The 288,358-nt window shown below is 40.3% G+C and overlaps 2 non-coding genes and 4 pseudogenes across 2 annotated transcripts; 4 read left to right on the top strand and 2 right to left on the bottom strand.

Moving 5' to 3' along the window:
* Window positions 1-49,946: 49,946 nt before the first annotated feature.
* On the bottom strand, window positions 49,947-51,550 carry LOC103296785 (ubiquitin-conjugating enzyme E2 L3-like; annotated as a pseudogene).
* A 13,836-nt stretch (window positions 51,551-65,386) lies between these two features.
* On the top strand, window positions 65,387-65,560 carry LOC114227020 (U2 spliceosomal RNA; annotated as a pseudogene).
* A 258-nt stretch (window positions 65,561-65,818) lies between these two features.
* Window positions 65,819-66,000, top strand: LOC114227022 (U2 spliceosomal RNA). Its single transcript, XR_003613106.1, has one exon. It is a non-coding gene; the product is annotated as a U2 spliceosomal RNA (small nuclear RNA).
* A 46,318-nt stretch (window positions 66,001-112,318) lies between these two features.
* LOC103296802 (nucleophosmin-like) lies at window positions 112,319-207,827 on the bottom strand (annotated as a pseudogene).
* An 8,756-nt stretch (window positions 207,828-216,583) lies between these two features.
* On the top strand, window positions 216,584-218,777 carry LOC103296803 (RNA-binding protein 12B-like; annotated as a pseudogene).
* Window positions 218,778-276,971: 58,194 nt separating this feature from the next.
* Window positions 276,972-277,111, top strand: LOC114227025 (small nucleolar RNA SNORD22). The gene has a single exon (XR_003613109.2). It is a non-coding gene; the product is annotated as a small nucleolar RNA SNORD22 (small nucleolar RNA).
* The last annotated feature ends 11,247 nt before the right edge of the window (window positions 277,112-288,358 follow it).

Here is a 288,358-nt window from a genome sequence, read left to right as displayed (position 1 = left end):
TTTTTTCTCCAGTTGCAGTTCAGTTTGGGTGAGTTTTGCTTTCCTGTTTTCTAATTTGTTAATTCTATCCTCTTCTTCTCCTAGTCTACTGTTGAAACTTTCCACAGTGTTTTTTATTGCAGCTATGTCACTCTTTATTTCTTCTTGATTCTTACATAAGTTGTTGATTTTTTCATCCATCTGGTTTATGAACTGTATGACCCTTATTCTGAATGCTTTTTCTGACAAATTGCATGCCTCCATTTCACTTAGCACCTTTTTTGGCAATTCCTCCTTTTCTTTCCTTTGGGTGTCCCTTTGTCTCCCCATATTTGTTCTCACCAAAGGATTTATTTTTTTATTTATTTTATTTTTTTAAAATATATTTTATTGATTTTTCACAGAGAGGAAGAGAGAGGGACAGAGAGCTAGAAACATCAATGAGAGAAACATCGATCAGCTGCCTCCTGCACACCCCCCCCTGGGGATGCGCCCGCAACCAAGGTACATGCCCCTGACCAGAATCAAACCCGGGACCCCTGATTCCGCAGGCCGACGCTCTATCCACTGAGCCAAACCGGTTTTGGCCTCACCGAAGGATTTAGATGTAGAGTGGTGCGGGGCTGCTCCTCGGGTGGGAGCGGCTCCTGGGGTAGTCGCAGTAGTGACTGCTCCTCAGTTGGCTGTGACTCCTCTGGTTGGTGCTGCTTGCATGGCTGCTCACAGCAGTGGAGGCTCCTCTGGCTGGCAGGGGCGGGCTACTCACATGGCTACTGCTCTTTGGATGGGGATGGGCTACTCACAAGTCTGCTGCTCCTCAGACAGGTGTGTGCTGCTTTCATTGCTGCTGCTTGTGTGGTCACAGCACCCTGGGTTAATGCATTCTGCCAGCCAGAGGGGAGCACACTTTGGAACTCACAGGAGCCCAGGTCTGGGGAGGCTGGGGTCTCGGTGACCGTGGGACCACAGCCAAGGCAGCAGGTCCTTGGAGGGGATGGCTGTAGAGTCCCAGGTGGTGTCTGAGGCACCCTGTGTGGATGTGAGGCTGGGCTCCCAGTCACAGCAGCTTTCCCCTTCAAGAAGGCACAACCTCTGCAGTAGAGTCGGCCACCCTGGGACTGTTTGCAATGGTAGCAGAGGTTGCCTGGATAGGCAACCCTGGTCTGCCTGCCTCCGAAGGTACTGCTGGATCTAACTGTCCTTTACTCATACACAAACACACCCCACATTTCCACACACTCCCTTTTCACTCCCTCACTCACTCATGCTCTCTCCTTCACTGCTGCCATCTTTCTGCCTCTATAGTTGGTCTGGAGTGATATTGACCCATTCATGGATGGAGATTACTCTCTGGGTGTCTGGTTATGTGGCTTGCTCTCTACCACATTGACCAAACAGGACCAAATACAACTCAATAATACATGACACAAAGGGAACAAAACACAAACGTACTCACAACACCAATAACCCCAATATAAGTGACCACCAGAGAAAAGAGAATTAGGGGAGAGACAAGAGAGAACAAATGATATCGAAGAGAGAAATAATGTAAGAGGAAAAAAAGAAGAAAAAGGAAAAAATATATATGGAGAGAAAACACCGAAGAACAAACAGATAAACTAAAAAATCCAAACACCAAACACCCAAAAGGGAGGGTGAGGACAGAATCTGTAGAGGGCAAGATTATATACAGAAAGTAAGATTAAGGAATTGGATGAATATGGGGAGGACCACAGTTCAGTATAGAGGAAGTAGAAAGAGGATGAGTGGGTAAGAAGAAAGAGAAAGAGAGAATAAATTAAAATTAAAATTAAAAAATTGTTAAAATTAATTTAAAAAATAAGATAAAATAAAAAATATTATAATGGAATAAAAATGGTATGATGAAAAAATAATGCAAAAATAAATTTAAAAAGAAAAAAATGATAACAAAATAATAATAAAATAAAAATAAAGAACCAAGATGGTGGAATAGGTAAACACCTATACTGTGCGCATTGGCTTTTGCTTCTCACAACCACATCAAAATTACAACTAAAAGGCAGAACAACGACCACCCAGAACCATGGGAAAGCTGGCTGAGTGGAAGGTTCACAACTAGAGAGGTGAAGAAAGCACATTGAGACTGGTAAGAGATGCGGAGGTGCTGAAAGTGCTGGCACCTGGATGTGCTTCTCTTTTAATTGGGAGGAAGATACAAGTACCAGCTTGCTCTGAACTCCAGTTCTGGGTGAGACTCTGGGGGACCCAGGCAAATATGGGGAGAAACTGGACTGTCTGGCATCGGGAGAAGAATGCAAGGGCGGCTTTCTTGCAAGAGCTGCTCACAGCAATCACTGTTCCTGCGTGGGGGGCATGGGACCCGGAGACCCAAGGACTTCTCTGGTGCAGGGCTGACTGGCAGCCATTGCTGTTTGCTCCACCCTGGTTATTCCCAGAGACCCTGCCCCACCCAATTTACAACCTCACCCAAGCTGTGTGCATTGGCTTTTGCATATGAATGGCCTGTCCTTTATATGCCTAAAACCTGTCAAACTGCAGCTGGGTCAGAGAGCCCCAGAGCTACCAAAAGAAGGCCCAAGGCCTGGCAGCAGCAGCCTGCCTTGCTTCATAGCTGGGCCTCGTCTGGGCACTTCCAAACCCCATCTGCAGATGTTTCTGTAGCTCCTGCTGGGCAGCTCCAGATAGTGGTTGACCTTTCACTTCCTTGGAGATCCAAGAGCCAGTGTACCCAGTGGTCAGAGTGAGACCATACAAGATTACAACTCTTCACATCCATAAGAGACACACTCAAGTGACAGACTCAGTGAGCACCAAAGCCACACTGAAGCAAGTCCTTCCCCATAAGAGTGTCTCCTGCACAACAGATCTTCCAGTGTAGACCCAGCTGGTCATCACAGCCAATTGGCCTGAAGGTCAATTCCTCCCAGTGATACCAACAGCAATCAAAGGTTAACTACAATAAGACTGTGCAAACAGCCCACAAAGGGGTGCAGCAAGAGTGTCCACCTCAGGTGACTGGGGAGGCTGAGCTACAAGGCCCTATAGGACACCTACCACACAAGGGCACTCTATCAACTCAAGGAGACTGAGCAACTACCCAGTACATAGAAACAAACACAGGGAAGCAGTCAAAATGTGGAGACAAAGAAAGAAGTCACAAATGAAATAAATGGATGAAAGCAAAATACTGGATATAGAGTTCAAAACCACGGTTATAGAGTTACTCAAGAATCTTCTAGAAACATCCAAGAAATTTAGTGAGACTCTCAAGGATATGAAAAAGGACCAATCAGAAATTAAGCATACACTGACTGAAATTAAGAATAATATACAGAGATACAACAGCAGACTAGAGGATCCCAAGAATCAAATCAAAGATTTGAAATACAAAGAAGCAAAAAACACCCAACCAGAAACGCAAAAAGCAAAAAGAATCCAAAAATATGGAGATAGTGTAAGGAGTCTCTGGGACAACTTCAAGTTTACCAAAATCTGAATTATGGGGGTGCCAGAAGAAGAGAGAGAGAGAGCAAAATATTGAAAACCTATTTGAAGAAATAATGATAGAAAACTTCCCCTACAGAGAAACCCAAACAAAAGGAATCCAAACAGGACCACACCAAGACACATCATAATTAAAATGCCAAGGGCAAAAGACAAAGAGAGAATCTTAAAAGCAGCAAGAGAAAAACAGTTAGTTACCTACAAAGGAGTACCCATACGACTGTCAGCTGATTTCTCAACAGAAACTATGCAGGCCAGAAGGGAGTGGTAAGGAATATACAAAGTGATGAATAGCAAGAACCTACAACCAAGATTACTCTACCCAACAAAGCTATCATTTAGAATTGAAGGTCAGATAAAGGGCTTCACAGACAAGAAAAAGCTAAAGGAGTTCATCATCACCAAACCAGTATTATATGAAATACTGAAGGGTATTTTCGAAGAAGAAGAAGAAGAAGAAGAAGAAGAAGAAGAAGAAGAAGAAGAAGAAGAAGAAGAAGAAGAAGGTAAAGATAAAAAATTATGAACAACAAAGTGACAACAAATACATATCTATCAACAAGTGAACCTAAAAATCAAATGAATAAAAAACCTGATGAACAGAACAAACTTGTGAATGTAATAGAATCAGGGGCATGAAAAGGGAGCAGACTGACAATTCTCGGGGGGAAGAGGTTGTGGGGTGTGCAGGAAGAGATTGGACAAAGATGTTACACCTATGGACGAGGTCGGTGGGGGGAGGCCTGGAGTGGGGTGGGAACGAGTTGGAGAAGATCTATGGGGCGGGGGGGAAAGAGGAATATCTGTAATAATCTGAATAATACAGATTAAAAACATAAAATAAAAATAAAAATGAAAAAGTGAAGTGTTGTTTGTTTCTACCTAGTTTTAATGCCCCATGGGGGCTGGTTTAAGATCCCACTCTTCTGTACTGTCGGTCACTTCTCAGTTTCTGGTTATATCGTTGAGTTTCCAAGTGGTCCACTGCTCCTCTGTTTGTGTCTATCTCCACAGCCTTGACTACCAGCTGGCAGGACCAATCTTCCCACGTAATCTGTCTGCCCACTGTCATTCTTAATCTCTCAAGCAGCTGTTTCTGAGAGGGCTATAGCTGGGGAGGTTGCCATATCACTTTCCGGGACTGAACAACCTCTCTTCAGCCCAGTCTCTGAGGGCTCTCAGGAATTATTCAGATTTTTTTTTGTAGTAACACTCAGTGTGTAGTCTGGGTGTGGCTGTCTTGGTTGCCTGGAGACTGCAGGGAGGGGCTATCTCTTCAGGAGAAAATGGCTGCTTAGGTCCAGTGTGTCAGGTATGTCCCAGTGCCAGACTCCCAGCCACCTCTCACTGACCTGTTCTTCTCCCCAGCCTTTCCCAAGACTCTATAAGTCTGCAACTCCACCTGCACCTCAGCCATGGGTGAGTGTTTGTATTCACAAGGTCCTATGAATTGATTTTAGCTAATAAAAGCAAAGACCAAAAAGAGGGGAAAGAACTGTGCCACTACGAGCCCCTCTCCTCCCAGCAAGGTGCGGCTTGTTAGTTGTTCAGGCTGCCCCCTCTGTGCTCAGCCTCTCATGGCTGTGGGCTTAGATATAGAATCCCCTGCTGCCAGCAGTCCTGTGGACTTCCTTTCCACAATCATATGTTACACCTGTCTCAAGGGACGAGCCTTGATGCCATGAGGCTTTCTTCTGACCCTCTGGGCTTGGAGGTCTCACACCTCTCTCCAGGCCAGATCCCTGATTTTACCATTCTCCAGGTGTCCTCTGCCCTTCCTGGCTGCGAATTGTCTCACCAGCTGTGTCTATTTCGCCAATTTGGGGTTAATGTTATTCAATTTAGTTGCTCCTTTTATCTGCTCTGGCACAAGGCTTGGGACATGTCTGCCTATTCTGCCACCATTTTGTCTCTACAAAATAATCTTTTAAAGGAAATTGGAATGATAGATGATCAGGGTCAGTGATGTTATTAAACTTTAGAAATAAAGGTTAGAATTTTTTAAGTGATGTTTGTTAAAATAAAATATTTTTTCTATTTAAAGTCATTTTTGCCCATTCTTACAATGAGAAAAACTAAATTCAACTTTACATTTAAGTTGCTATGGGCTGCATGAGGGCTAGTAAAGTATTTTGTTTATCAATATATACTGACATACAGACATTTAAAATGTGTCTTAAGTAAATGAGGGAAAGAAGGAACAAAGAAATAAATGCTAATTTTCTGGAGGACTTAACTTGGAATGTAAGCTATTGTACATAAAATAGAAGTTATAAGGTCATTAGTGAAAGAAAAGGACCTAAGTAATAAAGCTGTTGAAATCCAAATTAAGTAGTGTGGTACCAATGTTAATTTCTTATTTTTTGGCAAATGTACCATGGCTATGTAAGATGTTAACATTAGCATATCGATCAAGATGGCAGAGTAAGTGAATGCTATGGAAGCCTCTTCCCATGACCACTTCAAAATGAACAATTAAATTATAGAACAATCAATCTGGAGAACCATCTGAAGACTAGTTGAATAGAAGTCCTATAACTAAAAATATAAAGAAAAAGTCCTGTCAATACTGGTAGGAGGGGAGAAAATGCAAAACAGGGGCTGGTCACATTCACACGTGGCAGTAGAGAATCAGGAGAGACATCACAGCTGTCTACAGAGGCTGACCAGAGGAGCGAGGGTTCCCCAGCCTGGAAAACCAGTGCTAGGAAAGGGAGCCCCCACATCTGGCTGTGAAAATGATTTGGGGTTCCATCTGTCTGGGAGAAGTGGAAGGCTGCTAGAAATCCAGGCATCCTCTTAAAGGGCCCATGCACAGACTCACTCACTCGCAGGCACTTTCCCTAGGCTCTGGTGGAGGGATGACAGCTCAGGAAGTGCTAGAAACATACAGGTAGGAACATAATTGTGTGGCTTCAGGGAAAGGGCTGGAGGGACAGACACCATTGTCCCTGTGTTAAGCCCCCCTTCCATACAGCCAACAGGCAGGTGCCATCTTTCCTGTATTGAGCCCTAGCCCTGCATGGCCAAATCCGAATCTGCATTAGCCTGTGAACTCAGCTAACTACTCCCTGATAACTCCCTGAGGCCCTGCCCCACCCAAAACTAATACAAAATAATATTGTATGTAAGCTGCAATTGAAAAAAAAAAGAGATATTAACATTAGGCGGAAATACATAAAAGGTGTACACAAATTTTGTCTTTGCAACTTTTCTGTATATCTAATTTTTTAACAAATAAAAAGCTTAACATTAAAATAAGTTTGAGATATTTCTTGCTTTAAAAATGTATAAATGTGCACTGAAGACATATAAGGCAACAAATAATAGCTGTTTTAATATCCAGGCAGTCCTTACTTTATAAAGTAGTCTGGCAAGTCTGAAAATGATTATGCAATCTGAAACTATGGAAAACAACTATAATAATTAATGAAATTTACAATTGTTCCATGACCTTTTACGTATTTTGTCAAAATATAAAAACTTGCTTACTATCAATTTAGTGTACATGAAAATAAAAGTAGTAAAACTATTATTTACTTCACTATTACTTAAAACATTAGAAATATTGATAAATATATCTTTGTAAGAAAATTTATGAAGAGTGGTTTCAACTGTGCTTGTATCTGTCTCATTTTATAATGAGTAATACAGATTTAGCATCTTTTGATGCTTTAGTAAATTGTTTACTCCTTTCTAAGTTTGGATCAGCTTTCAACATTTTATCCTTTGTGCTTTAAATGTTGCAAAATATCTGGGAAGAGTTCCTTTAATGCAAAGTTTTGACTGGTGTTATTTCCTCTGGGTCATCTTCATCCCTTTTGTTGCAACCACTTTCCTCATTTATGCCAATAAGTTCACCTTCACTAAGCTCCTCCAGCTGCCTATCTAGAGTCTTTCTGGAAGTGGCAATGTACTGGTATTTTGAAGAAAAGTGCTGCTGAAAGTTATCGTACACTTCGGGAAGCTTATGGTGAACATGCTCTATCTCAAGATACTTGTGAATGCTGCTTTAAACGCTTTAAAAGTGATTATTTCTATGTGAAAGACAAAGAACGTCCAGGTCAACTGAAAAAGTTTGAACACCAACAATTACAAGTAGTATTGGATGAAGATGCATGTCAAACTCAAAAACACCTTGCAGAAAGATTAAACGTTGCTCAGCAAACAATTTCTGATCCTTTACAAGTAATGGGAAAAAATTTAAAGGAAGGAAAATAGGTGCCACATCAACTGAATGAAAGACAAATGGAAAACCAAAAAGTCATCAGCAAAATGTTGCTTCAACGGCACGAAAGAAAGTCTTTTTTTGTATCGAATTGTGACTGGCGATAAAAAGTGGATTTATTTTGAGAATCCCAAATGCACAAATCATGGGTTGATCCAGGTCAACCATCAACATTGACTGCAAGGCCAAATCGCTTTGGAAAGAAAACAATGCTCTGCGTTTGGTGGGATCAGGAAGGTGTGGTGTATTATGAGTTTCTAAAACCAGGTAAAACCATTAATACTGATTGCTACCACCAACAAATAATCAATTTGAACCACGCTTTGATCGTGAAACGACCAGAATGTGCCAGAAGACACGGCAAAGTAATTTTGCTTCATGATAACGCACCATCACACACTTCAAAACCAGTTAAAGACACGTTAAAAGATCTTGACTGGGAAGTATTAACCTACCCGCTGTATTCACCAGACCTTTCTCCTTCAGATTTCCACTTGTTCTGATCGATGGCACATGCACTTTCTGAGCAGCACTTCAAAACATATGAAGTGGAAAACTGGGTCTTTGAATGGGTTGCCTCAAAACAAGAAAAGTTCTATTGGGACGATATGCACAAATTACCTGGAAGATGGGGAAAATGTGTAACTAGCAATAGATATTACTTTGAATAAAGAACTTTGGATGTTTCTCTTGAAATTACAGTGTTTTCTTTGATTACAAAATCCGACATTATTAACTGGTACACCTAGCAAGCTCTACTTGCTTCAGCTCCCCAACCAAAACTTCCAATCTTTAGACTCATCTTTCATGCCCACCCTTCCTCTCCTTTATCACCAAACCCAAATCCACATAGACATACAATCTCTTACAAAAACTTCAGGTACCTTATGCCTGGACCATTCCATTCCACCTTAGTCTCATATGTCTTGTGTTCCTTCATAATTCCTAAACTGCCTTATACAATATAAATATTTCTTTTTTGCAAATATCATTTCAACAATAAAAAACATGCTTGCTGGAATTTTATAATTTTAAAGTAAAATTAAAATTCCTACACCAACTCTCTACCAAGTAATGATTTATATTTTCTGCTATTTTCTGTTCCTCACAAGCAAACTTATTAAAAAACACTTACATTAATAAATATTTTAAAATAATATAATAATGAATAACTGGTTACTGAGCACTTACTATGCATCATTTTTAGATGCACAGTATGTAAATATGGTTCCTATATAAAATTAGTTTCCATTAATAACCCAGCACAGCACTGCTAGAGAGTGGAAAATTTTAACTGCACTTCCCTATGACTGCCCTGACCATGAAACCCAGCTGCACCTTGCAGAACAGGATGCCAGTAGCTTAGCTGAACAGGATATTGCTAGCCCGAGTGCCTAGGATGTGGGTTTAATACCTGTACAGTGTGCCGATATAGCTAAGAAAACTGCTTTGTTTGAGGTTGCCATTGTTCCATTTAGCCTGCCAACAAGGATGTGGTTTTAGTGCTTCAAAGCTACCTTGCACCTGAGGTCAGGGCTGCTCTCTGGACTCCCTGCATGGAGGAAGGCTGAGCAGTCGTCAGCCGGCTAATAAAGGCTCCTTCAATTTCAATTGGCTTGGACTCCAGTGGTCATTCTGCTGTGTCTGCTCCACAACAAGCACTTCACTTTTTTTAAGAGCGGTTAGATTTAGCTCCTTTAAGTAGCTTCTCAAGTGTGTATCTTACTAGTTAACTATCAAAGATCATTATTAATTCAGGCAATCCTTACTTCCTACAGTTTTTATATGTACAAATTTCTATTACCACAGTGTGCTATGTATCTGTAGCTTTATTGAGATATAATTCAAATTCCATAAAATCTACTGATTTAAAGTATATAATTCAAGAAATTTTAGTGTATTCAACTTGTACCACTATCACCACAATCTAAATATAGAATATCTTCATCACCCCAAAAAGAAACCCACATCCATTGGCTGTCATTTTTTATTTCCCCTTACCTCTCAAACCTAGATAATTGCTAATCAATTTTTTTTTGGTGTATGGAATCGTACAATATGTGGTCATATGTGACTGGCTAAATTTACTTAACATACTATTTTTTAATATTCATCCATGTATCATGTATCTGAGTTCATTAATTTTATTGCCAAACAGCATTGCATTTTATAGAGATACTTTATTTTGTATATCCATTCATTAGGGTTTCGACATTCTGGTTGTTTCCAGATTTGCCTATTATGAATAACACTGCTATGAAAATTATTGTACAAGTCTTTGTGTTTTATCATGATGTATTAACTGAAACTCATACAGTACTAACATTTTAGCTAGCTTTTCAGTCAAAAATTACTACATAATTAACAGAGGCAGATCATGGTCAGTGATCAATCACATCACTTCTTGCAAAGTCTGTGGATTATCGCTCACTGCCCATATCTCTAGTTGACACATAGCAGCAAAGCATGTAGTTGTGTTGACTCCTGTCTTAAAACAATAAACCCTTGTGATAGTCAATAAAAATAGATAATCAAAAGAGGAAATTGACCAATAAAGATGAAATTGTAGCAAAAAAAAAAAAAAAAAAACTGATAACACTGAAAGTGAAATTAGAACCAACCATAAATAGAGTTATAGAATAAATAGCTTACTGTGTGAGTGTTTACTAGTACAGGTTCAACCATAGCAATAGGAATTAGGAATTGAAAAAAGATCCTTGTTCCTTGCTTTGCATTCAGGCAGACATCCATGGCAATCAGCTTATATGTGAAGAATATGATTATTTACACCTAAATCTGTGGCCTGTTATAAATCCTCACATAGAAATGACAGTTAATTTGTTTTTACTTGGTATTATCTTAGTTCAGCTCCTAGAAAAGAAAGAAGTTAGATTTTTTAAAAGTCTGGATTCTTTTGATTATAAAATATCTTATTCAGTTAGAAATCCCTGAACATTTTTTTTTACTTTTTTTCTTAATAGAGTCATAGAATATAGTCTGAGAAGTTTGCATTAATTTACTTTGATGGATCTTTGCCTTTATGACAAATATTTCATATTTCAGTTTGTATTAAAATATTTGAAATCCTTTATTGGATATTTAACAGCTTTCTTCATTTGAATGTTTAGCCACAAAGAATGATTCTTGTCTCATGTGCTGAAAGAAATTATAGATGAATCCTTAGTTGAAAATATTATGGGTATTACATCAGCAATATACTTTTTTTTTTGCACTTGGAAGACCAATAAGATTACATTTTTATGTCAATATATTTTTAATGAAACTGACCTTATAATAAAATTTGTTACTTACTAAAATAAAATGGCTTCATTTCTCCAATATTAAAAGTTCAGTGAAAGACAGTTGGAGAGAATATTAAAAGAATGAGTGATGAAAATAATTTGCTTCACAACAAAATTTACGTTTGTCTTTGTTTCTCAAGATGAATAGAAGATCATCTATGATTCCACTTCAAAAATTAAAACATAACAGACAAAAGTACATGGCAGACACAGAAAACATTTTAGTTGTATAGTTTGTCTGTATAGAAGATGGTATTTTATTTCATTCTTTTCTTTCCGTATTTACTGGTTAATTCTTGCAATTTTAATGTAAGTTTAATAAATTCTTGACTTTTTTTAAAGTTCTAATTATCATTGCTACATAACACAATACCCCAAAACTCAACACAATCATATTTTTTTCTTATGGATGTATAAATTGGTCAACTCTTGCTGGGGACAACTCATTTGTATTCCATGTGTCATTAGGTAGGGCATCTCCACAGGAACTGGAGGATCTTTTTCCAAGTTGGATCACAAATATGCTGGCAAGCTGATGGTGGCTGGTGCTGGGGGTTCCTTTCTATGTAGCTCTCTCTATAGGGTGGCTTGTGCTTCTTCACATAATTGTCATTAATTTCCAAGAGAAATCATCTCCAGACACAAGAAGTAGAATGATAATGCAGAAAATACAATGGAATAAGCATTGCTAAGAGAATCACTTAAAATAGAGTCAGGAGGCTATTAAGGAAATCGGGCCCTGTGCACATCTTGTGCCCCAGTTCTCAGAGCTGCTATTAAGTTCCTGAACCTGCTACTCAGCTCAGCTGAAAACATCTTGGAACAACAACTGCTACCTGGATAGATATGGACTTTGCTTCCTCCTTGTTTGCATATCAGAACTAACCTGTCCCTGTTAACCTAGCCTGCAATCCTTCATTTGCATGTAAGACTTACATTTTGTGGTTTTTGCCCTCAAAAACCCTGCCTTTTCTTGTTCTCCCCAGAGTGCGGTTTGTGTTACTGCCTGAATCTGCATCTCTCAGATTGTAATCCTAATGCTCAAATAAATGCCTATTCTTTATTATGGTCTGAACCTCTTCTTTGGTTGACATTATATTGTAGGTTTCTTAAGGCCTCAGCCTAGAAAATAACAAAGTATCACTATGGTTCTATTCTGCTTGTCAAGCAATCACAAAATTCAGATGCAAGAAGAGTTGATATAAACACCATCTTTGTTTGGCAGGAGTTTCAAAAAATTTATAGCCATGTTTCAAACCACCACGGACTTAGGGAAAAAGTTATAGTAAAAAAATAGAACCTTCCTGTGAGGTTTATTCTTGTGTATGGTGTAAGAGGTAATCTATTACAGATTGTTGTCCCAAGTTAAATATTTTTATATTTCATCTTAAAACCACATGTCCAGAGTTTAGCTAACCTACTCAATGGTAGTGCTGCCTCTACATCCATGTTTGCTTGGCCAAGTGGAGTGCAGGGACCTTGAAATGACACCAGTTCCTTCATGCAAGCACATGCTCTGGATAGCAGCCCACAGAGTCACAAGCAATTGTTTCCCAACACCCCTTGTGGTCAATAGTCTTTCTTAATTCCCAGCATTGTGTGCCTTGTGTGTCTTTTAGATAAGACCTCATGGGGCTTACAAAACGCCCACTCTTTTGGTTTGAATGGATCAATTCAACTCTAGCCTGAAATGCCACATACTCCACACAGGGACCCTGATAAAGGCCTGTGCAGCAACTCTCTCTCTCTCTCTCTCTCTCTCTCTCTCTCTCTCTCTCTCTCTCTCTCTCTTCTCTTCCTTGGTGTCCCTGTGTGGAGTGTGTGGTATACCTTGAGGAGTGCTGTGTACTTATCCCAGGATTTGTAAATGATAAACTTCTCTATTTTAAATTTCCTTTGTGTTCCCATTTCTTTATTTTCTCCTTACTTTCCTCTGCCCTAGGAGATGTATCTATAAACATATTGCTATAAGAGATGTCTGAGATTTTGCTGCCTATGGTTTCTTCTAGGATTTTTATAGTTTCCCAACTTACATTTAAATCTTTTATCCATTTTGAGTTTATTCTTGTGTATGGTGTAAGTTGCTGATATGGTTTCATTTTTGTGCATATATCTGTCCAATTTTCCCAGCACCACTTATTGAAATGATTGTCTTGCCTCCATTGTAAGCTCTTGCCTCTTCTGTCAAATATTAATTGAGCATAATGGCTTGGGCTAATGTCTGAGTTCTCTGTTCCGTTCCATTGATCTATATGTCTGTTCTTATGCCAGTACCAGGCTGTTTTGATTACAGTGGGTTTGTAGTATAACTTGATATCTGGTATTATGGTTCCTCCAACTTTGTTCTTTCTCAAGATTGCTGCAGCTATTTGGGGTCTTTTTTGGTTCCATACAAATTTTTGTAGTATTTGTTCTAGATCTGTGAAATATGCCATTGGTTTTTTAAAAGGGATTGCATTGAATCTGTAGATTGCCTTGGGTAGTATGGACATTTTAATGATGTTGATTCTACCAATCCATGAACATGGTATATTCTTCAACTTGTTTATATCTTCTTCTATCTCTTTTTTCAATATCCTATAGTTTTCCAAGTACAATTATTTTACCTCCTTGGTTAAGTTTATTCCTAAGTATCTTAAATTTATTTGATGCAATGGTAAATGGGATTGTTTATTTAATATCTCTTTTTAGGCATCACCTGTGGGCCAGAGCTTAATATCTCTTTCTGAAAATTCATTATTAGTGTATAAAAAAGCCACCGATTTTTGAGTGTTGATTTTGTATCCTGCTAAATTGCCAAATTCCTTTATTAAATCTAGTAGTTTTTTTGGTGGAGTCTTTTAGGGTTTTCGATGTACAGTATCATATTATCTGTGAATAATGAGAGTTTTTATTCCTTCTTTCTAATTTTGATGCCTATTATTTATTCTTCTTGTCTGATCACTGTGGCTAGGACTTCCAGTACTATCTTGTTCCTATTCTTGTTCCTGTTTTTAGGGGAAATAATTTTAGTTTTTACCCATTCATTGAGTATCATGTTCACTGTAGGTTGTCATATATGGCCTTTATTATGTTGAGATATGCTCCCTCTATGCCCACTTTGCTGAGAGTTTTTATCAAAAATGGGTGTTGGGTTTTGTCAAATGCTTTGTCTGTGGCTGCACAAAGCAAAATAAACCATCAACAAAATGAAAAGGGAGCCCACTGCATGGAAGAACATATTTGGCAATGATACATCTGATAAAGGGTTAATATCCAAAATATAAAAACACTAATACAACTAAACAAAAGGAAGACAAACAATCCAATTAAAAAATGGGCAAAGGACCTAAATACACAACTCTCCAAAGTGGACATACAGATGGCCAAGAGACATATGAAAAAAATGATCAAAGTCACTGATCATTAGAGAGATGCAAATCAAAATGATAATGAGGTAGCACCTTACACCTATCACAATGGCTACCATCAACAAATCAACAAATGACCAAGTTCTGACTAGGATGTGGAGAAAAGGGAACCCTAGTACACTGTTGGTGGGAATGCAGACTGGTGCAGCCACTGTGGAAGTAGTACAGAGTTTCCTCAAAAAATTAAAAATGGAACTCCCATTTGACCCAGTGATCCCACTTCTAGGAATATATCCTAAGAAACCCAAAACACCAATCAGAAAGAATGTATGCACCCCTATGTTCATAGCAGCACAATTTACAATAGCTAAGATCTGAAAACAGCCCAAGTGCCCATCAGTAGATGAGTAGATAAAAAAAAGCTGTGGTACGTTTATACCATGGAATACTATGCAGCAGTAAAAAAGAAGAATCCCTTACCATTTGAGACAGCATGGGGGGACCTGGAGAGTATTATGCTAACTGAAATAAATCAGTCAAAGAAAGACAAGTATCACATAATGTCTCTCATATGTGAAATCTAAGTAACAAAATAAACTGATGAACAGAGTGGATCCAGAGACATGAAAGCATGGAACAGAGTGTGGAATCTCAGAGGGAAGGTGAGGAGGGTGGGTGGGTGGAAGGTAATCAACCAAAGACCTTGTATGCATATATGCATAGCCCACAGACACAGACAATAGGGTGTTGAAGCCTGGGGCAAAGTGCAGGTTTGGGCTGGAGGGAGTCAATGGGGGAAAAATTGGGACATATGTAATACTTTCAACAATAAAGATTTTTAAATAAATAAATAAATAAATAAATTTCTTTTGCGGTCTTTTTTTGAACCACCGCTCACCACTCACTATTTTACATCATATTCTCCATTTAATAAATGTTAATTTAACAAAGTTACAACAGTACAGTTATAAATCAGTTAATTTTTGCCTAAGTAACTATTATTTTGTAGGGTAATATCACATCTAAATGTGAATAATCTCCAAATATGCAAATACCAATATACTCTCAAGTCTATATATATAAAGTCCTAAGTGACCGGCTGACCGGTAGCTATGATGCGCACTGACTGCCAGGGGGTAGATGCTCAGCGCAGGAGTGGAAACCACAGGCATGGAAACATGGAACAGACTGATGAATCTCAGAGAGAAGGGGGAAGGGGGGAGGGCAGGAAGAGATTAACCAAAGATCTTATATGCATACTAGAGGCCTGGTGCACAGATTTGTTCACCGGTTGGGTCCCTTGGCCTGGACTGTGGGGATCGGGCCGAAACTGGCTCTCCGACATCCCCTGAGGGGTCCCAGATTGTGAGAGGGCACAGGCCAGCCTGAGGGACCCCACCAGTGCATGAATCTGTGCACCGGGCCTCTAGTATTATTATACCCACTAATGGTTAAAATGACAAATTAATTCAATTAAATGTAAAATTTAAGTGTGACACCTATGTAATGATGGTCTGTTATGCAGATGGAGTAGGTGACACAATTGGAGGTGTGCCTATAAAATAGTACTTAGTCATGGACTCTGATCATTCTACCATTAGTCATTTGGTTGATTTCAATATCTCCAAAAGCTCTCTCAAAAAGTATAAATGTCAACTGAAACTTTATAATTAATTTTCTAATAATTCATCTGTCATATGAAAGATATTATTAAGACATAGGACATAAGATTTGTTAAAATTTAATGGGAGAAAGGAGTTATCAAATGTTAGCATACTGCCCAAAGATAGCAGAATATAGCCAGAAAGCTGTACAGCATAATTAAGGTAACCATATTATTTATCATCCAAACTGGGATAGTCTTGAGAGTGAAGGAGGATACTAACTGGATGGCATACTAAAGCAAAAGGCTTTAAGTAGGACTGTACAAAGAAAACAGAATGTTATGGTTTCACTAAGCATAACGCTTTAGAGTACAGGCTTAAGAATTAGAAGAAAGTGAGTTTAAACCATGGTTCTGCTACTTAAAAGTTATGTAATTGTTAGTATGGTGTTTAGTCTTTCAGATCTTCAGGGTTTTTTAAAATTCATTTTTATTGATTTCATAGAGGAAGGGAGAGGGATAGAAACATCAATGATGAGAGAGAATCATCGATTAGTTGTCTACCACATGTGCCCTGAACAGGGCCAGGGATCAAGCCTGCCACCGAGGTACCTGCCCTTGACTGGAATTGAACCATGGCCCTTCAGTCTACAGGCCAAACTGGCTAGGGATCATCATATTTTTTTAATGTCTAAAGTGGGATAAAAATGCCTACCTAAAAGATTTGTTGTGAACATTAATAGAAGAACAGAGCTTAGCACATTGTATTTAATTAATGATGTTATTTATTAAAATTTTGCTGCTGTTTTTATTAATGTCAATGTTGTTGTTCCTGTTTTTATTGATATGCAAAGGTATACCAAGATACTTTTTTGTTTTCAAGCAGTTGACAATCTGCATTATATGGAAATATAAAATTAGCATGCTTGAAATTATTAAATGACATAAATTCACTAGTAATCTGAAATTCATTCAGCTGTGGTTGAGTTGAGACCGTGTTTTTATGTTGTGTGTGTGTGTGCGTGTGTGTTTAAAATACATTTCTATTGATTTTAGAGAGGAAGGGAGAGGGAGAGAGAGATAGAAACATCAGTGATGAGAGAATCATTGATGGGCTGCCTCCTGCATGTTCCCGACTGGGGATCAAGCCAGAAACCCAGATATGTGCCATGACCAGGAATTGAACTGTAACATCCTGGTTTACAGGTCGACATTCAACCACTGAGCCACATCAGCCTTATGAGATCATATTATTATAGTGACAAACACTAGCTTCAGTAGAAGCTTCTCTGGATCTACTCCTACTGATTTGTTAGACTTTTATCTGGGAAGTCAGACTACATATAATTTAGAACAAATTGAGAGAGTTATAATAAATAACCTTCTCCCAGTCTAAAAGTTAAGAAATATAACAAAGGAATTAGATAGATAGTTGTCAAAATCAACCCTTATTGGATACATCCTAATTTTAAAACCCAATATGATACAGACTTTGCTACCTTTTTCACAAGCAATGCTCAGCTCCTATAAGCTTCCCACATGGACAATCTGCTCCCATAAGACTTACCAAATGGAGGGAGAGAGGAGAAAAGTACTCTGAAGACAAATCTCTTCCAAAAGAGAGAGAAGGGAAAGGGAACAGGCTATGTAGGCCAAGTTTCTTCTTGCAAACTCACCAATGAGATAGGTCTTTATCTCTTTAGAGGCTGAGTAAGGGGTAAAAAGAGGCCAGAGATGACACACTGGTTTCCCTTTATATGGAAGGAATAGAGAGAATATTTTTCCACCCAAGGTCTAGTTTCAAATCTTTTCATGGACCTGTACTGCAGAACACCTCTAATTTTTATATATAAGTAATATAAAAACATAACCACAATTTTAACAATATTACATCACTCTTGCAATAATAGCCTTATTCCCTCCTGATAATTTTCAAGATGTAGAATTTCTAGACATCCTTTTAGTGCTTTTATATATTTTAGCAAATTATTAGTGTGAAGATAGCTTGAGCCTCCCTGTAAGGGCAGCTTAACCCAACCTCTGCAGTAACAAGATGTTTGCTTATCTATAATCAGCCTAGCCCCCGCTTGCTGCACCATGCAGACCTACATCCTGGAACAATGAATTTGCAGATGCTTTGAACCAAAACCAAGTTCCCAGGTGTTAGCAGCTAGTGCCAGCTAGGGGACTGTTATAATCTACTTTTCAGCAAAGTAACTTTTAGAAAAACCCACACAAACACCTGGAAGCAAGAAACAAAGTCTGGGGCTATATAAGACTGGGTTCAGCAGGATAAAAATGATCAGCTTTTGGGAACTGATACCCTGAGCCAGCAGCACTGCTTTTCGAATAAAGATGAATTTCTGTGTCTTCTGAGTACTTGGTGGTCTGTCTTCCCATCTCTGGTTACTTTGTTGTAACATTAGCAGCTTACATTTTTTTTATATTTTTATTTACTTGTTTGTGATGCATGGAAGTCCATTTGAGTTCTATTTTACTCTCAAGTTTTATGATTGTTTCTTGGAATTCTTTTTTTTAATATATTTTATTTTGATTTTTTTACATAGAATAAGGGAGAGGGATAGAGAATTAGAAACATCGATGAGAGAAACATCGATCAGCTGCCTCCTGCACATTCCCTACTGGGTATGTGCCTGCAACCAAAGTACATGCCCTTGACTGGAATCGAACTTGGTACCCTTGAGTCTGCAGGCCGACGCTCTATCACTGAGCCAAACTGGTTAGGGCTTGGAATTCTTTATCAAGCAAATGACTTACCTCCATTTCATTATAGTTGTTTTTTTCTAGGTGTTTTCCTTGTTCCTTCATTTGGGGCATAGTCTCTGTCTCCCCATTTTGTTTGACATTCTGCATTTGTTCCGATAAGTTAGATGAAATAGCTATCTCTCCCAGTCTTGAAAAAGTGGCCTGTGTGTAAGAGCACATACTAGATTGTTTTGGTGGGCAGGTTGTAGTTAGGATGGGCACATGTGGTGCCTGGTGTGCTGTCTGTCCTGGAGGAGCAGTTTGTGGGCAGTGCAACCTGGTGTGCATGCATATGTGGTAGCTCTGTTGTTCTGGCTGTCAACCTGATGTGCACACACTTCCTTGCCCTTCTGATTCCTACAGGGCTGTCTGGTGTGCATGTGACACACCCTGTTGCTTTCATTGTCTGTTGCTTGAGTCAGGTCTGGGCAGCGCTGCCCTGAGTGAGCGTGTCATGGTGCCATGTTAGTTCTGTATTTTCCCTGAACAAGGCAGCACTTTGATGGTTCTACCCTTAATCCAGGAAGGATAAACCCATGTGTTCTGCTTCTACACCCTCTCCAGGTGGGACAGCCTTGTATACACTTATAGCAATGCCACATTAGTTCCACACTTCTCTAGATGGGGTATTCCTGTGTGCAGGTACTGAAAGGAGTTAGAAGCAGAATTAGGCAGAGAGGGTACAGAGTGGAAGGAGGAATCATGGAGCTAGCTGAAACCACAAAATGTTTTTCAGAAAAGCAGGATAGCAGAAAAACAGGGTGTTTTGAGACAACGATGCTTTTCTTGCAAGTGCAAAATAAAATGTTGCAAAAAGGCCAAGAAGCAATCAGAGAGCAGCACAGATAAACAAAGAGCGGTCCTTTAGCAGACATAAAGGGGAAGTTCCAACAGAATGCTTCAGGGGCAATCCATTTGCATCCCCTCCCTGAGCAGGGAGCCTATGTTTGTTTGCAATAAACTCCAGCCTTGTTTGAATTCCTCTGGTCCAGCTTCATTCTTTGATTCCACAAGACAAGATCCCTGGAAGAAATCTTGCTCACTGGTTCCGGTATCAGTACCACAGCACTTTGCCAATTCTGCATTATCTCTGGGAAGGGAGCCCCAAGTGCTCGAACAGTCCAGTGGGTGTGTGCAGAATCACCCAGCCTACTGGCTAGATCAATCTCCAGGTAGAGGGACCACATGTGCATGCGCTATGGTGCCCTCCTTTTCCCGCTAGAGCTAGCTCCAGGAGGGTTGCCTGAGAAACTGCTACAGTGGCCCTGCAGGTAGAGCAAGAACTTGGATAGAGCTCCTGCCCTCTATGCAAATGCAGGGGAAATGTAAACAATGGTACTCACTGCTTCCTCTGGTCCTGGAGAGCTCCCTTAGTTCCCTGAGAGCTCTTGTGGACTCGCAACCTTCCCCTTCTCACCCCCCTCTTTTTGGTTACACAGATGCTGTTCAATTGTCCCTCATTTGTCTCTCAGGAGTAATTGCTCTAAACTCAGGTGCATGTTCCATGTGTTCTTGGGAAGGGGAGGGCTCAGCATCCTCCTACATCCTAAATTGGAACTGCTTCTAATTTTTTTTAATCCTAAGTAATCTTTGTCCTTCCTAAAATTTAAATAGTTCATCCTATGATCTTACCTTATAATAGACAAATATGCAAATTGACCACACCTTCGCTACGTCCAAGCCACGCCCACCAACCAAGCCACGCCCATCAACCACGCCCACCAGGAAACCATTGCAGGGACGTTGGGGTGTGGCGGAGCCCAAGGCCCGGAAAGCCGCCGGAGGCTTTCCCGGCCTTGGGCACCAGCGGGAAGCCTGCGCCGATTGCAGGAGACCACTGGGGGTCGGCTCTTGCGATCGGGTCGCAGGGACACTGGGTGCAGCCGAGCCCAAGGCCACCGCCCGGGGCCAAGCCCGGACCCTGAAAGAAGGCAGAAGGCGGTGGCCACAGCCAAGGCCTGGGTCTCCGGTGCCGGCAGAAAACTGGTGCAGGCAGCCAGATGAATGAAGGTCTATTGCACGAATCTTCGTGCAAACGGGCTACTAGCTTAATTTATATTTTAAAATCATTTTAACTTGTTTTTCTTCTGTGATCCATTTTCATATATTTTTTTGTATATGATATGAGGTAAAGATGAAGCCTCGTGTGTGTGTGTGTGTGTGTGTGTGTGTGTTGTGTGTGTGTGTGTGTGTGTATCTCATTGTTATAGCACCATTTATTGAACAAACCTGTTCCCATTGACTTATCTTTATACTGTTGCTGAAGATCACTTTACCATATATAAATGTGGTTATTTATGGATTTGTAAATCTATTACACAGATCTTCATTTTTAAACTTTCATCCAATATCCTGTGTTCATATATGGAAGACCTAATATTTGTAATATGGAAATACTCCTCAAATTGATCTCCAGAATCAGTGTCATTCCTGTCAAAATCCTAGCTGCCGTTTTTGTAAAAATTGAAAACTTGATCCTGAAATTTATATGGAAATGTAAGAGATAGATAACAAAAATAAACTTGAAGAAAAACAAATAGTTGGAGGGTTCATGCCTCCCCCACTTTAAAGCTTACTACAAAAGTATAATAATCAAGACTGTGTGGTATTGATATAAAGATACACGCATATTTCAATAAACTATACTTGAGATTTCAGTTATAAACCTTCACAATTACAGTCAATTAGTTTTTGAGAAGGACCAATACATTTCAATAGGGGAAAGGATAGACTTTTAAACAAGTGATTCTAGGACAACGGGATATCTATATGACAAGAATAAATTTGGACCCTTTTCTCACATTGTACACAAAAATTAACTCAAAACAGATAACCTTTATATAATAATCTACACCTTCATATAATCATCTAAATGCATAAAATATATAGTGTTAATCTTTGTTTTCTTAAATAAAGCAATGCTTTCGTTTTTGGTGTGTTTTTTTTTTTTAAAGGACTCCCAAAGCAGAAGCAGGGAAAAGAAAAATAGCACAAGCTATACTTTATTAAAATTGTAAAACTTATGCTTTAAAACTTTTGTGCTTTGAAATGCACAAAATGATGATAGCCAACACATAGATTAGTAGAAAGAACTTGCAAATTTTGTATCTGATGAATCTCTAGTATACAAAATATTGAAAAAGACACTTGCAATTTGATAGTTAAGAGAAAAATAGCACAGTTTAAAGGGCAAGATATTTGAAAGGATATTCTTAAATATAAAACTAACACATACAAATGGCCAGTAAGCACATGGAAAGATTATCAAATTATCCACTATCAGACCTAAATAAATTACTTTTTTCAATGTAAAATTTCATCTGTATCAAGTTATATTGATTTTTACATATATATGTATCTACCTGTGATAAAACCTTTCTTTAAAAAATATTTTTCTTGATTTCAGAGAGGAAGGGAGAGGAAGAGAGAGATAGAAACATCAATGATGAGAGACAATCATTGATTGGCTGCCTCCTGCACACCCCCTATTGGGGATCGAGCCTGCAACCAGGGCATGTGCCCTTGACTGGAATCCAACCCCAGGACCCTTTAGTCCACAGGCTGAAGCTCTATTCACTGAACAAAACTGGCTAGGGCAATAACACCTTTCCATTTCTGCAATCAGCATCTGATATGTGTGGTCACCATCATCAACTTTATAGTTATTAATTTTGCAAAGCAAAGGACTAATTTCATAATGAGATACTTTTCATAGGCTTTGACTTTTTGTAATATTTTAATAATGCTTCTATTGTAATCATTCTATTTTCAACATGGGGGAGAAAAGTCACAATACTATGTAAAATCATAAATGATCCAAACTAACCTCGATAAGTGTTGATATAAAAAAATATGTTAAGTGAATTTATATGTGTGAGCCATGCTAGGAACAATTTTGAAAAAAGGTAAATAAATTTTAGGGAAAAGGTCTGGTTGGGAAATTTTTTTTAATCAACATTTTAAAAATCAACTTGAACATTATAAACATTAGCAAATTGCTTGTAATAATACTAGAAAAAAGAAATTTCTCTAATTGTGTAAGACATTGTATTATTCTTTTAGACCACTTAATCATACTGTATTTCATGTAATTATTAATAAAACTAATGTTGTTAAGGTGGTTCCTTTAAAAATCAATATATCATACGGTTTCTGTGATAATTAAATGAATAAGGGTATGTAAAACTCTGAGAATACTACCTTAAAAATATTAACTGTAATCTTCCTCCAAGTATGTGAGCTACTGATAGCACAGACTTTAATTCATCGCCTTTTCTCCAGTGCCTAGAAAAGTGCATGGCATTTGAAAGGCAGTCAATAAATATTCATTATGATGTTGAATAAAGAAATGGTCTTAACCTCCTCTATATCACCAAGGCTTATAAAAGTATTTCAAGAAAGGATACTTAATGTGAATTGAGTTTTTCAATACAGTTTTCATGTCTTAAAACAAAGCTACAATTCACTGACTTTACACTGTCCTGACAATTAAGGGAACCAAGTCCTTGTGGTCAAAATTAAACATTTTTCAACAATGACCTTTAAGTTTTGGAAAACACAAAGTAGTGGAGTTCTCACAGACATTTTCCAGGCTGTAGCTCTGAAGTGATTATTTTATGGAATATGGAATTTATGAAATTGGCATGGAAGTGATAGTCGGACACTTTGAGATTCAGGAAAGAGCCTTTATTTAAAGCAGTGCTGCTGGTTCAGGGGACCCTAAGATCCAGATCCTGAACAACCTGGACAATGAGATTTTCTCTATATATATTGGAAGGGTTAAAAAGAATAAAACTGGGCAGAGAAAGATTTATTGTGCTCATCAGATATCTTGCAGAAAGCTTGCGGCCTTGAGCACAGCATAGCTCAGATAACCAGAAGACACCTGGCATGGGAAGAACCAAGGACAGACCAGATAATTAAGAAAGGGCAGTGACTAGACTATAGGCTAACAAGAATGTGCATTAGGGACATTAATTAACTTAGGTACAGAGTTCCTGCTAGTCCCCTACATTCTTTCACAAATGGAGTTAATTATCGGCTAGCAAGAGAGTGCAGCAGAAAGCAGGTTACTGGGTCTAATTCAGATTGCTAGCCCTAAAAATGTCTTATGCTCCCATCAATTAAAAGGTGACTTTGCCTGCATTGTCAAATTGGTCACCTTTTCTAGTAACAAGTACTAAAAAACACATTCTAAACAATAATCACCTTTCTTCTTTCATCCATTTCAACTAGGAATATGTTTTACAAAAGATAGCATTACCAGCCCTACATCTGTTCCTGCCACTTTGTGATTAACAATGTGATTCTCAATATATTGAGGGAGCAAGGTTTGGTAGTGGGTTAGTAATTTCACAACACAATAAAATAGCCCAACTGGTGGGCTCAATGGTTGAGCGCTGACCTATGATCCAGAAGGTCACAGTTCGATTCCTGGTCAGGGCACATGCCCAGGTTGTGGCTCGATCCCCAGTAGGGGGTGTGCAGGAGGCAGGTGACCGATCAATGATTCTCTCTCATCACTGATGTTTCTATCTCTCTCTCCCTCTACCTTCTTCTTTGAAATCAATAAAAATATATTTAAAAAAAATAACATAAAAATAAGCTGTTAGTTGTCCTCTGAGCAGTAAGAAGAATGACAGTAAATGTCAAAGATAAGTACCTCAATTGACAATGGCACTGCTTTTCGTTTTAATACAAGACATAAATCTGTCAAGTGGAAAAATACCCACATTGCACAATAAGTGAATTTTGACTGATCAGATTGTTTTTCTCTCAGCCTTTGATGGTGTGTTGTCTAAAAGGAAAGCAACATGGTTGCTCAGAAAAGTATCAGAATGGCTTGGTGTTTCATAAATCTGAAGAGCTCATGGCAAAAACATAACAGAAAGTTATTGCACTTTTGCTGTGTTCCTGATCAAAGGTGTCTGTTCCGTGGACTGCTTCTTTATCATCATGTGATATCACATTTTTAATCCACATCTAATGCTGTCAACAAACTATAATCAGGCCTTTTAGTTTTAGAAAATGCTTTTTTGAAAACTCTGAACAGATTTGTTATATTAACAAAATCTAAGATATGTTATGCCAGAGAATCTAACAGGGTATTGTGCACATAGTAGGCATTTGGAAGCAGCATGCCATGGTAAAGGGCAGTGAACTAGGACACATTTCTGTTACAAATGGTTTTATATGCTCTTAGACAAGACAGTCAGTCACCTCATTGAACATTTGTTCTTAATCTGTAACATTAATCTGATCTTTTCTTTACAGGATTGATGTAAAATGGCAAGTGAGGTAATTTATTGGAATGTTCTTTGAGGAATTTTAGAAATATAAAATGGTAAGTAGTAATTATTATTGAAAACTTAATTTGATTAATTTTCTAATCCTGAAATAAACATAATTATTCCGATTTAAAATACTTATTTACAGTTCAAGATAATTTAAATATCTCTATTTAGATGTTTTAAGTTACTATTTAGAAATAATTTTAGACTTACTGAAAAGTAGCAAAAATAACAGAGGTTTTCTAATGCCCTTACCTAGTTTCCCTTATGTTAATATCTTACATAACTATAGTACACTTTTATAAGCCAGGAAATGAAATTTGGTATAATACTATTTTCTAATCTACAGACCTTATTTTACCAATTATTTTCCTAATACCTTTTATCTGGTTTGAGATCTAATCTAGGGTTTTACACTTTGTATCTATTTAGTAGTTATGTCTATTTAGTCTCCTTCAATCTTGGTCAGTCCTTCAGTCTTTCTTTGTTTTTATAACGTGACACTTCTCAAAAAGAATATTGGCGGATTATTATTTTTTTTAATTTCTTTATTGATTAAGGTATCACATATTTGTCCTCGTCCCCCCATTTCCATCCCACCCCCCTCCGCACACATGCCCCCACCCCCCTATTGTCCTTAACCGCTGGTTGGGCTCATATGTCTGCACACAAGTCCTTTGGTTGATCTCTCCCTTTATCCCCACCCTTCCCTACCCTCCCCCCGAGGCCCGACAGTCTGATCCATGCCTCCTTGTTTCTGGGTCTGTTCTTGTTCATCAGTCTATGTTGTTCATTATTTCCCCTAGATGAGTGAGATCATGTGCTGTTAGAAATACACTTATAAGAACCGAAAATGAGACAAGCAATAATGGTTATGGTGACAGGCAAATGAATTGGTCTGTAGTGAGTTTCTTTCTGGGCCAACAGTTCTTTTGAGACCCAATTTCAATGTCCAACAGTTCCTTATGTGTACATGTCAGCACTGACATTTCAGTTCTGGATGGTGGTAATACAGGTCCGACTCTGTCTGGTTTGGTCCTGGGCAATCTGCAGTAATGCACAGCTGCTAACTGCTAGTATGGGAAGGCCACATCAGCGTCTTCTGTCTCTGGACTGCTTCTCTTCTGTCTTCATGGCTGGAGTAGTCCTGTCGATTCTTCTCTTGCTAGAATCCACATGGTCTCGGAGTTGTTTTCTGAAAATATACAAACATATTCTTGACCAAAAGTTAATAAAGGAATATTTTCTATAAATTTGACTGGGGATCCTTTTTCAATTTTTGCCCAAATGATTTTCCTCTGGCTTGTTTTATCACCTTGTGTGTTTTTCATGGGTGTCTTGCTTTTAGCCTTACAATTAATTTTCTAAAGTATTAATTTTCTAGATGTAATTTACTTACAGGATATTTTTCCTTACATGATATTCCTCTACTATCCCCTCCTTTTTTGATTTAAATGTTAGGAGGCTTTTGAAAATTTTATAATGTAGTCTTGATGGCTTTTAAATTTTAATTTTTTTGTACTATAATATTACTGTTTTAGGTTCATTACATGGTGCACAATTTTATCGTGAGATGAAGTACCAATAAAAATTTTAGTTAACACTTTAGGAACACCTTTTTGTCCAGTACAATTATTTTTTCTAGAATATTCACTTGTTTCAACTGGCCAATTTAAATTTGCCTGAAAACTTGACTACTATTTTACTGTCAAATTTATTACTCTAACAATAATCTTGTTTTACCCTGTAAATATTGATGGAAGGGATTATTTGCCTTCTTGAGTAGGTCCTGAGCATTCCTGGTGGTAGGCTGGATTTAGATATCATAAACCCACTTCCCCACAACATGGGTACAAGACAACTCAAACAATTCTTGTTGGAGTGAGGGGGCAGCTGCTGTCGGCCAAGTCTCTGTCGGTCACCTGGGTCCTGATCTGAGCTGGGCATGGGAAGCATGAAGTAGCCATGGGGGCAGGAGACCTCCCTCAGAAGGGGTTAGGATTCAGGCCCCTGCAATGTTGGGGGGGTGAGGGTCTGTGCCCCACCTCTGTTGATCCCCAAATTCTCTCCTGATGGCCCCTCTGCGACTGTGCCTGTCTTAGGTTGTTCCTTCCTTGAGGAATCTTACCCGTTTCTGGCTAACCAGCCATCCTCCGGGGCCAAGCAGGGTGACGTGAGGTTCAGTTTTGTCTCCTTGGTAGCCTATACCCCCATGGCCTCCATGCCCAGCTCCTGTCTTGGGATCCCCTCGCCTGCTGGAGGGGCCCCAGCACTGATCACATATTTTTTGGAACCCGGGTTTCTTCTCCAGGGGAGGGCTCAGTTTGCCCTACTGGGTGAGAGACAGATCCATGGCACCAGCCATAACGAGACTTCAACCTCGACATGAACAGAGAGCTCATGCAATAGCTGTGAGCAATTGAATTGTGTCAAGAGGGTCTCTCTGGGCCTAAAGGGTAAGAGGGACCAATATAGAATGCTCAGGTGCCCTCCCAGGAGGCCCTCCACACAACAAAAAGGGTTAAATCCTTACATGTCCTTTTCAAATTGCTGCCAGACATTCCAAGAATTAGTTTGTACGTTTGCTTGGGATAATTGTATATTATGCTGTAGTAATTCTAAAGTATCAAGATATGTGTTAAGTTTGTCTCCAAGCACCAAACAGATGACTTTTTTTTTTTATTCCCAAGGGTGCGAGGAACTATTATAAGTATTGGGGGTGATCCAAATCTGGGAATAAATTTTAATGATAGTGTAGAATAATATCATGTAAGGATATTCTTTGTTCTCATCCATGGGAATTCCCTTTCAAACTGGCTGTCCATTTCTTTTTATGTAGACAAGGTCTTAGTTACATTTTTTGCACCTCTACCGGGGGCACGTAGTGATAGTAGTGACACCCTTACTTTGGTATCCACACAAGCCAGAAACCTCTCTTTAATTTTACACACAAAGGGGCATTGTTTTGATTTCGTGTCATACAAAAGGGAAGCTGGGTGGAAACCCCTGTGTATTTATACTTTCTTGCCCCACCCATGGACCTCCTATATGTCCAGGGTGTTTGGTATTATCAGTAACTACATTAGTCAGGGGATCAGCCGACGTAAGGGGTCTTACTCATGAAGGGTCAGGAACATAAGATCAAAATACTTACCCTCTTGTCCCAGGTAAAATTACCGTACATCTGATGATTGCTAGCGTGGCTAGAAAGGCGTTCTCAGGCATTCTTGGTTTCTGGTTATCTCACAATTTCTTCCCTGAGGTTTGACGTTCTGATTGATGTTTCTCTGTTTCTGGATCTATTTTCTCCTCATCAGTTTATGTTGTTCATTATATTCCACAAATGAGTGAGATCATGTGATACTTATCTTTCTCTGCCTGGCTTATTTCACTAAGCATAATGTTCTCCATCTCCATCCATATTGTTGTAAATGGTAAGAGCTCCTTCTTTTTTACCACAGCGTAGTATTCCATTGTGTAGATGTACCACAGTTTTTTAATCCACTCATCTGCTGATGGGCACTTAGGCTGTTTCCAAATCTTAGCTATGGTGAATTGTGCTGCTATGAACATAGGGGTGCATATATCCTTTCTGATTGATGTTTCCAGTTTCTTGGGATATATTCCTAGAAGTGGGATCACTGGGTCAAATGGGAGTTCTATTTTTAGTTTTTTAAGGAAACTCCATACTGTTCTCCACAGTGGCTGCACCAGTCTGCATCCCCACCAACAGTGCACGAGGGTTCCTTTTTCTCCACATCCTCTCCAGCACTTGTCATTTGTTGACTTGTTGATAATGGCCATTCTGACAGGTGTGAGGTGGTACCACATTGTTGTTTTGATTTGCATCTCTCTAATGATTAGTGATTTAGAGCAGGTTTTCATATGTCTCTTGGCCTTCCTTCTGTCTTCTTTCGAAAAGTGTCTATTTAGATCAGTTGCCCATTTTTTGATTGGGTTGTTTATCTTCTTTTTGTTAACCTGCATGAGTTCCCTGTATATGTTGGAGATTAAACCCTTATCGTTGATATCATTGGCAAATATGTTCTCCCATGTAGTGGGCTTTCTTGTTGTTTTATTGATGGTTTCCTTTGCTGTGAAAAAGCTTTTTATTTTGATGTAGTCCCATTTGTTTATTTTCTATTTAGCTTCCATTGCCCTAGGAGCAGTATCAGCGAAGAAGTTCTTGTGGCATATGTCAGAGATTTTTCTGCCTGTAGATTCCTCTAGTATTTTTATGGTTTCCTGTCTTATGTTTAAGTCCTTGATCCATTTTGAGTTTATTTTTGTGTATGGTGTAAGTTGGTTTTCTAGTTTCATTTTTTTGCATGTATCTGTCCAATTTTCCCAACACCATTTGTTGAAGAGACTGTCTTGAATCCATTGTATGTTCATGCCTCCTTTGTCAAATATTAATTGAGAATAGTGATTTGGATCTATTTCTGGGTTCTCTATTCTATTCCATTGATCTATATGTCTGTTCTTGTGCCAATACCAGGCAATTTTGAGAACAGTGGCTTTGTAATACAGCTTGAAATCTGGTATGGAGATCCCACCTACTTTGTTCTTCTTTCTCAGGATTGCTGTGGCTATTCGGGGTCTTTTTTTATTCCAGATGAATTTTTGGAAAGTTCGTTCTAGGTCTGTGAAGTACGCCGTTGGTATTTTCATGGGAAGTGCATTGAAATTATAGATTGCTTTGGGTAGTATGGACATTTTGATGTTGTTGATTCTACCAATCCATGAACATGGTATGTTCTTCCATCTGTTTATGTCTTCTTCTATCTCTTTTTTCAGTGTTGTGTAGTGTTCCGCGTATAGGTCTTTTACCTCCTTAGTTAAGTTTATTCCTAGGTATCTTAATTTTTTTGTTGTGATGGTAAATGGGATTGCTTTTTTAGTCTCTCTTTCTGTAAGTTCATTATTGGTGTATAGAAATGCCATAGATTTCTTAGCAGTTATTTTGTATCCTGCTACTCTGCCGAATTCATTTATTAAGTCTAGTAATTTTTTGATGGAGTCTTTAGGGTTTTCTATGTACAGTATCATGTCATCTGCAAATAAGGAGAGTTTTACTTCTTCTTTTCCGATTTGGATGCCTTTTATTTCTTCTTCTTGTCTGATTGCAATGGCTAGTATTTCCAACACTATGTTGAACAGGAGTGGTGAGAGTGGGCATCCCTGTCTTGTTCCTGTTCTTAGGGGAAATGGTTTTAGTTTTTGCCCATTGAGTATGATGTTGGCTGTGGGTTTGTCATATATGGCTTTTATTATGTTGAGGTATGATCCTTCTATTCCCAGCTTGCTGAGAGTTTTTATCAAGAAAGGGTGTTGGATTTTGTCAAATGCTTTTTCTGCATCAATTGATATGACTATATGGTTTTTATCTCTCAATTTGTTTATGTGATGTATCACGTTTATTGATTTGCGGATATTGTACCATCCTTGCATCCCAGGGATAAATCCTACTTGGTCGTGGTGTATGATCTTTCTGATGTATTGCTGGATTCGATTTGCTAGAATTTTGTTGAGGATTTTGGCATCTATGTTCATTAGGGATATTGGCCTGTAATTCTCCTTCATTGTGTTATCTTTACCTGGTTTTGGTATTAGGGTGATGTTGGCTTCATAGAAGGAGCTTGGAAGTGTTCCTTCTTCTTGAATTTTCTGAAATAGTCTGAGGAGGATAGGTTTTAGCTCTTCCTTAAATGTTTTATAAAACTCCCCTGTGAAGCCGTCTGGCCCCGGGCTTTTGTTTGCTGGAAGCTTTTTGATAACTTCTTCAATTTCTTCCATAGTTATCAGCCTATTGAGATTTTTAGTCTCTTCCTGAGTAAGTTTTGGAAGGTTGTGTTTTTCTAGGAATATGTCCATTTCCTCCAGGTTGTCTAGTTTGTTGGAATAGAGTTGTTCATAGCATTTTTTGACAATCCTTTGTATTTCTGTGAGGTCTGTTGTTATTTCACCTCTTTCATTTCTGATTTTGTTTATTTGGGTCCTCTCTCTTTGTTTCTTGGTGAGCCTGGCTAGAGTTTCATCAATCTTGTTTATCCTTTCAAAGAAACAGCTCTTGGTTTTATTGATCTTTTGTATTGTTTTTTTGGTCTCTATGTCATTTATCTCTGCTCTGATCTTTATTATTTCCTTTCTTCTGCTCACTGTGGGTTTTTCTTGTTGCTCCCTTTCTAATTCTTTGAGTTGTTGAGATAGATGATCTATTAACATTTTTTCTTGTTTTTTGAGGTAGGCCTGTAGAGCTATACATTTGCCTCTCAGGACTGCTTTCATTGTGTCCCATAGGATTTGCAATGTTGTATTTTTATTGTAATTAGTTTCCAGGATGTTTTTAATTTCTTCCTTGATCTCATTGATAACCCAATCATTGTTTAGTAGCATGCTATTCAGTTTCCAAGTGTTTGAATTTTTTGGAATGTTTTTATTTCTAATATTATGCCATTGTGGTCTGAGAAAATGCTTGATATGATTTCAATTTTTTTGAATTTGGGGAGACTTTGCTTGTTACCCAATATGTGGTCTATTTTTGAGAATGTCCCATGTGCACTTGAGAAGAACATATATTCCCTGGCTTTGGGGTGAAATACTCTGAAGATGTCAATTAGGTCCATCTGATCTAGTGTGTCATTTAGAATTGCTGTTTCTTTGCTGATTTTTTGTCCAGAGGATTTATCCATTGATGTCAGTGGTGTATTAAAGTCCCCTACTATGATTGTATTGATGTTGATCTCTCCCTTGATGTCTTCCAGCAGATTTTTTATGTATTTGGGCGCTCCTGCATTGGGTGCATATACGTTAACCAAAGTTATATCTTCTTGCTGGATTGCTCCCTTTAGTATTATGTAGTGGACTTCCTTATCTCTTATTAAAGCCTTTACTTTGAGGTCTATTTTATCTGATATAAGTATCGCAACCCCAGCTTATTTCTCCTTTCCATTTGCCTGAAAAATGTTTTTCCATCCCTTCACTCTCAGTCTGTGTGAGTCTTTTGCTCTAAGGTGGGTCTCTTGTAGACAGCAAATATATGTGTCATGTTTTCTTATCCATTCAGCTACCCTATGTCTTTTGATTGGTGAATTTAATCCATTTACGTTTACTGTTATTATTGATAAGTACCTGTTTGTTGACATATTTTTCCTTAGTGTTTGTGTTTCTTCTTGCCTTTCTCTTTCTTCTTTTTACAGCAGCCCCTTTAGCATTTCTTGCATTGCTGGTTTGGTAGTTATGAACTCTCTTAGCCCTTTTTTGTCTGTGAAGCTTCTGATTCCACCTTCAATTTTGAATGATAGCCTTGCTGGGTATAGTATTCTTGGATTCAGTCCCTTGTTTTGCATCACTTTGTATATTTCATTCCATTCCCTTCTGGCCTGGTGTGTTTCTGTTGAGAAATCAGTTGATATTCTGATAGGAGATCCCTTGTAGGTAACTTTCTGTTTCTCTCTGGCAGCCTTTAAGATTCTTGCTTTGTCGTTGGTGTTCGTCAATTTAATTATGATGTGTCTTGGTGTCGGTCTTTTGGGGTTCAACTTGTTTGGGACTCTGTGTACTTCTTGGACTTGGATAGTTTTTTTCTTGCCAATATCAGGGAAGTTTTCTGTCATTATTTCTTCTAATAGGTTTTCTATTCCTTGCTTCTCTTCCTCTCCTTCTTTTATCCCTATTATTCGAAGGTTGTTTCGTTTTGTGTTGTCCCGAAGCTCCCTTAGGCTCTCCTCTTGCTTTTTAAGTCTTCTTTCCAATTGCTGCTGTGTTTGTGTGTTTTTTCCTACCTTGTCTTCTAATTCGCTGATGCGGTCCTCAGCCTCTTCTACTCTACTCTTTAAGCCTTCCATTGTGTTCTTTATTGCAGCTATGTCGTTCTTCATCTCCTCTTGGTTTCTTTTCATGTTGGTGACATTTTCATTCAGCTCCTTATAGCTCTCATTGAGTTGTGTGTATTTGTCATCCATTCGTTTAAACATCCTTATAACAAATACTCTGAATTCTTTCTCTGTTAAGCTGCTAGCCTCAAGTTCATTTAACTCCCTTTCTGGTGATTCTTCCTGTTCCTTCCTTTGAGAATTTCCTTTCTGTCTCCCCATGTTTTCCTGTAATGTTTTAATTGTAGTTCCAATTGCTTTGCTACCCAGGATCTTTTGGTGATGGTGCTACTGGTATAATCTCTCAGTTCTCCTGGGCTTGGTAATCTAGTGTAGCTCCCTACTTGAGCTACTAGGGTTCTCTTGATGTAGTCCTGGAAGCTTGAGAGGCACAACTGTGGTGTCTAAAAGTCAGCAGCTTTGGAGTGGAGTGTCCCAGTTTTTGCTGTCTTGCACCCTTAGTTGAAATCGCGCGTGTCCAGTGGGAACTCACAGTGGCACCCAGGAACCATCTGTTGGGAGATCTCCCAGTGGCTCCCACTAGCACCCTGTGTGTAGATGGGCTCAGGGTGCCTGCCTGTTGTATATTCCCTTCTGTGGAGGTGTGTTTGCAGGCGCACTGCTCTGACGCACTTTGAGGGACTCTGGCACTGAAGTTGAACAGCTAGGGTGTATGTGGGAAGTTATTCAGGAGAAAGGAGTTCAGATTTTCTGCTGTTGGGCAGCGCGCCCTTGCCTGTACAGAATCACACCCAGCAGGGGCTCAAAGCAGCTCCTCAGAGGACCCTGTGGATATATGGGCTCAGGGTGCCTTCCCCTGCTGTGGCCCTGAGTTTGCCAGCCCTGGAGTGTGTGCGAACTGGTGGCGCGCCAGCTGGTGCAAAGCTCTGAAGCCCCCTGGCACTGAAGTTGCACTTCAGGGGTGTCCCTGGGCAGTTATTTAGGAAGAGGCAGTTCAGAGATTCCACTGTAGGGCCGCGCACCCTTGACTGTGCAGAATCACCCCCTCAGGGGCTCTCAGTGGTTCCCCAGCACTGCCTGGGCAGTGGAGTGCCCGGGTGCCTATGGGCTGGGGACTCAGGGAGTCCTGAGCTCTGGCACTGGGGAGGGGGAGGTTGCACTTACCGCTTTCAGCGGCGCATTTTTGCAGATGGAGGTCTCAGGGTTCGCGCTTCTGCTGCTGGGATGGCAGGTCTTCTACCAGAGTGGCTGTAGTGACCAGGTTTGCTTCCGAGACCAGACTAGGTGGTGGTAAGGTTAGGATTCTAGTCTCTAGCAGTTCCGTTCTTAAAATGGCGGGGACTCTGTGCCACTGGTGTCCTCCCTGGAGTGTTTGCAGCAGCCGCGGGGTTTTGCCAACCAGGACTGCCTGGATTGGATGCCCCCTGGAAGAACTGCAGGGTCCAACTGTCCCTATTTCATTCACACACACACCCACACACGTCCACACACACCTCTGTCACTCCTTCACTCGATCACACGCTCACCCTCCCTACCTACCTGCTGGTCGCCATCTTTTTCTCTTGGTGGATTATTTTGTAGAGTACTCTTTTATATGAGTGTGTCTGTTTTGTTTTTCAATGATTAGACTAAGTTATTTTTAGTAAAAATACTACAGTCACCCCAGCTAACCTATCATTGATTTCTATTTACACCTTGCCCAGGAATATCATGCTTATGTCTCTCTGCAGATGCCTGTCTTACCTTAGATTTAAAGCCACATGATTGCTCTGTGATCTCCAAAGTTGAACAGGTTAAAAAATACATCTTTTTAATTGTAATGTTGATTTTTCCAGTTACATCCTCGTGTAGAAACTGAAAGCACTCATGGTTATTCCCTGTAGTTTATGCTCTCTCTATATAGAAAATTGTTTTTGTTTTGAATTTCCAGAATGAGTGTGAATTTTATATCAACCAAATGCCTCACTGCTAGCTCCCTTATCTTTTTTTTCCCCAGTTTTTCTTGGTCTGCCTTTGCTTGCTACAAAGCCTTTCAATGGAGAAATGTACAATAGATTATAAATGAAATTTTCATGATTTTCCCATTTAACTTAAGTTATGTTTAAATTTCTGAGTCTTCAAGTTATTATGAGTATATAGTTTTTGTTTTGATTTATTTTTATTCTCCCCTCTTAATGTTCTTAATATCTGCTATGTACATTCTTCTTTTTAGTACCTGGAAGTCCATTTTGTGTATATATTTGCATTACTATATCTTAACACTAACAAAGTCTAATCTATTAGTATTCCAAAGTGAAGTATGTGTTTTTTAGATAAGAGGTTTGTAAGTGTTATGGGATAATATGCAAAAAAATGTGTTAAATTTTGTATCAATTCAATCATAGTGCCTCATGGATTCTGAGAATATTTGCAAGTCTTGACCTCTATTTTCAATGCAAATTTACAAAGTTGAATATTGCTTCCATTTAAAGAAGTTAATTCCAAATTGTATGATGAGCTTAATGGTGTTACAGAAGACCAAAGAAATACCAAGCACGCTTCCTAGAGAAAGGGAGGGACCCCGTTTATTAACACTAGTGCACTCTGGGAATAATTTCCAAATCAGAGTGAAGAAACATGCAGAGGGCTTCACTTTTTATAACCTTCTGGGGTCTTTGTCTTGCAGATATGGTTCTGCCCCCTTTCGTGGGCTTACAGGAAGGCCCCCAGGTGTTAGGGGTCCCCAGGCCATATCCAAAGATCTGTCCTGGGGCCAGCCATAATGACCCTTCTCCTCCCCTCCCCCTCAGGGCAGTGCATTGTTCACAGTTTTAATGGCCTGACACGCCTTGCAAGACCAGTTTCTCCTCATTCCCCTCCCCCTTGTCCCACAAGCTTCTTTTAGCCTTGTGAAGCAACGAATCCACAGGGTGTGTTTCTGGTATCCAAGTGTTCAGTCCTGCAACCTTGAGAGCAGTGGGGGTGGTCAGGATGATGGTATGTGGTCCCCTCCAGGTAGGAGTCAGTCCTTGGGTGGTCTTCACCCAAGCAGAGTCACCAAGTTGGAAGGGATGAACCAGATCAGAAGTAGGCAGATCATCTCGGACGTGCTTCTGGATTGCTTTCTGGGTAGACTTTAAAGCCTGTAAGAACTTGAATAAAAATTAGTTATGGATTTCAGCCTTTACCCACCAGAATCTGTAGAGGCCCTACTGGTTTCCAGGGCAGCCTTCCTAGCCGCTTTGTCTGCGGAGTCCCCATACCCTGTAACAGCACTCCGCACGTGAGCTGTTGCAATCCCATACCCGCCATCAGCACAAATTGTCACTGATTCTTCTCTTGCCCACCAGAGAGCCTGAATAAGGGCAATCAACTCGGCCTTCTGTGCCGAAGTCCTGTGGGTGAGCGCCTGAGATCAGATGGTACGGTCCAAAGCAACCACCACCGCCCCCGCATACCTGATTCCTCCCTGGACAGAACTGCTCCCGTCCATGAATAGTACTTCATCCGGCGATGCCAATAGGGTGTCAGTGAGGCCCAGGTGGGCTGTCTTTATAAAGTCGTCGACCTCTAAACAGTGATGTAGAGGTTCCTCCGGGTCATCATCAGGAAGGAGGCTGGTAGCAGAAGAGCCTGAAACTGGATGACTCGAGCATTTGACATCCAGCGCTCTGGTGTGCTCCCGAGCAAAGCCTCAACCGCATAGCTGTGGCCGCTACCACCCGGAGGCAAGCAGGCTAACTGGATGCAACAGGGTCAAGTCTCTTGGACAAATAGGCTACTGGTCTTTTTCCAAGGCCCAAGGCCTAAGACTTTGGGTGAGGTCTCCTTTGGCTATGCCCCTTGTCTCACATACACATCTGGTAGTGCCAGTTGGCCCATCATCCTTGCTCTGCTCATGTCTGTCTCACTGCCTAATATATTACCTCAAGGATCCTGGCTCTGAATTCTTTCAGGGAAAATGGGCATTGAAATTCTCTTCTGTAATTACTTCCATGCTGAGATGGGTCAGAAGTTTCTCTCAGAGCCATGAGATCCTTGCTGTCTGTCAGAGGGACGATGAGGCCTGGGCACAGAAGGAGGTGGGCTTGTGACCTGGCAGAGACAAATTGTAGCAATTACAATAGTAAAAGTCACAGCATTCTTGTCTCTCTGGAGCTATGTCCATGAAGACGCAGGCATCTTCTAAGTCTTTTTTTTTTTAATTTAATTTTATTGTTTAAAGTATTACACATAGTAGTACATATATCTCCTTTTTTTCCCCCATTGACCTTCCCCCAGCCTCCCCTATCCCCTGTCGCATGGCCTCATCCCACCCCCCACAGTGTCTTGTGTCCATTGGTTGTGCTTATATGCATGCATACAAGTCCTTTGGTTGATCTCTTCCCCCCCGCCTCCCCAATACTCCCCAGCCCTCCCACTGTAATTTGACAGTCTGTTCAATATTTCTCTGCCTCTGTGTCTATGTTTTTGTTCATCAGGTTATAATGCTCTTTATTTACCATAAATGAGATCATGCAGTATTTTTCTTTCATTGCCTGGCTTATTTCACTTAGCATAATGCTCTCCAGTTCCATCCATGTTGCTGCAAATGTTAGGAATTCCTTCTTTTTTATAGCAGCATAGTATTCCATTGTGTAGATGTAACATAGTTTTCTAATCCACTCATCTGCTGATGGGCACTTAGGCTGTTTCCAAATCTTAGCTATGGTGAATTGTGCCGCTATGAACATAGGGGTGCATCAGAGCTCTGTGCCGGCAAACGCACTGGCAAAGGCACCACCACAGTCCTGCGCGTGTGGATTCCTCTAGTATTTTTATGGTTTCCTGTCTTATGTTTGTCCTTTATCCATTTTGAGTTTATTTTTGTGTATGGTGTAAGTCGGTGGCCTAGTTTCATTTTTTTGCATGTATCTGTTCAGTTTTCCCAACACCATTTATTGAAGAGACTGTCTTGACTCCATTGTATGTTCTTGCCTCCTTTGTCAAATATTAATTGAGCATAGTGGTTTAGGTCGATACCTGGGTTCTCTATCCTATTCCATTGGTCTATATGTCTGTTCTTGTGCCAGTACCAGGCTCTTTTGAGAACAGTGGCTTTGTAATACAGCTTGATATATGGTATTGAGAACCCTCCTACTTTGTTCTTCTTTCTCAGGATTGCTGTGGCAATTCGGGGTCTTTTTTTATTGCAAATGAATTTTTGAAGAGTTCTTTCTAGGTCTGTGAAATATGCCGTTGGTATTTTAATGGGGAGTGCATTGAATCTATAGATTGCTTTGGGTAGTATGGACCTTTTAATGATGTTGATTCTACCAATACATGAACATGGTGTGTTCTTCCATCTGTTTATGTCTTCCTCTATCTCTTTTTTCACTGTCCTGTAGTTTTCCACGTATAGGTCTTTTACCTCATTAGTTAAGTTTATTCCTAGGTATCTTAATTTTTTTGATGTGATGATAAATGGGATTGCTTTTTTAGTCTATCTTTCTGTAAATTCACTATTGGTGTATAGAAATGCCATAGATTTCTTGGTGTTAATTTTGTATCCTGCTACATTGCCGAATTCATTTATTAAGTCTAATAGCTTTTCGATGGAGTCTTTCGGGTTTTTTATGTACAGTATCATGTCATCTGCAAATAAGGACAGCTTCACTTCTTCTTTTCCAATTTGGATGCCTTTTATTTCTTCTTATTGTCTAATTGCAATGGCTAATAATTCCAACACTATGTCGAACAGGAGCGGTGAGTGTGGACATCCCTGTCTTGTTCCTGTTCTTAGGGGAAATGGTTTTAGTTTTTGCGCATTGAGTATGATGCTGGCTGTGGGTTTGTCATATATGGCTTTTATTATGTTGAGGTATGATCCTTCTATTCCCACCTTGCTGAGAGTTTTTATCAAAAATGGGTGTTGAATTTTGTCAAATGCTTTTTCTGCATCAATTGATATGACTATGTGGTTTTTATCTCTCAATTTGTTTATGTGATGTATCACATTTATTGATTTGCAGATATTGTACCATCCTTGCATCCCTGGGATAGATCCTACTTGGTCATGGTGTGTGATCTTTCTGATGTACTGCTTGATCTGATTTGCTAAAATTTGTTGAGGATTTTGGCATCTATGTTCATGAGGGATATTGGCCTATAATTCTCTTTCATTGTGTTGTTTTTATCTGGTTTTGGTATTAGGTGATGCTGGCTTCATAGAAGGAGCTTGGAAGTGTTCCTTCCTCTTGAATTTTTTGGAATAGTCTGAGGAGGATAGGTTTTAGTTCTTCCTTGAATGTTTGGTAAAACTCCCCTGTGAAGCCGTCTGGCCCGGGCTTTAGTTTGCTGGAAGCTTTTTGATGACTGCTTCAATTTCTTCCATAGTTATTGGCCTATTGAGATGTTTAGATTCTTCCTGATTGAGTTTTGGAAGGTTGTATTCTTCTGGGAATATGTCCATTTCCTCCATGTTGTCCAGTTTGTTGGAATAGAGTTGTTCATAGTATTTTTTAACAATCCTTTGTATTTCTGTGGGGTCTGTTGTTATTTCACGTCTTTCATTTCTGATTTTGTTTATTTGGGTCCTCTCTCTTTGCTTCTTGGTGAGCCTGGATAGAGGTTCATCAATCTTGTTTATCCTTTCAAAGAACCAGCTCTTGGTTTTGTTGATTTTTGTTTGTTTGTTTTTTTTTGTTTTTGTTTTTTTTTTTGGTCTCTATGTCATTTATCTCCTCTCTTGGAGAATCTCAAAGTCCTGAAGGCTCCCTCCCGGGTCCAGGGAGAGCACCTTTCCTTTTCCCTTTTGTTAACCCTGTTTACTAGTTACAGGGTCCTGCCATAAACTGCCAGTCCAAAATAGCCAGAGTTGCAGTTAGAAACAGCCCTGCATATTACAAAGTGCTCCTGTGGCAGTGGGTTGGGTATCAGGCCCCTGCCTTCATACCCGTCCCCTGTGGCAGAGCAGCGATCAGGCCTCTCCCAAGGGAGTGCACTGAAAGGGGATATCAGCCCCTCCTCTGCTAGCAGCAATGGGTACATTTGACCAGCTTCATTCCCGGCCACTTTTACAGATTCCAGGGCCCATTGTCTTCTTTTAAACAGCAAGCCAAATGACACTGTCCTGTATTATTTCCAATTGTGAGTTAGAGGAAGACAATTCCTACAGAGGGGAGAAATAGAAACAGTGGGAGTTTCAGAGAAAACTACAGGCCGTCACTATAGTGGCCCCCCTCCCAGACGCTGGGGTCCGACCTATGGAGGAAAATGACTCTTAGTTGGCCTGGAAAAGAAGGCAGAGGATGACAAGGGTGCAGGGAAATTTTACTGAGAGCCTGGAGGGTCTCCTGAAAGAAAAGATCTTTAATCAGCACAGGCAGGGGCCAGGGCCTGTAAAATCTCTCTGCCCTGCGGAGCTGTGAGCCCCGCCCCTGAAAGTCCCAGTCAGACAAGAAAGCCACAAATACCTTTAAATCTACCCCAGAATTCCAAAATTTCAACCTAACACAGCAAAATCACAGAGCAAACCAAAGTCCCTATTACACAAACATAGACAGAAATTTTTACTAAGTGGACTGATTCCTCCCATGATAGAGAGCAAACATCTCTGAGAAAACTAACTCATCAGCGCTGCTTAAGACTTTTGCAGACCATCACAGGTTCAGACTTCAGCAAATCAAACATTTTAACCAGATGAGCGAACAGAAAATCAAAGTAGCTTTCGCTTTCACACAGACCAGTTAATCAGCAGATAATTATGCCAAGACAGACAAACATCTGTACTCACACTCTCTCAGTAGACTAGCCCAGACTGAAGCTGAGCAGATAATGCCCAACTCCCCAGATGGGCATGGGGGCACTCCCGGCACCCACGCCCCAGAACAGAACTCTTGACAGACATCTTGGTGAAAATCTACCAGAGGAGTTAAGGCTGATTCCAGCCCCGCTTCTCGGTAGCAAATTGGCTAGTCCCACACACAAACAGAAGAGTGAACCCATAATTCCTTAATCAAATCTGAATCCACTCACCTCCACTTACCTGATGAAGTCCTATGACTTCTGGGGAGGTGATCAAGCTTCCCCTTCCACTCACTTGGAGTGGGCCTGACTGAGTGGGGCCCCTACCTTACAGATTCTGTCGACAGGTCCAGAGGTGTCTGTCCACTTTCTCCAGATACTGGCTGGGTCCTGGGCTGAGGTCTGGGAGTGCCTGGAGTTCCCCCTGGTTAAATTCTGTTAAAATCAGCAGCGCGCGCCTCCGGGAGGCCTATCCCGTGCCCCGGGGCCCCAAATCCTGTCCACTTACCAGAGGCTAAACAAAGCCAAAACTCGATTAGTTTCCCAGTCAGGAACTATATGTTAAGAAGACCAAAGAAATACCAAGCACGCTTCCTAGAGAAAGGGAGGGACCCCGTTTATTAACACTAGTGGACTCGGGGAATAATTTCCAAATCAGAGTGGAGAAACACGCATAGGGCTTCACTTTTTATAACCTTCTGGGGTCTTTGTCTTGCAGATATGGTTCTGCCCCTTTTTGTGGGCTTACAGGAAGGCCCCCAGGTGTTGGGGGTCCCCAGGCCATATCCAATGATCTGTCCTGGGGCCAGCCATAAAGACCTCCCCCCCCCCCCCCCCAGGGCAGTGCATTGTTCACAGTTCCATGGCCTCTGCATTTAGATAACAAGTTCTGCAAGACCAGTTTCCTCCTCAATGGTTCTTCTATTATATTCTCTGATGTGCAGAGAACGCTTTTGTCCTCATTCATCCTAGTGTTATCATAATCCATTATTACCATTAATTGTTTTAAATCTAAAATTATCTATAATAATTTTGCATGTAAATGAATATGTACCAAAATTTATAGGACAGTATCTTCATGGGGATTTTAAAAAATGCTCTGAATTACAAATATTCATTCCTTGTCATTGATTGTCATCAAAGCAATTGACCAAAAAGAAATGTCAACTATTCATCTTTGAGAAGGTAACAATTTTATAATTTAACAAAGACACTAGAAAAATACAATTCAGGATACTAATTTAACTGAAGCTAAGTTATGATATATTTATTATAAATGATTCAGTGATATAAACAGTAAAATGTATTATCTCTATTGTTACAAAATAATTAAAGAAGACAATTTAGGTGATACAAACAAATGTTAACACTTTATAAAGCAGACAATTTCTAATTGCTGAACTGCAAAATGGGGCAGAAGGCAACAAGCTTTTATAGGACAAAGAATAAAAGACAAGGAAGAGAAAAATAGAAAATATTGGATTTGTTGGGGCCACATAGACAACCGTTTTGGGGGGATGAGAACGCACAGAGTTGGCTTGATGTCTGGGGATTGGCTGACTTGCTATAATGCATTTCTGATCAAGCAAAGCATTTACAGGTACACAAAAGTTATCTTATTTATTTATTTTTTTAATATGGCACCTCAGGCAGGAATGGCTGGCTCCATGTGGGGCCTAGAAAGTTGTTTCTGTAATTCCCCATGTTAATCTTCCTCTTGACCATTAAAGAGGTTTGATAGAAACTTAATCTTAGCATGACTCCAAGCTACTATTGCCTGTTTGGGTCTCACTGTAGTATTCACACTATATCAGTCACATATTCTTGGAGCTGGTTATCTTCTTCTGCTCTTTTGTCATTCAGTAAAGGAGAGACCATCCATCAGCTGGTCAATGACTGCTCCTATGCATTTAAAATTTTTGAGACAATACAGCACAATAGGGAGAGACACAAAAATTAATAACAAATCCATGGTTTGAAGAGTGTTACTGAGTCAAGGTTCCTATAATCCAAACCAGCTAAAATTAAGTAAGTCAAGAAGTGTTCTTGAAGAGGAGGATACTTCTATAAACCAGTTGACATAAACCATGTTTATGAATATCATGTAACTGTCTGTATCTTGACTTTATCATGAGTATTTATCTTGTAACCTTGTTCCAGAGAAACTAAGGCATTGGAAAACAGGGGTATGTTTGTGATGAGGAGGAAAAACTACAGGATCTCCAATTTTATAGCAAATCCAACAGTTGGTTGGAGGTTGTATTACCCTCTTTTGTAATTGCCTTAGATATGAGAACAATGGCATTAACTTTATAGGACAGAGCAAGGCAAGAGGTGGCCAAAGGAATCATAAAGACCTTCATTGTGTAACAAGGAAATGAATGGTCAGAGAAAGGAGAAATAGAAAGAAACATTATTGAATGGACATCTTAGGAGGAAGCAATCTACCTCAATGTTGATTACTTCTTTCCCTAGTCAATTTGATTTTGAGGTCCCCAGCAATTACACAGGACCAGATGCCAGGTGGAGTTTTCTTCAGTTGTGAAATATGCACCCAAGACTCTACACTAGGCATCCTCAAACTATGGCCCGCGGGCCACATGCGGATGTTTTTTAAGGTGACCAGACATCCCGCTTTTGACGGGACAGTCCCGATTTTTAAGAATTTGTCCCGCGTTCCGCGGCGTTTTAAAAAAGTCCCGATTTTTGGAAAGAATGCACGACAACCTTGGGAATGGCGGGAGAACGGGAAGGGAATATACGGTTTTCGGCGGCCATGTGGCTATTTAGCCAGGATATGAGTTTTATATTATTTTTGTTAATTTTATAATGTTAAACTTTAATAATAACAAATAATTGTTGAGAACTGATTATCGAGAACTGCTTATCAAAGTTCACATTGTTGATCAGTTGTTAGAATTCGACCACCATTTTTGGACTTAATGAACAATGGCATTTTTTGGGATTGGCAACGAGGAAAACATTTTGTAACTGTCTCTCAGACGATACACATCGTACCGCATGCTAGTAAGCTAGTTAAACAAGTGATGTCATTACAAATCAGCTATTCAGATAATTTAGGTAAGTAATTCATTTATTTATTTCATAAATACATACATTTTCTTGAATTTAGCAGACAGTACTCGTATTATTTATATTTTATAGTGGCAGCAAAAAGTCTAGCGCCAGCCTTGAAAGTGACACTTATGACTTACGTTACGGCAAATTAATGACCTTTCAAACAAAGACAGCAATCTACTAAAAAAAATTCACTCAAATGAGAAATATGCCAAAGAATAAAATAATGCTATACATAATTTTTTATTTATTATATTTGTAAATTGTACTTATGTTGAAATTTAAAAAAATATATTACAATACTCTTTTTGCATTCTATGAACATTTTTGTTGCTCCATATAGACCAAATTTTTAATCAAAATCACGCCCCCCCCCCCTTTACCAATTTTAAAATCTGGTCACCTTAGTGTTTTTGCCGTTTTGTTTTTTTTTTACTTCAAAATAAGATATGTGCAGTGTGCATAGGAATTTGTTCATAGTTTTTTTTAAACTATAGTCCGGCCCTCTAACGGTCTGAGGGACAGTGAACTGGCCCGCTGTTTAAAAAGTTTGAGGACCCCTGCTCTACACCTTGTAATTTGACAATATTGTCACTGGTAAAGTCCTTTACATGAATCTGACTTTGGCAATATTATGAGAGTAAAACAATAACTATATATGAATGGCAAAAGACTTAAAAATATCTATGGTTAAAGACCTAATGAGAGTTCTTTATCATGGAATTGACAAGACAATTTGATTATTTCTGAGACATGCAACATTTTAAGATAACTAGAATTATGACTAATAACATTATGTCAGGACATAGATGTTTAATTTTGGAACAAATATATTAATAACATATACTTAAATAAACATAGCCTAAAGAATATTAATCATCAACTCTTATTTAACAATACTTTCCATGTAATTAACTACATCAAATAAGCCTAGTTAAATATTTTTCTTTTTAAAAGGAAAGAAAACAAGTCTTTTGAGATGTTCCAGGGACCTCTGGAAAATTCCAGAGTTAATTCAAGGTCAAAAATACTTCATTTAGAATTTGAGTTTTTGGTGAAGATTGTAAAAAATATCAATTTAACAAAAGTGACAATTAAAGACTTTAAAAGAAAATATAAAAAGTTATATAGGTTAAAATACATTAACAACCTAGCTCTGTTAATATTAAATAGATTGATTTTTCATAAGCAATCAAAGTCCAGAAAAAGGCAATGTGAACCATAGCAAATTATTTCAGTAAGACATTTTTAAAAATTATTTCCAAGCAGATTACTTAGGAGACAAAGAACTCAACAAAAAAGGCAAAGAAAAACCTTTTTTACAAAATCTAAAAAAAAAATGTGTCCTTTTAACAGAGAGAAGAGCAAAATATAATTTTGTACCAGTGCACTTTTGATACTAAAACTCAATTTTGTCCACTTTTATTAAAAATAATTGGCATAAATCAGTATAATTTAAGGCATACAGCATGGTCGTTTGATGTACATATATTTTGAAATAATTACAATAGGTTTAGCTAACATTCATAATCTCATGTAAATACAATAAAAAGAAAAGAAAAGAAAAATTCTTAGGATGAGAATGATTAGGATTTTTATGTTTAACAACTTTTTAATGTCATATAGCAGTGTAAACTATAGTCATTATTTAGTACATTATATCCCTAGTATTTATTTAACTCATAAATGAAAATTTGTGCCTTTAAACCACCTTCATTTCACTCCCCTGATCACCAACCACCCCAAACCTCTGCCTCTGGTAACTGCAAATCTAAAAATTTTTTTCAATGATTTGTTTAGATTACACACACACACACACACACACACACACACATATATATATATATATATATATGAGATCATACAGTATTTGTCCTTTTTTGTCATAGTTTTTTCACTCAGCATAATAGGATGGTTCAACATACACCAGTCAATGTGCTATAAACATTAGTAGACTGAAAGAATAATATGATCATATCAATAGACAGAAAAAACATTTGAAAAAAGTTAATATCTATGCATGATAAAAATCTCTTAACAAATTAGACATAGGAAGAACATATCACAACATAAAGGAAATATATGACAAGCCTATAACTAACACCATAATGAATGCTGAAAGATTGAATGAATTTCTCTTAAGATCTCATTTTCACCACTACTATTCAACATAGTACTAAGAGTCATAGGTAGTACAATCAGGCAAGAAAATATATATTAAAAAAGGAATAAGTAAAGTTTTATCCATTTGCAAATGACATGATTTTTAAAACTGTTAGATCTAATAAATCAGTTCAGTAAATTTGCAGGATACAAAATTAATATATAAATGATCATTTCTATACACTGACAATAATTTTTCTAAAAAATAAATTATCAACCTTATTTACAATAGTGTCATAAACAATAAAATACTTAAGAATAAAATTAACCAAGGAAGTGAAAGATCTCTCCTCTGAAAATTATAAGACATTGATGAAAGAAATCAAAGAATACACACATAAATGAAAAGGTATTGCTTGTTCATGAATGGGAAAGATTAATATTGCTAAAATGTCAATGCAATATTTGTCAAGATTCTAATGGCTTTTTTAATAGATGTGGAAAAATAATACTAAAATTTATATGTAACCACAAAATATTTAAAATAATAAAAGCATAATATGCTAATTAGACCAGATGACCTTCCAGGTGACCTCTGGACGAAGATGCAGAAGTGGGGCCAAGGCAGGGGCAGCCACCACCACAGTGGGGGCCAAGCTCCTTGAATTTCATGCATCAATCCTCTAGTTCTTAATAGACAAATAAATACTGAGAAAGAACAAAGCAGAAGGCATCACACTTCCTGACTTTAAGCTATACAGTAAAGTTACTAGTGTCCCAGTGCATGAAATTCATGCACATTAAAAGGGGATTAATTAGAGGAAATATTTTAATATTTCCATTTGCCCTTTCTCTATAATAGAAGTGTCAGAGATAAAAGAAAATTAGTAAAGTGTATATGAAAATCTTCCTCCTGTCAGAGTCTAGGGTGCGCCACAGGACCCAGAGTCAAGTTCCCGCCCACCTGCGGTGCTTCAAAATTGCATGAGACTCAGAACCAGCCGGCCCCACCCTTATCAAGCCCCGCCAGGCAGAGGGCACAGCCTCAGGTCCTCCATCAAGCCCTGCTGGGTGGGGGGAGTATAGCCTCAGGGACCCCATCAACCCCTGCAGGGTGGGGGGTGCAGCCTCAGTTCCCCTGGCCTAGTGCCAGACGGGGGGAGCAACCTGAGGTCCCCCAGCCCAGCACTGGAGCAGGGGGTGCACCTTGAAATCCCCTGTCAAGCCCCACCAGGTGGGAGGCACGGCCTCAGGTCCCCTGGCCCGGCACTGGGGCAGGGGGTGCAGCCTGAGGTCCCCCATCAAGCCCTGCTGGGAAAAGGGCACAGCTGAGGTCCCTGGCCTGGTGCCAGGGTGGGGGGTACAGCCTGAGTTCCCTTGTCAAACCCCACCAGGCAGGGGGTCCATCCTAGGTCCCCTGCCCTGGCCCAGTGCCACGCAGCCTCAGGTCCCTGCTGATTGCTTGTTAAGGCTCATTATGGGAACTCGGCCTGCGCTGTGGGTGCAGCCATCTTGTGTTACGGAAACCCTGCCTCCGCTGTGGGTACCCCCATCTTTATGACAGTGTGACGGTCAATTTGCATATTCCCTCTTTATTAGATAGGATAGTAATTAGAACAGTATGGTACTGGTATAAAAACAGACAAACAGACCAACAGAACAGAATTGAGAACCTGAGCATATCCATTCACCTAATATTTGACAAGGGGGACAAAACTCATTTGTGTAAAACTTAAATCTGTTCCAATCTTAGCAGCTCAACCACTAATAAAACTCCTTTCCCAAGATTCCTTTTCAATAAGCCTACAACTTTTTATATTCATTCATTTTTTTTCTGTTTTTCCTATTATACATTCTAGAATAATCAATCATTTTGCTTTAGAATAAAATTACTTTCCTTTTTCTTCAACAAACATGTCCACCATACCTATCATTATCCAAAAAAGATATTCTACTTTTCTTACCTACTTTTTATACATGCTTGTTTCTTTTTACCCTTATTATTTTTAAGTAGTTTCAATTGATTAGAATACTTACCCTTAAAATCATTAATTCCTAGTGAAATTTAATAAGTAGAAAATTGTGTATTGTATGTTACACTTACTAGCATTCTGTGGATTGGCAAATTTAAAAAGACATTTCATAGTTTCTAGAATTGCATTCTTTTTCATAGTAAATTTTTCATTGTGACACAAAACTTGTTTACTAATAGACCCAAATATCTTGAATTCCTCTATAAGAGGAGTCCAAAAGTGAATAATAAGCTTATAATCAGTCATTAATGTTTCAGTGTTTTAATTAACTTGGAAATGATGTAAATATTTAGTGAATATTTATCATTTAACTTATCTCATATAACTTTAAGGTTTCAAGTTACTAAAAAAACACACCTATTTTTATGTAAACATACTGATAGTTATTATTGAAAAGTTTATAAACTTTTATCTTATACATGTCTATTTAAATTACTGGTTCTTAATATGTTTATATTACTCATGGAAATATTATGAGACATTAAACAGCTAATCATCATCCAAATACTTTTCTTTATTACACCCTGTAACAGAGATATGAGCTTATTTGACTTTTAGTAATCCTGTGTAAAATAAAAGTTGCATGTTTGAGTTAAATTTGATATTTTTAGCTTTAAGACATACTTGTTTTAATTATAGCAACAAACTTATACTAGACTAGAGGCCTGGTGCATGAAAATTCATGCACTGGAGGGGGGGGTCCCTCAGCCCGGCCTGCCCCGTCTCACAGTACGGGAGCCCTCAGGGGTAGGAGGTGACCTGGCGATCAGGGGAAGGCGACTCCTCATCACACCTCTTCTGCTGCCACTGCCAGCAGCACAATCCTTGGTTGGCCCTGGTTACCTGAGCCTCAGGCTGCCCTAGGTGGCTGGGTATCTGCCATCCGAGGCTTGCCTGCATCTCGGGCCAGCCCTGGGCAGCTGGGGGGCTGAGGGGACTGGGGGACTCCAGAGGCAGGTGCGCAGCAAGGCCGGGCCTGCCTCGGGGCAGGTCTGGCCTTACCATGTGCCTGCCGTCCCAGAGGGGCTAAGGGTACTGGGCGCCACCATCTTGTGGCTGTGGGCACTGCCATCTTTGAGGGCAGGACAGTCAATTAGCATATTCCCTCCTTACTAGCTGTGGGTGCCACCATCTTTGAGGGTAGGGCAGTCAATTAGAATATTCACTCCTTATTGGCTGTGGGTGCTGCCATCTTTGCAATGGCGTAAGTGTCAATTAGCATATTCCCTTTTTATTAGATAGGATAATTTGCTGAAGATTATCCTACATCAGGTGAACTAGAAATATATTTGGGTTAGTATATCTATATATACATACACATAGTCATATATATATATATACTAAAGGACCGATGCATGAAGATTCATGCAAGAAGAAGCCTTCCTGCCGACACCGGTTTGGCTCAGTGGATAAGCATTGGTCTGCGGACTGAAAGGTCCCAGGTTCAATTCCGGTCAAGGGCATGTACCTTGGTTGCGGACACATCCCCGGTAGGGAGTGTGCAGGAGGCAGCTGATCGATGTTTCTCTCTCATCGATGTTTCTAGCTCTCTATCCTTCTCCCTTCCTCTCTGTAAAAAAATCAATAAAATATATTAAAAAAAAAAAAAAAAAGAAAAAAAGAATAGGCCTTCCTTCCCCTGGTTACCAGCACCACCTTCTCTCCTGCCTGAGCCACCTTTCCGCCTTTTCTCTGGCCTGGAGCTAACTTTCCGCCTTCATTCCGGCCAGAGCTGCCTTCCACCACTCACCTTGTGGCATCAATTTGCATATTCCCTCCTTATTGACTGTGTGCACTGCCATCTTTGTCATGCAGTTATGGTCAATTTGCATATTCCGTCTTTATTAGATAGGATTAGATTGAAGCAGTGATTTTTAAAGCAAAGAAAGCAGAATAAGAACATCTTAAATTGTTCATCCTTTCTTTACAGTTTGTCTAAGACCACTTTTGATTCAGAAAACTGTGGAAAGTTTCCACAGTAATTGCCACAAGGGAACTGCCAGGTGGTGGCACATGTCAATTTTTCACAAATCCCTGCTTTGTGGGGTGTCTGAATACACTACTCCAGGTCTCCTCTCACATTTACTGAAATCAACCCTGGCAGATTTTCAGTCCACAGGTCTCTTTTCCGCATATTTCTTTGTAAACACTTCAGCATTCTTACAGGACATTTTACGGTCCTTAGAATATTCTTCAGCTAGGTCAGCCCCAAGGGAGACCTCAGGATAGGAGTTGTAAATCAGTGCTATGAGGGACTGGATTACTTGGTTAGTTTTGGTTGCTGTCTTCCAGTTTTCAGCACTAATTACTGGCAAAAAGACCTGTCCCTTTTCATGGATGTTGGGGTGATATATCATTGTTTTAAATATGATCTTCAGTGGTTTGAATGCATACTCTGCTGGAAAGCTGATTTTGATTCTGAAGGTCCCTTATCATATGGAGGGTTATAAGGAACTATAAGCCCTTGCCAAGTCAGTAAATTAGCTTCATCAACCTGGATGTATGGAAGTTTTTCATTGCACATTTGTGGATTTCTTCAAGCTCCTTCAGCATCCTGCTGGCCACAATCTTGGATCTGGTGGTGCTCCTTTCCATTTCTGAGTATTCTTGATTTATGTAGACTTTTTTTTGTCATTAAGCCAATTAAATAGAACTCTTCACAAATTAACTCAGCAATACCATCCAAAGGCAGAAAAATATTACACATATGTAGTATATGTACATAGTCATATAATCAAGACAGATGCAGAAATGTTATAGGTTTTCTTTTAGAATTTTATCCATGACACATGTATGAAAAGACAAAACCCATTCATTTATAAAACAGCAGTTGATGCTAATTGTATTTCTGGCTGAGAGAGAGAGAGAGAAATCAATGTGAGAGAGAAACATAGATCTGTTGACTCTCCCAAATGCCCCAACTAGGGATTGAATGCACAACCAGGTATGTGCCCTAACCAGGAATTGATCCCACCAGGTTTCAATGTACCTGACAACAACACACCAACCAGGGCAGATATCTCAAACTTTTTATTAATATTTATTTAATTTTTTTCATCCCCTCCTTAATTGCAAATGTATAAAAGGTAATGTTCATTCTTGCCTGGCCCATTTGGCTCAGTGTTGGACCATTCACTAAGAGTTTGTATGTTCAATTCCTGGTCAGGGCACATGCCCAGGTTGTGGGCTCAATCCCAAGCGGGGGGTGCTGGAGGCAGCTGATAGATTTTGATGTTTCTCTTTCATTGATGTTTCTCTTTCATTGATGTTTCTATCTCCCTCTCCCTTCTTCTCTCTCTAATATACATAGTAGAGGCCTGGTGGAAGAAATTCGTGAACGCGGGTGTGTGTCCCTCAGCCCAGCCAGCACCCTCTCCAATCTGGGACCCCTTGAGGGATATCTAGTAGGATCAGGCCTAAACAGGCAGTTGGACATCCCTCTCACAATCCAGGACTGGTGGCTCCCAACTGCTTGCCTGCCTACCTTCCTGACTGCCCCTAACTGCTTCTGCCTGCCAGCCTGATCACCCCCTAACCACTTCCCTGCCAGCCTGATTGATGCCTAACTGCTCCCCTGCCAGCCTGTTTGCCTGTAACTGCCCTCCCCTGCAGGCTTGATTGCGCCCAACTGCCCTCCCCTGCTGGCCATCTTGTGGCAGCCATCTTGTGTCCACATGGGGGCAGCCATCTTTGACCACATGGAGGCAGCCATCTTATGTGTTGGAGTGACAGTCAATTTTCATATTACTCTTTATTAGATAGGATAGAGGCCTGGTGTAGATGTGGGGGCCAGCTGGTTTTCCCTGAAGGGTGTCCCAGATCAGGGTGGGGATTCCCTTGGGGCATGGAGTGGCCTGGGTGAGGAGCCTGTGGTGGTTTGCAGGCCAGCCACGCCCCCCAGCAATCCAAGAAGAGGCCCTGGTATCTGAGATTTATTTATCTTCTATAATTGAAACTTTGTAGCCTTGAGTGGAGGCCTTGGCTGGCCAGGGTGTGTGGAAAGGTTGGCTTCCTCCATCGCCGGGGAAACCCAAGCCTCCTGTTCACTGTGTGGCCGCAGCCATCTTGGTTGGGTTAATTTGCATACTCATTCCTGATTGGCTGGTGGGTATGTCTTGTGAGTGTAGTGGAGTGATGGTTAATTTGCATATTGCTCTTTTATTAGATGGGGGGGGAGAGAGAGAGAGAGAGAGAGAGAGAGCGCACACCAGGATCCTAACATCCAAAATTACTGAAAGCTCGACTGAACACCAGGCTGCACGCACAGCAGGTGAGTGGGCTGAACTGATGACCTCTCTTTCTCTCTCTCCTAGAGGTCAGCAGTTCAGCCTGCTCTCCAGCAGCCTTGAGCGATTGTTGATTAGCTCCACCTCTATGATCAGGCCTGGAGATAGACCCAGAGATGCTGACTGGCATAGAACCTGACCAATCAGAACCACATCTGGGTGAATTGCGAAAAGCCAATGGCTGCCTAGGAGGCGGGGATTTTGACACTAAATGGCATAGAGCCCGACCAATCAGAATATACTCTGGGTGAACTGCGAAGGCTGAACCTAAGGTGGGGACTGAGGAGGGGTTTTAAGGGTAGCAGCTGTTTGGTGTAAGGTGTAAGAAATTGATTTAAGTTTTTAATGACAGGTTTTTGCAATATAGTGCATATGGCTGACTATCTGTCCAGATATAGAGATTATGTGTTTTTGTCTGCCAAGAGCATTGCCTCCTGCTGAAAAAGGCTCCCCCCTTCCATTTAAGCAATCCTATCCTATATAATTTATCTATACTAATGAAAGTATAATATGCTAATTAGACTGGGTTGACCGGCCATCTTCCAGAAGTCTGACTTCCTTCTGGACAAAGCCATGGTGGTAGGGGCCAAGGTAGAGGTAGTTAGGGGTGATCAGGCCGGCAGGGGAGGGAAGTTTGGGGTGAGATCAGGCCAGTCTGGGAGGGCAGTTGGGGGCAAGATCAGGATGGCAGGGGAGGGCAGTTGGGGCCAACCAGGCCAGTAGGGGAAGGCAGTTGGGGGTGAGATCAGGCCAGCAGAGGAGGGAAGTTGGGGGTGAGATCAGGCCAGCAGGGTGGCAAGGTAAGGACAATCAGGCCGGCTGGGGGCGGGGGAAGATAGGGACAAACAGGCTGGCAGGGGGGCAAGGTAGGCGCGATCAGGCTGGCAGGCAAAGGGGTTGGGGGCGATCAGGCAAGCAGGCAGTCGAGTGGTTAGGAGCCAGTCATCCCAGATTGCGAGAGGGATGTCTGACTGCCGGTTTAGGCCTGATCCCAAATTGGCAGTCGGACATCCCCCGAGGGGTCCCAGATTGGAGAGGATGCAGGCCAGGCTGAGGAACGCCCCCCTCCATGCACAAATTTCATGCACCAGGCCTCTAGTATATATAAAATAAAAACAAATACACAAAGTATCATTCTCCAGAGCATTTGAGATCTTGCTTCCTGGAATTGTCATCAGTTTGGCTCAAAGAAACTCATAAACATTTTCTATTTGTTGCTGGTAGAAATGGGGCCTTTTCATGGATTTGCAAGGAAAGCATTCCAAGGAACTATGTTTGGGGAATAAGGTTTAGTGGTAAGATTTATTGTAAAAACAAAATCAAAGAATTGTCCCAGGTTCAGCTATGTTCTGCTGTGAAATAAGTGTAATTCTTGCCTGGCCTATGTGAAAGCAGCCCAATCTTATCTTCATGAGGCCCAGAACAAAGGCCAGTGTCCAAAAATCCTGTGCCACATCAAAGCTTAGTCCAGTTTAGCCACTGTCCTTGTCTGGCTAGCATAGTTTCTGTTCCCAGTTGTGCTTCTGCTTGCATTGTGCTGCTCCAGTCAGGCTCCTGCTTGGAGCTTGCAGTAGCTACCTGCTGCATGGCTCCTAGGACCCATGGCTGCTATGGACAGAGAAGAGGTGAATGAATGGGGCAATCACATGTTACTGAGTGAGAGTGAGTGAGAGAGAGACAGAGAGAGAGAGAGAGAGAGAGAGAGGGCCTTTGTTAGGTTGATTATATATTACCTTGGGCTTGGGAAGGACAAGGTGCCCTTTCAAAACTAACCAATCAACTTCCCAATTCTTTGTGGGTTGGTTTTGGATCCTCTCCCTAACCAATCCATTTCCTAGATCTTCTGGGGTTCTATGTCCCTTATCCAATCTGATCCTTTTGCCAAGCTAGGTCAGACCCTTATGGTCAACATCTTGGCTCCTATTGCTTATGCCTCATAGTAGAAACACCTCCCTCTTCACCATCTTGGTTCCCCTTTATTGTTTATTCCTTCCCCCATAGTTTGGGGAGTGGACTGGTTGTACCCTGGGGAGATTTGAAAGCTGGCCTATCCTCCTTATGCGTGCCTATGAATGCTGCAACTTCCTAGCAAAACAGGCTTATTATCCGATTCAGTTCCCTAGTTTATTATGCTTAATAATGTCTGATTCAATTGCTCCCTTCCTTTATTAATATCTAGCTACCTACACTAACATACTGGTTTGGACTTTTGCTTATGTCAATACTGGGAAAGAAAGATCCAATGGGTACATCAAAATCAAATTCACAAGAGTTCAAATTCGAAAAGCAAGAGACCACATGGAAACTTAATTTCCTCTCTTTACCAGGCACTACATATAGAGGTCCTAGAGAATTAACCCTTGTAAGAATTATCACTTTTCATTGGCTTTTTCCAGATTCCACATTCAGGCTCTAGAAATAGTGCGGTTTAAAGTAGAGAATGTAGCCCTAGGATCTACCAGAATTTGGCAGAAATTTTTCATTAATTTTAATCATTGTTTCCTTTTGGCTACTCTAGGGAGTAACTGATAGTAGTTTACCAGAGAATAACTTGGAATCCTGTCAAACCTGGGAGGGGCTCGTTTGGGGCCCCTTTTTCAAAGATAGATATGGGGGCATTTAAGCTGTTGAAGGCTTTACACAAATCCTTTGAGGGAGGGCAATCTTTCTCCAGTGTTTGTGTTCATTGCAATTGAGACAATGATGTCTGGGATTGTGTTTGGTAATGGAGTCCTGGGAAAGTGCAGTGAAGGAGGCCAAGGTGTTTTAGGTTTCTCAATGTGGAGCTCTTGCAATTGGAAGGCCACTGACTTGGCAGACTCTTGTTTATGGTTTTGTAGTCTCTTCAGAGTCAAAGGCAATTCACACAGAGGATTAGTACACTGTGAGTATTCAGATAAAGGAACATAGAGGGGAGAAGTAGGAGTCATTACAATCTTTTCTTTTAGGTAGCTCTCATGTCTTGGATTTTTTATTAGTTATGTTTATGCAACTTCCCTAGGAATACAATACCTAGTCTGAGATCATAAGTGTGCTCTGATTTCTTTTCATGCAGTTATTCAAAGTGTTTTTTTAAATATATTTTATTGATTTTTTACAGAGAGGAAGGGAAAGGGATAGAGAGTTAGAAACATCAATGAGAGAGAAACATCGACCAGCTGCCCCCTGCATACCCCCCACAGGGGATGTGCCCACAACCAAGGCACATGCCCCTGACCGGAATCGAACCCGGGACCCTTCAGTCCGCAGACCGACGCCCTATCCACTGAGCCAAACCGGTTTTGGCAGTTATTCAAAGTTTTTAAAAAACATATCAATTCTTGCCCTGGCTGGTTTGGCTCAGTGGATAGAGCGTCGGCCTGCGGACTGAAGGGTCCCAGGTTCAATTCCAGTCAAGGGCATGTACCTTGGTTGTGGGCACATCCTCAGTAGGAGGTGTGAAGGAGGCAGCTGATTGATGTTTCTAACTCTCTATCCCTCTCCCTCTCTGTAAAAAAAAATCAATAAAATATATTTTAAAAAAACATATAAATTCTTAAAGGATTTGCTTTCTTGTTTGGTTTTTGCTTGTACTTTGAGAAAAAAGCCAAATGGTATTTTTCCCATATGGAAAGCAAATTGTTTGAGCAGCATTTATTAAATAGTCCATTTTATCACATTAATTATAATGTCATTTCTTACTTCTGTTATGTGTAAAATTTTAATATGTATATATGTTTTATATCTGGATTCTCTTTTATGTTTAATTTGAGCTTTGTGTCTACTACTGTAACAATACCTCACTTTCACACTATGTTGCATTAAAATAACACTGTGATTGGACTTTATATATTGGTTGTGCATGTCCTTGGCAACTGAGAAAGTTTGACTTTTATATTTATTTTAAATTAGTTATTTTATGATTTTATATATATATTCCTTTTATGATTTTTATGACTTGGATACAAATTGCAAATAATTGAGACATTGTTTATTAAAAATAATTGGATGGTCAAATGTCACCACATATGCAATCAAAGCAAAAGTAAACATATACAATGCAAGAATAAGAACAAAAAACAGCACACAAAACAATAGTGGAATAACATATCTACTGAGAGATAATAGGTATTAACCTAGATTGCTATACACTTAATAAATATTATATAAAAGCAAGGACAAGAGATCCAAGATGGCAGCCAAGAGGACAGCAGGCTGCAAGATAGTGTGTGAGTGAGAGAACCAAAGGGGAGTGCATGGACATGCATGGAGTGTGTGTATTTGTGAGAGAGGGACAGCTATATTCCACAGGACTGTTGGGGACTGGCAGACCAGGCTCCCCTGGCTTCACAGCCTCCACTAATACTGAAATCTCTCCCAGAGTAGCTGGCTCTACCACAAAGATGGTGCCATCTTAAAGGGGAGACTAGCTATGATCGGAAGTGTAGCCTTACCTTCAACCAGAAAGACCTCAGATGTCTCCTGGTACCCTACAACCACAAAGCCCAGGGACCAGCTGCCTCAGTTGCGAACCCACAAACAGTGAGGGTCCAGCCTCCCCAACCGTGGGCACCTAAAAAGTCTGTTCAGGGGGAGAGAAAGTAGCGCTGAATACGCGGATGGGCCCTGTGCCTTCTCACAGAACAGATAGAAGGAACAGCTGAACCGAACAACACCCACCCAAAATTGGTGAATTAAACACAGCTAGTGAGGCAATATGTAGATGGAAAGGTCAGATATCGCCTAGAGAAAGATAAAATCTGGGATCCAGGCTGGAGGGAGAAATGGGCGCAGCAGGGACTAGAGTCTCAGAGGAAGACTGCACTCTACAAAATCCGCAGCTGTTGGGGTCAGTGTAGCCCTCGAATGTGGAAGGGAGTCCACAGGGTTACTGGAAGAAGGGGAATCTATATATTAGCACACATCTGGGCTGGGCCAAGAAAGGCAGCCTGAATTTTTATACCTGCTGCACAGTGACAGGGGAAAAGATGCAAGTCGGCACACGTCCTTTGGCTTTTTTCCCTTTTAACTCCTTGCTTTTGCTTGCTAAGTCCAGTACATAGGATCTTCTAATTAAAAACACTCACCGAGATGGCAGGGGAAAGTTGTTTTTGTAGAAACTGGGGATCAGAGTGGGGAGAGACACACAGGAAACCAGCTCTGGGTCAGTCCGTTCCTCCAACCCAGTATTAAGTGCGGCAGGAAAAGAAAAATATAAACACTGGGTAGAGGGGCCTTTTAGCCCCAGATATTAATACAGAAACACTGCCACTCAGGGGTTGTATCAGAAATTGACTTTTGTGTAAATACAACTAAAGGTAGGCTGAGAAACAAAGGGAGCAGAGAGATCCCGCCTGCTTGAAAACAGAATTGTGGCTTATGACACAGGGGAGTGGTGGATCAAAGGGAACTTCAATACTGTGCTGACTACCTGATGGGAAACAGACAGGCCAAGAAGAACAGTAGAGAAAGTGAACAACCTTCACAACATCACTTTTTTATTTTTTACCTTTTACGTAAGAAACCAAATTTTTTTTTCTCACTTGATTTTACTTTTTCTATTATTAAATTATTTATTATTTATTTATTATTATTACTACTATTATTTTACTGTTTGAAAATATTTATTTTATATTTTCTTTATTTTATTTTAGGATTAGTGTTCTACATTTTATTTTTATTTTAGCATTATTTTACTTTATCTCAATTTTTCCTTTATGCCAAAACTCTCTTCCTCACTTTTCCCCTTCATTGTCCTGTTTCTCTAACCCTGATCCTGCTTTAGTTTTTCTCTATTCTTTCTTTTTACTCCCTGTTAAAAATAGATCTTACTCATATATCTAATTTCCTCTCCCCTGCTCCAAGTCCATGCATACACACTTCTCTCTTCTCTTTCTTCACTATCCAAAATAGTCTTTTCTTTTCTTTTATTCTTCCTCTTTTTTAGTTTTTATTTTTCTTTCTATCTCTCTTCTTATTGTTGTTTGTTTGATTGTTGGTTAGTTTTTATTTTCCTGTTTTTTTTTTCTTTTTTTGTTTCTGTTTTTTCTCTCCTCACTTGTTCTCTTCTTCTACTAATAGCGTAATAAATTCCAATCACCAACTCAGGCCTATCAACTCTCTATTCTCCTTTTCCAATAGTAAATGAATATATAGATAGAATAAAGAAAGGGGAAATTTATATATATATTCTCAAATATATTTTTAATATATATATATATTTTTGTATTTTGTTTTTTACTTTTATTCTTATACACTCGTTCACTTTCTACCCCCTTTATACTGAATTGTGGCTATTTCCCCATTCATTCAATTTCGTGACCTTACCTTCTGGAAATAAGCTCTGCCTTCTCAGATTCAACTGGGTATTTGTTATTTTGGTGTTAGTTATTTGCATTTTTTGGAATAGTTGTTGTCTATTGTTTGCATTCATCTCTGGGTGTTTGTTGTTTGCACTATTTTGATTAGTTGTTGTTTTAATGGAGTTTTCTACCCATATACATATTTATTTTCTCCCTCTTATTTTTTCTTCTCTTTCTTTTATCTCTTTCACTTTTACTTTTCTTAATATCATTTTTTCACTCTTTTCTATCCCCTAATTCTCTTAGCTCTTGTGGTCACTTTTATTTAAAGTTATTAGTATTGTGAATACATTTGTGTTTGGTACCCTGTGTGTTGTGTCTTGTTGTGTTATATTTTGTGCCTTTAATTCAATGCAGGAGAGAGAGAGCTACATAACCAGATACCCTAAGAGGAGTGATCATGGGTAGACAAAGAAACAGCCTGCATACAAAAGAACAGAAGGAATCACCAGAAAAGGAAATAAACAAAATGGAGGCAAGCAACATGTCAGAGAAAGAATTCAGAGTAATGGCCATAAGGACGCTGAAAAGGTTGAAAGACAATTTCAACAATATGTGTAAGAACCAAGAGGAAATGAAGGACCAAGAAAAAAAGGAAAAAAGACATCGCTGCAATAAAAAACTCAATAAAAAGCATCAACAGTAGACTAGAAGAAACAAAGGACCGCATCAGTGAACTAGAAGACAAGGTAGGAAAAAATACCCAAGCAGAGCAGCATTTAGAAAAAAAAAAACTTAAAAAACAGGAGGACTGCCTAAGGGAACTTTGGGACAACACGAAAAATAAAACAACAACAAAAAAAAACAACATCCACATAATAGGGGCTCCAGAAGGAGAGGAAACTGAGCAAGGAATATAAAACCTGTTTGAAGAAATATTGACAGAAAACTTCCCTGATATAGGGAAGAAAAAAACTCACACAACTCCAAGAAACTCACAGAGTCCCAAATAAGATGACCTCAAAAGACTGACACCAAGATACATTATAATTAAATTGGCAAACACCAATGAGAAAGGAAGAATCTTAAAGACTTCCAGAGAGAGACAAAAAGTTACCTACAAAGGATCTCCCATCAGACTAGCCACTGATTTCTCAACAGAAATACACCAGGCCAGAAGGAAATGGAATTAAATATACACAGTCATGCAAAGCAAGGGTCTTAATCCAAGAGTACTCAGCAAGGCTATTAATCAAAACTGAGGGTGAAACCTGGAGCTTCACAGACAAAAAAGGATTAAGGAAGTTTATTACCACCAAACCAGCAATGTAAGAAATGCTAAAGGCTATGCTATAAAAGAAGAAATAGGAAGGGAAGAAGGAACACAGGAACAAAAAATAAAAATGGCTACAAACAAGTACCTGTCAGTAATATGTTAAATTTAATTGATTAAATGCCCCAATCAAAAGACATAGGGAAGCTGAGTGGATAAGAAAACATGACTGCTGTCTACAAGAGACCCACCTCAGAACAAAGGACTCACACAGGCTGATGGTGAAGGGATGGAAAAGGGATTTTCAGGTTAATGGAAATGAAAACAAAAAAAAGCAGGGGTAGTAATTCTTATATCTGACAAATTGTACCTCAAAGAGAAGGCCATAACAAGAGATAAGGAAGGCCATTTCATAATGCTAAAGGAAGCTATTAAACAAGAAGATATAACTCTGGTAAACATATACGCACCCAATACAGGAGGACCTAAATACATAAAAAATCTACTGGAGGATATCAAGGGAGAGATTGACAGGAATACTGTCATAGTATGGGACTTTAATACCCAAAAATGCCACTGGACAAATCCTCTTAACAAAAAATAAGCAAAGAAACATCAACCCTAAATGACAAACTAGATCAGATGGAATTAATTGACATCTTCAGAACAATTAATCCCAAAACTACATAACATACATTCTTCTCAAGTGCACATGGGTCATTTTCAAACATATACCACATATGGGCAAAGTGTCTGCAAATTCAAGAAGATAAAAATCATATCAAGTATCTTCTCAGATCACAATGGCATAAAATTAGAAATTAACTACAATAAAAAAAAATCAAACACCTAGAGGCTAAACAATATGCTATTAAACAATGATTGGGTTACCAAAGAGATCAAAGAAGAAATAAAATGCATCATGGCAACAAATGACAATGAAAACACAACAATCCAAAATCTATGGGACACAGCGAAAGAAGTCTTGAGATGGAAGTTCATAGCTCTACAGGCCTATCTCAAATAACAAGAAACAATGGTAATAAATTACCTAACTCTACAACTCAAAAAGTTAGAAAGAGAGCAACAAGAAAAGCCCATCATAAGCAGAAGGAAGGAAATAATAAAGATCAGAGTGGAGATAAATGACATAGAGACAAAAAAAAAATACAAAAGATCAACAAATCCAAAATCTGGTTCTATGAAAAGATAAACAGATTGATGAACCTGTAGCCAGGCTCACCAAGAAGCAAAGAGAGAGGACCCAAATAAACAAAATCTGAAATGAAAGAGGTTAAGTAACAACGGATCTCACAGAAATACAAACGATTATGAAAAAAACTATGAACAACTCTATTCCAACAAAATGGACAACCTAGACAAAATGAACATATTCCTAGAAAAAAAACTCCCAAAACTCAATCAAGAAGAATAAAAAATACCTGAATAGGCTAATAACTATGGAAGAAATTGAAGCAACAATCAAAAATATTCCAGCAAACAAAAGCCCTGTTAAGGATGGCTTTACAGGGGAGTTCTACCAAGCATTCACAGAAGAACTAAAACCTATCCTTCTCAGACTATTCCAAAAAATTCAAGAGGAAGGCACACTTCCAAGCTCTTTCTATGAAGCCAGCATTACCCTAATCCAAAAACCAGATAAAGATACCACACAAAAAGAGAACTACAGGATAATATCCCTGATGAACATAGATGCTAAAATCCTCAATTCAAGGAAATCAGATCCAACATTACATCAGAAAGATCATACACCATGACCAAATGGGATTTATTCTGGGGATGCAAGGATGGTAAAATATCTGCAAAACAATAAATGTGATACATCACATAAACAAACTGAGGGACAAAAATCACATAATCATATCAATCAATGCAGAAAAAGCATTTGACAAAATCCAACACCCTTTCTTGATAAAAACTTTCAGCAAAGTGGGAATACAGGGATCATATCTTAACATAATAAAAGCCTTATATGACAAACCTACAGCCAACATCATACTCAATGTGCAAAAACTAAACTAATTTCCACTAAGAACAGGAAGAAGACAGGGATGCCCACTTTCACCACTCTTGTTCAATATAGTACTGGAAGTGCTAGCCATAGCAATCAGACAAGAAGAAGAAATAAAAGGCATCCAAATTGGAAAAGAAGAACTAAAACTCTCCTTATTTGCAGATGACATGATACTATTCATACAAAACCCAAAGACTCCATCAAAAAACTAGACCTAATAAATGAATTCGGCAATGTAACAGGATACAAAATTAACACCCAAAAATCTATGGAGTTTTGATACACCAATAATGAGCTCACAGAAAGAGAAATTAAAAAAGCAATCCCATTTACCAGTGCACAAAAAAAAAAAAAAATAAGATACCTAGGAATAAACTTAACCAAGGACATAAAAGACCTGTACTCAGAAATCTACAGGACTTTAAAAAAAGAGATAGAGGAAGACATACACAAATGGAAGAACATACCATGTTCATGGATTGGTAGAATCAACATCATTAAAATGTCCATACTACCCAAAGCAATCTACAGATTCAATGCAATTCCCATTAAAATACCAACGGCATATTTCAAAGTTCTAGAACAAACTCTCCAAAAATTCATCTGGAATTAAAAAAAGACCCCGAATAGCCACAGCAATCCTGAGAAAGAAGAACAAAGTTGGAGGGATCACAATATCAGAAATCAATCTATATTACCAAGTCAAGGTTCTCAGAGCTGCCTGGTACTGGCACAAGAACAGACAGATAGACCAATGAAACAGAACAGAGAACCCAGAAATTGACCCACCCCATTATGCTCAATTAATATTTGACAAAGGAGGCAAGAGCATACAATGAAGTCAAGACAGTCTCTTCAATAAATGGTGCTGAGAAATTTTCTCAGATACATGCAAAAAAATAAAACTAGTTCACCAACTTACACATACACAAAAACAAATTCAAAATGGCTAAAGGGCTTAAATGTAAGATGGGAAACCATAAAAATCCTACAAGACTCCATAGGCAGTAAAATAGCAGACATATGTCATAGCAATATCTTTACAGACACAGCTCCTAGGGCAATGGAGACTAAGGAGAAAATAAACAAATGGGACTACATCAAAATAAAAAGCTTCTGCACAGCCAAAGAAACCATAAACAAAACAACAAGAAAGCCCACTGAATAGAACATATTTGACCTACAAAGTTTCAATTATAGAAGATAAATAAATCCCAACAAAAATGGCGCTAGCCACAGAGCTGGAGAGAGCAAGAGGCTTGAGTTCCCCCAGTGATGTAGGAAGCCAAGCTTCCCACTGCCCTGGCCTTCCCTGGCCTCCGCTCAAGGCTAAAAGCTTCAATTACAGAAGATAAATAAATCCCAGATACCAGGGATCCTCTTGGGTCACTGGGGGGCGTGGCCAGCTTGCAAACCACCACAGGCCACTCGCCCAGGCTGCCCCACACTCCATGGGAATCCCCACCCTGATCTGGGACACCATTCAGGGCAAACCAGCTGGCCCCCACCTGTGCACCAGGTCTCTATCCTATCTAATAAAAGAGTAATATGCAAATTGATTGTCACTTTAACACACAAGATGGCTGCCCCCATGTGGACACAAGATGTCCACCACAAGATGGCCAGCAGGGAAGGGCAGTTGTGAGGGACAAGGCCTGCAAGGGAAGGCAGTTGTGGATGATCAGGCCAGCAGGGGAGAGCAGTTGGGAGGGACCAAGCCTGCAAGAGAAGGCAGTTGAGGGTGATCAAGCCTGCAGGGGAGGGCAGTTAGGGGTGACCAGGCTGGCAGAGGAGGGAAGTTGGGGGCAACCAGGCAGGCAGGGAAGGGCAGTTGGGGGGGACACAGGCCTGCAGGGGAGAGCATTTGGTGGGGGGCCAGGCCTGCAGGGTAGGGCAGTTCTGGGGGATCAGGCCTGCAGGGGAGGGCAGTTAGGGGTGACCAGGCCTGCAGGGGAAGGCAGTTAGGGGCAATCAGGCTGGCAGGGGAGCTGATTGGCATCAATCAGGCTGGTAGGGGAGTGGTTAGGAGGTGATCAGGCTGGTAGGCAGAAGCAGTTAGGAGCAATAAGGAAGGCAGGCAGGCAAGCAATTGGGAGCCAGCAGTCCTGGATTGTGAGAGGGATGTCCGACTACCCATTTAGGCCCGATCCTACCGGGATCAGGCCTAAACAGGCAGTCAGACATCCCTCGAGGGGTCCCATATTGGAGAGGGTACAGGCTGGGCTGAGGGACACCCGCCCCCCCCCCCCCCGTGCACAAATTTCTTGCACTGGGCCTCTTGTTAGTACATAATTTAGTAGTACCTTCTACAGTGAAAACAGCATACCATAGAATCCAACATGTACATTTCAACATGTCACATATATTTATAAATAAAATGATATTCATTATAAGCAGTGTTTTTATTTATTTATATATTTTTGAAATATTTATATTGTTGAAAATATTACATATGTCCCCTTCTTTCTTCCATTGACCCCTTATACCCCATCCCCACCTCCCACCCCAAGCCTCTACAACCCTATTGTCTGTGTCCATGAGTTGTGCATATATGCATACAAGTTCTTTGGTTGATCTACTTCCCCCCTCCGCCCCCACACACACACCTTCCCTCTGAGATTCTGCAGTCTGTTTCATGCTTCTATGTCTCTGAATATATTTTTTTCAAGTTTATTTTTGTTCATTAGATTCCACATATGAGTGAGATCATGTGACACTTGTCTTACCCTGACTCTTATTTCATTACAGTGTTTTTAAAAGAAAAAAAAAATTAAATAACCTCTCTTCCTCAGTAGTAGAATCATATGTAAACTTCATGTTATTCCAAAAACATAACAGTTTATAGTGATAAAATTAATGACTTAAATTCACCTTTCACATTTGTTATAATAAAAATTTCTCAAAATTATATTGCTAAGCCAGGACACTGGAAAATGTTTTAGCAGTCATATAAGTGTGGCATCACTCTAGCCCCAATTACTGGCAGAAGAAGAAAAAAAATGGTATCTTAAGGAAAATTTTACCAGCTTATGTTTGCAGTAGACTCACAGGTTAAAATTCAGTAATAATACCACAATTAAAAAAACAACAAGATACTTGAGAAAAAAAGCTACTCTGAGTGAGAGTCAGCAGAAACAAAAAGCAACAGCTTTGTTTATCAAATTGTGCAGACATTGGCATTTTCATATATGGATTATAGAATTGCTTCATAGAAACAAAAGAATGCAATTGCAAAGATAAGCAAGCAAAAAACTAATTGGAATAAACTGGCACATTTTAGAACCTATAAGTTGGGAATGTAATTATTAAAATAAAAAAGTAAATTGATAAATGAAACAGCAAACACAACACAGCTGAAGATAAAGCTAGTAAATTAAAAGATATACCATTCTGGCCAGTGTGGCTCAGTTGGTTGGACATCGTCCTATGCACCCAGGAGTTGCCAGTTCCATTCCGAATCAGGGCACATGCCCAGTTTTTGGACTTGGTCCCTAGGAAGGGGCATACAGGAGGCATCTGATGAATGTTCCAATCTCACATTGATCTCCCTCTCCCTTCCTCTCTCTAAAAGTCAATAAAAATTATTTAATAAAAAAAGATATACCTATAGAAATTATCCAGATTCATTCACAGAGTGATAAAGGGATGGTACACATAAAAAAGAAGACATGGAATTGCTTCTCGGCCTTTTTGCTAAGATCAAGTGTAGTATCTGTTCTTATCAGTTTAATATCCGATACGTCCTCTATCGGAGGACATTATATTAAACTAGAGGCCTGGTGCACGAATTTGTACACCAGTAGGGACCCTCGGCCTGGCTTGTGGGATCAGGCTGTTACTAGCTCTCCAACATCCCCTGAGGGGTTCTGGATTGCAAGAGGGCACAGGCCAGGCTGAGGGACACCACCGGTGCATGATTGGGGCTGGGGAGGGAGGCAGGAGGTTGGCCAGCCAGAGAGGAACCGCGGGAGGGCTCAAGGGCATATCCGACCCATCTTGCTCAGTCCTGATCAGCTGGACCCCAGCAGCAAGCTAATCTACTGGTCTGAGGGTCTGCCCCCTGGTGGTCAGTGCACATCATAGTGAGCAGTTGAGTGGCCTCAGAATATCATTACCACATTATGCTTTAATTGGTAGAACAGCCGACCAGTCGACCAGACACTTAGCATACTAGGCTTTTATTATATAGGATGTATTTTTGGAATAGGGAGATGGAATAGGAGCTTGCTCTGTCCACTCTGCCCATCAACCTGGTATTGCAGTACCTCCAGGAATGGTACACAAAAAATTTAAAAAAATAAAAATAAGACATTGGTAAATACCGATCATTGAATGAGAAGGTCTAACATATCTTACAGAGTTTCTGAAGGGAAAATTATAGAAGACAAAGAGCAGCAATACTAGAAAAGACAATGATTATGATTTTTTATAGCTGATGAAAAATCTAAATCTATAAATCCTACAAGAATGGTATATTCCAAGTGAAATTTTAAAATCTATAAGTGGAATTACAGATTCAACAATAAAAGACAAGATTTTACAGCAATAAGGTAGAAAGGAAAACAAAGACAATAATACTGACAGTAACTTCAAATCACCAACTAAAAAAAGTAAAAAAATAGTAGAATAATTGATTTGAAAGAGTTGAAACAAAGTGACTTTTAAATTAGAATTGTACTCTCAGAAACAGTCTCTTCCAAGTATGAGGTTCTACTAAATACAATTGCAGATAAACAATAATATTGGGAAATTTCCACCAAGAGACTTGATTAAACAAAGTACATCTGAAAATAAGGGAGAACTATCTCAGAAGAATGATGAGATTTGAAAAGGGATATAGAGTGAATAAAATGGCATATGTGTATAAATTCATACAAACATTGTTAGCAAAGATAATGATGAGGAGGAAAAGGAGGATGACAAAACTCATAATAATGTATAATTAGTTGGGTTAAAAAAAAAAACAGGTATAAAAACCCTGAACAATAATAATAGTTTGGAAGAAGTCATTAGAATTAAAACATTTTGAAGTCATAGTAACCAAATACTGTTCTGTGTTTAGAGTATTTAAAAGCTATATAAATTTGGACATTTTAAAATTAAATTAAAATTACAAGGACAATCATTAAAGAAAGTAAAATTGTGTGCATAATTGTATAAATTCAATGAAGAAAAAAGGGAATAAAAAAACAAAAAGAAAAGCAAGACAATCAGAAATAGGTAAGGAAGGATATAAAGAACGAATAGAACTAAAAAGTAGGATAACTATAAATTAAAAACTAAAATTGGGGAAACAAACACATTTCTAATTAGACAACTATCACAAGTTAAATGATAAATTATTATAATAAAATTCTTGTTTTATCCAAACTGACAATCATATATTTTACTAGAGGCCTGGTGCACGAAATTTGTGCATGGGGTGGGGGTGTGTGTCCCTCAGCCCAGCCTGCACCCTCTCCAATTTTGGACCCCTCGAGGGATGTCCCACTGTCTGTTTAGGCCCGATCGAGGGATGTCTGACTGCCCTCTCACAATCCAGGACTGCTGGCTCCCACCGCTTGCCTGACTCCTGCCTGACTGCTTCTGCCTGCCAGCATGATCACCCCCTAACCACTACCCTGCCAGCCTGAATGATGCCTAACTCCTCCCCTGCCAGCCCTATTGACCCTAACTGCCCTCCCCTGCTGTCCTGGTCACCCCTAGCTGCCCTCCCCTACTGGCCTGGTCACTCCCAACTGCCCTCCCCTGCAGGCCTGGTTCCTTTCAACTGCCCTCCCCTGCAGGCCTGGTCCCTCCCAATTGCCCTCCCCTGCAGGCCTGGTCCCCCCCAACTGCCCTCCCCTGCAGGCCTTGTACTTCCCAACTGCCCTCCCCTGCAGGCCTTGTTCCTCCCAATTGCCCTCCCCTGCAGGTCTGTTTGCTCCCAACTACCCTCCCCTGCTGGTCATCTTGTGGCAGCCATCTTGTGTCCACATGCATGCAGCCCTCTTTGACTACATGGGGGCATCCATCTTGTGTGTTGGAGTGATGGTCAATTTGCATATAAGGCTTTTATTATATTGGATGTGCCAGAGAAACACTTAAAGCATAAGTTCTCAGAAAGAACAAAATAAGAAAAGGATGCAAAAAGATGTTGCAAATACTAAACAACAGAAAGGTGAGATTGTTATAGTGATACTAGTGGCCCAGTGCACGAAATTTGTGCTCGGGGAGGGGGTGGTCCCTCAGCCTGGCCTGCATCCTCTCCAATCTGGGACCCCTGTGGGATCGGGCCTGAACCTGCAGTTGGACAAACCCCTCACAATGTGGGACTACTGGCTCCTAACCGCTCACCTGCCTGCCTGCTTGATCTCCCCTAACCACTCTGCCTGCTGGCCTGCTTGCCCCCAACTACACCCCCCACCAGCCTGATCACCCTTAACTGCCCTCCCCTCCTGGTCTGATCACCCATAACTGCTTCTGCCTCAGCCCTGCCACCATGGCTTTATCCAGAAGGACATCTGGAAGGTCTCATGGTCTAATTAGCATATTATCCTTTTATTAATATAGATAGGATATGACATACTGCCATAACTATAACATATCTACCAGTATTACTCTATGAGAATACATACTTCATCCAATAGGAAGGCATATAATACATTACATTGTATATGTTGTAAGTAGTAGGAAATACTGTATTCGTAGCAATAATATATACCCTGTGACTTCCCTTCCTGATTGGGGAATGGTTCCCCAGTTCTTTTGACATTTCCTGGCCCCTAATGTATTTTTTTTTTGTCATTCAGTGTAACTTTATTTACTGTTTATTGCACATGATTTGAGGTCTTTAATTTCTAACCACCAAAGATTCAAAGGATGATTTTTTCCATGAAATTTAACATTAACATTAGTGAATTCATGTATTCATGTGTTTTTATTGTAAACATCTGAATTATTCACATTGCCATAGATCCTGAACTCATAAGAGTGGACCATGCACAGGCTGGCAGCAAGCCAGGAAGCCACTCTGCAAGCAAACAGATACTCTGCATAAGGAGAAAAGTCATAGCATAACATTTAATAAACAACCTTAGTCACTTCAGAATGTTATATATATTGACTTCTTAATTCATATAGTATTGGGAACTCAACTGCTTGGTTGGTGGCGGGGTTGACCTGGTTTTGGGAGGATTATTCCTGAAATAATTAAGGAAAGGAGGGCTCAATCTTTCTTCTTGGTTGCTTGCTCCTCCCCAGCACCTTCATCTTTCTTCTCATCCTCAGCTTCTTGGGCATCTTCTCCTTCACCTTCACCTCCTTCTTCCTCCTTTGCATCCTCAAATTCTTCCTTGGCACCTTCTTCCTCTTCCTCTCCTTCCTCTTCCTCAGCCTCTTCCTTCTCCTTTTCCTCCTCTTCAGCTTCTCCTTCAGAAGGGGGTTCATCCTTAGCTTCCTCGGTTTTTGTAGCCTCAATGGTCTCCTCCACCTCGATCTGCTCCTCCTGGACGTGGCTGGTGTATTAAGAAGGGAAGGAGTGAGCAGACATCAAGTAGGAGCTATTCTGTAAACCACCTTAGGCAGATCACTAAAGACCTGGGAACTCTGGTAGTAGCTGCTGGCTATGCTTCCCATGCTGGTGAAACTGAGCGGGTCTCCTCACCTTCCAAGAGTTTCCTGTAAGCTGCAATGTCAATATCCAAAACTATCTTCACATTGAAGAGGTCCTGGTATTCTTTTAAATATCCTGCCATTTCACTCTTTGTGGTTCTCAACTCATTTTCTAATTTGTTGATTGTGTCCTGCATAGCTCTAACGTCAGCGTTCTGCTTATCCTCCAACTCTTGCAGCTGCTTTCCCAGCGCTTTGTTCATGCCCCAGCTTGCTTCAATCTCCAGGGTCTTGGCCTTGAGCAGTTGCTGGCCCGCACCATGTAGGTGCTCTTGGCAGTGCTCTCTGTCAGCATGGTGAAGCGGCTCTTGTACCATTCTTCGGCATTCTGCATGTTCTTGGCAGCCAGCTTCTCATACTGGGTGTGGATGTCCTTGAGCATAGCGGAGAGGTCGGACTTGGAGAACACGTCCATTTCCACGGAGATCTGAGCATACTGGACATGCACCTTCTTCAGAAAGGCGATTTTGTCCATCAGGCTTTCGATGCACTTTTCCAGCTCAGTGCTGGCAAGAGCCGCCTCATCTGCACCTTTGCTCACCTCCATCAGCCAGCCCTCTGCATCCTCATGGTTCAGCACCTCTTCCTGGTAGCTCGCCTGCAGGTTGTTCCCAGCCACTTCAGAACCCTGGTGCCTCCTAACTGCCCACTTCCCTCTTCTCTTCAGGGACAGAGTGCAGTGGGGCAGGGCACAGGCATCGCATTTTCATTAAAATGTTCAACCCTGGCCTGCTCCACCGGTGTCCTCAGGTGGCCCGGGGGCAGACAGTGATCCTGGAGACCCTGGCCAACCCCACCTACGGAGCCCGCAGGCAAAGTCAGGCACTGACCACGCTACCTGCCCAGTCCCGATTGCACCCTGGACCCCGCGGGTGACATCAGGTGCTATCCATGCCGCCTGCCCAGTCCTGATCGCTGCCTGGACCCCGCAGGCAGTGTCAGGTGCTGTCCATGCCGCCTGCCTGGTCCCGATAGCTCCCTGGATCCCACAGACAGCATCAGGCGCTGCCGGCTAGAACTGCCTAGTCCTGATGGCTGCCTGCACCCTGCGGGTGATATCAGGTGCTATCCATGCCACCTGCCAGGTCCTGATTGTTCCCTGGACTCCACAGACAGCGTTAGGTGGTGTCCATGCCACCAGCTAGGTCCCGATCGCCGTGGGGACCCCATGGGCAGCCTCAGGCGGTGTCCATGCCACCTGCCCTGTCCCGATCTCCCGCTGTCCCCCACGGTTAGCGTCAGGTGCTGTCCATGCTGCCTGCCTGGTTCTGATCTCCTTTTGGACCCCGCGAGCAGCATCAGGTGCTGTCCATGCCACTTGCCAGGTCCTGATCTCCCCCTGGACCCCGCAAGCAGCGTCAGGCAATGCCTGCTGAAACTACCTGGTCCTGATTGAAGACTGGACTCCACGGGCGACATCAGGTGCCATCTGACGGGCCAGCCCAGTCCCGATCGCTGCCTGGACCCCGTGGGTGACATCAGGCACTGCCCATGCTGCCTGCCTGGTCCTGATGGCACCCTGGACCCCGTGGGCAGCGTCAGGAGCTGTCCATGCTGCCTGCCCAGTCCCTATCGCCACCTGGACTCCACGGGCAGCGTCAGACGCTGTCCATGGTGCCTGCCCAGTCCTGATTGCCCCCTGAACCCCATGGGCAGCGTCAGGCACTGTCCATGCCACTTGCCAGATCCCCATCGCCCCCTGGACCCCACGAGCAGCATCAGGCAATGCCTGCTGGAACTGCCTGGTCCCGATTGCCAACTGGACTCCTTTGGATGACATCAGGTGCTATTTGCCAGGCCAGCCCAGTCCCCATCGCCACCTGGACCCCGCGGGTGACATCAGGCGCTGTCCATGCCGCTTGCCCAACTGGATCGCCCCCTGGACCCAGCGAACAGCTGCCATGCTTAGTCCCAATGGCTTCCCGGTCTTGAGGGTGATGTCGGGCGCTGTCTGCTGGGCCGGCCCGGTCCCGATTATGGCCTGGACCCCTTGGACAGCGTCAGGTGCTGCCTGCCGAGTCTGCCCGGTCACTATCATGGCCTGGACCTTGTGGGTGACATCAGGTGCTGCCCACCAGGCCTGCTGGGTCCATGGCGGCCTGGACCATTCAAGCTAAGTCAGGCAGCACCTGCTTGCCTTCCTTCTCCGCTGCCCCGCCTGCTTGCTTCTTCTCAGCTTCGCTCCCTTCTGCAGCGCTTCACTTCTTTCTACGCTGTCTTGATATGCAAATTAACTGCCATCTTGGTTGGGTTAATTTGCATAATCACCCTGATTGGCCGGTGGGCGTGGCTTGGGCATGGTGAAGGTGCAGTCAATTTGCATATTACTCTATTATTAGGTAGGATGATATAGTGAATTGTTTTAGGAAATTCTAAAAATAGCAATTGTATCCACATAATAATAACAGTTTTCTTTCACCAGGAATATGTACCATTTTAAACAAAACAAAATAGCCATCAAAATATATAAGCAAAAACTGATAGAATTATAGGGAGAAATTGACAAAATACTTATATTACCTCAATTACCTATAAGTTGATCTTGTGCTAGGCTAAAAATGAACCTTTTCTAGAAAACATGAGAAGTTGGTAGGACAGTTTAATTAATGTTAAATGTACAATAATAGATTTTCTTTGCAGTAATGAGAAATGTAATCATAACAATTATGTTAACATTTGTAATAAATCTTTAAAACATCTAAGATTAACTTAAAAAATTACAAGGGCAATATAAATTAGAAAACAAAATAAAATCTATCATTTTTCTGGAAGGGTAATTTAATGTAATCTACATATCATTCCCAAATCAGTATCTAGATTAAATGCAATTTCTATAGTAATACTATTATGATCTGGGGATTAAATTTGGGATATCAGTAAAGGTATTTAAAAATTCACAGTGAAGGCATAATCCTGGAAAAGAAAAATAGGGAGATGTACTTTCCTTTGTCAGATGTTAAAATTTACTATAATGTAGCTGTCAGCAGAACAATACAAATGGCACAGTAATAAATAAATGAAACAAAAAAATCTGAAAATTCCTTAATTGACCTAACTCATTAGAAATAGCTCAATTTACTTACCATCTCAGAAGAATTAGGAGAATACAGTGGATAATATCAGCAAAATGGTGACGTTTCTACCATGGCCCCCCACCACTAACATCCATTTGATCAATTATTTGCATATGAAAAACTTTCACAAGAGCCAGGGATTATAAGTGAGGAATTAAAGCACATAGTTAAAGCATGGAAACAAGGAAATGAAGAAGTCAAAAAATATATATATTCACATAACCCCTAATACCACTCCCCCAAGCCCAGACAGACGAATGGAATGTGTAAAGCAAGGAAGTCAAACTTAAAGACTAACAGGGGCCAAATAAACAAGGTTTAAGTTTATGTGGGCCACAAAAAAACAAAAGCTTCAATTTTCATAGTGTAAGGCAACTTAGGTTAGAATCCTCAAACCTGCATTCTGAAGCATATGCTTACAAGCCCATAATTAACCCTCTTCCCACTTGGGCCCTAGCCTTGAAAAACCTGTTTCCCAGCCCCAACCCTCTTCCCAGCTGTGACCTAGCCTTGAAAAAGCTGTTTCATTGTACTTATCTTGCAGGGACAGCCCCCATAAGAGGGCCAACTGTGGGCACCAGCTGGGGCCTTTGATTGTAGCTCCCCCTTACCACCATCATAGGGGGGCTGCAAAAGCCCAGGAAAAGCCCTGGAACTGGGAACAAAGAACTTAGTGCCCTTTATAAGATCAGAGGCCACTGAGATCAGCACTCGGCTTTGGGAACTGATTCTCCTGGGCCATAGCACCAGTGCTCTTGCAATAAAGTGCCTTTTCTGAATCTTCCAAGTGCCTGGTTGTGTGTCCTCCTGTCACCTGGTAATTTCTGCAACTATAGAAACAGTTTTATTTCAGTGGAGACATGCTGAATACAAAGGGCTGAAATAAATGAGTAATCATTAACATAAAATAATAGAGTATTTTAATAAAGATTAATAATTTTTCTTGAACATTAACTTACCAGACACTGAATAACTGCGCAAATTAATAAGTGTAACACAAATAAACCCATTTTTCTTGTTCTCCAAATGTGAAATATTTCCTGTTGTGCACACCAAACAAGTCAGTCCAAGACTAATGATGTTGCAATCAGCTGTTAAAATATTCGCTGCTAGTATTAGTGGAGAGAAATGATGCGCCTGTGCATAAGGCACTTAAGCGAAATGAATGCAACACAATTATAGTAATCAGTCATTAGTGAACATTGTAGTTCGTTATTAATAACTAGAGGCATGGTGCATGAAACTCGTGTGCAAGGGTAGGGTCCCTAGGCCTAGCTGGTGATCAGGGCCGATCAGGGCCTTCCTTCCCTCAGATGCTGGCTCCCATTGTCCTAAATTACTTCTGTGACCCAGGCTCCCAGCAGACTGCAAAGTACAATTCCCATGGCTAGACTTCATGCAGCTCCTGTGGCTTCAGACTCCCAATCAATGCTTACAAACCCAGGCTCCAGGGGTCAGTTGTAAACCCAGGGTCATAGTAGAGCCCAGCACCTTCATCCCAGGCTTTTGATTTACTCATCCCAGCACCAAGCTGTCCCATACCCCCAGCAGCAAGCCTTCCCAACGACACCACTATATTGCTGACTCAGAATCCCTGGGCAGAATGACTAGTAAAAGACTTTGCCTGCTGAAGCCAGTATGTACAGACTGAGAAGGGTGCCTACATCCATAAATGTGCTAACACCAATGCAAGGCTGAAAAGGTCATGAATAGTCATAAAACATGACACCATCAAAGGAAACTAATAAAATTTTAATGACTAACCCTAATTAAATGAAGATATAGGCACTGTGTGACAAGAATAATCATCTTAAGGAAATTAAATAAGCTACAAGAGAACACAGAAAATTTTATTTTCTAAATAAAATTAAGAAAAGAATGCATAAATGAAATGAGATCAATAAGAATATACAAACCATTAAGAAATAACTTATAGAAATCCTAGAGTTGAAGACTACAATTATTCAACTGAGGAATTTAATAGTGAACTTCAACATCAGATAGGACAAAGCAGAAGACGTAATTAGTGAATTAAAAAACAGGTCTTTTGAAATCAAACATTCTGAGAAGCATAAAGAAAAAAAATTAAAACTGAAGAAAGCTTACATGGATTATGTAATACCATTAAAAGAAACAATCTATGCATTATCATGATTCCAGAAAAAGAAGAGAGAGAAAGATGTTGGTTCAAGGGTACTAATTACTAATTTCTGGCTATATATATATATATATATATATATATATATATATATATATAAAATCCTAATATGCAAATAGACTGAATGACAGGATAACCGAACAACCGAACAACCGAACAACCAAAAAACTGGTCTTTATGATATGTGAGGACCACCAGGATGCACATGCAGAACATGGCAGGTGTCGGCAGCAGGCAGCAGAGTGCAGAACATAGCAGGCATTGGCAGCAGCAGGATAGTGGAGCAGGTGAGCAGGGGCAATAGATGTCATCGGGGTGAGGCTCTGGTGGTTACTGAAAATTCTTTGCTCCTGTGCACCAAGGTACTTCCTGGCACTTGCACCTGCTGCCAGTGCCAGGCGCCAGCCCTGATCACTCAGCGCTGTGAATGGGTGTGAGTGGTGGCTGCCTGTCTCAATTGCCCCTCAGGGCTTCTCCACCTCCCCCTGCTCCTGAGGGGCGATTGGGGCAGCAGCCCCCCCAATTGCTCCATGCTGTCAGCAGATACGAGTGGGGTTGGCATCGACAGCGAGTAGGACCAGCGGTGGCAGGAGTGGGGCTACCTGGCAGACAGGGGACCGGGAGCTATGTTGGGAGAAGCTGGGTGGTGGCATGGAGGATGAGCAGAGTCCTGCCCCTGTTCCTGTCACAGCCTTGAGGCCCACAGTTCCTTCCAAGATGCATGAATTCATGCACTGAGCCCCTAGTAAGATAAATAATTCCCAGGAATATAATGTACTACATGGTGACTCTATTATATACTTGAAAGTTATTAAGAAAGTAAGTCTTTTATTTTTAGTTTTATTGAAAAACTAGAGGCCCAGTGCACAAAATCATGTGCAGGTATGGTCCCTAGGCCTAGCCTGTGAGCAGGGCCATCTTCCTCAGCTACCAGCAGCTAGCCCTGCCCCCTGCCACCACCTACCCCAGTCCCCCGTTCACCATCCAGGGATGGGAGCCTGATTGCTGGGGAAGGGACAAAGAGGTTGACCATTCCTGCCCGCTTGCCGGCCTCACCCCAGCCACCGTTCACCCTATGTGTGTGGGACACAGTGGGGTGGAGGCCTTGGCCTGGCGCCACCTGCATCCCCCGCCACTCATCCTGGGTTCCTGTTCAGCATTGGAGATTGGAGTCTGTCGGCTAGGAAAAGTGACTGAGAGGCGGTCAGTAGACCTCCTAGTGACTGGTCACACAGTCGTTCTGGTGGTTCTGCCATTATGGTCACTGGGCTTTTATTATATAGGACTAGAGGCCCGGTGCACAAAATTTGTGCACAAGGGTTGTCCTGGCTTGCACCCTCTCACAATCTGGCACCCCTCGGGTGATGTCTGACTGCCAGTTTAGGCCCAATCCGGGACAGCTTACTCCTAACCGCTCGCCTGCCTGCATGCCTAATTGCCCCTAACCACTCTGCCTGCCTGCTTAATCACCCCTAACCACTTGCCTGCTGGCCTGATCACCCCAACTGCTCTCCTGCTGGCCTGATCGCCCCAAATCATTTGCTTGCCTGCCTGCCTGCCTGATCACTTCTAACTGCTTCTGCCTTGGCCCCCACCTCTGTGCCTTCATCCAGAAAGTCGTCTGGAAGGATGTCCAAAATGTTGTTCAGCTGTCCGGTCTAATTAGCATATTACACTTACATCATTACAGATAGGACTAGAGGCCCGGTGCACAAAATTCGTGCGGGGGGGAGGGGTGGGTCCCTCAGCCCAACCTGCACCCTCTCCAATCTGTGAGCCAACACCCTGCAGCCTGTGGTGCTGTGGTCCCAGGGACAGCAATACCTAGCAATGGTGGGTCCTCAGCCTCCCTCCAGACACAGGAGGAAAGACAACCTAAGCAGCAAGCCTAAGGGATGCCCGGGAGGGACGTGCTTGCCAAGCTTCCATGTAGAATGCTGCGCACTGCCCAGAAGCCCTTTGGGGCCAGGGCGGGACGCTTGCCTCATCCCCTTGGGCTTCTCTGACTCCCACACCCTTAGGCCATAGCTCACCAACATCATGGAGGGAGGATGTTTGAGGACCCGCCGTTGCTGAGTGTTGTTGTCCCTGGGACTGCAGCACCACAGGCTGCAGGGCGCTGGCACCCTCCGGAGCTGGGTGTTGCTCTGGGGAGCAGTGCCTGGGCTCAGGGAGTAGGGAGTGGGGTAGGGAGCAAGCTGGAGGAGAAGAGGTCAGGGCGATTCATTCCAATGGATCTCACTCCAAGGCTTCATTCAAATGCAGAAAGCTCTCCAGTGATGTCAGTTTGGCTCAAGTAAACTCATAAAAGTACTCTACAGGTTTGAATGTTTTTACATGAACACGACGTATGCACCTGCTGGTTTCTGAGGGCAAGGCAACAGAATCAGTCCATGATGTCTGCTGTGAAATTATAGAGGAGTCTCTTTTTGCTGTCAAAAGCCAGGTCACCCTTAGAAGGAGTGTAGAAAACCGGAAATGGGATTTACAAAGAGACAGAAGCGAACAGAGAGATCCTCCTGCACTCGTTTCTACCAAGACAGGCTGGTTTCTCAAACAAACATCCACCCTCCCTGAAGTTGGTGAGCTGTGGCCTAAGGGTGGGGGAGTCAGAGAAGCCTGAGGCGAGGTCTGTCACAGAAGCCTGAGGCGAGGTCCGAGGGTCTTATAACGATACCGAGATAAAAATAGAGAATTTTATTAACATTCAGATCCCTCTCACTCAATTGTTCTCTCCTAGCAAACACCTACCAAAAAGTAACCACTATCCTGATTTTTATCAATCTTCTTGAATTCGGAGAGACTTTGCCAGTATCCCAATATGTGGTCTATCTTTGAAATTGTCCACTGTGTACTTGAGAAGCATGTATATTTTGTAACTTTGGGGTGAAATGTTCTGAAGATGTCAATTAAGTCCATCTGATCTAGTGAGTCATTTAGGATTGATGTTTCTTTGCTGATTTTTTGTCTAGAGGATTTATCCAGTGATGTCAATGGGCTATTAAAGCCACCTACTGTGATTGTATTGCTGTTGATCTCTCCCTTGATATCTTCCAGAAGTTTCTTTTTATATATTTGGATGCCCCAGCATTGGGAGCATATATATTTACCAGAGGTATATCCTTTCGTTGTATTGATCCCTTTAGTATTATGAAGTGGCCTTCCTTATCTCTTGTTATGGCCTTCACTTTGAGGTCTAATTTGTCAGATATAAATATTACTACCCCAGCTTTTTATTTTTTCATTTCCATTTGCCTGAAAGGTATTTTTCCATCCCTTCACCATCAGTCTGTGTGAGTCCCTTGTTCTAAGGTGGGTCTCTTGTAGACAGCATATGTATGGGTCATGTTTTCTTATCCATTCAGCTACTTCATGTCTTTTGATTGAAGCATTTAATCCATTTAAATTTAATGTTATTATTGATAGGTACTTGTTTGCACCCATTTTTATTCTTTGTGCCCGTGTTTCCTCTTGCCTTTATATTTCTTCTTTTTTACAGCAGTCCCTTAGCATTTCTTGCATTGCTGGCTTAGTAATGATAAACTCCCTTAGCCTTTTTTTGTCTGTGAAGTTCCTGATTTCCCCTTCAATTTTTTTTAAAAAAATATATTTTGATTTATTTCAGTGAGGAAGTGAGAGAAAGAGAGATAGAAACATCAATGATGAGAAAGAATCATTGATAGGCTGCCTCCTAAATACCCCACACTGGTGATCAAGCCCACAACCTGGGCATGTGCCCCGACTAGGAATCAAGCTATGACCTCCTGGTTTATAGGAAGATGTTAAACAATTGAGCCACACCAGCCAGGCTCCCCTTTAATTTTGAATGATAGCCTTGATGGATAGAGTATTCTTGGATTCAGTCCCTTGCTTTGCATCACTTTATATATTCCATTCCCTTCTGGCCTGATGTATTTCTGTTGAGAAATCATTTGATAGTCTAATATAACTTCCCTTGTAGATAACTTTCTTTTTCTTTCTTTCAGCCCTTAAGATTCTTTCTTTGTTATTAATGTTTGCCATTGTAATTACTATGTCTCTTGGTGTGGGTCTTTTTGGGTTCATTTTGTTTGGGACTCTCAGTGCTTGTGTGACTTTTTTCCCCCAAATCAAGGAAGTTTTCTGTCATTATTTCTTCAAATAGATTTTCTAATCCTTGCTCCTCTTCTTGTCAATCTGGCACCCCTGTTATACGTATGTTACTTCATTTCATGTTGTCCCAAAGCTCCCTTAGGCTCTCCTCTTTGGGTGTGTTTTTCTGCCCTGTCTTCTAATTCATTAATTTTGTCCTCCACTTCCTCTAGTCTACTGTTGAAACCTTCCATTGTGTTTTTAATGTATCTATATCATTTTTTATTTCCTCTTGATTCTTACATAAGTTGTTGATTTTCTCATCCAGCATAATTGAAAAAGCATACAGTTTAGAAACTGTATGGAACCTTATTCTAAATTCTTTTTTCTGACATATTGCATGCCTCTTTTTTCTTTAGTTCCTTTTCTTGTGACACCTCCTTTTCTTTCCTTTGGGGTTGTTTCTTTAGCTCCCCATTTTTGCTCTCACAGAGGAATCCAAGCCCTGAGATGTGTAGGGCCCTGGGCTGACACCTTGGGCTGAGCAGGTGGGGAGTGCAGACTGAGGCTTATAGGCAGGATGCATGGGGCCAGGGCAATGCAGTGGTCTTGGTGGGCAGGGAGCACAGATAGAAGCTTGACTGCTGGATGCACAGGGCCAGGGCTTACACCGTGGGCTTGGCAGGAGGGGAGCATAGTTCAAGACTCACTGGCCAGACACACAGTGCCTGGGACCGACACCATGGGCCAGTGGTAAGGGGGTGCACTCCAGGACCCACAGGAGCCCACAGTCTGTGAATCTGCAGCTGAGGCAGCAGATCTTTGAACAGAGTGGCTATAGGGTCTGGAGTGGTGTCTAAGGACAGTCTGGCTGGTGGTGAGTCTGGGTTCCTAGTCACAGCAGCTCTCCCCTTCAATATGGCATGGTTTATGTTGAGCTGGCCACCCCAGGAGTGATTTCAGCAGTAGCAGGGCCTCTCCATCTAGGAGAGTGTGATCCACTAGCCCCTGAGAGTCCTGCAGAATCTAACTGTCCCTCACTCACAACCACATACACCGCTGACGTCCACAAACTCCCCTTTCGCTTCCTCACTCACTCACACTCTTTCCTCACTGACATCCTGCCAATGCCATCTTCTGTCACCATGTCTGACTTATTTTACTCAACATTGAATAATTGAGAATCATCCAATACTGGTAGATTTTTTATTTCCAATGCTTTATAATATTTCATTGCATGAATGTATTAATTTATTTAACTATCTATTAATTCAACTATTTATGAACATCTGGATTTTTTACAGTTTTGGGCTATTATTGCCACTATGAACATTTTTGTACATATCTTTGATGAATATATGAGCACTTCTAAGTGTATACCTATGAGGTAAATAAGGGTCATATGATAGGGGTATATTAAACTTTAGTAAATACAATCAAACGATTTTCCAAAGTAGTTGTATTAATACACATTATAAAAATAAATTCATGTGAATGTCAGATAATCCATATGCTTGCTCATTCTTGACAATGTCTATCACTTTCATTTTAGCACTTTTTAAAGTATGTAGTGGTATTTCACTGTAATTTCAATTTGAATTTTCTTGATGTCTAGATACAGTTGAGTACCTTTTATTATTTGTATTGATCTTGTGTACACTCTTTTGAAATGCCTGTTCAAATATTTGTTCATTTATGCTTTTTTCTTAATGATTTGTATAAATTTTAATATGTTCTCCATGAAGTACTACTGTCAAATACAGTTATTTCATATATCTTTTTCCACCTTAAATATTTATCTTGCACCTTCTACTTTGATATTCCTGGCTTGTTTTTCTAAACTTGCTATGGTGTTTTCAATTATGCATTTATTTTCCTTCATAGTTTTTATGTTCTGTGCTTTCTCTAACCCAGATTAAAGAAAATATTTTGTGCTCTTGCAGAATTATTGTTTTGAATTTCACATTTAAATCTGCAATTGATTTTTTCACGTGGTGTGAGGTATAGGTCAATATTCATTGTTTTCCTTATTAATATGACATTCAACCGACCTTGCACTGTTTATAGAAAATTATTTTCGGATATAGAGAAAATGGCGACGGAATAGAGTCGGGTTTTGAGTCTGTTCCTGGGGCGGAGAGTCGGAGCAGCAGAGGCTCGCAGAGGGAGTGTATGTGGGCAAGCCAAGGGACAGCTAAACTCCAGGAGAAGGCGGGGGAGTGCTGGGCAGTGTTCCTCTGACCGCGCAGCACCCACAGGGGCTGGGTCCCCTCCTGGAGCTGCGGGCTCGCCGGGCGCCTCGCCATCTTGCAAGGAAAGAAGGATTTTCGTGGAAACCTGACTTTCCGCGACAACTGCAAACACTGAGCTGCTGGGAGCACCAGACCACCGGTCCCCTATCAGCGCAAACATTCGGATTCAAAGAAACTCTTCACTGCACCACGGAAAGGTCAGATTTCGCCTGAAATGAGGGGCGGTTTCTAATCCCCGCGGTGGGTGAGGGAAGCGCTGGGTGAGGGAAGCGCGGCAGCCGCAGGACCGCAGGACCGGCAGGAGCCGGGAGGTCTGTGCCTAGAAAAATCGGAGGCAGTTGGAACTGCCCTGATCCGTGAATGAGGAGGGGGGTCTTCTGAGCTGCTAACAGAAGTGACCTCTTGAAAGCAACTCATTTTAATCTGACGAGGAGGGTCAGACTAAGAATTTTCAAAGGAGTGCAGGCTCCTTAGTCTGGGGCACAGACCCACGGTCCGCACACCTGGGCTCTTTCCGACTCTGATTGCTAAGCCCAATACAGAGGTAAACCCAGGCGGAAACCCTGAAAGACTGCAGGGGGAAGGTGTTTTTTCGGAACCTGGGGCCAGAGCTGCGTGTGACCATCAGAGAGGCAGCTCTGAGGCGCATACCTCCACAAACCAGTAGTGAGTGCCATAGAGGGGAAAAAAAAAAAAAAAAAAAGAAAAAAGAGCTAGAGAGGCCCGGAAGTCAATTCAGAAACACTGCCACCCAGGGGCTGAAACGCTAATTGTCTCTGGTGTAATTAAAAATAAATACGAGAAATTAAGACACGGCTGGCTTAAAAAGCAGGACTGGCTTCCAACACTGAGGAGCCCTGGAATGAAGCTGAACTGAAATACCGCCCAGACTGGGAAAAAGGCGTACCAAACAGAATAATAGAGGAAGTGAATGACAGCCGCTACTGCACATTTTAGTCTTCCTATTTTTTAATTTTCAATTCTTTTTTCAATTTTAAAAATTTTTTATTCTCATATTTTTTTATTTTCATTTTTTGCATCTTTTACTTAAGAAACTAATTTTTTTTCTTTTTCCTCACTCGATTTTCACCTTTTTAATTATTACATTTTTATTTTCAATCAACACTATTATTACTATTATTTTACTTTTTTTTTTTTTTTAATGTCATTTGATTTTCTCTTTCTTTTTTTTTGGATTAGTGTCCTACATTCGATTTGCATCTTTCCCTTACAATCGTTTTACCCTATCTCAAAGCTAACATTATGCCATCACTCTCCTCCCAACCTTTCCCATTTTGGTCCCCAGTTTATCTTAACCCTTTCTGGCTTTAGATTTTCCCTACTTTTTCAGTTTACTCCCTGCTAAAACTTCACCCTACTTATATTATCTAATTCCCAACCCCCTGCTCCAAATCCATACAAACCTCTCTCTACGCTACCTTAAAAAAATTATTTTTCTCTCGGGCCTTTTGTTGTTGTTTGCTTGAATGTTGATTAGATTGAATTTTTATGCTTTTTTATGAGATTGTTTTGATTATTCTTTTTGTTGGTTTGGTTGGTTCTTTTGTTTGCTTTGTTTTTGTTTGTTTTTTACTTTTGTTTTCCCTTGCCTCACTTGATATTAGCTGCTGTTGCAGTTTGTATTAATCTCCAGGCTCGTGTTGCTGGAATTTGCTGGGAATAGTGGTTGTTCTAGTGGAGTTTACTCCCCATATATATAGTTTGTTCCCCTTTTCTCTCTTAGTATCATTCTTGTCTCTCTTACTTTTTTTTTTATTTTATTTTTCTTTTCTGTTATTTCTTTTTCTTTTCTTTCTTTCTGCTCTTTTCCCAAGTTCAGATTCACACTCTTTGTTTTTTTTTGTTTTGTTTTGTTTTGTTTTTTTTTCGTTGTTGTTCTTTCTTTTTACTCTCCCTCTTCCACTCCTATTCCCTAATTTGTCTTTCTCTGGTGGTTACCTTTATTGGAGGTTATTAATATCGTGAATACAATTCTGTTCAGTGCCTTGTCTGTTGTGCCTGGTTGTGTTGTATTTTATACCTTTAAATCAACGCCAGAGAGAGAAATCTATATAACCAGACATCCGGAGAAGAGAGACCATGGGGAGACAAAGAAACAGCCCCCACAGGAAAGAGAAACAGGCATCACCAGAAAAGGAAGTAAACGATTTAGAGGCAAACAACCTATCAGAGAAAGAATTCAGAGAAATGATCATAGGGTGGCTGAAAAGGATGGAAGACAAATTCGACAATATGAGTAAGAACCAAGAAGAAATGAAGAAGAACCAAGAAGAAATGAAAAATGACATTGCTGCTGTAAAGAACTCAATAGAAAGCATCAAGAGTAGACTAGATGAAGCAGAGGACCGCATAAGTGAGCTAGAAGACAAGATGGAAAAAAATACCCAATTACAACAGCTTCTAGAAACAAAAATTAGAAAGATTGAGGAGAGCGTAAGGGAACTTCGGGACAATACAAAACAAAACAACATCAGGATAATAGGGGTGCCAGAAGGAAAGGAAACTGAGCAAGGAATAGAAAACCTGTTTGAAGAAATAATAACAGAAAACTTCCCTGATATAGGGAAGAAAAAACCCACACAAATCCAAGAAGCTCACAGAGTTCCAAGCAAAATGAACCCCAAAAGACCGACGCCAAGGCACATTATAGTTAAGTTGGCAAACACCAACGACAAAGTAAGAATCTTACAAGCGGCCAGAGAGAGACAGACAGTTACATACAAAGGAACCCCCATCAGACTAGCAACTGATTTCTCAGCAGAAACTCATCAGGCCAGAAGGGAATGGAATGAAATATACCAAGTCATGCAAAGGAAGGGTCTAAATCCAAGAATACTGTACCCAGCAAGGCTATCAATCAAAATTGAAGGTGAAATCAGGAGCTTCACAGACAAAAAAGGACTAAGGGAGTTTATCACCACCAAACCAGCAATGAAAGAAATGCTAAAGGGTCTGCTGTAAAAAAAAAAAAAAAAAAGAAAGAAATAGGAAGCAAAGAAGGTACACAGGGGTATAGAATAAAAATGGCGTCAAATAAGTACCTATCAATAATAACTTTAAGTGTAAATGGATTGAATGCCCCAATCAAAAGACACAGGGTAACAGACTGGATAAGAAAACAAAACCCAGATATCTGCTGTCTACAGGAAACCCACCTCAAAAAAAAGGATGCATACAGACTGAGAGTAAAGGGATGGAAAAAGGTTTTCCAGGCAAATGGAAATGAAAAAAAAGCTGGGGTTGCAATACTTATATCTGACAAATTAGATCTCAAAGTGAAGGACATAACAAGAGATAATGAAGGCCACTTCATAATACTAAAGGGAGAAATCCAACAAGAAGAAATAACTCTGGTAAACATATATGCACCCAATACAGGAGCACCAAGATACATTAAAAAACTCCTGGAAGATATCAAAGGAGAGATTGACAGTAATACAATCATAGTAGGAGACTTCAATACCCCACTATCACCATTGGACAAATCCTCTAAACTAAACATCAGCAAAGAAACATCAAACCTAAATGACTCACTAGAACAGATGGAATTAATCGACATCTTCAGAACATTTCACCCCAAAGCCACAGAATATACATTCTTCTCAAGTGCACATGGGTCATTTTCAAAGATAGACCATATGTTAGGACATAGGCAAAGTCTCTACAAATTCAAGAAGATAGAAATCATATCAAGTATCTTCTCAGATCACAGTGGCATAAAACTGGAAATCAACTACAATAAAAACAACCCAAAGAAATCAAATACTTGGAGACTAAACAGCATGTTATTAAACCATGACTGGGTTACCAAAGACATCAAGGAAGAAATAAAAAACATCATGGCAACAAACGACAATGAAAACACAACAATCCAAAATCTATGGGACACAATGAAAGCAGTCCTGAGAGGGAAGTTCATAGCTCTACAAGCCTACTGCAAAAAACAAGAAACAATGGTAATAAATTACCTAACCCAACAACTCAAAGAGTTAGAGAGAGAGCAACAAGATAAGCCCAGTGTAAGCAGAAGGAAAGAAATAATAAAGATCAGAGCGGAGATAAACGACATAGAGACCAAAGAAACAATACAAAAGATCAACAAAACCAAGAGCTGGTTCTTTGAAAGGATAAACAAGATTGATGGACCTCTAGCCAGGCTCACCAAGAAGCAAAGAGAGAGGACCCAAATAAACAAAATCAGAAATGAAAGAGGTGAAATAACAACAGATCCCGCTGAGATACAAAGGATTGTTACAAAATACTACGAACAACTCTATTCCAACAAACTGGACAACCTAGAGGAAATCGACATATTCCTAGAAAAATACAACCTTCCAAAACTTAATCAGGAAGATTCTAAACAGCTCAACATGCCAGTAACTATGGAAGAAATTGAAGCAGTCATCAAAAAGCTTCCGGCAAACAAAAGCCCAGGGCCAGATGGCTTCACAGGAGAGTTTTATCAAACTTTCAAGGAAGAACTAAAACCTATCCTCCTCAGACTATTCCAAAAAATTCAAGAGGAAGGAACACTTCCAGGCTCCTTCTATGAAGCCAGCATCACCCTAATACCAAAACCAGATAAAGACAACTCAATGAAAGAGAATTACAGGCCAATATCCCTCATGAACATTGATGCCAAAATCCTCAACAAAATTCTAGCAAATCGGCTCCAGCAGTACATCAGAAAGATAATACACCATGACCAAGTAGGATTTATTCCAGGAATGCAAGGATGGTACAATATCCGCAAATCAATAAACGTGATACATCACATAAACAAATTGAGAGATAAAAATCACATAGTCATATCAATAGATGCAGAAAAAGCATTTGACAAAATCCAACACCCTTTCTTGATAAAAACTCTCAACAAGGTGGGAATAGAAGGCTCGTACCTCAACATAATAAAAGCTATTTATGATAAACCCACAGCAAACATCATACTCAATGGGCAAAAACTAAAACCATTTCCCCTAAGAACAGGAACAAGACAGGGATGCCCACTCTCACCACTCCTGTTTGACATAGTACTGGAAGTATTAGCTATCACAATTAGGCAAGAAGAAGAAATAAGAGGCATCCAAATTGGAAAAGAAGAAGTGAAGCTGTCCTTATTTGCAGATGACATGATATTGTACATAAAAAACCCAAAAGATTCCATCAAAAAACTAATAGACTTAATAAATGAATTCGGCAATGTAGCGGGATACAAAATTAACGCCAAGAAATCTATGGCTTTTCTATACACCAATAATGAACTTACAGAAAGAGAGACTAAAAAAGCAATCCCATTTACCATCGCACCAAAAAAATTAAGATACCTAGGAATAAACTTAACTAAGGAGGTAAAAGACCTATACGCAGAAAACTACAGGACACTGAAAAAAGAGATAGAGGAAGACGTAAACAGATGGAAGAACATACCATGTTCCTGGATTGGTAGAATCAACATCATTAAAATGTCCATACTACCCAAAGCAATCTACAGATTCAATGCACTCCCCATCAAAATACCAACAGCATATTTCACAGACCTAGAAAGAACTCTCCAAAAATTCATCTGGAATAAAAAAAGACCCCGACTAGCCTCAGCAATCCTCAGAAAGAAGAATAAAGTAGGTGGGATCTCAATACCAGATTTCAAGCTGTATTACAAAGCCACTGTTCTCAAAACAGCCTGGTACTGGCACAAGAACAGACATATTGATCAATGGAACAGAATAGAGAACCCAGATATCGACCCAAACCACTATGCTCAATTAATATTTGACAAAGGAGGCATGAACATACAATGGAGTCAAGACAGTCTCTTCAATAAATGGTGTTGGGTAAACTGGACAGATACATGCAAAAAAATGAAACTAGATCACCAACTTACACCATACACAAAAATAAACTCAAAATGGATACAGGACTTAAACATAAGACGGGAAACCATAAAAATACTAGAGGACTCCACAGGCAACAAAATCTCAGACATATGCCAAAAGAACTTCTTCACTGACACTGCCCCTAGGGCAATGGAAGCTAAAGAGAAAATTAACAAATGGGACTACATCAAAATAAAAAGCTTTTTTACAGCAAAAGAAACCATCAACAAAACAACAAGAAAGCCCACCGCATGGGAAAACATATTTGCAAATGCTATCACTGATAAAGGTTTAATCTCCAACATCTACAGGCAGCTTATGCAACTTAATAAGAGGAAGATAAATGATCCAATAAAAAAATGGGCAACAGACCTAAACAGAATATTTTCAAAAGAAGACAGAAGGAAGGCCAAGAGACACATGAAAACATGTTCAAAGTCACTTATTATCCGAGAGATGCAAATCAAAACAACAATGAGGTACCATCTCACACCTGTCAGAATGGCTATCATCAACAAATCAACAAACAACAAGTGTTGGCGAGGATGCGGAGAAAAAGGAACCCTCGTGCACTGCTGGTGGGAATGCAGACTGGTGCAGCCACTGTGGAGAACAGTATGGAGCTTCCTCAAAAAACTGAAAATGGAACTCCCATTTGACCCAGTAATCCCACTCCTGGGAATATATCCGAAGAAACTAGAAACACCAATCAGAAAGGATATATGCACCACTATGTTCATAGCAGCACAATTTACAATAGCTAAGATTTGGAAACAGCCTAGGTGCCCATCAGCAGATGACTGGATCGGAAAACTGTGGTACATCTACACAATGGAATACTATGCTGCCATAAAAAAGAAGGAATTCTCATCATTTGCAGCAACCTGGATGGAATTGGAGAACATTATGCTAAGTGAAATAAGCCAGTCAATGAAAGAAAAATACCACATGATCTCACTCATTTAGGGATAGTAAAGAACATTATAAAGTGATGAACAAAAAGATAGATACAGAGACAGTAAAGCATAAAACAGACTTTCAAATTACAGGGGGAAAGTTTGGGAAAGTTGGGGGAGTTTTGAAATCAAACGAAGGACTTGTATGCATGCATATAAGCATAAACAATGGACGCAAAACTCTGGGGGGGGAGGGCATGTGTGGGTGTGGGGTGTGGGGTAATAGTAAGATATGTACACATATAATACCTCAATAAAAATATTAAAAAAAAAAAAAGAAAATTATTTTCTTCCTCCCTTTGAACTGGAGGAGATCTTTTCCAGAGATCAGATGACCAATGAGTATAAAATTTCAACTCAGAAGTTATTTTCTTTTAGCTCGTTAAAAATCCCATCCTATTGCATTTTGACTTCCATCATTACTGTTAAAGATTAACCTGTCAGTCTAATTGTCTCTTCTTTAAAGTTTATGTGCCTTTCTTTTTATTGCAGCTGCTTTTAAGATTTCCTCATCTTTGATTTTCAACAGTTTATAAACATGTGTCTGATTTGATTTTCTTTGGAAATATACTGTTCTGGGCTCTTTGATCATCTTTAATTTATGGCTTGATATAATTCATCAGTTTTGGAAAAATTCCAAGCCAATATTTCCTTTAGTGTTGTTTTGGTTATTCTTTCACTCTCCTTCTTGAATGTCAGTTATGAATAATATACTTTTTTTCACCATGTTCCCTGTAGTTCTTATTTTCATGTTTGCATGTTAAGTCCTTTTTCCTTTATATGCCTGAGTATTGACATTTCCCCCCACTTTCCAGTTTACTAATCATTTCTTCTGCCATATCAAATTAGCTCATGAGATACATCTTTTGAATTTGTAATTTGCAGTTATTTTACTTTTCCTTATAATCTTCATGCTCCTCTTTTATAGAGATTCTAGGTTCTTGGTAAAATTTAACATTTTTTATTTTCATATGTATATTAATTATAGATATTTTCAATATTTATAGTTACTCCAGTTTATCAATCAAATATGTACTTTGTTTTTCTCTTTTCCCTTGTATGTCAGTATTTGGGCCTGTTTTTAGCATGCTTGGAAATGTTTTATTAATGCTTGTATAAAAAGTGCAGAGGCTTTGGTTAATTTTATCTTATCTAAGGAAATTTAACTTTGTTATAGTAAGCAAATAAATAGAGTACTAGAAAATCACCCTGATCCAGTTGGGGAGAGGGTTTAGGTTTTGTGTTTTTTTCTGGTTTTCTTGCAACTAGAGTTTATATTTTTCTTGTGATCTCAACTACAAACCTTAAATATTTATCTTGCACCTTCTACTTTGATAGTCATGAACTGAAATACCCTTCTTTTCAGCACAATAGGACCTTAACAACTAGATCAAAGTATGAAACCATTGTTCAGGATTTTATGGTACTAGCTACTGCCTTAAACATGGTTTATGGAAATTCTGCCCTCTGTACAGGCAGTTGAGGAGTTGGCGAACACCCTTAGGAAAACATTGCAAGCAGATTTTCAAATGTATTTCTCTGGATGGAACTCCTTCACCTCAAATGTTGGTATCCTTGGCAGTCCCTGAACTATAAATTCTGTACCCAAGCCAAGTAAGCCTGCAAGCCCCCTGCAATTGCTTTCTGCTCAGTCTTTATTCCTCATGATGAGAATTGGCAAATTCCTGAGGGAAAAACACTGAGCTTCATTGAACATTATCCACATAGGTACCAGACTTACCTAATTAAAACAAAGGACAAATCATGCCACTTTACCTGTTTAAAACCTTCAAACCACCTTTCAGTACAACCACATAAAAGCCATGCCTTAAAGGCTCTGCATCATCTGTTGGCAACGAATCTCTGTAACTATTCTTCCACTCATTTACCACACTTTAACCACATTGAGCTTTTCCCTTGAAGGCTGCATAGTTTTTCTTTCTTCTTCATGGGATACATTTCTCCTAGATTGTCATGATTTTCTCCTCATCTTATGGTCTCAAATATCACTTCCTCAGAGTCCTTCCCTGACCTAACCTAACAGCTTTTCCCTGTGCCATCTCTATTCTGTTATCTTATTTATCTCTTTAATAGACTTATCTCTACCAGAACTTAATCCACTAATTTCTTTGTGTGTCTAATGCCTGTCTCCCAGGCCAGAACCAAAGTTCCTAGAGAGCAGCAACTCTACTTCGTTGCCATATCCCATAGAATAGAACCTGGTTAAGCCCTCAACAAATGACTGTTAACTGACAAGATGAAACTTCAATATAGTGGCAAGTGAGTAGTTTATTCAACAAAATGATTGGCTGTCAAAAATAAAACAAAGTTAGAAATTTAAGTGTAAGTGTATGGAAAATTAAATTATAAATGGATAAAATGGTGAATGAAAACATCACCATAATTTAAAAGACTATACAATTTCAGGAAGGGCTGAAAGGATATTTTCTTATGTAAATAGAAAGAATATAATTTGTAAAGGGAAAAATAAGCAGATATAAATGCATTAAATTCATTGTTAAAATGTATGTCCAAGGAGTTAATAAAGAAGGCCAAAGGGGAAAAATAGATTGGGAGTAAACATTTGTAGTGCTTATATGCGGAAACAAAGGTTTAGTGTCCTTTGAACAAAAGAAGGTGTTATAATTGATAAGAAGTAGACAACCAGCAGAAATTAGCAAAACAAAACAAAAAGGGTAATATATTAAAGCTAATTCACTTTATTTCTGGAATAAAAAGTGTTAACAATTGAAAATTACTATATATTTTACTACATTAGGAGAAAGAAATAGAAAAAAATGTTATCATTTTAACAAGTGCAAAAAATCCATTTGATAAAATCCAGCATCTGTTTATGAAAAAAATCTATTTAAACTAGAAATAAATAGAAAGGAACTTTCTTCATCTAATATTAAGAGGTATCTACAAATCATCCTACAGCAAACAACATACCAAATGGTGAAATTATGAAAAATACTGCATTGGCATTTAGAATGAGACAAAGATGCCCATTACATCTACTTGCATCTAATATTGTTCTGGAAGTATCACCCATTATGTTAAGGCAAAAATAAATAATTAAAAATGATCATTTTAAAAGCTCAGATAAATTATTGGAATTAATAATAATATTTGTTTTTATCTAACTTCACATAACTTATATAAGAGCATCATGACTTGTAACAAAGTTTTAGCAAAAGAAAAAAAGAATTGAGATTAATAAATTTGCTAACACACACATATACAGTAGGTCCTCGGGTTATGTCGGAGATCTGTTCTTACAGCATGACGTAACGCGATTTTTGCCGTAAGTCGGAACCCACCTACATAAGCACCTACGTCACTCACATGGAGCACATACACAACAGTAATGAAGTGAAACAATAAAAAAAATTAAAAGAAAGATAACAATTCCTGACCTTTACTTGTGGTAAATAAATAATAAAAAACATAAAGCACATATGTACATACATTGAAATGATGGAACTTTTTTAAAAAATAAATAAATAAATGGGAGATGGAGATGTAATCACGAAACACCGTACGTAGAATCTGACCTAACATGAGGACTGCCTGTCTACATATATATATATATATATATATATATATATATATATATATACATACTAGAGGCCCAGTGCACGAAATTCTTGCATGCGGGGGGAGGGGGTCTCCCAGCCTGGCCTGTGCCCTATTACAGTGCCGAAGCCCTGAAATCGATCGCCCCAAAGAGGTAGGCCATGCCCACCCATCCGGGGCTCCTCGATGGATTGCTCCACAGAGGTAGGCCAGAGCCGGGGGTCCCACCTCCATGCTGTGCAGAGCCGCGCAGAGCCTGGACCCCACCTCTGCGCAGTGCACACAGTGTCAACCTCCGCCCAACCACGTGCGCACACAGCCCCACCCACCCGCACGTGCCCGCTGTGCACGCAGCCTCCTGTTGATTGCTCATTGTGGCATGAGGGCGTCACAGTGTGAGGGCATGATGACCACATAGGCTTTTATTAAAAGGATGCATATATATATATATATATATATATATATATATATATACTAATTTATAAACATGCAGGTAGATAGGTAGATAGATAAACAGATAAGCAGGAGGGGACAGAGCACAGATACAGTTATTGGGAGTGTGGTACAAGGGCAACATGAATCCAATAACAAAACTCCATGAAAGCAGAGATAATGGTCTGTTTGGTTCACTCTTATATCCTCAGTGTGTAGCACATTGTAGGGACTCAATAAATGTTTGTTGAATGGATAAATAAATGCTCAGACAATGATATGTGTAAACAAGAGTCCTTATATGTGCCTCAGAGGGTCTAAAATAAAATTACAGGTAGGGAGTAAATGGATCCAGAGCTAAAGATTACAGGACAATAAAGACAGGAAAACAGAATAGTCATTCTAGAAAAAATATTTAAGTGAACTTGTATCCCTTAGACTTGACATTTAAATATAAGAATAACTAATCAAACTTCTAATTATAATCTTCTATTGAAAACATTAACCAATATTGTTTCTTTATCATATCAATTCAATTATTTATTATCAATCAATTCAGTTATGTGGACTCTGCTTGCATGTTGATTATAGGAGATTAAAATACAAAGACTCCTCAAGTCATCTGAAACTTACACTTCAGTGACCGCATTGACCGATCTAGATTGACAATTTGATATTATTTATGGATTACTGATTATGACACAAATATATGCTCACACATTTTAAGAATAAAGTATAATTTTTATACCTTGTACTTAAAGTATAGTGCCTGATTAAAGTTGAAAGTTAAAATACAGATAAGACAAGGTTGTTAAATATGATTGGCGCATGAGGTCATTGATAAGCTTTCTGTGGTATTACCTCTATAATTTGTCTATCAAGGTTTGAGATTTCATAGGAATATAAAAGTTAATATTCTCTTAAGAAACAGAATACTAGGTAGAAGAAATGATAGTATAATGATGTTTGTCATTAATTATGTATCTAAGAAAAGGTCATCATCTATATTTAAATATTTTAAATATCAGAAATAAAAAGTATTATGAGAAATTCTTTCTTTCCTCTCATTTGCATTATTATTTGACATTAAGGGGTTCTATCAACTTAATAATTCCTTTAATCTACCAAACAAGTCTTTGTTTCCCAATTATTTCTCTATTTCATTTGAGATTTTATTAAAATTTAAAAATTGTTGAAATGAATTTAGATTTTTAGTTGAGGAGTCACTAAAAACATGCACCGCACTTAGTGCTAAAAATGGTTCCCTTTGCCTAATTTCATTACCAAAAGTTGTGGAAATGTCATTGTATTTACTTACTGTTTGTATCAAGAAGCTATATTTTAAATCATTAAAGTTTAAAGGGAAATATAAAGTAAATCCTTAAATTTACTGCTAGAAATAAGATTCATGCTCTTTTAAGCCAAATTTATACCTTCTCATGCTAAGATTTGAACTAGCAGACTTTGGTTAAAATATCTGGCAGGTTTTTCAGCTTGGATGTAAGCCAGAAGGCCAGCAGCTGTGTTCATTCTTGGTTGAGCAGGACATAGTATTGGAGCCCACAAGCAGAGAACAGAGGACTGTACAAAAGGGAGAACAAGGCAGAATCATAGCTAATTAGAATTTCTCCAGGCTTTCTTAACAGGTATGCAAAATACAGTAATTAAGCTAGGACTGTGAAAACATTTCATTTTTATGTTTTGGTGATGATACAAACTAGTTTAAAATTATCCAGTTCAAGCACAGTCACTTAAAATCTTTAAAATGAGACACACAATGTATATTTGGCTGCTGTGATTTTTGTAATTACTGCAATCAAATCCAGGACTAATTTAATTTCTCAATAAAGAATATCATGGGTTTATTTACTGACTTGTTTTGGTGCAGATGTTTTCCAGACCCCCAAAAAGCAGAAAAAAACGAAATACATTAATATCTCAATATTTTAAAATATCGAGATCTATCCTATACATGTAATAGATGGAATTGTCATCTCTGAAATAAATTAATTTTAACATACTTGAAAGTTTGAGCCTTTTTGTTAGTAAAGTCAGCAAAATATTATGTTCATAAATACTTTAATAATTTTATTTTTAGAATCTGATAATGAATTGAATGTAAAAATGAAAGAAAAAAAGACCTTTTAAAATATGCTTCTACTTCTTTTTTCACTAAACTTTTTTATTAAGTTTATTGACCTGACATCTGTTAATAATTTTACATAAGTTTTTTAAAAATATGTTTTCATTGATTTTTTTAGAGAGAGAGGAAGGGAGAGGGATAGAGAGATAGAAACATCAATGATGAGAAACATTGATCGGCTGCCTCCTGCATACCACACTGGGGATCGAGCCAGCAATCCTGACATGTGTCCTGACTGGGAATTAAACCATGACCTCCTGGTTCATGTGTCAATGCCCAACTGCTGAGCCACACCAGCTGGGCTAAGTTTAATATACAATTCTATAATACATCATCTGTATATTGTATTCTGTGCTCATCAGGAAAAATCTAGTGTCCTTCTGTCACCTTAAATTTGACACTCTTTTACCCTCTTTGTCCTCCCCCCCACACACCTTTTCCCTCTGGTAAACACCCTTCCTTTGTCTCTGTCTTTGAGTTTGTTCCTTTGTTGCTTTCTGTTTTATATCCATACTAGAGGCCTGGTGCATGAAAATTTGTGCACTGGAGCGGGGGGTCCCTCAGCCTGCCCTGCCCCCTTTGACAGTCCGGGAGCCCTCAGGGGTGGGAGGAGACCTGGTGATCAGGGGAAGACGACACCCCCATCACACCTCTTCTGCTGCCACTGCCAGCAGCACAAGCCTCGGCTGGCCCTGGTTACCTGAGCCTCGGGCTGCCCTGGGCGGCTGAGCAGCTGCCATCTGAGGCTTGCCTGTGCCTCGGGCTGGCCCTGGGCAGCTGGGCAGCCACCATCTGAGGCTTGCCTGCACCTCGGGCTGGCCCTGGGCAGCTGGGCAGCCACCATCTGAGGCTTGCCTGCACCTCGGGCTGGCCCTGGGCAGCTGGGCAGCCACCATCTGAGGCTTGCCTGCACCTCGGGGTGGCCCTGGGCAGTTGGGCAGCTGACATCCAAGGCTTGCCTGTGCCTCGGGCCAGTCCTGGGCGGCTGGGGTCTGAGGGGACTTGGGGATTCCGGAGGCAGGCAAGCAGAGTGGCTAGACCCACCTGGGGGCGGGCCCGGCCATGCCATGTGCTTGCTGCCCCAGCAGGGCTGAGGGGACTGGGCGCCACCATCTTGTGGGTGTGGGCACTGCCATCTTTGAGGGCGTGGCAGTCAATTAGCATATTCCCTCCTTATTAGCTGTGGGCGCCACCATCTTTGTGAGGGCATGGTGGTCAAATAGAATATTTCCTCTTTATTAGATAGGATATGAGTGAAATCATATCATTCTTATTCTTTTCCGACTTATTTCACTTAGCATGATACTCTCAGGAAGATGTGGTACATATACAAAATGGAATACTACTCAGCCATAATAAAGGATGAAATACTGCCATTTGTGACAACCTGGATGGACCTTGAGACTATCATGCCTCTAGTGTTAAGTGCTGGTTAACTTGATATGAGAAGAACGTCATGATAGACATGGCGCTTTTAACATATGCCTTTGCAGAGCAGGGAAAACAGCAATGTGACAAAGGCAGAATGTTTATGCTTTTGACTTATTGGATTAAAGTAGTTATGCCAATTTTTAAATTTCTTTTAAAATGAATCTCCCATACATTCATAAGTGTGTGTGTGTTTAATACATAAAAAATAATAATAATAACAGCCGTTAATGGCCCTTGTCAGGAAAGAAGAAATAGAAGTTTCGGTTAAGCTCAAGTATGACCTTTTGCATTTATTTGTTTTAATTTATGAAAAGTGACTGAGCTTATTCTTTGTTCTGAAACACAAAATATAAAAATTCAAGTATACCACTGCTATTGAAAATTACCAGAGAAAGTAAAAGTGGTAACCCAACATAATCATTACAATTGAAAACAGGTTAGATATTGAAATAATCAATGTTAGATATCTCATTTTCTATGTAGTATATTAGTGTAGCCTTTGTTTACAGGCACAAAAAAACTCATACTTTATATAGCAAAATACCATTTATACAGAAATGCCCATTTAAAGCTTGTTCAGTATAACAAATAATACACATATGAATTAACAACATTAAAAATTTTAAAAAGCCCTTCCCCAAACTGCTTTTTACAACCTATCAAAGTTATTGATGCAAAATTGAGCCTCTGAATTTTTTTAACTTGTCTTAATTTTAAAACATTAAGTTATTTTATTTTATTTTTTTATTATTATTTTTTTAATTGTAAAGGCATTGTTTAGTAAAATACATTTCATTTTCAAAATTGAGCTATCAGCTGTTACAGTGTACATTTTGTACACTGTGTATACATTTGGGGGGATGTATTTTTACAGCACATTTGAAGGGAGAAATGCTCAAAATTACAGAAGGAGTATAGTTACAATTATGTGGAACATACAAAACATAATAATGGCAAACATACTGGAGGAAACATGCCAAACTGTTAATAACTGATATTGTCGTTTGATGGCAAATTGTACTTTTCTTCTTTTCTAACCATTATGTATTTTCCAATGATTTCCTAATAAATTTGCATTCTCATCATAAAGGAGACATAGCTTTTGTTTTATTTTGAAAACAAATTAGATATAAATTTCTCTGCTTGCCTATTTATAGCCTCAGGCTTTTACGGCTTCCCCGACTATCCCCGTGGCCTTCTCCTTCCCCCCAGCTGTGGGCATTTCAGTCCGCCAGCTTTCCTGTGGTTCTGGACGATGTCCGTTCTGACCTCTAGTTGTATTTTTGAAATTGTTGTGCCCGGCTGCAGGTTAGGTGTTTAACCTATGCCGCCATCTTGGTTTCCTCAAAACATTAAGTTATTTTAAAACACCATTTATAACTTCATATGATTACAAAAGTAAGGCAGTCTCATTGACAATTTCTGTGAAATATGTAGATGTATAAGTAATTAAAGTTATCACCTATAATCTTACCACAAAAATCTACTTCAGACTGTTCCCTCCTTTCCCTCTTATATTCTTTCTTTGCATGTGCATTTAGCAAAATTAAGATTATTCATATACAATGTTATGGTCAATGTTTGCAAATGACTCTTGTACTTGAAAATAATATGTATCCTCTATAATTTGGATTTATTAAATTATTGGATTTATTAAATTATTTGGATTTATTAAAAATTTATTAAATTGAACATAGAATTTTAAAACATCCATATCCTTAGTAATAGTTTGTCTTTCATATTGATGTTTTTAGGGGGATTGTGATAAAATCTCTTACTACTGTATAGTGGTAATTATAATTCTACTAGTTTTTGCTTGGAACGTTTACACTAATAAAGCATAAAAGTTTCTCATTATTCATTTTCTTAGATTTTTCTCCTATCATCATATAATGCCTCCATTTTTCCTTTATCAATGCTTTCCACCTTTTCTTACATTTCATTTCATATGAATATTTCTATACCAGCTTTTCTTTGTTATACGGATGTACTCCTTGACTCACAATAGGGTTATGTCATGATAAACCCATTATAAACAGAAAATACTGTAAGTCAAAAATGCAGTCAATACACCCAACCTACCAAACATCATAGCTTAGCCTAGTCATACATACACTCAGAACACTTACATTAGCTTACAGTTGGGCAAATTCATCTTGCTGCTGCTGCCCAACATCATGAAAGAATATTGTACCATATACTGCTAGCTGCCAAAAAGACCAAAATTTGAAATAGAATTTCTACAGATTGTGTATTGCTTTCACACCATTGTAAAGTAAAAAATTGTAAGTCAAAGCATCCTAAGTTGGGGACTGTCTATATATACATATAGATACCCAAAATGTGGAATGTTCAGGCCAAGTTCATTGTCTCACCACAATTGAATCTGGTCGAGGACAAAAACGATTAATGGAACCAAAGTTTATTGGCAGAGGCCAGTCCTGGAAAAGGTGTACCTGGGGTTCCAGGAGCAGCCCAGTGTCTGGAGCTCCCTTTCCATGTTACAGTCAGGAGTAGTCCAAGCTAATTAAAGTCTAATAGTCCATGTGTGGAGACCCACATGGCCATAACCGGAATGAACTTCAGGAACCATTGCATGCAGAGAAGAAGAGAGACAGTGAAAGGAAGAACACACCTTTTAATTTGAGGGTGGAGACAGCCTTGCCAGCTCCTGATTGATCTTTTCAAAAAATTTTATCTTAGCAACATCCTTGGGATTGGTTTATATGCCTTACTGCCTTGTGATTGGTTATCTGCACACTGTCTGTCTTAGCAATATCCATATATTTTAAAGTTTATGCACACCCTTCCTTCCTTGCCCACTTGGGGTGTCTTAGAAACTCCACCTAGTTGTGTTCTTGAGTTTTACTTTCCCTTCCCATGGTCTTGCCCCTATCTACCTAACTTCCTTCTGTCTCCTCAACATTGTAATATATAATATATAATATATAATATTTATTATCCTTTTTTGTACCTTTCTACTATATTATTATATTTTAAGTTTTTTATTGTAAATAGAGGCCCAGTGCACGGATTCATAGCACCGGTGGGGTCCCTTGGCCTGGCCTATGGGGATTGGGCAGAAACCGCCCTTGCATGGATTCGTGCAGGGCATGTCTGGCCCATCTCACCCAGTCCCAATCGGCCAGACTTCAGCAGCAAGCTAACCTACCAATCAAATGTTCAAATGATTGGTCAGACACTTAGCATATTAGGTTTTCATTATATAGGATAGCATATATCTGAATTTTAAAATCCAGTTTGAGTGCCTCTGTCTTTTAATATGTGATACTACTCTATTTACATTTACTATGTTTATTTATACATCTTCACATTCCTATATTTAGTAATTTCTATTTTCCTTAAATAATTTTGCTTATCTCTCCCTTTTTCTTTCCAATCCCTAATATTATTTTCTTAGTGTTTGTACCTCATATTTCTATTATTTAAGTTGTAATTTTAAAAAATATTTTTTATTACATTTATTGGGGTGAGATTTGACCTGTAGCTATGACACGCACTGACCACCAGGGGGAAGATGCTTAATGCACAGGCATGGAAACATGGAACAGACTGATGAATCTCAGAAGGAAGGGGGAATGGGGCAGGGTGGGAAGAGATTAACCAAAGATCTTATATGCATACTAGAGGCCCAGTGCATGGATTTGTGCACCTATGGGGTCCCTTGGCCTGGCCTCTGACATCCCTTGAGGGATCATGGATTGTGAGAGGGCACAGGCCAGGCTGAGGGACCCCACAGGTGCACAAATCCATGCACCAGGCCTCTAGTAAGATTATATAAATTTCAAGTGTACAGTATTATAATACATCATCTATCATTGTGTGCTCATCACTCTAAGTTTAGTCTCTTCCATCAATATGCATTTGACCCTCTTTACCCTCTTCTTCCTTCCCCCACCCCGCTTCACATCTGGTAGCCACCATATTGTTGTCTGTGTCAATAAATATTTTATTTGTCTATTTTATTTATTCATTAGTTTCATTTTGTTTTACTAGTATATCCCACATATGAGTAACCTTGCTGTTTTTTTTTTAAATCTCCATTTGATCAGTATTTTTTTTACTTTAAATATTGTTTTTATTGACTTTTTACAGAGAAGAAGGGAGAGGGATAGAGAGTTAGAAACATTGATGAGAAAGAAACTTTGATCAGCACATCCCCTACTGGGAATCGAGCCTGCAACCAAGGTACATGAACTTGACGAGATCAAACCCAGGACCCTTCAGTTTGTGGCCCAATGCTCTACCCATGAGCCAAACCAGTTAGGGCTGATCAGTATTTTAATATTCTTTGAACGTGATAAAGAATTGGGGCTCACTTTAACTTTCCTCTATCTCATCTCTTATCTTTTATGCTACTGTATCTTATTTTAGTCTTACTTTGTTTCTCCCTTTAACAAAAAAATATATTTGTACTCAACCCTCTGTGTATGTTTTAGTATGTACATGTACAGTCACTATTAATAAGGTTTCTCCAATTATTTTATAATATTCTTTGGTTATCATTGCTTTTTGCAAGCATCCTTCCCTACAAGTTTATTTTTCTTCTTACTGAAATATATTATTCCAAAAGTTTTCACTAAAATATGAAAATGTACTTAGTTCACCTCATTATGGAATAATTTGTCCAGATACCAAATATAGATTAGCAATAATTTTATCCATAAACTGAGACAGTACTTCATTTTCTTCCAGCATCTACTGTTTATGATAATAAGTCTGATGATCAGTCTAATGTTTTATATGATAGTCAGACCAGTACTGTTTCTTTGTAGATATTCTATGTATTTTATTGTATTAATAACTAAAATTAAGTTTTTTTAACCCAGAATTCTTATAAATATCAATTTGTGTTTATATATCATGGTCAGGATATTACTTGTCTCTTTTTTATTTAAAACATTTATTTATTTGATCCTTATTGAGATAAAACTTATATGCTGGCAAATGAATAGATTTTAACCATCTAAGTTGGTGAACTCTTGCAAATGTACCTATGTAACCAACAGAAACCTTTGAAAATACAGAACATTTCAATAACTCCAGAAAGTTTCTTCATGTTTTCTAGTCACTCCTTACCAACTCATAGGAAAACAAAGTTCTGATCACTGTTACCTTAAATTATTTTCCAATTCTATAAATTTGTTTAAAAGAAATAATAAAATATCTTCTATTTTGTGCCCACCTACTTTTGTTCAGCATGTTGGTGAGATATATCCATGCTATTTCATGTATTAGTAATTTGTTCTTTTGTTGTTTCAGTTGAGTAATATTTTATTGTATAAAAATATCAAAAGTTGTAATTCCATCTTCTTTAGATGACTGTTTGGGTTGTTTCTAATGTTTTCCTGTTAATATAGTTCAATTAAAATGCTTTATAAGTCTTTTGTTAAGCCTGTGTTTTCATTTGTCTTGTGTAAGCTCCTAAAAGGAGAATTTCCACATCATATGCTAGCTAGGTATATGTTTTAAATTGTAAGATATTACAAATTAGTGTTCCCAAAGTGGCTGAACCATTTTACATTCTCATCAGTGATATGTGAGAGTTTAGTTGCTCCACATCCCAACCAGTATCTGGTATGTCATTATGTTTTCTTTTTATTGTTTAGTAATTCTGATAGTTGAGTAATTTGCCTTTTATTGTAGAATTAATTTCATTTTCCTGAAAACTAAAGATGTTGAGTACCTATTCTTGTACTTATTAGGCATTCATATATTGCTTGTGCTTTTTCAATTATTTTGTACATTTTTATTGATTTTTATTTTTATTATTGAGTTGTAAGAATTTCTTTCTATACACAGGCATGACACACACATTCTATAAACAAATTTACTTGTGAGTTGCCTTTTCATTTTTTTACTAGTTATTCTTAATAATTTCAATTTACCATATATTCTTCACAGTTATGGTTTCTTGTGTTCTATAAAAGAAGCTTTGGCTAACCCCAAGGTGGCAAAATTGTGCTCCTATGTATACCTCTAGAAAAGTAATAGTTTTTAATATATATATATATATATTTCAGAGAGGAAGGGAGAGGGAGAGAGAGATAGAAAGATCAATGATGATAGAATCATTGACATGCTGTCTCCTGCATTCCCCCTACTGGGGACTGAACCCAAAACCCAGGTATGTGCCCTGACCAGGAATCAAACTGTGACCTCCTGGTTCATAGGTTGATGCTCAACCCCTGAGCCACACCAGCCAGGAGAAAAGTAATTGTTTTAACTTTTAGGTTTAGTGATAGGATCTTTCTTGAATTATTTTTGTGTACAGAGTGAGGAAAATCTTTAGGTTTATTTTTTTCCAAGTGATTATTGATTTCATAAAAAATATTAAAGGCTGCTCTTTTCCACATTGAATACTTTTAGCACTTTGCTGACTATGAATATAAATTTACTCTAAATTTACAAGTACTTTTCTGGACTTTATTATATCCCAATGGATATCCCATACCATGCCTGGTCTTAGGCTTATACCATAGCATCTATTTTTTTTTTTTAAAGTTCATAGTGACGTTTCCTTTTTTTAAAAAAAAAAATGTATTTATTTATTTATTTTGAGAGAGAGAGAGAGAACATTGATTTGTTGTTCTACTTATTCATGCATTAATTAGTTGATTCCTGTATTGCCCTGATCAGGGATTGAGCCCACAACCTTGGCATATTGGAATGATGCTCTAACCAAATGAGCAACCTGGCCAGGGCACCACATCACCTTGATTACAGTAGACATATAAGGACTGGTTAGTCAAATAATTAAAAGCTATGAAACAACAATGAAAGTCTCAATATACATTGATGTGAGTTTCTAGGAAGACCTAAGTTAGGATATCTATAAAATAAAGAGCCAGGGTCATAAAGACCATTACGACTGAAGGCTCGACCAGACCAGAAATCAGTGCTAGGTCTAGCACTGACTGGGGCCACTGCCAGTGCCCCAACACAGCACTGACTGCCTAGGGGGCTGCAGATGAGGCCCAGAGAGAGGCCTGCAGACAGAGAGGCAGGGTCTGATCCGTAGCCTCTGTGGCAGCCATTGATCAGAACTTGCCTCTCTTTCTCTCCCAGACTGGCCAACAGCTGCACCTCCATTTCTCTCCAGGCCTCCACCAGGGCTGCTGATCAGCCTCACCTTTCTGATCAGGCCCTGTTGATAGGCCCAGAGACTCTGACTGGCATAGAAATTGACCAATCAGAACCAAATAGGCTAGCAGAGGAGGGCAGTTGGGGGCGAGATCAGGCAGGCAGAGGCAGTTAGGGGAGATCAGACCAGCAGGGGAGAGCAGTTAGGGATGAGATCAGGCCAGCAGGGAAGGGCAGTTGGGGGCAACCAGGCTGGTGGGGAGGGCAGTTGGGGGCTTGATCAGGCAGGCAGGCAGAGGCAGTTAGGGGCGATCAGGCAGGCAGGCAGGTGAGTGGTTAGGAGCCAGTGGTCCCAGATTATGAGAGGTGTCCCCGATTGGAGTGCGTGCAGGCTGGGTTGAGGGAACCTCCCCTCCATGCACAAATTTTGTGCACTGGGCCTCTAGTCTCTAAATAAAAAGACAAAACAGTAAGAATACTAATTATATTAGAAGACACTTATGACCATTAAAATTTAAAAAATAAATTTTTATTTATCTATTACAGTTGAAATATAATGTTATATTAGTTTAAGGTGTACAAAACAGTGATTAGATATTTATAAACTTGTGAAGTGATCACCCTGATAAGTCTACTACCCATCTAACACCTTACATAGTTAATACAAAATTATTGACTATATTCCCTATGCTGTACTTTAGATCCCTGTAATTGTTTTTATAATTGGCAATTTGCACATCCTAATCCCTTCCCCCATTTCACCCATTCCCCAACCCCTCTTCTATCTGGCAATCATAAAAATGTTCTCTGTATCTATGAATTTGTTTCTGTTTTGCTTGTTGGTTTATTTTGTTTTTTAGATTCCACATAAGTAGTGAAATCATATGCCATTTTACCAGTGTCACCTCAATGAATTCAATAAAAAAAAAAAAAACAAAAAACTCTGAACAAATGAAGCTTTGTAATGTCAACCATGGAAACCAACAACTCTTCTTTCATCTATTTTATATATTGGAATTTCATGTACTTTTAATTAAAAAATGATTTTCTAGTGTTAATATTAAAAAATGCTATAATCTATTTCAAATCCCTTTATGTTAAATGTAAGAATACATTTAGTGAGGAAAAATTACATTAACAAGGTCATCCAACTAGTTAGTGCCAGAACTAGAACTAAAACACAGATAATCTGACTCTCAGCAACTTCAGGTTGGCTACTTTACCCAGTACTGGATTAATATTTCACTCTCAAGTCATTCTAATTTTAGTTCACTAGTTAAGAAGATAAGTTAGGTTGCATATGAACATAATTTTAATGAACTAATCCTGGCTCCTCACACATTCAATCAACCAACAAGACCTACACATTTATGTACATAGTTATGAGTTTTGGGATTCATGTTGGTAAAGCAAAAGAATATAAACTTTTGTCCCCAACATATCTAGGTCAGTTTGAGTCCCACTTCTACCACTGACTCAGTATATAATTTAAGCACAATAGTTAAAATTTTGAGCTTCATTTTATTCATCTGGAAAATGAGAATAATAATATCATCTTCCAAATGGGGTTGCTTGGAGAATTAAATAAAATATACAGAAGTACCTAGCAGTTTCTGGTATAAATTTGTTTGCCAATAAATGTTTTATTTTCACTACTTCTTTCTGTCTTTTGCATTTGTATTTGTACATGAATTTACAGATGTATACATATTTATAAATGTAAGTATTTATAAATATATATATATGTATATACATATTTTTTTTTTAACTTAAACATGTGATTTTTCTACATACAAGCAATTCAGATCCATTAATAAATAACAATGTGAAAGAGATTATTTTGGTTGTTAATGTTTCACACATCACAGTCAAGGCTTAGACTAGTTACTACTTTCCATTTATAACACCTAGAATTACCTTAAGCTAACAAATACATATTCTTCATAATACAAATACAACTAGAAATCTACTTTGTGTGTTTGATAATTAGACTACCTGTCTTGTGAATGTTACCAACTATTCAGTTATATTTTTATACATATAAATAATTTGTGTGACAATAGATAAATATAAGTTAAAAATAAAGAAACCTTGAAGGGAAAGACAGCTTTTTTTTTTATAACCAGATTTTTCAGCTTATTCTGAATCCTTGCTTCTGCTTCTTTCTATTAGTTCAGTTTGTGCTGAAAAAATAATCCTAGTTTTAAGATAAAATACATATATAATACTTCTTACAGAGTTTCTTTATTTCCACTCTTATGCTCAACTATCAGCAGGTATTATGTATCATTTAATAACTAGTGTACAATAAAACAACTGCCCAGTTTCCATGCTTTAAAACAAAGTTTGCCATTCTTACCCTCTGGTGTCACCTATTGGTTAGATGTTAAAATTACAAGTAATCTTTCATATGAATATTCTCAAAAGTATCTGCCTTCTCAGTTTACTTTCCTAAAGTAATACTGTTTGTGTTGTTTTAAATTAAAGCTTTCAACCTACTTTTGAATATTTAATATGCTGTCCAAATCTCTAATCTACAGAAGATAATATTATTCATAAATGGTCCAACAGAGGGATCAATTGTATTACAATTTTGAACCCACTGAAAACTGTCAAACATTACATACACTTGTCATTTTACTCTCCATTATCATGTAGTAAAGTGCAATCCAAATAAAGCAATATATCTGTATTAGGTGAAAATATAAAATATACTTACTTTGAATTTTTGTATTAGTGTCATTTTGTGTGTTAAAATATTTTTATTTTATGCATCCCACAACTTAAATCAAAAGAAATTACTTTAATTCATAATGAGGCCAAAACTGATTAAAAAAAAAAGAATCACCCATTATACATGTAAAAATTGTTGATTACAAATACATACATAAAATTGTTTTCCAGTACTGGAACAACTCCTCAGAATAACAAAATCTTTTGAAGAGATGCTTTGGAAGAAATTGAGTATGCATGATAGATCTGTTTATTATGCTATTTTATATTCTTTTCTGGTAGGGTTTCAGAGAAAAACTATCATACATGGAAATAAAAAATTGTTGTTACAGATGATGCATTTTAGAAAAGCCCAATAAATTATTATGTATATGGCTCACTATGTTTGTATATTATTAGCATACTAATAATAGTAATTATTCGTTATCCTGAGATAAAATCCCTTTTTCTCTAGTACTTACAGAATACTACTCTACGCTTTTATATTCCATATTCAAAATATCTGGTTCTTAGTTTTGATACCTTGAGGCTTTCAAAATATGTCACTGGTTCAACAGATGAATTAATCAAATAGTAAGCTCTAGATGAAGGTGAATTTAGATGTCCAAATCTTGTTCTCTTATATTCTTCTGCTGGTATATAATTTCACAGCTAGTCTAAATAAAACTGAAAAATACAATGGAGATTTTCCCTTGCACAAAATTTATTAGTCATTTTATTGTCATTCAATTCCTTTATTTCAGAGTTGATCACTGCTTATGCCATTTATTTTACTTTGTTGAGAGATAACTATTTTGTTATCAGATCTAAGAAACTGGTTTCATTACCATTGGTCACTCAACAAATTAATGTATAGACAAGATTCTGTTAAACAACAGGTGTCTTATAAGGAAATAATCATTAAACTGTGAATAAGCTCACTAAGGGACTAGTTCTTATGCTTATTTATATTCAAATACAGGGGTAACTATTTCAACTCTAGGCTCTTTAATTTTCTCTGTCTGTCCTTATTGGCTAGTGCTTTAGTTACTGTTCAGTTGATATCTTCCTCTAGAGCACTTTTTATGTGTGGTCATTGATTACAGGTTTTCAAATGTAATTCTGACACTATCTAGAATTAGGTCAAATTTCACAGGTTGAAGACACATCCCTCCACAGACTCTCACTTCAGACACCAGCCACAAGCTCCAGGGTTTCCAGGTTTCCTAAACTTCTGCCAAACTGGCTACAAATGTGAGGATTCCCACTACCCTGTAGGGCTGTTTTGTTTGTTTGTTTTGTTTTGTTTTGTTTTACAAGAGAGTGGATAATTTATTTATTTGTACTATTTTTTGTGTTTGTTTCAATTACAGTGTTAGTTTCATATGTACAGCAAAGTAGCTAGATTTTAAAAAGTCACGGACTTTACAGAGTGGCCCTCCTGCTCCTTCAAGAACCCATCTGGCCCCATACATATTTATCTCGATATAATTGACTATATTCCTATGCTGTAATCTACATCTCTGTGGCTATTCAGTAACTACTCATTTGTGCTGCTTAATCTCTTCACCTTTTCACCCAGCCCCCAAACCCCTCCCCTCTGACGGCTGTCAGTCTGTTCTCTGTATCTATGAGTCTGTTTCTATTTTGTTGGTTGATTTGATAATTTGATAGACTGAATCACAGAATTTAGGAAAGCACTCTACCAGGTGTACTGGTTAATAATGCAGACTTTATAATAAAAGAAAATATGATAATTTCAATAGAAACATCTAAAGTGCTTTATTCAAAGTAATGTCCATTGCTAGCCACACATTTCCCCCATCTTTCAGGTAATTTGTGGATACCATCCCAATAGAACTTTTCTTGTTTTGAGGCAAACCATTCAGAGACCCAATTTTCCATTTCTTTGTACGTTTTGAAGTGCTGCTCAGAAAGTGCGTGTGTCATCGATCAGAACAAGTGGTAATCTGAAGGAGCAAGGTCTGGTGAATACAGCGGGTGAGTTAATACTTCCCAGGCAAGATCTTTTAACGTGTCTTTAGCTGGTTTTGAAATGTGTGATGGTGCATCATCATGAAGCAAAATTACTTTGCCGTGTCTTCTGGCACATTCTGTTTGTTTCACAATCAAAGTGTGGCTCAATTTGATTATTTGTTGTCGGTAGCGATCAGTATTAATGGTTTCACCTGATTTTAGAAGCTCATAATACACCACACCTTCCTGATCCCACCAAACGCAGAGCATTGTTCTCTTTCCAAAGCGATTTGGCCTTGCAGTCAATGTTGATGGTTGACCTGGATCAACCCATGATTTTGTGCATTTAGGATTCTCAAAATAAATCCACTTTTCATCGCCAGTCACAATTCGATACAAAAAAGACTTTCTTTCATGCCATTGAAGCAACATTTTACTGATGACTTTTCGGTTTTTCATTTGTCTTTCATTCAGTTGATGTGGCACCCATTTTCCTTCCTTTAAAACTTTACCCATTGCTTGTAAACAATCAGAAATTGCTGAGCAACGTTTAATCTTTCTGAAAGTTGTTTTTGAGCTTGACACACATCTTCATCCAATAATACTTGTAATTGTTGGTCTTCAAACTTTTTCGGTTGACCTGGATGTTCTTTGTCTTTCACATCGAAATCATCACTTTTAAAGCATTTAAACCAGCATGCACAAGTATCTTGAGATGGAGCATGTTCACCATAAGCTTCCCGAATTATGCAATAACATTCAGCAGCACTTTTCTTCAAAATAAAGTAATGAATTAAAACTTCCCCCAAATGCTCCTTTTTTTGGCACAAAATTCGACATTTTTAAGTATAAAAAATATTTATGATGTTAACACCTTCAGCAAATGACACATGAAGTTTTGAAGCTTGCTGTCAATACAACAAAATAGCACACATATCAAATTGCAATATATGTGTGTGTGTGTGTGTGTGTGTGTGTGTGTGTGTGTTTGTGTGTATAACTCTATCTATTGAAAAAAATCCGCATTATTAATGGGTACACCTGGTAATTGCTATTGCAGTCTTACAAAGAATACAAATTAGGACCAGTGAAATTAAGAGACACATAAGGTGAGGTCTGGAAAGGTCACAAAATAAAGCTTCTGTGTCCTCAGAATGCATCACCCTCCTCGAACATTGATATATATCACCGATTAGCAAGTTTTCCCAAACTTCAGGTGTCGAAAGTTTTCATTGGCGTTTTGTTACATAGACGTAATTGCTTGAATCATTTGCCATGTGAATGAGCTCAATTTTTATCCTCTCTTTTCTTACTGAAGTTTAAGAGATCAGGATGATATCACATGGTTCAAAGACTCAATCTTCTAATTTCCAGCATGGCCAGCTCCCAGTCTGAAACTATATATAAGGCCAGAATGAGTGACCTCATTAGTGTAGTCACAAATGTGGACTGTAGGACTCAATATAAATAACAAAGACTTCCTGTCACTCAGAAAATTCCAAAGTTTAGTGTTCCCTTCCAGGAATTAGTACAAAGACCAAATTCTTTACTATAAAACAGGTTTCTACCAGTTTGTTTCCTGCATCTATGAGTCTGTTTTGTTTTGTTTTCATTTATTTTGTTTTTTAAATTCCAAATATAAGTGAAATTATTCAGTATCTGTTTTTCTCTGACTTATTTCACCTAGCATAATACCATCTAGGTTAATCCACATTGTCACAAATGGCAAGATTTCATTCTTCTTATAACAAAGTAATATCTTATCAGATACACACACACACACACACACACACACACACACACACTAGAGACCCGGTGCATGAAATTTGTGAACGGTGGCGGGGGGGGGCGTGTGTCCCTCAGCCCAGCCTGCACCCTCTCCAATCTGGGACCCCTCAAGGGATGTCCGACTGCCCGTTTAGGCCCGATCCCAATAGGATCGGGCCTAAAACGGGCAGTCAGACATCACTCTCACAATCCAGGACTGGCTCCCAACTGCTTGCCTGCCTGCCTTCCTGATTGCCCCTAACGGCTTCTGCCTGCCAGCTTGATCACCCCCTAACCACTCCCCTGTCAGCCTAATTGATGCCTAACTGCTCCCCTGCCAGCCTGATTGCCCCTAACTTCCCTCCCCTGCTGGCCTGGTCACCCCTAACTGCCCTCCCCTGCAGGCCTGGTCCCCCTACAACGGCTCTCCCTGCAGGCTTGGGTCCCCCCAATTTCCCTTCCCTGCAGGCCCAGTTGCCCCCAACTTCCCTCCACTGCTGGCCTGGTCACCCCTAACTGCCCTCCCCTGCAGGCTTGATCACACCCAACTGCCCTCCCTTGCAGGCCTGGTCCCTCCCAACCGCCCTCCCCTGCTGGCCTGATTGTCCATAACTGCCCTCCCTTGCAGGCCTGGTCTCTCCCAACCGCCCTCCCTTGCTGGCCATCTTGTGGTGGCCATCTTGTGTCCACATGGGGGCAGCCATCTTTGAACACATGGGGGCAGCCATCTTGTGTGTTGGAGTGATGGTCAATTTGCATATTACTCTTTTATTAGATAGGAGGATACATATACACACACATCCTATCTAATAATAGACAAATATGCAAATTGACCATACCTCTGACACACCCACAAGCCACACCCACCATCCAATCAGAGCGAGTATGCAAACTAACCCAAACCAAGATGGCTACAGCCACAGAGAGCAAGGTTTCCTAGGTAACAGAGGAAGCCAAGCTTTCTGCCTGCCCTTGCCAGGCCTAAGCCTCTACTCAAGCTACAAAGTTTCAATTATAGAAGGTAAACAAATTCAAACAAATGGTGGCAGAATGGAGCTTGAGAGAGCAGGCCAGGGTTGCCGCCGGCAACAGGGGAAGGAAAGGTTTCTGCACACCCTGGCCGGGCTTCCCGCTTAAGGCAACAAAGTTTCAATTATAACCCCAACACAAATGGCTGCCGGCCTCAGAGGGAGCCCCAGGCTTGGCTCCGCTCCAGGCTACAAAGTTTAAATTGTAGAAGGAAAATAAATTCCAGATACCAGGGCCTCCGCTTGGGTTGCCAGGGTGCGTGGCCGGCCTGCAAACCACCACAGGCCCCTTGCTCAGGCCACCCCACGCCCCAAGGGAACCCCCACCTGATCCGGGACGCCCTTCAGGGCAAACCAGCTGGCCCCCACCCCTGTACCAGGCCTCTGTCCTATCTAATAAAAGAGTAATATACAGATTGATCATCACTGCAACACACAATATAGCTGCCCCCATGTGGACACAAGATGGCCACTACAAGATGGCCAGCAGGAGAGGGCAGTTGGGAGTCACCCGGCCTGCAAGGGAGGGCAGTTGTGAGGGACCAGGCCTGCAAGGGAGGGCAGTTGAGAGGGACCAGGCCTGCAAGGGAGGGCAGTTGGAGGTGATCAACCCTGAAGGAGAGGGCAGTTAAGAGTGACCCTCAAGGGGTCCCAGATTGGAGAGGGTACAGGCTGGGCTGAGGGACAACCCCCCTCCATGCACGAATTTTGTGCACCAGGCCTCTAGTATATATATATTTATATATATATATATATACATATATATATGTACATATACCATATACATTTTCTTTATATATTCATCTATTGATAGATACTTAGGTTGCTTCCATATCTTGGCTATTATAAATAACTAGAGGCCCGGTGCACAAAATTCGTACACTTAGGGGGAGTAGGTGCCTCAGCCAGGCCTGTGCCCTCTTGCAGTCCGGGAGCCCTCTCGTAGTCCATTGCGCTCGCCAGCAGTGAGCCCACCTTCTAGCTGACTGGCACTCCCCCTGTGGGAGCACATTGACCACCAGGGGGCAGCTCCTGTGTTGAGCATCTGCCCCCTGGTGATCAGTGCATGTCATAGCAACCAGTCATTCTGCTGTTCAGTTGATTTGCATATTAGCTTTTTATTATATAGGATTTTGCAATAAACATAGGGATACATATATGTTTTTAAATTAGTGTTTAGAAATGGAATTGCTGGATTGTATGGTAGGTCTATTTTTAATTTTTTAATAAAAAGAGAAACAGTGCAACTTTATTAAAATGCTGTTTATTTTCACATGTATATTTTTTGTCTCCCCAACATTGCCATTTGTCTGACCACCACTACTACTATGTCCTATCATAACATTCCATACATACTTAAAGCCAAGCAAAGGGTGGAGTTCCATCTTTAAAAACTAAACAGTCATTTTGGGCAACACATTCTTGGCCATGAAACCTGAGCATTTATCAGACACGGTAGGGAAGTTCTCACTCTGCATTATAAGAAGGACAGCCAGTTATCAACTGTTACAGAAATGAAATAAGATGGAAAATTTTAACCCATAAGCGTCTGTAGACGCAAGTGGCGTACCTTCCCCATACGCCACACGCATCTATAAAAAAAATGGCAGCCCTAAGTGGCAGCCCTGGACACAGACACCAGGGGGGTAAGGGCATGAGTGGGGGATTGGTGGGGGCAATGGGGGGATAAGGACACATATGTAATACCTTAATCAATAAAGAAAAAAATAATAAATAAAAATAAAATATTTTTTTTGTGAGAATTGTTAGCTGAAAATATTCAAGAACACCCGAATGGTGAGTAATATATTTATTTTTATAATATTAACTAGAGGCCTGGTGCATGAAAATACATGCACTGGAGGGGGTCACTCAGTCCAGCTTGCCCTCTCTCACAGTCCAGGAACCCTCAGGGGCGGGAGGCAAACTGTGGATCAGGGGAAGGCGACACCCCATCACACCTCTGCTGCTGCCACTGCTAGCAGCGCAAGCCTTGGCTGGCCCTGGTTACCTGCACCTCGGGCCGGCCCTGGGTGGCTGGGGGGCTGAGGGGACTGGGGTACTCTTGAGGGACTGGGCGCTGCCATCTTGTGGCTATGGGCACTGCCATCTTTGTGGGCAGGGCATCAATTTGCATATTCCCTCCTTATTGGCTGTGGGCGCTGCCATCTTTGGGGCAGGACAGTCAGTTAGCATATTCCCTCCTTATTGGCTATGGGCGCTGCCATCTTTGCAATGGTGTGAGGGTTTCCCCTCTTTATTAGATAGGATTGCAAATTGATTTTTTAAGTTAAATTCAAAATATCATAGCTTGTGGGGATGGTTTCCGTTTTGGACGCGTGGTAGTTAACTGGTTGACAAACTGTTTAAACTATTAAAGAGACTTCCTCCACTGCCAGAGAGCTTGAATAGCCTCCTGGTCAGTTATCCAGAAACAATTATTCACATAATTGATGAGCTTGGCTTCTTATTTGGGAAGAGAACCATCTTTTTCTATACTTGCTTGCAAATTTTTCTTTAATGTCTTCTGCAGAACTAGGTCCTTTGGGTGTGTTATGCATTTTCTCCTATTTTTTTTTTTAAGGATTTTTGACCTTTTGATCTTGGTGTTAATCATTTTGAGTCTTTTTCATTCTGGTTTGATTTTGCATATTTGGCTGGAATATCTCAGATTTCTTTAATGGAGCCTTTTCTTCAGCTTCCTCATCCTCAAAATCATCATCATCATTGTTGTCCTCATCATCTTCAGCAGCAGAAAGTTTTACTTTTTTTTCTGTGTAAACTTACTACCACTTCCAGGGGTAAAACGCTTTCCAAATACACTTAGGAGTTTCACATCATCCTTCTCTTCATCTTCTTACTCTGCATCTTCTTCCCCAGGTATTAAGTGATGTCCACTAACCACACTGACCCACATTTCAACCCTAAGACCACAGGTGGTATTATTTCAAAGTCACCAAGGGAAACCATTGGCTGTACAAACATTCTCAAAGTTGACAATGTTACTTTAATTGGACTGCCTTCATAGTTCATTGCCTCTACTTCAACAATGTGCAATTCATCTTTTGCACCAGTCCCTAAACTGACTGTTCCTTTTTTAAAAAAAAACATTTTTATTGATTTCAGAGAGGAAGGGAGAAGGAGAGACATAGAAACATCAATGATGAGAGAAAATCATTGATCAGCTGCCTCCTGCACACCCCACACTGGGGATTGAACCTGTAACCTGGGCATGTGTCCTTGACTGGATTCAAACCCAGGACCCTTCAGTCTGCAGGCCAATGCTTTATCCATTGAGTCAAACCAGCTGGAGCTAAATTGAATGTTCTTAAAGATAACTAGTGATCATTTTCATCATTATCCACCTTAAAGTGATAATCTTTGTTGGCCTTTAGTTCACAACCAAAAAGATAGTTCTGGGGCCTAAGGGGGCTCATGTCCATGTCCATCGAATCTTCTAAGGGGTGGTGGCAGACACATAGGTGGGAGAGAAGGCAGACAAAGATAAACTACTTCTGTTCCACAGAACAGACACACAAGATGGAATCATACAAGGAACGATTTTTAATTTTTTGAGGACCCACCATACTCTTTATGATAGTGGCTGCACCATTTTACTTTCCCATCTACAATGAATGAGGGTTCTATTTTCATTACATCCTTGCTAACATTTGTTATTTTGCTGTTTGATAATAGGCATTCTGACTATTGTTTGGTGATATTTCATATTGGTTTTCATTTGCATTTCCCTAATAATTAGTAATGTTAAGCATCTTTTTATGCACTTGTTGGCCATCTGCGTGTCTTCTTTGGGAATATGTCTATTAAAGTCCTTTGCTTATTTTTAATTGGGTTATTTTTATAATAAGTTTTATAAGTTTTTTACATATTTTGGATATTAACCCCTTATCACATATATTATTTCAAAATATCTTCTCCCATTAAGTAGGTTGCCTTTTTGTTTTGTTGCGGGCTTCATTCACTGTGCACAAGCTTCTTAGTTTAATGCAGTTCTATTTGTTTATTATTGCTTTTGTTGCCCTTGCCTGAGGAGACTGGTGCCAAAAAACTGCTAAGTCTAATGTGAAAAAACATACTGCCTATGTTTTCTTCTAGGAGTTTATAGTTTCAAGTTTAACATTCAAGTCTTTAATCCATTTTGATTTTTTTTGTCATTGTGCAAGATAGTGATGCGATTTCATTCTTTCACATGTAGCTGTCCAGTTTTCCCAGCACCATTTATTGAAAAGACTATTTTTCCCCTTTGTATATTCTTGCCTCCTTTGCATTATTAACTGACAATGTATTAATGGGTTTATTTCTGGGCTCTCTATTTTATTTCATAGATCTATGTGTCTGTTTTAGTGTCAGCACCTTATTGTTTTGATTACTATAACTTAAAATCAGGGAGTGTGATACTTCCAGCTTTGTACTTCTTTCTTAAGATTGCTTTGTCTCTTTAGAGTCTTTTCTGGTTCCATACACATTTTAGAATACTTTGTTATAGTTCTGTTAAATATACCATTGTTATTTTGATGGTCATTGCATTGAATCTATAGATTGCTTTGGATATTATGACCATTTTAGCAATATTAATTATTTCAATCAGAGCATTGTACACATTTTTATTAAATTTTTTATTGTCTTATAGTCTTCATATTATAAGTGTTTTCTCTCCTTGGTTAAACTTATTCCTAGATATTTTATTCTTTTTTATGAAGTTAGTTGTAAATGAGATTGTTCTCTTAATTTCTCTTTCTGATAGTTCATTATAGAAAAGCAACTGATATCTGTATATTAATTGTGTAACCTGCAACTTTACTGAATTCATTCATTAGTTCTAATAAAGTTTTTGTTAAGTTTTTAAGGTTTTGTATCTATAGTATCATGTAATCGGCAAATAATGACTGTTTTATTTCTTCCTTTCCAATTTGGATGCCTTTTAATATTTTATTGCTTAATTGCTGTGTCTAGAACTTCAAATACTGTTTGGAAGTGGCAAGAGTGGACATCCTTGCCTTGTTCCTGATCTTAGAAGTAAAACGTATAGTTTTTCACTGTTAAGTATGATATTAGCTGTGGGTTTGTCATATATGGTCTTTATTATATTAAGGTATGTTTTTTCTATATTTAGTTTTTTGAGATTTATTTATTATAAATGGATGTTGAATTTTTCAGTCTATTGAGATGATCATATGATTTATATCATTTGTCTTGTTAATGTGGTGTATCATCATAATGAATGATTTGCAGATGTTGAACTTCCTTGTATCCCTGGAATAAATCTCACTTGATCATGGCATACAATTATTTTAATTCATTGTTAAATTTTATTTGCTAATATTTTATTGAGGATTTTTGGATCTATATTTATTGGGGATATTGGCTTGCAATTTTGAGGGGGCAGTGTCTTTGTCTGGTTTTAATATCAGGGTAATGTTGGCCTAGTAAAGTGGGTTTGGAAGCAATCCTCCATCCTCAGTTTTATTAAAAAATTTGAAAAGAATAGGTATTAACTCTTATTTAAATATTGGTATAGTTCACATTTGAAGCCATATGGTATAATATTTTATACCTGATAACATACTCTCATGAACTTCATTTCATGTGATTCTTTTAAAAATCCTATGGGACATAAATATCTTTTAAAACTATGTCAAACCGTATTATGATTGTCTTTGCTTGACACACACACAAGGCATTCAAGAAATATTTATGAAATATTTTAATGATTAGTAAACTAATGTGTAGCCATGACCTGCCCATGGACCAAGTCAAACAGCTGGCAAGTAGTGGAGCTAGGACTGGAAGCCAGGTCTCCCATAGCCAGACCAAGTTTAAAGCAAGCTTCTGCTTTGTCTACTTCCTTTGTATTTTTTAGTTTTGTGTTATATCTGCTGGATTATATTGCAAGCAATAAAAAACAACTCTAACTGATTTAGCAAAAAATGATAAGGCTAGTCACAGAAAAGCTAAAATACCTGAGTCAGAAAGCAAAAGAGTATCACATATCTGGGCAGGAAAAACCAAGGGTATGCTACTGGGATCCAGTGTCAGGATGGTTAATATGTACTTCAAAATTGGTCATTCTTGGATGCTATAGTCACCATTCAGAGTCCCAAGAAATAATCTGATGGGCTTATGACTCAGCTGGGTCAGACCCTGGTCAGGGAAGTTGTCTCGTCATGGGTCTCTTAATTGATATTCACAAAAGAATATTGGGTATACAAGGGCAAATACTTTCTCAAATAAAATCAGTACCAAAACTAGGGGAGGGAAGGTATTGCTAGGCAAAAAAAGAGCAGATGTCATAAATAAATGAACTGCATTCTTCTAATTGAATATTGGCATATTTGGTCTGAATATTTTCAAGAATATTTAACAAAAAGGTGGAAAGGCTACTATAGCCTTGCACAACATCACAGGCTTTCTTTCATTCACATATCTTGCACCATTCTCCTAGGGCTTGTGAATGGTGCCTGCTCAGATTGTACAGGCCAAGAGCTAGCCTGGCCATCCCCCAAATCCAGCTTGTAGAGTTGTGTCATTTTAAGGGGTCATTCAGATTTACCTTGGGTGCCAGATTTTATGCTTAAGTATTTTATTAAATGTCAGCAGAGATAGGAATTGTATTTCCTTATGGAGGTACTCTTGATGTATTTATCTCAGAAAGCTCAAATACTAAACTCATTCATGCTAAACTGGCAGATTTTATAGGACATTCTCCTGACTGAACCCTTTGTAGCACAATCAATTGCTTTCATATAATGGAAATATTTGCATGTGTGCTTAATGTTAATTAAGCTTTATGTAACTTCAGTCTGAGGACTTATATGGAAAACCTATAACCCATGTCTTAAAAATAATACTTTATTGAAGTATGTTATACATACAATAAAATGTGCCCCTTTAAGTGTATAATTCTCTGAGTTTTGACAAAAGAATATGCTCCTGTAACACCACTATAAACAACATGTAAAACATTCTGTCACCCCCCCCCCAATTTTTATGCCCCTTGCAATCAACCTCCCTCAAGTAAACACTGATATAACTTTTATCACTTTATATTAGTTTTGCCTCTTTTAGAAGTTCATATTAAATGGCAACCTACTGTATGTTAGCTTTTCTGTCTTACTCTTTTTACTCAAAGTAAGTTTTTTGAGATTCATCTATGTTATTGTGCGAATCCACAGTTTGGATTGCCAAGAAGTTTCTTATTATATGATTACTAGAAGCCCGGTGCACGAAATTCGTGCACGGTGGGGGGTTGTCCCTCAGACCAGCCTGTATCCTCTCCAATCTGGGACATCCCTCTCACAATCCAGGACTGCTGGCTCCCAACTGCTTGCCTGCCTGCCTGCCTGATTGCCCCTAACTGCTTCTGCCTGTCAGCCTGATCACCCCCTAACCACTCCGCTGCCAGCCTGGTTGATGCTTAACTGCTCCCCTGCCAGCCTGTTTGCCTCCAACTTCCCTCCTCTACCAGCCTGGTCACCCCTAACTGCCCTCTCCTACAGGGTTGATCACCTCCAACTGCCCTCCCTTGCAGGCCTGGTCCCTCTCAACTGCCCTCCCTTGCAGGCCTGGTCCCTCACAACTGCCCTCCCTTGCAGGCTGGGTGCCTCCCAACTGCCCTCTCCTGCTGGCCATCTTGTGGTGGCCATCTTGTGTCCACATGGGGGCAGGATCTTTGACCACATGGGGGAAGCTATATTGTGTGTTGCAGTGATAATCAATCTGTATATTACTCTTTTATTAGATAGGACAGAGGCCTGGTGCACGGGTGGGGGCCAGCTGGTTTGCCCTGAAGGGTGTCCCGGATCAGGGTGGGGTTCCCTTGGGGCGTGGGGCGGCCTGAGCGAGGGGCCTGTGGTGGTTTGCAGGCCGGCCATGCCCCCTGGCAACCCAAGGGGAGGCCCTGGTATCTGGAATTTGTTTTCCTTCTACAATTGAAACTTTGTAGCCTGGAGCAGAGCCAAGCCTGCTTCTCCCTCCGGGGTGGCAGCCAATTCACCTTCTACAATTGAAACTTTGTAGCCTTAAGCGGGTGAGCCCGGCCAGGGTGTGCAGAAAGCTTTGCTTTCCCTGTTGCCGCCGGCAACCCTGGCCTGCTCTCTCAAGCTCCATTCTGCCGCCATTTGTTTGAATTTGTTTACCTTCTATAATTGAAACTTTGTAGCTTGAGTGGAGGCTTAGGCCTGCAACGGCTATGGAAAGCTTGGCTTGCTCTGTTACCTGGGAAACCTTGCTCTCTGTGGCTGTAGCCAACTTGAATGGGGTTAATTTGCATATTCACCCTGATTGGCTGGTGGGCATGACTTTGGCTGGTGGGTGTGGCTTATGTAGCAGAGTGATGGTTAATATGCATATTACCATTTCATTAGAGAGGATGCTACACTTTGTTTATCCATTAAACTGTTGATGAAAATTTGTACTGTTTCTCGTTTTAGGCTACATTACACTTTTTACATAAATAAATTCCATTACACTTTTTACATAAATAAAGCTACTGTAAAATTTGTGTACCAGTGAGAAGAAAAATGTTTTTTTATTATCTATGTTTTCTTTTATATGACACAGTATAGTATAGTTATGGAAATTGCCTTTGAATCCAAAGTGTCTGCATTCTATTTCACTGTCACACAAGAAATTTTACTGTTCTATAAGCTGGCTCTGTGGGACTTGGTATACTCAATATTCCCAACTTTAAATGAGAGAACTGACATTATCCAAAATGTTATCTAAATTCTTAATTCAAATTCTTCTTGCTTTATAAAACTTTCCCAAGGTATGCTACTCAAAACTAACCATTTTCTTCTTCATTTTACCCAAGTTCTTTATTTATAGCACTGATATAATTAATACTCATGAAAAATTACCTACAATTAAATTAATTATGTGAACATATATGTTCCTTTACCAATTTGTGTAGCTCATATTCCCAGTATGTAGCACAATGTTATGTATATTAGTGATAAAGTGAATGTTCAATAAATCCAGGGTATGGCTCACTCATCCTGGTTCTGAATGCACTACATAAAAAGTCAAATTGGATAAAAAAAATATCTGTACACATACTTATGCTAAATAAACATTTAATACTCAAACAATTGATAAATTTTTTTAAAAAGTTAACTAATTTTCTTTACTATGCCTGAGAGTACATAGGCCCAGAAAAATGAAACACAGTAACCAGTGAGATAATAACTTTGAAGTCTCAACAGGGAAATAATACATTTAACAAAAGAAAATTATAGCAAAACTAGATTAAATGTTTTGTTTGTTTTTAAATATATTTGTATTGATTTCAGATAGGAAGGGAGAGGGAGAGAGATAGAAACTTCAATAATGAGAAAAAATAATTGATTGGCTGCCTCCTGCACATCCTACACTGGGGATTGAGCCTGCAACATGGGCATGTGCCCTGACCAGGAATTGAACCATGACCTCCTGATTCATAGATTGATGCTCAACCACTGAGCAACACTGGCCAGGATACATTAAATGTTTTATAAAAATAACACAAAGGTGCACAAAATATATGAAAAATTAAAATTTGTATAAAAATACTTAAATGGAATACTACGTGCCTGTAAAAAATGAAGGATCTCTAATGAACAAAATCTAATGAACTAACTAAACTGATGAACAAAATAGTCCAGAGACACAGAACCATGAACAGACTGGTGAATTTCAAAGGGAAGGTGGGGGTTGGGGGTTTGGGTGGGAGAGATTAACTGGGGAACCTATATTCATATATGCATAGCCCATGGACACAGACAATAGTGTGTTGAAGGCTTGAGAGGGCCGGGTGCAGGAAGAAGGGGTTCAATGGGAGGGAAAAAAACAAAAACAAAAAAATGGACATCTGTAATACTTTCAGCAATAGAGATTTTTTTTAAAAAAGATAATGGGGAAGAAAATGGTGGCCAAATAGGCAGAAGTGTCGTGTACTTCCTTCTGGAGCCAGACCAGAAAAGCAACTAAATTGGAGAAGACCCACCCAGAATTAAAAAAATCAGACACAGCTGAGAAGACAATTTTCAATAAGGAAGGGCAGAGGACACCTAGAGAACTCTGCTTGTCAGACATAACCCATGTGGAACCACCACCGTGCCCCGGCAGTGAGTGGTACAGTACCTCCTGGCAGGCTCCCAGATGTCTGCAGTGAGCACTCGCCAGAGTGACCTCCCACACCAGGCCTCCTCACCAGTCTGCTGGGACCCAGTGTCCCAGCATCCAGCAGTGAGTGCAAACCAGGGGGACCTGCCACAACTCTGGGCCCCAGAACCGTGCTACCAGTCTGACCCAGAGCCATCTGGTGCCTGCTCCATCCAGAGGCCCAGAACCTGCTGCCCGGGCGACCTGGAACAACCCACTGTGTGCCCCAGTCTGGGCCACAGGACAGTGCGGACTATTCGACCCAGAGAAACATGCCCCCACTCCACCCCAGGCCCAGGATATTCACCCTTGGAGTAACCCAGCCCATACCCGACTCCAGGCCACAGGAGAGCTCTGACTATGTGATCCAGAGCAACCCACACCCACTCCACCCCAGCCCCTGGGACAGTCCTTCTGAGGCTACCCAGAACAACCCAGCATGCACCTAACTTTGGGGTCCAAGCCCACAACCAGGGCATGTGCCCTGACTAGGAATTGAACAGTGACCTCCTAACACTGGTTCTCAACCTTTCTAATGCCACGACCCTTTAATACAATTCCTCATGTTGTGGTGACCCCCAACCATAAAATTATTTTCGTTGCTAATTCATAACTGTAATTTTGCTACTGTTATGAATCGTAATGTAAATATTTGTGTTTCCCGATGGTCTTAGCGGTTGAGAACCGCTGCTGTAGAGCCTAAGACCATCGGAAAACACAGATATTTACATTATGATTCATTAACAGGAGCAAAATTACAGTTATGAAGTAGCAACGAAAATAATTTTATGGTTGGGGGTCACCACAACATGAGGAACTGTATTAAAGGGTCGCGGCATTAGAAAGGTTGAGAACCACTGTCCTACATCATAGGTCGACGCTCAACCACTGAGCTGGGCTGAAAGTCTAAATCTTAAAATTATGCTTTTCTTCTATTTGTTACTTCTAAAATGAGCTTAATTTTAATAATCTGAGATGTGGTAATTTTTTTTTATTATGAAAGAAGTACATAACCAGATCCTGAGAAACCTGAGGTAAGGGGTGATTTGGCAGGGTGATTAATAGACACTGCCAAGCAAATCTCTTGGTTATACTTTTTCCTATTGTGCTATTGTCTTGTTCCCTTATTATTTATAAGTTTATCATTTACTTGGCTTTAATTTGAATGCCAGGATTCTGACACATTATACTTATTGTTCCTCTATTTCTAATAAAAATTCCATTACACTTTTTACATAAACAGAAAATTTATTGCATGGTTTATTACCAGGTTAGCACTCCAACTCTAGACTGAATGTATAGATAGAGCTTTAAAGTAAGATGGGACAATCTTTACAAAATGAATTATTTTCTATTTTTGATCTAGAGACTCATTTTTCTTAATTATTTTTGATGTTTTTTTCCCATTACAGCTCCACTTTAAATTTTCAGAGAACCAAAATTATTAACTAGTTTTCTTTAAAATGGATGTAAATTCTGAAAAATGACTTGCCTGTAATTATTTCTGTCACCCGGAAAAAAAGGTATGTTGTTCAGAATGTCACAAATCATTAAGAAAAATAGTTTATGCATAGTCAATTCTACCAGGAGAAATGTGACCCTGTAGATATTGAGTAAATCTCAGAGTTAAATTTTCAGGTCTAAATTGGTAATAACAGGTTTGGGTGCCATGTGCAGTGGGCAAAAACAAAGAAAAGCAAACTTTTTGGAAATAATAACATATTGAATTGACATTTAAGTCTATTAAGATGTCATAGTACCATCTGGCAAATTCTACAGAAATTGAATTTAAGAAGAGGGGTAGTGGAAAGGAGTATTTTGTGATTATTGTCTTAGTTTTGTGATATATATATATATATATATATATATAATGAAAAGGACAAAATATTTAAAAGGATGTGACACAAATCAATAAAGGATCATTTACTAGACTTCTTAGAGGTTTTCTATTTTTAAACTATCTACATTCACATTATAAGAAGTTGACCAGATACCTGTAGATTATATTTTATGAAGTAATTTTTAAAATATTCTATCTGATAATTTTCTCTTTTCATACAGTTTATTTTTTTTTTTGTATTTTTAAAACAGCAGTTTTAGATTTTAGAGTGAATAAATGATTATAATTCAGGATTTTAAAAACATTTTCTTGCCCTGAAGCTGCATGGATATCAAATTGACCTTCCATTCCCACTGCATTGACTGGGCTTGTTACTTAAGAAGCACATTCTCATGAACTTATCAAATGTCCCAATTCCTTCCAAACTAAAATAAAAGTTAACATTGCCAACTTAACAGTGATAAAAAGAAAATGAGTGCATATATAACTTTAGTAGATACTAGAAAATAGTTTCTTTTAGTTTTTGTAGTTCTATTTCTAAGCAATAATGTTCTAAAAATTTGTTTATCAAATACCAATTAAAAAATAAAATACCTCAAGCTGCCTACAAAGTTGAAAACATTTACTCATCACTTCTTTTTTTCTTTTTCTGGACTTATTGGTGGGGAGAGGAGAATGGATCTCACTCAGTGTTTCAGCTAAAATGCTATCAAAAGACTAGAGGTTTTTGCTCTTTGGCCTAGTTTATATCTTTTGAATTTCAGATTTTGATGTTAACCTACTTCTTGCATTCCTGCTGATTAAGATGACAAAAATTCAAGATTGTGCACACTAGTTCTTTACATGTCTTAAGTGTATTTATTTTTAGATTTCAAACAGTTTCCCCTTTTGTTCTTGAAGGGGGAGAGGGGTTACTGATATAGGGGAAAGAAATTCCTGCATTTAACATTCAGAAACTGTTTATTATTTTCTTTGATTTTGATCCTCCTTGAAAGACTAACCAAGAAGAATGTTTATTCATTATGATGATTTACAAATACTTGTACATAGAAGTTACATATTATCTCTTTAAACATTTTAAATGTGATCTTATTCAGTTAATCATTTTACAACTAAATTGAATAATCCACTCCTGAATTCATCGATTGTTTTACTAAGTTTAAATTACTTCAGTTAATTTATAGTAACTGGAAGTAATTGGGTCGATCCCCAAAATGGTTTTGGTTATAATATTATTGTTGAAAAAGTGTGAAAACTGTAAATTTACCTATTTTAAATAAACAAAAGCAAATAAAAATAATTTGGGCAGAAAAATGGCTTTCTTTTGACAATTTACATCAATAAATATTAAAAGACTATGCAATTTTACTAGTACACAACAACATCACTCCAATTTTAGGCAACATTTCAAAGTAAGGAAAGATCCTATACAACACGTTTAACAGAAGCAGATTGGAAGAAGCATCTGCTCAATCACTTCACCCTCCATACCTAACAACACACTGAAAAATATATGCTGCATTTAAATAAAATGCAAACTTTAAGGTATTACAGATGTAGAAATCAAAGATTTTCTGCTAATTATAACCTGGTATTGCAACTATACCCATGGTCACCATTATTAAACAAGAATAACATGGAATATTAAGAAGAGGATATGCAAAACTTGAATCTTAATAGAAAAAAATCCAGTTCAGGGACCATTCCCTGTTTTTCAGCTAAGAGTTTCATTTGGGTCTTGGTAAGAGGTGTTGGATTCAAATATCAACTATAATCAAAGCCCACCATATTGTATTTGTAGTTTGTATAAATTTTCATAGTTACATAGATAATAAATAGTTCAAGGTTTGGGAATTTTAGGATGTTCTCTGATAGAGTTTTTATCAAGTGGAGGAGATATGGTGAGAGTATACCAATTATGTTTAGTAAAATCTGCTTTTCTTCCATTCAAAGTGTAAATTTGATGTCTTTAGATGTCTGCATTACATAGTTTGTAATATTGAAAATAATTAACATGTTGTGTTTTGAATTTGCATCAAAATTATACATATTATCTGACTTCTCATAACAGCTCTGTGAAATAAGAGTTAAGCTATACATAGGCAATTACTATGGCTAGAAACAGTGCTAGGCATCCTACCTAATAAAAAGGTAATATGCAAATTGACAGTACCTCCAACACACCCACAAGCCACGCCCACAAGCCAATCAGAGCAAGTATGCAAATCAACCCAACCAAGATGGCTACAGCCACAGAGAGCAAGGTTTCCTAGGTAACAGAGGAAGCCAAGCTTTCCGCCTGCTCTTGCCAGGCCTAAGCCTCCACTCAAGCTACAAAGTTTCAATTATAGAAGGTAAACAAATTCAAACAGAAATGGCGGCAGAACGGAGCTTGAGAGAGCAGGCCAGGGTTGCCCCCGGCAACAGGGGAAGCAAATCTTTCCGCACACCCTGTCTGGGCCCACCCGCTTAAGGCAACAAAGTTTCAATTGTAGAAGGTGAATTAACTGCAACAGAAATGGCTGCCGGCCGTGGAGGGAGCAGCAGGCTTGGCTCTGCTCCAGGCTACAAAGTTTCAATTGTAGAAGGAAAATAAATTCCAGATACCAGGGCCTCTGCTTGGGTTGCCAGGGGGCATGGCCAGCCTGCAAACCACCACAGGCCCCTCACTCAGGCCGCCCCATGCCCCAAGGGAACCCCCACTTGATCCGGGACACCCTTCAGGGCAAACCAGCTGGCCCCCACCTGTGCACCAGGCCACTATCCTATTTAATAAAAGAGTAATATGCAAATTGACCATCACTCCAACACACAATATGTCTGCCCCCATGTGGTCAAAGATCCTGTCCCAATGTGGACACAAGATGGCCACCACAAGATGGCCAGCAGGAGAGGGCAGTTGGGAGGCACCCGGCCTGCAAGGGAAGGCAGTTGAGAGGGACCAGGCTGGCAGAGGAGGGAAGTTGGGGGCAAACAGGCTGGCAGGGGAGCAGTTAAGCATCAACTAGGTGGTTAGGGGGTGATCAGGCTGGCAGGCAGAAGTGGTTAGGGGCAATCAGGAAGGCAGGCAGGCAAGCAGTCCTGGATTGTGAGAGGGATGTCTGGGATCGGGCCTAAACGGGCAGTCGGACATCCCTCGAGGGGTCCCAGATTGGAGAGGGTACAGTCTGGGCTGAGGGACAACCCCCCAAATTTCGTGCACCGGGCTTCTAGTCATATAGATAGATAAATAGAGATGTCACACATCTACATGACAATAAAGACTAAAACAATCCAAAGTTTGCTTAAAACTTTGTTTGCAAAAAAAAAACAAAAAAAAAAAAAACAGGGACCTGGAATCAGATGGTTTAGGGTCCAGTACTGAGACTTATAAGCTGTGTTACTTATAACAAATTAGTTTTCTGAAACAGAATATTTATTTTTAAAATTAAGAGAAAGATTTAACCTAATTCATAGGATTCTTCTGAGGATTAAATACACTATCTTGCATTAAGTGCTTAGCACAGTATTTGATATATTTTAAGCACTTACTACATTGTATGTATTACTTATATTTCTTCCATGCTCCCTTTTTAACTTAAAAAAGTGTATTAGCCGTAACCAGTTTTCTCTGTGGTTAGAGCCTTGGCTCACAGACTGAAAGGTTCTGGGTTTGATTCCTGGTCAAGTGCACGGTTAGATCCCTAGCCTGACCTGCATTGGGATGCACACAAGAGGCAACTAATTGATATGTCTCACATTGGTGTTTCTCTCTTTCTCACTCTCTCTCCCCCTTCACCCTCCCTTCCACTCTCTCTAAAAATCAATGGAAAAATATCCTCTGGTGAGGAATAAAAAAAAAAAGTGTATTTGGGTTTTTTGGTTGTTTGTTTGGTTTTTTGTTAATCCTCATCCAAAGATATTTTTCCATTGATTTTTAGAGAGAGTGGAAGGGAGAGGGAGAGACAGAGTGAAACATCAATGTGAGAAAAAGACATCGATTGGTTGCCTCCTGCACTCACCCCAACCAGGGCCGGGGAACCTGCAACCAAGGTTTGTGTCCTTGACTGGAATTGAACCCAGTACCCTTCAATCCGAGGGCCAAAGCTCTATCCACTGAGCCAAACCAGGTAGGGCAAAAAAAAAGTGTATTCATTTTTAATATATTTTATAGACATCAGATCCAAGGTGGCAGCATAGGTAAATGCCTGTACTCACCACCTCCCACAACCACATCAAAATTACAACTAAAATACAGAACAACCATCATTCAGAACTACCTGAACTCTGGCTGAATGGAAGTCCAACAACTAGAGAAGTAAAGAAGAAAATACATCAAGACTGGTAGGTGGGGTGGAGGCGCGGAACAGGCTGTTCCGACACCCATGTGTGGCTTGTTTTAAATTGGGAGCAATATCTCCACTGTGAGGCCTCCTATGAGAAGGAAGGGATACCAAACCTACACAATATCCCCAGCCCAGGGTTTCAGAGCTGGGAAAAGAAGTCCTCATAACTTCTGGCTATAAAAACCAGCAGGGATTATAGCTGAGTGACACTGAGGCTGCTGGAGACCCAGGCAGTTCTTCTTAAAGGGCCAGTGCATAGACTTATTCAGACTCAATTCCTCAGCTCCAGCACTGGGGCAAAGGCTCCACGTTTTGGCTGCTTCTCTGTGTTTGTTTCTATGTATTAGGTAAAGCCACTCTACCAATTCCAGGAGGCATAGCAGCTATACCTAATACATAGAAACAAACACAGAGAAACAGCCAAATTGTGGAGACAAAGAAACATGTCACAAATGAAAGAACAGAAGAAATCTCCAGTAAAAGACCTAAATGAGAGATTTCAACCACTCGCATAAGGGACACATTCAAGAGGCAGACTCAGTGAGCGCCAAAGCCTTGCTGCACCAAGACCCGGCCCATAAACGTGTCTCCTGCACAGCAACTCTTCCTTTATAGACACAGAGGGTCCTCACGGCCAATTGGCCTGGAGGACAATTCCTCCCAGTGACACCAACAATAATCAAGACTTAACTGTACAAAGGAGGACCAAGATGGAGATATAGGGCGGCAGCCTGATCATTGCCTACCACAACAATATTGAGACTACGACGGGAGAGCAGAGCAGACACCATCCAGAACCACCAGAGGGCTGGCTGAGCAGATGCTCTACAACTAGAATAAAAGAGAGGGGTATGCGGGATGATGCTGATGCTGGTGACCCAAAGTCCACACTTTAAGAACTATGGCTCAGGCGACACAATGGCGGCCTGGAACGTGCTTGGCGCAGTTCCCCCGGCGGTCTCTGGCTGAGGGGATGGCTCCACTCGCTGCCGAGCACGGACAGACGAGCCCCTGGGAGACATGGGTTGGGAGACTCCGCACTTGCTGACCTCCGAGGCCTTCAAGAATCTCAACATCCCGGAAGTGGCCAGGTGCGCACGCTCGGCGACCGGCCACCGCTGCAGACCCAAGGGCCGACGCAGTGACACCGGACCAGCTGGCCGCCGCACACCGGGCATACCGGAGCTTCGCCGAGCCCACCGCCCAAGGAGTTCTGCGGCAGCCGCCCTGGAGCTCTGAGAAAATGGCCGAAGGAATTGCTGAGAGGGAATTGACCAACAGGAATTGGGATCAAGAAAACAAAACCCCGCTGGGACCCGGAACCGGGTGGGGCCGCGTGCCCCTGGGTCCGGGTGAGGCTGGGAACTGGGTCAGGGTGAGGCTGGGTCCCGGGTCCGGGCGAGGCCACATGCCCCTGGATCCGGGTAAGGCCGCACGCTCCAGGGTACGAGTGAGGCTGGGTCCAGGGTCTGGGTGGGGCTGCCCCCTTGGGTCCGGGTGAGGCTATGCGACCCTAGGACCAGGTAGGGCTGGATCCTGGGTCCGGGTGCGGCCGTGCACCCCTGGACCCGGGTGAGGCCATACGCCCCTGGGTCCAGGAAAGGCTGGGTCCCAGGCCCAGATGAGGACACGTTCCCCTGGGTCCGGGTGAGGCCACGCACCCCTGGGTCCGGGTGAAGCTGGATCCCGGGTCTGGGTGAGGCCTCATGCCCCTGGGTCCGGGTGAAGCTGGATCCCGGGTCCGGGTGAGGCTATGTGCCCCTGGATCCGGGTGAGGCTGGGTCCCCGGTCCGGGTGAGGCCCCGCGCACCTAGGTCCGGGTGAGGCCACGCACCCCTGGGTCCGGGAGAAGCTGGTTCCCGGGTCCGGGTGAGGCCACGCGCCCCTGGGTCTGGGAGAGGCCACGCACCCCTGGGTCGGGGTGAGGCTGAATCCTGGGTCCGGGCGAGGCCATGTGCCCCTGGATTTGGGTGAGGCTGGGTCCCGGGCCAGGGTGAGGCCATGAGCCTCTGGGTCCGGGTGAGGTCACAGGCCGCTGGGTTCGGGTGAGGTCACACGCCCCTGGGTCCGGGTGAAGCTGGATTCCGGGTCCGGATGAGGCCTTGTGCCCCTGGATCCAGGTGACGCTGGGTCCTGGGTCTGGGTGAGGCCGTGCCCCTGGGTCCGGCCGAGACCAAACCAGAGGGAGTCGGACCTGCATTGCCACCATTTGTCCACCATCCAGAACTGGGGGGTCGGTGCCGACATGTACACATAAGGAACTAGTGGACATTGATATTGGGTCTCAAAAGAACTGTTGGTCCAGAAAGAAACTCAGTACAGACTGATTCATTTGCCTGTCAGCATAACTATTATTGCTCGTCTCACATTCAGTTCTTATAAGTATATCTCTAGTGACACATGATCTCGCTCATCTAGGGGAAATGATGAACAACATAGACTGATGAACAAGAACAGAACCAGAAACAAGGAGGCATTGATCGGACTATCAGGCCTCAGAGGGAGGATAAGGGAAGGTGGTGGGAGGGGGGAGAGATCAACCAAAGGACTTGTGTGCATGCATATGAGCCTAACCAATGGTTAAGTTCAACAGGGGGTTGGGGCATCCGTGAGGAGGGGTGTGGGATGGGAATGGGGGGATGAGGACAAATATGTGACACCTTAATCAATAAAGAAATTAAAAAAACAAAAAAAAAAAAAAGACCTAAATGAAATGGAAGCAAGCAAACTAGTGGATATAGAGTTCAAAATAATAGTTACAATGTTGCTCAAGGACCTTAATGAGAGCATCAAGGGACTTAATGAGAATTTCAAGGATCTTAGTGAGAACATCAAAGATATGAAAAAGGACCAGTCATAAATGAAGGATACACTAACTGAAATGAAGAATAATTTACAGGGAATCAACAGTAGAGTAGAGGAATCAAATCAACAATTTGGAATATGAAGAAGCAAAAAACACCCAATCAGAAGAGCAAAAAGGAAAAAGAATCCAAAAATATGGAGATAGCGTAAGGAGCCTCTGGGACAACTTCAAGCATACCAACATTCACATTATGGAGGTGCCAGAAGCAGAAGAGAGAGAGCAAGATATTGAAAATCTATTTGAAGAAATAATGACAGAAAACTTCTCCTACCTGGTGAAAGAAATAGACTTACAAGTCCAGGAAGAACAGAGAGTTTCAAACAACAAGAACCCAAAGAGGCCCACACCAAGACATATCAGAATTAAAATGCTAAGGGTTAAAGACAAAGAGAGAATCTTAAAATCAGCAAGAGAAAAGCAGCTGGTTACCTACAAGGAAGTGCCCATATGACTGTCGTCAGCTGGTTTCTCAACAGAAACTTTGCAGGGAGTGGCAAGAAATATTCAAAGTGATGAATACCAAGAACCTACAAACAAGATTACTCTACCCAGAAAAGCTCTCATTAAGAATTGAAGGTCAGATAAAGAACTTCACAGATAAGAAAAAGCTAAAGGAGTTCATCATCACCAAATGAGTATTACATGAAATGTTGAAGGGTATTATTTAAGAAGAGGAACAAGAAGTAGAAGAAAGAAGAAGAAGAAGAAGAAGAAGAAGAAGAAGAAGAAGAAGAAGAAGAAGAAGAAGAAGAAGAGTAAAAATCTGAACAATAAAATGGCAGTAAATACATATCTATTAACAATTGAATCTAAAAACAAAATAAACAAACAAGAAATCTAATGAACAAAATAGAGTAATGAATAAAATAGAATCAGAGGCCTGAGAGCATGGAATAGACAGACAAATCTCAGGGGTGGGTGGTGGGTAGAAAAGATTAATCAAAAATCTTACATGCATATATAGATTATCCCATCAACACAGGCAATAGGGGGTGAAGGTGTGGTGTGAACCAGATGGAGGGGGGCAATGATGGCAAAAAATGGGGATATCGTAATACTCTCAACAATAAAGTTTAAAAATATGCACACATATATAAACATTTCTAGTATGCAAGGTGGGGCAAAAATAAGTTTATAGTTGTTCATATGGAAAGCTAATACTATAATAAATACAAGATTAAACTGTGTACTCACAACTGTAAACCTACTTTTGCTCCACCCTGTATATAAACTAGTCTTTCCTTGAGTTTTTATTATATTTCCATTTAAATTTTTTTTCTCAAAAGGCATTGTTTCTCTTTTGCAATAAAAAATTGTATCTTTGCTTTTACTACATCAGTCTAGATATATAAAATCCCAAATCCCAAAAAATGTTTTGTTAAGTTAAATATCTTGATTTGTTATTAGTCACATCTTTTTAAAATATATTTTTTATTGATTTTTTACAGAGAGGAAGGGAGAGGGATAGAGAGTTAGAAACATTGATGAGAGAGAAACATCAATCAACTGCCTCCTGCACACCCCCTACTGGGGATGTGCCCGCAACCAAGGTACATGCCCTTGACAGGAATCAAACCCGGGACCTTTCAGTCCACAGGCCAATGCTCTATCCACTGAGCCAAACCAGTTAAAGCTAGTCACATCTTTTATATTACATTCCATACCAGCACTTAAATCTATATTCAGTCTGTCCATTTTATCATCAGGATTAGTTTTTTTAGTTGGAATTCAACAATATGAGCAAAAAATATATGACATTTGATGAACTTTAATCCCCCCCGAATAAATCATTGTGAAGAGAAATTGATTTAACAAGTCTTAAAACCTGAGGAACTCAATCTCTTTAAAATATTGAATTTTTTGACTTCTGTTTTGAGTTGGTTTTCAATCATTTTACTGTTATTTTTACTCCTGTAGTAATGGGCAATATAGAAGGAGGAAATATACTTGTGCTCAAATATTTAGATAGACATTTATTTCTTGGCTTTAGTCTAAATCATGTCTATGTATTTATTTTACATTGACAGGTGAAATTTGAGTAGTTCTTAAAAAATATTTTTGACAATTAATTGGAATTACTGAACAAGCAATTCTGTTGTTTTAATGTGCTCTAGAAAAACAGAATGGGGGAGGAAGATGGCGACTGATAAGATGGTAGGGAGAGAGAGAGAATGTAAGAAAGTGAGGGAGTTAAAGGGGAATGTGTAGACGTGTCTGGAGAGTGTGTGTGTGAACTAGGGACAGTTAGATCCTGCAGGACTTTCGGGGGCTGGCAGACCAGGTGGTCTTAAACTGCAAGACCCCACTGCCACTGCAAAACTCCCAGATGGCTGGCACTGGCACAGAAACTATGCCATCTTGAAGGGCAGAACTGCTGTGACTAGGATTCTAGCCTCACCACCACCCAGACTAGCCTCAGATGCAAACTGGGACCCTACAGCCACTCTAGACAAAGACTTGCTACCACAGCTGCAGACCCAGGGACACTGAGACTCCAGACATCAGACTCTGAGGCCACAGATTTCTGTGAGTCACAGAGAGAACCCCCCTCCCCGTTGGCCTGCAGCAGCAGCATAAGGCCTGCACCAGTGGTGGCCACACAAGCAGGCCTCCCACCGACACTGGGCAGCTGTGAAACCACACACCCCTAGCAGGCCAGGGACTTTGATTATCAGCATGCACACTGAAGGCCACACTGAGCACCAATGACTTTGATTCTAGGGGCGTGCAAGTGAAGACTCTCTTTCTCACCCCGTGCATGGGTTATCTAATCGCAGACAGATTCTTGGAGCCGCACAAGGCTGCACTGAGCACCAATGACTTTGATTTTTGGCATGCGCATGCAGGGACTCTGTTTCTAGTTGTGCGAGCACAGGGACTCTGACTATCTATGCACGCAGACTGATTCTCAGAGCATGCACAAGGCCCCACTGAGTGCCAGTGACTTTGATTCTCCATGTGCACACAGGGACTCTGTTTCTTGCCACCGCACGCACGGGGACCCTGATTCTCAGAGCATGCTCAAGGCCTCACTGAGTACCAGAGACTCCACTTCACGATTTTCGGCACACGCACACAGGGACTCTGATTCCCAGCATGCACTGGGGGACCCTGATTCTCAGCACATGCACTTGTGGGGACCCTGATTCTAGGTGTGCCTGCGGGGACCCTGATTCTTGGCACATGCATGAGGCTGCACTGAGCGCCCGTGAATCTGATTCTCAGCACTCGCAGCACCCACCAACCACAGAAGCCACACATCTCGGTGTCTGAGCTCTTCAGTGACACTCAGGTGGTGCGACGCTCCTCCACACACAGCTCAGGCCACCACAACTCTGCGCTTGGACCTTCTGGTGATAGTTAGAATGGGGAGACAACAAAAAAATCTGTAAAGGAAAGAAAAGGAGGAATTACAAATAAAGGAAATGAGTGACATAAAGGTGTTCAACATGTCAGAAAAATAATTCAGAGTAATGGTCATACAGTTCATAAACTGGATGGATGAGAAAATCAACAACCTATGTAAAAATCAGGAAGAAATAAAAAGTGATATAGCTACAATAAAAAATGTGATGGAAGGTTTCAACAGTAGACTAGAAGAAGCTGAGGACCGAATTAGTGAGTTAGAAGATAAGGTACAGAAACAAGCCCAATCTGAACAGCAACTGGAGAAAAAAATTAAAAAGCAGGACGAGAGCCTAAGGGAGCTTTGCAACAACATGAAACGAAGTAACTTAAGTATAATAGGGGTGCCTGAAGGACAAGAAGAGTAGCAAGGATTAGAGAATATATTTGAAGAAATAATGACAGAAAACTTCCCAGATATGGGGAGGAAAAAAGTCACACAAATACAGAGAGTCCCAACCAAGGTGAACTCCAAAAGACCCATATCAAGACACGTCATATTTACAATGACAAATGTTAACGACAAAGAGAGAATCTTAAAGGCTGCAAGAGAGAGACAGAGAGTTACCTACAAAGGATACCCCATCAGATTATCAAATGATCTCAACAGAAACACATCAAGCCAGAAGGAAATGGAATGAATTATACAAAGTGATGCAAAGCAAAGGACTGAATCCAACAATACTCTATCCAGCAAGGCTATCAATCAAAATTGAAGGGGAAATCAGGAGCTTCACAGACAAAAAAAGGCTAAGGGAGTTTATCACTACCAAGCCAGCAATGCAAGAAATGCTAAAGGAAATGCTATAAAAAGAAGAAATATAAAGGGAGGAAGTAACACAAGCATAAAGAATAGAAATGGCTACAAACAAGTACCTATCAATAATAACATTAAACATAAATGGATTAAATGCTCAAATCAAAAGACATCGATTGACTGAATGGATAAGGAAACATGACCCATATATATGTTGTCTACAAGAGACCCACCTCAGAACAAAGGACTCACACAGGCTGAAAGTGAATGGATGGAAAAATATATTTCAGGTAAATGGAAATTTAAAAAAAAAAGCTAAGGTAACAATACTTATATCTGACAAAATAGACCTCAAATTGAAGATCATAACAAGAGACAAGGAAGGTCACTTCATAATTCTAAAGGGATCGACACAATAAGAGGATATAACTCTGGTAAACATATATGCACCCAATGCAGGAGCACCCAAATAAATTAAAAAAAAAACAAAAACTTCTGGAAGATATCAGGGGAGAGATTGACGGCAATACAATCATAGTAGAAGACTTTAATACCTCATTAACATCACTGGATAAATCCTCTAGACAAAAAAATCAGCAAAGTACCGTAATCCTAAATGACTCACTAGATCAGATGGACTTAATCGACTTCTTCAGAACATTCCACCCCAAAGCTACAGAATATACATTCTTCTCAAGCACACATGGGATATTTTCAAAGATAGACCATATGTTGGGACACAAGCAAAGTCTCTCCAAATTCAAGAAGTTTGAAATCATAATGTTCTGGGCTGCAAACATTGTACAGCTCCTCTGTTGCCTGGAGGCAGGATGCCTTGGGACAGAGGGAGGTAGAGTAGGTCATTGAACAATGGGTTGGTTGAAGTTTAGAGGGAGGTGGCGGTTCAAGCTCCAGCCAAGTGTGCCCAGGCATTGCACCTGTGCCCTGAGTTTCTTGGAAACGGCTGAAATAACTTTTGTAACCTTTGGGTTGTCATTGTAACTGTCCTAACTCCCTCTTGTGGATTCTGAGTATAAATTTGCTCTAACACCTGTGGTCTGCACTGCAGTTCGGCCTTTACCGCTGTAGAGTGCTGAAACTGTAGTCGCTGGCCAGCTTAATAAAGGCTCATAAATTTTGATCTCTGTCTCTTGTGGTCATCTCTTGTGGGTTGCCCCATAACAATATCAAGCATCTTCTCAGATCACAATAGCAAAATTATAAGTCAACTATAATAAAAACAATAAAAAATTTCAAACACTTGTAGAATCAATATCATACTAATAAACAACTAGAGGCCCAGTGCATGAATTCGTGCACTGGTGGGGGCATGGTCTGAGGGGATTGGCCCACTGCAGGAGCAGCGACTCATTCTGGTCAGCTGAGTGGCTGTGGACCTGCCCTATGAGCAGCTGCTGACTGAGGATATTAATCTGAGCTGATATTTTGGGGAAATGTCTTGGGTAAAGGTGTATTCTGTGTCCTGGAGGAAACTGGCAGAGACCTTTGCATCCCAAAGCCACTGGGTGAATGTCCGTGATATGTGATGCCAGGTCAGTGACACCATCGGGGATGTTTAGGGCAGCCATGCTCCATGATCCTCAGCCATCAGGATAGCCTCCCCAGGGGGTCCACAGTCATGTCCCATCTTGCCATCCACCTAAGCCAGTTCCCCACTCTCTTTGTAGAACACACCTTAGAGGGCCTGCATCAGCTTGTGGGGTCAGGCCAGAGTCTGGATTGTCTCACGTATTTGATAGGTGCAGAGACTCAGCTTCACCCTGGGACTGCTAGCGGCTGCTCCCGATGCAGGAGCAGGCGCTCATCCCAGTCAGCCACACCTGCATTGAGCGTCTCTGCTCTGGTGGTCAGTTCACATCATAGTGATTAGTTGACTGGTTGTTCTGGTCATTCTGCAGTTTGGTTGCTGGGCTTTTATATATACACTAGAGGCCCGGTGCACGAAATTCGTGCACGGAGGGGGGTTGTCCCTCAGCCCAGCCTGTACCCTCTCCAATCTGGGACCCCTCGAGGGATGTCCGACTGCCCGTTTAGGCCCGATCCTGATGGGATCAGGCCTAAATGGGCAGTCGGACATCCCTCTCACAATCCAGGACTGCTGGATCCCAAATGCTTGCCTTCCTGCCTTCCTAATTGCCCCTAACCGCTTCTGCCTGCCAGCCTGATCACCCCCTAACCACTCTGCTGCCAGCCTGTTTTCCCCCAACTTCCCTCCTCTGCCAGCCTGGTTACCCCTAACTGCCCTCTCCTGCAGGGTTGATCACCTCCAACTGTCCTCCCTTGCAGGCCTGGTCCTTCTCAACTGCCCTCCCTTGCAGGCCGGATGCCTCCCAACTGCCCTCTCCTGCTGGCCATCTTGTGGTGGCCATCTTGTGTCCACATGGGGGCAGGATCTTTGACCACATGGGGGCAGCTATATTGTGTGTTGCAGTGATGATCAATCTGCATATTACTCTTTTATTAGATAGGATAGAGGCCTGGTACAGGGGTGGGGGCCAGCTGGTTTGCCCTGAAGGGCGTCCCGGATCAGGTGGGGTTTCCTTTGGGGTGTGGGGCGGCCTGAGCGAGGGGCCTGTGGTGGTTTGCAGGCCAGCCACGCCCCCTGGCAACCCAAGCGGAGGCCCTGGTATCTGGAATTTATTTTCCTTCTACAATTGAAACTTTGTAGCCTGGAGCAGAGCCAAGCCTGGGGCTCCCTCCGAGGCCAATAGCCATTTGTGTTGGGGTTATAATTGAAACTTTGTTGCCTTAAGCGGGTGGGCCCGGCCAGGGTGTGCGGAAAGCTTTGCTTCCCCTGTTGCCGGGGGCAACCCTGGCCTGCTCTCTCAAGCTCCATTCTGCCGCCATTTGTTTGAATTTGTTTACCTTCTATAATTGAAACTTTGTAGCTTGAGTGGAGGCTTAGGCCTGGCAAGGGCAGGTGGAAAGCTTGGCTTCCTCTGTTACCTAGGAAACCTTGTTCTCTGTGGCTGTAGCCATCTTGGTTTGGGTTCATTTGCATACTCACTCTGATTGGATGGTGGGCATGGCTTGTGGGTGTGTCGGAGGTGTGGTCAATTTGCATATTTGTCTATTATTAGATAGGTTATAGATAGATAGATAGATAGATAGATAGATAGATAGATAGATAGATAGATGATAGATAGATATAGATATAGATGACTGGGTTGCCAAAAAAATGAAAGAAGAAATAAAAAAACATCATGGAAACAGATGACAATGAAAACACAACAATCCAAAATCTATGGGACACAGTGAAAGCAGTCCTGAGAGGAAAGTTCATAGCATTACAGGCATACCTCAAAAACAAGAAAAACTGGTAATAAGCCATCTAACTCTGCAACTTGAAGAATTAGAAAGAGAGCAACAAGAAAAGCCCAGAGTGAACAGAAGGAAGGAAATAATAAATATCAGAGTGGAAATAAGTGACATAGAGACCAAAAAAAAACAATACAAAAGATGAATGAAACCAAAAGCTGGTTCTTTGAAAAGATAAACAAGGTCAATGAATCTCTAACCAGGCTCACCGAGAAGCAAAGAGAGAGGACCCAAATAAACAAAATCAGAAATGAAAGCAGCAAAATAGCAACAGAACCAACAGAAATATGAAAAATCATAAAAAAATACTATGAACAAATCTCTTCCAACAAACTGGTCAACCTAAAATAAATGGACACATTCCTAGAAAAATAAGACCTTTGGAAACTCAACCAGGAAGAATAAAAAATCTGATAGGCTGATAACTATAGAGGAAATTGCAGCAGTAATAAAATTTAAAAAAATAAAATAAAAAGCTTCCAACAAACAAAAGCCCTGGACCAGACAGCTTCACAGGAGAGTTTTATAAAACATTCAAAGAAGAAATAAAACCTATATTTCTCAGACTATTCCAAAAAATTCAAGAGGAAGGAACACTTCCAAGCTCTTTCTATGAAGCCAGCATTACCCTAATCCCAAAATGAGATAAAGATAATACAAAGAAAGAGAATTACAGGCCAATATCTTTCATGAACATAGACACCAAAATTCTCAACAAAATTCTAGCAAATTGAATCCAGCATTACATTAGAAAGATCATACACCATGACCAAGTGGTATTTATTCCGGGGATGCAAGGATGGTACAATATCCGCAAATCAAGAAATGTGATACACCACATAAACAAATTGAGAGATAAAAATCACATAATCATATCAATAGATACAGAAAAAGCATTTGACAAAATCCAACACCCTTTCTTGATAAAAACTCTCAACAAGGTGGGAATAGAAGGATCATACCTCAACATAATAAAAGCCATAAATGACAAATCCACAGCCAACATCATACTCAATGGGCAAAAACTGAAACCATTTCCCCTAAGAACAGGAACAAGACAGGGAGGTACTAGCCATGGTGATTAGACAAGAAGAAGAAATAAAAAGCATCCAAATTGGAAAAGAAGAAGTACTAGCAAAACTGTCATTATTCATAGATGACATGATATTGTACATAGAAAACCCCAAAGACTCCATCAAAAAATTACTAGACTTAATAAATGAATTCAGCAATGTAGCAGGATACAAAATTAACACCCAGAAATCTATGGCCTTTTTATGCACCAATAATGAACTCACAGAAAGAGAAACTAAAAAAAATCCCATTTACCATTGCAACAAAAAAATTAAGATACCTAGGAATAAATTTAACCAAGGAGGTAAAGGACCTGTAAAAATTACTAGACACTGAAAAAAGAGATAGAGAAAAACATAAACAAATGGAAGAATATACCATGTTCATGGATTTGTAGAATCAACATCATTAAAATGTCCATACTACACAAAGCAATCTATAGATTCAATGCAATCCCCATTAAAATACCAATAGCATATTTCACAGACCTAGAACAAACTATCCAAAAATTCATCTGGAATAAAAAAAGACCCCAAATAGCTGCAGCAATCTTGAGAAAGAAGAATAAAGTTGGAGATATCATAATACCAGATATTAAGCTATACTACAAAGACACTGTTATCAAAACTGTGTAGTCCTGGCATCAACAGATATATAGACCAATGGAACAGGACAGAGAACCCGGAAATCAACCAAAGCCATTATGCTCAATTAGTATTTGACAATGGAGACAGAACATATAATGGAGTCAAGACAGTCTCTTCAATAAATGGTGTTGGGAAAATTAGACAGATACATGCAAAAAAAAATGAAACTAGACCACCAACTTACAGCATACACATAAATAAACTCAAAATGGATAAAGGACTTAAACGTAGGATGGGAAATCATAAAAAATCTTAGAAGAAGCCATAGGCAGCAAAATAGAAGACATTTGTTGTAGCAATATCTTTACTGACACAACTCCTAGGGCAATAGAAATTAATGAGAAAATAAATGTGACTATATCAAAATAAAAAGTTTCTGCACAGCACAAGGAACCATCAACAAAACAACAAGAAAACCCACTGCATGGGAGAACATATTTGCCAATAATATTTCTGATAAGGGTTGAATCTCCAAAATTTATAGGGAACTCATTAAACTTAACAAAAAGAAGATAAACAATCCAATAAAAAAAATGGGCAAAGGACCTAAATAGACACTTTTCGAAAGAGGACATACAGAAGGCCAGGAGACATATGAAAACATGTTCAATGTCACTAATCATCTGAGAGATGCAAATCAAAACAACGAGGTACCATCTCACACCTGTCAGAATGGCTATCATCAACAAATCAACAAACGACTAGTGCTGGAGAGGATGAGGAGAAAAAGGAACCCTCCTTCACTGCTGGTGGGACTGCAGACTGGTGCAGGCACTGTGGAGAACAGTATGGAATTTCCTCAAAAAACTAAAAATAGAACTGCTATTTGACCCAGTAATACCACTTCTAGGTATGTATCCCAAGAAAACAGAAACACCAATCAGAAAGGATATGTGCACAATGGCAGCACAGTTTACAATAGCTAAGATTTGGAAACAGCCTAAATGCCCATCAGCAGATGGGTGGATTAGAAAACGATAGTACATCTACACAATGGATTACTACGCTGCTATAAAAAAGAAGGGATTCTTACCATTTGCAACAGCATGGATAGAACTGGAGAGCATTATGCTAAGTGAAATAAGCCAGTCAGAGAAAGATAAATATCACATGATCTCGCTCATTTATGGAATATAATGAACATCATAAACTGATGAACAGAAATAGATACAGAGACAAAGAAGCATTGAACAGACTGTCAAACTACAGCAGGAACGCAGGGGAGGATTGTGGGGGGTGGGGGTTAAGACATCAACCAAAGGACTTGTATCCAGCATTCAAGGATAACCAATGGACAGAGACACTGGCAGGGGGGAGGGAGAGGGCATGTGTCAGGGTGAAGGGGAAGCTGGGGGGAGGTCAACGGGAGAAAAAGGATACATATGTACTACTATTTGTAATACTTTAAACAATAAAAATAAATTAATTAAATTAAAAAAACAACCAAAAAACAGAATGCATAGATTATCTATATATATTAATGTTCAATAACTTATGTTTTTTCACAATGTCTTTCTTTTTTTAAAATATTTTTTATTGATTTCATAGGAGATGGAGAGAGAGATTTAAACATCAATGATGAGAGAGAATCATTGATGGGAAGCCTGCATTCCCCCTACTGTGGTTTGACACTGCAACCTGGGCATATGCCCTTGACTGGATTTGAACCCAGGACCCTTCAGTCCCCAAGATGACACTCTACAACTGATCCAAATTGGCCAAGGCTCACAATGTTTTTCTGGTACAAAATGGAGCTAAGTGAGAATGAAGTGACTCATGCTTATAAGAAAACTATTTGAAAGATGTTGTAGGATATTTATGCCAATTTAAAAAAAAATGTTTGAGACACTCATTTATAAGTAAAGAAAAAACTATATTTTATATACATAAATATACAAATGGAAAGTAATATTTCACATTAAATTATTGCATAAATTGAATTTTTAAACTTAACCTTAATCTATTTCAGAAAACAGGATTATAAACCATGTAAGATTTACCTAACAATTTTTTTACAATACTAAATTATCTCATGAAACATGTTTCCAGGTATGTTGGGGAGCACAAGAGACTTGCTTGGATAGTTGTAAAGAGGACATTCTGATAAATGGGAAGTGTATGGAAGGTGCCTGCCCTGTTTATGAGAATTCTGACTTAGGGGAAACTTGGGGAGGGTCGAAGTCAGTGCCCCTAATTATTCCTTGATCTTTCCAAACAAGTCTGTGCATGTGCAGACCCCCGTGTGTTTACTGGAATCCTTATGCTTAATCCCTGGATGCCCTTGCCTAGAGGACAATGTAAACACATGTGTCCTCCCAAGATTACTCACCCTACTGATTGCATCTAAAGATAAAAATTCCAATAAAGGCCTAATGAGGCAGGCAATAGAGGCTGCCCTGGCCACTAAAGCCAGGGATCACTTAGCCCTCTCTTGCACAGTGAAACTGTGTCAGAGTAATCTGTTCATCCATTGTTCAAAGGCTGCTGGTCAGCCCCGGCACCAGTAGAAATCTTTGGTAATTTAGAAAGTCATAATTATTTAATTTGCCATATTTAAAATGGAAGAAAATGACAGACCATCTGATTTTCCACATATTTCTAATCAAAATCTCTGTATATAAAAGCCCAGCAACTGTTACGGCAGAATGACCAGAATGACTGTTGGTTATGATGCACACTATGGCAACCAACCAGCCTGATCCTGGCTCCAATCATCCCCCCCGCTGGCCCAGCTCCTGATCGGCCCCCAACACTCCAATCGGAGGTGGGGCAAAATGGCGATCCACCTAGGCTGGCAGAAATTTGGTGCCCAGGGACCTTGGAGGTGCTCAGTCTCGGGCCACTGTGTGGGTGAAGCTCTCCTTTGGTGGAAGTGGATTTGGGATCAGGGTGCCAGAGTCGGGGATGGGGTGGGAAGGCTTATCTGGTGGCTGCCACAGTCCCAGCAGGCCACACACAGCAGTGGGGCATCCCTGGTGCCTGTGGGCAGCCCGAGGGAAGCAGCCTGGGTCCTGGGTTCCTGCCAGTGGCCATAGAAGGGAAGCTCAGGTCCCAGATGCCAGAGGGAAGCCAGTCTTGGCAGCTGGGGGAAGGAAGGCCTACTCTTGTACAAATTTTCATGCATTGGGCCTCTAGTTATGTATATAATACCTTTAGTTTTCTAAAAGCTGTGATGTGGATGTGGTGAATAGACTTTAAGGTGGGCCCATGAGGCCAAACGCCTTGTGTCCACCCCCTAAAAGAACCCTCTCCCCTTGTGTGTGAGTAAAATGTGTGACTTCCTCTGACAAATAAAATATGGTAAAAATGATGGTATCTCATGCTTGTAACGTTCTATTATATAAGGCTCAGTATTGCTGGCCGATTTGCTCTCTCTAGGTTGCTGACTTTGAAAAATCAAGGTGCCATGAGTTTTATAATTGATATAAAATGGGTTCTTTCAACAATCTGAAAAAACGTGGAAGCTGGTCTTTATCCAGTTGAGTCTCTTATGAGGACCCTGCTCTGGCTGACACCTTGCATGCAGCCTTGTGAGACCCTAAGAAGATGGCCCAGCTAAGCTATATCTGAACTACTGGCCAGTATAAAAAGTGATATAATAAATGTGTATTATGTAAGCCTTTAAGTTTGAAGTAATTTGTTATGCAGCATAGAAAATTAATATAGTGAGTCTGGTGCTTATTAGCGAACATATATTAAATATGCAGGAGGCCTTGCCGAAATATAGAACATTTCAAAGAATAAAGATATTGTAGCTGAGAGTATTTTCTAAAAGGAATAGTGCTTCTATGACAAATTATAATATTTTTGCTTGATAACCTACATTATTCACTTGACAGAGGTCCTTTATGGTTTTGTCAGCAGAGTAGGAAAATAAAATTTCATCACCTTTGTGAAGCATAGTTAAAACTGCTGAAACTTAGTTTTTAATAAATGTTGTCTTTCAGGGATCATTATACCCTCACAAAATATTTCAAATAGTTCTTCTTAACACTTTAATAAAAACTTTATTGGGAATTGGTGAAGGAGACACAGCTGGTGAGACAGTTTACAGCTGGGAAGGGCAGAGATCTCCTGGGAAAAGGTAAAACAAGGATCTGGGCAATAGAATCTGCCAGATTTCTAAGCCCAGAAGGTCAGGGGAAAACTACATGGCGCCAAGCCGCGTCCCTGAGCACAGGAAAAGCATCTGACTGTGAGAAAAAGGGTCCACGGAATTGCGGAAGGTAGTAGATTTTAGACCTTGGAGTCTGATTTGGGATCTGAGCTCAAAGGCAGCCCTGAAGAGCTAACTTCCCGACCATGCAGTGCCAGCAAGAGAGGAGCTTGTAAAGACGCGGTCCCTCTTCGCACCGGGGCCTGCGTCGTTCTCCACTGAACCTAGTTCGTAGAACCTTTCACTTACCCGTGGCTGAGGTGCAGGAGAAGGGGTGGAGTTGTGGAATCTAGGGAGAGTAGGCAGCAAACAGGTCCAGGAGAAGTGGAAGCGTGTCTGGTGCTGAGTCACATCTGATCCCTGATTGCCATTTTCTCCTGAGAGATAGCCCCTCCCTCCAATCTCCAGGCAACCAATATAGCCACACCCAGATTCCACCCTGATTAACACCATAGAATCTGAATACTCCCTGAGGCCATAGGAACTGCCCAAAAGAAAAACCTTTAGGAGCTAGGAACCTCAATTACGCAGTTACACTGCCAGAGCTCTCCAGAGTGCTTCAGTGTGCCTCGCTGGCAAACTTACTGCTGGTGCTCCTGTGAGCCGCTACTGGGAGTAAGCGCCTATCCATCACAGGTAGAGCAGCAAAAGCTGAGTCTGCCCACCCCACAACTACAGAATTCTGGGCAACACAGTCACGACTTTCCAGAGTGCAGGCCCCTGAACCACATCACCCTGACAGACGGTTCCTTGGAGCCACTGTGAGTCCCCACTGGGCAAGCGTAATTTCAATTTAGGGTGCAAGAAAAAAAATTGGGATACTACCCTCCACGACTGCTGACCTCTAGACACTGCAGCTGTGCCTCTCAAACTCGCAGACCTATATCAAGAGCACCCAAATAGTTCAAGTAGGGAACTACACTAGATTACCAAGCCCAGGATAACTGAGAGATTACACCAGTAGCTCCATCACCAAAAGAACCTGGGTAGCAAAGCAATTGGATCTACAATTAAAACATTACAGGAAAACATGGGGAGACAAAAAGGAAATCCCCAAAGGAAAGAAAAAGAGGAATCACCAGAAAGGGAGTTAAATGAACTTGAGGCTAGCAGCCTAACATAGAAAGAATTCAGAGTATTCGTTATAAGGATGTTTAAACGAATGGATGACGAATACACACAACCCAATGAGAACTATAAGGAGCTGAATGAAAACGTCACCAACATGAAAAGAAACCAAGAGAAGATGAAGAACAACATAGCTGTAATAAAGAACACAATGGAAGGCTTAAAGAGTAGAGTAGAAGAGGCTGAGGACCACATCAGCGAATTAGAAGACAAGGTAGGAAAAAACACACAAACACAGCACCAACTGGAAAGAAGACTTAAAAAGCAAGAGGAGAGCCTAAGGGAGCTTTGGGACAACACAAAATGAAACAACCTTCGAATAATAGGGATAAAAGAAGGAGAGGAAGAGAAGCAAGGAATAGAAAACCTGTTTGAAGAAATGACATAAAACGTCCCTGATATTGGCAACAAAAATACTATCCAAGTCCAAGAAGTAAACTGAGTCCAAAACAAGTTGAACCCCAAAAGACCAACACCAAGACACATCATAATTAAATTGACGAACACCAACGACAAAGCAAGAATCTTAAAGGCTTCCAGAGACAGAAAGGCTTCCAGAGACAGAAAGGCTTCCAGAGACAGAAAGTTACCTACAAGGGATCTCCTATCAGAATATCAACTGATTTCTCTACAGAAACACACCAGGCCAGAAGAGAATGGAATGAAATATACAAAGTGATGCAAAACAAGGGACTGAATCCAAGAATACTATACCCAGCAAGGCTATCATTCAAAATTAAAGGTGGAATCAGAAGCTTCACAGACAAAAAAGGGATAAGAGAGTTCATCATTACCAATCCAACAATGCAGGAAATGCTAAAGGGGCTGCTGTAAAAAAGAAGAAAGAGAAAGGCAAGAAGAAACACAAATACTAAGGAAAAAATATGTAAATAAACAGGTACTTATCAATAATAACATTAAACGTAAATGGATTAAATGCACCAATCAAAAGACATAGGGTAGCTGAATGGATAAGAAAACACGACCCATATATTTGCTGTCTACAAGAGACCCACCTTAGAGCAAAAGATTCACACAGACTGAGAGTAAAGGGATGGAAAAACATTTTTCAGACAAATGGAAAGGAGAAAAAAGCTGGGGTTGCGATACTTATATCAGATAAAGTAGACCTCAAAGTAAAGGCCATAATAAGAGATAAGGAAGGCCACTACATAATATTAAAGGGGGCAATCCAGCAAGAAGATATAACTCTGGTAAATGTATATGCAACCAATGCAGGGCCGCCCAAATACATAAAAAATCTCCTGGAAAATATCAAGGGAGAGATCGACATCAATACAATCATAGTAGGGGACTTTAATACACCACTGACATCAATGGATAAATCCTCTGGACAAAAAATCAGCAAAGAAACAGCAATTCTAAATGACTCACTAGATCAGCTGGACCTAATTGACATCTTCAGAGTATTTCACCCCAAAGCCATGGAATATTCTCAAAGATAGACCACATATTGGGTAACAAGCAAAGTCTCCCCAAATTCAAAAAGATTGAAATCATATCAAGCATTTTCTCAGGCATAATATTAGATATAAACTACAATAAAAACATTCCAAAAAATTCAAACACTTGGAAACTGAATAGCATGCTACTAAACAATGATTGGATTATCAATGAGATCAAAGAAGAAATTAAAAACATCCTGGAGACTAATCACAATAAAAACACAACAATGCAAATACTATGGGACACAATGAAAGCAGTCCTGACAGGAAAGTGTATAGCTATACAGGCCTACCTCAAAAAACAAGAAAAAATGGTAATAGATCATCTAACTCAACAAATGAAATAATTAGAAAGGGAGCAATAAGAAAAGCCCACAGTGAGCAGAAGAAAGGAAATAATAAAGATCAGAGCAGAAATGAATGACATAGAGACCAAAAAAACAATACACAAGATCAATAAAACCAAGAGCTGGTTCTTTGAAAGGATAAACAAGATTGATGAACCTCTAGCCAGGCTCACCAAGAATCAAAGACAGAGGACCCAAATAAAGAAAATCAGAAATGAAAGACGTGAAATAACAACAGAACCCACAGAAATACAAAGGATTGTCAAAAAATACTATGAACAACTCTATTCCAACAAACTAGACAACCTGGAGGAAATGGACACATTCCCAGAAAAACACAACCTTCCAAAACTTACTCAGGAAGAGACTAAAAATCTCAATAGGCTGATAACTATGGAAGAAATTGAAGCAGTCATCAAAAAGCTTCCAGCAAACAAAAGCACGGGGCCAGAAAGCTTCACAGGGGAGTTTTACAAAACATTCAAGGAAGAGCTAAAACCTATCCTTCTCAGACTATTCCAGAAAATTCAAGAAGAAGGAACACTTCCAAGCTCCTTCTATGAAGCCAGCATCACCCTAATACCAAAACCAGATAAAGATAACACAATGAAAGAGAATTACAGGCCAATATCCCTTATGAACATAGATGCCAAAATCCTCAACAAAATTCTAGTAAATCGAATCCAGCAGTACATCAGAAAGATCATACACCACGACCAAGTTGGATTTATCCCTGGGATGCAAGTATGGTACAATATTCGCAAATCAATAAATGTGATACATCACATAAACAAATTGAGAGATAAAAACCATATAGTCATATTAATTGATACAGAAAAAGCATTTGACAAAACCCAACACCCTTTCTTGGTAAAAACTCTCAGCAAGATGGGAATAGAAGGATCATACCTTAACATAATAAAAGCTATATATGACAAACCCACAGCCAACATCATACTCAATGGGCAAAAACTAAAACCATTTCCCCTAAGAACAGGAACAAAACAAGGATGCCCACTCTCACCACTCCTGTTCAACATAGTGTTGGAAATACTAGCCATTGCAATCAGACAAGAAGAAGAAATAAAAGGCATCCAAATTGGAAAAGAAGAAGTAAAACTGTCCTTATTTGCAGATGACTTGATACTGTACATAGAAAATCTTAAAGATTCCATCAAAAAATTATTAAACTTCATAAATGAATTCGGCAGAGTAGCAGGATACAAAATAAATGCTTAGAAATCTATGGTATTTCTATACACCAATAATGAACTTACAGAAAGAGAGACTAAAAAAGCAATCCCATTTACCATCACAACAAAAAAATTAAGATACCTAGGAATAAACTTAACTAAGGAGGTAAAAGACCTATACGGGGAAAACTACACAACACTGAAAAAAAGATAGAGGAAGACATAAACAGATGGAAGAACATACCATGTTCATGGATTGGTAGAATCAACAACATCAAAATGTCCACACTACCCAAGCAATCCATAATTTCAATGCACTTCTCATTAAATTACCAACAGCATACTTCAGAGACCTAGAACGAACTTTCCAAAAATTCATCTGGAATAAAAAAAGACCCAGAATAGCTACAACAATCCTGAGAAAGAAGAACAATGTAGGAGGGATCTCAGTACCAGATTTCAAGCTATATTACAAAACCACTGTTCTCAAAACTGCCTGGTATTGGCACAAGAACAGACATATAGATCAATGGAATAGAATAGAGAACCCAGAAATCGATCCAAATCACTATGCTCAATTAATATTTGACAAAGGAGGCATGAACATACAATGGAGTCAAGACAGACTCTTCAATAAATGGTTTTGGGAAAATTGGACAGATACAGGCAAAAAAATGAAACTAGACCACCAACTTACATCATACAAAAAAATAAACTCAAAATCGATTAAGGACTTAAACATAAGAAAGGAAACCATAAAAATACTAGAGGAATCTACAGGCAGAAAAATCTCTGACATATGCCAAAAGAATTTCTTCATTGATACTGCTCCTAGGGCAATGGAAGCTAAAGAGAGAATAAACAGATAGGACTATATCAAAATAAAAAGCTTTTTCACAGCAACGGAAACCATCAATAAAACAAGAAGAAAGCCCACTGCATGAGACAACGTATTTGCCAATGATGTCAACGATAAGGGTTTAATCTCCAACATTTACAGGGAACTCATGCAGCTTAACAAAAAGAAGATAAACAACCCAATCAAAAAATGGGCAACTGATCTAAATAGACACTTTTCGAAAGAAGACAGAAGGAATGCCAAGAGACATATGAAAACCTGCTCTAAATCACTAATTATCAGAGAGATGCAAATCATAATAACAATGCTGTACCATCTCACACCTGTCAGAATGGCCATTATCAACAAGTCAACAAATCACAAGTGCTGGCGAGGATGTGGAGAAAAAGGAACCCTCGTGCACTGCTGGTGGGAATGCAGACTGGTGCAGCCACTGTGGAGAACAGTATGGAGTTTCCTTAAAAAACTAAAAATAAAACTCCCATTTGACCCAGTGATCCCACTTCTAGGAATATATCCCAAGAAACTGGAAACATCAATCAGAAAGGATATATGCACCCCTATGTTCATAGCAGCACAATTCACCATAGCTAAGATTTGGAAACAGCCTAAGTGCCCATCAGCAGATGAGTGGATTAAAAAACTGTGATACATCTACACAATGGAATACTATGCTGCGGTAAAAAAGAAGGAGCTCTTACCATTTGCAACAATATGGATGGAGATGGAGAACATTATGCTTAGTGAAATAAGTCAGGCAGAGAAAGATAAATATCACGTGATCTCACTCATTTGTGGAATATAATGAACAACATAAACTGATGGGGGAAAAAATAGATCCAGAAACAGAGAAACATCAATCAGAAAGTCAAACCTCAGGGAAGAAATTGTGAGGTAACCAGAAACCCAAGAATGCCTGAGTACGCCTTTCTAGCCACGCTAGCAATAATCAGATGTACGGTAATTTTACCTGGGACAAGAGGGGAAATATTTTGGACTTATGCTCCTGACCCTTCATGGGTAAGACCTCTTATGTGGGCTGATCCCCTGACTAATGTAGTTACCGATAATACCAAACACCTTGGTCATCCAGGAGGTCCATAGGTGGGGTAAAACAGTAGAAATAGACAGGGGTCTCCACCCAGCTTCCCTTTTGTATGACACAAAATAATGCCCCTTTGTGTGTAAAATTAAAGAGAGGTTTCTGGCTTGTATGGACACCAAAGAAAGGGTGTCAATACTATCACTACTTGCCCCCAGTAGAGGTGCAGAAAATGTAACTAAGACCTTGTCTATACAAAAGAAATGGACAGCCAGTTTGAAAGGGAATTGCCATGGACTAGAACAAAGAATATCCTTACATGGTATTATTCTACAACGTCATTAAAATTTTTTCCCAGATTTGGATCTCCCCCATTAATTATAATAGTTCCTCGCACCCTTGGGGATAAAAAAAAAAATCATCTGTTTGGTGCTTGGAGACAAACGTAACACATCTCTTGATATTTTAGAATTACAACAGCATAATATACAATTATCCCAAGCAAACTTACAAACTGAATCTTTGAATGTCTGGCAGCAATTTAAAAAGGACATGTAAGGATTTAATCCCTTTCATTGTGTAGAGGGCCTCCTGGGAAGGCACCTGAGCATTCTATATTGGTCCTTTAGGCCAAGAGGGACCCTCTTCTCACAATTCAATTGCTCACAGCTGTTGCCTGAGCTCTCTGTTCATGTCGAGGTTGACTGGTGCCATGGATCTGTCTCTCACCCAGTGGGGCGAACTGAGCCTTCCCTGGAGAAGAAACCCAGGTTCCCCAAGATATGTGATCAGTGCTGTGGCCCCACCAGCAGGCGAGGGGATTCCAAGGCAGGTGCTGGGCGTGGAGGCCATGCGGGCATAGGCTACCAAGGAGACAGAACTGAACCTCACATCACCCTGCTTGGCCCTGGAGGATGGCTGGTTAGCCAGAGAAGGGTAAGATTCCGCAGGGAAGAAACAACCTAAGACAGGTACAGTCACAGAGGGGCCATCAGGAGAGAACCTGGGGGTCAACAGAGGTGGAGCACAGACCCTCACCCCCCAACATTGCAGGGGCCTGGATACTCACCCCTTCTGAAGGAAGTCTCCTGCCCCCATGGCTGCTTAACTTCCCATGCCCAGCTCAGATCAGGACCCGGGTAACAGACAGAGACTTGGCCGAAAGCAGCTGCCCTCTCACTCCAACAAGAATTGTTTGAGTTGTCGTGTACCATGGTGTGGGGAAGTGGGTTTATGATATCTAAATCCAGCCTACCACCAGGAATGCTCAGGACCTACTCAAGAAGGCAAATAATCCTTTCCACTAATATTTACAGGGTAAAATAAGATTGTTGTTAGAGTAATAAATTTGACAGTAAAATAGTAGTCAAGTTTTAAGGCAAATTTAAATTGGCTAGTTGAAACAAGCGGATATGCTAGAAAAATTAATTGTACTGTACAAAAAGGTGTTCCTAAAGTGTTAACTAAAATTTTTATTGGTAGTTCATCTCATGATAAAATTGCGCACCATGTAATGAACCTAAAACAGTAATATTATAGTGCAAAAAATTAAAATTTAAAAGCCATCAAGAATACATTATAAATTTTCAAAAGCCTCCTAATATTTAAATAAAAAAGGGGGGGATAGTAGAAGAATATCATGTAAGGAAAAATATCCTGTAAATAAATTACATCTAGAAAATTAATACTTTAGAAAATTAATTGTAAGGTTAAAAGCAATACAACCATTAAAAACACACCAAGTGTCAAAACAAGCCAGAGGAAAATCATTTGGGCAAAAAATGAAATAGGAACCCAAGTCAAATTTATAAAAAATATTCCTTTATTAAATTTTGGTCGAGAATATGTTTGTATATTTTCAGAAAACAACTCCGAGACCATTGGATTCCAGCAACAGAGAGGAATCGACAGGACTACTCCAGCCATGAAGACAGAAGAGAAGCAGTCCAGAGATGGAAGACGCTGACGTCGCCTTGCCATACTAGCAGTTAGCGGCTGTGAGTCACGGCAGGTTGCCCAGGACCAAACCAGAGAGAGTCGGACCTGCATTACCACCATTTGTCCACCATCCAGAACTGAAATGTCATTGCTGACATGTACACATAAGGAACTGTTGGACATTGAAATTGGGTCTCAAAAGAACTGTTGGCCCAGAAAGAAACTCACTACAGACTGATTCATTTGCCTTTCAGCATAACCATTATTGCTTGTCTCATTTTTGGTTCTTATAAGTGTATTTCTAATAGCACATGATCTCACTCATCTAGGGGAAATAATGAACAACATAGACTGATAAACAAGAACAGACCGAGAAACAAGGAGGCATGTTGGGTCTCAGAGGGAGGGTAGGGGAGGGTGGAGGTAAAGGGGAGAGATCAACCATAGGACTTGTGTGCATGCATATGAGCCTAACCAGTGGTTAAGGACAACAGGGGGGTGGGGGCATGTGTGGGGAGGAGTATGGGATGGGAATGAGGGGATGAGGACAAATATGTGATACCTTAATCAATAAAGAAATTAATTTAAAAAAATAAAAGAAAAGGAATCTCCTCTTTTTTTTTAATTTTGGGTTCTTTTCAGCACAAGAGCAATCTTCTATCTGTTGGGTTTAAAAAAGAGCTCCATAAAAAACTTTTTAAAGATTTCTCTGAGAAATGACTTTATACGTATTATAAAAATGGGAAGCTATTGAAAATATTCTATGTAGGCAATTCATTTGTCACAATGTCTAAAAAATAAAAAAACACCCTGTGAAATCAGTATGACCAAAAAAGCATTTGAATCAAGAGATTAGAGAATGCTTATTTATATTAATTCTTCATTTGAAGGGTAAACATGAAATTTATAAGTGGTTTGAAAACATTGCTCCCAGAAAAACAAATATCCATACTATTATCTTCTTATATAAAATGGTACTAATATAATCTTCAACCAATTGTAGTGTAAGAATCCCTTCCTTAATATTAAAAATTGTAATTTAATATTGCAAAAGACTTGGATATATATTAAAAGCCAAAAACTATCTCAAACCCAATACAAAATTAAACTCATACCAATTTTTGCTCGAGACATATGAAACTGGAAAATGTAGAGTTCAATTTCTGTCTAGTTTAATATAAAGTGGCAAACATATTTAGGAGATATATTGTTAAAAGATAAACTGAGGCAATAAAAATTTAAGAGTTTGTTTGAACAAAAATCAGCTTGAATTGGGCAAACTCAAACAGAAAGTGGTTAGAAGTACTCACCAAACAGCAGCTCATAAAGAGACTATTTATAGAGAAAAGGCAGAAGGAAAGTATTAACTGGCCATAGCTTAAAGCCTAGTTGGCTGTTTTTTATTGGTCATCCTTAGGTTTTAATGTATTAACCTTGCTAAATTTACATAATTACATTTTGCTTTGCTTAAGTATGTTAGAGCCACCTCAGTTTACAGGGCTCCTTGTTTAACTAATTTAACAATTCCCCCATTTTTGTCCTCCTCTCATACATGACAGATTTACCAGAAATTTAATATTATCACCATTTTCAGTTACCATCAGAGTTAAGTTTCTCTTGTCTCATTGTGAAACTCACAGGTTATGAGTTTCGGCAGAAGAATTGTTTTGGGTTCAACTCACTGTTCATCCAGTTTCTATCCCTGCAAGTGTAGGATATCAAGTGAGGTCATCTGCAGCACTGCTGATGGCTGTGAACATGCTTAAGGCCTTTGAGAGAACAAAGCACATCAGGGAGACTACAATGATGACTATTGGGAATATTATACCAAGAGAATGAAGTATTCTCCTTGGCAAGGGCCCCCATGAACCAAACCGTTGATATTAACTAAATAAAAAATATACCTGAAGGGGCATCAAAGTGTCTTAATCAAGTTGCTTGTCTGTTAATTCCTTCTATTTGTCAGAGGTGTTGATCTAGGTATAGCAGGGGCTGTTTACTATGGTAAAGACTCCTCTTTGTTTAGCCAATAAGTAATCTAAAGAAATTCTAATATCTAAAACCACTATAGCAATAAAGCCTAGAGACTTTTATTGTATAGCAATAGGCTTAGCAATAGATTAAGGGATAATTGCCAAAGTTAAGAATCAGTGTCCTCCCATGTATTAATGGAGAGAAAAAAGAAAATAATAAAAAGACAAAAGGAATGAACCTTTATATTGAAACTAGAGGCCCGGTGCATGAAATTCATGCATGGGGGGGTGTCCCTCAGCCCAGCCTGCACCCTCTCCAATCTGGGACCCCTATCACAATCCAGGACTGCTGGCTCCCTAACCGCTCACCTGCCTGCTTGATTGCCCCTAACTGCTTCTGCCTGCCAGCCTGATCACCCCCTAACCACTCCCCTGCCAGCCTGATTGATGCCTAACTGCTCCCCTGCCAGCCTGTTTGCCCCTAACTGCCCTCTCCTGCCAGCCTGGTCCTCCCCCAACTGCCTTCCCCTGCAGGTCTGGTTCCCCCCAATTGCCCTCCCCTGTAGGCCTGGGTCCCCAACAACTTTCCTCCCCTGCTGGCCTGGTTGCCCCTGTCTTCCCCTGCAGGTCTTGTCACCCTTAACTGCCCTCCCTTGCAGAACTGGTCCCTCCAACTGCCCTCCCCTGCAGGCCTGTTCCCCCTCAACTGCCCTCCCCTGCCATCCTGGTCACCCCTAACTGTCCTCCCCTGCAGGCCTGATCGGCCCAAACTGCCCTCCCTTGCAGGCCTGGTCCCTCCCAACTGCTTTCCCCTGCTGGCCTGATTGCCCACAACTGCCCTCCCCTGCCGGCCATTTTGTGGTGGCCATCTTGTGTGTTGGAGTATGGGTCAATTTGCATATTACTCTTTTATTAGATAGGATGTCTTGATCTGTGATCTTAGGAGAGCTGTCTACCTTAATATGTCATCTTATTTTGGAGAGGAACCTCCCTCCTCAATTTTAATTTTAGATAGCCAACTAATGCGAAGTTATAAGTGTTAGTGGGAGATTTTTTAAGTTGGGAAATGTGCATCCAAGGTTCAAGTCCCTCAAGTTTGTCCACTGTCTGGGTAGTGAAGAGGACCTGCTATGGTTCCTTTCAAAGAGGTTCAAAGACAAGTTTTATTCTTAGTGATTCCAAATAAGAAGGGTGGTATAAGTTGGAAGAGTTATTTTGTAGAGTCATAGCCAGATATTTGAAGAAACTAGAACAATTAAAGATCAAGACCAGTTTATAGATATATAGTAAAACCTCAAAGATAATGAACAGAACTACAGTCTGATATCCAGAGCTGTGTTATGGTTTTCTGCTGAAACATATGTTTTTTCTCTACAATCACTCTTATTTCTATTAATGATTGTCACAATTAGACTAATTTATTTGCAAAATAAGTCTCTTCTCATTAAATTTGGTCTTATAATTTGTGTAAGTGCAGCAAGAATATGGATTGCCTATATAGGTTCTTTTAAAGTGTTCTTTGCTGGAACTTTTCATGAGGAATCTTAGATTGGACTTTCCAAGCAAAGGACTTGTCATTGGACTCTGTCTGGAATACCTATAGATTTATGTTAATTCCTCTTTCCTTGTTTTCTTGAAGTCCCTGGACTTGCAGAGAAATGACCTTCCTTACTCACCTGGTAAGGCTGCCAGGAGCTTTGTGAGCAAGCTACCAGGCTTGGTTTTTGAAAGGATTTATTAGCTCTATAAAGCCAACCTTAGTTCTTTCAAACTGTCTGATAATATCTTATTTTATGTATATTCTCAAATATGCCATTTCTGTCAAAGCCTTGGTAATATAACTAATCCTTCCAATTGTGTCCTATTATAAGAAGAATAGAAATATTTCTTATTTAACACTAAAGGCCCAGTGAATGAAATTCGTGCACTGGGGGGAAGAGGGGGGCAGTGTCCCTCAGCCCAGCCTGCACCCTCTCCAATATGAGACCCCTTGGAGGATATCTGACCTATTTTATTTTTAACAAAGAACAATGTCTACATACCTTTTCTTATTAAAAAATTCATATTCGGCTTTTTTTGGCCTACTTTAATTAGAAAAAGAAAATATTTATAAAACTAGTTTCTTGGGCAAACACAACTCCAATAAAGTTTTGATTTGAATAATCTTGTTTTCTGTTTATTCTGTTCTTTGCAGAGATGGCTTATTATTTCTGCCACTTGGATGATTCATTTATATCTCTCGAGCTGATGAATAGGTTGTGGATCCAAAGAGGTAAGCATATGATTCCTTGTGTTTTGAAAAGCTGTTGAAAGACAAACCCTTCTGCCCCAATATATTTTAACTATGGGCATGAACTTTTGGATCTGTGAGGGCTGTATCCTTTGTACACTCTGTGAATGCATTTTGCTTCCTTGGTTAAGCTGTAAAAAAGGCTTTTGTGCTTGAGTCACAATAGAAATTATACTGTCACTGACTAGACAATTTATATTTGTAATAAAAAATACCACAAATTAAAAAGTTTTAGAGAGCTCTCATACTGTTAGCCATTAAGACTCCCTATGATGAAAGGACAGAAATTAGAATAAAAATCAAAATCCACTCAGAACCTCCATTTCTTTTTACGTTCAGATATTTTCAAATATTGTAAAAAAATGGGACATTGGAAGAACAATTGCTCAACACTTAAAAAGAAAAGAAAAAAATGTAAAGAAATATAACTAGTCTTAAGCTTTTGAATTTCCTATTTAAGCTACATGGGTCTTACAAATGTTAGGTTAATTAACAAGAGAATTGGAAGAGACGAAAGAGAAAATCAAGAGATTTTCCAAGCATGTGGAAAATTTTAAAAGATTACTTAGATATAAAATGATGAGAACTGGTATATTTTAACAGGTTTTAAATAATTTAATAACTGAACAAAAGTTGACAAAATTGGAAGCTGTTTTTCAAAATCTAATAGAAAAATTTTTTAAATGTGTAATTAGGCCCTACCCAGTTTGGCTCAGTGGATAGATGGTTGGCCTGAGGACTGAAGGGTCGCAGGTTTGATTCCAGTCAAGGGCACATGCCCAGGTTGCGAGCTCCATTCCTAGTAGGAGGCATGCAGGAGGCAGCCGATCAATATCAATAATTCTTTCTCATCATTGATGTGTCTATCTCTTTCTCCCTCTCCCTGCCTCTCTGAAATCAATGAAAATATATTTTTAAAAAATGTGTAATTAGAAATGTAAACACAGCCCATAACTCCATGAAGCTGGAGAAACTGAAGGAAAAAAAATTGAAAAAGTGCATCTTTAAAACACAAGCTGTTGAGATCTCCATGCCTAGCCTTCCCTCTTTCCCCTTGCTCATATTTTTCACCCAGTGTGAATCAGTGGTTGAGTGTCAACCCATGAACCAGAAGGTCACAGCTTCATTCCCAGTCAGGGCACATGGCTGGGTTGCAGGCTCCATCCCCAGTGTGGGGCAGGCAGGAGGCAGTCAATCAATGATTTTCTCTTATTGATGTTTCTCTCTCTCCCTCTCCCTTCCTCTCTGAAATCAATAAAAATATATATTTGAAAATATTGTGCCTTCTCTACAATTACTAATTCTATTAACATTTTGATCTCTGTGTTTGTATCTTTTATATGTGATAGGATTTTTTTTCTACCTCTAGATTGTATTGGTTTGTAATATGTGATAGACTTAAAGGAATTACGCACTTATATAAGTTAAAAATATATAATAACTAACCAAAATACATTTCAGGAACATATTGATGATGATGCCAAATTTTCTGGTTGGCACGTGAGGAGCAGCTATTCCATGACCTCTCGAGGAGCAGCCGCCCCAAGTCTACACAAGGAGTAGCCACCCTGTGAGCAGCCACTACCCCATGGCCACCTGAGGAGCAGACACTGCCCGTGACCACCTGACCTGCCACCAAGCCCACCACTGCAGCCACAGGCCTAGTGCGACTCGACACCTAGATCCTTTGGTGAGAGCAAAAATGGGGAAAGAAAAGGAGGAATTGTCAAAAAAGGAACTAAACGAAATGGAGGCATGCAATATGTCAGAAAAAGAATTCACAGCAAGGGTAATACAGTTCATAAACCAGATGGATGAGAAAATTAATAGCCTATGTAAGAATCAGGAGGAAATAAAGAGTGATATAGCTACAATAAAAAACAATATGGAAGCTTTCAACAGTAGACTAGGAGAAGTGGAGGGCTGAATCAGCAAATTAGAAGACAGGGAAGCAAAACACATGCAATCTGAACTGCAATTGGAGAAAAAAATAAAAAGACAGGAGGAGAGCCTGAGGGAGCTATGGGACAACATGAAACAAAGCAACATACATATAATAGGGGTGCCAGTATGTCAAAATTTCCAGTTGGGTCTGAGTTTGTTGTCTTGCAAAATTGAAGAATGAGTTTGCAGACAAAAATGGTTAGTGGAAGCAAAGTTTATTGATAGATAGACGGACTCCCTGCAGCAGGGGGCAGCGGAGAGGGGGCCCAAGAGGGTTATCAATGAAGCTACTTTGTCTCAGGTTTCAAAGTCCCATGCCCCTTGAGGCAGTCCTGGAAAAGGTGCAGCTGGAGTTCCAGGAGAGCCAAAAGCAGGCCAGTGTCCAGAGCTTCTGCTCTTTGTTGCAGTTGGGTGTAGGTCAGAGTGCAAGCTAATGAAAGTCCATCAGTCCATGTGTGGAGTCCCACATGGCCATAAGCCACATGGGCACAGGGGAGCACATCCCCTGCCATAGGAGACCCAGGAACCCAGTGCACAAGAGAGAGAAGATAGAAACAAGTGCGCTTCTTTGTCTAGAGGTAGATATATGTTTTGCTAGCTCCTGGTTGGTCCTTTCAAAGACTTCTGCCTTAGCAACATCCATACATTTCAAAACTAACATTTCCCTGGCAGGCTCTTCTTTCCCCACCCAGCTGGGTTACCTTAGTAACTCCCACCAACTGGGCTCAGTGCTAGGTCACTTTGTCTCTGTGGTGCAGTCAGCAAGCTCTATTCTGCCCATGTCTGCAACGCTCCACTCCCAGCCCTCATCCCCCAATCCCCTCCCCCATGGTCCCATGCCTGTCCCTGACTGCCTAGCTTCCTTCTACCTCCTCAATATGATCTGAAAACATATTTTAGATTAGAGCTGGTTTAAGTTTGATTTGATTAAGTAGACATGCCTTTTAGAGTTGTTAAGATTGCATATGAAAGGTGGTACACTGGCAGGCTAAATAGTGATGGTGACTAAAGAGAAATTGAATTTATTTAAAGAAAAGAGGATTGAGAGTGGGGATATCCAAAGGAAATGGCTACACAGCACTAAGACAAAAGGTATTGGGTCCATGATGGCAGCAAAAAGATACTTAGGACAGAGAAACATGGAAAGGCATAGAAGAAGTAACAGGAGAGCCTAGGTTGGGCTGCTTTGACTCACTGAGAAGTCAGAGAAAAGGGGGCCTTGGAGACAGGTTCGGGGGTTAGCCTGGGACAAGCTGCTGCTGCCCATTGTTCCCCTTGTTGCAAGTCTCCTGGGGTCCTTTAGAAGTTGGGGTATATGTGCCTGTCGGGGAATGGCATGTGCATACTCCCCTAATGGAGAGCGAGCACTGGGTCCTTTTTCCTGAGCATATTTATCTCTTTCTTGCAGGTGGAAATCTTAGGGGAGGTCTCAGAGGAAGTGTGCTCTTTCAGCATGGTGGTCTCCACTGATTGTTTGGTGCCAGGGCAAGGGGTCATTGGTCAATGTAGCTGGTCCTGAGGCACCCACAGTGTTACTTGTCTGGTTTTGCTGCTTTTCTGGGCCTGGAGGTGAAATACAACTGAGGCCTGGATGTTATCTTTAGGGAGGAAAAGGTCAGGGGATCTAAACAGCCTGACCAGTGATATGAAAGATCAGGGTACAAACTGCATGACAAGTGATATGAAAGGGGAGGATAGGTTACTCTGGGGGCGAGGCTCTTGTTTTCCCAATTTCGCCACTTGCTAGGCATCCAGGGCTTTCTGCCCTGGTGACCTTCTGTACCTGACCCATCATCCTTGCTCTGATCATGTCTGTCTAACAGTATACTAGTATATTTTTGTTTTACCTAGTTTTATAAAAATATGTTCAGATTACCTCAGTTACAAAGTTAGTCAAGAAAATAGCTTGGATAATAATTGACTTTGAAATTTCATAGTTTTGCAAGTTAATAAAGTAAATAGGGGTTAATAAGGTTTTTTAGGTAAATTTTTTTAGCAATAATTATATATATACTAGGGGCCCGGTGCACGAAATTCATGCACTGGGAGTGGGCGTCCCTCAGCCCAACATGCCCCCTCTCACATACTGGGAGCCCTCAGGGGATGTCCTACTGATGGCTTAGGCCCGCTTCCCCACGGGAAGCGGGCCTAAGCTGCAGTCTGGCCTCCCTTTGTGGGAAGCAACCAGGCTGGTCAGGGGAAGGCACCAGCCCCATCACCCTGCTGCTGCAGCCACTGCCAGTCACCACAGCCACCAAGGTGTTTTCATCAACACGACCCCAGTCCATTCACCAAGAAAAAATGACAACTTTCTTTAGGCATTTTCAAGATGTGTCTTTCATAGGATATGCATTTCTTTCTTTCTTTTTTTTTAATCCTCGTCTAAGGATATGTTTCTATTGACTTTTAGAGAATGTGGAAGAGAAAGGGAAAGACAGAGAGAAACATCAAAGTGAGAGGAAGACTTTGATTGGTTGCCTCCTGCATGAGCCCTGATCTGGGCCCTGGCCAGGGAGGAGCCTGCAACCTAGGTACATGCCCTTGATCAGAATCAACTCAGACTCTGCTGAGGGCAGGCCGAGGCTCTATCCACTGAGCCAAACCGGCTAGGGAAGGATATGATATTTCTTAGCCCTCCAGCAGCGGACCTTCATTTTTTTCTCCAGAAGTGTGGTGGAAAAACCCTAGATCACCTTTTTGGATTCTTATTACCCAAGTTACTAAGAATATTACCAGTGGCATACAGGAAGCTTAGCCAATGTGCAGTCAGAAAAGGTGTTTCCTCTATAGTTCACACCAATCACCGGCCGTGCCCTGCCCAGGCCTAAAGCCTCTGGCCAAAGCTTTAGGCCTGGGAAGGGGACCTCCAGCCCCCTGTGATCACAGATACTGCCCATTGGGCAGGGGGCCCCAGCTCCCTGCAATCCACCACAGGAGCAGACGCCCTCGCAGGAGCGAACCCCCAGGTGCCTGCGATTAGTCGCAGGCTCCCCGCTGGTGCCCAAGGCCGGAAAAGCCTCCGGCAGGATGGTTTCCTGGTGGGCGTGGCTGGTGAGCATGGCTGGTGGGTGTAGCGAAGGTACAGTCAATTTGCATATTACTCTATTATTAGGTAGGATTTGGAATTCATTTTCTAGGTGTCTGGTAACTTGAAAGTTTGAAGTTTTGCTGACTACATTGGATGATAGTGTTGGCATATGTAGCTAGTTAGTCATAAACAAAGGGAGGGAGTAAATTTACCTGCCATGTATGTTGTGCTCTTCCTCAACTACCTGTAAATTGCATACTTCCTTTGAAATCTCAAACCCCTATCCCACTTTTTTCCTTTGTCCAAAATATACTCAATTTTTCCTCACTGTCTTTGGAATTTTCATGCTTATGTGAGTTGCTTGTGAGCATGTGTTAAAATTTGATTTTCTTTTGTAACTCTATCTCTGTTAATTTGATTATTACCCCAGCTAGAAAAACGTAGATGGTGGGAGGAATAGTACTTTTTAAAATCTTTTTTTAAATTGATTTCAAAGAGGAAGGGAGAGGGAGATAGAAACATCAACGATAAGAGAGAATCATTGTTTGGTTGCCTCCTGCAAGCCACACACTGGGGATGGAGCCTGAAACCCAGCCATGTGCCCTGATTGGGGATTGAACCATGACTTCCTAGTTCCTAGTTGAAGCTCAACCACTGAGCCATGCCAGTCAGGCAGAATAGTACTTTTTTTTTTAAGTTTTACAGGAGATTCTGTGATTTGGCTTTGAACTGTTTTCAGAGCCACATTTCTGTTCTTGTAAAGACTTGATTTGTAGAAAAATCTTTTAATTTCTTAAAGAATTGAGCTGCTATCAAGAGACTGACACACCCTTCCCACAAAATAATTACTTATTTGCTTATTTGTAGCAAGGAGAGGATCTTCAAGATGGAAAACAAAAGATTTTTATGTTCTGGATTTAAAGATGCGTGTCTTTGGAACGTTTCAATTAATTCTTCCACAACAGCTTCAGAATGTGGTGTTTTGATTTGTTTTTTTTCCCCCCTTTTGGGTACATTGTTTTATTTTAGTTTAAGGAGGAACTAAAAAAAAAGATAAACATGTTTTTAAAGTTTCTATTAGGTTCTAAATATCAGTTTCCAATGTGGGTAACTGTCAAACATCTTGTCAGGTTTCAGCTGGGATAAACTGTAAATATTCCTGGGAGTATTAAACAACCTTCATAAATGCAAGAGGCATTCCCAAAGACGGTGCAAAAGATACCAGCCATCCAAGATCTAAAGATAAGAGCCACTCCCAAAGATACTTAAAAGATATAAAGTCTTAGAACATTCCTTTTGAGATATGGAAATAGTTGATAAGGACCCTCACTGCAAATGGAGTGCAACTCACATTTCTGTTCATCCATATCTGCCCACAAATGGGGTGCAATCCACATCTTTGTCCAGCCATAGTTTTGGTGCCTCCAACCTGATGACTGCTAAGCCAAATTCTCATCACACAAAAAATGAAACAGGTAAGAAGGCTATAACTGTCTCTGGGAAAGAAAACATTTATAACTAATGAGAACCAAAAAGCAAATTCACAAGTCACCGTTTAAAGCTCTAATTCTAACAAAATGTTTTTTTCCTGCCAATCTGAAATTGGAAAGGAAATGGCAACATGAAATTTTACCTTCTTCTCTCAACCAGGCACCATAGATAGAGATCTAGATAACTGAATTTGGTAAGAATTCTCACCTTTTGTTGGATTCTGCCAGTTTTCCCAAGATCTTGTCTGTAGGCTGTTCCAGCAGGTCTCATGCTGATCATCAGAAACTAAAGAAGAGGGAAAATAATTTTTTCTCTACCCTTTTACAGCAAGCATGTCAAACTCACAGCCCATAGGCTGCATGTGGCCCACAACGAGTATTTTTGCAGCCCAGCCAATATAAAGATATGTAAGAAACATTTCAATAAAAATTTCATAACTTAATTTTTATAATACCCTGATATATATATATATATATATATATATATATATATATATATATATATATATAAAAGCTAGACCAAACAGCAGAACAACCAAACAACCAAACAACTGGTCGCTATGACATGCACTGACCACCAGGGGGTGCGCACAGAACATGGTGGGCATTGGTAGCAGGCGGGATGATAGACAGGTGAGCAGGGGTGCCAGACTAAGGCGGGGTGCCTGTCACTATGATCAGAGCGAGCCTCTGGTGGTTACTGAAAATTCTTTGCTCCCTTGTGTCACGGTCCCACCTGGTGCTCGCATCTGCTGCCCTAATTGCTCAGCGCTGTCAGCAGGTGCGAGCAGCAGCTGCCGGCCCCAATTGCCCCTCAGGGCTTCTCCACCTCCCCCTGCTCCTGAGGGGTGATTGGGACCAGCAGCTGCCTCTCACACTATCTGCCTGCTATGGTCCCGCTCGCACCTGCAGTTATTCAGTATCTGGTAAGTTAATGTTCAAGAAAAAATATTAATTTTTATTAAAATGTTCTATTTTATGTTAATGATGACTCATTTATTTCAGCCCTTAGTATTCAGCATGTCTCTATTGAAATAAACCTATGTTTCTACAAAAATTTAAGCTTTTGTTTTTTTGCAGCCCACATAAACTTAAACCTTGTTTATTTGGCACATGTTAGCCTTTGAGTTTGACATGCTTGCTTTGCAGTAATTGCTATGCTGAGACTCCTTTTTCTCTAAGGCACCTTGGAAATAGGTAAGCTTACCTAGGTAACAAATTCTTCACTGTGGCCATAGTAATTCACTATGACCTAAGGATAACCTGCTTGTTCATCCTTAAAAGAAAAAATTTTCACCTGAGGCCCCACATTACACCTGGTCCAGTTTAAGTCAGACCCAGTCAAACCCTGGACCTAATCTAGTTTTTAAGTCAGATCCAGTCTAACTCTGGTTGGATCTGGACCTAGTCTGGAGACGAAGTTCTCAGATAAAGTCTGACAACTCAACACAAAAGTGGCAGAACTGGGATACAAAGGGGTTTACTGTACTCGCGACCTCCAGAATCAGCTAGAAAGCAGTGACCTCAAGGGTCGGGTTACCTTCCCCTACTTGCTCCTTGCTCTTGGGGGCCACAGGTGGTCTCCTTCAGTTTTCTTTTCTGATCAAACGTCCCTCTTACAACCAGAACTGTTCAAAGATAAACTGAGGCTTATTAAACATGTTACAAGTTTATTTTGGTTGAGCAGCACCAACAGGAGCTCTGGCAGAGGCTCTTACAGAAAAAAAAAGGCGAACGCAAAGGAAGAAAATTATTGTTTGGTTAGACTAGTTTAAAGCCTCATTGGCGTTTTGTGATTTGTTGCCCCCAGGTTTTAATTTTGTAGCCTTGAGTCATTTGTAGACTTAGATTTTGGTTTTCTTATGGAGGCTGCTGGGACAGTAGGGCCACCTCAGTCTAAAGGCCTCACTGTTTAACAATTTTAAATAAATAAATCCTATACAATAAAAGGCAAATATGAAAATTGACTGAACGGTGGAACGACTGGTCACTATGACACACACTGACCACCAGGGGGCAGACGCTTAATGCAGGAGCTGCCCCCTGGTGGTCAGTGTGCTCCCACAGGGGGAGCGGTGCTCAGTCAGAAGCCAGGCTCATGGCTGGCAAGTGCAGCAGTGGTGGCGGGAGCCTCTCCCACCTCCGTGGCAGCACTAAGGATGTCCGGCTGCCGGCTTAGGCCCAGGCCTAAGCCAGCAGTCGGCATCCACTGAGGGCTCCCAGACTGCAAGAGGGTGCAGGCCAGGCTGAGGGACTCCCCCGGCCCCCCCAGTGTGCACGAATTTTTGTGCACCAGGCCTCTAGTGTGTGTGTGTATATATATATATATACATAATTAGACATGCCTCATTTTATTGTGCTTTACTTAATTTAGTGTGGGGCTTAAAAAATAATACTTTTCCTCCCATCTTCTAAGTTTCTATAACTGGGCTAATAAATTAACAGAGACAGAGTAACAGGAGAACATCAAATTTTTAATGGGTGTGCACAGAGACTTCACTTAAGCATGAACATTCCAAAGACAGCCAGACAAAACTGGCCATATATGACATTTTGGACAAAGGATAAAAGGGAGCAGGGTCTAAGATTTTTAAAGTGAAAGGGAATATACATGGCAGATACATTTTTGCTAAGCAGCATAAAAAATGATGGGACGCAGAGGGAGAGGGGATCTAGTCAATAGGCGTGGAGTCCGCTGTCTAATGCTATGGTGACTGTGCTGCAGTTTCTTTCATGAAGCAGCTATTTCCATCTGAATCTCTTAGGCAAAAGAGGATGGAGGGTCAAAGGTATTTTCTGAGCCATTTTAAAGAATAACCAGCTTAAGATCAATATCCCAAAAGGAAGCTTTAGGGTGGTAAAAACTTCAGTCCCCTGCAGCATTTTTGTATTTTATAGAAATTGAAGGTAAGACCCTTCCTGAGAAAAGAAATTACAACTTGCTGTGTTATCAGATGATGGTTTGCATTTTTTAGCAATAAAGTATTTGTTTTATTTTTAATATATTTTATTGATTTTTTACAGAGAGGAAGGGAGAGGGACAGAGAGCCAGAAACATCGACCAGCTGCCTCCTGCACACCCCCCACCGGGGATGTGCCTGCAACCAATGTATATGCCCTTGACCAGAATCGAACCTGGGACCCTTCAGTCCGCAGACCGACGCTCTATCCACTGAGCCAAACCGGTTTCGGCAGCAATAAAGTATTTTTTAAAATTAAGAATGTACATAGACATAATGCTATTGCACACTCAATAGACTACAGTATAGTGTAAACACAAGTTTTATATACATTGGGAAACCAAAAATTTGATGTGAGTCCTTTTATTGTGGTATTTGCTCTGTTGCAGTGGTCTTGAACCAAACCTGCAATATTTCTGAGGTATGCCATGCCCATATGTATTTACACTGAGTGGTCAGATTATTATGATCTCTGAATTCATAATAATCTGGCCACTCAGAATATATATTAATTGTTGAGGAGACAATTTGCATATTAGCCTTTTATTATATAGGATATACACTGAGTGGCCAGATTATTATGTGTTCAGAGATCATAATAATCTGGCCACTCAGTGTATGTGTATATATATATCACATATATATATATATATATATATATATATATATATATATATATTCCTGTGTGTGTGTTTAAATATATATACCAAATATAGTTTTATATTAAAGGTAAAAGAGCTTTTGTTTCTACCAGGAAAATCATTTTTGCAATAGTTTTTTTAATACTTGGAAATGGAAAAGAAGAATGATATGATTCAAATGGCCATTAGATGGAGCTGTTTCTCCTTGGAAATCATTAAACAGACACATATTTTATTTGGCTGATCAGAAAAATAAGAATAGCTTTTAAATGCCATAAAGTAGTAATAGATTTTTGAAACATTAATTCTTAGTACAGCTAAAACAGAAAAATAATAAAAAATCACTTCAAACCTGCTTAAGTTCTCACTAGACTCTAAGGAAACAATCTAAATGGAAAGCAACACAGTGCTGCTGTTTGGTACAGGGACAAGTCAGTTTCAGAGCTTATATCATTTTTAAGTTTTTCTAGAGTAAACAGAAGAAAGTGTTATATGAGTGTCATCATTACCATTGGAAAGATAATAAAGTTATCTGTTCTAATTTTTAATTTGAGAGAGCATTCAAGAGAAAGTGTCATAATTTTAAGAGACAAAAACACATTTTTGGGTGATCAAAATTTTAAAGGCATAAGCATACATTTGGGACATAACATGATCTCTGGCAAACTGATTATTAGATGAAACAGACAAAATTATAACTAAATGAGGAATAAAAATGTTAGAAAAAAAATCTATGCCAATTGTGAGCATTTATCTAAAGATTTACAGTTGATTATATATTAATAATCTTGAGACTTTTGAAACGATTGATATTCTGGAAGAGGCTACATTAGAAACAATACTGTGAATATTTTCTTGGTTTGATTTCCTATTGTACAAGTGCAGAAAGAAGCACCTTAATTGCAGTTTTGTACTCGGGTTTTTTTTTTTTGTTTTTTTTCCTGAGAAGAATAAAATTGTTTTTCAAGAAAAGCATGATAAAAATTCCTAAAAATATTCAATCCTTTACTTTCTGAAATACATAAAATTGGCATGCATGCCTGTGCATATATAGAGAGAGCTATTGAGTATTTTTGAACAATGTGACCTGAGTGTTATTTTAGAAAAAAACCCTGGTGGCAGTTTGTAGATTGACTAGAATGAGGAAATACTGTGAACTGCAAGATTTCTTAAGATACTGTTCCTATAGTTTAAATGAGAGATCACGAATATCTGACAGTGAATCATAGTAAGAATGAGAAAAAGGAGAGATACGAGCCATTATTGAGGTAAGAATTGTTATTAATATGCTGAGCTGATAGATCATCTGCAAATAGAATTTGTATTGACATAAAATAAGTAATTTATTATTATTTGAGATGAGTAATGCATCAAAGAAAGAATAATACATTACAGAAAAATAAATTTTGAGGAAAGTAATTTCATATTAATATTCTAAAGGGCTAAAAGCAAACAAATAAATAGTGTTCTATTGTGCTGTTTGTTATAGGTTTCTATCACAATGGAATAAAACTAGAACCAATTCTGAGGTATTCACAGTTCAAGCCCAAACAAGAAGCATTTGATTTTAACTTGGAAAAATTTCCTATTTAAAGAAGCCTCTGTACTTTAACTAAAAAGAAATTCACAAAGTTCAGGTAACCATCCTACCATTTATGTTTATTATATCTCTTTACTGGTAGCAACTCATCCCTTTATATATGCACACGTGTGGGATGGTAAAAATCTCTTGATTCTAATGGATTTTGATCTTTATCTGCTAATAATTTCTCAGTTTTAATGTTCTCCTTTTTTTGCCGAAACCGGTTTGGCTCAGTGGATAGAGCGTCGGCCTGCGGACTGGAAGGTCCCAGGTTCGGTTCCGGTCAAGGGCATGTACCTTAGTTGCAGGCACATCCCCAATAGGGGGTGTGCAAGAAGCAGCTGATCAATGTTTCTCTCTCATCGATGTTTCTAACTCTCTATCCCTCTCTCTTCCTCTCTGTAAAAAAAAAAATCAATAAAATATATTTAAAAAAAAAGAAATATATGACTGGGTAAAATGCTTCTACATGTGATTTCTATTTGAAAAGAGAAAATTGGCATTTGAACGGGACTTTTAATTTGTTTAGTTCTCTTATAATTGCTTAGAAAACAGACACATTCTTAATTTAGGAAAAATGACAGAAGCCATTCAGTAAGATTAATTTTCCTATTTTTGGTAAACATCATATATGATCCTACATATGCTAATACCCACAGAGTGTTCTTTCACACAAATTTGAGTAAATGTTGCAAACAGCTAATATAGTGGAGGGCTGAAAGCCTTTTTTTTTTTTCAGATAGCTGAAAATATTCTATATGATGTATAACAAATATCCAAACTCTTTTTCGAAAGTGTTATTTATAATACTAGAGGCCCAGTGCACGAATTTGTGCATGGGTGGGGTCCGGCCAGCCTGGCCTCAATTGGGGCAGATCAGGGCTGGGCCTGTCGGGAGAAGGAGATGGCAGGAGGTTGGCCGGCTGGCCCACCCTGATCTGGGCCCGATCAGGGCTGGGCCAGCTGGGGGGAGGGGCTGTGGGTGATTGGCTGGTTGGAGGTGCCAATCAGAGGCCAGCGGCCTAGGGGAGGGGCCATGGGTGGTTGGCTGGCTGGCCCTGCCCCTGATCAGGGTGGGGGGGCCTATCAGGGGTGAGGCCAGTTGGGGGGAGGGACTGTGGGCCAATCAGGGTGGTAGGGGCCCATTGGGGGATGGGGTTGGCTGGTGGAGGGGCTCCAGGAGATTGGCCAGCCATCCCCGCCCCCTATTGGGGTGGAAGAATCCTATCAGGGGCAGGCTGGATGGAGGGGTGGAAGGAGCCGAGGGAGGTTGGCCAGCCAGCCTCACCCCCCGATCTGGCTGGTTGGCTGGCCACAGTGGGTGTCATAGTGACCAGTCGTTTCAGTCATTACGGAGTTAAGGTAGCTGGCTTTTTATATATGTAGATACATTTTATATGAGAGGGGTGATTGGTACAGCATTCATATTTTTCTTTCTAAATATATTTTAAAATTGATTTTAGAAAGAGAAGAAAGAAGAGGGAGAGAAAGAGAAACAGGGATGAGAAAGATAGATTGACTGCCTCGTGCACACCCCCAACTGGGGACAGAGCCTACAACCAGGCATGTGCCCTGACTGGGGAATCTAACTGGCAACCTTTCAGTGTACTGAAGGATACCCAACCAACTGAGCCACAATGGCCAGGCAGGGTTCATATTTTAATCAAGGATCAAAATCATGTTAATTTGCAGGACTTTTTTCTTCAAATTTACAATAAGAAGTCATTTTGGAAGCTACATTTTAATATGTTTTTATTGATTTCCGAGAGGAAAGGAGAGGGAGAGAGAGGTAGAAACATCAATGATGAGAGATAATCATCAATTGGCTGCCTCCTGCATGCCCCCTGCTGGGCATGTGCCCTGACCTGGAATAGAATCATGATCTCCTGGTTCATAGGTCAAAGCTTGAACACCAAGCCACACTGGTGGGGCTGGAAGCTACATTTTAAACTTTGAAATCAAATTGTTTCTTATTTGGAAGAATACTGTATATGCAATGTTATGTTAAATAAAAAAAAATTCAAATTTGGTGCCCAAAACACCCCTCAGATATTTGGCTGAATAAAAATTTTAATAGTGTGAAAATACATGTTCTATTGAGTGTCTTAAATTCATTCTGGGAGTCGCATAATGGTGCTCTTTACCAATTAAACTTGCAAACTGTTGCATGAGATCATTTGGTGAGTTAGAAGATAAATATGGTAAGCTGAAAATAAACTCTATATAGGAAAAATTAGCTTTACTAATAGGGAGATACTAATGAAATATACTTTAAGAACTAAAATTTTCATATGCACACACATTTACAATAAGCAAAAAAAAAATATCTTTTCACTCACCTTTTTTAGTCTGCTGTTCCGAAAAACAAGTTTAATTGGAAATGCCTCTAAAATGCAAATGACTAGTAGTAGATCTTTTCCTGACAGAGATGGAAGGGCATCAACTGCCTGATGTTTAATAGGAGTGCCTGCAAAAGAGGAAAAGGATGCCAAAATAGCAGACTATCAAAATACTAGTATAGCTATTACTATTATCACTACGTCTACATCTACTACTATTGCTACTACAACTACTAGTTACACTACTAACTAATGCTTATTATAATAATGTCTATAAATTGCCATGTGTGTTCCATGTACAAATCATTTCCAATAAATTATCTCATTTAATTTTAATAATAAGTTATAAATGCCATTATTTCCATTTCACAATGAGGAACTCAAAAAGGTTAAATGAATTGCTCCAGGTAACACAACTAACACACAGTATAGCTTATACCTCAAACCCAGGTTCAACATAAAACTACAACCACAGCTTTTTTTTTTTTCCATTTTGCAACAAATTTCATAGAGTCTGATAAAGAACTTCTTTGGATATATTAAGATATCATCAATGCCTACCAGGTTCTGTAATAATTTTATTTCATCTGAAATATTTTCCTGAACTATTTCTCATTCTGCAGTCCGTTATTTGTAAATAAATAATTATTAATTTACAGTAAACAAGTTGAGTAACTGTACTCTGTACTCATCATGTTATATGGAGAATTAGGAAAGACCAAGCTTAAAGTACACTTGTGCTAACCCTGGCTAATTTGGCTCAATTGGTTGGATGTTGTTCCATGCACCAAATCCCCGATAGGGGATGTGCAGGAGGCAGCTGATGGCTGTTCCATTCTCACATCAATGTTTCTCTCTCTCCCTCTCCCTTCCTCTCTAAGAATCAATTTTTTTAAAAAAGTACCCTTGCCGAAACCGGTTTGGCTCAGTGGATAGAGCGTCGGTCTGCGGACCAAAAGGTCCCAGGTTCGATTCCGGTCAAGGGCATATACATTGGTTGCGGGCACATCCCCAGTAGGGGGTTTGCAGGAGGCAGCTAATCGATGTTTCTCTCTCATCGATGTTTCTAGCTCTCTATCTCTCTCCCTTCCTCTCTGTAAAAAATCAATAAAAAATATTTAAAGTGGTTCAACATTTACAAAAAAAAAGTACCCTTGTGTTATAAATAAATTAGGTGCTATTGGGATATAAAAACAAGTGTACATTCTAATTTCAAGAAACTTGTAGCTTAAGACTATTTTTTAAATTTAATAGACAAAATATATACAATTTACTATGTGCCAGACACTATTTTAATTATGTCATAATTTATATAAGAAATAATATTATGTTTTATTTTTTATAAAAATAAATTAATTATTAAAAGTAATTAATGCAACTATGTTGCATTTGGTTTCATGTGAATTCCCCAGAATAACTCTAGACACTACATGCTGTTAACAGATATATTTTACAAATAAGGAAACTGGTACATAGAGTGGAAAGTAATTTGCCTATAATAACAAAACTAGTAAGTGATAGGCTGGAAATGAGACCCACTAAGTTTGAATTCATGGTTGTGTGCTTTATCGGGGGGTTATGTTCCTACCCAATGAGTGCTGATTAAGCTGTAATAAATGCCTGTGATGCTCTATGCAAGAGAATGCATGTGAGAATTACAAAATTTCTGCAAACTTAGGAAGACATAGCATGGTAACAAATAGTTAACACAACCTGTTTTACATCTGTTCAAAAGTTAACAAATATTCAGTGGTGTTGGGAAATACAAGTAAAAACAACATATTTTCCCAACAGCTGTATTATCGAGAAAGCCTTGAGTGGAACGCGATGTTCCTCACAGGCAATCCCAAAGGAATGAATCTCATCCTCTTAGATACCTCAGCAGATACAACCTATTATGTATGTACTAGGGACCCGGTGTATGAAATTTGTGCCTGCCCCTTCTCACAGACTGGGAGCCCTCAGGGGATGTCCTACTGAAGGCTCACCCTTGGGGAACAGGCTTAAGCTGCAGTCTGGCCTCCCTCTGCGGGAGGCGACCAGGCTGATCAGGGGAAGGCACCAGCCCCATCACCCCATTGCTGCAGCCACTGCCAGCCACTGCAGCCCCCAAGGTGTTTTCATCAACACGGATTCCAGTCCCTTCACCATGAAAAAAATGACAGCTTTCTTTAGGCATTTTCAAGATGTCTCTTTCATAGGTTATGAATCTTCTTTCTTTCTTTTTTTTTTATCCTCACCTGAGGATATGTTTGCATTGGTTTTTAGAGAGTGTGGAAGAGAGAGAGAGAGAGGGAGAGACAGAGAGAAACATCAGTGTGAGAGGGACACTTTGATTGGTTGCCTCCTGCATGAGCCCGATGTGGGCCCCAGCCAGGGAGGAGCCTGTAACCTAGGTACATGCCCTTGATCAGAATCGAACCCGGACCCTGCAGTCAGCAGGCTGAGGCTCTACCCACTGAGCAAAACTGGCTAGGGCAGGATACAACATTTCTTAGCCCCTCCAGCAACGGACCTTCATTTTTTTCTCTAGGAGTGGTGGAAAAAGCCCTAGATCACCTTCTTGGATTCTTATTACCCAAGTTACTAAGAACACTGCAAGTAGCGGCATACAGGGAGCTTAGCCAATGAATGGTCAGAAAAGGTGTTTATGCTTGAACTGGTTTGGCTCAGTGGATAGAGTGTTGGCCTGCAGACTGAAGTGTCCCAGGTTTGATTCCTGTTAAGGGCATGTACCTTGGTTGGGGGCACATCACCAGTGGGGAGTGTGCAGGAGGCAGCTAATCGGTGTTTCTCTCTCATCAATGTTTCTGACAGTCTATCCCTCTCCCCTCTTCTCTGTAAAAAATCAATTGAAAAAAAAGAAAAGGTGTTTCCTCTGCAGCCCATGCACAGAGGATCCCCTGCATTGTGTCCACTGGGCTAAGGGCGTGTCTCTGGCCACCGGCGGCACACCCCAAGCCCGGCGGCCCCTCATTCATTGTGTCTGCAGGCTGGGGGGCGTGGACCCAGGCTATGACGTGGCAGAAGTTTCCACCCCACCCTGCAGCCGCTTGCTCTTGGTGCCCCCAGCCACTTGTCCCAGGACCCAGCCCACTTGGCGCCACCGGCCTCTTGTCCTGGGACACAGTTCTCTTGGCACCCCCCGCCACTCATCCCGGGACCTGGGCTGCTTTGCATGAGCACCCATAGGCCACTCCTGGCGAGGGGCGTTCTGTGACCCCGGTGGCTCAGGGCCTACAAGTGGGCCTATAAGTTCGGAGCGGCCTGGGTCCCGAGGATGTTCCTGTGTATGCAAATTACCCCTCCATCTTTGTTGGGTTAATTTGCCTACTCACTACTGATTGGCTGGTGGGTGTTGCAGAGGTACGGTCAATTTGCATCTTTCTCTTTTATTAGTGTAGATTTTCAATATGGACAAGACCTAGTCCTCAAATAAAAGGACTTGGCACCTTTGGTGCACAATTTGTTCTAACTTTATCAAGATAATTGGGGAGATCCCCTGTGTTGGAATTATCCAGAAGAGAAACAAACTTCTCATTGCAAATTGGAGTATTGCATTTTACAAAGCTGATTCCCAGGCCTTTGAGTAAACATTCCTGAGTTGAGAAACTGGCAAGAAGCTTATTTAATAATTATAAAGATTTATATACATTTAAAAAGATAGATAAATAATTTCTGAAACTAAAAAGATGTCTGCCTGCTGGCTTAGGCCCATTCCTTACCGCCTGCCTGCTCGTTGCTCCTTACTGCTCTGCTTGCGGCTTCTTAGCGCTGCTACGGAGGCTCCCGCCACTGCCGCTGTGCTCACCAGCTGTGAGCTCAGCTTCTGGCTGAGCAGCAATCTCCCTGTGGAAGTGCACTGACCACCAGGGGGCAGGTCCTGCATTGAGCATCTGCCCCCTGCTGGTCAGTGCACATCATAGTGACCGGTAATTCTGGTCGTTCGGCCATAATGGTCACTTAGGCTTTTATTATATAGACTAGAGGCCTGGTGCACAAAATTCATGCATGGGTAGGGTCCCTAGGCCTGGCCAGCGATCAGGGCTGATCTGTGGGGCGACTGGTGGGGCAATCAGGGGGAGCGGCCTGCTGGCACCCACCTTGGCTGGCCTAGGGCCTGCCAGCTAGGGGCAGCTCCTGCATTGAGTATCTGTCCCCTGGTGGTCAGTGTGTGTCATAGTGACTGGTCGTTCCTCCAGCTGTTCTGTCGTTATATTGATTTACATATTAGGCTTTTATTATATAGGATAGAACAATTTACTGAGATCAAATAAGCCTCTCCTGCCTTTCCTTGGTCATATAAGTGATGATACACATCATAACATGTTACCAAAACTGATATGTATCTCTGTATAAACTTTTGAATATTGTGGAAATAAAGTTTGAAAAAATAGAGTAGCCATTCCTAATAACAATTCTAATAAAACAGCAGAGGTTAAACTTTTTAGTGATAGCACTGGTGCTGGCATAGAGAGGGCAAAGCTTGTCAGTATTATTTAACATTGTACTGAAGCTTTTAGTGAATATGCCATTTTCAAATAAATGATAGATTAAGTAAAGATACAAATATTAGTCTTAAAAGTCAATATAAAAACACACATGCATAAGTTGGGAGAGATGGTAAAGAGATTTCTTAAGCAATATTAGAATTTAGAAGCTTCCTAAACTACATATTCAAAGGGTCAATGGGAGGAAAAGGGGACATATGTAATACTTTCAACAATAAAGATTAAAAAAAAAGATTAAAACAGTTGTGTGGCAAATGTTATAATAAAAAACACTGAATTTGGAAAAATATAAATGTAATGCAGATGACAAATAGTTAATATCTATAAAAAATGAGTCTTAGAGATCCACTAGGAAAAACTTCATTTTATAAAAAAGTTAGTAAATTATAAAAATTAAGATATAGTAGATGAAAAAAATCTAAATTGTTAGAAGAACACATGAAAAGATGCCCAAACTGAGGGAATCTACCTAATAAAAGAGTAATATGCTAATTGACTGTACCTTCATGACACCCACCAGCCAATCAGGAGTGAGTATGCAAATTAACCCAACAAAGATGGCAGTTAATTTGCATACACAGGCACTAAGTGGCTGGGGGCAGGCATTCTGCACCACCCCAGCCACTCCGGGCCTCTGGGCAGCGTGGGAAGGAGGAAAGGAAGCTCTGGCCAGAGCAAAGGCAGTGCCAGCAGACAGTGAAAGGAAGGCCCATTCTTTTTTTTTTTTTTTAAATGAATCTTTATTGTTCAGATTACAATTGTTTCTCCTTTTTCCCCACATATCTCCCCACCACCCAGTTCCCACCCCCCCTCTGCCCTTACCTCCCCCCCCCCGCTGTCCTTATCCATAGGTGTATGATTTTTGTCCAGTCTCTTCCCATACTCCCCACACAGACACCCCTTTCCCCCTGAGAATTATCAATCCACTCCCATTCTATGCCTCTGATTCTAATAAGTTTATCAGTTTATTCTGTTCCTCAGATTTTTAATTCACTTGACTTTTAGATTCACTTGTTGATAGATATGTATTCGTTGTTCATAATTTTTATCTTTCTTCTTCTTTATCCTCTTTTTAAGGAATACCTTTCAGCATTTCATATAATACTGGTTTGGTGGTGATGAACTCCTTTAGCTTTTTCTTATCTGTGAAGCTCTTTATCTGCCCTTCAATTCTGAATGATAACTTTGCTGGGTAGAGTAGTCTTGGTTGTAGGTTCCTGCTATTCATCACTTTGAATATTTCTTGCCACTCCCGTCTGGCCTACATGGTTTCTGTTGAGAAATTAGCTGATAATCGTATGGGAGCTCCCTTGTAGGTAACGAACTGTTTTTCTCTTGCTGCTTGTAAGATTCTCTCTTTGTCTTTTGCTCTTGGCATTTTAATTATGATGTGTCTTGGTGTAGTCCTCTTTGGATTCCTTTTGTTTTGGGTTCTGTGCGCTTCCTGGACTTGTAAGTCTATTTCTTTCATCAGGTGGGGGAAGTTTTCGTTCATTATTTCTTCAAATAGGTTTTCAGCATCTTGCTCTCTCTCTTCTTCTGGTACCCCCATAATTCTGATGTTGGTTCACTTGAAGTTGTCCCAGAGGCTTCTTACACTATCTTCAACTTTCTGAATTCTCTTCTCTTCATGCTTCTCTGGAGGAGTGCCAGAGCAAAGGCAGTGCCAGCAGACAGTGAAAGGAAGGCCCATTCTTGCATGAATCTTCATGCATCGGGCTTCTAGTATTCCGTAATTATCCCACTGTATGTTTTTGCCTCCTTTGTCAAATATTAATTGACTATAAATGTTTGGGCTTAATTTTGGGCTCTCTATTCCATTCCATTGATCTATATGCCTGTTTTTATGCCAGTAGCATGCTGGTTTGATTATTATGGCTTTACAATATCATTTGATATCAAGTAGTGTTATTCCTACAACTTTGTTCCTTCTTAAGATTGTTGTGGTTATTCTGGGTCTTTTGTGGTTCCACATAAATTTTTGGAATATTTGTTCTAGTTCTGTAAAAAAACGCCATTGGTATCTTGATAAGAATTACATTGAATCTATAGATTACTTAGGATAGTATGGACATTTTATTTTATTTTATTTTATTTATTATTTTTTTTGGACATTTTAATTATGTTATTGATATGGAATTTTTGGACTGGAACCTGGATTCTTTGTCCACCAGAATAGAAGAAGAATCCATGGACAGAAAGTGGTATAGCAAAGGTGGAGATTTATTGAAGAACAAGTACAGACTCCCACGTGGAGAAAGGGAAAGAGTCCCACAGAATGGAATCCCAAGTAGGGAGGGGGAAAAGGGTCCCACTGAGTTACTTTTCCCTATGGCTTATAAAGGCTGTAGATCCTGGTGTCTTGGTATCCCCTCTGATTAGTCACTATTCCCTTAGACTGGTTGCTATAGTAAGTCGTGGGCTCAAAGGTTGAGCCTCACGTGGGACATGTGAGGTTCTCCCCCCTCCTTCCTTATTGTTTTTCTATTCCCTTTGGGCTTTCTTACTCTCCTTCTGGATGGCTTCCTTCTCTTTATTTTGTAAATACAGATCTTTTGCTGTTTCCAGCTCCTCATTCTATACAAATGTATTTGTTGCAGCTTTCCAGCTCCCCCATTTTATGGAAATATAGCTTCTGCTACTCTGCAGCCCTGTGTTTTCCTTCATGGTCCCCTTAATTTCCAAAATTTACTAAACTTGTCCTATCTTACCCCTAAAATTCCTGTTTCATTATTCTGCCTATCCATGAATACAGTATATGCTTCCACTTAGAGATTATTCTTTTAATGTCTTTTTCAGATCCCTAAGCCTAAAAGAGAATAATATTGCAAGAAAAGAGTCAGGATATCCTATATAATAAAGAGGTGATATGCAAATTGACTGTCATGCCCTTGCACAAGATGGCCGCCCCCATGTGGTCACAAGATGGCTACCACAAGATAGCCAGCAGGGGAGGGCAGTTAGGGGTGACCAAGCCAGCAGGGGAGGGCAGTTGGGGGGGAACCAAGCCTGCATGGGAGGGCAGTTTGGGGGGACCAGGCCTGCAGGGGAGGGCAGTTAGGGGCAACCAAGCCAGCACGGGAGAGCAGTTAGGCATCCATCAGGCTGGCAGGGGAGTGGTTATGGAGTGATCAGGATGGCAGTCAGAAGCAGTTAGGGGCAATCAGGCAGGCAGGCAGGAGAATGGTTGGGAGCCAACAGTCCTGGATTGTGAGAGGGATTTCCGACTGCTGGTTGAGGACTGATCAGATAGGGCCTAAACAGGCAGTCAGACATCCCCTGAGGGGTCCCATATTGAAGAGGGTGTAGACTGGGCTCAGGGACATGCCCAACCCCGTACATGAATTTCATGCACCGGGCCTCTAGTGTAGACTATAATACTGAATCCTCCTTGGCTAAAATCCCCTAGGATATTCAGGATATCTGCAATAAAAATTGTTTGTATTATAAATAAACTGTTATTAACCTTTTGCACTCGGATGTCGAGTGTGACTCGACACGGTTAGCATTAAAATAAAGGAATCGAGAAAAAAGCAAGCGAGTGCAAAGGGTTAAGTTAGGACACTGAGATTTTGGATTGGTTATTACAGCTATAATTGCCCTAATATAAAAATAGAATATTCAAGTGGTGTGTTTACATAATAAAACTTTAAACTATATACATTGACCTAATGTTCAGGCAATAGATATTGAGATAAGTTATATCTGAAGCTGGAAACATGGAGAAAATATTAGGCCATGGAAGAACATTGGGTAAAACTGTCACCTGGTTTAACATTGAAACATTATGAGGTGCCTAATGAATGTATAGCTTTAGGCTAAGAGTTTGAAAGACTCAGAACATTTGCCTCTTAGTTATTATTAGAACACTACATATTACTGGCTGCCCTTAACAATATATTATGAGAAGAAGATTATCTTGGAAATGAATAGGAAGCTTTGCAAGCTGGAGTAAAAGAATATGTGGAAAATCTAGAAATTTGGGGATTTGAGAAGATAGGAAATACAACTGAGAGATAGATTTTAAAAGGTATTTAGAACTGAGAATGTATGAGTAGAGAGCTCCAAGGATCTGTTTCTCCAGTAAAGCAATAGTTAAGTTGGCAAAAACTATCAAAGTCAACTTTTTGAGACTCTGGAGTCTAATCATTAATCTTGATTTGAAAGCAAACAAACAAACAAACAACTTACAGCACCCAGTGGAGTGCTTTATAAAGAAAAAAGCTACTAAATTTCTGTAAGAGTGTGCAATGCATTTTTGTTTGCTCAACTATCCCCCAATCCCCATGTCAGAGGCAATCATGGGGATAGCAATTCATATGTCTGGTATAGCTTACTGATGCCAGAGCAGAAATATTGAACTTGTTCTAAAAGAATTGTAGTTATGCATTTCTGCCTGTGCTGTGCTGCCTTGAAATATCAGTTAATCGGCTTGCCTTTGACAACCCTCCACATTTTTCAAGGCTGGAGAAGCTTTCTGGGAACCATATGTTGCAAGCATTTAAAGACATATACTAGCAAAAGCTGACTGGGCAAGCGCCAGCAGATGGGGCAAGCAAAAGACAAAACAAAAAAGCCTAGGATGAAAGAGTCTTGGGAAAGAGATAGGTGGAAAATAAGGGATTTGAAAAGCTCCGCTGTATACTGGGAAATGCAAAAGATAACACATATGCTCGGGGCTACAAGATTTTCATGAAAGAATTTGAGAAGAACCAAATCTTTGAGAAGAACCTAATCTTTTATTGCGGTTGATTGTTAGGGTTCACATAAACATGAATTGAATGCTAAAGTAGAATTTTAAAGTCCTAGATAAGAATAGAAGGAACCAACCTGCAAAGACAAGAAAAATGTTTAGTTTCATTTTGTTTTCTTTGCTGTTTCTTGAAAAATTCTTACAGGCTCCAGGAGTTTGAAGAAATCTTATAAAATTGCTAGCTGATCACAAAGCTAACAGAAGAGAGAATTAAGTGATCATGCATGAAAAAGTATACAATATTTACAACAACAGTTTAGAAAATTCACTAAATAATCAATTATTCCAACAACAAAGAGCATAAGAAATCTCAGGGAAGGGGGAGAATTTGATGTGCAAAATAAAACACCTGAACTGTAATATACAAAGTGCCAAGTTTTTAATAAGAAAGTTTGAAGTATACAAAGAAATAAGAAAGTAAGCCCAATTTATAGAAAAATGGGAAAAATGTAATATAAACTGTTTCACAGAAAGTACTGAAAGGAGTTTAAAGACAGGAAAGTCAGTATCAGGGAAAGGGGGTCGATGGGGGAGGAAGACACACATTCACAGTAGACAAAGGAATGTTATAAGATAAGGAGAAAAGAAAGAGGTGGGCCCCAGCTGGGCTTTGAACTTTGAAACTGCCGGAAGCTTTTTGATGACTGCTTCAATTTCTTCCATAGTTACTGGCCTGTTGAGCTGTTTAGATTCTTCCTGATTGAGTTTTGGAATGTTATATTTTTCTAGGAATATGTTCATTTCCTCCATGTTGTCCAGCTTGTTGGAATAGAGTTGTTCGTAGTATTTTGTAACAATCCTTTGTATTTCAGCAGAGTCTGTTGTTATTTCACCTCTTTCATTTCTGATTTTGTTTATTTGGGTCCTCTCTCTTTGCTTCTTGGTGAGACTGGCTAGAGGTTCATCAATCTTGTTTATCCTTTCAAAGAACCGGCTCTTGGTTTTGTTGATCTTTTGTATTGTTTCTTTGGTCTCTATGTTATTTATCTCAGCTCTGATCTTTATTATTTCCTTCCTTCTGCTTACACTGGGCTTTTCTTGTTGCTCTCTCTCTAACTCTTTGAGTTGTTGGGTTAGGTAATTTATTACCATTGTTTCTTGTTTTTTGCAGTTGGCTTGTAGAGCTATGAACTTCCCCTCTCAGGACTGCTTTCAATGTGTCCCATAGTTTTTGGATTGTTGTGTTTTCATTGTCATTTGTTGCCATGATGTTTTTTATTTCTTCCTTGATGTCTTTGGTAACCCAGTCATTGTTTAATAGCATCCTGTTTAGTCTCCATGTGTTTGATTTCTTTGGATTGTTTTTATTGTAGTTGATTTCCAGTTTTATGCCATTGTGATCTGAAAAGATATTTGATATGATTTCTATCTTCTTGAATTTGGAGAGACTTTGCATATGTCCTAACATATGGTCTATCTTTGAAAATGATCCATGTGCACTTGAGAAGAATTTATATTCTGTGGCTTTGGGGTGAAATGTTCTGAAGATGTCGATGAATTCCATCTGGTCTAGTGAGTCATTTAGGATTGATGTTTCTTTGCTGATTTTTTGTTTAGAGGATTTGTCCAATGGTGATAGTGGGGTATTAAAGTCTCCTACTATGATTGTATTGCTGTCAATCTATCCTTTGATATCTTCCAGGGTTTTTTTTTTTTTATGTTTTGGTGCTCCTGTATTGGGTGCATATATGTTTACCAGAGTTATTTCTTCTTGTTGGATTTTCCCTTTAGTATTATGAAGTGGCCTTCGTTATCTCTTGTTATGTACTTCACTTTGAGATCTAATTTGTCAGATATAAGTATTGCTACCCCAGCTTTTTTTTCATTTCCATCACCTGGAAAACCTTTTTCCATCCCTTCACTCTCAGTCTGTATCCGTCTTTTTTTCTGAGGTGGGTTTCCTGTAGACAGCAGATATATGGGTTTTGTTTTCTTATCCAATCCATTACCCTGTGTCTTTTGATCTGGGCATTCAATCCATTTACATTTAAAGTTATTATTGATAGGTACTTATTTGTCACCATTGTTATTCTATGCCCCTGTGTTCCTTCTTTGCTTCCTATTTCTTTTTTTTTTTTTTTACAGCAGACCCTTTAGCATTTCTTGCACTGCTGGTTTGGTGGTGATAAACTCCCTTAGTCCTTTTTTGTCTGTGAAGCTCCTGAATTTACCTTCAATTTTGATTGATAGCCTTGCTAGGTACAGTATTCTTGGATTGAGACCCTTCCTTTGCATGACTTTGTATATTTCATTCCATTCCCTTCTGGCCTGATGAGTTTCTGTTGAGAAATCAGTTGCTAGTCTGATAGGGGTTCCTTTGTATGTAACTTTCTGTCTCTCTCTGGCCACTTTTAAGATTCTTAATTTGTCGTTGGTGTTTGCCAATTTAATTATAATGTGCCTTGGCATTGGTCTTTTGGGGTTCAGTTTGCTTGGGACTCCGTGAGCTTCTTGGATTTGTGTGGGTTTTTTATTCCTTATATCAGGGAAGTTTTCTATTATTATTTCTTCAAACAGGTTTTCCTTGCTCAGTTTCCTTTCCTTCTGGTACTCCTATTATTCGGATGTTGTTTTGTTTCATGTTGTCCTAAAGTTCCCTTAGGCTCTCCTCATGCTTTCTAATTTTTTTTTCTAGAAGCTGTTCTATTTGGGTAATTTTTTCCATCTTGTCTTCTAGCTCACTGATGCGGTCCTCTGCTTCTTCTGTCTACCCTTGATGCTTTCTATTGAGTTCATTATAGCAGCGATGTCATTTTTCAATTCTTCTTGGTTCTTCTTCATTTCCTCTTGGTTCTTACTCATATTGTCAAATTGGTCTTCCATTATTTTCAGCCACCTTATGTCCATTTCTCTGAATTCTTTCTCTGATAGGTTGCTTGCCTCTAATTCGTTTACTTCCTTTTCTGGTGATGCCTGCTTTTCTTTCCTATGGGGGCTGTTTCTTTGTCTCCTCATGGTCTATCTTCTCCCAATGTCTAGTTCTCTCTCTCCTGTGTTGATTTAAAGGTACAAAATACAACACAACCAGGTACAACACACAAGGCACTGAACATAATTGTATTCATGATATTAATAACCTCCAATAAAGGTGACTTCCAGAGAAAGACAAATTAGGGGATAGAAAAGGAAGAGGAAGAGTAAAAAGAAAGAACAAAAAAAGGAGTGTGAAAATGAACTTAGGAAAAGAGAAGAAAAAAAGAAAAGAAAAAAAAGTTAGAGAGACAAGGATGATACTAAGAGAGAAAAGGGAAACAAACTATAAATATGGGGAGTAAACTCCAATAGAACAACCACTAATCTTAGCAAATGCCAGCAACACGAACCTGGAGATTAATAAAAACTACAACACCAACTAATATCAAGTGAGGCAAGGGAAAACAGAAGTAAAAGACAAACAAAAACAAAACAAACAAAAGTACCAAACAAACAAAAAAGAATAAGCAAAACAATCTCATAAAAAAACATAAAAATTCAATCTAATTAACATTCAAGGAAACAACAACAAAAGGCCAGAGAGAAAAACAATTTTTTTATTTTTTTAAATAATTATTTTATTTTATTTTTATTTTTATTTTTTGACATTTTTTATTGAGATATTATATGTGTACATATCTTACCATTGCCCCCCCACCCCACACCCATACATGCCCTCACCCCCCAGAGTTTTGCGTCCATTGTTTATGCTTATATGCATGCATACAAGTCCTTTGTTTGATTTCTTATCTCTCCCACCTCTCCCTAACTTTCCCCCTGTAATTTGAAAGTCTGTTTGATGCTTTACTGTCTCTGTATCTATCTTTATGTTCATCAGTTTATAACATTCTTTATTATCCATAAATGAGTGAGATCATGTGGTATTTTTCTTTCATTGACTGGCTTATTTCACTTAGCATAATGTTCTCCAATTCCATCCAGGTTGCTGCAAATGATGAGAATTCCTTCTTTTTTATGGCAGCATAGTATTCCATTGTGTAGATGTACCACAGTTTTCCGATCCAGTCATCTGCTGACGGGCACCTAGGCTGTTTCCAAATCTTAGCTATTGTAAATTGTGCTGCTATGAACATAGTGGTGCATATATCCTTTCTGATTGGTGTTTCTAGTTTCTTTGGCTATATTCCCAGGAGTGGGATTTCTGGGTCAAATGGGAGTTCCATTTTCAGTTTTTTGAGGAAACTCCATACTGTTCTCCACAGTGGCTGCACCAGTATGCATTCCCACCAGCAGTGCACAAGTGTTCCTTTTTCTCCACATCCTCGCCAACACTTGTTCTTTGTTGATTTGTTGATGATAGCCATTCTGATAGGTGTGAGATGGTACCTCGATGTTGTTTTGATTTGCATCTCTCAGATAATTAGTGACTTTGAACATGTTTTCATGTGTCTCTTGGCCTTCCTTCTGTCTTCTTTTGAAAATATTCTGTTTAGGTCCATTGCCCATTTTTTTATTGGATCATTTATCTTCCTTTTATTAAGTTGCATAAGCTGCCTGTAGATGTTGGAGATTAAACCTTTATCAGTGATAGCATTTGCAAATATGTTCTCCCATGCAGTGGGCTTTCTTGTTGTTTTGTTGATGTTTTCTTTTGCTGTAAAAAAGCTTTTTATTTTGATGTAGTCCCATTTATTAATTTTCTCTTTAGCTTCCATTGCCCTAGGGGCAGTGTCAGTGAAGAAGTTCTTTTGGCATATGTCTGAGATTTTGTTGCTTGTGGATTCCTCTAGTATTTTTATGGTTTCCCATCTTATGTTTAAGTCCTGTATCCATTTTGAGTTTATTTTTGTGTATGGTGTAAGTTGGTGATCTAGTTTCATTTTTTTGCATGTATCTGTCCAATTTGAAAAACATATTTTTTTAATGTTTATTTTTTAGTTAAGGTAGCGTAGAGAGAGGTGTGTATGGACTTGGAGCAGGGGGTTGGAAATTAGATATATAAGTAGGGTGAAATTTTAGCAGAGGGTAAACTGAAAGAGTAGGGAAAATCTAAAGCCAGAAAGGGTTAAGATAAACAGGAGACCAAAAGGGGAAAGGTTAGGAAGAGAGTGATGGCATAAAGTTAGCATTGAGATTGGGTAAAACGATGCTTAAGGAAAGATGCAAATAGAATGTAGAACACTAATCCCATAATAAAACAAAGAGAAAAATCAAATGACACTTAAAAAAACAACTAAAATAATAGTAATAAAATTCTGATTGAAAATAAAAATGTAATAATTAAAAAGGTGAAAATCAAGTGAGGAAAAAGAAAAAAATTACTTTCTTAAGTAAAATATGCAAAAAATGAAAATAAAAAATAAAACATTAAAATAAAAAAATTAAAAAAATTAAAATTAAAAATAAGAAGAATAAAATGTGCAGTAGTGGCAGTCATTCACTTCCTCTGTTGTTCTGTTTGGTATGCCTAATTTCCAGTCCGGGCTGTCTTGCAGTTCCCTTCGTTCCATTGCTCCTGTGTTGTAAGCCAGTCCTGATTTTTAGCAGGCGGTGTCTTAATTTCTTGTATTTATTTTTTATTAAACCAGAGACAATTTGTGTTTCAGCCCCTGGGTGGCAGTGTTTCTGGATTGACTTCTGGGCCTCTCTAGCTTTTTTTTTTTTTTTTCCTTATTGCCCTCTACTGGTTTGTGGAAGTGTGTGCCTCAGAGCTGCCTCTCCGATGGTCACTCACAGCTCCGCTCCCCAGGTTCCAGAGAAACAACTTCCCCCTGCAATCTCTCAGGGTATTCCCCAACTGGGTTTTCCTATGTATTGGGCTTAGTAATCAGAATCGGAAAAAGCTCAAATGTGCAGACAGTGGGTCTGTGCACAAGACTAAGCAGCCTGCACTCCTTTGAAAATTCTTAGTCTGACCCTCCTTGTCAGATCAAAATGGGTTGCTTTTTAGAGATCCCTTCTGTTAGCAGCTCAGAGGACCCTTTCCACATTCACGGATCATGGCAGCTCCAACAGCTGCGGATTTTTCTAGGCACAGACTTTCCCGGTCCTGCAGTTCCCGCTGCTCGAGCGTTTCCCTCTCCCACCACCGGAACAAGAAACCTCACCTTATCCCAGGCGAAATCTGACCTTTCCTTGGTGCAGTGAAGAGTTCCTTTGAATCCATGTGTTTGCGCCGTTTGGGGACAGGTACTCTGGTGCTCACACCTGTTCAATGTTTGCTGTTGTCGCGGAAAGTCAGGCTTCCAATAAAATCCTCCTTCCCTTGCAAGATGGTGAGGTTTCCCCCTCTGAGCCCGCAGCTCTGGGAGGGGACCCAGCCGCTGTGGGTGCTGCATGGTCAAGGGAACCCTGCCTAGCACTCCCCCACCTTCTCCGGGAGTTTAGCTGTCCCTTAGCTTGCAAACAGACACTCCCCATGGAAATCTCAGCTGTTCTTACTCTCTGCCCCAGGACCAGGCTCAGAACACGTCTCTATTCAGCTGCCATTTTCTCCATCTCCAACATTTATTTTTAAATTGCCAGTGTGTGTCATATGTACCAGCCAGTTGGTTGGTCAGATGGATGTACGGTCAATCACTTAGCCTTTTATATATATACTAGAGGCCCGGTGCACGAAATTCGTGCACTGGGGGGGTGAGGGGATGTGCCCCTCAGCCCAATCTGCACCCTCTTCAATCTGGGACCCCTCAGGGGATGTCCAACTTCCAGCAGTTGGACATCCCTCTCACAATCCAGAACCACTGGCTCCTAACCACTCACCTGCCTGCCTGCCTGATTGTCCCTAACCTCACTGCCTGCCTGCCTGCTCACCCCTACCTTGATCTCCTGCCAGCCTGATTGCCCCTACCTTGCACTCCCCTATCAGCCTGATCACCCCAAACTGCCTGTGCCTTGGCCCCCCGTCTGGCCTCCCTCTGGAGGCACCACCCCCATAACCCCAATGCTGCTGCCACTGCAGCTGGTTATGGCTGCCTGAGCCTTGGCCTCTGTAGCCACTGCAGCTTTGTCTGGAAAGATGTCCAGAAGACAACCACTCTAATTAGCATATTACCCTTTTATTAGTATAGATTTGGGGACCATTACAACCACGCAGAACTTGAAGAAAACACATGGCCCTGGTCAGTTTGGCTTAATGGAGAGAGCATCGGCCTGTGGACTGAAGAGTCCAGGTTTGATTCTGATCAGGGGCACACATGCCTGGGTTTGGGGCTCAATCCCCAGTAGGGGGCCTGTGGGCGGCAGCTGATCAGTGATTCTTTTTTTTTTTTTTAATATATTTTATTGATTTTTCACAGAGAGGAAGGGAGAGGGATAGAGAGCTAGAAACATTGATGAGAGAGAAACATCGACCAGCTGCTTCCTGCACACTCCCCACCGGGATATGTGCCAGCAACCAATGTACATGCCCTTAACCGGAATCGAACCTGGGACCTTCCAGTCCGCAGACCGACTCTCTATCCACTGAGCCAAACCGGTTTCAGTTGATCAGTGATTCTTATCATTGATGTTTCTATCTCTCTCTCCCTCTCCCTTTCTGAAATTTTAAAAATATATATTTTTTTAAAGAAAACACATCATCTTCACTTTGGGCTTTGTCATCTTACAATATCCTTTGTGCAGTGTTTTAACTTCCCTCAACTTTCCTTTACCCACCTTTAAAGTGCAATCTATTTTGGGGAAGATGATCAGGAAAGTGATTCCAATGGGTAGAAGTTTTTTTTGGAGGGGATGGGTCATGAAGATATTTAAAAATTGAGCATGGTGATGGTTGTACCACTCTGAATTTACTTTAAAAAACCAGTTCATTGTACACTTTAGGTGACATGTACAGTATATGGGTTATATCTCAACAAAGCTGTTCTTTTATTTCTTTTTAAATAAAGACCAGTCTTATAATCAGTTGCAGATGTTTTCAGAGGCCCCTCAAGATTTGCTCACCATGTCCCAAATCACGGCTGTGATTCCCAGTTGCCTCCACTCCTGGTGGATCTGGATGGTGTGGTTTGCAAAGGAGAAGGTGGCAAGAGGCTTATGGAATTTCGGCAACCCCATTCCCCCGGTCTCCTCATAGGGCACCAGGGCCATTCCCACTGTGCCAGCTCTGCTCCCTTTAACCTGTTGGGCAAAAGAATCCTGCGTGCTCTGGCCAGAAAGTGCATTCTTTCTTAGGTGGCCCGGATGCTTTTTTTAAGGTCATTTTATGGATTCAAAAGAATAAACAGAGATGTGGAAAGCTTTTGTCAAAATCCTTTCACATGGTTCTTCCAGTGTCATGGGAAATGAGATGTGGCTCTGAATTCATCCCAAAGTATGTCTTTGGGCAAAAGCACTCAGAACGGTACAACTCCTGCAGAATGCCCCACACACTTTGCTGTCAGGACTCAGGGGGGCTTGAGGGTGAGCGAGGCGGCAGTGCTAGCACAGGACCTGGGAGAAGGTAGCGCTTTCTACACTGCCCAGGCCACGTGGACTACAGCAGTACCTGCCCAGGTGGGCAGGGTGTTTCTGCTGTTTTGTTTTGGTCTGGCCTCCACCCCGTCAGCCACGGACCTGTGCCTGCACTGCGACTGAATGGTTTGATGGCCCTGGTTTGGTGGACAGTGGATGCACTCCCAGAGACTGGCAGTTAGACTCTGGTGGCTTCTGAGTCCTTTGCGGGGAGAGCCCGGCCCTAGGTCAAGAACAGACTCAGGCGTCCTCGGCCAGGAGGCCTCCTTGGGCTAGGGGCCGCCACAGTTTGAAGGCTGGCCATGACCCCAATCCTGGCAGGGGTCTCCTCTGGGGTGCTGGCAGGCCTGGTCTAGGGCTGAGGGCGGTTTAGAGGCTGGTCATGCCCCCGATCCTGGTGGGGATCTCCTCTGGGGCGCTGGCAGGCCTGGGTTAGGGTCACAGGCGGTTTGGAGGCCGGTCAAGCCCCCGATCCTGTTGGGGGTCTCCTCTGGGGTGCTGGCAGGCCTGGGCTAATGGCCACCCTGGTTTAGAGACCGGTCAAGCCCCCGATCCTGGTGGGGGTCTCCTCTGGGGCGCTGGCAAGCCTGGGCTCTGGCGCCGCAAAGGGAGAGGTTCCTGAACCTGCTTCCCACACACCTAGGCTAGGATCCATCTTGTAGGAGGCGGCTTCAATGCCCGGGGTCGGTGACCAGGTCCTCCTGAGCTTCGCTTTCTGGGCTGCAGTCCCACGTCTCCCAGTGCCCCAGCCACGGATGCGCCCACGCAGTTGCCCCCACCACCAGCCACCTCAGCGCAGGCCACAGCAGCTGAAGCCAGCCTCTTGGAAGCCAGGCCACCACACCCACCACCCCTAGTAGCTCTCTGCTGCTTGCTCTGTGCCCTGTCCACTGGGGTCGGGGAGTGCTCCCAGCCCAGAGGCCCTACCTCCCTCCGCAGCCTGGCTTGGGAAGCTGGCCTCATGCTGGGGCTACTATGCCAGCATGCCCACGCGGCTACAATGGGTGCGACACGGGCCCCATGGAGGCCAACCTGGAGAACGTGGACCCGAACTCTGCATCCAGCTGCTGCAGATGGCCTCCGTGGTCAACTACCACCTGCTCCTTCCATTGGCCCCATTGATCCCTCTCAGCACCAGCCATTTAGGCGAGGGTGGCGATCGCCGGGGACCCCGCCCCGGGAGGCTGCTGGCCGTGCCCGGCCACGCCCCCCCGGGTCACGATGCAGCCCTGGACCCCGGGGAGGCTCCTGGCCGAGCCCGGCCACGCCCCCCCGGGTCGCGATGGGTCCCGGGACCCCCGGGAGGCTGCTGGCCGTGCCCGGCCACGCCCCCCCGGGTCGCGATGCAGCCCTGGACCCCGGGGAGGCTCCTGGCCGAGCCCGGCCACGCCCCCCCGGGTCGCGATGCAGCCCTGGACCCCGGGGAGGCTGTTGGCCCTGCCTGGCCACGCCCCCCCGGGTCGCGATGCAGCCCTGGACCCCAGGGAGGCTGCTGGCCGTGCCCGGCCACGCCCCCCGGGTCGCAATGGGTCCCGGGACCCGCGGGAGGCTGCTGGCCGTGCCCAGCCACGCCCCCCCGGGTCACGATGCAGCCCTGGACCCCGGGGAGGCTCCTGGCTGAGCCCGGCCACGCCCCCCCGGGTCGCGATGGGTCCCGGGACCCCTGGGAGGCTGCTGGCCGTGCCCGGCCATGCCCCCCCGGGTCACGATGCAGCCCTGGACCCCGGGGAGGCTCCTGGCCGAGCCCGGCCACGCCCCCCCGGGTCGCGATGCAGCCCTGGACCCCGGGGAGGCTGCTGGCCGTGCCCGGCCACGCCCCCCCCGGGAGGCAGCTGGCCGTGCCCGGCCACGCCCCCCCCGGGTCGCGATGGGTCCCGGGACCCCCGGGAGGCCGTTGGCCGTGCCTGGCCACGCCCCCCCGGGTCACGATGCAGCCCTGGACCCCGGGGAGGCTGCTGGCCGTGCCCGGCCCCGCCCCCCGGGTCGCGATGGGGCCCGGGACCCCCGGGAGGCTGCTGGCCGTGCCCGGCCACGCCCCCCCCGGGTCGCGATGGGTCCCGGGACCCCCGGGAGGCTGTTGGCCGTGCCCGGCCACGCCCCCCCGGGTCGTGATGCAGCCCTGGACCCCAGGGAGGCTGTTGGCCATGCCCGGCCACGCCCCCCCGGGTCGCAATGGGTCCCGGGACCCGCGGGAGGCTGCTGGCCGTGCCCAGCCATGCCCCCCCGGGTCACGATGCAGCCCTGGACCCCGGGGAGGCTGCTGGCCGTGCCCAGCCACGCCCCCCGGGTCGCGATGGGTCCCGGGACCCCCGGGAGGCTGCTGGCCGAGCCCGGCCACGCCCCCCCGGGTCGCGATGCAGCCCTGGACCCCGGGGAGGCTGCTGGCCGTGCCCGGCCACGCCCCCCGGGTCTCGATGGGTCCCGGGACCCCCGGGAGGCTGCTGGCCGAGCCCGGCCACGCCCCCCCGGGTTGCGATGCAGCCCTGGACCCCGGGGAGGCTGCTGGCCGTTCCCGGCCACGCCCCCCCGGTCGCGATGCAGCCCTGGACCCCGGGGAGGCTGCTGGCCGTGCCCGGCCACGCCCCCCCGGGTCGCGATGCAGCCCTGGACCCCGGGGAGGCTGCTGGCCTTTCCGGCCACGCCCCCCCGGGTCGCGATGGGTCCCGGGACCCCCGGGAGGCTGCTGGCTGTGCCCGACCACGCCCCCCCGGGTCGCGATGGGTCCCGGGACCCCGGGAGGCTGCTGGCCGAGCCCGGCCACGCCCCCCCGGTCGCGATGCAGCCCTGGACCCCGGGGAGGCTGCTGGCCGTGCCCGGCCACGCCCCCCTGGTCGCGATGGGTCCCGGGACCCCCGGGAGGCTGCTGGCCGAGCCCGGCCACGCCCCCCCGGGTCGCGATGCAGCCCTGGACCCCGGGGAGGCTGCTGGCCATTCCCGGCCACGCCCCCCCGGTCGCGATGCAGCCCTGGACCCCAGGGAGGCTGTTGGCCGTGCCCGGCCACGCCCCCCGGGTCGCAATGGGTCCCGGGACCCGCGGGAGGCTGCTGGCCGTGCCCAGCCACGCCCCCCCGGGTCACGATGCAGCCCTGGACCCCGGGGAGGCTCCTGGCTGAGCCCGGCCACGCCCCCCCCGGGTCGCGATGGGTCCCGGGACCCCTGGGAGGCTGCTGGCCGTGCCCGGCCATGCCCCCCCGGGTCACGATGCAGCCCTGGACCCCGGGGAGGCTCCTGGCCGAGCCCGGCCACGCCCCCCCGGGTCGCGATGCAGCCCTGGACCCCGGGGAGGCTGCTGGCCGTGCCCGGCCACGCCCCCCCCGGGAGGCAGCTGGCCGTGCCCGGCCACGCCCCCCCGGGTCGCGATGGGTCCCGGGACCCCCGGGAGGCCGTTGGCCGTGCCTGGCCACGCCCCCCCGGGTCACGATGCAGCCCTGGACCCCGGGGAGGCTGCTGGCCGTGCCCGGCCACGCCCCCCGGGTCGCGATGGGCCCCGGGACCCCCGGGAGGCTGCTGGCCGTGCCCGGCCACGCCCCCCCGGGTCGCGATGGGTCCCGGGACCCCCGGGAGGCTGTTGGCCGTGCCCGGCCACGCCCCCCCGGGTCGTGATGCAGCCCTGGACCCCAGGGAGGCTGTTGGCCATGCCCGGCCACGCCCCCCCGGGTCGCAATGGGTCCCGGGACCCGCGGGAGGCTGCTGGCCGTGCCCAGCCATGCCCCCCCGGGTCACGATGCAGCCCTGGACCCCGGGGAGGCTGCTGGCCGTGCCCAGCCACGCCCCCCGGGTCGCGATGGGTCCCGGGACCCCCGGGAGGCTGCTGGTCGAGCCCGGCCACGCCCCCCCGGGTCGCGATGCAGCCCTGGACCCCGGGGAGGCTGCTGGCCGTGCCCGGCCACGCCCCCCGGGTCTCGATGGGTCCCGGGACCCCCGGGAGGCTGCTGGCCGAGCCCGGCCACGCCCCCCCCGGGTTGCGATGCAGCCCTGGACCCCGGGGAGGCTGCTGGCCGTTCCCGGCCACGCCCCCCCGGTCGCGATGCAGCCCTGGACCCCGGGGAGGCTGCTGGCCGTGCCCGGCCACGCCCCCCCGGGTCGCGATGCAGCCCTGGACCCCGGGGAGGCTGCTGGCCTTTCCGGCCACGCCCCCCCGGGTCGCGATGGGTCCCGGGACCCCCGGGAGGCTGCTGGCTGTGCCCGACCACGCCCCCCCGGGTCGCGATGGGTCCCGGGACCCCGGGAGGCTGCTGGCCGAGCCCGGCCACGCCCCCCCGGTCGCGATGCAGCCCTGGACCCCGGGGAGGCTGCTGGCCGTGCCCGGCCACGCCCCCCTGGTCGCGATGGGTCCCGGGACCCCCGGGAGGCTGCTGGCCAGCCCGGCCACGCCCCCCCGGGTCACGATGCAGCCCTGGACCCCCGGGAGGCTGCTGGCCATTCCCGGCCACGCCCCACCGGTCGCGATGCAGCCCTGGACCCCGGGGAGGCTGCTGGCCGTGCCCGGCCACGCCCCCCCGGGTCGCGATGGGTCCCGGGACCCCCGGGAGGCTGCTGGCCGTTCCCGGCCGCGCCCCCCCGGGTCGCGATGCAGCCCTGGACCCCGGGGAGGCTGCTGGCCGTGCCCGGCCACGCCCCCCCGGGTCGCGATGGGGCCCGGGACCCCCGGGAGGCTGCTGGCCGAGCCCGGCCACGCCCCCCCGGTCGCGATGCAGCCCTGGACCCTGGGGAGGCTGCTGGCCGTGCCCGGCCACGCCCCCCGGGTCACGATGTGTCCCGGGACCCCCGGGAGGCTGCTGGCCGAGCCCGGCCACGCCCCCCATGTCGCGATGCAGCCATGGACCCCGGGGAGGCTGCTGGCCGTGCCCGGCCACGCCCCCCGGGTCACGATGTGTCCCGGGACCCCCCGGGGAGGCTGCTGGCCGTGCCGGCCACGCCCCCCCATCTCAATCCAGCCGGGGACCCAGGGAGGCTTCTGGCTTTTCCCTACCATGCCCCTCTAGGGTTGCCATCGCTCCCCAGGACCCCGGGAACTAAGAGGATTTGGCGGCCGCCATCTTGGTTTTCTCAACGGCCATATAGGCACCCGGAGTCCCGCCCCCTGCCTCTCGCAGGTCCAATCATGGGCATAGCGGAGGTGCGGTCAATTTGCATGTTACTCTATTATAAAGTAAGATAGGTGCTTCCTTCTAGGAGTTTCATGGTTTCAGGTCTTACTTTTAAGTCTTTAATTCATTTTAAGTTAATTTTTGTCAGTGGTGTAAGATAGGGGTCCAGTTTTATTTTTTAAATGTGAATATTCAGTTATCTTAGCACCATTTATTGAAAATACTCTCTTTTATCTAATGAACATTTTTGGTCCCATTGTCAAATATTAATTAAGCTCATATAGTTGAATTTATTTCTAGGCTCTTAACTTTTTTATTTATTTGTTTTTATGGCAGTCCTATACTGTGTTCATTATTGTAACTTTACAGTATAGCTTACAATCAGGAAGTGTGATGCTTCCTGTTTTGTTCTTCTTTCTCAGGATTTCTTTGTTTTTTCAGTCTTTTGTGGTTTCTTACAAATTTAGGATTTTTTTGCTCTATTTCTGTGGAAAATGCCATTGAAATTCTGATAAGGATTGGATTGAATCTGCAGATTACTTTGAGTTTTAAGAACATTTTTTAAAAAATAACATAAAATAGACCCCTGTTATCCATGGGAGATCTGTTCCAAGACTCCCAGTGAATGCCTAAAAGCAAGAATAGTATTACACCTTACATATACTGTGTTTTTTCTTATACATACACTAGAGGCCCGGTGAATGAAATTCGTGCACGGGGGTGTGTGTGTCCCTCAGCCCAGCCTGCACCCTCTCCAATCTGGGATCCCTCTCATAATCCAAGACTGCTGGCTCTCAACTGCTCACCTGCCTTCCTTTCTGATTACCCCTAACTGCTTCTGCCTGCCAGCCTGATCACCTCCTAACCACTCCCCTGCCAGCCTGATTGTCCCTAACTGCCCTCCCCTGCAGGCCTGGTCACCCCCAACTGCCCTTCCCTGCAGGCCCAGTCACCCCCAACTTCCCTCCTCTGCCAGCCTGGTCACCCATAACTGCCCTCCCCTGCAGGCTTGATCACCCCCAACTGCCCTCCCTTGCCGGCCTGGTCCCTCCCAACTGCCCTCCCCTGCTGGCCTGATCACCCACAACTGCCCTTTCTTGCAGGCCTGGTCCCTCCCAACTACCCTCCCCTTGTGGCCATCTTGTGGAGGCCATCTTGTGTCCACATGGGGGCAGCTATCTTTGACCACATGGGGGCAGCCATCTTGTGTGTTGAAGTGATGGTCAATTTGCATATTACTATTTTATTAGATAGGATACCTATGATAAAGTTTAACTTATAAATTAGGCACAGTAAGAGAATTACAATAACTCATAATAAAATAGAATGATTTTACTGGGATAAAACTTATGGGAATGTGGTCTCTCTCAAAATATCTTATTATATTATACTCTACTTTTCAGTTAAAGGAAGCACTTTACAGGTTCTCTTTGGTGTATTCAAATTTCCAGCATCACTGCTCTTGTACTTTTGGGTCATTGCTAAGTAAAAGAATACAGGCTCTGCAATACTACTACAGTAAATCTGATAACTGCAACAACTATTAAGTGACCAACAGATGAGTGGCACATACAGAGTGTTTATGTTCAACAAAGGGATGATTTATATCCTGGGCAAAATAGAGGGAGACAATAGGAGATTTCGTTATGCTACCCAAAATGGCATGCAATTTAAAACTGATGCATTGTTTATTTATGAAAATTTCCATTTAATATTTTTGGACTGTGGTTGACTGTGGGCAACTGAAATCACAAAAAACAAAACCATGGATAAGTGGAGGCTACTAAACAAAAGACATCATTAGTAATTAAGGAAATGTAAATTAAAATCACAAGGTTGATAACACTTTACCACTATGATGCTTATAAAAAAAAGATGGATAACATCAAATGTTGGATAGAAATAGAAAAATTCTAACTTTAATACATTGTTAGAGAAAATTTAAAATGATACAATCAACTTGGAAAGCATCTTAGCAGTTTTTCAAACTAGTTAACATAGATTGCAATAGGTCTCTGCAATTCCACTCATTTATATACACTGAAGAGCCGAAAACATATTTACACAAAACTACTATGTGAATGTTCATAGCCTTATTCATAATAGATAAAAAGTTAAAATAATCCAAATGTTTATCCACTGAGCCAAACCAGTCAGGGCCCAAATGTTTATCAATTGATAAGTGGATAAACACAATGAGCCATAGTCATACAATGGAGAATTATTAGGTATAAAAATGAAGAGCTGATGCATGCTACAACAGGGATGAATTTTGAAAACATTTTTTTAAGTGAATGAAGGCAGACACAAAAGGCCACGCATCTATATCCTATATAATAAAGAGGTAATATGCAAATTGACCTTCACACCCTCGAGTCACAAGATGGCTCCCCCTTCATACCAAGATGACCACCACAAGATGGCCACCCCCACTTCTTCACAAGATGGCCACCACAAGATGGCCACCCCATCTTACCAAGATGGCCGCCCTCATGTCATCACAAGATGGCCACCACAAGATGGCCACCCCCACATTGTCACAAGATAGCCTGCAGGGGAGGGCAGTTGGGGGGAACCAAACCTGCAGGGGAGGGCAGTTGGGGGGGGAACCAGGCCTGCAGGGGAGGGCAGTTGGGGGTGATAGGGCTGGCAGGAGCGCAGTTAGGTGTCAATCAGGCTGACAGGGGAGTGGTTAGGGTGCGATCAGGCAGGCAGACAGAAATGGGTTAGGGGCAATCAGGCAGGCAGACAGAAGCGGGTTAGGGGCAATCAGGCAGTCAGGCAGGCGAATGGTTAGGAGCCAGCAGTCCTTGATTGTGAGAGGGATGTCCAACTGCTGGTTTAGGCCTGCGGGATCGGGCCCAAACCGGCAGTTAGACATCCCCTGAGGGGTCCCTGATTGGAGAGGGTGCAGGCTGGGCTGAGGGACACCCCCCTACCCCCATGCACAAATTTCGTGCACTGGGCCTCTAGTACCATTTATAAAAGCCTATGCGACCAGTTGACCGTTCAACCGGTCAACTGATAGACCAGTCACTATGATGTGCACTGACCACCAGGGGGAAGATGCTTAACACAGGAGCGACCCCCTGGTGGTGAGTGTGCTCCCACAGTGGGAGGGCCACTTAACGAGCTTACCAAGTGGTGGCAGAGGCAGGCACAGTGAGGATGAGATGAGCGGGAGTGGCCCTTGTCTGGGTCTCAGGCTCCTCCCTGGCCACCTGTCGCTTGCACACTACTACATCCCTTAGGATCCCAGATTGTGAGAGGGTGCAGGCCAGGCTGAGAACTCCACGGCTGCACGAATATGTGCACTGGGCCTCTAGCAGAGATATAAAATAGACTAGTGTTGTCAGAGTTTGGGGGGTACAGAACTATAAGGTGAGAATGTGTATAGACCTTACGGTGGGGATGGGAGTGATAAAAATGTTCCAGAATGAAACACATGTTATGGTTGCACAATCTTTTAAATAAACAAAAATCCTGAATTGAAAACCTTAAAATGAGAAATTTTATAATATGTAGAATATTTTTCCATTTTAAGAGACATATTTGAATGGTAATTTCACCAAAGAAGATATTCAAATGACTATTAAGCTAAACGAAAAGTATTCAAACTAAAAAATGCCTAATGGCATTTCAAATTAAAACAAGATGATACTCCTCACCCCTTAGAATTGTTCTGGTAAAATAAATTCAGATAATAGGACATTCAGATGTGGATATGGGGAATGTTATATCCTACATGGCTGGTTGGCATTTAAAAAGTACCACAAATTTGGAAAATAGTTTGGTGTTAAAAAATAGTGAAACATAAATTCATAACATTATTCAGCAATTATAATCCTATGTATTTACTTAAATGAAATGAAAACATATATCCAAATAATAACATATATGTATGTCCATAACAACATAATAATGGTTTAAAACTTGGAAATGGTAAAAAAAAATGTCCATCAACTGATGAATGGTTAAACAAAATGTGATGTATCTCTAGAATAAGTACTATCCTAATATATAAAAAGCCAGGGGCCGTCATGACTGAAACAACCAGACAGATGACTGAACACAGGCTGTGTGGGGCTACAAGGCCAGCAGGGGGGTTAGTGAGGGACAACCAAATGACTGAACAGCAGGCTGTGTGGGGTGACCAGCCCAGGGGTGGGGAAGTTGGGGATGACCAGGCCGGCAGGGAGAACAGTGAGGGAAGACCAGGCTGGCAGGGGGGGCAGTTAGGGGCGACCAGGCCAGTGGGGAAGGAAGTTGTGGGTAACCAAGCCAGCAGGGGTGAAGTTAGGGGTGATCAGGCCGGCAGGCAGAGGCGGTTAGGGGTATTAGGCTGGCAGGGGGGCCAGTTAGGGGCAATCAAGCAGGCAAGCAGGTGAGCAGTTAGGAGCCAGTGGTCCCAGATTGGAGAGGGTACAGGCTGGGCTTAGGGGACCCCCCCATGCACGAATTTCATGCACCGGGCCTCTAGTTCTACAATAAGATGAAAAATAATACTAAAAAATGCATTGTGCTAAGTGAATGAAGTTGGATGCAAAAAACTAAATATCATATACTTTTTATTTCTAAAATTTTTAGAAGAGGTAAATCTATAAGATGTTAAGTTAATTAATGGTTGCCCAGAACTGGGGTGAGAAGTAAAATTGACTGCAAAACATCACAAGGGATTTTTTGGGATGATGAAAATGTTGTAAAACTGGTTTATGTTATTACAATATTGTCAACTATATTCCCTATGCATTACCTTAAATCCCCATGCCTATTCCATAAGTAACAATTAGTACACCTTAATCCCATCACCTTATTTCACTCCACCCCACAACACTCCTCCCCTCTGGCCTCTGTCAATTTGTTCTCTGTATCTACGTCTGTTTAAATTTTGTTTATTCATTTATTTAGTTCTTTAGATTCCACATATGAGTGATATTGCCGGTATTTTTCTTTCTATGTATGGCTTATTTCACTTAGCATAACACCCTGTAGGTCCATTCATGCTGAAGCAAATGATTAAGATTTCATACTTTTTGAGGCCCAGTAATATTCCATTGTATATACGTACCATTGCTTTTTTATCCGCTCATCTATTGATGGGCACTTGGGCTGCTTCTATATCTTGCCTATCCTATACATTAAAAGGCTAATATGCAAATTGACCAAATGGCAGAATGACCAGTCACTATGATGTGCACTGACCACCAGGGGGCAAATGCTAAATGCAGGAGCTGCCCTCTGGTGGTTAGTGTGATCCAATAGGCAGAATGCTGCTCAGCCAGAAGCCGGGCTCATGGCTTACAAGCACAACAGCGGTAGCAGGAGCCTTTCCCGCCTCTGCGGCAGTGCTAAGGAGCAGCGAGCAGGCGGGCAGTAAGGAGTGAGGGGTCCTAGACTGTGAGGCGGACATCCCCTGAGAGCACGAATTTCATGCATTGAGCCTCTAGTTGTAAATAATGCTGCAATAAACTAGTGGTACATATAATCTTTCAAATTAGTGTTTTGGGTTTTTAGGATATAAACTCAGAAGTGGATTCACTGAGTTATCATTTTTAATTTTTTGAGGAACCTCTACACTGTTTACTGTTGAACGCAATCTGTAATCAAAAAATAAAATGAAAAAAAAGGTAACATTTTATAATAAGGCTAAAGAGGTATACATAGAGGATAATATATTCCAAACTGGATTATACATCCCCTCAGTGAAATATTTTAAATGCCTTTCAAATATATGTACATTTATTTTTGTGTAAATTACCCATACCACATACTACACAATGAAAAGATGATATAAATATGAAAAAATGGAAAAAATATGCAAAATTGCTAAAATCCTTAAACTGTACACTAAAAACAGATTTTATGATATGTGACTAATCTATACCAATAAAAGGGTATTATGCTAATTAGACCAGATAGACCAGGCGTCATTCTGTACATCCTTCCTGACAAAGCTGGGGCCCGGGTGCCTACGGCTGGCCCAGGTGGTGCCACCCAAGGTTCCCAGTGCCTGAAGCCAGCCCAGGTAAAGCCAGCCAGGGTCCCGGGTGCCTGCGGCCGGCCAGAGGCAGGGAAGCCTGGGTCCCAGTTGCCTGCAGCTGGCTGGAGGAGGGAAGCCTGGGCCCCAGGTGTGGTTAGGGGCAATCAGGCAGGCAGACAAACAGTTAGGGGCAATCAGGCAGGCAGACGAGCAGTTCCGGGGTGATTAAGAAGGCAGGCGAGTGGTTAGGGGTGATGAGGCAGGCAAGCAGGCGAGCGGTTAGGAGCCAGCGGTCCTGGATTGTGAGAGGAATGTCTGACATCCCCCGAGGGGTCCGGGATTGCAAGAGGGTGCAGGCCAGGCTGAGGGACTTCCCCCCACCCCCGTGCACGAATTTCATGCACCAGGCCTCTAGTATTTAATAAAGTTGTTAAAGTAATAATAAAATTATGGATAGGTAATTATTTTCTGTCACCATTTTAAAGTTATCAAAATATTGTCTTTTTGTTTGCATAATTTTGTTGAGAAGTCTTCTGTAATTCTTATCTTCCTTCTTTCTTTGTAACATGCACCCCCCTTGCTTGGGGTTGTTTTCAAGATTTTCTCTGGTTTTCAACAGTTTTAAATATGATGTTCTCAAGTTTACTTATTGTTTTTATTTTTATTTATTCTGATTTGTGGTCTCTGAGCTTCTTGTAATTTGGTTTCTACAATTAAATTTGTAAAATTTTTAGCCATTATCTTTTCAAATATTTCTTCAGCTCCTTTCTTTCTCTAGGATTCTATTTATGCATATTTTATACCATGTTTCTGTTCTCCCACTTAGATGGATATACTGTTTATATCTTAACTCATTTTTCCTTTCTTTTGGTAAATTTATTGGGGTAGCATTGGTTAATAACGTTATATAATTTTCAGGTGTATAATATTATAATTCAACAACTGTGTACACTAATACACTCCCTGCCCACAAACTAGTTTCCTTCTGTTACCATGTGTTTGACCCCCTTTACCTACTTTACCTTACCCCCACCCCTTTGCCATCTGGTAACTACCATTCTGTTTTCTTTATGAGTTTTTGTTAGTTCACTTGTTACTTTTTGGTTTATATTCCATATATGAGTGGAAGCATATTTTTTTTTCCTTTTCCATCCAACTTAGTTTATTTTACTTAGTTTACTACTCCCAAGATCCATTCATGTTGTCACAAGTGGCAATATTTCATCTTTTTATGGCTTAGTATTATATATAGCACAAGTTCATTGGATATTTATGTTGTTTAAATGTGTTGGCCATTGTAAATAATGCTCCTGATACAGGATTTTTGGACTGGAAACGTGTGGTGATCCCCTGGGAAGGATGGTTCCCCAGGCTCTTGTCCTGTGGAGTCAAAAAATGAAACCACGGACAAAAGGTGGTATAGCAAAGGTGGAAATTTATTAAAGAACAAGTACAGACTCCCACGTGGGGAGGAGGAAAGACTCCCACAGCACAGACTCCCATATGGGGAGAGGGAAGAGTCCCACTGAGTCCCTTTTCTCTGGTTTATAAAGGCTGCAGTTTTTATGCTTCAATAACCCCTCTGATTGGCCACTATTCCCCTTTGATTTGGTCACTATAGCAACTCCTGAGCTCAAAGCAAAGGTTAAACCTCACATGGGGCTTGTGAGGCCCTCTTTCCCCATTATTCTCCTATTCCCTCTGGGCTTTCTTCCTCCTTCCTTTTATTCTGTAAATGTGTACCTTTTGCTACTCCCAGTTCCCTTATCTTATGGAAATGTAACTTCTGCCACTCCCAACTCCCTTGTGTTATGGAAATATAACCTTTGTAGCTCTGTAGCCCTGTGATTTTTCTATGGACCCCCTTAATTAAAAAAATCTCCTGAACCTGCCTATTTCACCCCTAAAAATTCTTATTTCACTCCTATGAACATAGAGGTCTCCAGGAGGGTGGGGCTAGTGGATCTTCCTTGAAGGCGATACACTAGTCAGTCTCATGGGAAGGTGGTGTGAATGGCTCCTGCCTGATAGCCTCAAAACTCAGTCACTGACACCTCCTGAGCCTGCCCAAACATCTACACCCTGGCTCAGGTAGCTGATTACTCAGGCTCTGCAGGGTGGGGCAACAGGGAGTCTGGAAGGTGGGACTATTGCATTCCCCCAAGCAGATTCCCTATGGAGGAGAGTGCTCCACCCAAGAAAAATGGCACCTGCAGTGTGGGAGAGGGACTCAGCACAGAGATCCTGGTGGCTGTCCCTTCAGCTCTCTCTCAATACGACTCTAGTCAGCTCTACCATCCCTCTGCTGAAGCCCAGGGTGAGTGGCTAAAAATGAGATTTTTGTGCACTGGCTCTTCAATAAGGCACCTGGGTCTCTAGCACACTGTTGTCTCTCCCTGCCAGCCAGAGTCCCTACTGATTTTCAAAGCCAGATGTTATGTGTGTGCCTCCTCCCAATTCTGTTGCTCTGGGTTGGGGAGCCCTCCGTTGAGACCCCTCCCTCCTCAGGGGGCATCTTTGCAGCTGAGATATCCCTCATCATCTTGGATCTTCCTATTGTAGCTTCCATGGGAAGGAATGGGTGAGGCAGGGTAAGCAGGCTAAACAGATTTAGGATTAGCTAGATTGAATAATTTTGGTGGGGCTCTAGGGTTTAGGTTCTGTCCCTAGTTATCTGGTACTTGTGAAGGAAAATATAGAGGGCAATCCGGGCAGGGGGGGTTAGCAACCTGAATCTGTGTCAGTAACCAGTATCCTAATGCACATTCTTGTTAGCCTATAATTAAGTCACTGCCCCTTCCTTAGGCAATAATCTGCCTAAATACTCCCAGTTTACAAGGGCCACAAACCAAGAATTTAATAACTTAGCCAGAGGGGAAGTCACTGGCACCTCCCAGGCCAGGCCTTTAGCTGTAATCTTACTTCTCCATTCTAACTAACTTAGGTAGGGCTACAAAAGCCTGAAAGTTAGTAAACAAAGAATTTTAGGAATGTATATAAGGAGTAATCTCATTGTATAAGATGTTCAGGCTTTGGATTTTCGAATACCCTGAGCCAGCAGCACTACTTTGAATAAAGGTTTCTTTTTTTCCTGAATCTCTGAGTACTCACTGTATATTTTCCAGTCACCTGGTATTAAATGCAACACCTGGGTCTGAGGTTAGTAGGTATGGGGCATACTTGCTTGAACTGTGGGACCCTATAAATAAAGCAGAGTTTGTATGGGTTCTATATTGGTTAGTTTGCATATCAAAGGTTCACTCACAGGCCAGTCATTTGCTATCTCAAGGAATCAACCTTTCCCTATTCAGCAACCCCAGATGTTGAAGCATGACAATACAATCATGTTTTTAAACTGGAGGTTTATTTCACACTTATTTATGCACTTCCTATAGCCTGGGAGTTTTTTTGTTGTTGTTGTTGTTTTCCTAAGTCTCTTTTTTCCTCCTAGCTATAATTGGTTTCCACAAGTGCTTTAATGACAGCTTTTGCTGTTCTTCTCCCTACAGGTTAATACTTTTTTCATATTTTTGGGAAATACAGCACATGGGTCTGAGAAGCGGTTCAGCAGGGACTACTCATACCTTTCCCTAGATAGCACCACGAGGTAAATTTTCACAGGATTCTCCCTGGCTTTTTCTATGAGTGATTGGTAGAATTATTGGAGAAAAAACCTATAAGTGGGTGAAACTCCCACTTTGTATGAAGCTCCACACCTTCACAGTGGCACACAGGTGGTTTTTAGAGTAGTTTTTGGAATCTTCTAATTGGCTTTTGTGGCATGTGGTGGTGTCTATCTTAAGTAAAAAAGTGCTCAGGACCTCTTTCTCCTTACATTTTGAGATAGCTGTTTATCCTGTAACACCGTTCTCTAATGTCTTCAAAAAATTATAAACTTGCAGTTTGCCCACCCTTTTTGTAGTTGTTTTCTTTACATCTGTCAGCTGAAAGCATAAGCATTTAGTAAAGATTTGCACTAAAAATTAGGTATATTTTATGTATGTAGTGTTATTCAGGTTATTCATATCTTCTTCAGTGGCCTTGTCAATTTGTATTTGGCAAATAATTTGCCTATACTATATAGGTTGTTATTTTTGGTAAAATAATTTGTTCAACATATTCTCTTACATTTTTGGTAGAGGCCTGGTGCACAACCTTTGTGCACTGGAGGGGGGTCCCTCAGCCAGGCCTGCACCCTGTTGCAGTCCAGGACCCCTTGGGGGATGTCCATCTGCTGCGGAGGCAGAAGAGGTTCCTGCCACCGCTGTTGGGCTTGCCAGCTGTGAACCTAGCTTCTGGTTGAGCGGTGCTCCCCCTGTGGGAGCTCACTGACCACCAGAGGGCAGCTCCTGCATTGAATGTCTGCCTCCTGGTGGTCAGTGCACATCATATAGGATTATTGCTAGAATTTATAATGGTGTTGTCTCTATCACTCCTGATATTGGTAAATTATATCTTCTGTATTTTCTCTGATCAGTATTGATCAAATTTATTTATTTAAAAACATTTAAAAAAATTTTATTGTTGAAAGTATTACAGATACATAGTAGAGGCCCAGTACATAGGATTTGTGCACTGGTGGGGGCATGGCCTATGGGGATTGGCCCGCTGTGGGAGTGCCACTCATCCCGGTCAGCTGAGCAGCTGTGGACCCGCCCTCTGAGTGGCTGTTCCTGGGTCCAGCATCTTCTGTGGAGCCGGAGCATTCACCTCACAGGGGACCCAGTCAGGGCCTAGCTCAGGGACAGCAGCACTGAGAGGTGGTGGCCATGAACCTGCCTCCCAGCCTCCAGGGTCAGCTCTACAAGCCTGGTGGTGGTGCTGCACAGCCTGTGGGCATCTGGAGGAGGCAGCAGGGAGTGAAGAGGAGGAGCCTGGGGCGAGGAGGCAACAATCACAACTCGGGTTCCTGCCTGTTAGCCCGGGGTTCACAGCAGGAGCAGCTGCTCATCCTGGTCACCCAAGCGGTGCTCCCACTGTGGTAGCACACTGACAACCAGGGGGCAGCTCCTGCATTGAGTGTCTGCCCCCTAGTAGTCAGTGTGCATCATAGCGACTGGTCAAACAGTCATTCTGGTTCGTTCCGCTGTTTGGTTGCTGAGCTTTTACTATATAGGATATCCCTTTTCCCCTCATTGACCTCTTCTAGCCTGGACCCCCCTACCACCCCATCGCAGGCTTCACCACCCTATTGTTTGTGTTCATGGTTTAATGCATATATGCATACAAGTTCTTTGGTTGATCTCTTTCTACCCACCAATCCTCCCCTGCCTTCCTTCTGAGGTTTGAAAGTCTGTTCCATGCTTATATACCTCCACATCTATTTTATTCATCAGTTTATTTTGTTTATTAGATTACACATATGAGTGAGATCATGTGATACTTATCTTTCTCTGACTGGCTTATTTAGCTTAACATAATGTTCTCCAGTTCCATCCGTGCTGTTGCAAATGGTAAGAGTTCATTCTCTTTTACAGCTGCATAGTATTACATTGTGTAAATGTGCCACCACTTTTTTATCCACTCATCTGCTGATGGGCACTTGAGCTGTTTCTAAATCTTAGCTATTATAAGACAAAAATCACATGATCATATCAATTGATGCAAAAAAGCATTTGACACAATTCAACATTCTTTTTTGATATAAACTCTCAGCAAAGTGGGAATAGAGGGATCATATCTCAAGATAATAAAAGCCACATATAACAAACCAACAACCAACATCATACTCAACAGACAAAAAACAAAACCACTTCCCCTAAGAACAGGAACAAAACAAGGATGCCCACATTCACCACTCCTGTTTGACATAGTATTGGAAGTGCTAGCCATAGAAATCAGACAAGAAGAAGAAATAAAAGGCATCTAAATTGGAAAAGAAGAAGTAAAACTGTCATTATTCATAGATGACATGATATAGAAAACCCTAAAGACTCCATCAAAAACTAGATTTAATAAATGAATTTGGCAATGTAGCAGGATACAAAATTAATGCCCAGAAATCTATGGCATTTTTATACACCAATAATGAACTCTCAGAAAGAAACTAAAAAACAATCCCATTTACCATTGCAACAAAAAAAAAATAAGATACTTACGAATAAACTTAACTGGTACTTGGAAGATATAGACAAGTGGAAAAATATAAAGTGCTCATAGATTGGTAGAATCAATACCATTAAAATGTTCGTATTTCACAAAGAAATCCATAGATTCAGTGATAAAATTTATCTTCTTAAAATCCTGCTTTTATTTTATTGATTCTCTATATTTTTTTTTCTGTTTTCTATTTTATTTTCACACCGATCCTATTTTTTCCTATTATTCACTTTGCATTTAATTTAGACCCCTCTTTCAAGTGTAAGGTCAAACCTTCATATACTTATAATTTAAAAAGCTTCAAATTTAACACCTACCACAGTGAGCATGTTTCCAACATGCTTAGGTTTTTCATTTTACCTCAAAGAATCCCACAAAATTCTGTCTGAATTTCTTTGGCCACTTTACTGTTTGTAATCATTAAGAGACAATTAGACCAGTCTGATAATTCAAACTAGGCAGGAATTTTTTTGTCAGTTCCTGGATTTTGTATGGAATTCTTTTTCTCATTCATGACATTTGAGATATATAGCATAATTAGTACAACTACATGATTATCTTTTTCTTAGAAAAAATTAGTTATTATTTTTCATGATTATTTGGAAAATGATATTTTTCCCAAATATGAAAAGTTGTATCAATATACAGTATTTTTAATCAGGAATATATATTTAATTTGAGGCTTAGAAAAAAATTGTCTTTTAGTATGATTCTTTGAATAAATTTGTATATGATTTCTGAAGACTAAATGTGTATTTTTTATTAGCATGTAAATTGCACCCAAACTCTATTTAAATTAGGTCTGCATTCCCCTAATTTCCACTTCCATATTGCTAGGCGATCGCATTCTGCATCTTGCTATTTCTGTTTGGCACCTTACTCACTGCAATAAAGTAAAATTATTTGCTATATTTTAAGTACAACTGTGAACTGAACCTATTCCAAGGAAGATGTGAAATCCTATTTGCAAAATTCGATTGGCACACTGCATAACTGTTTTCACTGTTACCATTTTTGGAATGCTTTTCATTATTAAACCTATTCTGTCAAGTGTCAAACACACTAATTTATGTATAATCCAGGGAGCAGCTAGCTTTATTTCAGAACCCAATTTGATGCTCTTTGCCAATCTAATGCCCCACCATTCTGTCACTTCTGACAGCTTAAATGGGTGAAAAAAAATGCTTTATATTTTCCTCCTCAGCTGCTGAATTAGGCGGGCAGAATTTTCTCTTGAAGCTTAAGTTGCCATCTGAGTTCAATGGTTTGGTTTGTTCTGAACTTCTGATAATTATATATATATTTTTTATGGATGTGTGCCCAACTTTTTGTTCACATAGTGCCATGTGTTCATGAAAATCATTTATTTTGCGCCCTAACTGGTTTGGCTCAGTGGATAGAGCGTCGGCCTGTGGACTGAAAGGTCCCGGGTTCGATTCCGGTCAAGAGCATGTACCTTGGTTGCGGGCACATCCCCAGTAGGGGGTGGGCAAGAGGCAGCTGATCGATGTTTCTCTCTCATGGATGTTTCTAGCTTTCTATTCCTCTCCCTTCCTCTCTGTAAAAAATCAATAAAATATATTTTTAAAAAAGAATAATTTATTTTGCTAGCTTTTTGACTCTCATCAACATGTCCAATGTGCCTACCCCTGAACAGTATAACAGCGCCTAGTTCTGGATAAGAATTTCTTCTAATGACTATGAAAGTCTTATTAACAGATTTTAATTAAATAAACATCCAGTGCTGTATATAAGCTCTATAAGTTTGAAATAAAAATAAATCCTTTCTTATGAGGAGTTAGAATAATCTTAATATGAATGAATAGCTTCCTTCTCTGCTACTTTATGTTTTCTGGCTATGAAGCCTATGGTATCATCATTGCTAAGTGTGGAGTTGTCACTTGCAGCCATCACACATAAAAAGTAAAACTATCATTTCATCTCAATTAAATTAAAACCACTAAAAATCTGAAAATATACATAATGAAGATTCTATGAAAGATAATTTTTAAATGTTTCTTGTGAAATATGCAATTATTGGAGTTTCCATTTCTAGTGTTTTCTAACACTTTTATAAACATTTTATTTTTCAGGGGAAATTTTTTTCTCATGCATTTTCCCTCCAATTCATTTGAATTTTTCTCTATCAATTTAAGGGTGAAGAGGAATATAAAACCAGATGCTGAAAGATAAAAATAAGTTGTTAACTGGCTGGTGTGGCTCAGTGGCTGAACATCAACCCATGAACCAGGAGGTCAGGATTTGATTCCGGGTCAGAGCACATGCCCAGGTTGTGGGCTTGATCCCCAGTAGGGAGCGTCCAGGAGGCAGCCAATCAATGATTCTCTCTCAACACTGATGTTTCTCTTTCTCCGTCTCCCTCTTTCTCTCTGAAGTCAATAAAAACATTTCTTTTTAAAAGAGGAATAAGTTCTCATATGTTGACTTATGCGCTCCCTTCATTTTGAAGAGGAAGTAGATGTAATAGATTAAAAGTGAACTAATTATATTTCTTATACCACTGTAGTTTGAAAATGTTTTTCTTCTATCTCAAGATTTGCTTTAAAAAAAACCAGCTATGGGGTTTGTGTGCATTTTTCTTTTCCTGTGACTTTAACATTATAAATAGGAGGCTAATGAAATCAATCAGATATCCCCAGAAATATAATATATGATCCATTCATTTTTAGATGCTCAAGTCCATTCAAAACTGCATTCTGGTGTGTTTTGAAGAACAGTTATCTGAATAAACAATCATAGTAGAGGTATGCTGTCCCGAGTGTGTATTGTATTAAAGAATACATCATACAGCAGTGATAAAGAAACTGGTGGAGGATAAAAAAATCCTAAAGTAAATATCAGTGTAATATGGGGGATGTAATAAGATTATGCTTGAAAAATTGATGAAACTAAAATATAAAATATGGATTCATAATTTCTTTATGAAGAAATTACTTATTTGTGGTACAATTTAGAATATAATTTACGGGCTGCTTTCTTTTGTATGTAGTACTACTTAAATTAAAGCAATAGAAAACACCTATAACCGTTTAACATTTATTTAATGCAAACATTAACCATTTTTTAAATTTCCAAGTTTTAAGATAAATGTATGATTTTTGAATGTTTCATTATATGTGTTACATACACAGACCTACAATAACATATGTCTGTATGCAGGTATGTATTCATATGCTTTGGTATGTATGTGTATATGTACATGTGTGTTTCTCTTTGTGTAAATGTATTTATTCTTAGTGCCAAAAACTACTTTAAAAAATGTATGAAAGAATAAAAAGTGCCAAAGCCCATTATTTTCCACAGCTCTTTTATCTGTACAGAGTAAAGCAGAATAAATCAAGAGAATTGCTTAATTTTGAAATAAGTAAGCCAATTATTAAACAGTTAAAATTACTTCTCCTTAGATATTCCACTGACAGTCCCTGCTCAGCTGTTAATATCATACTACAATTTGTACAAGAAATAAGATCTAGTCACCTGCCTCAATTTATTTCCTGGCCTTCCTCCTGGAATAGGAAAAAAATGGATATTAGTCCTCTTAATAAATCCTTCCTTATTAAGCCTAAATTCAGAATGAAATTTGGGGTAACTAATATAAGCTGTCTATGTAGATCTGCTCACTCACAATTTCAGGCTAAAACATTAGTAGTACACAGAAATTCAGCTATCTTGCATTTTAAGAGAGAAAGGAAGGGCAACAGCCAGGGTCCCCAAGGTGCTGCCCGAGCCCCGCTGGACAGCTGGTGTTGCTGCCCAGCCCAGCACCGCCTGCGATTTGCATACCCATGGTGCACCGCGAAATCAGAAATCAGTTCCCACGCAGGATTTCCAGCCCCACGGGAATATGCCCACTGCCGCTGGGCACACTGCCTGGTAGGAAGGCAGGGTCTCTACCAATGCCAGGACGGAGTGCGGACTGCGCGGGCACTCAGCAACCATCACTGCACTGAGGGTTCCTTGCTCTAAGACACCTGGGCGGCTTTCCCAACACATGCTCTGTGTCTGCTCTGGACAAGCTGGGAGTTCTTATCCAATTTTTGGAGGCCTCATCTTCGTGAGGCTGCTTCGCAGTTCAAAAACAGAAAATTGCCTTCAGAGGCGCTTTACCTGCGGATCAGTTCTATGAGTAACGATCACCTCACCTTGTTTCTTGGGGGAGCCACTCCTCCAGACGCCATTAGTCCATCCCTCCCAGTGCTCTGCACCGCCGGCCGCCATTGGTCCCGCCCCACGCTCTGCACTGCTGCTCGCCATTGGTCCCTCCATTGGTCCCTCCCGATGCTCTGACTGGCTGCCATTGGTCCCTCCCAGTGCTCTGCACGACTTGCCGCCAAGGGTCCCTCCCCAAGCTCTGCACTGCTGGCCGCCATTGGTCCCTCCATTGGTCCCTCCCGATGCTCTGACTGGCTGCCATTTGTCCCTCCCCATGCTCTGCACGACTTGCCGCCATTGGTCCCTCCCAGTGCTCTGCACCGCCGGCCGCCATTGGTCCCGCCCCACGCTCTGCACTACCGGCCGCCATTGGTCCCTCCCCAAGCTCTGCACTGCTGGCCGCCATTGGTCCCTCCATTGGTCCCTCCCGATGCTCTGACTGGCTACCATTGGTCCCTCCCAGTGCTCTGCACGACTTGCCGCCATTGGTCCCTCCCCACGCTCTGCACTGCTGGCCGCCATTGGTCCCTCCATTGGTCCCTCCCCACGCTCTGACTGGCTGCCATTTGTCCCTCCCCGTGCTCTGCACGACTTGCCGCCATTGGTCCCTCCCGATGCTCTGACTGGCTGCCATTGGTCCCTCCCAGTGCTCTGCACGACTTGCCGCCATTGGTCCCTCCCGATGCTCTGACTGGCTGCCATTGGTCCCTCCCCACGCTCTGCACTGCTGGCCGCCATTGGTCCCTCCATTGGTCCCTCCCGATGCTCTGACTGGCTGCCATTGGTCCCTCCATTGGTCCCTCCCGATGCTCTGACTGGCTGCCATTGGTCCCTCCCCATGCTCTGCACGACTTGCCACCATTGGTCCCTCCCGATGCTCTGACTGGCTGCCATTGGTCCCTCCCGAAGCTCTGCACTACTGGCCGATCACCCATCACTGTCCTGCACTGACCACCCCTCCACCCCCACCTTTCCCCAGGACCCAGGAAGCCTCCTTCCTCCTTCAGGTCTCATACAAACTTATGGAGATCTACACGTTCCATCCTGTATAAAACAGTCCCACTCCCACCACACTGAAATAAGAATTTTAGGGGTGAAGTAGGCAGGTTTAGGGAATTTTTTAAATTATGGGGGTCCATGGGAAAAGCACAAGCGTCAAAGCTGCAAAAGGTTACATTTCCATAAGATAGGGAAGTTGGGAGAGGCAGCAGTTACATTTCCATAAAACAAGGGAACTGGGAGTAGCCAAAGGTCTACAAAATAAAGAAGGAGGGCCTCACATGTCCCATGTGAGGTTTGACCTTTGAGCTCAGGAGTTGCTCTAGTGACCAAATAAAAGGGGAATAGTGGCCAATCAGAGGGGATATTGAGGCACAAAACTGCAGCCTTTATAAACCGGGAAAAGGGAACTCAGTGGGACTCTTTCCCCCTCCCCATGTGGGAGTCTGTACTTCTTCTTCAATAAATTTCCACCTTTGCTACATCACCTCTTGTCCGTGGTTTCATTCTTCAACTCCACCAGACAGACAAGAGCCTGGGGAACCATCCTGCCCAGGGGAACACCATATGTTTCCAGTCCAAAAAATCCCGTATCAATCAGCTGCTTAGGTAAATCTGCATGGTTTATATAGTATCAGTCATTAAAATTGCTTAAGTAGGAGCTGTTGTTGCGATTTCCCAAGTTTATATCAAGACTTTTGGCTGTGATTTGCAATTGCAAAGCTCAGAAAGAAAAGTTTAATTCTTAATAATTCAAATCCAAGTGTGGATGAAATGGGCCACATGCTAACCTGCAAGCTCAGGGAAGGCCTGCATGGCAGTCTTGCAGACTCAGAGACCTAAAGTAACCACAATGGATGGTCTGAAAATTAAACTTTAACTAAAATCAGTTAAGGTGGGCAGTTACTTCCTAGGCTGGTATCTTCACTGACAAGGTCAAACTTTACCTTAACTGAGCCTATCTGTCTTTTTGCAGCTATAATAACATACCCTTGAAATGTCTGGGTAACTGGTAACTTCCCTTTTTCTGGACCCCTTGGGGCACAGCCTAATGTGCTGAGTGCCAGGACAGATACCACAAATTCCTTCATTATCATGTTAATTGTTCCTGCACCCACCTAGGTATGTGTCTATCATTTTACTTTTTATCCAATCCCAGGGGTTTCCCAATTTACTTTCTCCTGCCTCTCTAGTCTATCACCAATGGATTTCATATAACCCACCCATGTCCCTTTCCCTTGATTGCAATGTATAAATACAAATGTAACCCGCCATTCTCTGGAGCATTATCTCAATTCGTTGAGGTTCTGCATACCGGCATATGTCAACAGTTTGGCTTAAATAAACTCACAAAAATTCTTTACAGGTTTCAGTGTTTTTTTGTTTTTGTTTTTTTGTTTTTTTTATGTTAACAAAAGGATGAGATAAAAATGAAACATTAGTTTGGTGGGTTGTAGCCAAATATTTAAGAAACAAAACAAAAAAATTAAGATTCAGTTCAGTTTATGAGTGACAAATAAAATTTTGAAATCAGTTAACTGAATTAGAGTCTAATATCTGCAACTATGTATTAGAGATTATATTGAAGCACAATTTTCCCCTAAAATCACCCTCATTTTATCCAAAAGCCAAATTAGAACCAATTTATTTGCTCCATTAAATTCACCTTCAATTTGGCCTGATTATTTACAGGAACACAAAAAGAGTAGCAATTGATCACATAGGCTCTCTTAAATCTACTTTGCTGGAATCTCATAAGGAACCTCTGAATTGAACTATAGACCCTCAGAGTCTGAACAAATTTACAGGGATATTGTGTAGTGGCTATTGTGCTGCTTGTGGGTTGAGTTTCAAGGGGCTCTCACCTCCCAAGTCATCTTTAACTCTCTTAAATGTCTCAGTTTCTCTCCCCATATATCTAATACAACAGTGAAGACCCAGAGTGTGAGGGAACAACCCTTAGCGTGTGTTTCTGGACATGTCAATTATTGAATTACAGTTGAGTTGTAATTCCATTAAATCTGTATATTGCTTTGGGTAATATGGCCATTTTAATTATGCCGATTCTTCCAAAATATGAATATTTATATCTTTTGATTTTTTGTATCTTTTTCAATCTCTTTTAATAATCTTTGTAGTTTTAAGTGCTTAGGCCCTTCACATTCTATGTTAAATTTATTCCTAGATATTTTATATATTTTGTAAACAGTGCTTTATTTAAGTAAAAAAATGCTTATTTATTTATTTATTTATTTATTTACTTTTCTTTTCAGCATCTAATCCTTTATGTGAAATAATTGGATAGGAAATATTTCCAGAAAATTGATATTTGTTATTACTGGAGTATAAGAAGATGCAATGTGAATACATGTATGATGCAGAGGAAAAAAGGAACTAAAATGATAATATTTTCTCCAATTGCAATAAAATAAAACAAAAAGGAAAGAAGACAAAGATTAAGAATGTGAGCACTGGGTTAAAGGAGAACACCTGAAACCTATATAATTTTATTAACTAACGTCACCCCAATAAATATAATAAAAAAGAAAAAATAATAATCATCCATAAAAGCTAAAATTCAAAAGATCTAGAAATTACATTGAGAAACTGCATGTAAAATTATAAGCCATTTTTGTAATACTTCCTCATGCCCATAATGCTAATGCATGTGTTATTGAAAAGATATTCAAAATTCTCATTATTATGTAAAGAAAAAGAATGAATTTGTTCATGAATATAAATGTACTTATTTCTTGTGCTAAATTTTACTTCCTCCTACCAGCAGGCATCTATAGATTTTACCTTGCTGAAAGTCACTCAAAATCAATATAATACAAAGCTGTTTTTTTACGAGTGAAATTTAACCTTCAAATGCTTCTTCAGCAGTAGAAGTATTTTAGGACAGTCATAACTTTACCATTGACTTTTTTCTTTTCATTTACTCCTGTACTTTGTAATTCTTTGCATTAGTCGCCTGAGGATTTGACCTAGAAAAGATGATAGGCAGCCAAAAACCTCAGAGGAATGTGATATCATTCCAATCTTAGGGTATTCAGATAACACCATCACACAGATATGTTCCAGAGCTACATAAATTTTATCATCTATAAACACAAATAATCTTGCACTTTTCACTTTGGTTTTGTTTCAATTTATAAGAAATAGCTAACCGTAGCAGCTGCAAAAAGTGGTCACACATAATGTGATCTTTAAGCAAATGTTTATTCATGAGATACCCATTTCTCTGCCAGTGTTCTCCAGCTGACTAGTTGCTCAGCGTGTACTATAATAATCTCCACATGGTGCATTAGCAGACACTGAGCAACCAGCAATAAGGCATCTGCCATGCATTTAAAAACAAATATCAAAAGTAATTCTCTAGGAAAAAATTATAGATTTTTATATAGACTAAAGAGGATTTGACTATTTGCACTGTTTACGAGACATTTTCTTAAAAGATATACATACAATACTACCATAAATAATGGGTACACACACACACACACACACACACACACACACACACACACACAGATCCTCCATAAAATGTAAAGGTCCGTTGTCTTCCACATAAGGAAATTTCAACTTTTTTTTTATTGAAACCCACAGCAAGGAATAGCGTTCAGACTATGAACCATAAAATACATTTGTGTGTTTCTTTATATATCTAACTGGAGTAAAAGTTTCATGAAACTTGAAAGTGAACGCTAATATTTTTATCCTCTTCTATTCCATTCCGTTTCATTTAAAAAACCTCTCTGGTTGTGACAACTGAATTTATCTTCTAGAAATTTTTCATAACTCTTTATTTGAAAGTCACTCCTCTAAAATTATGCCACTATAGCAAATATTAATGTTTGTATTTATTTCCAACTAAATAGAATTATTAAAGTAATACTTTAGAAATGTTAATAGAAACTGTGCTAAATTTAAAAAATGTGTACTCCTGGGTTACTATTAATTTTTGTAAGTATTAGAAGGTTTGATCTAAATAGTACTTGTTCAGCTTCTGAATATCATGGTATATATTTAAAAACATTAAAATATGGCCCTAGCTGGTTTGGCTCAGGGGATAGAGTGTTGGCTTGCAAACCAAAGTGTCCTAGGTTCAATTCTAGTCAGTGGCACGTACCTCGGTTGCAGGCTCCTTCCCGGCCTAGGGCCTGGTCAGGGCTCGTGCAGGAGGCAACCACTCGATGTGTTTCTCTCACATCAATATTTCTTTCTGTCTTTCCCTCTCTCTTCCACTCTCTCTAAAAATCGATGGAAAAATATCCTCAGGTAAGGATTAAAAAACAACAACATTGAAGTATGGACAACTTTAGAAATAAAGCATTTTTATTAATCACTCCAATCACTACTCTGATAATTATTTACTCTCTGACCTTGCAAATTAATATAGCTTTCTTCTGTATAATCACACAAATATAAATGTAACATGTTCTATAAAATTATTTTAAAGTTTATTTTTGTAGACTACCACCTGAATGCTTATTCCCAGTTATTTCCATCAAATCAAGTAAGACTGAAATAGAATATTAATCCAGCCAATTTATTGTAGTACCATCTTCTTCCCATTTATATATTCACTAGGTCATATGTAAGGGACTAATTAAAAACAATTTTGTCTTCTATTAAAGTCTAATTTGGAAGAAATTCTCATAGAGAACCAGTCTAATCTGAAGGTCCTCAAACACAACAATTATCAAACAAAGACAAAGAGATACCAATTGCTTTGTCCAAGAGTTTTTACAGGGAAGGGAGATCCCGGCCAGCAGCTGGAAGGCCCCAATTGGCCCTGATTGCTGGCCAGGCCCAGGGACCATACCTGTGCATGAATTTTGTGCACCAGACATCTAGTAATACAATAAAATAATGTGGGAAAAGAGATTCTATTCTTGATGGGAGGAGATCAGAAGCCACATTAAAAAATACCTGTATATTTTAGCCCTTGCCTGGTACCTCAGTTGGTTAGAGCATCATCCTGACATGCCAAGGTTGTGGGTTTGATCCCCAGTCAGGGCATATACAAGGAATAATCAATGGATGCATAAATATGTGGAACAGCAAATTGATGTTTCTCTCTCTCTCTCTCTCGCTCTCGTGCTCTCTTCTTCTTCTTCTTCTTCCTCTTCTTCTTCTTCTTCTTCTTCTCTCTCTCAAAATAAATAATAAAAGAAAAGTTTATAACAACAAAAAATTTTATCCTAAAAAGTAATGGCAGTATATAGTTCCACATCACTGTATAATAGTGTCTGATTCATGACCTCATTGCCAAGATAAACACTGTCTTGTAATTTAAATTTAAAAATTTCACACATACAGTTTATAGAAATAATTAATACAAAAGAGAGCAAAATAAAAAGCAATAATACTGTCTCATTCCCCCTCACCAATAGTCCTGCTTCTGAGGGGGGAAAAAAGCCACCTTTAGTTGTTTCTGGTTTTAACTTTTCTGGTGTCTTATTACATAACTCTAAAAAAATATGTTAACATCAATATTACCTAGTTCATCATTTTAAACATTACCCATTTGATTCCTGTTATTATGGGTGAGCTTTTTGATAACATATCTCTACATTTCTTCAAAGCCTCCCTACCCAAGAAAATCAAATCGTTAATATTATTTCATCTATTGTAACCTTTATAGCTTCAGATAGCACACCTGTATATCTGTTTCTAGACTCTATATTTTATAATATTAAATTTGTTATCAATCCTACTCTTTCCCTTTTCCCTCCTACTTACTAGGTTCTGTCTTCTGTATTTTTTACATTTGTAAATCACTAGTAATGGCAAAAAGATATTGAGTTATATTTTTTCTCTGTGTGCTAAAATTGTGACTATGGGTGAAACTGAACCAAAACTGCATTAAATATCCCATTATCAGTTCAAAGTCCTGTTAGAGAGAAATCATCTGCAAATACAGTTTAGGACCAGTACATTCCTACAGGGCTCACATATTTCCATAAGTATCCCATATTCTCCAGTTACCATCCTGCTCACCTCTAGCCCTAATGAGGGAGGGAAAAGAGTCCCTTCCATTTTTTTTTAAGTCAATGAGGGTGGCAATGCGAGTGATCTATTCATAAAGATTGGAAATGCCTGTGGGAAATGTCCTTTAGTATCTTGAAACCCATTTAGAAGTTTGTTGAAATTCAGAACTCCGAGGCTTAACTTGGGAATAAAATATAATGTCACTAACAGAATAAAATAAAATGTCAGTTTTTAGAAGAATATTCTGTGAGCCTAGGATTATGGCACTTTTGTCCTTTGCAGTTCCCTTTGCTTGCTTTGCAGAAGAGAAAGCTGCTTGACATATGTCCTCTGAAATTTATAGATTTGCTTAAATATAAAACCAGTTGATAGCTTATTTACCTGAAAGGTCTCTCAGTGGGAGGTCTTGAATATGGCATTTCATCAGAACTTAAAGAAAACATAGCATAGTTTATGAAAAGGTAGGCCTACCCCCACTTTGTCCCAGTTCCTTGAGATCTCCCAGAGTTTGCAAAAGAGAACCAAGAGGTTCCTATTGCATGCCAATGATACAAACATATCTTTTGCCTTTTTCTAGTTTGAGCTGAATCTGTCTGATGTTAGGGCCTCTGCTGATATGGTGGTGTCTGCATAGTTAGTGATTATCATTGTCCAGGCAAGTGTTTTGCTTCACCTTTACTTCCTACAGCTTTGTGAAACCATTTAGAAAGAAAAAAAGTATTTTCTTTGTTCAGCCCAAGGTGCTGCCCTGCTGACCTTACTATTGATAGTAAATTAAGAGGCATTTGGCAGTCTAGAATTTGAAGGCAGGAGGGCAGGAATATTCTGAGAAAGAGTACCTGTATAAAGCACATTACAAGTCACTTTGAAGTTTCGACCAGACTAGTTTGTCTTAGATTGGGTAGTAGAGAAAAATTATTTGAGACAAGTTTGAGACTAAAGCTTTAAAATGAGTGAAATTGAAATGTTAACATAAAACAAGAGAATATTTTAGCAGCGTAAAGTGAATGTAATATTATAGACTCTACCAAAGATTTGATTAAGGTACCTGATACCCAAAAGGACAGTGAGATTCAATGTGGTAGGATTGGAGACTACTCAGGAGTAGTCATTGGAAAACAACAACTCCATTTTGTGTTTATGCCTCAAAAATTTGAACAAATTGAGAGGTCCCTCAGAACTCTGGTTACATTTATATTATAATTTGTAACTGTATATCTTCTGTGCTTTGTATACAGAATAACTCCATAAAACTGAAATTAACCCTTCATTATAAGCATAGCAAACTGTTTTCATGGACATACAGTTTGTCTTTTTAAATTTTTTCTCTTGTTCACTTTTGAGCAGGAATGTCTACTGAGTATTTCTCATTTTTCATGTATTTTGGGATTTTTGCCTTATTGATACATTGCTCTAATGTCTCAAGCGTATCGTTTTCTGTGTGATTTTTCCACCCATAAATACCCCTTCTGGAACTCTATGACTTCCTCCTCCATACTGAATCAGTTGAATCTAAGCCTGTACTGCTTTCCTGGATTAGATCTCGTGGTTTCTAGATTCTTATGCTCTTTCCTCTTGGTTTTCTCCCTGGTGTAGAAAATAAATATTATCAAGTCTCTTCTGAAGAAGTTTGTAAGAGACATTCACTTGTCTGGAGCAGAGGGAGGAGTGAGCATCATCTTCCTCTGGGCTCACAAAAGGCTCTCTGCAGCTCTTCTTCAGGGGCTGCTGCGAGGACTGACCCCCAACCCCCGGCCTTGTGTGTCCGACTTGGCAGCAGTGTTAAGTTGTTTTTACAGAATTAGCTGGTCTCCAAGAAATAAATAAAAGAAAAGGTATTATTGCAGTGATTTGAGCTCAGTATGGTTGTAGTCATTCATTTACTGGGGCTTCCTTTAATTGTGGGGCCTATGGATATTTGTCACTTTTTCACAGGATTGACTATTTCTGATGGAGACATGCATACAATTGCAGGGAAAATTGGGGAAGCAAGATGCGCTACAAGCCGTGTGTGTGTGGGGGGGGTGGTTATCAAGAATTCCTCTGTAGATCTCTTTCTCAGCAGTAAGGCAGAGATGCAGAAGACTATAGAAATGAAAGAACTGATCACATAGGAAGAGAGTGACCAGGATCTGGGGCATCAGGGGTTGGCTGCTTATCTACTTTTTGTTGAAGGGACTAAAGAAGAAGCAAGTAATTCTGGATATGATTGTGATTAAACAAGATGTTGGGTTTCATACTAATGGTACAGGACATGGTGATTTAAGGCCAAGGAAGATGCAGCCATTGAAGGCAGAGAATACTTACTTTTTCTATAAGTTTGTCTTTCATAGTAAATGAAGATGATGTCCATATCTTTTTCTTTGGTTTATATGTGGATGGGGTAATTTTCTTAAAACATTATGAAGGTTGAAATACTAGTAATGTCATAGTAAATTTTGCTTCATGTACTATTGCTTCAGGAAGTCTGAAATGCCATAGAAGTTTTATGGGCTCCAGATTTATAAAAATAATGCAAGGCTCAGAACAACAGTGGGTAGAGTTTGGTGGTAGTACATTTAAGGAGCGTGGCATTCCTATGAGAACTGAAGAACATTCATCACCAAGAGGAGTCAATGACAGAGAGTTTTTAAAAAGGTCTCATTAAAAATCTCCCAGAAGACCATGTTCTTATTCCCCTCTTGGATTTTATGTTCACTTAAAAAAATCTGACCTAAGTATTAAATTTATTTAGAGATACTGATCTGACTAATGAACAGATTATTTATTTATTTATTTATTTATTTATTTATTTTTATTGATTTCAGGGGAAAAGGGGGAGAGAGAGAGAGAGAGAGAGAGAGAGAGAGAGAGAGAGAAACATCAATGGTGAATCATTGGTCGGCTGCCTCCTGAACGCCACCTACTGAGGATCAAGCCTGCAACCCGGGCATCTGCCCTTACTGGGAATCTAACCGTGACCTCCTGGTTCATAGGTCGATGCTCAATCTCTGAGTCATACAGGCCGGGCCCGATTAGTTTTTTTATGTAAAAATGAAAGAAGAACAAGATATGCCTTTGTGATGTTCAAGACTCCGAAAGACTATAACACTGGTCTGGGTTTACATAAGACTATTTTACAATATCATCCAGTTCTTGTTGATCCATTTTCTAGAAAACAAATGCTGAAGTTCATTGAATGTTATGAAAAGGGAAGACCAGCTTCAATAGAGAAACAGAGGCTTGCACACGTTTTGCAAAAATACTTTCAAGTAGTCTACTCTGGCCTGAAACTGTACATATATTTCCCATTTGATGTTACACAAGTTAAAATACAAAAGCTCCTTGCAGGTTTTCCTCTTGCTGAGAGTGACATTTTGCTTGCTTTCTGGTGAAAAATGAGTTGGTCTGGGAGAAGCATTGGTGAAATTCAAATCAGAGAAACAGGTCATGCAAATTGGTGGAAGATTCTTGAGGACAGAAGTATTGTTAAGACTTATATCTGAGACCCTGGCTGGGTAGCTCTGTTGGTTAGAGCATCGTCCCTATATGCCAAGGTTTTGGGTTCTATCCCTGGTCCATGCACATACAAGAATCAACTAATGAAAACTAAAGAATGCATAAAAAGTGGAACAACAAATCGATGTTTCTCTCTCTTTCCCTTCCTTTCTCTCTTAAAAAAATAGAAATCAATAAAAATAAATTTTAAAAAGACATATCTGAGGCACAAATGCAGGAGTTTGGTGTACATTTTTTCTTGCTGTCCAGTAAGAGAATTCATAGTCATATGCTAGAAATGACCCTTCCCATTAATTTGACTCAAATGATCCATCAGTATCTGCAGTGGATTTTTCTGAAAACTTTAGGCATCGGCAAGGAGACTTGAGGCAACTGGACAATTTCAAGCATCCCCAGAGAAATGTCCAACAGCCTGATAGATATCCTCCAGAAGACTTTAGGCATTCACCAAAATATTTCAGGCACCCTTGGGAGAGACATTTTAAGGAATTTCCCCACTTCCTCCTAATATTCAATGTTGCTTATGAGAAGTCAAATAGTAGGTCAATTTGGAGGTGAATTTCTCCCTCTGTCTCTCTCACTCTCCCTCAGTCCCTCCCGCCTTCTCTACTTCCACCCCACTCTCTCCCTCTATCCTCTGAAATTTTATAATGATATATCTAAAATATGTACAAGTATATTGTTTGTGGAGGTGTAAATGAAGGGAATTTAGAGGAATATTATTCAAGCATTTAATTGCTGGAAAAAGGAACATGCATTTTAAACTACTTTATTAAACAAGCTAACCTTGGTGGGGTAAAATTATAAAACAGGATCATCCCTCTTGCACCAGTGCTTTAAATACACTTAGTCCAGTCTCTCTCTAGCTTGCTGATGGCAAATTGGGAAAGTCTCACAGTTTTTCTTTCTGATAATAACTGTCTAAATTTTGAGTTTAAAAAGGTAGTGTAATATAAGATCAAAACTTTTGTTTTTCATATAAGTCATACTTTACTCACTTCAAATCCCTCTCACCTGATGCTCAGGGTCTAGCATGTAGTATGGAGGGACATGTTCTATTCTTTTGTTCATTTTTATCTCCTTTCTTTGTCACTACTTGTTTTGCTTTGGCACAGAAAATAGTGAGTGGTGTCAACAGATAGTTGTTGGTGCCAATTCAATGCCAACAGAAATCCCCAATTTAAGGTGCAGTGAAGGAGGACACTTTATTCAGTGCAAAACGCTCAATTGTGATACCACAGGGCTGTAAAAATGGCACTGCTGTGAGGCATCCCTAGGGCCACGTGGCCTGGGGCAGGACCCTCTGCTGCTGAATAGCTCTCTGCTCTGTGGCTGCTCTGCTCTGCTCTAGCAGGCATCTTTGTGGTGTTTTTTTTTTGTTGTTGTTGTTTTTGTTGTTTATTTGTTTGTTTGCTTTTAGCTCAACCAGGGAAGTGCAGTCTTTAGTATTCAGTGGAAAGGGAAAGTTGCTCTCTGAGCCAGAGGGGAGCTGGCTTATATGGACATAAATTCCCTGACCCTGATTGGTATGTCCTCATGCAAATGAGGACTCCAACTCATTGCAGCACTGTCTTGATTGGTCAGTATAGAACCACTCTGGTTGTTCAAGAGCTGCACAGCTCTACTTGGGCAGGGAAAGCCTCAGTCCTATTGTTCGAAATAGGATTCCAGGATCTCCTTTATAAGGGCTGGCTCAGATGGCAGAAACAGTGTAGGCAGGCAGTTCAGTGCAGAGCCAGGCAGTTTAGAGCCAGGCTTCTCCCTGAAGTGCAGCTTGTGTAAGAGGCCCCTGTGCAGAAATGGCTGCTTGGCTCTGTTTTTTGTTTGTTTGTTTGTTTTGTTTTGTTTTTAAAATTGAGCCCAGTTAGCCACCAGGAGCCCTACTTAAGTAGGTGTCCTCTTTCTCAGTGTTTACAGTGGTAAAGGAGCAAATACCTTTTGATTTAGCTGGTCCTATTTGCAGTTTTCTCTTGCCTATCAGGTGCTTTTTAGTATATTATGTACTCAAATGTGTACACTCTTTTTCTTGGGGTCCTTTTTGGGTTCTATAGAGACATATTTGCGAGAGCACTCCATATTACACAATTCCTTGGTGCAAAAGATGGAATATTTGATAGACTTCCTCACCCTGTATGAATCTCATAATATCTACCATAGCACAGGAATGACTGCAGGTACCATAAACATACAACAATCTTTTCTTAATTTTTTGTCACATATGAAACTGCCATTTTTGGAACTATGATACCTCTCAATGATCTTGTCTTTTATAATAAAATAACATATAGCATATCTCAACATTCTACAATAATTCGGTAAATTTTTAACATTATATTTTATACTGATTAATGGTTAAAACTTCTTATAAATATACTAGAGGCCTGGTGCACAAAATTTGTGCATGGGTGTGTGTGTGTCCCTCAGCCCAGCCTGCACTCTCTCCAATCTGGGATCCCTAGTAGGATCAGGCCTAAACGGGCAGTCAGACATCCCTCTCACAGTCCAGGACTGCTGGCTCACAACTGCTTGCTTGCCTGCCTTCCTGATTGCCCCTAACTGCTTCTGCCTGCCAGCCTCATCACCCCCTAACCACTCCCCTCCCTGACAGACTGATTGACGCCTAACTGCTCCCCTGCCAGCCTGTTTGCCCCTAACTGCCGTCCCCTGCAGGCCTGGTCACCCCTAACTGCCCTCCCCTGCAGGCCTGGTCATCCCTAACTGCCCTCCATTGCAGGCCTGGTCCCCCCCAACTGCTCTCCCCTACAGGCCTGGGTCCCCCCACAATTGCCCTTCCCTGCAGGCCCGGTTGCCCCCAACTTCCCTCCTCTGCCTGCCTGGTCACCCCTAACTGCCCTCCCCTGCAGGCTTGATCACCCCCAACTTCCCTCTCCTGCAGGCCTGGTCATTCCAAACTGGCCTCCCCTGCAGGCTTGATCACCCCCAACTGCCCTCCCCTGCAGGCCTGGTCATTCCAAACTGCCCTCCCCTGCTGGCCTGATTGCCCACAACTGCCCTCCCTTGCAGGCCTGGTCTCTCCCAACTGCCCTCCCCTGCTGGCTATCTTGTGGTGGCCATCTTGAGTCCACATGGGGGAAGCCATCTTTGACCACATGGGGCAGCCATCTTGTGTTGGAGTGATGGTCAATTTGCATATTACTCTTTTATTAGATAGGATAGAGGCCTGGTGCACAGGTGGGGGCCGGCTAGTTTGCCCTGAAGGGTGTCCTGGATCAGGGTGGGGGTTCCCTTGGGACGTGGGGTGGCCTGGGCGAGGGGCCTGTGGTGGTTTGCAGTCTGGCCATGCCCCCCGGTGACCCAAGCAGAGCCCTGATATTTGGGATTTATTTATCTTCTTTAATTGAAACTTTGTAGCCTTAAGTGGAGGCCTGGGCCCGCCAGGGTATGCGGAAAGCTTGGCTTCCTCCATTGCCGGGGAAACCCTAGTCTCCTGCTCGCTCTGTGGCTGCAGCCATCTTGGTTGGGTTAATTTACATACTTGTTCCTGATTGGCTGGTGGTCATGGCTTGTGGGTGTAGTGGAGTGATGGTTACTTTGCATATTACTCTTTTATTAGATAGGATGATAGCCATTGGCCAATAAATAATTAGAACTCAGACACTTCAATCTCAAAATCAATCTCTTACCCTTTGGGACAGCATGGATGGACTTGGAAAATATTATGCTAAGTGAAATAAGCCAATCTGAAAAAGACAAATATCACATGATTTCACTTATTTGTGGAATCTAATGAACAAAATGAATTGACCAACAAAATAAGACCTGAAGCATGGAGGCATGGAACAGACTGACATACCTTGATGTGGGGATGTGGGTAACAAGAAGAGATAAACCAACAAACTTAGATACTTACATGCATAGCCCATGGATAGGGGCAATAGGGTGGTAAAGACCGGGAGATGGGTGGGTAGGAGTTGGAAGGAGGCAGGAAAAGGGGAGATGGGAGACATCTGTAATACTATTAACAATAAAAAATATATATTAAAAATCAATATTTACATACTGCTACTTTTGCTGAAATTGTCAAATGTATACACACATATGAGTTAACTATGCAACTATTTTGAGTATGTAGAAATATCAACTCTTTCACAAAGGTAAGTACATTTAGATAAATTAATGAGTCATTAATCAGAAAAGATAAGAGAATAACCAAAAGGGTATAAAAATAGGATCACCAAAATGTAACCTGAGTGTCAAATACAGCCCATTACCTGCTTTTGTTAATAATATTTAATTGGAACATAACTAAATCCATGTATTTGCTTATTGCCTTTGGCTACTTTTGAGCTACAATGGCAGAGTTAAGTGGTTGTGATAGAGACTTGACAATCTGGAAACATCAAATATTTACTATATGAGCGTTTACAGAAAAACTGAATCCTAATTTAGAATTGTAATTGTTGTACTTCCTAGGATATATGCATTGTTGGACAGGGATATTTAGATATATCAGAATGTAATAAAAGGTCAGGGCTGCTACTAATCCTGTGAGTGACAGCAGGAAGAAGGCATTGTATTATCAAATTATTCTTGCTCTGACATTTTTGAAAGTGAATAAGTCCTTGTTACATAAAAGTATCATTACACTAATTCTGAAGGTTAAGTCCTTGATGGTGTTAATGACAGTGCTAAAAATTTATCTAAAACAATTACATTTTTACTATTATTAAGTATGCTATTAATTATTTGCATGCCAAGAAATTCCAAATTAATGGGAAGGTAGTCAATTCCATTAACATAACATGACAGATACTAAAATGATATGGAAGTTTTCAGTAGAATAAATCATTAAAATGGTATCCATGGCAACAGTGGGGATTAGAAGATCAGCATGGTACTTCTTATTCCAATTCACAGGTGTATATAAGGATATTTTCTTCAACCTACATAGTACCAGGTAGTTCAGTTATATATTTACCTTCCTTGAGTTTATAGCTGTGGTTTGAAGTTAAAATTAGATAAATTAACTAAAGCAAATATTTGTTACCAACTGTTTTTTAGAGTCAGGTGATGATCTTGTTGGATTCATAGAAGTCCAAAACAATGTAAATTCTCTCTACTTTGCCTAATTATGAACTGCAGGAAGAAGTTCTATGACCCTTGTTTTTGTTTGTTAGAAAGGATCAGAAAATTGAGCCAGACTTGCTTCAATTTATCTTCAAGCCAGATGTATATCACCTGTTTTTGGTGTTTTATTTTTCTTCAGAAATACACACAGTTGTAGTAGATTATGCTCTCTGTTTATGGTTGAAATGGCTAAGGTGGTGCTGGCTACAACTTCATCCAATCAAAACAACAACATAAGTGACTATAAATCTGATTCAATGTGAAACAAACATGTTCAGAAGTGTGTTTCTTTTAAATATTTCTTTCCATATTATTTGCTTGCATGGATTTGGTGAGTGGGATCCAATTCTTACAGCCAGACAAAGGCTACTTGTATATTACAATTTCTTTTCATCATGGAAAAAACTAATATTTTAAAACCTGAGTTCTAAATATATAAGGGGAGAGTATAAAAATGATTTGAGGGCTGAGATATTCTTATTTATTCTTTTATGTGTTGATTTATTTTATCAAACGTTTGAGTCTGTAAAATCTGATTAAATTGATAGATACATAGAGATGTGCACACACTCACATGAACACACACACTTGTCAGGCTAAGATAAATCATGAAAGATAAGGGCATTTAGTAGTTTTGATCAGTGATTCATTCATTAATTTTTTAAAATATATTTTTTATTTATTTCAGACAAGAAGGGAGAGAGAGAGAAAAACATCAGTGATGAGAGAGAGGAAAAACAGAACTGCTTGAGACTAGGATCCTAGCCTCACCACCACCCTATCTTGTCTCAAACGCAAACCAGGACCCTACAGCCACTAGGGACAAAGACCTGCGACCACAGCTGTAGACACACAGACACCAAGAATCCAAATATCCCAGCTGCAGATTTCTGTGAGTCACAGAGCCCATCCCCCTCCCCACAGGCTCGCTGCAGTGCCATAGGAACTACTAGACCCAACCCGCGCAAGCAGCACTTCTGCCCACACAGGGTGGCTCAGCTACCTGAATTTGAGCCTGGGTGCACAGATACTGGGAGACTGTCTCCTGCTGCGTGCACTCCTGTGACCAGACCCCCATGCCCACACAGGGTGGCTCCACTTCCTGAATTCGAGCCTGGGCTCACAGACACTGGGAATCTGTTCCCGCAGTGCGCAATTGCACGACCGGACCCCACTCCCACACAGGGTGGCAGTGCCACCTGACTTTGATTGTGGGCAAGCGCAAATGGAAGTCTGTTTTCTGCAGCACAGGAGTGGACCTCCTGACGACACAGGGCAGCTGTGCAACCTGGTCCCCCAAGCAGACCGGGGACCCTGATTCTCCACGCAAGAGGCAGCACTGAGTACCAGTGACTTGCCTCTGTTTCTTATGGCTTGTGCCTGAGATCCCTGATTGCCAGTGCATGCACACTAAGACCCAGTAACTCCAATTCTCAGAGCATGTGCACACAGGAACCCTGATTCTCTGTGTGAGGTTGCACCAAGGAACAGAGACTCTGATACTTGACACTTGGCACTGTCACAGGGGATCTTTGATTCCTGGCATGTGCTAGTGGACTCTGATTTTTGGCACACAACAGCGGGGTCTCTTTTTCAGCACGGTGCAGGTGGGGTCCCTGACTCTAGGTGCATGCACAAGGTCGCACTGAGGGCCATTGACTCAGATCCTGGGCAAACGTGGCTCCCACCAACCCACAGAAGCCACATGTCTTGGTGTTGGAGCTCTTCAGTGACACTTGGGGGGGTTTGAAGCTCCCACTGCACATGGCCAAGGCCCAAGCAAACTGGGCATTTGATCTTCTGGTAATAGAGTGGGGAGACAACAAAATAATCACTAGAGGAAAGAAAAAGAGGAATCTCTAAGAAAGGAAATAAGTGAAATGGAAGCATGCAACATGACAGAAAAATAATTCAGAGTAATGGTCATACAGTTCATACACCGGATGGACAAAAAAAATCAACAACCTATGTAAAAATTAGGAAGAAATCAAAAGTGATATAGCTATAATCAAAAACACCATGGAAGTTTTCAACAGTAGACTAGAAGAAGCAGAGGACTGAATTAGTGTGTTAGAAGATAAGGTAGAGAAACAAGCCCAAACTGAACAACAACTGGAGAAAAAAATTAATATGCAGGAGGAGAGCCTAAGGGAGCTTTGGGACAATAAGAAACAAAGTAACATACATATAATAGGGCTGCCAGAAAGACAAGAAGAGCAGCAAGGATTAGAAAATCTCTTTCAAGAAATAATGATAGAAAACTTCCTTGATATGGGGAATAAAAAAGTTACATAAGTACAGAGAGTCCCAAGCAAGATGAATCCCAAACGACCCACACCAAGACACATCATAATTACAATGGTAAATGTTAATGACAAAGAGAGAATCTTAAAGACTGCAAGAGAGAGACAGAGAGTTACCTACAAAGGATCCCCCATCAGATTATCAAATGATTTCTCAACAGAAACACATCAAGCTAGAAATGAATGGAAGGAAGTATACAAAGTGATGCAAAGCAAAAGACTGAATCCAAGAATACTCTATCCAGCAAGACTATCACTCAAAATTGAAGGGGGAATCAGGAGCTTTGCAGACAAAAAAAGGCTAAAGGAGTTTATCACTACCAAGGCAGAAATGCAAGAAATGCTAAAGGGAATGTTGTAAAAAGAAGAAATAAAAAGGGAGGAAGGAACACAGGCATAAAGTACAGAAATGGCTACAAATAAGTTCCTATCAATAATAACATTAAACATAAATGGATTAAATGCTCCAATCAAAAGACATCGAGTGAATGGATGGATAAGGAAACATGACCCATACATATGCTTCCTAGAAGAGAACCACCTCAGAACAAGGGACTCACATAGACTGAAACTGAAGGGATGGAAAAATATCTATCAGGCAAATGGAAATGGATAAAAAGCTGGGGTAGCAATACTTATATCGGAAAAAATAGACCTCAAAGTGAAGACCATACCAAGAGACAAGAAAAGCCACTTCATAATTCTAAAGGGATCGATACAACAAGAGGATATAAATTTGGTAAACATTTATGCACCCAATAAAGGAGTACCCAAATACATAGGAAAAAAAAAAAAAAAAAAAAAAAACAACTTCTGGAAGATATCAGGGGAGAGATTGACAGCAACACAATCATAGTAGGAGACTTTAATACCCCATTAACATCACTGAATAAATCCTCTAGATAAAAAAATTAGCAAAGAAACATCAATCCTAAATGACTCACTAGATCAGATGGACTTAATTGACATCTTTAGAACATTGCACACCAAAACTACAGTATATACATTCTTCTCAAGTGCACATGGGACATTTTCAAAGATAGACCACATATTGGGACACAGGCAAAGTCTCTCCAAATTCAAGAGGATTGAAATCATATCAAGCATCTTCTCAGATCACAATGGCATAAAATTAGAAATCAACTACAGTAAAAACAATCACAAAAATGCAAACACTTGGAGGCTGAATAGCATGCTATTAAACAATGAGTGGGTTACCAAAGAGATCAAAGAAGAAATAAAAAACATTCTGGAAACAAATGACAATGAAAACACAACAATCGAAAGTATTTGGGACACAGTGAAAGCAATCCTGAGAGGGAAGTTCATAGCATTACAGGCCTATATAAATAACAACAACAACAACAACAACAAGAAAAACCAAAACAAACAGAAACACTGGTAATAAACCATCTAACTCTGCAACTTGAAGAATTAGAAAGAGAGCAACAAGAAAAGCCCAGTGTGAGCAGAAGGTAGGAAATAATAAAGATCAACGTGGAAATAAATGACATAGAGTGCAAAAACAAACAAACAAACAAATAGAAATCAATACAAAAGATCAATGAAACCAAGAGCTAGTTCTTAGAAAGGATAAACAAGATTGATGAACCTCTAGCCAGGCTCACCAAGAAGCATATAGAGAGGACCCAAATAAATAAAATAAGAAAAGAAAGAGGTGAAATACCATCTGATCTCACAGAAATATGAAAACTTATAAAAAAATGCTATGAGCAACTCTACTCCAACAAACTGGTCAACCTAGAAGAAATGGGCATATTCCTAGAAAAATATGACCTTCCACAACTCAACCAGGAGGAATAAAAAAATCTGAATATGCTGATAACTATGGAGTAAATTGAAGCAGTAATAAAAAAAACCTCTGCCGAAACCGGTTTGGCTCAGTGGATAGAGCGTCAGCCTGCGGACTGAAAGGTCCCAGGTTCGATTCTGGTCAAGGGCATGTACCTTGGTTGAGGGCACATCCCCAGTAGGGGGTGTGCAAGAGGCAGCTGATCTATGTTTCTCTCTCATCGATGTTTCTAACTATCTATCCCACTCTCTTCCTCTCTGTAAAAAATCAATACAATATATTTTAAAAAACACACACAAAAAAAAACAAAACTTCCAACACACAAAAGTCCTGGACCAGCCAGATTCACAGGGGAATTTTATCAAACATTAAAAGAAAAAAATATAACCTATCTTCCTCAGACTATTCCAAAAAATTCAAGAGGAAGGAGCACTTTCAAGCTCTTTCTATGAAGCCAACACTACCCTAATTCCAAAACAAGATAATGACACTATAAAGAAAGAAAATTCTATACCAATATCCCTGATGAACATAGATCCAAAAATTGTCAACAAAATTCTAGTAAATCAGATCCAGCATTACATTAGGAAGATCACACCATGACCAAGTGGGATTTATTCCGGGGATGCAAGGATGCTACAATATCTGCTAATCAATAAATAGGATACATCACATAAACAAACTGAGAGAGAAAAATCACATAATCATATCAATCAATGCAGAAAAAGCATTTGACAAAATTCAACACCCTTATTTTATAAAAACTCTCAGCAAAATGGGAATAAAAGGATCATACCCCAACATAACAAAAGCCATATATGACAAACCCACAGCCAACATCATACTCAATGGAAAAAAAAACTAAAACCATTTCACCTAAGAACAGGAACAAGACAGGGATGCCCACTCTCACCACTCCTGTTCGACAGTACTGGAAGTCCTAGCCATTGCAATCAGACAATAAAAGGTATCCAAATTGAAAAAGAAGAAGTAAAACTGTCCTTATTCACAGATGGCATGATATTGAACATAGAAAACCCAAAAGACTCCATCAAAAAACTACTAGACTTAATAAATGAATTCAGCAATGTAGCAGGATACAAAATTAACACCCAGAAGTCTATGGCTTTTCTCTACATCAATAATGATCTCACAGAAAGAGAAATTAATAAAACAATCCCATTTACCATTGCAACAAAAAAATTAAGATACCTAGGAATAAGCTTAACCAAGGAGACAAAGGACCTATATTCCAAAAATTTCAGGACACTAAAAAAAGAAATAGAGGAAGGCATGAACAAATGAAAGAATATACCATGTTCATGGATTTGTAGAATCAACATCATTAAAATGTCCATACTACCCAAATCAATCTATAAATTCAATGCAATCCCCATTAAAATACTAAGGGCATACTTCAAAGACCTAGAACAAATTCTCCAAAAATTCATCTGGAATGAAAAAGACCCTGAATAGCTGAAGCAATCTTGAGAAAGAAGAACAATGTTGGAGGGATCACAATACCAGATATCAAGCTATACTACAAAGCCACTGTTCTCAGAACTGCCTGGTGCTGGCCCAAGAACAGACATATAGACAAATGAAACAGAACAGAGAACCCAGAGATCGACCCAAGCCCGTATGCTCAATTAATATTTGACAAAGGAGGCAAGAGCATACAATGGAGTCAAGACAGTCTCTTCAATAAATGGTGTTTGGAAAACTGGACAGATACTAACAAAAAAAAAAAAAATGAAACTAGACCACCACCTTACTCCATGCACAAAAATAAACTCAAAATGGCTAAAGGACTTAAATGTAAGATGGGAAACCATAAAAATCTTAGAAGAATCCATAGGCAGCAATATAGAAGACATTTGTAGTAGCAATATCTTTAACGATACAGCTTCTAGGGCAATGGAAACTAAAGAGAAAATAAACAATTGGGACTACATCAAAATAAAAAGCTTCTGCACAGCAAAAGAAACCATAACAAAACAACAAGAAAGCCCACTGCCTGGGAGAACATTATTTGCCCATGTTATCTCCTATAAGGATTTAACCTCCAACATTTACAGGGAACTCATACCTTAACAAAAGGAAGATAAGCAATCTAATAAAAAAATGGACAAAGGACCTAAATTGATACTTTTCGAAAGAGGACATTCAGAAAGCCAAGAGACATATGAAAACATGCTCAAAGTCACTAATCATCCAAGAGGTGCAAATGAAAACAACAATGAGGTACCCTCTCACACATGTCAGAATGGCTACCATCAACAAATCAACAAACTACAAGTGCTGGCGAGGATGCGGAGAAAAAGGAACCCTCCTTCACTGCTGGTGGAAATGCAGACTGGTGCAGCCACTGTGGAAAACAGTAGGGCATTTCCTCAAAAAATAAAAAAATGGAACTGCCATTTGACCCAGTAATATCACTTGTAGGAATATACCCCCATAAAACAGAAACACCAATCAGAAAGGATATATGGCACCCCTATGTTCAGAGCAGCACAATATACAATGGCTAAGATTTGGAAACAGCCTAAATGCCCATCAGCAGATGAATGGAGTAGAAAACGATGGTACATCTACACAATGGAATACTACACTCTGTAAAAAAGGAGGAATTCTTACCATTTGCAACAGCATGGATGGAACTGGAGAGCATTAGGCTAAGTGAAATAAGCCAGTGAGTGAAAGAAAAATACCACATGATCTCACTCATTTATGGATAATAAAGGACATTATAAACTGTTGAACAAAAATAGATTGAGGCAAAGAAGCATTGAACAGACTGTCAAATCACAGCGGGAATGTACAGGAAGGTTGGCGGGGGGAAGAGATCAACTGAAGGACTTGTATGCATGCATATAAGCACAACCAATAGACGCAAGACACGGTGTGGGGGGTGAGGGTAAGTGCCAGAGGGGTAGGGGAGGCCAGGGGGAAAATCAATGGGGGAAAAAAAAGAATCATTGGTTGGCTACCTCCTGCATGCCCCCTACTGGGAATCGAGCCTGCAACCTAGGCATGTGACCTGACCGGAATCGAACCATGACCTCCTGGTTCCTAGGTCGACACTCAACCACTGAGCCACGCTGGCTAGGACTCATTCATCAATTTTTAATGATTGCATATCAGAAAACATATCAGGCAGCTCAGCTCTACCACTCATTAGCTGTGTGAACTGAACTGAGTGATCTCTCTAATACTTGGTTTCCTCATCCATAAAAATGGGAAAAATAATAAAACTTAATTAAATATATTTTTGTAGGAACTCCAATGAGATAACATGGCATATTCTGGGTGGTGCATATGTTTAAATGCATAATTATAATGCAAAAATCTTATTTCTTAATGATATTTATATAATACTAGAGGCCCGGTGCACGAAATTCATGCACGGAGGGGGGTTGTCCCTTAGCCCAGCCTGCACCCTCTCCAATCTGGGACATCCCTCTCACAATCCAGGACTGCTGGCTCCCAACTGCTTGCCTGCCTGCCTTCCTGATTGCCCCTAACCGCTTCTGCCTGCCAGCCTGATCACCCCCTAACCACTCTGCTGCCAGCCTGTTTGCCCCCAACTTCCCTCCTCTGCCGGCCTGGTCACCCCTAACTGCCCTCTCCTGCAGGGTTGATCACCTCCAACTGCCCTCCCTTGCAGGCTTGGTCCCTCTCAACTGCCCTCCCTTGCAGGCCAGGTGCCTCCCAACTGCCCTCTCCTGCTGGCCATCTTGTGGTGGCCATCCTGTGTCCACGGGGGCAGGATCTTTGACCACATGGGGGCAGCTATATTGTGTGTTGCAGTGATGATCAATCTGCATAGTACTCTTTTATTAGATAGGATAGAGGCCTGGTACAGGGGTGGGGGCCAGCTGGTTTGCCCTGAAGGGTGTCCCGGATCAGGGTGGGGTACCCTGGGGGCGTGGGGCGGCCTGAGCGAGGGGCCTGTGGTGGTTTGCAGGCCGGCCACGCCCCCTGGCAACGAAAACAGAGGCCCTGGTATCTGGAATTTATTTTCCTTCTACAATTGAAACTTTGTAGCCTGGAGCAGAGCCAAGCCTGGGACTCCCTCCGAGGCCCAAAGCCATTTGTGTTGGGGTTATAATTGAAACTTTGTTGCCTTAAGCGGGTGGGCCCGGCCAGGGTGTGTGGAAAGCTTTGCTTCCCCTGTTACCGGCAGCAACCCTGGCCTGCTCTCTCAAGCTCCATTCTGCCGCCATTTGTTTGAATTTGTTTACCTTCTATAATTGAAACTTTGTAGCTTGAGTGGAGGCTTAGGCCTGCAACGGCTGGCAGAACGCTTGGCTTCCTCTGTTACCTAGGAAACCTTGCTCTCTGTGGCTGTAGCCATCTTGGTTTGGGTTAATTTGCATACTCGCTCTGATTGGATGGTGGGCGTGGCGTGGCTTGTGGGTGTGTCGGAGGTATGGTCAATTTGCATATTTGTCTATTATTAGATTAGATTATTATTTGGTCCTGTCATCTTCATAAATGGCCTTGGTGATCATGTGACTAGCTCTCTCAACAACCTTGCTTCACATTTGCTTTACCGCTTCAATTTCACTCCACTTCAAACTCTCATATTCATGGCCCCAGTTCAGACATCTTGACACTCAAAATTATTGTGCTTTTAAAATATGAAATACAAATATTCACACATCTAATAACAAATTCATCTTGTTATAGTTCTCCCATTATTTTGTTTCTATTAGACACCTGTTTTGTTTATTTATTGTGCACTGGTGGAGTCCCTCAGCCTGGCCTGCACCCTCTTGCAATCTGGAACCCCTCAGGGGATGTCAGACTGCGGATTTTGGCCAGGCCTAAACCCACAATCTGACATCCCCTGAGGGCTGTAGCAATGCAGGAATCGGCAGGCATCTGGGAGGAGCCCAAGCCAGGGCCAGGCACCCCACTGCTCCAGCTCATCCTGGCCCCACTGTGCCTGCCACCGCCACTACTGTCACTGGTAGTGATGCTGCTGCTGTAGCTGCACTCTCCAGCCATGAGCACAGCTTCTGGTTGAGCAGGACTCCTTCTGTGGGAACGCACTGACCACCAGGGGGCAGCTCCTGCGTTGAGCGTCTGCCCCTGGTGGTTGGTGCATGTCATAGTGACTGGTCATTCTGGTCATTCCGGTCGACCAGTCGTAAAGGTTGCTTAGGCTTTTCTATATATAGATTGGCACTACCTTTGACACTGCAGTTATCATCCAGCGAACATATCATCCCTTTCTTTGAGGAATAAATTTTTTTAAAAAGCAGACTTGTACCAAGGGTAGGAGGAGCTGTGTCAAGAATGACAGGAAGTGGTCTACCCTGGTTGCACACAATAATAAAATTTACTAAAAGTGGTTTGCTTTTTATTGTCACCATGCACCCAGCAATTCTAAAACAAGTCAGGAATTAATACCCTTCCATGAATAAATTTTTGTTGATTTAATTTCTAAATGATTGTGGTAGTTGATGCTGACTTTTGATAATAAATATGTAAGTGCTGCTTTAAATCCTTCCATAGGAAGATCCTCAGTATCAAAATATGATTATATTGAAACTATAAGTAAAACCTGAAGAAGCTTGGATCCATTGGTATTTTAAATTATAGTTGAGATTTATTTGAAAATTTCCTGAGTCCCTTTATTTCACAGGGACACAAATGTCCCAACATTCTTTGAGAAACTTGCCTTTAAGCTGGACTTAATGATCTCCAATTTTCTGTCATATAGAGGAAATGTCATATCAAACCTGTGTTGTTGTTTTTTTATTTGACATATTGTAAGATACTCTGCTAGGAAATAGTTTAATAAGTACATAGCATAAGACAAATCATTCAATTCAACTCTAGCACTCACTAGCTGTGGGGTGCTCACTGCTATTTCTTCCTCTTCATTCATTCCTTTCTGAATCCACTTCAATTGTTTTTCTACTTCTACAGCTCCAATGAATTTGAATTTTTTACAATTATCAATAAATGGTCTCTTAGTTGATAAATTTTATGGATATTGCTTTAAACTTCATTTTAACTGATATCTTCATTCCATGAGGAGGCCAAGTCAATGCCAGGTTTTAAAGCTTTTTAGTAAAGAGTAGCAATCTTGTTTGGGGGCAGAGTTTCAGTCTGTGAATTGAAAACCTTTGTGATCTGGGTCAGAGAAGTACCCGGGGCCCTCAAGCATATCAATAAGCCAACACTACCAGTGTATTACAGGAACAACAAAAAGTTATGGATGACCCAGCTCCTCTTCCAAAGTGCCCCACTGTATCCCTATTCCAGCAAATTACAGGAGCACTGTTTGGAGAATAATATACATAATATTTCAAGACTAGAGGCCTGGCTCACAAAATCGTGCACTCAAGAGTGGGGGGCGTCCCTCAGCCCTGCCTGTGTCCTCTCAGGAAGCAGGCCTGAGCAATCAGTTGGACATCCTTAGCGCTGCTGCAGAGGCAGGAGAGGCTCCTGACACTGCTACTGCGCTCGCCAGCCATGAGCTTGGCTTCTGGCTGAGCGGTGCTCCCCCTGTGGGAGCACATTGATCACCAGGGGTCAGCTCCTGCATTGAGCATCTGCCCCCTGGTGGTCAGTGCACATCATAGCGACTGATTATACCTCCATTTGTTCAATTTGCATATTAGCCTTTTATTACATAAGATATTGCTTATTGTTGGTAATATTCTTGGTGATTTTCATCCCAATATCAAAGTGGTATTTCTTACTCAAAATACCATCTCTTTGATCCACGAATGGATCATGGACTTATAGCAGCTTTTAAAGCCTACAGCCTGAAGACAACCTTTTCCCATATTATTGCTGCAACTGAGGAAGACACTAATGCATTTCTGGAAGGATCACAACATCTATGACTACATCAAGAACCTTATTTCAGCTTGAGGTGAAGTCACCAAAGAGTGAATGGCACTTAAGAGGTTTATCCATGACTTCAAAGGATTTGCCAAGGATGAGAAACTTGCCAAAAACCATCAAAGCTTTGGTTGAGATGGCAAGCAACTTTAACCTGAGTAAGCAGGACAGTGACATTGAAGAACTCCAGAAATTGTTCCTGAGGAACTAGTAAATGCTTTTGAAATAGAATCAGAAATGCATAGCTGAAGAAGCAAAAAGAGGAAAGGAAATCACAGAAGAAAAAAATAACTTCCATAACTTCCAAGAAAATTCACAGTAGTATTTAGCAAAAACTTTTGCAAACTTCAACAAGGTCCTTAAAAAGGATGAAAAGATGGATCCCAACACCAAAAGATTTTTAGTAACAAAGAGGACTGTCGATTATTTGCTAATAAGCCCTTTATAATGAAAAATTAAAGAAAAGAGAAAGAGCCGAAACCTGTTTGGCTCAGTGGATAGAGCGACGGCCTGCAGACTCAAGGGTCCCAGGTTTGATTCCCATCAAGGGCATGTACCTTGGTTGCGGGCACATCCCCAGTAGGGGGTGTGCAAGAGGCAGCTGGTGGATGTTTCTCTCTCATCAATGTTTCTAACTCTCTGTCCCTCTCTCTTCCTCTCTGTAAAAAATCAATAAAATATATTTTTTTTAAAAAAAGAAAAGAAAAGAGAAAGAGGGGGGAGGCTAGGAGAGGACAATGGGGGGAAAAGAGGACATATGTAATACTTTCAACAATAAAGAATAAAAAAAGAAAAGAAAAAGAAAGAATGAAAGAATGAATGAATTAAAGGGAGGGAGGGAGAGAGGAAGAAAGGAAAATAGAATGAAAGAAACATAAGTGACCAACAAAATGAAGAAAAAAAAAACAGCTGGGGTAGCAATACTCATATTGGACAAAATAGACTTCAAAATGAAGGCCATCACAAGAGACAACAAAGGTAAATACATAATCCTAAAAGGATAAATCCAACAAGAGAATATAATCCTGGTAAACATACATGGACCCAATATAGGAGCATATATATATATATACTTCTAGAGGACTTTAAAGGAGAGATCCACAACAATACAGTCATAGTAGGGGACTTGAAAGCCCTGCTTACTTCACTGGATATATCTTCCAGACAAAAAATTAACAAGGAACAGTGACTCTTAAGGACACACTGGATCAGCTGGATTTACCTGACATTTACTAGTATAGAACATTTTGCCTCAAAGCTGCAGAACTTATATTCTTCTTAAGTGCACATTGGTCATTCATAAAGATAGACCACATGTTAGGACACAAAACAAGTTTCTACAAGTTCAAAAAGATTGAAATCATATCAAGCATCTTCTCAGATCACAGTGGAATGAAATTAGAAACCAACCACAGTAAAAACACAAAAACATTCAAATACATCAAGGTTAAATAGCATGTTATTAAACAATGGATTGGTTACCAACGAGATCAAGAAAGAAATCAAAAACTTCCTGGAAACCAGTGAAAATGAACACACAACAACCCAAAATCTCTGGGATACAGCAAAAGCAGTCCTGAGAGGGAAGTTCATAGCACTACAGGCCTACTTCAAAAAACAAGTAAAACTTTTAATAAGTTTTCTAACCCTGCAGTGCTAATAAGTTTTCTATTTCTAAATAATTAGAAAGAGAACAACAGGAAAAGCCCAGGGTAAGTAGAAGGAAGGAAATAAAGATTAGAGCAGAAATAAATGACATGGAGACTAAAACATCAATACAAAAAAATCAATGAAACCAAGAGCCGGTTATTGAAAAGATAAACAACATTGATGAACCCTTTGCCAGAAACATTAAGAAACAAAGAGAGAGGATCCAAATAAATTAAATCAGAAATGAAAGTGGTGAAGTAACCACTGACACCACAGAAATACAAAGGATTGTAAGAAAATACTATGCAAAACTATATGCCAACAAACTGGACAATGTGGAGAAAATGGACAAATTCCTAGAAAAATATAATCTACCAAAATTGATTCAGGAAGTATCAAAAAACCTGAATAGGCCAATAACAACTGATATAATAGAAGCAGTAATAATAATAATAAAAAAAACTCCCAACAAACAAAAGCCCTGGTTCTGAGGGCTTCACGGAGTTTTACCAAACATTCAAAGAACTAACACTTATCCTCAAATTACTCCAAAAAATTCCAAGAGGAAGGAACACTTCCAAGCTCTTTTTAAGAGGCTAGGATTATCCTAATTCCAAAACCAGTTAAAGACATTACAAAGAAAGAGAATTACAGGCCAGTATCCCTGATGAACACAGATGCTAAAATCCTCAACAAAATATTAGCAAATCACATCCAGCAATATATTAAAAATATCATATACCATGACCAAGTGGAATTTATTCCAGAGATGCAAGCCTGGTACAATATTCACAAATCAATAAATGTGATACATAAACAAACTGAGAGACAAAAGTCACATAATTATAATAGATGCAGAAAAAGCATTCGACAAAATCCAATACCCATTTTTGATAAAAACTTTCAGTACAGTTGGAATAAAGGGAGCATATCTCAACATAATAAAGGCCATATATAACAAACTTGCAGCCAATATCATACTCGATGGGCAAAAACTAAAACCATTTCCCCTAAGAACAGGAACAAGACAGGGATGTCTATTTCACCACTCCTGTTCAAAATAGTACTGGAAGTCCTAACCACAGTAATCAGACAAGAAGAAGAAATAAAGGCATCCAAATTGGAAAAGAAGAAGTAAAATTGTCATTATTCACAGATGACATGATATTGTACATAGAAAACACTAAAGACTCTATAAAAAAAACTACTAGATTTAATAAATGAATTTGGCAATGTAGCAGGATACAAAATTAACACCCAAAATTTGATGGCTATTTTATGCACAAAGAATGCATTCTCAGAAAGAGAAACTAAACAAACAATCTCATTTACCATTGCAACAAAAAAATGAAGATACTTAAGGAATAAACTTAACCAAGGAGGTAAAAGACTTGTACTCAGAAAACTATAGGATATTGAAAAAGACATAGAAGAAGAATATACTGTGTTAATGGATGGGGAGAATTAACATCATTAAAATGTCCATACTGCCCAAGGCAATCTACAGATTCAATGCCATCCCTATTTAAATACCAACATTATATTTCACAGAACTAGAACAAATACTCCAAACATTTATATGGAACCAAAAAATAGCCCGAATAGCCACAGCAATCTTGAGAAAGGAGAACAAAGTTGGAGAGATCACAATACCAGATGTCAAGTTATACTACAAAGCCACTGTAATTAAAACACCTGGTACTGGCACAAGAACAGACATATAGACCAATAGAACAGAACAGAGACCCCAGAAATCAACCCAAGCCATTATGCTCAATTAATATTTGACAACAGAGACAAGAACATATAATGGCGTCAAGACAGTCTCTTCAACCAACAGTGTTGGAAAATTTGGACAAAAACATGTAAAAAACTGAATCTAGACCACCAACTTACACCATACACAAGAATAAACATAAAATGGGTAAAAGACTGAAATGTAAGTCGTGAAACCATAAAAATCCTAGGAGAAACCATAGGCAGCAAAATCTCAGACATCTCTCATAGCAATATGTTTACAGATATGTCTCCTAGGACAAAAGAAACTAAGGAGAAAATAAACAAATGGGACTACATCAATATAAAAAGCAAAAGAAACCATCAACAAAACCAAAAGGGAGCTCACTGTACGGGAGAACATATATGGCGATAATTCATCTGATAAAGAGTTAATATCTAAAGTATGTAAAGAACTCATACAACTTAACAAAAGGAAGACAAACAATCCAATTAAAAAATGGGAAAAGGATCTAAATAGTCACTTCTCCAAAGTGGACATACAAATGGCCCAGAGACATATGAAAAAATACTCAAAGTCACTAATCATCAGAGAGGTGCAAATTAAAATGACAGTGAGGTATCTCCTCACACCTGTCAAAATGGTTATCATCAACAAATCAACAAATGACAAGTGCTGGTGAGGATGTGGATAAAAGAAAACGCTAGTACATTGCTGGTGGGAGTGCAGACTGGTGTAGACATTATGGAAAACAGTATGAAGTTTCCTCAAAAAATAAAATATGGAACTGCCATTTGACACAGTGATCCCACTTCTAGGAATATATTCAAGAAACTTGAAACACCAATCAGAAATAATGTTTGCACTGCTATGTTCATAGCAGCACAATTTACAATAGCTAAGATCTGGAAGCAGCCCAAGTGTCATCAGTAGATGAGTGGATAAAAAAGCTGTGGATAGAAAAATGGCGACGGAATAGACTCAGGTTTGGAGTCTGTTCCTGGGGCAGAGAGTCAGAGCAGCAGAGGCTCGCAGAGGGAGTGTATGTGGGCAAGCCAAGGGACAGCTAAACTCCAGGAGAAGGCGGGGGAGTGCTGGGCAGTGTTCCTCTGACCGCGCAGCACCCACAGGGGCTGGGTCCCCTCCTGGAGCTGCGGGCTCCCCGGGCGCCTCGCCATCTTGCAAGGAAAGGAGGATTTTAGTGGAAACCTGACTTTCCGCGACAACTGCTAACACTGAACTGCTGGGAGCACCAGACCACCGGGTCCCCTATCAGCGCAAACATTCGGATTCAAAGAAACTCTTCACTGCACCACGGAAAGGTCAGATTTTGTCTGAAAGAAGCTGCGGTTTCTAATCCCCACGGTGGGTGAGGGAAGCACTGGGTGAGGGAAGCGCGGCAGCCGCAGGACCTGCAGGAGCCGGGAGGTCTGTGCCTAGAAAAATCAGCGGCAGTTGGAACTGCCGTGATCCGTGAATGAGGAGGGGGGTCTTCTGAGCTGCTAACAGAAGTGACCTCTTGAAAGCAACTCATTTTAATCTGACGAGGAGGGTCAGACTAAGAATTTTCAAAGGAGTGCAGGCTCCTTAGTCTGGGGCACAGACCCACGGTCCGCACACCTGGGCTCTTTCAGACTCTGATTGCTAAGCCCAATACATAGAAAAACCCAGGTGGAAACCCTGAAAGACTGCAGGGGGAAGGTGTTTTTTCGGAACCTGGGGCCAGAGCTGCGTGTGACCATCAGAGAGGCAGCTCTGAGGCGCACACCTCCACAAACCTGTAGTGAGTGCCATAGAAGGGGAAAAAAAAAAGAAAAAAGAGCTAGAGAGGCCCGGAAGTCAATTCAGAAACACTGCCACCCAGGGGCTGAAACGCTAATTGTCTCTGGTGTAATCAAAAATAAATACGAGAAATTAAGACACGGCTGGCTTAAAAAGCAGGACTGGCTTCCAACACTGAGGAGCCCTGGAATGAAGCTGAACTGAAATACCGCCCAGACTGGGAAAAAGGCGTACCAAACAGAATAATAGAGGAAGTGAATGACAGCTGCTACTGCACATTTTAGTCTTCCTATTTTTTAATTCTCAATTCTTTTTTCAATTTTTTAAATTTTTTATTCTCATATTTTTTTATTTTCATCTTTTACTTAAGAAACTAATATTTTTTTTCTTTTTCCTCACTTGATTTTCACCTTTTTAATTATTACATTTTTATTTTCAATCAGCATTATTATTACTATTATTTTACTTTTTTTTTTTAATGTCATTTGATTTTCTCTTTCTTTTATTTTTGGATTAGTGTCCTACATTCGATTTGCATCTTTCCCTTACAATTGCTTTACCCTATCTCAAAGCTAACATTATGCCATCACTCTCCTCCTAACCTTTCCCCTTTTGGTCCCCAGTTTATCTTAACCCTTTCTGGCTTTAGATTTTCCCTACTTTTTCAGTTTACTCCCTGCTAAAACTTCACCCTACTTATATATCTAATTCCCAACCCCCTGCTCCAAATCCATACAAACCTCTCTCTACGCTACCTTAAAAAAAATATTTTTCTCTCGGGCCTTTTGTTGTTGTTTGCTTGAATGTTGATTAGATTGAATTTTTATTCTTTTTTATGAGATTGTTTTGATTATTCTTTTTGTTGGTTTGGTTGGTTCTTTTGTTTGCTTTGTTTTTGTTTGTTTTTTACTTTTGTTTTCCCTTGCCTCACTTGATATTAGCTGCTGTTGCAGTTTGTATTAATCTCCAGGCTCGTGTTGCTGGAATTTGCTGGGAATAGTGGTTGTTCTAGTGGAGTTTACTCCCCATATATATAGTTTGTTCCCCTTTTCTCTCTTAGTATCATTCTTGTCTCTCTTACTTTTTTTCTTTTCTTTTTCTTTTCTGTTATTTCTTTTCTTTCTTTCTGCTCTTTTCCCAAGTTCAGATTCACACTCTTTGTTGTTTTTTTTTTCTTCGTTGTTGTTCTTTCTTTTTACTCTCCCTCTTCCACTCCTATTCCCTAATTTGTCTTTCTCTGGTGGTTACCTTTATTGGAGGTTATTAATATCGTGAATACAATTCTGTTCAGTGCCTTGTCTGTTGTGCCTGGTTGTGTTGTATTTTATACCTTTAAATCAACGCCAGAGAGAGAATTCTATATAACCAGACATCCTGAGAAGAGAGACCATGAGGAGACAAAGAAACAGCCCCCACAGGAAACAGAAGCAGGCATCACCAGAAAAGGAAGTAAACGATTTAGAGGCAAACAACCTATCAGAGAAAGAATTCAGAGAAATGGTCATAAAGTGGCTGAAAAGGATGGAAGACAAATTCGACAATATGAGTAAGAACCAAGAAGAAATGAAGAAGAACCAAGAAGAAATGAAAAATGACATTGCTGCTGTAAAGAACTCAATAGAAAGCATCAAGAGTAGACTAGATGAAGCAGAGGACCGCATAAGTGAGCTAGAAGACAAGATGGAAAAAAATACCCAATTACAACAGCTTCTAGAAACAAAAATTAGAAAGATTGAGGAGAGCGTAAGGGAACTTCGGGACAATACAAAACAAAACAACATCAGGATAATAGGGGTGCCAGAAGGAAAGGAAACTGAGCAAGGAATAGAAAACCTGTTTGAAGAAATAATAACAGAAAACTTCCCTGATATAGGGAAGAAAAAAACCCACACAAATCCAAGAAGCTCACAGAGTCCCAAGCAAAATGAACCCCAAAAGACCGACGCCAAGGCACATTATAGATTAAGTTAGCAAACACCAACGACAAAGTAAGAATCTTACAAGCGGCCAGAGAGAGACAGACAGTTACATACAAAGGAACCCCCATCAGACTAGCAACTGATTTCTCAACAGAAACTCATCAGGCCAGAAGGGAATGGAATGAAATATACCAAGTCATGCAAAGGAAGGGTCTAAATCCAAGAATACTGTACCCAGCAAGGCTATCAATCAAAATTGAAGGTGAAATCAGGAGCTTCAGAGACAAAAAAGGACTAAGGGAGTTTATCACCACCAAACCAGCAATGAAAGAAATGCTAAAGGGTCTGCTGTAAAAAAAAAAAAAAAAGAAAGAAAGAAAGAAATAGGAAGCAAAGAAGGTACACAGGGGTATAGAATAAAAATGGCGTCAAATAAGTACCTATCAATAATAACTTTAAATGTAAATGGATTGAATGCCCCAATCAAAAGACACAGGGTAACAGACTGGATAAGAAAACAAAACCCATATATCTGCTGTCTACAGTAAACCCACCTCAAAAAAAAAGGATGCATACAGACTGAGAGTAAAGGGATGGAAAAAGGTTTTCCAGGCAAATGGAAATGAAAAAAAAAGCTGTGGTTGCAATACTTATATCTGACAAATTAGATCTCAAAGTGAAGGACATAACAAGAGATAATGAAGGCCACTTCATAATACTAAAGGGAGAAATCCAACAAGAAGAAATAACTCTGGTAAACATATATGCACCCAATACAGGAGCACCAAGATACATTAAAAAACTCCTGGAAGATATCAAAGGAGAGATTGACAGTAATACAATCATAGTAGGAGACTTCAATACCCCACTATCACCATTGGACAAATCCTCTAAACAAAAAATCAGCAAAGAAACATCAATCCTAAATGACTCACTAGAACAGATGGAATTAATCGACATCTTCAGAACATTTCACCCCAAAGCCACAGAATATACATTCTTCTCAAGTGCACATGGGTCATTTTCAAAGATAGACCATATGTTAGGACATAGGCAAAGTCTCTCCAAATTCAAGAAGATAGAAATCATATCAAGTATCTTCTCAGATCACAGTGGCATAAAACTGGAAATCAACTACAATAAAAACAACCCAAAGAAATCAAACACTTGGAGACTAAACAGCATGTTATTAAACCATGACTGGGTTACAAAAGACATCAAGGAAGAAATAAAAAACATCATGGCAACAAACGACAATGAAAACACAACAATCCAAAATCTATGGGACACAATGAAAGCAGTCCTGAGAGGGAAGTTCATAGCTCTACAAGCCTACTTCAAAAAACAAGAAACAATGGTAATAAATTACCTAACCCAACAACTCAAAGAGTTAGAGAGAGAGCAACAAGATAAGCCCAGTGTAAGCAGAAGGAAAGAAATAATAAAGATCAGAGCGGAGATAAACGACATAGAGACCAAAGAAACAATACAAAAGATCAACAAAACCAAGAGCTGGTTCTTTGAAAGGATAAACAAGATTGATGGACCTCTAGCCAGGCTCACCAAGAAGCAAAGAGAGAGGACCCAAATAAACAAAATCAGAAATGAAAGAGGTGAAATAACAACAGACCCCGACGAAATACAAAGGATTGTTACAAAATACTACGAACAACTCTATTCCGACAAACTGGACAACCTAGAGTAAATCCACATATTCCTAGAAAAATACAACCTTCCAAAACTCAATCAGGAAGATTCTAAACAGCTCAACATGCCAGTAACTATGGAAGAAATTGAAGCAGTCATCAAAAAGCTTCCGGCAAACAAAAGCCCGGGGCCAGATGGCTTCACAGGAGAGTTTTACCAAACTTTCAAGGAAGAACTAAAACCTATCCTCCTCAGACTATTCCAAAAAATTCAAGAGGAAGGAACACTTCCAGGCTCCTTCTATGAAGCCAGCATCATCCTAATACCAAAACCAGATAAAGACAACTCAATGAAAGAGAATTACAGGCCAATATCCCTCATGAACATTGATGCCAAAATCCTCAACAAAATTCTAGCAAATCGGCTCCAGCAGTACATCAGAAAGATCATACACCATGACCAAGTAGGATTTATTCCAGGAATGCAAGGATGGTACAATATCCGCAAATCAATAAACGTGATACATCACATAAACAAATTGAGAGATAAAAATCACATAGTCATATCAATAGATGCAGAAAAAGCATTTGACAAAATCCAACACCCTTTCTTGATAAAAACTATCAACAAGGTGGGAATAGAAGGCTCATACCTCAACATAATAAAAGCTATTTATGATAAACCCACAGCAAACATCATACTCAATGGGCAAAAACTAAAACCATTTCCCCTAAGAACAGGAACAAGACAGGGATGCCCACTCTCACCACTCCTGTTTGACATAGTACTGGAAGTATTAGCTATCGCAATTAGGCAAGAAGAAGAAATAAGAGGCATCCAAATTGAAAAAGAAGAAGTGAAGCTGTCCTTATTTGCAGATGACATGATATTGTACATAAAAAACCCAAAAGATTCCATCAAAAAACTAATAGACTTAATAAATGAATTTGGCAATGTAGCGGGATACAAAATTAACGCCAAGAAATCTATGGCTTTTTTATACACCAATAATGAACTTACAGAAAGAGAGACTAAAAAAGCAATCCCATTTACCATCGCACCAAAAAAATTAAGATACCTAGGAATAAACTTAACTAAGGAGGTAAAAGACCTATACGCAGAAAACTACAGGACACTGAAAAAAGGGATAAAGGAAGACGTAAACAGATGGAAGAACATACCATGTTCCTGGATTGGTAGAATCAACATCATTAAAATGTCCATACTACCCAAAGCAATCTACAGATTCAATGCACTCCGCATCAAAATACCAACAGCATATTTCACAGACCTAGAAAGAACTCTCCAAAAATTCATCTGGAATAAAAAAAGACCCCAACTAGCCTCAGCAATCCTCAGAAAGAAGAATAAAGTAGGTGGGATCTCAATACCAGATTTCAAGCTGTATTACAAAGCCACTGTTCTCAAAACAGCCTGGTACTGGCACAAGAACAGACATATTGATCAATGGAACAGAATAGAGAACCCAGATATCGACCCAAACCACTATGCTCAATTAATATTTGACAAAGGAGGCATGAACATACAATGGAGTCAAGACAGTCTCTTCAATAAATGATGTTGGGAAAACTGGACAGATACATGCAAAAAAATGAAACTAGATCACCAACTTACACCATACACAAAAATAAACTCAAAATGGATACAGGACTTAAACATAAGACGGGAAACCATAAAAATACTAGAGGAATCCACAGGCAACAAAATCTCAGACATATGCCACAAGAACTTCTTCACTGACACTGCCCCTAGGGCAATGGAAGCTAAAGAGAAAATTAACAAATGGGACTACATCAAAATAAAAAGCTTTTTTACAGCAAAAGAAACCATCAACAAAACAACAAGAAAGCCCACTGCATGGGAAAACATATTTGCAAATGCTATCACTGATAAAGGTTTAATCTCCAACATCTACAGGCAGCTTATGCAACTCAATAAGAGGAAGATAAATGATCCAATAAAAAAATGGGCAACAGACCTAAACAGAATATTTTCAAAAGAAGACAGAAGGAAGGCCAAGAGACACATGAAAACATGTTCAAAGTCACTTATTATCCGAGAGATGCAAATCAAAACAACAATGAGGTACCATCTCACACCTGTCAGAGTGGCTATCATCAACAAATCAACAAACAACAAGTGTTGGCGAGGATGTGGAGAAAAAGGAACCCTCGTGCACTGCTGGTGGGAATGCAGACTGGTGCAGCCACTGTGGAGAACAGTATGGAGTTTCCTCAAAAAACTGAAAATGGAACTCCCATGTGACCCAGTAATCCCACTCCTGGGAATATATCCGAAGAAACTAGAAACACCAATCAGAAAGGCTATATGCACCACTATGTTCATAGCAGCACAATTTACAATAGCTAAGATTTGGAAACAGCCTAGGTGCCCATCAGCAGATGACTGTGTCAGAAAACTGTGGTACATCTACACAATGGAATACTATGCTGCCATAAAAAAGAAGGAATTCTCATCATTTGCAGCAACCTGGATGGAATTGGAGAACATTATGCTAAGTGAAATAAGCCAGTCAATGAAAGAAAAATACCACATGATCTCACTCATTTAGGGATAGTAAAGAACATTATAAAGTGGTGAACAAAAAGATAGATACAGAGACAGTAAAGCATCAAACAGACTTTCAAAATACAGGGGGAAAGTTTGGGAAAGGTGGGGGAGTTATGAAATCAAACGAAGGACTTGTATGCATGCATATAAGCATAAACAATGGACGCAAAACTCTGGGGGTGGAGGGCATGTGTGGGTGTGGTGTGGGGGGGGGTAATAGTAAGATATGTACACATATAATACCTCAATAAAAATATTAAAAAAATAGAAATTATAGAGGGAGGAACCAAGATGGCGGCATAGTTAAACAACTAATCTGCTGCCTCACACAACAATTTCAAAAATACAACTAAAAGACAAAAACGTCTACCACTCAGAACCACAGGGAAAGCTGGCTGAGTGGAAGATTTACAACTAAGAAGAGAAAGAAGCACAATCGCTGAAAAGCTGAGGTACGGAGGCACGCGAATCGGGCCGGCGGCGGGCGGCTGGGTGCGCGGCTTTTCTTCAACCCGCAGGGAGACAAGCTCCCTGATCACTCTGAAATCCAGTTTCTGGGGACACTCGGGGGACCCAGGCACCCACGGGGAGAAGCTGGACTCTCGGCCATCGGGTCGGAAAGTGAGAGTGACTTTTTTGCGGTGGTGTTCCCAGCAATCATTGTTTACTGCGCTGGAGCGCGGGGCGCAGGGACTTGGAAACGTGGAAAGGCAGAGACGGCTGACGGCAGCCATTGCCGTTGGCCACGCCCCAGCCTAGTGCCGTCCTGAGACCCCACCCAGCCCTGAGGCCCCGCCCTGAGGCCCCGCCCCGCACATTCTACAAACCCGCCCCAGCTCCACACAGCGGCTTTTGCATATAAATGGCCTGTTCTGGAGCAGCTTAACCAACTGCAGCTCCAGTCAGACTGCTCCAAAACCGCCCAAGCAAAGGAGGAGAAAACTAGCCCTTGCTGTAGCCCCTGCTGGGGGACACACAGTACACAAGTGTACACCAAGAGTGTCCACCTCAAGTAACTGGGAGGCTGACCCGTTGAACCAATAGGACACCTAGTACACAAAACTACCCTACCAACTTAGGGAAGCAGAGAATATGAGAAGGCAAGGAAACAGATTACAAACCAAAGAAATGGAGGAGAACAAGCGACTGGACATAGAGTTCAAAACCACGGTTATAAGGTTTTTCAAGAATTTCATGGAAAAGGCCGATAAATTCCATGAGGACCAACTAGAAATTAAACATACACTGACTGAGATAAAAAATATTATACAGAGACCCAAAAGCAGACTAGAGGAATGCAAGAATCAACTCAAAGATTTGGAATACAAAGAGACCAAGGACACTCCTCCAGAGAAGCATGAAGAGAAGAGAATTCAGAAAGTTGAAGATAGTGTAAGAAGCCTCTGGGACAACTTCAAGCGAACCAACATCAGAATTATGGGGGTACCAGAAGAAGAGAGAGAGCAAGATGCTGAAAACCTATTTGAAGAAATAATGAACGAAAACTTCCCCCACCTAATGAAAGAAATAGACTTACAAGTCCAGGAAGCGCACAGAACCCCAAACAAAAGGAATCCAAAGAGGACCACACCAAGACACATCATAATTAAAATGCCAAGAGCAAAAGACAAGGAGAGAATCTTACAAGCAGCAAGAGAAAAACAGTTAGTTACCTACAAGGGAGCTCCCATACGATTATCAGCTAATTTCTCAACAGAAACCATGCAGGCCAGACGGGAGTGGCAAGAAATATTCAAAGTGATGAATAGCAGGAACCTACAACCAAGACTACTCTACCCAGCAAAGTTATCATTCAGAATTGAAGGGCAGATAAAGAGCTTCACAGATAAGAAAAAGCTAAAGGAGTTCATCACCACCAAACCAGCATTATATGAAATGCTGAAAGGTATTCTTTAAAAAGAGGAATAAGAAGAAGAAAGATAAAAATTATGAACAACAAATACATATCTATCAACAAGTGAATCTAAAAGTCAAGTGAATCAAAAATCTGTGGAACAGAATAAACTGGTAAACTTAATAGAATCAGGCATAGCATGGGAGTGGATTGATAATTCTCAGGGGGAAAGGGGTGTCTGTGTGGGGAGTATGGGAAGAGACTGGACAAAAATCATACACCTATGGATAAGGATAGCGAGGGGGGGGGAGGTAAGGGAAGAGGGGGGGATAGGAACTGGGTGGTGGGGAGATATGTGGGGAAAAAGGAGAAACAATTGTAATCTGAACAATAAAGATTCATTAAGAAAAAAAAGAAACCTTCAAAAAAATAAATAAATAAATAAATTATAAATGTCAAAAAAAATATTAAAAAAATAAAAAATAAAAAAAATAAAAAAAAAGTGGGGAGTGTACGAGTATAGTAAAGGTTTCATTGAAAGCAAAACACAACTTGAAACTGTTTTCCTCACCCAAGAAAGCAACATAAGTGAGTGCTTTCCAGAACTTAATAGAACTCATAGGATTGAATAAAATGTATTATATAGAATTTAACAATATGCTGTGTTAGCTTACATCTTATCTTTTAAAAAAAAAGAAATTAAATCTTCCTTTTCCCTCCTGAAAAAAAAAAAAAAAAAAAAAAAAAAAGCTGTGGTACAGTTATATCATGTAATAGTATACCGTAGTAAAAAAAGAAGGATCTCTTACCCTTTGGGACAGAATGGAGGGACCTGGAGAGTATTATGCTTAGTGAAATAAGCCAGTCAGAGACAGACAAGTTTCACATGATCTTACTCATATGTGGAATCTAATGAAGAAAATAAATGGATGAACAGAGTGGATCCAGAGACATGGATGCATGAAACAGACTGGATAATCTTGGAGGGAAGGTGGGGAGGGTGTATGGGTGGGAGGTGATCAGCCAAAGACCTTGTATGCATATATGCATAACCCATGGTCACAGACAATAGGGTGGTGAAGGTCTGGGGTGGGGGGTGGGGACAGGCTGGAGGGGGAGTCAATGGGGGAAAAATTGAGACATATGTAATGCTTTCCACAATAATTTTTATTTTTTAATAAGAATCTCAGAAGAGTCTCAGGCAAGTCCTTCAGGAGATATTCCAGAAGAAGACATTGTTATCATAGGAGATGATAGTTCTATGTCTTATTGCCCTTGAAGACCTTCCAGTTGGAGAAGATGAGGAGGGGAAAATGATATTGATGTTCCTGGCCTTGTGTAAGCTTAGGCTAATGTATGTGTTTGTGTCTTTGTTTTTAGTAAAAGCTTGAAAAAGTAAATAGAAAAGATGAAAAGATTTTAAAAGTAGAAAAAAACTTATAGAATTTATATACATAAAAGCCTAAGTGACCAAACAACCAAACAACTGAATGACTGAATGACCGAACGACCAAACAGCTGTTCACTTACACCCTTAGTGGTCATGCAGGTCCAATCTCCAGAGAATGGGCCAGGCAACGACGGACCAGTGCCACCGGCCAGATCCCAACAGGGCCGCTGGCCTCCTGGATGTTGGCCTCAGGCACTGTGGCCACTTCCCCTCCCTAGATGATCTGCAAGAAAGAATCAATATAAAAGTGGCCGCCAGGTTGCTCCCGACAACCCTCGTGAACATCAGCGGGACAGATCTGGATCCCGGGCTGGCAAGGGCATCCCACTGCCTGCCCAGAGGGCTGATCATGTCCCGGCCCCCTCCCACCCCCCTCAGGATGGGCACTAGATACAGGGTTCATGGCTGGTGAGCACTGCTGTGGTAGCACGAGCCTCTCTTGATCATGATTTACTGGGCACAAGCCCACGGCAGGCACCATGGGCCAGGATCAGTGGGAGCAGCAGGCAGGAGTGGCAGGTGGTGTTGGATTGCAGGTTTCCACCCAATCCCCACAGGCCACCCTGAGGGACCCCACCTGTGCATGAATTTGTGCACTGGGCCTCTAGTAAGGATATAAAAAAAGAAAATATTTTTGTACAGTTGTACAATGCATTTGAGTTTAAGCTAAGTGTTATTAAAAATAATTGAAAAGGTAAAACAATTAAAATGTTTGAAGAGTAGAAAAGTTACTGTAAACTTTGTTAGTTTATTAAAGAAAAATAAATCTTTTTAAAATTTACTTTAAGTATACATTGTTGATAAAGTCTATGGTAATGTGTAGTAATGTCTCAGGTCTTCACATTTGCTTAACCACTCACTCTTTGACTCAGAGTAATTTGCAGTCCTTAAGCTCTAGTCATAAGAAGTTCTCTATACTGTTAAAAAAAAAAAACTTTTATACTGTATTTTTACTATACTTTTCTTTATTTAGATTTCTGTAGATTAGAAATATTTATCATTGTATTATAATTGTTTACAGTTTTCAGTATAGTATCATGCTATATAGGTTTGTAGCCTAGGGGCAAAGTCTATACCATATTACCTAGGTGTGTAGTCAGCTATACCATTTAGTTTTGTGTAAGTGCAGTCTATGATGTTCAGCTCAATGACAAAATTGCCTAACAATGTATTTTTCAGATCATATCCCTGTTATTAAATGACACATGACTGTATAGGTAAAAGTACGGATATGCAAATTAGCAAGTTGCATGCAATTGTGGGTGGGATGCAGAATGTGGGTGTGTGGGAATAGTGAAAAACTAAACAGTTTACCTGTAGTGAGATCATTAGGACCTTACATATTATGTTAAGAAGTTTGTCCTGAAAGTTATAAAGAGACATTAAATGTTTTTAAACAAGGTAGTCCTTGGATCTGATTGCATTTAGAGATACCTTTCTGAAAGTAGCCTGGAGGATAGGATGGAAGGAAAGAAAAATTGGAGGAACAGAAATTAGAGGTGTTAGCAGTGGTCTAACTGATAGATGACAGCACCTTGAATGAAGCTAGTAGTAGTAGGCTTATTAGCCATTGATTATACTGACCCTGGCTACAATGGTCTACTCCCAGAACTTCCCATAAAATTATAAAAATAATTTGCTCCATTCTCTAAGATATTTGAATGGTCCTCCTGTTATAAATATAATACTTTAGAGAGTCCCAAGGCCATAGTTATACCAGTACATTCTCTGTTGCTGTCATATTCCCATTTTGCCTATAACTCTAATTTGACCCAAGAGCTTCAAGTTCATAATTTATTTGTATTACCCAGAGCCATGGGGGGGGGTGGCAGTGAGCTTTAATATTTTGTGGATTACTTAGGACCATGGTCGGCAAACTGCAGCATGTGAGCCGCATGCGGCTCTTTGGCCCCTTGAGTGTGGCTCTTCCACAAAATACCATGGCCTGGGTGAGTCTATTTTGAAGAAGTGTCATTAGAAGAAGTTTAAGTTTTAAAAATTTGGCTCTCAAAAGAAATTTCAATCATTGCACTGTTGATATTTGGCTCTGCTGACTAATGAGTTTGTAGATCACTAACTTAGGATTTTCTATGTACATGATGATGCCCTCTGCAAATAGATATAATTGTACTACTTCATTTCCAAGCAAATGTTTTTTAAATTTTATTTTACCTACATGGCCTGGCTATAACATCTAGTATTAAGTTAAAAAAAAGTAGCAAGAATGGACATTCTTATCCCATTCATTATATTACAATGAAAACCTTAGTCTTTGACAATTAATTATGATATTAACTGTGTGGCTTTTTGTTTGTTTTTATATTTTTACTAGAGGCCCAGTACATGATTAAATCATGCACGTGTAGGGTCCCCTAGGCCTAACCTGCCATCCAGGCCATATCCACTGCCCTGCAAAGCCTAGCACGCTCCGCGGACACTGCTAGCAGCCTGTTCCCCGCATTTGATGGCAGGAGGTCTGCTGGTGCTGGAGCGGACACACAGCTCCCCGTTTTCGAAAGCGGGGGAGCTGGCTGTCTGTCCACTGGTGCACCAGGATTTTCGAAAGCTTCTGGAGCGGCAGAGGCTTTCGAAAGGTCTGGTGCGGGAGCGGACAGACAGCCAGCTCCCACGCTTTCACTCCCCGCTTTTGATGGTCCGCAGCAGGACGTGGGCTTGCTGCCCCAGAGGCCCCTTCTGTGCCGCAGCACAGCCATGGCTTAGTGTCCCGCCGGCCCAATCGGCCACCCTGGCCACCCCCAGTCCCGTCCCTTGCGCCTCCTGCTGGCCCAATTGTGGGCATAGCGGAGTGATGGTAATTTACATATTACCCTTTTATTATGTAGAATTGATTTCAGAGATAAAGGGAGAGGGAGAGAGAGAGACAGAAACATCAATAATGAGAGAATCATTGATTGTTTGCTTCTTGCATGTTTCCTACTGGGGATCGAGCCTGCAACCCGGGCATGTGCCCTTGACTAGAATCGAACCAGGGACCCTTCAGTCCACAGGCCAATGCTCTATTCACTGAGCCAAACCACCTAGGGCAGTGGTTGGCAAACGGCGGCTTGAGAGCCATATGCGGCTCTTTGGCCCCTTGAGTGTGGCTCTTCCACAAAATACCACGTGAGGGCATGCACGTGCAATACGATTGAAACTTCGTGGCCCATGCGCAGAAGTCGGTTTTCGGCCTGGGCGAGTCTATTTTGAAGAAGTGGTTTTAACGCCGAGCCACACTCAAGGGGCCAAAGAGCCGCATGTGGCTCGCGAGCTGCGGTTTGCTGACCACTGACCTAGGGCATTAGCTGTGTTTTTTTTATAGAGAGCTTTTATTAGTTTAAGTTTTCTTGTATTCCTAGTTTGTTGAGTGTTTTTATCATGAAAGAATGTTGGATTTGGTCAAAAGGTATCTATTGAGAGGATCATGTGATTTTTATTCTTTATAATATTAACAATATTATATTATTTGATTTTCCTATTATATAACCATCACTGCATTCGTGGGATTAATTCCATTTTATCATAGTTTGCAATTATGTTTTATATTTTGCCTGAAAGTGTTTTTTTCTAGTGTTTAGTTGAGAATATCTGCATCAATATTATAAGAATCATTGGTCTGTAGCATAGATATTTTCACACTTAAAAATGTCGAATTTCGTGACAAAAAAAGAGCATCTGCAGGAAGTTTTAATTCATTACTTTATTTTGAAGAAAAAGTTATCATATACTTTGGGAAGCATATGGTGAACATGCTCCATCTCAAGATACTTGTGAACTCTGGTTTAAACGCTTTAAAAGTGATGATTTCGATGTGAAAGACAAAGAACGTCCAGGTCAACCAAAAAAGTTTGAACACCAACAATTACAAGTATTATTGGATGAAGATGCATGTCAAGCTCAAGAACAACTTGCAGAAAGATTAAATGTTGCTCAGCAAACAATTTCTGATTGTTTACAAGCAATGGGTAAGGTTTTAAAGGAAGGAAAATGGGTGCCACATCAACTGAACGAAAGACAAATGGAAAACCGAAAAGTCATCAGTAAAGTGTTGCTTCAATGGCACGAAAGAAAGTCTTTTTTGTATCGAATTGTGACTGGCAATGAAAAGTGAATTTATTTTGAGAATCCTAAATGCACAAAATCATGGGTTGATCCAGGTCAACCATCAACATTGACTGCAAGGCCAAATCTCTTTGGAAAGAGGACAATATTCTGCGTTTGGTGGGATCAGGAAGGTGTGGTGTATTATGAGCTTCTAAAATCAGGTGAAACCATTAATACTGATTGCTACCAACAACAAATAATCAAATTGAACCACGCTTTGATCGTGAAACGACCAGAATGTGCCAGAAGACACGGCAAAGTAATTTTGCTTCATGATAACGCACCATCACACATTTCAAAACCAGTTAAAGACACGTTAAAAGATCTTGCCTGTGAAGTATTAACCCACCTGCTGTATTCACCAGACCTTGCTCCTTCAGATTTCCACTTGTTCTGATCGATGGCACATGCACTTTCTGAGCAGCACTTTAAAACATATGAAGAAGTGGAAAACTGGTCTCTGAATTGTTTGCCTCAAAACAAGGAAAGTTCTGTTGGGACGGTATCCACAAATTACCTGAAAGATGGGGGAAATGTGTACTAGCAATGGACATTACTTTGAATAAAGCACTTTTGATGTTTCTCTTGAAATTATTGTGTTTTCTTTGATTACAAAACCCACTATTATTAACGGATACACCTAGTACACTTATCTTTCTTATTTCCTTCGTTCTGTTTTTTGTTGGATTTATATTTTTCTTTATTTTTTAGTTTCCTAAGGTGGAAGGTTAGATCACTAACTTGAGATCTTTCTTCTTTTTTAATACAGGTTTTTAATACCTGTAAACTTCACTCTAAGCACTGCTTTTGCTGCATCTCTTAAAGGTTTGTTATGTGTGTTCAAATTTATTCATCTCAAAGGATTTTCTAATCTCCTTGTGATTTATTCTTTGATCCATTCGTTATATAGAAGTGTGTTCTTTAATTGCCACACATTTTTAAGTTTTCCAAATGTCCTTTTTTATTTTTTACTGTGAATGAGCATGTATATATATTTTTTCTAATTTTTTCTAGGAATATATCCAAATGTCCTTTTATTATTGATTTATAATTTCATTCCATTCTAGTTGGAGAACATTGTTTGCATGATTTAAATCCTTTTAAATTTATTGAGACTTGTTTTATGGCCTAACATATGGTATTCGCTGTAGAAAGTTCAATGTACATTTGATAAGATTTTTTTTTCTGACTTTTTAATGGATTGGTCTATAAAACTTTTACTTGGTGTACAGCAAGCATGTCAAACTCAAAGGCTAACATGGGCCAAATAAACAAGGTTTAAGTTTATATGGGCCACAAAAAGCAAAAGTTTCAGTTTTCATAGAAACGTAGGTTTATTTAGATAGAGACATGCTGAATACAAAGGGCTGATATAAATGAGTAATCATTAATATAAAATAATAGAACATTTTAATAAAATTTAATATTTTTTCTTGAACATTAACTTACCAGACACTGAATAACTACACAAATTAATAAACATAATGCAAATAAACCTATTTTTCTTGTTCTCTGAAAGTGAAATATTTCCTATTGGGCACACCAAACAAGTCAGTCCAAGATTATTGACATGGTAATTGGCTGCTAAAATATTCTGCTGCTAATATTAGTGGAGAGAAATGGCATGCCTGTGTATAAGGCGCATAAGGGAAATGAATGCAACATGATCATAATAATCAGTCCTTAGCGAACATTATAGTTCATTATTGATAACTAGAGGACCAGTGTGGTGAAGTCCCTTGGCCTAGCCTATGGGGATCGGGCTGAAACCAGCTCTCTGACATCCCCCGAGGGGTCTCAGATTGCGAGAGGGTGCAGGCCAGGCCAAGGGACCCCACTGGTGCAGGAATCCATGCACCGGGCCTCTAGTATGCATATAAGATCTTTAGTAAATCTCTTCTACCCTCTTTCCTCCCCTCTTCCCTCTGAGATTCATCAGTCTGATCCATGTTTTCATGCCTCTGGTTTCTGTTCCTGTGTTGAGTGTCTGCCCCCTGGTGGTCAGTGCACACTATAGCTACAAGCTGGTTGGCTGGTCTGCTGTTTGACCAGTCGGCTGGTCACTTAGGCTTTTATATATATAGACTAGAGGCCCAGTGCATGAAATTCGTGCATGGGAGGGGGTCCCTCAGCCCGGCCTGCACCCTCTCGTAATCTGAGACCTCTCAGGGGATGTCTGACTGCCAGTTTAGGCCCAATCCCTGCCAGCAGTCAGACATCCCTCTCACAATCTGGGACCGCTGGCTCCTAACTGCTCACCTGCCTGCCTGCTTGATCACCCCTAACCACTCTGCTTGCCTGCCTGATCGCCCCTAACCACCTCTGTCTGCCTGCCTGATCATCCCTAACCACCCCTGTCTGCCTGCCTGATCACCCCCAACTGCTTGCCTGCCTTCCTGCCTGCCTGATTGCCCCCATACCCGGGACCCAGGCTTCCCTCCCTCTGGCCGGCCACAGGCAACCCGAACCTGGGCTTCCCTCCCTCTTGCCAGGCACCCAGTGAAGCATAGTAACCTCCATCTTATATAAAACTGCTGTTTGAAATTCTCTGCTATTGTTAGATAGTCCCTTGTTCTGTAAACTCTCATTTTTAGACAGTCTCTTATTCTGTAGAATAACTGTTTTAGTTTGAATAATAGAAAAAGATAAAAACTTAACTGTCTGACCTTGCAAGCCAGCCATCTAACGTAATGGACTAACATTGATAATAACTCCCATATTCTTATGCCAAATGCTTGTTCTTTATGTATCCAAGATTATAAACTGTCTGTAACAATAACTCACACAGAGCCCTTTGTATAATTTGCAGACAAAGAAGCTCAAAAGGTATAAATATGAGAAACTTCCTGTGCGACTTTGCTCAGAGATTTGGAAGAAACACCTCCCTCTGGGCCACGCACAATAAACAACTCCTAATTAATTGGCTCATTAAGGCATCTTGTATCTCACTCGCTGATTTATGATACAACACCGGGACCCCAGGTGGTTTCGTCTGGGCCCTGGCTTTGTAAGGAAGGACGTCTGGAATGATGTCTGGAAGACATCCAGTCTATCCCTTAGCATATTACCCTTTTATTAGTATAGATTATGTATAACAAGATATTGTAAAAATTAAGTTACAAAATTTATATTAAAACTTTTCTTATATACTGTTATATTGGCTGTGTTGCAAAAATACTTCTTGTGGGCCACATGTGGCCCGTGGGCCGTGAGTTTGACATGCTTGGTGTACAGTGTAGTAGATGTCTTCTTGTCTTCTAATTCCTAGATCATCTTCTGTCTGCATGTTCTATCCACTACTGAAAGTGAGGCACTAAAGTCTGTAAATACTGTTATTTACTTTTCTCATCAAATCTGGCACTTTTGTTTTGTGAATTTTGGGAGTACTGTTATTGGGTGTATATATATTCATATGTGTTATAACTTATTGGTGAATTTATACCTTAATCTTTATAAATGTCACTTTTTATTTCTAGTAACAATTTTTGTCTTAAGATTTAATTTGTCTTTTATTAGTATAGTCAATAAAAACCTGATTTGGTTACTATTTATATAATATGTTTTTCATACTTTTACTTTTAATCTATATATATCCTTTTCATTTCTATATGATAAGTTCTGCATACATGTTGGGGCACACATTCAGTGATTTGGCATGCAATTTTTATCTCTGCCTTTGTGTTCCTCTTATTCTACAACATCTCAAGGTTATACAGCATGAGTGCTCAGGGCTTTTTCGGGTCTTTTCTCATCATGTAACCAGACCTTCTTTTGCACTAGAACTATACATATGCATGGCCTCCAAATCGCCAGGAATGTGTTAGAACTTTTCAAAGACCCATATAGACATTTAATTTACCAGCTTTCCTTTCATGCATTTGGGCAACTTTTTTTCCAAGTGTTATCACCATCTAAGGAAGCTCTGACGTTCTACAAATATCTTTGTTTTTGATGAGCTCCTCCAAGAAACAGATTGTTCTCAGAGAATGAGGTCTGAGTCAGGCCAAATAAGGTCTTGTCTTGAGAACAGACAGACAGGTCAAATAATGAAAATAACCTCTAAGAATGTTGTTTTGAAGAGCTCCAAACCTGTCCTGCTACCTGTAATGGCTGATACACTGCTAGTGTTCACTATGATTGTGGGCCTGTTAATTTTCAAGGATGCTATGGAAGTGGCAAACGAGTGAGCACAATAAGGCAGGTTAAAATAACACAGAGCTTTCTTGAGTAAAAGCTCCAGGATTGGTATGTCTTTAGTTAATTTCCAGAATCATGAAAAAAATAATTTTAAGTTTCTTTTTACCCCAGGGTTCTAGTTTCAGTTATGGAATGGAGCATGTCACCATTGCTTACTTAACCAATTACACTGATGTCACCCTTAATTGAAATTTGAGAAGAACTCATAAATCACATGTAAAAAGACAATTAATTTTCTTCAATTAGACATGTGAGAAATTTCAATTTTTAGCAAATTTTAAATTATGCATTAATCTAAGCAGAAAATAAAACCAACTTATTATCACATCATGTAAACTACTAAAAAAATTGAGTTGATTTAATTCCCACTTTTTGTAAGTGAATAGTTATAGATGTTTTATGTAAACAATACATACTTTGATTTGTTTAGTTACTGTTATGCCATAAGGTCTTTCCTATGAGCTAAACATTACTTAAAGGCAGGCATTTTTATTTATGTGTAACAATTATTACATATATGCTAAATAGTTTGCTATGTTATCCTATCTAATAAAAGAGTAATATTCAAATTAACCATTACTCAACTACACCCATAAGCCGTGCCCACCAGCCAATCAGGAGAGAGTATGCAAATTAACCCAACCAAGATGGCTGCAGCCATGGAGCTAGCAGGAGGCTTGGGTTTCCCCGGCAATGGAGGAAGCCAAGCTTTCTGCACACCCTGGCCAGCCTAGGCCTCTATTCAAGGCTATAAAGTTTCAATTATAGAAGATAAATAAATCCCAGATACCAGGGCCTCCGCTTGAGTCACCAGGGGGTGTGGCCAGCCTGAAAACCACCACAGGCCCCTCGCCCAGGCTGCCCCACACCCCAAGGGAACCCCCACCCTGATCCGGGACATACTTTAGGGAAAACCAGCTAGTGCCCACCCATGCACCAGGCCTCTATCCTCCTATCTAATAAAAGAGTAATATGCAAATTGACCATCACTCCAACACACAAGATGATTGCCCCCATGTGGTCAAAGATGGCTGCCCCCATGTGGACACAAGATGGCCACCTCAAGATGGCTAGCAGGGGAGGGCAGTTGGGAGGGACCAGGCCTGCAAGGGAGGGCAGTTGGGGGCGATCAAGCCTGCAGGGGAGGGCAGTTAGGGGTGACCAGGATGGCAGAGGAGGGAAGTTGAGGGCAACCAGAGCTGCAAGGAAGGGCAGTTCGGGGGGACCCAAGCCTGCAGGGGAGAACAGTTGGGGGGGACCAGGCCTGCAGGGGAGGGCAGTTAGGGGTGACCAGGCCTGCAGGGGAGGGCAGTTAGGGGCAAACAGGCTGGCAGGGGAGCAGTTAGACATTAATCATGCTATCAGGGGAGTGATTAAGGGGTGATCAGGCTGGCAGGCAGAATCGGTTAAGGGCAATCAGGCAGGCAGGTGAGCAGTTGGGAGCTAGCAGTCCTGGATTGTGAGAGTGATGTCCGACTGCCCGTTTAGGCCTGATCCTACTGGGATTGGGCCTAAATGGGCAGTCGGACATCCCTTGAAGGGTCCCAGATTGGAGAGGGTGCAGACTGGGCTGAGGGACACCCCTTACCCCCCAACCCTCTTGTGCACAAATTTCGTGCACCAGGCCTCTAGTTAACAAATAACTACTGATTGATATACTTAAACAGAATTTTAGATAAATGAGCCAAAGATGACCTTTGTATATTGGCCCCCAGTTTACTTATTTCTTCATAGCAGACTGATACAAATTATCTCAAATGCCTACCATCAACCTGCAAATGTTTACCATTTGATTGTTTGAAACAACTGAAAAGAAACAGATTTTAAGCTATGCTTTGCATAGCCCATGAAAATACACTCAGCAACTGGCCATGTGTAAGGTAAGCCCCAGACCATAAAGACCTCAAGCCACTGCTGCCCTTCAGAAACTTCTGATCCAGAAACTGTGATGGGCTACTGAATGGTATCACCTAGACGTGTAAGTTCCCTTTCTAACACCCTTTTCTCCTGAAAGTTCCCTTTCCCTTCTTTCTCTTGAGAGATGACCCCATGCCATAGCTTCTCTGGAAGACTCACACTATAAGGGATTTTCCTCATATCACAGTGCTGCCCAGTAAAGCTTGTAAGTTCTGTTGCTACCTTGTGGTTTATTTTTTTTTTCCCTTGACCTGTCCTAATACTCCTCAAACCTACACATAGATCCATTGCTGTGGCCATCATTGATTATTTATTTTGAATAAATTACAGTAAGTAATATCACTGTGCCAAAAAACATAAACACTTTAGTGAAATGCACATTTTATATATTTGCAAAAATATAACATATTTATTGCAAAAGTTATAAAAAATACCAATCAAACAAAAATTAAAATTTACCCATTTTCATATAACTCAAAATTATGGCTGATGGACTAGTTGTGTTCTTTTTGTAATTATATATTTTTAATTAAAATATGACATATCATACTTATATCTTGAGGCTGAATTTTTGCTTAATATTTAAAAAATAGTCATTAAATCAATAAATATCTTATAATATTAATTTATAATTATGTAGTATTCTGTTGCACAAATGTAACATAATTTGTTTAGCTAAACCTCTACTTTCAAGTATGTAATTTATTTCACATATTGTGCTCATCTGAAATTATAATCTTTTTGGATAATAGTTTTGCAAATATTCTTGTTTATTCACATTAAGAAAAACTTTAAAAAGTTACATTGATGAATCCAGGGGCATCGATTATTTTAAGAATTTTATATATGCAGCACCATAAAGAGTAAAATAAAAAAATAAGAAGTTCCATGCCCTTGTTCCCTGATGGAAGCATGAAAAACCAACAACAACAACTAGAGATGGAATAAAATAACTTTAAAAGCCACTCTGAGAAACAGTAAAAGATCTAGAGAAACCAAGTGAATGTGCAATAAAAAAAGCAACTTTCCAAGCATTAGGAAATGTTATGGTTTATTTATATGCCCTTGGCCCAACCCCTCCCCACTGTAAGGCAGTATGGTTAGGAGGAAGCAAGGACTAATTCCCAATGGCCTACCTTGAACCAGTCGGAGCAAAGAAGATCTTATTTGCAATATTCTAACCTATCTGGGTAATACTCAATGGACTGGTCCTCTTTTTGCTTGGCTTAGAGCTCAGATGGGAAGAGCAGCATAGCTCAGTTTTTAGGTTGTGCCTGAAAGAGTAGGCACATAGTAAGTACTCGATAATTAATATCATTATGAATATTTGTGCACTAGTTTTATGATTCTTCAAAATTCATTGGATGAGCCCCTATTCTATGTCAGGCAAAGTGATAGACATCTCAGTTACTAAGACATATCACGCATCATCCCTGACCCCAAGAACTTACAGTGAAGTAGAAAAAAAATGACAAATGACTTGGTGCTATAATGAAGGGGTTGTTAAGTTTAATTTGATTCAGGGAGCATATGAACTTAGATGAGAAAAAAATTAAAACTTTATTTGTATTAACCTCCAAGTGAAATTTAGCATTTCTTTTAATTATTGATATAGGTGACAAATCACAATAGTGTTAGCAGTGCCTGTGACTTTATTTCTAAGAAAAATTACAGATATTTCCATAAGAAGTTACAGTTCTTGCAGGTATCTCAAAATATTATTTGTCCTCATCACTACTTTGAAATTATGATAATTATTGGACTGACCTGCTATTTGATCTTATCTGGTACATTAAAAAAGAATGTAGATGAATGGACAAAAAAGCTGTGGTACATTTACACAATAGAATACTATGCAGCTATTGCTCAGTTAGTTGAGTAAAATCCCATGCACCAAAAGGTCACCTGTTTGGTCCTGGTCAGGGTACATGCCTGGGTGCTGGCTGGATCCCCAGTAGGGGGAGTGCAGGAGGCAGCCACCAATGTTTCTCTCTCACATTGATGTTTCTCTCTCTCTCTCCCTCTCCCTTCCTCTCTCTTTAAAATTAACAAAAACATAATAAATAAGTAAATAGTCACAGGAATGTAAAGTATAGCATAGGAAATATAGTCAATAATATTCTAATAACTATGTGTGGCATTACATGGATATGAGATTTATCAGGACGATCATTTAGTAAGTTTTATAGTGTCTAGTCACTGGGTTGTAATATAATATTGCATGTAAATTATAATTTAAAAATAAAAAAATATTTAAATAAATAAATAAATAAAAGAGTGATGTTAAAAACATTTAAACAGTAATGCATGGGAAGCGATCAATCAGATTTACATTTCAGTTGTATAGTGTGAAGTAGGAAACTTGTATATATCATAATTGTATATTTTTTCAACGGTTAAGCCAGATGTCCTAACACTTTCTGTTGAAAATATTCTTTATACATTAATTAAGAGTGCTAGGTCTTCATATATTAACTTATCAGTAATACTTTGGTTTGTTTCTATATTTTCCAGTCCATTTTATTGGTTATCATATTTTAATGTTGGATAGGAATAAACTTGTTTTTTATCTTCTCTCTTCTCTTTTTCCCAGTTTTATGGTCCTGAGCAATTATTCTTGTAGATTGACTTAAAAGTCATTTTTTTGAGTTTTAAAATCCCATTTTGGTTCTTATACTAAATTTACAAATTCATTTTAAGAAGAGTTTGTCATCTTTGCAATATCAGATTTTCCCAACTATAAATGTGGTACACCTCTTCATTAAACTCTTACTTGACATTGCTCAGTACAAATGTATTGCTGCTATTATTCACAAGGAAAGACATACATTCTTTCCTAAAATACTTATGAAAAAGTTCACATTGTATTTTTGTTGTGAATTACATAATTTATAATTAATATGTCCAATTAGTTATTGTTGCAATTTTTACTAATTAGTTCATTGTTATTTATTTTTTATCCTCCCCACTTAAATTTAAAGCATCCTTATTATATAACAAAAATACATTAATTTACATAATCTATTTATACATACATATATCTATTCAAGTTTATTTTATCTACAGTCTTATTTTTTTTGTTGTTTGTTAAAAATGTTTTATTGATTTTAAAGTGTGGGAAAGAGAGAGGAAGAAAGAGAGAGAGAAACATCATTTGGTTGCCTCCTATACATGGGATTGAAATTGCAACCTGGGCATGTGTCCTGACCAAGTGGTAATTAAACTAGCCACCTTTGCCCTAACCGGTTTGGCTCAGTGGATAAAGCATCGGCCTGCGGACTGAAGGGTCCCAGGTTCGATTCCAGTCAAGGGCATACACCTTGGTTGCACATACCCAGTAGGGGGTGTGCAGAAAGCAGCTGATCAATGTTTCTAACTCTCTATCCCTCTCCCTTCCTCTCTGTAAAAAAATCAATAAAATATATTTAAAAAATAAACTGGCCACCTTTTGGACCATGGGACAATGTTCAACCACCTGAGCCATACTGGCCAGGGCCCTAGGAGTTACTTAAATGACTTTTGTGACATTGTGACAGCCAGTAGTGGTATTATGGTATGTTTACAGCAGAAACTCACAAAGATAATTCACATGTAATAATGTTTCAACAGGCACAAAATTCAGTTGCTGTGGTTACTTAAATAACCCAAGTACATCACTGGTTTAAATTTCAGTTAAACATGGTATATTAACTATAATTCTTAAAGTAGGAATAATATAGACCCAGACGATGGGAGTCTCCAGCCCCAAAGAATTACTCTCTTCAGCAGTTCATCACTTATAAAATCTTCCTTGCATCCAATGGTACCATACAACTATGTTTTCTGGCCTTTATAACAATAATAATATTTTCTTCAGTATGATATAACACTTTCCTCATTTTCATCTGAGTTGTCACCAAAGGACCTTTCACATTCATTTTTCTACCTATCTGTTCTGGAAAATATATGTTTTCTCCACAGCTAATTTATCTTTTTTTATTATTTTCAAGAAAAATGATTTTAAGTATAATAATGTTACATGCAGTAAACATTAATATTTCAAGAAAAATTATTTTAAATATAATATTACATGCAAAAAGAATTAACATTTCAAGAAAAGATTTTAAATATTACCAAAATATTTTAAATATTACCAAAAGTGTACTAACATAGTATAATACCACAAAAGTTGTAGGAAATATTAAAAACCTGTAAATAACAGGATTAATTCTTTTCTAAAATATTTTTCCCCCCTCTGGCTCTATTTTGGTTCATCAGTTTATGTTGTTCATTATATTCCACAAATGAGTGAGATCATGTGATATTTATCTTTATCCGGCTGGCTTATTTTGCTTAGCATAATGCTCTCCAGTTCCATCCATGTTGTTGCAAATGGTTAAGAGTTCCTTCTTTTTTACAGCAGCTTAGTATTCCATTGTATAGGTGTGGTGTACCACAGTTTTTTAATCCACTCATCTGCTGATGGGCACTTAGGCTGTTTTCAAATCTTAAGCTATGGTGAACTGTGCTGCTATGAACATAGGGTTGCATATATCCTTTCTGATTTGTGTTTCTGATTTCTTGGGATATATTCCTAGAAGTGGGATCACTGGGTCAAATGGGAGCTCCATTTTTAATTTTTTGAGGAAACTCCATACTGTTTTCCACAGTGGTTGCACCAGTCTGCATTCCCACTAGCAGTGCAAAAGGGTCCCCTTTTCTCTATATCCTTGCCAGCACTTGTCAGTTTTTGATTTGCTGATGGTAGCCATTCTGTCAGGTGTAAAAGGGTACCGCATTGTTGTTTTGATTTGCATCTCTCCAATGATTAGCGACTTTGAACATGTTTTCATATATCTCTTGATCTTCTGTAGGTCCTCTTTTGAAAAGTGTCTATTTAAGTCTTTTGCCCATTCTTTGATTGGATTGTTTATCTTACTTTTGTTGAGATATATGAGTACGGTCTTAATTTTTAATACATTTGTGACCTGTTTAGTTGTTCTTTACCTATCATCTGCACTCAGTATATCCTAAGTTTCTATAATCTGAAGCCCTATGTCTTCCTTTAGTTTATGAAAATTTTATCCTATTATAACTTAACTAGGGGCCCAGTGCACAAAATTCGTGCATGGCGGGGAGGTCCCTCAGCCCAGCCTGTCCCTTCTCACAGACTGGGAGCCCTCAGGGGATGTCCTACTGATGGCTTAGGGGAGCAGGCCTAAGCCGCAGTCTGGCCTCCCTCTGCAGGAGGCGACCAGGCTGATCAGGGGAAGGCACCAGCCCCATCACCCCACTGCTGCAGCCACTGCCAGCCACTGCAGCCCCCAAGGTGTTTTCATCAACACGGATTCCAGTCTCTTCACCATGAAAAAATGACAACTTTCTTTAGGCATTTTCAAGATGTCTCTTTCATAGGATATGACATTTCTTTCTTTCTTTCTTTTCTTTTTTTTTATCATCACATGAGGATATGTTTCCATTGATTTTTAGAGAGTGTGGAAGAGAGAGAGGGGGAGAGACAGAGAGAAACATCAGTGTGAGAGGGACACTTTGATTGGTTGCCTCCTGCATGAGCCCGATGTGGGCCCCAACCAGGGAGAAGCCTATAACCTAGGTACATGCCTTTGATCAGAATCAAACCCAGACCCTGCAGTCAGCAGGCCGAGGCTCTATCCACTGAGCCAAACTGGCTAGGGCAGGATATGACATTTCTTAGCCCCTCCAGCAGTGGACCTTCGGTTTTTCCTCCAGGAGTAAGGTGGAAAAACCCTAGATCACCTTCTTGGATTCTTATTACCCAAGTTACCAAGAACACTGCGAGTGGTGGCGTTCAGGAGCTTAGCCAATGAGTGGTCAGAAAAGGTGTTTATGCTTGAACTGGTTTGGCTCAGTGGATAGAGCAGCCTGCAGACTGAAGGGTCCCAGGTTTGAATCCTGTTAAGGGCATGTACCTTGGTTGGGGGCACATTGCCAGTGTGGAGTGTGTAGGAGGCAGCTGATCGGTGTTTCTCTCTCATTGATGTTTCCAACTGTCTATCCCTCTCCCCTTTTCTCTGTAAAAAATCAATAAAATATATTTTTTTAAAAATAAAAGAAAAGGTGTTTCCTCTGCAGCTCATGCGCAAAGGAGCCCCAGTGTTGTGTCCACTGGGCTAGGGAGATGTCCCTGCAGCCTGGGGGGGCACATCCCCTCCAAGCCAGCAGCCAGCCCCGCATTGTGGGCGCTGGCCTGGGGGGCGTGCAGACCCGGGCTGGGAGGCGTGCAGACCTGAGCTGCACGGTGGCTGCCAGGTCCACACGTCACCCAGGCCAGCAGCCAGCCCTGCATTGTGGGTGCTCGGCTGGGGGACGTGGACCCAGGCCACTGCTTGGCGTCGACAGAAGCACTCTGCTTCACTATGGTGATGTAGCGGATGTTCCCACCCCACCCCTAGCTGCTTGGTGCCTACGTGTGGGCCTACAGGCTAGGAGCAGCCTGGGTCCTGAGGATGTTCCCGGGACCTAGGCCACTCGGAGCCTGCGTATGCAAATTAATCGCCATCTTTGTTGGGTCAATTTGCATACCCACTCTGATTGGCTGGTGGGTGTAGCAGAGGGACAGTCAATTTGCATGTTTCTCTTTTATTAGTGTAGATTATTTTTTTCTGCTCTCTTATTCCCAATTTTGTATATGCTGGATTTATGTCCTACCAGAATATTATATCATTTTCTCTTTGAACATTTGTGTTTTCATGTTCAACTGAATTTTGAAAATTATTTTCATGTTTATTCTCTACATTTAATAGTTCCTTTCTTGGCAATTTATTTTTGCTCTTTTCTTCTAATGTAGCTTTTATTTTTGCTCCTTAATTTTATTTTCCTTATAAATTTTCTTTAATATCATCAACCATTCTTTTCTTACCTATTACTTGGATGATCACTAGTTATCAACATCTATTGCTTTATCTTTTATTTACTGTTTACATCCTACAGTGTATATTTCTATATTTTCTTGAATTTTATGATGAGTGAAAATTAGATGTCAGAAAATATATTACAAATTATATTAATGTAAAAATGTTGAATAGTATGCTCTTCCTCTGTAATAAGAATGTTAGTCTCCTCTTTTTAAAATTTTTCTTTATGTACATACCTTATATAGGCTATTTTCTGTTTAATTCCCTTTGAGCAAGCCAAATTTACCTCTCAAATATGAACTTGGAGGCATAGGTTATAGTTTAATTAAGTCTTTTGTTGTTTTCACTATTTTATTTAGCATGAACATGCTCTACTGATAAAGGGTCTCATATCCTTTTCTCCTGATGAAGTAATTTTAAAATATAGAATTATTAACCCTTTGCACTCGCTTGCTTTTTTCTTGATTCCTTTATTCTACTCGGAATTTAATTTTTTAAATACCCCAGATTTTACAAAGCGTGGCAGTAGAATAAAAAAATGGAGTTTCTTTTCATACAAATTTATTTATTTGGATTTATTTATATTTCAAATTATTGATACATTCAAAGAGCATAAAAAGAGCTGCTACCGATGCTAACCATGTCGAGTAACACTCGACATCCGAGTGCAAAAGGTTAAGCCATAATGTAAAGGAATGCATACTTTATTTCCTATCAAAAGACATCCTATATAATAAAAACCCAGCGACCGAAATGGTGAAACAACCAGAACGACAGAGACCAGAACACCATGGCCCCTTGCCCAGGCTGGCCCCGCCCCCCCGGGAACGGTTAGGGGTGCCCCTAGGCAACGCGATAGGGTATGAGTTTGATGGGGGAAAGTCGAAGAAAAGGGGGGAAGGTCTTATGGGTCTGCAGGGTTGGGGTGGTCAGCCTGGAGTAGGTGTGGAGTGTGCTGGGGAAGGAAGAGGAAGATCCGATTGGAAAATGGCTCAGCACAGTACCTTTCTCATTGTGAACTGGGATGGCGCCAGCCATGGACTGAATGGGCGGTTGTTTCATGAGTGCACTTGGGACTGACATGTTCATGGCAGTGGCAATACTCCCGAAACTTCACTGATTCCAAATAGTAAACAGCTATCAATGTCAAAGAACAGCAAATCCTCTCCAACTAGAGGCTCTGGACGACTGAAGGAAACACCACTTAAGGAGGAGCTCCGGAAGTATGTGACCAGAGGATTGTGGGATTGTGGAGGATGCCTGGACACCTACTGCTAGAAGGTGAGCCTATTATTGCGCATGTACATAGTCAGCCCTACAGTCCTCAGTCTCACAGTATTTGGATGTGACTTCTGTCAGGATATTATTTCTATGGAGGTTTGCTGTTTCCTTATGGCAAGGAAGATCAGAATTAAAGGTTTCATTTGTTACCTTGGTTTGAAGCAGAGGAAAATGGGATAGTGATGAATAAGAAACTTTTGTGATAGTCAAGGGCAGTTTTTCCAGATTGTTAAGAGCTTAGAATTAGAGTTTAATTGGGATAGAAATCTTGCTAATAGCACCTGATGCTTGAAATCTGAGCACTCTACTTTTAGGTTTTCCTGTTCAAGTTTTTAGAGACTATCTATTAAAACATTCCTGGTTGGAAAATGCAGAACACCACAGCCCCTTGCTCAGGCTGGCACCACCCCCCAGGAAGTGGTTAGGGGCGATGAAGCAGGCAGGCAGAGTGGTTAGGGGAGATCAGGCAGGTAGGCCAGGAAGGTAGGCAGAGTATTTAGGGGCTATCAGGCAGGATTGGGCCTAAACCAGCAGTCGGACATCCCACAAAAGGTCCTGGATTGCGAGAGGGTGCAGGCTGGGCTGAGGGACCTCCCCCACCCCCTGTGCACAAATTCGTGCACCTGGCCTCTAGTAAATCCATAAATGCAACTGTCAGAGTGAGTCTTTACTATACCTGTTAAAGATTCAGTTATTTAATGCTGTTACAATCACATCTCTAGCATAAAGTCTAAAACTACTTTTCCTTTTTTCTTTGGGAAGCTAAAGTGAAGGATGAATATGATAGCCTGAAACAGTTTACAAATTTGCTCTTTTCAATCAGAGAGTGACTTCCTCCTATTACCAAGAACATTTCTCTATCCCTGAGATAACTATGCAGTTGGAATGTGTTCATGGGGATGCACTATTGTTCCCCCCATGCAATATTATCACTAATTCTGCCCTATCATTCCCTTCTCTACTTTAAACTTTAAAAAAGAGTTTTTCTAACTACTTTAAACTTAAATAAGAGATATATTATCCCATTTATTATGATGTCATCATTGCTCGATGTTCCTAATTCCTAGTTCTATTGTTACAGTCTCTCTTTTCTTTTATGTATGTATTCTTAGATTAGATTAGACAATGTTAGTTTCCTCCAAATTATTATACAGAAGTTCATATTTTTTCCATTTGTAAAAATTTTATAAAATTTCCAACTTATAGCCGAAACCGGTTTGGCTCAGTGGATAGAGCATCGGTCTGCGGACTGAAAGGTCCCAGGTTCGATTTCGGTCAAGGGCATGTACATTGGTTGCAGGCACATCCCCGGTGGTGGGTGTGCAGGAGGCAGCTGGTCAATGTATCTCTCTCATCGATGTTTCTAGCTCTTTATCCCTCTCCCTTTCTCTCTGTGAAAACTCAATAAAATATATTTTAAAAAAAATTTCCAACTTATAGAAAAGTTGCAAATAATTGTCATGAGCTCTTTATCAAGATTTGTGACTTAAAAATATTTTGTCCCACTTGCTTAATTATTATCATTCCTCTCATCTCTTTCTCTCTTAAAATCATTTGAGGGTAAGTTATAATCACCATGCTTCCTTACCCATAAGTAAATCAGCATGTATGTCTTAAGAAAATGAACATAAGTAACCACAGTAAAATTATAAAATTCAGATAATTTAATATTAATATAATACTATTACCCAATCATATCTCATTTAAATGCCATCAATTTTTGCAGTACTTTTTATATCTATTTTCCTTCCATTCCAATATCCAGTCCAAAATCTCAAATCATGTTTGTGTGATGTCTGCCTCATATTCTATAACCTGAAAGAGTTCCTCAGCCTTTCTTAGTGTTTCTTGACCTCAAAATTAAATACATGCTAGCCATTTTAGTAGAATATTCCTCAATTTGCGACCTGTTACTTTTCATTATAGGTCTCAGTTCATTTATTTTAGGGCAAGATTAACTCAGAGTGATGTAATCTCTTCAGTATGTTTTATCAAGATGTTAACTTTGATAACCTAGTTAGTAATTAGTAATATTAGGGAGATTCTTTGAGAATATGTAGATATCTTTGCCACATGAATATCTGAACCCACTAGTTTAAACATTTAATTATAATTTCCTAACTCTGCATTTCTTCTATAATTATTAGTTGGCATTCAAATGTAAGAAAGAGCTTTCCTGCCCTAACTGGTTTGGCTCAGTGGATAGAGCATCGGCCTGCGGATTAAAAGGTCCCAGGTTCTATTCCGGTCAAGAGCATGTACCTTGGTTGCAGGCACATCCCCGGTAGGAGGTGTGCAGGAGGCAGCTGATCAATGTTTCTCTCTCATCGATGTTTCTAACTCTCTATACCTCTCCCTTCCTCTCTGTAAAAAAATCAATAAAATATATTTTTTAAAAAAAGAAAGAGCTTTTCTTTCTCCACTATATTTATTTATTCATTTATATCAGTATAAACTCATGGATTCTACAATTTATATATATAAAAGCCTAAGCGACTGGACAACCAGATAACCAGATGACCAGCAGACCAGCCGGTAGCTATGATGCGCACTGACCACCAGGGGACAGACGCACAGCAAGAGTGCCCCTCAGCTGACAGATGGGCGCCAGACGCCAAACTCATGACTGGAGAGCACAGCTGCAGTGGCAGCCTCTCCCGCAGACACTCTCCCTGCGTGCCCCAGTGGCATTGCCAGGCACAGCAGAGATGGGATGAGTGGGAGCAGTGAGGCGCCCAGCCCCCGGCTCGGGCTCCTCCCTGGCGCACAACTCATGCTGTGCAGGATAAACCTGGACAGCAGGCTGAAGCCCAATGAGCTGGTGGGTAAGGCTTGGCTATGGAGGCATGGAGGTCCACTGATCCCCACAGGCCAGGCTGAGGGACCCCACTGGTGCATGAATTTGTGCCCTGGGCCTCTAGTATTAACATAATTATAATACATTATTATAATAATTTAACTTAATCTTATTGCCTTAGTTTTTGTCCAGTGAAAATTCATTAAAGTTATGCCCTGTGTCCCTTAGGAGTGGTTCATCATTTGTTGAATATTTCCTATCTTCCTGGCACAAAAAAGCTGTTCCATGATCATCTTGTATTCTTCCTGCTCCACACTTGGAATTGGCTATTTCCACATGGAACTCTGGAGTTTTATGGTGGAGAATGGTATCATAAATGAGACTCCGATTATTAAATTTGCTTACTCTTACTGGAGAGACATGGATTCTAGTTCCCCTCAGTAGAGAATTTATACTGACATGTCTAATACCAACCTGATATTACAGGGTAAAAAGATGTATTCTACTTTTCACTCTTCTAATATTTGTTACTTTCTTCTCTAAGAGAAAGAAAAAGTGACTTTCAACTGTATAAGATAATTACTACCCCTTGATATAAGCAATGCTATTACCAATGGAAGTGTCTTAGGCATATAAATGATAAAATGGTAGAAAATATGTCTATTTCTCTCTAGTTTTATGGTTTTTGGTCTTGTATAGAAGTACAGAGTCAGCTCAATTTTATTCCATATCTTTAGCTTATATATTTTTCTCTGTTATATTTTTTAAAACTTACATTTTAATTTGTAATCTAAAACTGTTTTCAGTGTGTGTCTAGATGTAGATCCCAATATACTTAGTATAAAGCCTGTCAGTCTGTATACACATTGTTTTCAATGTAAGAGAAAAAAATATCTTCAATTAAGTTGATTATTCATATTCAATTTTATGATTTGTTATTCAGTAATACCCATAATTCTTAAACTGAATATCCACTTTCTAATCTTCATATATATTGCTCAATTTTTTCATTTTCATTTCTTTGAAGCTTAAGGACTTTAATCTTACCTTACTGTTTACTGTTCCTGTTTCCTGGAGAACATGTTTTCCAACAAATCATTGGTAATGCCAATCAGATTTATTTTTATTCACTTTCCCTCTGTTTATGAAATAATTTCTGGAGCTTATGTTTTTTGAGCCTTCAGGACTAGGTCTTATTTCTCTAAATATACAATACATTTCAAATCTAGTCATTGTAATACTTTTTTAGTTTTATTAAAGCATCCTGAAGGGTAAGAGAGATATAAGCACAATATTTGCTTTAAGACAGAAAATGTGGTTTGTATCAGCCCCAGTAATGCCGTACAACAGAAGTGGAAAATCACTATTTTTGCATGATATAAGACTCTTCATCGAGAGAGGGAGCATTCATTTACATTTTTTCATTGCATACCTCAGCCCCCACCCCGGATATTAATGCTTAAACATTTGAGTAATAAGTTTAAAATATGGAAAGCCCATTCTTTAACACTGACTGCATCATTTCCCCTCAAAAGAACATATGGAGAAGGTTGATGTACCTAGATCATACTACAATTATGCCAAAATTATTTATTCACTACAACTATTTAAACTTTCTATAGCACTCTAAATCTATGGACTACCTAGAAAAACTTAATTGCCAGCATGTTCTACACTTGTTCCATTGAATAGTTCCCACACACCAACACACAATTTTGTTGTTGTTTGTTTTACTTATTTGAGTGAACTTTCTGCTACGACATACACTCCTATTATCTACTTAGCTTCAAATCCTTTTTGGAGGCAGTGGAGGGATGATTATATGTCCTAACTAGAAATGAAATATAAAGTCTGAGGGCAAGTAATAACCTGGCACTTTCACAAAACAGCACCCATGCTAAAGATAGTTGGCTGTTCAGATAATAAATTCCTTACTACCTACCTGGCTGGCAGGATTGTTCTATATCTTGCTTACTGTAGAAGTTACTTCAGCTCTGTTTCTTTTGTTATGAGTATACATTCCTTTCCAATTCTGCCAGCAGCTATTATATTCGCCTTATTTGGGGGGAGAGGATAGGTTATTTTTAAATATATTTTTATGTCTTCATAAATATTATAAGGAATTTGAGAAAGGGCTTGCAGGAAACCATTATTAAAAACCCAGGAAATTATGATCAGGTTATTGGGTAAACTATCACATTTCCTTTATTTTTCTTTCTTTTTATGACAAATATAGCATTAAAAAATTATTTACTAAGAGTTTTAGTAGAAATCTTAATATTTTTATTTCTTTGAAATGTGCCACAAGATTATAAGCTATTTTTCCATTTTCTGAATCCAGTAATACATTTGTTATATTTTCTTTCATTCAAATTAAAATAAATCCATATTAACATTTTTAAAAGAAAAGGGGTTGCAGGACATGAATCTTAGAAAGATTCTTACTTTTACTTAAAACTTTACTTTCCTGATATAAACTTCTTTCCTAAGAACATAACTAATTTTCTCATTAGTCTGTCACATCCTTATTGAGCACTTAAAATATGCTGAGAATCATTCTAGGTACTATTATGGAATAGAATATTAGATATAGAATACTTATTAGTCAAGGACCCTATAATCTTGCTACTTGCTTTAATTATTTTATCCCATATGAAGAACATGATTTTATAGAATATATAAGCTTAACTGAATTTGGAAGAGAGTAAGATAATATGATTCGGTTGCATACTTGATATAATCATGCATTCATTTAATTTAATGGCTCTTTACCAAAAAATCATTATGATAAGACTTCAAAAGACAATATTGTAGAAATTCAAAGAAGAATAATATATTTATCCTGACTTGGCTGGGGAGTTCACGTATTAATGGATGAGACAGAAACAAACACAAATAATGATATTATTATTAACATGAATAAAAATTACAGGAGTAGGGAAAAGTGATTAATTTCATCTTATATACTCCCTGTCTTCCTTATTTTGTGAGTATCCCCAGTGAACAAGTGCCTGCCATATGGAGAGAATTCAATAAATATTTGTTGAGTAAATAAATGAATAAGATTAGAGGAGTTTCCAAAGAAAGTTTCAGGAAATAAGTAATATTTGGGTAAGTCAAGATATAGAAAGATACTTCCAGAAGAAAAGGGTTGGAACAAACTTTCTTGACAGAAAGAAAAACATAAGTGAAATTACACAGAGACAAAAATTAATGATTTGTGTGAGGAGCAGCAATTAGTCAATTGCAGCAAAATAATGTCATGCACATTTAGCCTTGATTCTGGAAATGTTCCTTAGGGCCAGATTATGAATGACAATGGATAAAAATCTAAGGAAATTGGACTTTATTCTATAGGGAATCAGAAATCACTGATGATTTCCAAACAATAGAATGAGAACCTGTCTGAGTTATTTGTAAAAACAGAGAGAGAAAAAAGTGAAGAGTCTGACTCAATGTTTTATAAATATTTTTAAAATATTATAAAAATAAAGATTAAAATACCATCTTTGTACACTGTAACAAAAATTTCTCCAGAGACTAAGCTTTGTTGTTTTCTTAAACAGGTGATTTTTTTCCCATAAAATTGGCATTTTAGACAAGCTGCCTATTAACCAAATGCGGCATGTGCTGCTGTGTTTTTTCACCTTATGACATTTTGTCACGTGTCAATTCTGTGTCAAATTATCTTTATGTGAGATTTGGGGAGTGTTGAAAGGCATTGCATTTTAACAACTACTGTTCGAGTTAGCTATTACCAACCGAGAATTTGAACTTCCCTTTTACAAATGCTCTGGGTTTAAATATTACTTCTTTATGAGTGCATGAGGACATGTGGCTAGGAATGTTTGTCATTGACTTACCATGAAAAAACATCATCCAGTATCCATTATCTGGCACTTATTATATTAGCTGCATATCTAGTGGCTGGTATATGACATTACAAGTTGGTTTTTCTAATTTGGAGGATCTTTAGGCATTTTATTAGCAGTAGAAATTTGGATGTTTACTGTGAACATAGGAATTGTCTTTAACAAATGGTTTCTGAAAGTTTTCAAATAATCTATAGATGGTATAAAAACAGAAACAAAAGTAAATTAGAAATAAAGAATGTGAGAATGGCCTAGCCATGCTTCTGTCTCCATTATCATCATTGTAGCTGTAAAATAGTCAGATTTAAATTTTTACTTTAGCTGAGGAAGTGCATGTGGTTTCAACTGCCCTTTATGACAGCTGCTTTACAAAGTTTTTTCAAAAGAATACACTGCAATAGAGCATGCCCTTAAAACCTGTCCACACTTTTCAACACCATTTCTGTTGTAGTCCAAAAAGTTATGTTTCCTCAGCATATTAGTTGATGGATCCATGATCATGCATAATTAAGTATGTAGACTTGAAAGGTAAACTGTGTAGGTGACAAAACAAATATGATTATATTGACTTTAAGACATTTCATTTAGTTCATGAATTTATATTATATTTTGTAAATTTTTCAAAAGCTCCAAGGTACTTCCTATCAGGTAAAAAAAGGAATCACAAGTTAGGGCTAAAGTAATTGCACCAACATTTAAAGTGTGCATAGCACCATATTTCAGTCACTGATGCGATCATTTATGAGTAGCCTATTATAATTTGTTAGCTCAGAAGTGACCTTTTTCTTGTAAGCAAAGGGCACATTTTACAGCTTTCTGAGCATGTCTTATCTACTTAGAAGGTTTTAAAGAAAAGTAAGATGAGGTGACATTTAGTTTTATTCTAGTTCATTGCCATTAACCTCCTGCTGCTTGCTGACTGTTAGATAGTTGTATACGGCCCTTAATCAAGAAAGAAAAAAAACACCCATTTTTTGTATGCCAATGAAATGTGTTCAAATATAAAGATAATAACAAAAATTGAAAAGATTAATAACTTCTGTCAATGATCTAGTACAACTCTTAAAGATCCATAAGAAATACACAATCAAAGGAATGATTCTTGAGAAGGTTTTCATCAAACTGGTCTTTACTAAAACCTAATCACTCCAACAACTGGCATTGCCTTTGAGCACAATAATTGACAAGCTTCATTTCCACATACTTAAGTTTACATGAACAGTAGAAAGATAACAGAATAGGAAATGATTCTGTTTTTGAGTTTCTTCCCAATGTTGTGCTTTCATTCAGAATGCAATTCCATTCCCAACTATGCTAGGCCATTTAGTCTTCTCAGTGCCTTGCTTTGCACCCTGTGGATCAATTCAGCTATGAAGTTAACAAAGTATGGAAGCTTTCTATGAGCATATATTCAACCATGCACTTGCTATACTTTTCTCTACAGTGTGCTTAATGGATTTGCACATAAAATCTAAGGCATTTTACAGGCTGTTTGGTATGTATGGGAAATCACAGTTCAGAATGAGGTTTTTATTTCAGTTAATTTAATGTTTGGAGTCTGTCAGATATACTGAGAGACGGGTAGTTATACTATGTGTGCAACAAAAGAATCAGATCTTCCCTCTTCCTTCCCTATGGTTATCTTTCCTTGAATGTGTTCATTAAACTGATAAATGATTTCCAACAGAGAACATTAGAAATGCTTCAGACTTTGCAGAACAAAAGAAAAAGTGTAAAAATTTAAAGTTAGAATTTCATACAGAGCCTTCTAGTACAAACTGAAACCTATACCAGTATTGATAATTATTATTTTCATATTATAATTTTCTTTTCACTGTTGGTAATGATTATATCCCATATTTCAAACAGAAAATATTCTAAACCTCTGTACTAATTGCAAACAGCAGAGAAATAAAAAAGAAGCTAAACTAGAATAGTGTGACAATAATTCACTTTTATCTGTATTAATGTTTAAAGTAATGCTTTGCATTTTCTAATATCAAAACAGGGGAAATTATTGTAAAATAAAAATCACATTTTGAAGGACCATCTCATTTAATAGATTAATTTGGAAATATTCTCTAAAAAAGAGCTTTTTGTTCATAAATGATTTATATTTTATGATTTGAGTGTTTTATTACAATAGCTTTTGTCAAATTTTCAGTGCTTTAATTCACCTAATTAATTTTCATGTACATTTCTACCATTGGATAAAATTGAACTCTTATTCCTTTGTCCAGAAAACATCTCCTTTTTATTTTGTCTTTCCTTTTGTAACCTAATTTTATCTATTTTCATTTTTAAAGTGAGATAGGTGAATTTTATTAAATATATGTGCAAATTATGAATTTTACCTAAGAATTATTACATTTAAAATGATGATCAATAATTTGATTACAAATCCATTTTAGTTTATAAATGCAAATGTTGTGTATGGAATAAAAAATAATTTCAAACTATATTAAATTAAAATTTCCCCCTCTAGCATATGTGATCAGTAATTATTATATTTAAATCACTTCATAAGCTTGTTTTCCTAGAAATAAAAATGAGAAACTAGAATCTTATGTTAAACATTAAACCATCTCCCTTCAGTTCATGTTACATTAAGAAGAGAGTTTTAATACTTTCAGATCAGAAAATTAACATTCATTACCTTATGTTTCAATGAGATAATGTAGCTTTATTTCAGACAAGAGTCTTGCATGTCTGTGTTAAGAGTGGTCCTTTTTATGAAATATGAACCATAATCTAGAAGTTATAATTATGCATAATCTGTACTAGTAAATTAGCTAAAACAGATGTAAATCACACTCTAAATTTAAAAAGAATACTATGATCAAGGAAACTATAGTAATTTCTGATCAGGATATAAATTACAGTTCTCTTCAAATTGATTATTTGGCTTCAGCTTTTTCTCATACAAAAAAAATTAAGTAGAATGAAAGACACTCAAATCCAACTGTCAGTGACCTACAAATACCTGTCATCTAAAAGATATGGAGTGGGTTTCCCAGTGAGGAAACATTCACATGTTTTACCTCCTGTCCTGGTCCTAGAGCCTATAATGGTGATCCCACTGGGGCTGGCTGGGGGAGAAGAGGCAAGTTTGTTCCAGGAAAAAAAAAAAAATATATATATATATATGGAGTGGTTTAGGAGCTGTAGCTAAGAATGTAAGTAATGAGTTTTCTCTGCTTGTAAAAATAAGTAATCAGTCCATTTTTATCCATCTGTGAGAATTAAATGTCACACCAAATGTTCTAAATTCAAATCACGGTACTTTTTGTGAGTAAATTTTTCAAAGCAAAGGTGATGGATACATTTTAATTATTCACTTCCAACCTCTTTCTTGTACATTTGTATGTCTTTGTCTCTCTTTAGCCAAAAACCATGCTTTGCACACAGCAAAAATTCAACAAATAGGTGGTGATTGGTTGATTTATGATTATGACAGGCACCCGTTAAATCTCACCTAATGAATGTATTAAATGTTTTCTCTTATTTTAACAAATGAAGCTACAAAATTAAAAAAAGAATTAGATTTTTAAAATACCAATAGTTACTATTATTAAAATATATGAGAATTGTATGCCTTTTTAAAAATTTCTTTATTGATTAAGGTGTTACATATGTGTCCTTATTCCCCCATTACCCCCCCCATCCCCCCCACTCATGCCCTCACCCCCTGGTGTCTGTGTCCATTGGTTAGGCTTATATGCATGCATACAAGTCCTTTGGTTGATCTCTCCCCCTTACCACCACCCTCCCCTACCTTCCCTCTGAGGTTTGATGGTCTGATCAATGTTTCTCTGTCTCTGGATCTGTTTTTGTTCATAAGTTTATGTTGTTCATTATATTCCATAAATGAGTGAGATCATGTGATATTTATCTTTCTCTGACTGGCTTATTTCACTTTGTATAATGCTCTCCAGTTCCATCTATGCTGTTGCAAATGGTGAGAATTCCTTCTTTTTTACCGCTGTGTATGCTTTTTTAATATTTTCTTAAATCCAAGATTATCACAAGGAGAGTCTCTGTTTACTCAGTAAAAAGTAAAATCTTTGAAATATGTGGTTTGTTTTGCAAGCTTTCTTTATTCTCTAACCTTTCCACTGGAATGCCTCATCACTTGTATGAAAATTATAGTTTGATCAAATCAACCAAGATGAAACCAGGAAAAAGAACCATGAGAATCCCATATAATTTGCTTAGGATAATTGGCCGCTTTACAATTTGTCTTGAAGCCAGCTAGAAAAATGTTATGATGGCAATCACACAGAAATTAAGAAATAAAGGAACATTTTCAGTGGCTGAATAAATGGACCAGAAAACAGAGGGAAGGCAGGGATAGGAGGGTAGGTGGGAAGAGATCAACCAAAGAACTTGTATACATATATGCATAACCAATGGACATAGGCAATAGGGTGGTGAAGGCCTGGGGCAAGGGTCAGGGGCAGGCTATAAGGGGTCAATGGGATAAAAAAGAGGACATATGTAATACTTTCAACAATAAAGATTTAAAATAAAAAAGTATCTTTTGATAAAATTCTTTTGAACCTATAGAGTAAAGAGGAATAAGGGCTGATGGGAAGAACTTAAGCTGAACTTAACTTACATATCAGATATACTAGATCAGGTTAAAAACAGTTTAAAAATTATCCAATCAAAAAATGTATCCAATCATCTATCGAAGGACACTTCTGTTGTTCCCATGTCTTGGTCACCGTGAATAATGCTGCAATGAACATTGGGATGCATATATCTTTGTGTAAAATTTTTTTCAAATTTTTGGTTTGATACTTAGAAGAGGGATTGCTGGGTCATAAGATAATTTTATTATTAATTTTTTGAAGAACCTTTATACTGTTCTCCATAGTGGCTGTACCAGATTACATTTCCACCAGGAGTGAATGAGGGTTCCTTTTTCTCCATAACCTAGATGTGGTACATATATACAATGGAATATAACTCAGCCATAAGAAAAGATGAAATACCGCCATTTGCCCCAACACGGATGGACCTTGAGAATATCATGCTAAGCAAAATAAGTCAGAAAAAGCTATAAACCATATAAAATCATATGTGGGATATAAAACTGAAACTCATAAACACAGACAACAGTGTGGTGATTACCAGAAGGAAAGAGATGGGGGATTGTAAAGGGTAAAGGGGGCCAAGTAAATGGTGACAGAAGATTTGACTTTGGGTCATGGGCACACAATGCAAATATACTGATCATGTATCATAGAAATGAACACTTGAAACCTATAGATCTTATTAATCAGTGTAATCCCAATACATTTAATAACAAGATTAATAACAAAATTAATAAAACAATTCTAAGTACCGTATTTTCTGGCGTATAATACAACTGGGCGTATAAGATTTTCCTGGGTTAAAAAGTCGTCTTATACGCCGGAAAATACGGTAATAGTAAATAGGCTTTTTGCCCAAGTGTCTCTTATGAATAGAGTGTCAGGTACCGTATTTTCCGGAGTATAAGACAACTTTTTAACCCAGGAAAATCTTATACGCCCAGTCATCTTATGCGCTGGAAAATACGGTATCTTCACATCAAAAAAGTTTGTGATGATCAAAATAACTACCAGGTCTATTAAGTCAACTGGGTTTTATGTTGCTCTGACCAGAAACATTCTTGGCAAAATTATTAACTACCAGTAGGTGTTTTCAAAAACCACTTTGTTGTTGTTTTTATATTCACCTCCTGATTTTTTGCCCCTCCCCCCTCTTGAAGGAGTTCAGTGTTCTTATACCACTGTGGAAGAGAAAAAGAGTTAAGTATGCTAATTGTCAATAAAATGTTATAACAATTTTCTGAGAAAAAACACTTTTGACAGATGTAAAAAGAATCAAGAGAAAACTTTATGATCATTACCTAAAATTGATTAATTGAATGATTTTATAGCATCAGTTAGTGTGTTTTTTTGAAAGATTTTTTATTGATTTTTAGAGAGAAAGTATGAGAGATAGAGATAGATAGATAGATAGAGAGATAGAGAGAGAGAGAGAGACATCAACGTCACCTACTGAGTGAGCCACACTGGCCAGGGATCAATTAGAGTGTTTTGATGATCTAGTTTCCTAAAGGGCAATGACAGCTACCTAAATCTGAATTTTGCTGCACCTTCTTTCAGAAACTATCCTATCTAATAATAGAGTAATATGCAAATTAGGCATCACTCCATGACAAAATGACGGCCCCCATACCCACAAGATGGCGGTGCCCAGTCCCCTCAGCCCTGCTGCTGGAGTGTCTGGCCTGTCCCACCAGCAAACAGAGCACTGAGAGCAGGGCATGGTTGCTTCCTTAGTGCTGCTGCAGCGGGAAGCTGCCAGGCCCTGCACACACGGAGCTGGTGGAGGAGCAGGGCCTGTCGCCGTGGTGATGGGGAAGACACCAGGCCCTGCACACAAGGAGCCCGTGGAGGGCAGGGCCTGGAGTCTTCCTGATGGTCGCCGTGGCGATTGGGCCTGTCGCCACGGCGCGCACACGTAAACCAGCGGAGGAGCAGGGCCTGGAGTCTTCCCGTTGGTCGCCATGGCAATCGGGAAGACTCCAGTGCCAGCAGAGCAGGGCATGGCGGCTTCCTGATCTTGGCAGCCGGGAAGCCTCCAGGCCCTGCAAAGCCAAGCATGGCGGCTTCCTTAGTGGGGCAGAGGCAGGGAAGTCCCCAGACATGACAGACAGAGCCCAGACAGCAGGGCTTGGGGGCTTCCTTAGTGGGCAGTGGTGGTGGGAACACCCCCAGGCCCTGCAGACAGAGTCTGGAAAACAGGGCATTGGGGCTTCCTTCACATGGCACATGGCAGCAGCAGGCAGAGAGCCACAGCAGGGCATGGGGGCTTCATCTCCATGGATGCAGGGAAACCTCCAGACCCCGCAGAGAGCAGAGAACCATGGGGAGTGGGCCTAAGCCATCAGTAGGATATCCTCTGAGAGCTCCTGGATTGTTGAGGGTGCAGGTTGGGCTGAGGGACCCCCGTGCACGAATTTTGTGCACCAGGCCTCTAGTCTATACTAATAAAAGGGTAATATGCAAATTAGACTGGACATCTTTCAGACATCTTCCGGACAAAGCCACGGTGGTAGGGGCCGAGGTAGAGGCGGTTAAGGGCAATCATGCCGGCAGGCAGTCAGGCAAGCAGTTAAGAGCCAGAGGTCCCGGATTGCAAGTGGGCAGTCGGACATCCCCCAAGGGGTCCTGGATTGGAGAGGGTGCAGGCCAGGCTGAGAAAACACTCCCCCCCCCCCCCCGTGCAAGAATTTCATGCACTGGGCCTCTAATATTATATATGAACAGAGCAAATAAAACCACTGCAATCTATGCCTATAGCATAATTTAGTATAAGTAAGTGTACTGGGTTGAGTAGTATTCCCCTAAAATTGATGTTCACCTTGAAACTCAGAATGTGACTTTATTTGGAAAAATAGTCTGCATATATACCTAGTCAAACTGGATTAGAGTGAGCCCTAATTTTAGCCTTATTGTCCTTATAAGGGGAGAAGACACACAGGGATACAGACATCACAGAAGAAAGTCAGCCATATGAAGAGAGAGGCTGTACAGTGATGCACCTGCAAGTCAAGGCATGCCAAGGATTGCTGGCAGTCACCAGAAGCAAGGAAGCGGTAAGGGAAGATAATTTCTTAAAGCTTTCAGAGGTGATTATGGCTCCACTGACACCTTGATTTCAGACATGTAGCTTCATGAATTGTGAGAGAAAAAGTTTGTGGCAATTTGTTACAGCAGCATTAGGAAGCTAATTCTGTAAGCAGTAAACTTTTTGAAACCACTGATTTCCAGAATTCATGTCATAGTTGACTTAGGCAGAGAAACACAGAATAGTGGAGAGTTCAAGTACTATCTGTGGCAGAACTTGGAAAAAATTACAACAGAGAATGACAACCTAAAGCCTGGTAAGAAAAATTTGTACTTAATTCAGGTGAGAATAGAGAATAATATAATAAAAATAAATTGAAATGGAATAAAAAAGAAAAGACTTCATAGGAAAAGTCTTAGGAAAACAACCTTTCAGGGAAAGAATGGGGCATTTTGAAAGGAGGAGACATCTCTTGGTAGATTGGTAGTGAAAGAATAAAGCAAGCAAGCAAGCAATGGCGATTAAAGGTATACGAAACAGAACTGAATCACAAAATCAGAAATAAGAAATCAGCTCTTTTACCTTGATCCACAGAAAATGCCATCAATTAAAACAAAGTGCATTTCATTAAACCTCTTAGTATGGTGAACTAAGAAAGCAAGGAATCATCCAGAGTCTTACCCCTGATTCTTATTACTGGTCTTTAAGAAATAAGACATTTGAAGAATAAACAAGAAATAGTAGACCAAGAACAATAAAAAACTATTATTAAAGTAAAATGGAATATGAGAATAAAACTTCCATATTGAAAACTCTTCTTAAAATACACAGAAGCAACAAATTGAACAACTTGAAAATAAAAGAATGAATACCACCTTCCAAGATTGAATCATGAAGAAATAGAACATCTAAATAGACCAATTACTAGTAAAGATGTTGAATCAGTAATCAAAAACCTCACAATAAACAAAAGTTCAAGACAAGATAGCTTCATTGGTAAATTTTACCAAATATTCAAAAAAGAATTAATACTGATCTTTCTCAATTTATTACAAAAAATAGAAAAGGAGGGAATACTTCAAAATTTTATTTTACAAGGCCAGCATTACCAAACCAGTCAAGGATATAACAACAACAACAACAAAATGAATATTACAGTCCAATATTTCTAATGAACATAAATGTAAAAATATTAGCAAACTGAATTCAGTAATACATTAAAAGTTTATTTTTGATAATATGGATTAAATAGGACATAAACTTTTCTTAAAGGGTTTATGTGTGCACTGCAGGAAGATTCTCAATAATTTCTCCTTTTTTCCTTTCATTTTATGGGTGGGTGGGGTGTGTTCATGCTCCATATGGCTCTTTGTCTTCTGCAAATTGACCACTGATGTCTAATAATGATTATGACTATAGATGTTCCTCAACCCTGACCCACTCCCCACTTTCCTTCAAAAGCATTGATTATAAGCAATAAATCTTGCTAGAAACAAACGACCCCCGCCAAAAAAAACAACAAAAAAACACCACACATTGCAAGCAAATAGCCCTTTACCAGCACAAACTTAATTGTTTTTGTTTCTCTCTTGCTAATTAGGTATTTTTCCTGGATTTCACTACAACAGGACTCCAACTTACCTGACTGGGATAAATGCAGGAACTTCTGTAATTCCTTAACACACTTTCAGTTTTACATAGATATGGAGGTATCATGAAGAATAAAATTAGCAACAACAACACAAAACCCCTATTAGATGGCTTAATATAGGTACAAACATACAGATTCCTGACTCTGCTCAAAGTCAGGTAGAAAAACGCAACTGAACTTTTTTGAAAATTGCACACTAAAAATGAAGAAATTTATGCATCAAATGAAAGTGCATGATCAAATACAAAATTGAATTTGCAAGTTTATAAAAACTTGCTATAAGAAATAAATCGTAATATTTTATATTTATACTAGAGGCCCGGTGCACGGATTCGTGCATTGGTGGGGGTCCCTCAGTCTGGCCTGCGAGGATCGGCCAAAACCGGCAGTCCTACATCCCCTGAGGGATGTAGTAGTGCCAAAGTGGCAGGCAGCCAGGGAGGAGCCCGAGGCCGGGCCGGGTACCACTCCTGCTCATCCCAGCCCTGCTGTTCCTACTGCTGCCAATGCTCGGTAGGCTTGCTGCCGCTCTGCTGCAGTCTCCATGCCTGTCCTAGGGCAATACTGGTGCACCCATGACTGAGAAGCAGTTGCAGGCTCATGCCCAGTCAGTCCCAATGCCGGTCCTGGTCTGGATGGGGGAGGGGTGCACACTGGGAGTCTCCATGGGAGAAGCTCGGGCCACCACAGCTGTGCTCGCCAGCTATGAGCCCGGTGTCTGGCACCTGTTGGTCTGCTGAGCAGCGCTCCCACTGTGGGAGCACACTGACCACCAAGGGGCAGCTCCTACTTTGAGCGTCTGCCCCCTGGTGGTCAGTGCACGTCATAGCTACCAGACGACCGGTCAGTCAACTGGTCGCTTAGGCTTTATATATATATATATAGACTAGAGGCCCGGTGCACAAATTCGTGCACCAGTGGGGTCCCTTGGCCTGACCTGCGGGATTGGGCTGAAACTGGCTCTCCGACATCCCCTGAGGGGTCCCAGATTATGAGAGGGCACAGGCCAGGCCAAGGGACCCCATTTGTGCATGATTGGGGCCAGGGAGGGATGCAGGAGGTTGGCCAGCTGGGGAGAGACTGCAGGAGGGCTCCAGGGCATGTCCAGCCCATCTCACTCATTCCAAATAGGCTGGACTCCAGCAGCAAGCTAACCTACTGGTCAGAGCTTCTGACCCCTGGTGGTCAGTGAATGTCATAGTGAGCAGTTGAGTGGCCTTAGCATATCATTAGCATATTATGCTATGAGTGGTTGAACGGATGACCAGATGACCGGACTCTTAGCATATTAAGCTTTATTATATAGGATATACTCATCTTACTTTTTTATTTTCCGTAACTTTTTTATATTAGATAGTAGTCTGAATAATTTTGAAAGATAAGAACTACATAAATTTATTTTTTATTTTTTAAAGTATATTTTTATTGATTTCCGAGAGGAAGGGAAAGAGAGAGAGAAGTAGAAACATCAATGATGAGTGAGAATCATTGATCAGTTGGCTGACTCCTGCATGTCCCCTACTAGTGATCAAACCTGCAACCTGGGCATGTGCCCTGACTGGGAATAGAGCCATGACCTCCCGGTTCATAGGTCAACACTCAACCAATGAGCCACACCAACAAGGCTACATAATAATTTTAAAGAATGGCTATTATTAATCTTGCAGCTGAAGTTCAAAAAAGCAAAAAGGTAAAATAGTTATATATTTCGGAATAAGAATTTATGCTAAATAAAATGTAATATTTAAAAAAAAGTTCCAGTGCCATATTCAGACTGCCAAGCTATATTTTACCACAAAAATTGAAATAATTTTAATAGTAAATCTGCATAATTGACTAAATTTGGTAATGCATATCAGTTTTTTTCTAATTGCACTATAAGTGCAAAACTGGGTAAATTGATGATCAAGAGAAACCAACATCATAAGTCTCTGAATTCAAATTCTGAAGAAAAATCTGACAACTTAAAATGTAAAAGGAATTAGCAAAATTCTAAGTATTGAAATGTATTTCAGAATATGGAAGTCATAATGTGACTAAGGGATATGATAAAATTTTAATTGTAGTAATTATGGAACATTGTTTTGAAATTCCTTTATGTATTTCACATATAAATACAAATAACATTTATGGAGAACCTAGTGACCTCAGTGATTTCACATGCTGTATCTAACACTACCAATAATCTTCTAGTAGTATATGTTAGTACATGTAAGAATACTGAGACTCTAAAAATAGACTAACTTAATAACACATTTTTCAAAAAAAAATAAAATATTTATATCCAGATATCCTTAATTCAAGTCCAATATTTCCATAGTAATAATTAATATTAGTTATTAAGAATTATTAAGCAGATGGTCTAGTACAGTGGTTCTCAACCTTCCTAATGCCGTGACCCTTTAATACAGTTCTTCATGTTGTGGTGACCCCCAACCATAAAATTATTTTCGTTGCTACTTCATAACTGTAATTTTGCTACTGTCAATGAATCATAATGTAAATATCTGTGTTTTCCGATGGTCTTAGGTGACCCTGCTAGCGATTCTCAACCTGTAGGTCGCCTAAGACCATCAGAAAACACAGATATTTACATTATGATTCATTGACAGTAGCAAAATTACAGTTATGAAGTAGCAACGAAAATAATTTTATGGTTGGGGGTCACCACAACATGAGGAACTGTATTAAAGGGTCACGGCATTAGAAAGGTTGAGAACCACTGGTCCAGTGGAAAGAATATAAAATTAATCTTGCCGAAACCGGTTTGGCTCAGTGGATGGAGCGTCGGCCTGCGGACTCAAGGGTCCCAGGTTCGATTCCGGTCAAGGGCATGTACCTTGGTTGCGGGCACATCCCCAGTGGGGGGTGTGCAAGAGGCAGCTGATGGATGTTTCTCTCTCATTGATGTTTCTAACTCTCTATCCCTCTCTCTTCCTCTCTGTAAAAAAAAATCAATAAAATATAATTTAAAAAAAAAAAAATTAATCTTGATGCCTAACAGTAGCTGATCTGCTCAATTTAGGGCATTAGTAATACTTTTTTTTTTTTTTTTTACTATAAAGTGTTTTCATTTTATCCTTTCAACTTATAGGATAAATTTTCCCAGGTATAATTATTATAAACTAATATTAATATTCTCATACACTACTTAACTGAAGCTCAGTGCCTTACACTCAATTATAGAATGGACAATAAAATACAGAGTGACTGACTGCTCAGCTGAATAAACTAATTAATACACATTTTTAGACTCTGGAGTGGTGTTTGGATACTAGCTCGGTCATGTAGAAAACAGTTAAAAGTTTGCATGATGCAACAGTGGCATATTGGACAGTAGAGTTTATTATCAGTGATATTTGCCAATTTGGATTCTATTGTGAAGTGTTCCTGTCCCTTTATTCTTTTTTGTTCCTTAGATATTAATTCCAGATGCCTTGTAGAATATGTGGAAGCATTAACAAGTCTTGTGTCCTTTCTTGTAAAATTCTATCACTTTGCAATGGAAGAACCAATAAAGTAATAATACACTAGAACAGGCATCAATAAACTTTCTTGTAAAGGGCCACATAGGTAATAATTCCGATTTTGTAGGGTATACATTTTCTGTTGCATTTACTCTACTGTGCTGGTGTAGCCTGAAAGCAGCCGTAGAAAATACATAAATAATCCTGGCTACGTTTTCCTTTTTAAGGCAGTAGATTAGAAGTAGTATGTGAACCCCTGAAATTTGAATCAGGAATGTCTATCCACTTCTCTGTTCAAACTATATCAAACTTTTGTCTACTGGTAAATTTAACCTGTCTATAAGTAAAAACTTGCTGTCAAGATGGAGGCATAGGTAATTGCGGTTCTTGCCTCCTCCTACAACCATATTAAAATTACAACTAAACTATAAAGCAACCACCATTAGGACTGTCTAAAATCTGGCTGAATGGAAGTTCCACAACCAGGGAATTAAAGAACAAGCCACATCAAGACTGGTAGGAAGGGAAATTAAGAGAAAATATAGCTACTGGCAACCTATTGACAGGAAAATAAAGTTGAAACAGGATAATGAGATTAATGTTAATATGAAAGTTTACAAGACATTATCAAAATTTTTCTTATTATAGCAACCAAGTATTCGTTCTTTTCCTAAGTTTTCCCTTCTTAAAAATCATTAAAATATCCTCACAGCAGGTTTATAAACACATTTTATTAACTAAAATAATTCATTGAGCTTCCTTTCATCTTCTCAACACTTTCTCCAAAAGATAGCAATTCAGAGTTCCTCTGAGATCTTATCTATTTTGGATACTTTGAATGCTTGTATTTACTGTATTTTTAAATTATAATCTTTCTGATACATGTAATTGAATGGAAATTTCTTTCAGAATATTTATTTAACAATATTGAAATAATGATCTATGTTCAATGCAATATATTTTCTTTCAATGTTCATTTTCTAGATGTTTAGTATCAAATTATATAACTCTTTTGTCAAGCTTTTTCTTTCTAAATGGTGATTTATTAGTTGAGAGTACTGTTTAGTTTTAAAGGTCACATCAGCTTCAAATGGACGAGAGTAGTACTTACTATCTCATTCTGACAGGTTTTATACACACATGCATATATTTGTTCTGCTTTGACAGAGATAACCCACATCTCATGCAATTAACGTAGATGAGTAGAAAGGATTATAAAAAGGAAGGAAGTTTATCAAGGGCATGCTTATTTTATTTATTTTTATTAAAAATGTTAATAAAGTTATCATTGTCCTCACAGGGTTATAACACCATTTAATTAATTAATTAATTAATTTTTAAACATTTCTTAGGGTGATATTGATTAATAAAATTATATGGGTTTCAGATATATAACTCTACAATACATAATCTGCATATTGTACTGTGTGTTTACCACACCAAGTCGAGTCATCTTTCATCACCATTTATCCCCCCTTTATTCTCTTCTACCTCTCCCCACCACTGTGATATATCATTGTGATTTTAATTTGCACGTCTCTGATAATTAGTGACTTTGAGCATTTTTTCATATGACTATTGGCCTCTTTGGAAAAGTGTCTATTCAGGTCCTTTGCCCATTTTTAATTGAATTGTTTGTCTTCTTTGTGTTCAG

The sequence above is a fragment of the Eptesicus fuscus genome, chromosome 1 (genome assembly GCF_027574615.1).
Source record: "Eptesicus fuscus isolate TK198812 chromosome 1, DD_ASM_mEF_20220401, whole genome shotgun sequence".
Taxonomy (NCBI): Eukaryota; Metazoa; Chordata; class Mammalia; order Chiroptera; family Vespertilionidae; genus Eptesicus; species Eptesicus fuscus.
This window is presented reverse-complemented; position numbering and strand designations above follow the sequence as displayed.